General features: G+C 39.0%; 3 protein-coding genes and 1 pseudogene across 5 annotated transcripts; all 4 read left to right on the top strand.

Moving 5' to 3' along the window:
* The first annotated feature begins 8,700 nt into the window (after nucleotides 1-8,700).
* Tank (TRAF family member associated NFKB activator) lies at nucleotides 8,701-87,981 on the top strand. 3 transcript variants are annotated; one of them, XM_075985055.1, is made up of 8 exons: nucleotides 8,701-8,845; nucleotides 40,479-40,626; nucleotides 58,747-58,855; nucleotides 60,376-60,494; nucleotides 77,619-77,686; nucleotides 78,237-78,352; nucleotides 83,621-84,171; nucleotides 87,171-87,981. In XM_075985055.1, the coding sequence occupies exons 2-8, from the start codon at nucleotides 40,528-40,530 to the stop codon at nucleotides 87,345-87,347; spliced, it is 1,239 nt and encodes a 412-aa protein (XP_075841170.1). In that variant the 5' UTR covers nucleotides 8,701-8,845; nucleotides 40,479-40,527; the 3' UTR covers nucleotides 87,348-87,981. The 3 variants fall into 3 exon arrangements, with proteins under 3 accessions (XP_075841170.1, XP_075841169.1, XP_075841171.1); XM_075985054.1 differs by lacking the exon at nucleotides 8,701-8,845 and adding an exon at nucleotides 21,443-21,609; XM_075985056.1 differs by lacking the exon at nucleotides 8,701-8,845 and adding an exon at nucleotides 30,780-30,801.
* Nucleotides 87,982-139,195: 51,214 nt separating this feature from the next.
* Nucleotides 139,196-222,560, top strand: Psmd14 (proteasome 26S subunit, non-ATPase 14). The gene is made up of 12 exons (XM_075985053.1): nucleotides 139,196-139,340; nucleotides 148,676-148,810; nucleotides 150,894-150,945; nucleotides 188,163-188,234; nucleotides 188,455-188,574; nucleotides 190,700-190,770; nucleotides 191,693-191,843; nucleotides 202,870-202,977; nucleotides 209,205-209,279; nucleotides 210,741-210,866; nucleotides 219,434-219,496; nucleotides 222,172-222,560. The coding sequence occupies exons 3-12, from the start codon at nucleotides 150,898-150,900 to the stop codon at nucleotides 222,268-222,270; spliced, it is 933 nt and encodes a 310-aa protein (XP_075841168.1). The 5' UTR covers nucleotides 139,196-139,340; nucleotides 148,676-148,810; nucleotides 150,894-150,897; the 3' UTR covers nucleotides 222,271-222,560.
* A 4,115-nt stretch (nucleotides 222,561-226,675) lies between these two features.
* Tbr1 (T-box brain transcription factor 1) lies at nucleotides 226,676-236,377 on the top strand. The gene is made up of 6 exons (XM_075985052.1): nucleotides 226,676-227,562; nucleotides 228,139-228,293; nucleotides 228,801-228,922; nucleotides 229,497-229,655; nucleotides 230,741-230,802; nucleotides 233,845-236,377. Exons 1-6 carry the CDS (start codon nucleotides 226,871-226,873, stop codon nucleotides 234,701-234,703), a joined length of 2,049 nt encoding a protein of 682 aa, XP_075841167.1. The 5' UTR covers nucleotides 226,676-226,870; the 3' UTR covers nucleotides 234,704-236,377.
* A 37,208-nt stretch (nucleotides 236,378-273,585) lies between these two features.
* Nucleotides 273,586-274,742, top strand: LOC142856752 (high mobility group protein B1 pseudogene; annotated as a pseudogene).
* Nucleotides 274,743-288,358: the final 13,616 nt, after the last annotated feature.

The raw sequence follows: 288,358 nt of genomic DNA, 5'->3' as shown, positions 1-288,358 counted from the left end.
AAGAAAAAATAAAGGCATCTGGTTCAGAGACAACTTTCAGTCTTCCAGGCCCAGGGACGTTCTCTAGAAAAGGGCAGGTAAAGGCGGGAAGTTCCGCCAGAGAGAGGGAGCCCCATCTTGTCAAGCTATTGAGAAAAGCTGCCAGGCCTTGGGGAGACTGCAACCTCCACCAATCATCAAAAGCCTTCCAACAGAGTGCTCTTGCCCCAAACCCATCTTCTACCGCTTGCTCCTCAAATGGGGTGCTTGAAATGCTTCTTGGTAGTGAACACAAGTTTAACCCCTTTTCAGTGTGGGAGCTGCAGAGACACTAGAAACGGAACAAAATTCTTCTTTTTCTCCTATTTTCCACTTGCTTCTTTTTCCTATCTCATGACTGACACCTGGGCATGTGGGGTTTACCTACTGGTGTTCACCTCAAGTCGTAGTGTCTATGTATGGGGGGCTTCTTGTGAAAATTTCAGCACTCTTGTCTGTTGACAACTTCCCCATGGACGTCACAGATATCCCCAACGCTGATTTGCCAGGCTCAGTTCACCTGCACTTGGGAAGTGATCCCTGTTTATTCGGCACACAGAGGCCATTCCTGCTGTGAACAGCCAGGCAAACTTCCTGCTACCTGGAGATCTAGAAAAACCTCTTCTTCAGCGCAGTATGGACCTCAATCTTGGGGAGAAAGTCTCTTCTCCACATTGGTTATTTGCCTGGGTACTCTGTCAGAGACTCGGGATAGTCTTACGAGTTATTGCCCACTCTTGAGAGAGGGGCACCTGGTACAATGTGCCATATTAAAATTTCCCATTCAAATTACTAATTGGTTTCTGTCTCCTCGTTGGACACTGACTGATGTCAGGGGGTGGAAGTCACCTTTTTTGTGGAAGACCAGACTTTAAATGCTTACGTAACCCCTCAAATATACAAAGAACCAGAACTATTTTGATGCTCTGCCAGTAATCTATTTGAAATGAGTCTATCATTGTAACTAATATAAGTGAAACAAAAATGAATTATAATTCAAATTTCAGAAAGGTCATCATATTAAATCTTCAAAGTAAAACAAAACTCAGAAGCAAACTTCAAATCTAAGGGGCCTAATCAACCGTCAGGTGTCAGTATCGCTTTACCTACATATCTTCCTGAATTTACCGTTTTGGTGACCGGCTAAACAAGGTCCAGGGATCTTCCTTTAAATTTTATTATAAGTGGTATTACTATTATTGTTTGTATAGTGTGTGTGTGTGTGTGTGTGTGTGTGTGTGTGTGTGTGCGTGAGTGTGTTTCACATGTATGTGCAGCTCCCAGCAGCTTTAGATCACAGCATCACAAGTGGTCAGGCACTTTGGAGCTTAGCTCTTTAAGGCTCCTACTAATCTGTCAGCACCATCGGTCAGCTGTTTGATACTGAGCAAATCAGTTTGGCTTTTCCTGTCTGGTTTCCTCTTCTTTGAAGTGAATGAATTCAGCCACATTACCCAGAGAAGTAGTAACTTGTGATCTTTCTTAGAACCTATGTTTACTGAATCTTCTATTCTGGATCAGGCCTCTTACGAGATATAATCAAATTGAAAAGAAACTTAACTGGTACCCTAAAGAACCTTGCAATCCCTCTGCAAGCTTCCGCCAGTTAATCCTGCCAGCATCATTGTGACATCAGGCTAAGCAGTTTTCACAGGTTAGATCTCATCGTGAGTCTGGCTTGTTTTTATTAAAGTCATAGAAAAGCCAGGGCCATGGGTTTTCCTGTCTCGGCAGTTTTTCTCTCCATCTGATTTCTTTCTCACTGTTGTTGTGACTTAGAGGTTACGGACAAGCTAACATATTTTTTTATCTCCTCATTTACAGAGAATTACAAGTATGAACTATGAATCTTGCTAATATTAGACACTATATAAGTTCTAAATTACCGTGCTATGCATACTCACATGGAAAATTATCAGTGACCTTAGGTGTCTCACAACAATTTCATCAACTTATCAATCCAAGAGAAACCTATTTTAGGCATACATATTAGTTTTCTGTCATTTATAAATTTTGAACTTCTTTAATAGGAGGCAGTAATTTCTATTTCATCCTAATTATTTAAGCCCTTTTCTAGGTTTCTCAGTTTAGAAAGAAAATGCCGATGAGGTCCTTTGGTTGGTGGATCTCACTCTCATCAAACAGGAATTCCAGTGCACAGATCAAAATAAGAGCATTATTTGGCTATTAACTAAATGGATTAATGCCTTAGATACTGAAAGAGAAAGCAGACCATCTAATGATTGACATAGACCCTTCTAGAACAAAATGCCTCATTTTCTGATGGGAGTCTGTCAACTCGCAGATTTTTAATGAAAACATAAGCAGTTCATCTTGTACTCTGTAGACTGGCTAAGCTGTCTGTAACAGATTAGAAATGTTGAAAAAAAAGCTGAACAAATAAATCAGAGAAATCAAAATGTACATGGCCATTTTCCTTAAACAGGGGCATTGCATCCTCCAAGGCAGCTCCATTTGCCCAGACTGGCGTTTGAGAAGAGACTGTAAGCCTAGCTTGCTCCTCCACCTCGTAACCAGAGCAGCCCTTCTGCGTCACCTTCCTTCCCTACACAGTTCTCTTCCTTTATCCAACTGTACTATGATCACAAGCCCACCCCAAGATCAAATTTGTAGATAGAGAGTAGTGTACCGCGCTTTCTTGGACTGCCAGACCCCCCTCTTCCAAAAAAACCCTTAAATTAACCCATTTCTATTCATCTATGTGCTGCCCCAAGGCTCACTGCGACCTCAGCTACGTACTGTTCATTCTGCTTTCCTGCTTCTTTCAGGTCTGTCTGTCCTTCTGACCCCCAGCTCGCTGGTCCCCTGCTGGCTTCCTGACTCCCCTTTTATCTCTTTGCCCACCAAACTAGTCTATCCCTCCTCTGCCTAGTTATTGGCTGTTCAGTTTTTTATTAGACCAATCAGGTGCCTTAGGTCGGTAAGGTGAAACAGCAACCCACCTTTACATAATTAAACAAACGCAGCGTAAACAAACGCGACACATCTTTACATAGTTAAGCAATTATTCTGCAGCACTAACAATGTAATACATCTTCACATAGTTAAACGAATATTGACCACTGTTCTGTCGGTCTGGAAGCTTCCAGAATGGCATGAAGTAATCAAAAGAGGCAGAGAAAACATTTGAATTTCTTTTCACACACTCCACCACCATGAATTCTATAGTGTTGCTGAGTGGTTGAATGATTGAATAATAAGAGACTCTATGCTTAAGTGCATGACACTAGACAGGCAGACATGCCAGCTATTTGTAGATCATTGCTAAAATGATGGGTTTTGGAGACACATATGAGGGCTTCTGCATGCTAGTTATTTGTGCTTTGACTGACTGGGTTAGTTCACTTTTTATGCATCCATTTTTGTATCTATAGACCAGCACTTTCACCTTGGAGCACTTATAAAAATCAAATGAAGAGATATGAGTTAAGTGCTTGGAATTGTGTCAGGGCCATCGTACATGTTTTGTTAGTCATTGTTCTCAGAGATTCTAGTCCCCGTTCAGGGTTCCCAAACAATCATCATTTGTCATGTATTTGATTTACTTGTAAAGAAAAAAGAAACTCGTTGAAGTGAGCTACTTACTTCCTAAATACAATAATATTAATTTTCTATAATAAACCAAATTTGTTTTCTAATTGCTCCTATTCACTAGTCTTGAGGCCCACCTTGAAGAATTTAAATGGTGTTTGAATACACTTGCTTCCTCTCCCTTTTCTCCAACAAAACCTTTCCTCTTTCCTGAAATCATGTGTTTATGACATGGATGAGTACTCAATAGCTGTTTGTCTTTGGTCTCAGAGGTGGTTGTAAATCAGGAATGGGGCTTCCTTTTTTTCCAAGGCTCTTATTAGTTTGGGGTATTGTTCAGCGATTTCACATGACTGCCTCTAGTAAAACTCAAGTCGCTTTTGTATGCCTGCCCCTAAATTGAGTCATATCCACCCTTCCTAGGCACAAGCAGCATTTTCCCTTTTGTTTTGTTTGTAGGGTGGTAGTACTTTGTAATTGCTCCTATTAAACTTCATGTTGAAATCAGCCAGTTATTAAAGTGTGTGCAGCTATTTCTAGATTTTGATTCTATCAGACTTTGGTCCATTATCTATCACAATAGCTTTTTTTCGTTGGATAGCCAATAATACGGTTTGTCAAATAAATGAGCCTGACAGAAGGCTAGGGAATCTAAAACCCTACTTTTATTGCCGTTCTCCAGATAATAAACCTAAAGTACCTCTTAACCGCTTAGCTTGTATACCTAAAAAACTTTATTTTAAGAAGTGCCAAGAATATTAAAATAATGTCTGTCATTAAAACTGTAAATACTCTCATATAATATTAACAAGCAAATGAAGTCTTTTAAAAATCTACTTTAAAAGCAATAAGAACAAGCAAACGCCATAAATTAAACCTAAAAGAAACAGTAAATTCTTTAAGATTATGGAAAAGTATGAAGTAAAGTTTTGACCCTTATTCTTTTACTTCTTCAATGCCTACTCTTCGTTCCTGGCTAAGAACTGTCTCTTTGCCCACACAGTGGTGTTACATTATGCAGTGATTGGGCTATGACGTTTCCTCATGCTCCCACACAAAAGGCCTGTGTTAAGAGCTTGACGGCCAGATGGCGAGCATTTGAAAAGTGACTGGATTATAAGGGCTTGAATTTCCTCAACAGATTAACCCACTGATGGATTTGTAGCTTAGTGATGCATTATTAAGAGGTGCGCCTGCTTGGGAAAATTATGTCTTTAAAAGTGCGTCTGTAAAAGATGTACCTTGTCCCTGCCTGGCTCTTGTTGGTATCATTCTGTCTCCTAGGTGACACTGCAGACTCTGCAATGACGTTTTACCTCACCATACAAACCATGAAGTGAACGAACCCTGTGAGATCAAGAGTCTGCAGAAATCCTTCCTCCCTTAACCCATGTTCTCAGATGTTTTGTCACTGTGACATAAAGGTGACTAACATATCCTACGTTCATCTTTCTCAATGAGTCGAGAAATGGTTGTTCTTAGGCTCATGAGCTCAGACCGGTGAGATAGCTCAGTGTGTAAGGGCACTCGCTTCCAAAGCCTGATACCCTGAGTTCAAGAAATAGGTAATAGATGGTTATTAAACAAACAATTAAACAAGCATTGATATAAGGCCAAACATTAAATTGAATTATAGCTTAAATACAACCTGTACCACTCTTTCCTATTTCCAGGGAATATCTTAGAAGAGGTCAGAAGGAATATAAGAACAGGAGTTTGGAGGAGAGTCTGAGAAAGGTGCTTCTGGATCCGATATGTCTGGTGTATTCTTGAATTCACTGGAGCTGTGGTCACCTGCACAAGGCTTACACAAGATTCAGCTTGTCAACACATCATTATCAAAGAGGGGAGGGTTAAAGAAACCCTCTACCTTTTTTAGGGGACTAGTGACAGTCAATGGTGGGTGAAGGAAGATGTGTCACTTTCTTTAGCGATGTAGCCACTGACAAGTTGCCTATGCTTCAGTAAAGAATTTCCCACCCATGCTCATACAGGGTACCCTAGTGAAACACACCCAGAACAAAGACATGAAGGTAGGAGACGGACTTCTTAGGAGGGAGAAAGCTTTCAGCAGGACTGGGGGCATAAAACAGGCTAACGGCTTCTTACAAGGACGTACATGTATGGAACTTACAAAGAATAAAAAAAAAATATTTTGAAGAATTGTAACAAAGTTAGTTCCCTAGCTAGCTCCTCTCCCCATAGTCCCCATCCATGCTAGCCCTGAATTCTACCGAACGTGGATACTGAAAGGATCCATATTGGCTCAGGACCCCCAAGACCAAGTTCTCAGTGCAAAGGAGATTTATCTGTCCCAGAGGAACAAAGGACAGATCAGAGACAAAGACAAGAGATAGAGGATGGGTGAGGAGGAGAAGAGAACAAGGGAGAGGAGACAGGGATATCTGTCTTATGGAATGGCAAAGACGACAAAGGGTTGCCTCTGGATAGAGTGGAGGCAGAAGTGGCTCATGGGAAAATACTTATATATATATAAAGGTAAAATGGGAAACCCCATGTGAGGATGAGGTGTTTAATTTTAACTGGGCATGTTAATTAGGTGCGTCAAAGGGGGCTTTTGACTTCTGGACTTCAATACATTGATAACTAGACCTTGGGAATCAGTTTCAGGAGAAGGAAGTGGCCAAATAAGGGAATAGACCTTGGTGACTAGCTTTAGGAATGTTATGTAACGGTTTTTTAGCAAGGCAGAGGGAATGGGGAGAAGGGCAAGGCCTGCCAGAGCCATGTTTGCCATGCTTGGGCTGGCTAGAGTCCCTTCAGATACCAAACATAAGTATCACCACTAAGGAAGAAATATTTGGCATAAATTTATAGTAATCCTTGAGCTCGCATGATCAGCTACTCTCCTCTGCACATGGTTTATAGAAGCTGGGGAAGTACGGTTTGGGATGGTAAGTTGCATCCCAGGATCAGTCAGTCCTGCTATAGCCATAGAGCAACACAATCTCAGAGCTTTCGCCTATCAGCAATTAGAGCCAGGAAAATGTTTCTACTCCCAGAAACCCCAGGAGCACGCATCTTCTAGGTGCCTGGTGAAATAATCTAAGTAAAGTTTCTGAATTAACCATCCTATGTCTCACAGCTACCTAACCAACTTCTTGGCTGGATTCACAGGTCTCAGAATCTCCCTGAAACACAGCGGTTAACAGCATTGAATCTTAGTTAGCACTTAGCAAATAGACCTTGTCTTATACTTCCTCAGAGGCAGAGGGAAAGAACAGCTATAGAGAATTCTTCATGGGGAGACCTTGCACATAGACTTACACTGAGAACACGTCTACCCCATGGTGCTGCTGCTTGTATTGGTTAGCCAACAAATCTTGGGCGTTTGTCTGTCTGAATAGGCACCTAAGTTTTCCCCCCAACCCCTAACTTGGGCTTGTCATTCATTTTCCCCTACCACCCATGACTATCTGTTTCTTCTTTTCCTACTGGAATTTCTCTGAGAGGATAAAAAGGTAGAATAGGGGGCAGGAATAGACAAAGGAGTCAATAAAGACAATAAGGTAAAATATTCAGTTACCTTGCCGAGACTCTAATTTAGTCAATGGTATCTTGGGCTTTTAATTTCACATGCTTGCACATAACTTCTTCAAAAAACATCTCTAACTTAGCTTCTATATCATAGTCTCGGAAGCCTCCCTCAGTGTCCCACCTGGTTGAGGCCAATATTCCAGGAAAAGCCAGCTTTCAGTACTTTGGATTTCAGCCAAACTCAATACCCAAAGTAACAGAGGGAGTCAGGACAGGATGGGGGGAACAAAAATGGGGGTATTTCCCAGTTGATATGGGAGCATCTCTTTCCCCAAAGAAATGTACTTTTAAAAGCTTGCTTCATGACTGTAAATTCTTAAGGAGTAAACTCCCCCACACCAATGATACCTTAAGCTTTCAGTATTTCTCTTGGTTGTACTTAACATTGCTAAATTTTTGTTTTCCGTTGCACAAAAGCATGTTTAATGTTCGCTATTTCATCAGTGAGATTGTTCTAAGTACGCAGCACTGGAAGAAATGCCTCACTACATATTTACGAGTAAAAAGAACAGTTTTAATTATGTGCTTATTCAGCACTTTAGAAACTTTAAAAAAAAAAGTAGTGTTAGAGAATAATTCCACAAGATGCAGCAGTACCTCCGATATGTTTAAAATGTAATTTAAGAGATGGGAGTGCTTTAACGTGGCAACGAAACCAGACCACAAACTGTACATTTCCGTTTCTATTACCTGGAATTCTGGGGCATGCCTCCACGGACTTCTTAACTCAGCGGGGAGACTGCCCACTGCATCCAGTCTTGTCCTGGCTTCTGGCCTTGCCACAGAAGAGCACGGTGCCCTAAGTATTAGATTCAGATGACACAGAGCAGCTGTTGCTCCTAACTTGGTGACTCCGAGGGCTCCTTCTCCCCTGTTTCCTCCTCTGTTACAAAAGGGAAATTGGACAGAAGGTGTCTAAATTTCCATGTCTAAAATTTTATGACAAAGAAAAATGTCCAAATATCACTGCCTTCCACGTGCATGTAAATCTTACAGGTTAGTTCCCCATGGCCTGAGAGAAGCACTCCCCCCTCCCCCATGAGCTAGATCATGGGATCATCTATGTAGACAATGATCTACGTCTCAAACTGGAAAGTCTGTCTAAAGAGACTTCTTGGCTTCTACCTTTCTTGCTAGTATCTATGGTCACACTCTAGAATCTTAAGCTATGCCTTATTTTTCCCCCCAGGCTTCAGTCAAATGGCCTCTGAAAGTCAGAAAGCAAAGAAAATTTGGGTTTTGTTATTTATAAATACAATGATTTGGGGGTCAAATGTGACTCAATGACTAAAATGCCATTTTCCAAGTAAGCTCACCTTTAAAACTCTCTACATGAAAAAATACTTCTTCCAAAAAATTCCATGTTTACAATTTCTAAATGTTTTTTAATGCCTTAACTATTCAGGTGAAATATCATTGCTTCAAAAGGAAGTCAGAGTTATAGTCACGGGTGGTTTCAGAACATTTTCTGGTAGTTTTTGCTTCATTTCAATATCTTGCCCTGATTGGCTGTTGATAGTTACAAATAAGGAAGTCTTCAAAACAGGGGATTTTTCAGTGGAAGTCCCCAGTTCAACACAAGGGAGAGCTCAGGACAGTTCAGGCAGCGCTGCTCAGCAGTAGAGCCGGGGCAAACAAATGGCTTCCAGCATGTGTACCTGCCTACAACCTTAAAGGAAAGTAGTCTGTGAAAGGAAGCGTCTAACCTGGAAACGAGGTAACCAAATCTTCCTAATTCCTATTCGCTGTTAGCATAGCAAGGGGGTTGGGACGCCTTAAGCACGGCAAGATCTGTACCACTCCTGTACCAGCCCCTAACACGAGTCAGTAATGTCTCTGTCACCGTCGTCACAGTTAGCAATCTGGCCTTTAAAAAAGCCAAGATCCAAGGAAAACTTAAAACACTTGTGGCTCTTTTCTCTTTTCCTCTAACCTTTAAGCTAGAATTTTTTATGTCTTTAATTGAAATGAATTTTGTAGGTTTATATCTGATATGTAAGTCTTCTCAAAAAGTGGTTTTTTTTTTATACCATAAAACTGAGAAACATTTGGCCTAAGTTAGCTTGCTACGTTGAAAGTAAGTTAAGAGAATATGTAGTCATACTTCTTGCTGATATTTTAAAAAAATCAATCCCAGCATGATCGAATGTGTCCATTCAAATAGGAAATTAACTTACTTTTAGTCTCATAAGAAATACGTGGTATGAATATTTTATATCATTATTAGCCTTTTAAGGATTTCTAAATACAGGAATCACATCTTACTTTGTTACCAACGATTCCTTTTATCTTCATCACCATAATTAATGTTGAAGACTACATAGTACTATTTTCTTAAGGATAATCATAGATCAAATATCAAGAACTGTTGTCAGTATTGTCATGTTTTCAGACATTCGATAGGAGTGTCTGTTAGAGGGAAATGATTGTATACTTTCAGGGGTACTCGTTCAGTGGCATAGTCAGACAAGGCTTAAAACCTCTCACCAGTTCATTTCCCCTGGCTTTTTATCATCGCTGCCCTGCCCTTTTACAGTGGTCAAGCCACGTTTAGGATGTTTTACCCAAGCTGCAGTAGGATGGGGAAAGGAGAAAATGATTTCATCCAAGTCACAGAATAATCAGGTCGTTCCTGGAAACTGTGTCCCTTCTCACTCATCCACTGCCATCTCTCTGGTCCCCTAGGAAGACAGTTCCAATGGTGTAAGTATACACCTGGCACACTAGTCTGCCTCTGGGGGATGTGGAACCGTATGCCAACTCATTTTGCCTAAAATGATGCTCAGAAGCCGAGGATTGTAGAGCAATGTCCAATTATTTCTCTTAAACATTTGTGATTATGGCTACCAGGATGGTTCAAAACAAATCTGTTAAATTCCCCCTGGGAAAACCATCTGGTTGGAGTTTTAGAAAATGTGTGCACTAACTTAAGGGAAATGATTGTCCGTGTAGTAAAAAACCTTCATGTCTGTGACCATGCTGTCTTTCTATGTATTGAGGCCTCAGTAAACATACGGAGTCCTTTACATTAGACATCGTAGACATATATAGTAGAATATATTCCAAGCCAGTTAGCTTTGCCTCCTTCTTATGTGCACAGTAAGGGAATTATTCCTGATTGTATATTCTTTCTAGTGTGTTTTAACTACAGCTAACATCTCGATTTCATAATTTTTATCTAGTCATTTTATCTATCTATTTCTTTCTAAATTATCCAATTTATATGTGATTTCTACATCAAAAAGAACATGTGACATGCTTCCTCCCTTGTTTTCTCACCATACCAGCTAGAATTTCTGGATCAGGGCTCGATAACAGAGAAGAAAGCAGTTGCTTGTTATATTTCTGATCTCAGGGGAATTTCCCTAGTGGTTAATATGAAGAACGAGATTGGCTGTTGGCTTGAGGGAAATGCTTTATCATTAAATATATATATATCCTGACTTATTAAGGGTACACTTAATAAAAAAATATAAATGTTAAATAAAATTCAATGTCTTTGGTAACATTAGCAACAACTATCTGATTTTAGCATTTCCGATGAGGCAGTGATCTGCTATTTTAAAAGACTTAGCAGAAATCAGGTTGCCGCTGTGTTTCTGTGACCGAGCTGATTTATAATTAGCAACTGTATTCTGTTATTTCTCGGATTCAAATAATAAAATTGGTTGATCAAACCAAACCAAGCCTACACATTTCCTTTTTCTCTTCGATCCACATGCTTAGACGCCTCTCTTCTCTCACTTTGGCTTCACAATTCGGTTCACAGCTCAAACTAACAGAAAAGAAGGGAAACAATGTGGTTGTAAGCCAAGGAGCCCTATCCAGGCAGAGCAAGCAGATCTATAAACAAAGCAGCTGTTCATATGCTCCCTGCAAACAGCTTTCGAAAGTTACATCCAAAGAGGGAAGAAAAAAATGTGTGTCCAAATTGATTATCCTGTCTCTAGTTTACATTAAGAAAATACATACTGGAAAGCACATGTTTGTGATTTTCTGAGAATTTTCGCATTCATATTCATAAGGCAAATTCATCTATATTTTCATTTTATGGAAGCTATCAGTGATGAGTTTCGATACTAAAGTTTACTTTCAGAAAGTAAGTGAGAAAAAAAACGCCGAAACGCTCCATATTCTGACGACAGTTTCATGCACTGGTCTGTTCCTCGAAATGTTTAGGGAATAGATCCGAAGCATCGACCTTGGCGTTCCTGCTTGCAAGTCTCTCTGCACATTTTCCAACGACTTCTATTGTTTTATATCTTTGCAAATTTAGTGCTATTTCTTCACACAGTGTAGGTTTTGCTTGAAGACATCTTTTTTGAAAAGTAATCTTTAATTGAAATTTTTTTTGTACAATATATTTTGATCATGGTTTTCCCTCCCCCAATCCTTTCCCATACTCCCCCTTCTCTACTCACCCAAACTTGTGTGTTCTTCCTTTCCTCCTCCTCCTCCTCCTCCTCCTCCTCCTCCTCCTCCTCCTCCTCCTCCTCCTCCTCCTCCTCCTCCTCCTCCTCTTCTTTCTCTCTCTCTCTCTCTCTCTAGCAAATAAAAACAAAAACCCAAGAAACACACACACACAAATGGAAATCAAAATAAACAAACAAAAGATCATTAAAACAAACAAACAAAAAATCTAAACAAAGCAAAATGATACAAAAAAAAGTCTACAAAAAATATTATTGAGCTTGTTTTGTGTTGGCCAGCCATTCCTGGGCACCGGGCATGCCTGAAGTGTAGTTAACAAACCCACTGAGACCCCACTGTAGAAAACTGATTTTTCTTTTGCCTTGAATATCAATTACAGTAGCTTCTTGGTTAATGGTGGGAGGTGGCATCCACTTCCTCTTTTTGGTGCTGGGATTCTGTCTGGCTTGAACCTGTGCAGGCTTTTGAAACTATTTTTAAAGCAATTTTTCTGATCAATTTTTTTTCAAATGTATAGCCAAATGGGATAATAGCCTACACTTTTTTTTTAGCCTACACTTTTTTTTACACCATTTCTGTAACCCTTTCTAGTGCTCGTTTTGTTTGTATTTTCTCTCTTTTCTTGATTGGTATATCACAGAACTAATCCCATGGGTGTGACTTAGCTTTATAAAAATATCTTTTGGCTTACCTTTATTAATATTTTCTTGATATTTTAAAGATTATTTTTCTTTTCCCAGTTCCTGATTGAGTGCTTAGTTATGTATTTTTAAGCCTTTATTGTTTTCTAATAATATTTAAGGCTAGGGAATTTTAGCACCATTTGAACTCCATCTGGCAACTGTTTATATGTCTCTTTCACATTAGCCTAATTTACAATATTAGGACTAATTTGGTTTGACTTTGGAGGTGCGCATGGGGTGGGCATGGGACATGCTGAGGATTGATCCCAGGATCTTACACAAGCTCACCGTGCACTTTCCCTTCCAGTTTTTAATTGCAGTTTTATTTCCTCTTTAATCATAAACAACTTAAGTCAGTTAAATTATCTTAGAACAATTTTAGATTTAGAAAAAAAATTAAGCAGGAACTATAAACTCCTGTATATCATCCTACCTCCTCCCTTCAAGTCAGTTTCTTCTGTTATTGACGTCTGTATTAATGTAGTTATAACTAATCCAGATTTTTTTTATTTTATTGAGTCTTAAAATTCTTTATTGTTTCTTTTATTTATCTCCCCTCTAATCTGTGTTAATCTCTTTCCCCTGGTAATTTGTTTTTCTCTTTCCAGTTCTTTGAAATATGCAGGGTCTTACTTTATCCCACCTACCTCAGATTCTCTACCAATGGAATTACAAGAGCCCACCACCAAGCCCCATTTACTTGTTTACCGGGGTTCTGGAGATCAAATTCAGGTCTCCATGCTTGGAAGGAAGCATTCTCTGGAGGAGCTGGCTCCCCAACCCTGCTTTGCTTGCTTGCTTTTCTAGTCTTTTTCATCACATTTATATGTTTATGGTGTGTGATGATCAGAGACAACTTGAGGGTGTCTGGTTATTTTCTTCTACCTTGTTTGTGCTCAGGATTGAATTCAGGTGGTCCTGCCTCTTGGTGAGTGTCTTCATACCCCAAGCTATTTCACCAACCCCTGGTGGATGTTAATTGGAATTAAGGTGTCACTGAGCAATATTTTTACTATATAAGCTTTAATGTGTTGCAAGTTTTACTTTCATTAATCTCTAACAAAATCTCTCTTTGGTGATTTCCTTTTTGACGCATTGGTAGTTTAAGACTATGTTGATTTTCACAGGTTGATTTCTCTTTCAGTTTTCCTTGGATTACTGGCATCTATCTTCATTCCATCTTTGCCAGAGAGGATATTTCAAATGACTTCAATCTTCTGAAATACATTGAGACTTTGGACAGGGCAACTATCTATCTGTCTATCTCTAACTATCTACCTTCAACTATTTGAAGGGTCTATCTTGGAGAAGTGTTCTCGTCCCTTTGCTGAGAGTTTGTGTTCTACTTCCTGTTGGTTTGGCCTAGTTGACATACAGTAGTGTTCCAAGTTGTCTTTCCCCTCTCTGGTCTGTTTTTCTATTCACCATCAAATGTGGCATAACAAAGTCTTCCATGATTATTCTAGTCTGTTTTGCTTCAATTCTGTAAATGTTCTTTTCATTTACTTTAAGGCCCTCTTTGTTGTTTATGTGCATAAATGTTATCTCTTGGTAGATGACTCTTCTTGGTGATATAATCTTATGGTTTGTCTCCTGTAGAAGGTTTTTTTACTCCATTCTGTCTAATATTAGTACAGTTACCCATCTCTCTTTTGATTATAAGCAAAAATATTCTTCATTTTTTATTGTTACTATTTTATCTTTATGTGTTTGTGTACAATGTATGTGTTTTTGTGTGTGTAAGTATCCATGCATTCATGTGCATGTATGTCACGGCATACCTCCAAAGATCAGAGGACACTCCCAAATGCTGGTGGTTCTCATCTTCCATCTTTGAGAAAGGTGCCCTTGGTTTAGTTTGGCTTTCTTTTCTACTGGGTACATCAGGCTGCTTGGCCTCTGATTTCCCAGGGATTCTGTCTCCATTGCCCATCTTCCTATAAAGATGCTGGGATTATAGACCAATGCTACAACCTCTAGCTTTACATAGTTCTGGGGATAAAAACTTGGATTCTCATGCTAGCTTGGAAAATTCATTACACACTGAGTCAACTCTCCAATCCACATCTTTTCATCTAAAATAGTCTCTTCTAGACAGCTTGTAGCTTGATCATTTGACTATGTTGGATTGTCCATGTTTGGTCAAGCTTGTCTCTCTATCTACTTTTATAGTAATTACTAATAAGAAAATACTTCTGCCATGTACTTCTTGATGTATGCATTTCTTATACCATACCATACTTCCTTTTTAAAAGTTCAAGCAAAGTAGAAATATCCAGGGTTAATGGTAGATGAATAATTATTAAAACTTGGGCAAAAAAAAACCCAGTCTAATGAACATATAAATAAATGCCTACAAACATTATATTTTTTTACCATGACACAACCTTATACCATAATCACTTACAATAATTCATGTGACATTATATTTGGAAATAAAGTACAGAATACAAGTGAAATTGCTAGTGAATAGCCAGGTTAAAATGGCATTTAATCAAAAACACAGACAACAGAGAAATCCTATCAACCCAGTGCAAGAAGCTGAATCTGCTCAGATCTGATATTATTTCCTAGTTTTCACTGAAGAATTTGCTATGATAAATTAAAAATAACATCTCTGAATTATTGGAAAAGAAAAGATTAGGTGTTACCTCTCATGTTATTATCATAAAATTTAAATATCTCTTTAGTAAAAGAAAAAATCTTTAAAGGAACATTAATCACTTCCATGCATTCACAATAGAAGGTCTACTTACGAATTTTAAATATTACTAAGAATCTGGTTGAGGGTCAGTTTAGACAATGTGGCTTTTGATATTAAAAGTTCACAAGAAAAATCAAGCCATCTTTTAATTTTGCTTTAATGTCAAACTAAATAAAGCAACTTTAAAATTCAATTAAAAAAGTTAGTGTGTTTTAAGAAGTATTTCCAAAATTTAATCATTGAGCTTCTTTTCAGAAGTCATAAGCTAGTACAAATTATTCTAACTTAACTTTAGAAGTAAAAATGCAAAATCAAACTCACAGCATTATGACGTAATCCTCCTCAGTATTGAAGACCTGCTTTTATGTTCTTAGATGATATTCTGTTCCAAAGGTTGATTCGACGACTCTGGTAGCTTGGCTGATCAGCATCCTTCTCAATAGTGTCTTGTTTGCATTGGAGATATTCTGACGTCATTGTCACTTTCTGTAAACTATTCTGTGAATGCAAGCCGGCAACTACCTGGAGTATTCTGTTGGCGGCTGCCTGACTCAGCAGCTAACAACAATTTGTAAGCATAGTCAACACGTGTCTGCAGGAGTCCATCTTCTCAAGAGAAGCCCCGTCCTGTCATGCACGGCTTGAGACATGCTAGTAAATTTGGTTCCCAGACACCATCCAGTCAATTAGGGAATGCTTCTGCAAGCTCTTGTAAACCACTCTCCCACCAGGTGATGGTGGCGCATGCCTTTAATTCCAGCACCCTGTAGGCAGAGGCAGGCTGATCTCTGTGAGTTCGAGGCCAGCCTGGTCTACAAGAGCTAGTTCCAAGACAGGCTCCAAAGCTAATTTCTTACTTCACCTTCTGTGTTTAACTGGCTCTTTGCATTACACCATTTTAGCTTCTTCTCATTTTTCTCTTATTTTTTTAAAAGATGTTTATATTTTTAAAAGATGTTTTCTTAGGGGTCACATAGAGATTAAAATAATTTAATTGAATTGAACTAATTCACTTAAATTAGTTTTAGTAACATCCATAAACTACAGAATACTATTAGTTTAATTCCTTGTGTCTTCCTGCAAGTTATTTTTATATATCATAAGCTCATGTAGAAAACAAAAGAGAGAAATTATAAATAAAAACCGAATCATGCCGGAATTTGTGTTTATGTAGTTGACTGATTGTACTAAAGTTGTTGTTTCTTTATATGGCTTCAACTCTAGCGGGCTTTTAAATATTCCATCTTCCCTTCCTTTACTGCTCTTTATGGCAAGCCTACTAATAACAAACTCCTTCACTTTTTATTTAATGTCAAAGTGTCTTTATTAGCCTTCATTTCTAAAGAATAGCTTTGCTGGATATAGAATTCTTTTTTATTGTTGTTTTTCTTTTTGTTTTTAGACAGGGTTTCTCTGTGTTATAGTCCTGGCTGTCCTGGAACTAGCTCTTGTAGACCAGGCTAGCCTTACACTTACAGAGATGAACCTGCCTGTGCCTCCTTCATGCTGGGATATAGAATTCTTGGTTGACACTTTTTCTTCTGTATTTTCAGTAAATTTTTGAGCAAAACTGCTGTTAATTTTTTTTTTGTTTTAAGTGTATGATTGTTCGACTGAATGTATGTCTATGTACCATGAGTGTCCCTGGAGGCCAGAAGATGGCATCAGATCCTCTGGAACTGGAATTACAGACTGTTGAAAATTACCTTACAGACTGTTGTAAGCCACCATGTGGTACTCTGGGAAAGCAACCAGTGCTCTTAACCACTGAGTCATCTGTCCAGCCATCAAACTGCCATTAATAACTGCTTGCAGGTAGTATGACACTTCTCTTTTGATTTTGATCTATCTATCTATTTATCTATCTATTATCTATTTATCATCTATCTATTATTTATCTATCATCTATCTATCTATCTATCTATCTATCTATCTATCTATCTAATTATCTCAATCATCTATTTCTATCTATGCATTCTTATCTCTACATAGATGGAAAGATAGATAGATAGATAGATAGATAGATAGATAGATAGATAGATAGATGACAGACATCACTGTAACCTGGCTCCTCTTCTTATTTCCTTGATACTTCCAAGAATCTCATTTTGCCTTGGGCTCTTTATTTGTTTTCTCTGAGAGGTAAGGCAGCACACAGCCAGACTGAAATGGAACTTGTGTCCGAAGACGACCTTGCACTTTCTGTCCTTCTACCTCTCTCTCCTGGGTGCTAGAATTACAGATGTGCACTGACGCACATGGTTTGTACAGTGTTGCAATAAAACACAAGGTTTCACGTATGTGAGGCTAACACTCTACCAGCAGGCTACATACTCAGCCCCAAATAAGGGATTTTTCTTTTTTCTTTTGAGATAAAGTTTCATTCAACTCAGGTTGGTTCAAACTCTGTGCCCAGGTTGACTTTGAAGCACTCATCCTTCTGCCTTCACCTCCGGAGTGCTGGGACACTGACTTAGAGATGTGGAAATAATACTCATTCCAGCTTTACAGTTTGGATTTTACATTAACATGATGAGATGACATACCGTACTCTAGGTGATAAAAAGTCGAGGAACATGCTGACATTAAAATTTGACAAGAGAAAATGTGAGAATAGTTATAAGGTCGTTATGATAATGATGAATTGATAATGGTTTAAACAGTGGGTGGCAGAGGGGACAAACTGTGACACTGAGGGCAGAGGGTATATATTTATATATCCTTCCCCCAAATATGCAAAAAAAATGGAGGAAGAATTCTGATTATTTGCCATTCCTACAAATCACATTCCAAAATATTCACTGTTTTGTGTTTTCCTTATGGAGCATAATCTTCTCAAAGACATGCTTTGTTTTGTGTTTACTCATTTGCATTTTGTTTTTTTGTTTTATTTTGTTTTGTTTTGTTTTTTTTTTTTTTTGGAGATAGGATCTCACATGTAGCTCTGGCTATCCTAGAATCCACTATGTAGACCAAGCTGGCCTTGAATTCACAGAGGTTTGTCTGCCTCTGCTTCCTGAATGCTAGCTTGTATTTACTCATTTGAAACCTGGTCTAGCCCTTTCTTGTTGGATGCATGGATTCTCTGTGGTTCTCACTTTCTGTCCAACTGTTACTAGTTCTTCAGCACAGATCCTAAATTGGGAGACCAGATAGACATGGACAGTTCACAGCTAACTCTTGGGCTTGAAACTGATATTCATCAGTGTTGGTACTATGGGTGTTGGATTGAAGTGAGACCCCTTACACAGACTGTCTGCTTTTCCGTATGAAAAGAATGACTGGCTAAGTGAAACTTAATATTGGTCTTTTAAAATAGAAATCATATATAAATAGCAAGCTCCAACAGAGACTCAAATTTTCAGCTCTGTCTACTCATTTCCTCTCATTATTGGTTTTATATACTTCAACAATTCATGCAAAAATATTCACACAAAAATACTTCTATTAGTGTTAGTTCAATATAGTTTTTAAGGTTTTCATAAAGCATATATTGTACATTGAGTATTATTTGCCCCCACACCCTCCTACCCTCTTTCTTACCCCTCTCTCTTCCAATTGTCCCTTTTGTTCCCCTAGACAGTTTCATTTCCACTTCTGTGTCATGTGTGTGAGTGTGTGTGTGTGTGTGTGTGTGTGTGTGTGTGTATATATGATTTCATGTGTCTATTTTAAAATTAGGGACTACTAATGAAAGCTAAAACTACAAAATCTATTTTCTGTATACATTTCTGTTGTTGGATACCTTCTTTGATTCCATAATAGATATTGTGAATAATAGTGCTACTATAAATATTGGCATGCAAATATCTCTGTGATATATCAACTTGGAGTCCTTCAAGGAACTACCTAGGAATGTTGTAGCTGGGTCATATCTACTTTTGGTTTCCTGAGAAACCTCCATGTTGACTTCTGTAGTGACTGGACTAATTTGCATTTCTACCAACAGTGTATAATGGTTCCCTTTTGTCCATTTCTTGCCAGTAAGCATTTTGCTTTTGTTTGTTTTCTTAAGAGTTGCCATGCTGACTAGGGTAAGAAGGAATGCCAATATGGTTATAATTTTTATTTCTCTGGCAGTTGGTGATATTTAACATTTTTATATGTTTGTTGGCCATTTGCATTTCATCTTTTGAGCATTGTCCATTTCATTGACTGGGTTGTTTCCCTGCTTAATTTACTGAGTTCTTTATATATTATAGATATTAATCCACGCTCAAATGTATAGCTAACAAAGACTCTTATTCTGTAGGCTATTTCATCACTTACCTAACATGAGGTCCCATTTGTCAATTATTAGCCTTATTTCCCCAAGCAACTTGAGTACTGTTGAAAGTTTTTACCTTTGTCTAGATCTAAAAGGAACTCCCTTACATTTTTCTCTAACGGTTTTTGAGTTTCAGGTCTTCTGTTAAAGTCTTTAGTTCTTTTGGAGTTAATTTTCTGTACAGGTGAGAGATATGGTTCTAGTTTCATTTTTCTACCTATGGATGTCCATAACACTATATTTTTAATCTTCAATGAATATACTATATGTCAATTCTGATGGAAATCATAATCATTATAGGAAAATATGTCATTGTTTTGATTTAAAAACTCATCTGTTTTAAATCATTGTAGACGTGTCCATGTTCATTTCACATGTACAGTCACTTCTCTTCATGATTATCATGCTGGGAATGAAAAGAAAAAAACTATTTAAGAAATACGTAGTTTTCATTATTCGAAGTTTGTCGCACATTCATGTTTTAAATGGCTTATACATTGAGCCCTGTGTTCTGAACGCATTAACTCTATAAATTCAACAAAAATTTCAAAGCAGCTTCAAATATACTCAAAATCAAAGCTGAATGAGCTAGACTTATTAAAATTTGACATTTTGCTGTTCAAAAGACATTATCAGGTGGTCACGGTAGCTGGTGGCTTTAATCCCGGTACCCAGGAAACAGAAGCAAGCAGACATTTGTGAGTTCAAGGCCAGCCTGGTTACATAGTTTTCCTGGCCATCCAGAGTGACAGGGTAAGATGACAAGTGAGGAAAGTCCGTGTGTCATAGGGCCCAGCCACTCTTCCTCTCCCAGAAGCCATCAATTAAAACAATCAGACACTGTTGCCTAGTAGAATGCCCAAAATCTAGAACACTGGGAACACCAAAAGCTGGCAAGGGCTGTCGGGGACAGAAACTTTCCTTTGTCTTTGGTGGAGTACAAATAGTTTGGCAGTTACCTAACAAAATACATATACACTTACCGTTCCTCAGACGCCTTGCATTTGCCTTAAGGAGTTGATAATGTATTTCTCCTAATAGAAATAGTACATTATTGTTTATAGCAGCCTTTTCAGCCTCCAGGCTGACGATACCGACCTTGAACAAGCTTATATATATGGAGATGAGGGGCACATTTGAAATTTCTAGACCTTCCTCTCGATTTTGTTTTGCACCTAAGCCTGTTCTAGAAAAAGCAAAGCATTTAATGTAAGCAGTGCTGTATCACATTTAACATGATTACCTATTTCAAAAAAAAAACACTTGATCTTCATGTCCTTTTTTGTTTTCAAGTGACCATCAAGTCCAGTTTGTGTTGCCTTTGTATATCCATGCATAAAGGGTCATCCAATGGAGAATAGGTTACACCTTAAAGAAAGCTGTCCCCTCTTCCCCGCAATCCACTTCCCAGAGCTCCTCGGTTAGGGATACAGATCTGTGAGCCTGCTGCTTCCCTGCTACAAAGTTCGGCAGGTTCTGCTCAAGCTACCACAGCTGATGTGAGTTTTAAAATTCTTCTAAACTATGCTTTGACTTTTAAAAGTTGCCCCAAATATTCAAGCTTACCGCTGGAACTTGACAAGTGTTTGAATCCTTGGACTTACTGACCTAAATAAAACACATATAAGTTCCAGAGGAAGAGAAAAACTGGGGCAGCCAGAACCCAATCCTCTTGTTCTAACAGAGAAAAGGTGTTCTTCTCTGTTCACCTGACATGTCTCTCTTAGACCATTCAAGCATGTCTGGAAATAGACTAATGAGAAACTTTGAATCCATGGGAAGTTTTAAAATAAATTTCTATTCCCATTTACCAACAATCGAATTTTGTTTCGCAGGTATGTTCTTTGGAATGTATTACTAATGGGGGGAACCACCTATTGACGTGTATGTATAGTATTTCTCAATACACATAATTCATTAAATATTTGATTCACTTAATTACATTCACGTAAGGCTCCTGGGGAAAATGCAGATTCCTGGGCCTTTCCCTACCTCCTTTAAACAGGAATTTCACAATATCTCAAGTTTTTCTGGTGGTTCTCTAACCTATATATAGGGTGATAGTAGTAGTTATTTATGGTTTGCTCAAAATTCTAGCTAAGACACTGAAATGACCTTTAATTATAATACAGGATTCATTTGCTCTCAGACGTATTTCCTCTGTGGCCCCTGGATGGGGTGGAGCTTGGCGGGGGCGGGGCTTCGTGGGCGGGGCTTTTGCAAGAGGAAGGACGTGGGGCGGGGCCTGGCCCTGCGGCTGGAAGGTGAAGCGTTCAAGGGCTCGGCGCGCAGACGCTGCCCTCTGAACTGGAACGGAAAGCAACTTCCGGCTGTAGTCATTCTGCCCGGCACCGGCGACCTGTGGCGTGAGAAGATCGCGGCGGAAATCTTCAACTGTGAGTAAAAACTACGAGTTGGGGTGTCTGGGTCGGCGGCCGAGCCGGAGGACGCAGGACTGGGGTGTGTGAGCGGGAGGGGCGCGCTGCAGCGAGGTGGCCTGGGAGAAGCGGAGCTGCGGCCGCAGCGAGTTTACGGTGGGGGTCCGGAGCGAGGGAAAGCGCCGGTCCATGCCCTCGAGCTGACCTTGTGGGGCTTTTCCGGCCCGCAACCTCGGCTCCACGACGACAGTCCCCTTGCGCTGCTTCCAGGGATGGGAAATGAGCGCGACCCGGGCCGCGGGGTTGGGGTGCGGGGGACCCCGGAGTCCTCGACTTCTCTGCCGGAGAGAGGCTGACTTGCAAAAGCGGCAGTCCTGACGGCTGTGCTCTCGAACGCTCAGTAGGTTCTTTCTGTTTATCCCGGGAGTTGCACAATTCCCTCCTCGGCTTTCCTGTGGCGTGTCACCAGAGTCTTGTCAATGAGAAGTTGAGTAACTTCCCCCACGGGTCCCGGAGAGAATGGCTGGCTCGAGGTTCAAAGAGCAGAGGCAGCCACCTGTGTACACCAGTCGTCCAGATAGTCCTCACCGCGGTGTACAGGGACTGGCTACCACCAAAAAAGTGATGACTGTCAAGAAATCCGAACAAGGGGGAAGATGCTGTACCCAGAGGACTGAGGCTCTCTTACTGTTAGGCAGGCTGCACTGAGCAACCCCCCAGGGTCTCTTTTCTCTCACAGATGCTTTTGAGACGTGCTCGTAAAAGAAGAAATGATAGTATAGAGTGTAAGAAGTGAAGTGGTGCGGAGTTGAAGGAAAATTAATGCCCCGCAGGTTGCAGCTTGGAGCAGAAAAACAAGCACCACTTTCTTGTGAAAAAAGAATTTTGTCACCTTTGAGAGGGACCGTGAACCCCCACGTAATACAGTGGAATGTGAAACCACACTAAATCATTTCCAATCATGTAAGACAAAGCTTTCTATATCTCTTAAAGATGCATAATCATGTTATTTTATCCCCCCCGTGAAGACGAGATCACGCATACTGTTCTGTGCCCTGCTGTTTTAGACTTTAGAACAAAAGTATACTTGGTTAAGTATATAGGTGATTGTTGTCACGATTGACATTCCTCAAGATGAACCGTTGTTTATTTCGTTCATTTTTCTCCAAAGTTTTTTTTTTCTTTTTTTGTCTTTAAAAAGAAAGATACAGTTGTTGCCAAACACGGTGGCTTTTAGTCCTACCACTCAGGAAGATACAGATGTAGTAACCCTTCATGGTCTATGCCAGATATTTTCGAGAACTGTTAGTCACTTGACTTTTAAGTGCCTGATTTTGTAAAATCCAAGGTTATGGCCTTCTCACAAATTATTGGAATTGTTTCCTATGTTATCTCTTTTTAATAATTTACTCATTTTAAACATCTGGAATTATTTTTGTATGCTGTAGATAATTTCTCTCATGAGTGGCATCTTAGTTTTTGCCAACGTGATCAAAACCTAGACATACCTGGGAAGAGAAATTCTCACTTGAGATACCGCCTCTCTCAAAATGGCCCGTGGACATGTCTGCCTGGCATTTTCTCGGTGGCTGGTTGATGCGAAAGGGTCCAGCCCACTCTGCGCACTGTCATCTCTGAGCAGGCTGGTCAGAACTTGATAAGAAAGCACACTGAGTAGCAAACCAGGGGAAACAAGGTAGGAAGCAGGGCCCCTCCAAAATCTGTGCCCCCAGCTGCCTGCTTGAGGTCCTGCTCCCCCAAGTGATGGATTATAGTGGTATGATGAAGTAAACCCCTTCGTCCTCAATTTGGTTTTGGTCATATTGTTTATCATAGCAGCAGAAACCAAAGTACAACAAGTCGGTAGCCATTTTCCCCCCAAATAATTTCTTCCAGTCAGTTTTTAAGTGGATGAGATGACTTAGCAAGTAAAGGTGCCTGCCACAAGCCTGCCATCTGAGTTCTGTCCTCGAGAGAACCAGCTTCTCAAAGCTGTCCTCTGACGCGCGCGCGCGCGCGCACACACACACATGGCGGGGGGGGGGGGGGGGGGGGGGGGGGGGGGGGGGATCAAAATTTAATCAGTTGTTTTCTAAGTGACTGAAAAATTATTTTATTTTTTGAGGTGGGGGACTGGGATACATGAGACCTTGTCTGAAAAGAGAAAAGGAAAGCCAGGCTTGGTGGCACATGCCTTTCTTCAGTGGCAGTACTGAAAGATCTTGGTTGAGTTCAAGGCCAGTCTGGTCTACATAGCAAGTTCTATATATAAGTGAGACCCTGTTCTAAAAAAGGGGAAAGTTGACAATGGTCAGTGGGCAATTTTATATTATTTATATTCTACCATAGGTTTTAGGAGTTTTGTTCTGTTTTATTTTTTAATCTTTTTAAAGATAAGGGATTGAAAAATGTGACATATATACTACAAAGGTCTGAAAGGCATATTTTCCAGTTGCTTAGAACAAGGTACTCTTGCCTTTTCTAACACCCCTTAGTTTATTGGAACATCTGCCATACACTGCACCTAGTTCAAAGGACTACATTAGCCATCCACCCTAAAGGTAGTCCTGTGCTATCCTGTGTCATTCTTTTCTGAATATAGTTCATAATCTTGATTTTGAAAGACATTTTCTTACCTCTTTTCCTTGACTTGCTGAAGTTCACCACAGCAAGCAGGGGAGCAATGGCAGTGTAAGCTCTAAAGGAGATGTGGAGGAAATGAGAATAAAGAGCTCACCCTAGTCTGGTGAGCTCACTCTAGTCTGGTGAGCTCTTTAGGAGGAATTAGGCTGTGTGGCCTTGGAGGAAGAGGTGTGTCAGTGGGAGTGGGCTTTGAGGCTTCAAAAGGCTCAGAATTTCCCTCTCTGCCTTGGTGCCTGGGAATCAGGATTTAAAGCTCCCAGTTGCTGCTTCCAAAAGACAGGATAGCCATGGACTGACCCTCTGAACCTGTAAGCAAGCCCCAATTAAATGTTTTTTTTTCAAATAAGCTGCCTTGATCATGACATCTCACAGCAGTAGAAGAGTAACTAAGACAGAAGATAACAGCACAAACTTCACTTGACATAACACAAATGAGTTAAAATCACCCACTAATATTTATGCCTTTAAAATGTTAGAAAGGAAAGATAAACAGCTATAATCAGGAGAAAAGTAGTTTTGTATCAGCAGATGATTTTCATTTGCAGTTTACCTTTGTATATGAATATGATTTTTTAAAAATACTCATTATATAGTAAACCCTCATGTCAGTTTTTTTAAGATTTCATTTTTATTTGTGTTCTGCATTTGTGTATGTGTGCGTGTGCGTGTGTGTGCATGTGTATGTGTGTGAGGTGGGGGGCAGGGGAGGAGGGCACGAACTAATGTGTGTATGCCATGGTACAACAGCGGAAGTCAGAAGGACTCCCTTCAGGATTCTGTTTTAACCTTCTACCTTGTTAAGGGTCTCTTGTTTCTGCTGAGCTGTATGTACTCCGGGCTAGCTGGCCCAGCTTTGGGTCATTTCTACTGTCTGCCTCCCATTTCACCATAGGAATGCTAGGATATAAGTACATTCCACATTACTTGGCTATTTATGTGGGTTACACAGTGAGCCATCTCACCAGCCCTATAATTATTTTTGCCATAGAAAACTTAGTGATAAATTAAAATAGCCAAATAACCTTTCACATGCCTGCATTCTCGCCAAAGTAGTATTCATGTGTGTTCTGACATGTCCTCCATAGTTTACAGGTGTGTATTGCTAAGTTCCATTACCCGTCTAAGATGATTCTTGACAGTAACCAAAAATGTCTGAAATAGGCATTTATAAAAGTTAATAATTCTAGTGCCAACTCCATGGCTCAGGGAGTAAAGGAGCTTGTTACCAAGTCTGATAGCCTGAGTTTGATCCTGGGGACCCATATGGCAGAAAGAGAGAACCAGCTTCCTCAAATTGTTCTTTGGATTCCACACGTGTGCCAGGACATCCTCTCCCCTCCCCCATTCATAATCCATACATAAATAACTATAGGGGTTGTTGTTGTTAATTATTCTAAGGCTGGCTAAATGGCTTAGCAAGTAAAAGTACTTGCATTGCAAGCCTAGCATCTCAGTTTGAACCCTGGGAGCCACGTAAAATAAGTTGGAAGGACAGACTGATGTCACAGAGTCCTTTTCCACATTGTATACTTCCATGTAACTCTAAGAATACTTTAAGTGAATAATTCTATAAAAGATAAGTTAACATTTATGTATTAACAATAAACTTGGTTAAAAAGTGGGCTTTTCAAAAAAACCCAGGATAGCCAAAACAATCCTGTACAATAAAAGAACTTCTGGAGGCATCACAATCCCTGACTTCGAACTCTACTATAGAGCTACAGTACTGAAAACAGCCTGGTATTGGCATAAGAACAGACAGGAGGACCAATGGAAGTGAGTAGAAGACCTAGATATCAATCCACACATCTTTGACACCTGATTTTTGACAAAGAAGCAAAAAATATCAAATGGAAAAAAGAAAGCATATTTAACAAGTGGTGCTGGCATAACTGGATATCAACATATAGAAGAATGAAAATAGACCTATATCTATCACCATGCACAACACTCAAGTCCAAATGGATCAAAGACCTCAACAAAAAGCCAGCCACACTGAACCTTATAGAAGAGAAAGTGGGAAATACACTTGAACACATTGGCACTGGAGACTACTTCCTAAATATAACCCCAGCAGCACAGACACTGAGAGAAACAATTAATAAATGGGACCTCCTAAAATTGAAAAGCTTCTGTAAAGCAAAGGACACGGTCAACAAGACAAAATGACAGCCTACAGAATGGGAAAAGATCTTCACTAACCCTACATCAGACAGATGTCTGATCTCCAAAATATACAAAGAACTCAGGAAATTGGTCACCAAAAGAACACATAATTCAATAAAAACAAAAAAAATAGAGTACAGACCTAAACTCTCAACAGAGGAATCTAAAATGGCTGAAAGACACTTAAGGAAATGTTCAACATCCTTAGTCATCAGAGAAACGCAAATTAAAACAACTCTGAGATTTCATCTTACACCTGTAAGAATGGCCAAGATCAAAAACATTGATGAAAATTTATGCTGGAGAGGTTGTGGGGGAAAAGGGAACACCTTTGCATTGCTGATGGGAATGCAAGCTGGTACAACCCCTTTGGATGTCAGTGTGGCAATTTCTCAGAAAATTAGAAAACAACCTTTCTCAAGACCCAGTAATACCACTTTTGGGTATATATATCCAAAGGATGCTCAATCGTGCCACAAGGACATGTGCTCAACTATGTTCATAGCAGCTTTGTTTGTCATAGCCAAAAACTGGAAACAACCTAAATGCCTCTCAACTGAAGAATGGATAAGTAAAATGTGGTACATTTACACAATGGAGTACTACACAGCAGAAAAAAAATAATGACATCTTGAATTTTGCAGGAAAATGGATGGAGCTAGAAAACATTTTGAGTGAGGTAACCCAGACACAGAAAGACAAGTATCACATGTACTCACTCATAGATGGTTTATTAAACATAAAGCAAAGAAAACCAGCCTACAAACCACAATCCCAGAGAACTTAGACAACAATGAGGACACTAAGAGAGACTTACATAGATCTAGTCTACATGGGAAATAGAAAGTAGAAAAAAAACATGATCTCCTGAGTAAATTGGGAGCATGGGGACCTTGGGGGATGGTTGAAGGGGGAGGGGAGAGGCAGGGAGGGGAGCGGAGAAAAATGTAGAGCTCAATAAAAATAAAAAAAGTAAAAAGTGGGCTTTTGTTTTTATGTCAGCTTGACACAAGTTGGAGAAGAACCGTAGTTTAGAAAATGCCATTGCCATGACCTGTGCAAACCTGTGGTGATTAATGTAGGAATGCACAGCCCATTGTAGATGGTGCTACCTCTGTGTTGGTGCTGAATGAAAGCAGGCTGAGGAAGCCATGAGGAACAAGCCAGTAAGCAGCACTCTTCCATGGCCTCTGTATCAGCTCCTGACTTCAGGTTCCTGTCCTGACCTTTGATAATGGACTATGATATGGAATCAACCCCTTTTCTCCCCAAGTTGTTTCTGGCCATAGTGTTTTATCACAGCAGTATAAATCTTAGCTAGGACAGCTTTTGTATGGTTGACTGATAATCAGTCCTTAAAGTTCTGCTCCATGCATATGCAACACACCACCTTTACCCTGAACTGTTCCACGTCATAGTAAACGGTTTAAATTTTCTCACCTTTTTCCTTTGAAACTGCCTGCGAGATCTAGCTACAGCATAGTGACAGCTTGTTATTACCATTAAAATAAGTTTCCCAGCAAAATGGGAAAGCTAAAGACAATATAGTGAAGCTGATAGTTTCCTTCAGGATATAGAGCTTGCCTGTGCAGAAGCAACACCTTTTCTTTCATAGCAGAAGTGAAGAAGAGGATAAGAAGCAATGTGTTTTGCTCAATAACATTCTTCTACCTACTTCATTTTTTGTTTTGTGTACAGTGTTGTTGTTTGATCAAGATTAGTAAATCAATTCTTTGTTTTTGTTATGATTGATGCCCTTTTATTTATTTGGGATTATTCCAGGAGTTTTTGTTTTAAGTTCTAACCTTGATCTCACACTGTATGCTAGGCAGGTTTTGAACTTAAGATTCTTCTACCTCAACTTTCCTGCTAGCAGGGATTACAAACCTGTACCACAAGGCTCAGAATAACAGTAGTTTTAAAAGAACTTTTTGGATTTTTTTTTCTTATTTTTGAGGGAAAGAAATTGGGGGAATAAAAAATGCTGTTTTTCTCACAGAAAAATGTCCTGGACAGTAACTTGACTTTTCTTTCAAAGATAAAGTCTCCATAATGGTAATATGTGATGAGTGTGAATAGTTTTAAGTATCAATACTCTAAATAACTTTGACTTATCTTAAACCAATATTTTTCCTTCACATACACACAAAAAAGTGTTTTCAGTGAAAATGAAGTCAAACTTTTAAGTCATTAAAGTAGGGAATAGCTTGAACTTGCTTAGACTAAGAAAACTAATGAGAAATACATTTTACTGGTTACTTAGCAAGTTAGAAGTATGAGTCCTGGAAATATTTGCAGTAGAATGGAGTGTGGGAAATCATTTATTGAGCAATGGACCACATACAGTTAGGTAATTTTGATGTGGACTTCTTGCTATAACGATGGAAATCAAAGACTTCCATCTTTTCAGTGTGAGAACCTATTACTTTAAATTGCTTGAAGAAAAGTTATTTGAGGCTGTTAGCAAATCAGCTATTACTATGGGATGGTTAAATATTTTAGTTTTCTTGAGGGGGGCATGGGATTTTGAGACAGGGTTTCTTTGTATAGCCTTGGCTGTCCTGGAACTCACTCTGTAGACCAGGCTGGCCTCAGATTGAGATCTACTTGCATCTGCCTCCCAAGTGCTGGGATTAAAGTCATGTGCCACCACTCTAGGCTCGCTGCACATGTGTTATGGTTGTGTAGTTGGTCTTCTTGTGGGACTCCTAACAGTGGGGGCAGGGGCTGTCTCGGATTCTGTTTCCTGCTTTTGGGACCCTTTCCTCCTATTGGGTTGCCTTGTCTAGCCTTAATAGAAGAGGAGGTGTGTAATCTTACTGCAACTTGATATACCTTGAATAGCTAATACACATGGGAGGCCTGTCCTGTTTTGAAGAGAAAGGAGGAGGAGTGGATGGGGTGGGGGCAGGGTGGGGGATGAAATTGAGGAAAGGAGGGAGGGGAAACTGTGATCAAGTTGGAAAGTAATTAATTAATTAAAAATAAAAGGAAAAAGTTATTTCCAATAAAATTCTCACAAATCGTAGGTTATAATTTGAGCTGCATTTCCCACACAGTTGTGCGCGCCCTCTGCAGATGGCCTGCTGCGTATGAACATTCTCTCTGTCATTTTCTCATCTGTAAATGTCCGGTTTATTCAGCTTATGAGAACAGACTAGTGTGAGCCATATAAAATTTTCGTGTCCTCACTTCTGTCTAGATTCTAGCATGGCCCCTACTGAGACCCCTTAAAGTATGAGACCCCTTGTGAAGTATGTCATGGTGGCACATTCCCTGTAATCCCAGCACTTTGCAGACTGAGACAGGAGAATGACAAATTCAAAACCAGCTTAGACCACATGGGGAGTGTTTCTGTCTTTCTATTCCTTTTCCCCCTCTTTCCCCCCTTTCTCCCCTTCTTTTTCTCACTTTCCCCTACTCCCACAAAACCCACAACAGAACAGTCACTCATATGCCTGAGCACAGCTTACTGGGTAGTGCCATATTTATATTTAGCTCAGAGATAGAAAATCACATGCCCAGGTTTTCTTCTGATGTTTTGGTCTCTCATTATGTACTCGAACCCCTGGCATTTATTTGATAAGGAGTCTGGGAGAAGAAAGTACAGCCATAGTCCTGATGGTGACAGGGACCATATATATGATGATAGTTATGCCGCACGGCCTGCATGTGAAGTAGGCTGTGCTGTTTAGCTTTGTCTACGTATATAGTACGGTGTTCACATGGTGACAAAAATCCCCTAGCACGTTTTTAAGAATATATTCCAATGAACTATAGAGAAAGCAAGGAAGTAAAGCAAAACTGAAACTGTGTGTTAGGTCCTATAAAATATTTCCTTCCTGGAAGACACATTTTCACCAGGTTCTAACATTTAGCAAAGTGTTGCTCAGGGGTCTTTGGTTCAGCTTATCAGTTGTCCCATTTTTTTTATCCTGATAATTTTTAGTTAATCAGACTATAGAAAACTGCAGAACAAAAATTTCTGATGCTGTTGGAACTATAATAAAATTTCTTTTGTATTGGCTGCCTAATTGGAATATAGAGGTTGTTTAGTGTGCATGCTATGAGTATATCCAGAACAAAGTTCACGACATGAAAAGTCAGACTAGAAATGCAAATTGTCATTGAAGAAATTGGTTGATTGCCTCTTACATAGCTCTGCAAGTGGTAAATGATCATTAATATTAGGAATGACAGTTCTATACCATTTCCTTTTTGTTGCTGTTGTTGTTTTGTTTGTTCATTTGTATGGCTTTTCAAAACAGGGTTTCTCCGTGTAGCTCTAGGTGTCCTGGAACAAGCTCTGGCTACCATTTCTTCTGAGGAAGGAAAACATGAGTGTCTTGCAAGGTCTGCCTAACCCATCCACAGCTAGGAAAAAGGATGTCTCACTTATGTGTATGTACTGATATTGACAGATTTTTCTGGGTTTTGCTCCTAAGGCTAAAATTTAGAGGGACTAATAGTTGAGATGCAGAAAGGATAAAAATGTTTCTTTCATGCATTCGCCTTTTACTGCTCAGGTGGCAATGTTTCTGAAATAAAATGTGAATTCTTAGTATTCACACCCAGAAGAGATTGGGGAAGACAGGTGCCCTCTCTTCTAGGGCAAAGTAGAAGAGGTTGATGTTTTTAAGGTGGTTTCCTTTCCCCATCCTGAAACTGCATTAGGTTTGAATTGGCCTCTCACCACAAGTGTGAACACTGATAGAACATTTACCCAGAAGTTTAGTGGTCTCAGCAGCTGGGGAAACCCAGCTGGGGCCTTCCCTACCTCTGACTCTCCCACACTTGTCTCTCACCCCACAAAAGAACAAGGTAGATTTTAAAGAATTATGTATCACTTTAGGGTGGATGTGCTAGAAGTTTTACCTTTAAGGCCATGATTTGTCAGCGGGTCTGGTTGAACTGGGATATTAGAGGTAGAGAATTGTTGAGCACTTGTACCCCAAGTCTTACTTAGCTAGCTCCTAAAGCACCACTTCTTACTCTTGTTCTTACTTAACTTTATCCAGAACTGGCTGGCTCATTTAGCAGCATAATCCTGGCTCCAGAGAAAATAAGAAAAGTTCATTTTCAAAGGCTGGGAGCCTGGGAAGCTAAGGAAAGGTGGTGACAAATCTCAGGGCCTGAGCTATGTAACAAGACCCTGTCTTCTAGAAATCAAAATAAAACAAGGGAGGGAAAAAAGCAGGGGTGGGGGCAGGGGTAGGCCAGGCATTGTGGCATATGCCTTTACTCTCAGCACTCAGGAGGCAAAGGCAAACAGATCTCTGAATTTGACACCAGCCTGTCTACATAGTAAATTCTTGGACCAGCAAGAGCTGCATAGGGAGACCCAGTCTCCAAACAAACAAACGAAAAACCAGAGACAAAGAAGAAGAGTAGTGGGGAACAATAGAGTAACAGTTCAGAAGCTCCGTCATCCATATATTAGGAGTCTCAGAAAAGAATACAAAAATAATAAAATTGAAAACAAATTCAAGAAAATTCAAGAACTGGAGGGTTGATTTTAGATGTAGTGAATTTACCAAGTCTTAATTTGTGATGGATATAAGTTTCAGAAAACTGAGAACTAAAAACAACAACAACAACAACAGAAAACAATTGAGGATTTTGATACAGTATCATTTCAGGAAATGAAAGCATCCATAGAATTTTATATAGTTAAGCAGTAAGTAGTATTATAATAAGACAATAAGTGCTGAGTGCTAATCTAAAATAGGAAAAATGGGGAGAGTAAGTAGGGAGTATTTAAGATAATATTCTTATATGAATATGGGGAAGACAAAATGAAAAATCATTGTGATATTATTGCATATTATTTAGAAATACAGAGATAGAAACTGATAATCAGACAGAAAGAGTTGTTGCCAAGATGAAGTAGGGAATGCGGAAGAGAAGCAAGGGACTGTTTTAAGCCTTGCAGAGCTGTTTGTCTCCGTAGAATATAAATATGTATTGTTTGTCTCTGTAGAATATAAATATGTATTGTTTATCTCAGTAGAATATAAATATGTATTGCTTTTGATAAAATAAAGACTAAATTAGGCCAGGTGGTGGTGGCACACACCTTTAATCCCAGCATTCAGAGGGCAGAGACAGGTGGATCTCTGTGATTTTGAGGCCAGCCTGGTCTACAGAATGAGTTCTAGGACAGTCAGGGCTACACAGAGAAACCCTGTCATGAAAAACCTTAAAAAAAAATCTTAACATGAAAACTTTGAAAAATGTTTTTCAGTAATCTTTTAAAAGATCCTCCAAACATAGGAGAACAATATAAGACATGCCATAGGCTGTACAAAGATTGATAAAGGAGAACTCTGTTTCTAAACTAGTACTGAAAACTTAGGATTAGCCTCTTTCCAGCATCCTGCACCACTGCTGCATGAGAACAAAAGGGAGGGAGAATTGCAGTGAGAGGGCTCTTCTATAGAAGGAGAGTGCGATTTCAGGAAGTGGAGCTTTTCTCAAAAAGGCCTATTTTCTCTTTAAATCACAAGTTTAAAACTGCTGAGCAGCATTTAGCCTTGAGAATATTACACGGATAAATAGGAGAAGGCAAAGGCCTCGTAATTATAAAGCCGTAACCTCCGTGCTCTTAACCACTGGCATAGCTCTTCATACCTCACTGTTTAATTTCCCCGAGGATGCCAAGAGGTGTTGGGCAAACGGTTGCAAGTCATAACTTGTTTTATTAGAAGCAGTTGTGAGAACTCCAATGAGAAAGAAAATAAGGTTTCAGAGCTCTTCAGGTCTCTCCTCTAGTCATTCCCAAGACGTTTAGGGTGTGACGTTAAATGTATATGTACATTTAAATCTAGAATCAATATTTTTGTGCTGTTTAACATACTCTCATTACAACTGCTGAATAGCTCTGATAAGCCCCATCTACCCCAAACCGTTGGGAAGCCTAACAGTTTTTAGATCTCTATCTATTGCCACAGTTACCTACTTTTCACTCTTTCTTTAGGGCCACAACAGTTTTTCTTAACTATGAAGATCAAATATAAATCAATTTTAACTTTTTTTGTGCCATTCTACTGGGGAAATCGAGAGTTAATTATCTTCTGTATCGATTGCATTTATATTTGAAAAAAGTTAAATGATATAAAACTGATTTCAGACGAGACTAGTTTACAATTTGCATAAAATATACCGTCTCTAAGAGAGTTTGTATGGCCCTTTCCGTGGACCTCATTCGTCTGCTCCTCAAAACGAGTGCTGAGATTAAACGTGTGCCACCATCCTGACATATTAAGATCTTACAATAGAGACAGACTACTACTTCTGAAAATACCCTGACTTGTTATAATTTATGGTCATAAATTCGATAGAATAGAAAAGGTATTTTTAAAAGACCTGCGTTCAAGGGCTAAAGGGATGGCTCAGAGGATAAGAGTACTTGTTGAGCAAGCACAGGGACCTGCTAGGTCTCCAGCACCCATGTAAGAAGGCCTAGCCTGCTGAACATGCTTTCCTTTAGGAGCATTGGTAGTGCTTGCTAGCTGACATAGTAAGAATTCAGTTCCGTGTCAAGGGAGTAAAGTAGAGAACGTCAAGCAGGACGTCCAACATTTACCTCTGTTTGTACATGGCCCCTGCACATGTCCGTACACACAGAAATAGTAAAATAAGTCATGTGGTCAAGCACTCTGCCAGAGATTTATTTTCCCTGTTTTTATCTGTGTGTAAAGGTTAACAGACCTGCATTACTTCCTATTTCATTAATCTAATCTCTTTTTAGAAAATTATAGAATTATGTTAGAATGCAAGTTTCATGAATTTCCTAGACTTCCTTCTAGCATCTTATAGGTTAGCAAGCCTGTCTTTTTTGGTTTATATGTGGGAGAGGAAAAAAACGTATAACTGTTAATGATACAAAGTGGTCTAATAATAAATTCTGCTTCTCTCTCTTTGCGATTTCTGTTTTTAAATTGAAGTTTTCCTACATCTTCTTGGTGAGAAGAGTGGATATGACTGTTCAGAGGTCTACCACAGTGTCAGAACATTCAAAACAGACACAAGGAATAAAAACAGTGGGGAAACATATTAAACCTTTAGTTCTAATAAGTTATCAATTGGCTCTTTCTTCCTTATTAATTATCTTTTCTAGCATTCTTGTTCACTGTATCCTCACCCTCCCCACCCAACCCTGGAAGCGTTGTCCCCTTTCCTGTGTTTTTCACTACCGTCCTTTTACTATTCGGGAAAAGTACTAATGGGCCACCTGCAGCAGAACCATCTTAGGTACTGTGTTGAGCGGGATGCAGAGACTAATACCCATTTCGTGTCTGACTAGTATAGAATCATTAGTGCCTTCTTATCAAGTTGGCCATCAGAAGTCATGTTAATTTCAACTTTGAAGTGTCTCTGGAATCCACTCACCTTTTATTTTCTCTGGTTTTATTCACTTTCATCTAGAATATAGCAGTAGTTTCTAAAGACTATTCCCACATCGTTTTCTTTGCTGGTCTGGACTCCATGCTAGCATCCAGTCTTACCTTCTCTTTCTTTTTCTTTTTTTTAAAAAATATAATAGAATTTTGTTTTGTTTTATTTTTATAGATGATAAATTTTCTTTATTCTGAAGACTCAGTACTTTATATAAGCTTTGGTGGTGACTCTAAATCAGTGCAACGGTATTTCTATGCTTTATGAAACCAGTTCTTTAGCCATCTTAAAGTGAATAGCAGAACTAACATAGTTAATGAAGCTTCATGTATGATCTAGGAAGCACATAGATGCTGCTGAAGATACTTCAGATATGTCCCTGGTGACTATAGCCTCTGTTATATTTCACATGAAAGCTATATTTTGTGTTTTCAGTTTATTTGGTTGCTTGCTTGTTTTTTGGACAGAGGGTATTACTATATAGTCCAGACTGGCTTCAAATGTGACAGTCCTCCTGCCTCAGCCTCTTAAGCTGGAATTATAGATGTACCACCATACCAAGTGCTTGGCAAGAAGTGGCTTAAGAAGGCAATGGCTTATAGTTTAAGCTGTATGGGCAGGCAGAAGTGTGAGACACCTGGACACACTAATCCAGTGAGGAAGCAGAGAGAGGACAAAAAGTGGGACCAGACTATCAAACTCCAAGGCCCACACTCACCAAAGTGCTATCTTCTGAAGGTTCCACTTCCTTCCCAGAGAGCACCAGTTTTTAAGGGCCAGGCATTGTAACTGTTGTTTGAGCCACTTTCAAACAACAGCAATGGCCTCCTTCTTGGGTACACCTTGGGTATAGTTGATGCACTGAATAGGCTCTACCTGGACAGTCCCCTTTGTTTGAAATCAAGGACATGAGAAATCAAGTCTACTTTGTAAAAATATGTCTGTGCCCTGCTGAATAAACCCTTAGTTCAACAGGTGAAAGGCTGAGTTTTTAGTGACATTTTGTGCTCTTCCCTGAGCATGTTCGGAGTTTCTGCAGTAACTGCACTCTGAAGTCCCTGACGGCCGCTCTAATGTAAGCTTTATGAATAGCGTGCAGCACAGTCATACGCGATGATTGATGTACCGTACCACGACTCTCCTCTCGCATACTCTCTGCACTGGACTTCCGTAAATAGAATACCCCAGTCACCAAATACAGCCTCTTTGTGCCGTCGCTGTTTCTGAGTGAATGCTGTTTCTCTAATTCTGTGCTTCTGAAGTCCCTCTCATCTTTTAGGACCCTTGTTGTATCCTGTATGAAGTTTTCACAATTTTTTTATTTAGTTTTTTTTTTGCCTATTTGAATTTTGTTTAGTTCTTTAACAGCTCATTCTTCTTTTCTAACACAAAAATGCACAAAACTCCAACCAGACCCAACCATGAAGTCTTACAAATACTTAACTCTTTTGCTAGACAAATTCCTATCAAAGTATAATCATGCCTTTTATCTAACATTTAACTAGCTTCTTGGGTTGGTTATTTTCTTATTTGTCCACCTCACTAATTATAAGTTTTAAGGTTTAATGAGTAAAAAGGTAAACCCCATGACTATTTGTCTCCTGAGCAGAAGAAAAGCATCATATACTATGTGTTCAGCACTGAACCTGTCTCTAATATTATATATAGTTTATCTCTTTTCTTTAGAAATCCACAGAACAGTGACAGTGGTTACCCAAGACAAATGATTTCTTCTTCATAAAACTAAAAGTATGGGATGTCCAGACCTGACCTAGCAACTTCAATGTCAAGGACCTGAGCTTCTTCATTCTTGTTCTGCCTTTTCTGGGAGCCTTACCTCCACATCATTCCATCCATCTGAAAGTCAAAATCAATGACAAAGACAGCTTTTTGATAGTTACACCCATCTGTCAGTGTTCTGAACATAGTGTCCCTCATCAATACCTGCTAAAAAATTAGAACTTAGAACTTAAGAGAAGGAGGTGATTGGTCACTGTGTTTGGATTTGAGCATGTTTAATTCAATAAAAAGTATTTTCCTGGAGGGTGATAATTTTTTTCAAAAAGCACACCAAAATGTAATTGACATGTAATTGTACCCAGAGACCTTCCTTTTCCTCTGTTCAATGTCACTAATGTAAAACACATTTCCCTTCTTGGTTGAATAAAATGTAACATTTACTTATTTGTATCAACCAAACTGATTGAATTAAATGATGTATCATTTACTTATTTGTATCAACCAAAACTTAATTTCTCAGCATATATAGCTATATTTTAATTAAAAACATATTTTTAATATGAGGTAATTTTGGAAGGAAACTTGTTAAGACATAAGCTATAAAAGAAAGTAAAGCAACCGGTTATTTAGGACCAATTATTTACAAGGAGACAAAACAACAGGATCTCTAAGGGTAGGTCAGACACTCTGTCCGGCAAAGAAGCTCAATTATGACAGGAAGTAAACAATTCAGAATAGCTTTAGGAAGTTCCTGAAACTGACCAGATTCTCTAGCCCTCTCTTTCCAAAAGTATGTAAATAGTAGACTGCTTAGAGTCACTTTAAGTCTAGCCAAGCTTTAAAGAAGATTCTGACCAGCCCAATAGCCTAGAAGAAGCAAGGACCAGCCAAGCAAGCTGAAAGAAAAAGGGCCCCAGCTGAACTGTATGGAAAGGGTCAGACCAGCAGAGCCACCTTGAAGGGACACCTTCCAACCTGGTGAGCTGCCTGTCAGCTGTGCAGTATGCTCCAGGTTTCCAGGTTTTGTGAACTATCACCCAAACTGGGATAGGCTTTGTTGTCCTTGAGTCATTTCTGTAAGAACCACAGCAAAACTCATTGATTTACCAAGTTGAACTTTGGTGGTATCCATACTTTTGTCTCTCACAGGCTTCCTCTTTGGGGTGAGTGGATGTGTATATTGACTCTCCTCAGGAAAAGTCTGTCCACATAAAGGTAACCAGTTAGGGAACTCGTCCTTGGTGAGGCCAATTCTCCCTCTTTCTTTGCCTAGGCTTGTGCACCTCACCCCTGGGAGATTTTCCCCTTCTACATTAGCATGTCTGTTGATGCTGCTGTTCAGATCTTAGTTTAGGCAGCATTTCTAGGAGGCACCATCTCACAGCAGACGCCCTGGTCCTCTGGCTCTTACAGTCTTTCTGCACCATCTTTCGAGGTGTTCTTTGAGCCTTAAGAGAGGATTTGTGCTGTTCATATATCCACACCAGATATCCCCAACCATCTGTTAATCTCTGTATTCTGTCCTTTTGTGGTTTTCTGTGTTGGTTCTCGTTTGCTGAAGCTTCTCTGATGAGGGCGGGACCTGCTCTTCACTGTAAGTATGAGGATAATACTGAGAATGCATTTAGGAATTAAGCTGCTCTAATAAAGTGGGGATGGTAGGCTCTCTAAGATCCGTGACCTCACTCACCTAGTGAAACTGGATGATTTCTAACACCAGGAATGCTTTCTCTTCTGCTGAATGGGGCGTAAGTCCAATTAGACAGTTGTTGGTTAGCTCCAATATGAGTGCCGTTATTGCCATGCTGGTGATTCTTGTGGTTCATAGATGTCATGACGATCTACATTTTTTTAAAAGGACTATAGAAAGTGTTGTGAGGATGTAGAAAAATTGGAACCTTTGTGCATTGCTAGCGGAAATGTAAAATTGCACAACCATTATGGAAGCAATTTGACAAACCCAAAATAGTTAAGTATACAATTATCATTTGACCTAGAAACTCCTCTCTACAGGAAACTGGAGCATAATGACTGCTTATTAGTTAAGATACTGACTGCACTTGCAGAGGACCCAGGTTCTATTCCCAGCACCAAAACCATCTGTAATTCCAGTCCCAGGGGGTTTGATGCCCTCCTCTGACCTCTGGACACTGAGCATGAATGAGGTATACAGATATACATGTAGAAAAAAGCCACCTGTATACATAAAATAATAAATTATTAAAACTTTTAATCTATACACAAATGTTCGTAGTTTTATTCATAGTAGCCTAAAAGTTGAAAAAAACTGAATATCCAGCAATTGAGAAATGGGTAAAGAAAATATTATATATCCATTTAGTGAATATACAATATTTGGAATATATTTAACTATATAAGAATAAATTATTAGCCGGGCGATAGTGGCACACGCCTTTAATCCCAGCACTCGGGAGGCAGAGGCAGGCAGATCTCTGTGAGTTCGAGACCAGCCTGGTCTACAGAGAGAGTTCCAGGACAGGCTCCAAAGCCACAGAGAAACCCTGTCTCGAAAAACCAAAAAAAAAAAAAAAAAAGAACAAATTATTGTTATATTCTACAACATGGATGAACCTCGGGAATAGTTTCTTATATGAAAGAAGTTGCACATTGAGGCCTTGTGTTGTATGATTACATTTGTTTATTTTTATGATTATTATGGGTTAAACTAGGGTGTTGAACTTGTTAGAGATTAGTACTCTACCACTGACCTATCTCCCAAACCCTTACCATATCATCTATATAAAATGATACAAAGAGGTAAATCCATTCGAACAAGCCAATTATTTGCTAGGAGATGGGGAGGTGGGAAGTTGATGTTAGCTTTTAATAGGTTCAGTGTTTTTGTCAGGTTAAAAATTGACAAAATTGTACCAGTTTTACCACATAGTAAATGCCCTAGTATATACTTGAAAATGTTAAATTTTGTTTTATGTGAATTATATTTAAATATAATGATAAGTACTTGATCCCCAGAAAGAGAACAGACTCATGCAAGTTGTCTCTAACCTGTAAATCTGTGCTGTGACACCTGGGTATAACTGTGCATAAAGTAAATATGTTTTAAATTTTCAAGATTATAAAGATTTTTGGGGACCCTCAAAAAAACTGGTTGTCCTTGAAAACCAATAGCGAATTGAATCTCTGCTGTGGCTTTTAGAAAATCCTAAAAGGAAGGTTCGGGTTGTATTTTTTGTAACTGCACAGGAAGAGTCATAATCATTAAGGAGCTCTGTGCTCAGTGCCAAGGAATGTATTAGAGGGATGTTAGGCAAACTGAGATGATAAAACCAAATTACCTCCTCGGAGAAAATCATGTGTAGTTCAGAAGCAGCAGGGAAGTTAGGAGACTAATAGGTAGTGGGGCTGAGCCTGAAGAGATGCGAGCTTTCTTTTTTTAATGTACAATCCAACAGGAGCTCTCCCTAGATTTTGTTCTAAAATAAGAGCATTTTCACACATTTTAATTGCTCTGTGATAACAACAGTGTGAACTCCATCCACAAACATTTATTATCTATTTAGTTTTGCTCTAATTCAGTGTGGCAAGAATTCACCTTATAAGTAGAAGTAACGATCCATTTAGTAAAAAGAAGTCCCTTCCCACATTACTAATCATGTTGTACATTTCTGTGTTAAGGTATTAATAATGCTCTTTCTCCATTTTTGGACAACATTTACAGGGTCCTATTCCCAAAGCAGAATTTTTATGAACTGGACCATGACTTACGAACTGGAATATTAATAAAAAATATTTTACTTAACAGTGTAGATTTCATATTTTATGTCATGATTTCAGGTAAAACTTTTATGTTTTTATAAACCTTGATATCACCTAGTGTTATGTTTATAGGACTCTTTAGGAAACACTTAAAAAGTGTGTGTAACTTTAATAACTATCTAAGTTGTTCTGATATTTTCCAGAGTTGGCATTCATCCCATCCTTTATAGTGATGATAGAGGACAAAGAGGAATGGATAAAAACATTGGTGAGCAACTCAACAGAGCATATGAAGCCTTCCGACAAGCGTGCATGGACCGAGACTCGGCAGTAAGAGAGCTGCAGCAGAAGGTGTGTGCTTTGGATTTGAAAGCTGATTATTTTTCTTGGCAATTGAGGTTAAGAACTGAGAATGTTAGATTGCTAGAAAATATTTGGAGAACTATAATTATTAAAACACAAGAGTATAATAATAAATAATAAAACAATAACATTGAGATTTTTGTTACCTTTTAAAAACATTTTGTCTCCTATGGAAAAGGTTGATTTGATGGATTCATTTTAAAGTGATTATGATTAAGATAGAACATTGTTTCTTTTTTTTCTTTTTTTTTTAAATTTTTTTAAATTTATTTTTCCATTCAAAAATTTACACTTTCTCCCCTCCTCCCATTCCCCTCCCATTCCCCAATCACCCTCCTCCCTCCTTCCTCCTCCTCCCTCCTTAAGAGAGAGCAGGGAACCCTGTCCTGTGGGAAGTCCAAGCCCCCTCCCCCCCATATCCAGGCCTAGGAAGCTTTGCATCCAAATAGACTAGGGTCCCAAAAAGCCAGGACATGCAGTAAAAACAAGTCCCAGTGCCTTTATCAATGGCTTCTCAGTCAGCCCCCATTTTCAGCCACATTCAGAGAGTCTGGTTTAATTGCATGCTCATTCAGTCCTGGCCCAGCTGGATTTGGTGAGCTCCCATTAGATCAGGTACACTGTCTCAGTTTCTCCATATATAGCTTTTAAATGTCACTATTTTATATAAGAAATAAATATAAAGTCGTTTTATAACTGAAAGACTTTTATCACTGCTTCTCAGTTTTGCATTGTTTCTTTTCATTTTTTCATATTGTCATTTGGGTACCAGGAACTAATGTATCCTGGAACTAAATTTGTTATTAATTTATCATCTTCCATTCTTTATGACAGTTAAAATAGAACAGAAGATGATAAATTATTGCAGTGATGTGGCATAAGTTCATAATCGGGACTCATGGAAAAGACACGTGGAAAGGTCTAGAGGAGTCTGTTCCCTCTTCCTGTGGACTTCCCCCAGCTTCACAAGTTCTGTCACATGTGTGCCAAGTGTAAGAAGTTCCACTTTAAGATTCACAGTCACCGGGTTTTGCTGTTATTTTTGAGTTCAGAGGTGGCTTCACAGATACACTGTATCTACCAAAGGTCCAAACGCAGGGAAGGTAGAGCCTCCATAGACGTTATTACACTGTCTAAATAGGCCGACTCAGCAGTCACAGTCTTACCACGTAAGAATGTTTTAAAAGTCAGTTTCCAAATGTGAAAGGATCAATTTTGCAAGTAGGCCTTTATGAAAATAACAGCCAGAAGATCTACTAGGAGGAATGTTAGTTTATTCCTCCACAGCAGTTGGAGGTAGGGGACTTGCATTGATTCCTCTGGTTAAAAAAGTCCTTGAGGAGCTAGTGGTTTAAAGTAGTTGCCATGAAAGCGGGTCAGATTTGATTCCCAGCATCCATGTAGATGTTGGGTGGGCATAGAGATCTGCCTGTAATTCCAACTCTTGAAAGCCAGATAATCATTCTAACACATTGGCAAGCTCTCAGGTTCACTTGACAGACCCCGCCTCCATGAATAAGGTAGAAAGTGATTGAAGAAACTCAGAGTCTATCTCAGCCTCCACGTGCACACACTTGCCCACAAACATGAACACACAAGCACACATAGAGATATAGATGAAGAAAAAACATTATTTATGAAATTTTGAAGTCAAAAGACATAGGCTATCCATGAAGTTCTTTGTTCATTCAATAAATATAGTGTGTCATCTATACAATTTCTTCCTTTCTAGGTGATCCAGCTACTATTAAACATTTCTATATATACCTTCCTGAATTCTACAAAAGCCATCTTTATTTTTTGTGAATCTTCTCTTTGTTTGTAAAAGAATAGTGTTATTGAGTGAACTAAAGACTCTAAATCTTCTCATTTTAAGTAGCTAGAAGGAAGAAGGCATGATATGACAGGGCCTTCAAAAATTATTTAATGTAGGAAAAAAGTAAAAAAAAAAAACAAATTTTTTTCTTCCTACGTCACAATTAGGCTCATTAAGGGACTTAACAGTTCTATTTGTGTTCTAGGGTACCTTGGAACTAGGGAAGAAGATGATACAGTTTTGAGAATACTAAAATAAGTAAAACATTATTATACATTTTAGAACTTTCAGAATTTCAAGTAGGCAATAAATAAAATGGTTATTGCATATCTAATTTTAAAAAACAGAAAAGAAAAAGAGGCTCACTGGCTGTTATCTGACTGTTATCAGACATGACAGAAAAGATCAGGTATTGTGTGACCTAGGGAAGAGGCATCTAATTCTTTCTTTGTGAGTCAGGTCAGCACAATATGAGTTCACATTTGGGCTAAGAACTCTTAATAGGAAGAACATAGTAAGCTAGGAGACAGGGATCACGCACGTGTGTGTGCATGTGTCTATAAAACAGGAAGTGAGGGCGTGTTTGCTACCTTGCATGTCTTACAAGGTGGTCCTATGACTTCATTAAAAATGATGAGGTATTATGGGAAAAGAAGCTGTAAAGATAATAGCCCCATCATGAGGAATATGCTAAGTATGTATCTTTAATCAGTCAAAAGTTACTGAAGAATTTTATGCTTTAGAAAACTCTTGACACTGACAAAGAACCCAGCAAACATACTGAAGACATGTTACATATGTTCTAAGTGTAAATTATATTAAAAATGGCAATCTTTATACTTTATAAATTACAATAAGTGCATTAATGTAAAATTCATATATTAATAATTGTGTAATGTATTAAACCTTTACTAACATATATTAGATAGTAAGTATATGTAGGTTTATTGCACCTTGGTTGAGAAAAATAAAAACCTGAATATCAATAATTTTAAGAATTTAAAATAAGGCACTGAATTAGCAGTTAATGTGTGAATTTTAAAAAAGACCTTATTTCTTTTTTCCAGACAGTGTTTCTCTGCATAGCCCTGACTGTCTTGGAACTCACTCTGTAGACCAGGCTGGCCTCAAACTCACAAAGATCCTCCTGCCTCTGCCTCCCAACTGCTGGGATTAAAATTGTATGCCACCACCCCCAGTGACCTAAAATTTCTTTAGTAGATAAAATGACAAGAAGGTGGCACCTGAGTGTAGGTCACTTATGAAGATGATGAAAGTAGACTCTGGAATGTTTAGTTTAATGCTGATGACTGAAATCAAGAGTGATGAAGAACTTAGAGTTCGGTTATGGGGAAATAATATATATAATGCAGTTCTAATTCTTAGGTTTAGACCTGTGGAACATATGGGTGAACTATCTGATGGGTAGGTATGAACACTGTTCTGTAGGCTTACAAGGAGTTCTGTATGGAGACTGATGGTTTGAATAGGAATGGTCCCCACAAGCTCATACATTTGGCTGCTTAGTCACCATGGAGTGACACTATATGAAAAGATTAGGATAAAGGGGGCTTTGTTGGAGGAAGTGTGTGAGGAGGGACTTTGAGGTCTCAAAAGCTCATGCATAGCTCAGAGTCAGTCAGTCTCTCTCTCTCTCTCTCTCTCTCTCTCTCTCTCTCTCTCTCTCTCTGTCTCTCTCTGTCTCTCTCTCTCTCTGTCTCTCTCTCTCTCTGTCTCTCTCTCTCTGTCTCTCTCTCTCTCTCTCTCTCTCTCTCTCTCTCTCTCTCTCTCTCTCTCACTCTCTCTCTGCCTATGGGTCAGAATATAGTTCTCAGCTGCTGCTCCAGTACTCTGCCTGCATGCTGCATGCTTCCTGCAGTGATGATAGTGGACTAAACCTCTAAATAGACTAAGCAAGCCTCCAGTTAAATGCTTTCTCTTTTAATGGTTGTCTTGGTTATGGGTCTCTTCATGGTAATATAATACAACAGTGACTAAGATAGAGACTAGAGCTAGAATAAGACTGTGTAGTTTTAAATGGTATTTCTCAGTTAGAATGTGTAGTAGCTTGAATAAATATTTAAAAACGAAAGTATGTTAGGATGAAAGGAAGAGAAAGACTCGCAATTTAGAATGTAGTTTACGCAGTTTGAAAGACAGAGACCCAGAGAACACTGGGATTTTAAAGAAGAAACATAAAAGGGGGCCCTTTAAAGAGACTTAACAACAACAAAAATAGTCTACAAAGCAAGGAACAAATTAGAGAAGAAAACATAACAGAAGCCACAGGAAAGGGGTTTCAGGAAAGGTACAGTAGTTAGCACAACTAGATAACCAAGTGACTTGATAAGAGGATAGTGGAAGGTCACATTGTATTTGGCCATGTGTGGAGGTTGTTGAAGTTCTAGGGCTGTTAGTGGAGAGGGGAACATAGTACACTGAGGCCTGGGGAACAAAGGCAAAGGACAGACAACTGCCAAAACCTGTGAAGGCTAGAGAAGTGTTTTTGTGTTTTAGGATAAGTGAAATGAAGAAAGACAGCTTTAGTGAGAAGGCACAAAGAATAATTCAGTTCCTTGCAAAACTGTTGGGGGAAGCTACTCGTTCATTTCCCAGCCACCTAGACTTCATATAACCACACAGAAACTGTGTTAATTAAATCACTGCTTGACCTATTAGTTGTAGTCTGGCTTCTTATTGGCTAGCTCTTACACCCTTAACTAACCCATCTCCATTAATCTGCGCAGCACCATGAGGTCGTGGCCTACTGGCAAAGTTTCTACAGGTTCCAGTGACTACATGGCTTCTCCATGACTCTGCCTACTCTGTCTCTGTAGATATCTCTTCCAGCCTGGCTATACTTTGTTAAGCCATTGGCCGATAGCAGCTTCTTTATTAACCAGTAAAAGCAACACATATACAGAAGGACTTCCCACACCATTTCTCTTTTCTGTTTAAATAAAAAGGAAAGTTTTAATGTTAACATAGTAAAATTACATATAACAAAACAGGTATCAAGCCAGAATTACAGTTACAATATTTATATCTATTATCATAACTAAGGAAACCTATAACTATCTATTCTTCAACTCCATCAAAGACACCAGAAGGATAAAATATTACCTAAGTTAACAGGAAGTACATTGTAAGCAACTTCCAAAACTCTAGAATTGATAGAGATATCTTGCTACCTGGACTATCACCCAAAGGTCTTCTGTAACGTTGCAGGCACCCATCTTCAGCCTACTGGCCCATAGTATTCGGCAGACTTTTCCATGAAACAGAAACTTTCAAAGACAGTTCCACCTATATTGGCAATTTGCCAATTTCTTCTGTGTCCTGCAGAAAGTCTTACACACTCTTTCATGAAGCAGGAACCTCAAAGGACTGTCTCACCTTCTTGAGGCAGCTTCAGCAGTCATTTTTCTGTGGTTCCTGCAATTCCAGTCAAGCAGTTCAGGCAAGAGCAGTTTCTTGCCCAAATGGCATACAGGTTAGCAGAGAGCTGAATTCAAGAAAGAAGGGGAGAAGGAGGCAGCCACTTGGTTTGTTTGTAGAAATGCCGAGCTTAGGTTTGAAACCAACCAGGAGTAGAACACAAATGTTCTCTCAGGACTGGAGAGAAAAAGACCAAAACACACACACACACACACGAAGATAAATGTGGATGTCAGAGGAAGTGATTAAAAAAAGAGTTTCATGTAAAAGTGGGGTTTTTTTTTCTGTGAAATACAGCGTCAGCTACTAGATAAAGTGATTTGAGAGTGAGAAATAAGAAAAAAATATTACATTCAAATTATTTTGAGTTTTTAGTAATAACAGTTTATATGTTTGCTTGGTTGTTTCTCAGCAGCTGTAAGTAAGATCCAAAGTTAAGTGGTGTTCTCACACATTAAGATGCTAATTCAGGATTGAGAGTAAAAGAAGTGTAAGTACAAACAGGTGATGACAATTATGTACCCGGAAACATGAGTTGGAACTACAAAGAAGATATTAAGAACAAAGGCTGTTGATGGTGGAGGTCGTTTGGAAGAATGGAAAGACTATATTGCCAACTTAGCACCAATTGATGGTTAGAATCCCCTGTCTTCTCAAGTCATGAGAGTAGGTAGCTAGAATGAGTTGAGGAAGTAGAATACTTCCTAGAGTGACTAATGGGGTTTAGAGAAGCTGTGTGAAAGAACCAGAGTTGTTGAATATGTGAGAATGACCAAAATATCAGATGATAACAGTTCTGAAAAAGAGACAGTCATATAATTAAATGCCTTGTGTTTTCTTCATAAGTGGTGATCCAGAGCTGAAAAGGATAGGCTAGGATGGTATTTGTCCTTCTGTTGTCCCATAACCTACTTCATTGTCCAATCTTGTGGATTTAGGCAGTATCACACAAGTTCATTTGAGGTATTTGTATCCTTGGAAAACAGTGTAATTGTCCTCATTTTGAAGTGGTATGTCAACTGCAAAAATTGAGATTTATTAGCCATTAAATCATCTATGGTATAATAAAACAGCCATTCTGACATTGGGTTTCATATTTTATCTTATTATCTTGTTTGTTTGTTTGTTTTGGTTTTGGTTTTTCAAGACAGGGTTTCTCTGTAACTTTGGAGCCTGTCCTGGAACTAGCTCTTGTGGACCAGGCTGGCCTTGAACTCACAGGGTTCTGCTTGCCTTTGCCTCCTGAGTGCTGGGATTAAAGGCGTGCGCCACCACCAAAACTTAACTTTTCCTGTAACATTTTTTGAGGGGAAAATACCTATCTAATGTGAATAGTAGAGCTCAGTCCATAAAACGAGACATAGATTCTATAATGTGAATTGTCAGCAGTGAGATCACGGGTACCCAACGAGCTTCCTAGAAACTTGAGGGATGCAGTGTCCCTAGTACTCAGATTTTATTAGAGGCAGTTGTATGAAAAGATACTATATAATCATTAAACTATGTTTATAAGGAAATACAATGTTTTGTAAATTGTTTTGTTCGCCAGGGGGAACAAAGACAAGGAAGTATGACTAGAAAAATAAATGAGAACAGAACAAGCCTTAGTTCTTGAGTAGTGCATTCCCAGACCCTTGAGGTGGGAAACATCCTTTGTGCAGTTCATTTCCCTCCAACTTAGTGTGCTATGGGTCAGCGTGCTCTTAGATGCAAAATGCGCTTCTCATATAAGGCTGTTGCCAACATGGACATTTTAGCATTTTAGAGATTTTCTTATGTGGTCATTTGTTCTATAAATTACCAAGTCTAACTCACTGATTTTCTTCCTTCATATACTTTAAGATGTAAGATTGAATTTTCTAGGTAAAACAAGCTCATTTAGAAGTGACACATTTTCTTTTTTTTTTAATTTTTATTTTTTTTATTGAAAAAAAAATTTCCACCTCCTCCCAGCCTTCCACTCCTCTCCCCCTCCCTCCACTCCTCTCCCCCTCCCTCTCCAGTCTGAAGAGCAGTCAGGGTTCCCTGCCCTGTGGAAAGTCCAAAGTCCTCCCCCCTCCATCCTGGTCTAGGAAGGTGAACATCCAAACTGGCTAGGCTTCCACAAAGCCAGAACATGAAGTAGGATCAAAACCCAGTGCCATTGTCCTTGGCTTCTCAGCAGCCCTCATTGTCTGCCATATTCAGAGAGTTCGGTTTTATCCCATGCTTTTTCAGTTACAGTCCAGCTGGCCTTGGTGAGCTCCCAATAGATCAGCCCCACTGTCTCCGTGGGTAGGTGCACCCCTTGTGGTCCTGACTTCTTTGCTCATGTTCTCCCTCCTTCTGCTCCTCATTGGGACTTTGGGAGCTCAGTCTGGTGCTCCAGTGTGGGTCTCTGTCTCTATCTCCATCCATCGCCAGATGAAGGTTCTATGGTGATATGCAAGATATGATAGCCTTTGCTGGAGAGGTTGTGGAGGAAGGGGTACCCTCATCCATTGCTGGTGGGAATGCAAACTTGTACAACCACTTTGGAAAGCAGTGTGGCGGTTTCTCAGGAAATTCGGGATCAACCTACCCCTGGACCCAGCAATGCCACTCTTGGGAATATACCCAAGAGATGCCCTATCATATGACAAGGGCATTTGTTCAACTATGTTCATAGCAGCATTATTTGTAATAGCCAGAACCTGGAAACAACCTAGATGTCCTTCAATGGAAGAATGGATGAAGAAAGTGTGGAATATATACACATTAGAGTACTACTCAGCGGTAAAAAACAATGACTTCTCGAATTTTGCATGCAAATGGATGGAAATAGAAAACACTATCTTGAGTGAGGTAACCCAGACCCAAAAAGATGAACATGGGATGTACTCACTCATAATTGGGTTCTAGCCATAAATAAAAGTCAGTGAGTCTATAATTTGATATCCTAAAGAAGCTAAATAAGAAGGTGAACCCAAAGAAAAACATATAGCTATCCTCCTGGTTATGGGAAGTAGACAAGATTGCCGGGCAAAAAATTGGGATCTTGGGGGTGGGGTGGGAGGGGGGTAAGGGGAGATGGGGAGAGAAAAGTGAGAAGGGGACGATGGGGGGAACTTGGGGAAATGGGATGATTGGGATAAAGGAAGGTTGGATAGGGGAGCAGGGAAGCACATATCTTAATTAAGGGAGCCACCTTAGGGTTGGCAAGAGACTTGGACCTAGAGGGGCTCCCAGGTGCCCAAGGCGAGGTCCCCAGTTAGTTCCTGGGGCAGCTGAGGATAGGGAACCTGAAATGACCCTATCCTATAGAAGTGACACATTTTCTAACGTCAATAATAAGATAAGAGCAAAAGCTTTGAAGTCAAACCTGGAGTTTTAAAAATTGTCTACCACTTCCAAGATTTTCAGTCTTGTTGATCTGAAGATTGGAGCTATGGCCTCAGAAATACAAAACACTATATATCTGTTGATACTGGTAAAGGGGGTTGTTGTTTTATTTATTCAGATATTGAGCTTAAGTAGTAGCAGATCTGCTAGGGAAGGTGCTCAGCAAGCAGCTGAAGATGGGCCTTTGAAGTAGAGTTATACTTAGAAATGCAAATTGGAGCTCATCAGCAAATTGATGACTTTTGCTGTGATAAAAGGTGGTGCTTTAAGTAATGATTACAGAATAAGAGAAAAAAATAGAACCAATGATGGCAGAAAAGTGACTGAACCCAATTGCTCTTTCTAATGTTGCACACTTTCTAAAGATTTGACCTGTCAAGAGACAGTCACAAGATGAGAGGCTACTAAGTTTTAGGCCTACATTCCCATACAAAAGCATCAAATATATAAAGATGGACCCATAATAAGTTGTAAGAGCTGGAAAAACCAATGATCTACAGCAACCAAGGTTATGCCTGCTAAAGAAAAGTCACGTTCAGAATGGCTGGACATTTTGTGACATTTTCTTGCCTTTGTGCTGCTACCGTCCTGGCATAGCATGTTTGGAGGAAAGGGCCCTCCCTACTGATGAAGGAACATAGCAGAGCTTGATTTTGGTGATATGGTCATACCTCTAAGGAAAGAAGACTACTAAGTATACTCTTTAGCATAGTGCCATCTAGCCAGCTAAAACACTGTACTTCGAGCAGGATGAATGAGAGGAGATACAGGGAATAATGAGCAGTCCCTGCACATCTTTTGGCTATGATGAGGTTACATGCAGAGTTTCAAACACTACAGTATTCTTTAAAATGTGAAGTTAAATACTTAATTGTTCTATTGTTCATGGCAAGATGCCTGTCACTGATTTCTGCTGTTGTTCTATGAGAAACTAAATATATTTAAGAAAGATTTAAGTAAATTCTCTTGACCATCTTTCCAGAAGAATCAGTACTAAAACAAAACATTTGAATTTTGTAAGCTGATTGCCATTTATGAACCATAAATACTGGGCTATAGAAAATGCCCTGCAGTGGACCTCTTATCCTTGTCCATGAGTCTTCTCAGTATATGATCAGGGGACCTTTTATCCTTGTCCATGAGTCTTCTCAGTATATGATCAGGGGATAGTTGCAAAGAAATATGTGAAGTAAAATTTGTCTATTCTTGCTCAGTCTTGATTAAAGACGAAAAATTAACAGGCTTACATAGACAGGAAACAGTCTTAATTCAAAAATTGTTTAGGTGCTATTTTGTAAGTTGGTTTTTCTTCATACAAATAAGAAAGGTAATTGATGTATGATATTTAAAGTCATCCAATTTGTTAAGCAAGGAGCTTAAAGACCACAAATTTGGCCATGTCCTCTTTTTTATCATGGGTACTCTGCAGTGCTTTCTGATAACTAATATGCAACAATAAGTAATATTTTTGTAATGGCTAATACCAAAGCACTATATTATGGGTACTACTTTTTACAGAATACCTCTATGAGCGGTAGCTGTAGCTTAGGTGGTAGGATATAGTTTTTTCTATCATACACAAGACACTGGATTCAACCCCTAGCAATTCATGAATAAGGTGTGGTACTGCATGCCTGTGATCTCAGCTTTCAGGGGATCAGTTCTAGGTTATCCTCGGGTACGTGTGGGTTTGCAGCAACCTAGGCTAGAGACCCTGTTTCAGAATATAAATATAAAAAGTACTGTCACAGGTACTGAAGAGACAGCTCAGGAGTTAAGAGCATTTATTGCTCTTTCAGGAGGCCTAGGTTGAGTTCCCAGAACCCACATAGCAGGCTTACAACTTCTGTGGCTCCAATTTCAAGGGCTCAAACACCCTCTCTGGCCTCTGCAGGTTCCAGGCATTCATTGGTACACATACATACATGCAGCCCAAATATTCATAAATAGAAAATAATAATTAAAAACATTTTAAAGTACTTTTGTTAAATGTTAAGCATATATGTGATTAGGAAGTACTGAAAGCTTTGCAACCCACAACCAATCACTTTGACTTGATGTAAATAGCCTTAGTATTAACACTCTACTTCCCTTTCCTTCAGCCCTCAATATATTCTCTATGTAGAGTAGATAAAACATTTCATTCTTTTGTGTGTGTGGGGGGGGTTGAGGGTATTTTGAGACAGAGTTTCTCTGTGCAACGTTGGCTGTCCTGGAACTCACTTTGTAGAACAGACTGGCCTCTAACTCAGAGATCCACCTGCCTCTGCTTCCCAAGTGCTGGTACTAAAGGCGTGCTTCACCACCACCTGGCCCATTCTGTTTTTTCTATTGAAGCTATGGGTATTAACATTATTGCTGGTTTTTTTCTTCTTCTGTAGATATTGTCAGTTTTGAACATCAAATAATTTTCTGTTTCTTACAATTTAAGATGTCTACGTATCTTTCTCCCAGATTTTAATCCTCAGAAATGTCTTGTGAAAACTTTTAGGCATCTCTGAATGTCTTGTAAGGGCCTGGTGCCCATTTGGATGGTAGCTCCTACTAACTGCATCCTCTGTGAGGGATAAACATGAATCCTCAGCTGACTGAAGTTACAGAAGGGCAAAAGAGCTGAACTATGTTTATGGCCCTTTTAAAGGCCTTAATCCCATTACTGAGGGAACCCTGGCCCATTAACCTCTTCAGCATGAATTTTGCAGGGATACATTCAAAACATACCATTCTGCCCTTGCTATCTCCACTCCCAAATTCATGTGTGTAAACTTCATTCCTCAAAGGCTTGATGCATTTCAATAACAGCTTTAAAAATCCTAAGTACAAAATCTTGAATCTGTAGATCAGATACAGATGCGACTCAAGGTTCAGTTCATCATGTAGCACATTCCTTACTAGTTGGAAGCCAATAAAAGCAAACACGTTATCTGCTTAAAAATATGATGTTAGGGAGCTGGAAAGGTGAGTTAGTAGTTAAATAGTTAGGGCTGCTCTTCCAGAGGACCAGAGTTAGCCTCCCAGAATCCACATAGCAGCTTACCTTCTGTTTGTCCAGTTCCAGAGAATCCCATGCCTTCTTCTGGCCCTCTTGGACACTGCATACAAGTGATACCCAGAAACACATGGCAGGGAAAGCATCTTTACACATAAAATAAAATTTTAAAAATATTCAATGATAAAACAAATATAGGATAGACATTCCCATTCTAAATGGGAACAATGAGAAAGGAAAAGGGGATAACGGGTGCTAGGCAAATTTAAACCCAGCAGGGCAAAGACTAAATCATGGGGCATGAGAGTCTTCTTTGAGGCCATGTCTCATCTTCCGTGCGCCCTCAAGACTCTAGGCAGTCCAGCACCATTTTCTCTCTAAGCCTCCTGGTTTGGATGACATGCCTTTGATTCTCCCAGGCTAAAGTTACACACTGGTCACTTGAGCAGTCTGGGATCTGAGTAGATCTTCTACCCTGACAACTCCACAAAACATTGCCCCTGCAGGGCACTCTACAGTGACTCAAAGCCCATTACCCTAGTGGGGACTCCAGTGGTGCAGCTCCCACAATTCTAAATAACATGTAGATGCTTTTCTTGTTAAGAGATCTATTTCTCAAAAAAAAAAAAAAGAAAGAAAGAAAGAATATCTACTAACATTTACAAAGAGGTTAATCTATAACAGTATTTTATATTTGCCATTTCTTTTGATCATTCCAGTAAGGATATTTATTTATTTATTTATTTTTGAGATGTGTCTCACTGTGTAACCCTGGCTGTCCTGGAAGTCATTATGTAAAATGACTGGCCTTGAGCTCACAGAGATGGCCCGGTACTGGGCTTAAAATGTGAACCACCATATCGGGCTGTTTTTTTATTTCTTATAGAAGCTACGGTCTAAAAGTGGGGCAGGGGGCAAAATTGGATTGTAAAATGTTGAGAATAAATGTATAGAATGACTTACAAATGGCTGTGGTTCAGCTAATCCAGCAATGGCTGCCTTTGAACAGAAGGTCCAAGAATCCAGTAGTTGTTCAGTCCACAAGGCTGGATGTCTCAGCTAATCTTCAGTGTGCACTGGGATCCCAAAGAAGTAGACTCTAATGCCAGTGAAAGAATGGACTTGATTGTGAGGTGAGAGCAAACAGGCAAAGAGCAAAAGCTTCCTTCTTTGACGTTCTTATATAAGCTTCCAGCAAAGGTGTGGCCCAGATTTAGAAATGGATTTTCCCACCTGAAAAGAACTGACTGGATTATTGACAGAGGTTTCTATCCCTCCCAGTCTTGCAGTCGTTCAGTCCCAAACATATATACAGAGGCCTACATTAATTATAAACGGATTGGCCTAGTAGCTCAGGCTTCTTATTAATGCTTATAACTTATATTAGCCCATAGTAATAATAGTAACTTATGTTAGCCACGTGGCTTGGTACCTTTTCTGGCGAGGCAGTCATATCTTGCTTGCTCTTTGTCTGGGTGATGACTGCGGTCTGAAACTTTCTTCTTCCTATAATTCTCGTTTCCACGCCTCTACTTCCTGCCTGGTCACCTTCGCCCCATCTATACTGCCTGCCTGTCTACTGGCCAATCAGCATTTTATTAAAAATAATACAAGTGACAGGATAAAAGACCATCGTCCCACAGCCCTGGATTGAAGGTGTTCCTACCTCAAAGATCCATATTAGAAGCGGATCTTCCACTTTTCATTAAGCAAAAATTCCTCACAGATGTGCCCTTCCATTTCTGTGTTTAGTTACAGATGCAGTCAAGCTGACAACCCAGAATAGCCTTCACAAGTCTACTTGTCAACATGACACACAATCATATCCTTATGTCGTGATTAATTTCCAAATGAAAACAATAACCGGTCATAATTAAACCTAACATGATATAACTGCCCCTCATACAACCACAAATACATTATAAGTTTAGAATATGTGGCAGTATCCCTTGAAGGACATTCTCTTAGTATCTAAAATGTAAATATAATAATTATTGATATTCTCTTATTTGATGCTATGTAACAAGTAAAAACTGAATAAAGAAAATATAAATATCTTTACAAATGCATTCTTTATAAAATATGAGAGAACCACTCATTTCAGTTATAATCCTCATTTCTGCAATTGGTTGCATGGCCTTAGCTGGTATTTATAACTATATTCATCTACACCCATTCTGTAATTCATCCACCCTTGGCAAGAACTCCAGCAGGTCTTGGCTCTTTTCCTGGCATAATGACCCATTCCTTCAATCCCAAGGGGGCTATTGTAATTTCCCATGGACTTCAATCACAGGATATAGTAGTACCAGGAGACACCCTAAAGGATCTCCTGCACTCTAGACATAATCTTTCTTACTTCCATTGTGGATAAGCAATCCAGTTTCTCCTTGATAATCTGGAACAATCACCTGCCTAACACTGTTAGTCCTTTCTTAGCCTGTTGGCTTTTAAGAATATCAGAAGCACAAAGTGGCTGGGGGGTGGGGTGGGGTGGGGCGGGGATTTGAGCTTTCAGTCCAACAGAATGTTTGTTTGACTCCTAGCAGAATCACTCCCCACTCTGGAACCAAAACTTTAAAAGTAGTTTTGTATGGTTCACCACTTACTATCCTGAGAAATGGATGACAGTACTAGCAGTAGATAATCAAACTGATAATCTGATCTGTCTAACTCAATATGTCTTAGATAAGTGCTCGTATTTAGTGGGTGGTTGGGGTGGGGAGTTTATTAAGGTAGTATGCAAAGAATGGTTGAAGAAAGAGCTATGTGCAAGTCAAAAATATATGATCTTGTATGCTAAAAAAATAGTAAAATTGATGCTCAGATTACTAAAGTTGTATGACAGATTTTTAAAAATAGACTGTGTATTAACTTTTGTTTAAACTGCTCTATATTGATGTAGTATTTATTTTCCTTCATGAACTGTGGTGCTTCCTGTGGAGAGCATTTTTTGTGCAAACAGAACCTACAATAAAACTTTCATATCCCTTAATCTTGGAGCAATTTAAAATGTTTTTAAATTGAGACTATGTTTTATCCACTCAACATTTATTGAATCCCCTAGTAAAAATCATTGGAAGAAAGCCATAATGTCTTTTCAGAATATTGGGATTAATGCTGAAGATAATTGAAATAATATTTGAGCAATGTAGGGTATTATAAATGGCTTACAGACATTTGAAGCTCTCTCCCAGTATAGGAAGTAAACATCTTGGGAAATATGGAAAATTAGAGCATCCAATATCTGCAATAGAAAAAATTCAACTAACAGAACTCTATCTTAATATTTATGAAACTTATGAAAACTTGAACAGCTGTATGTCCAAAATTATTGGAAATATGGTAGCATAGTTTTGAAGAGGACAGGCTGAAATTTTTCCTTAATAAAAGAACAAGTCTTTTTTATTAGAATTTTTTCATGTATATTAATGCTTTGCCTGCATGACACACATGCCTGGTGCCTACGGAGACCAGAAGAGGGCGTTGGATCCCTCAGAACTAGCGATACAGATGGTTGTAAACTGCCATGTGAGTGCTGGGAACCTAACCCAAGTCCTATGCAAGAGCAGCCTTTGCTATGAACTGCTGAGCCAGCTCTCCAGTGTCAGAATAATTTTTAAAATGAAGGTTTTGCTTTATTAATGATTCTAGAGTGTGCTTGAATAACCCTTTTATATAAATTGACAATATATGTTATTATACATTTGATCTCCATCATGTTTAATTGTTGAACACTAAGAAAGAATACACAACCCTTTGTGACACAAGTACCTATATACCTGTTTACTTCTTAGATTTTGGTAGACCACTTGTTTTGCTAGTTTTTGGAATTAGAAGGAGTGTCAAGAACACAGAAGCCAGAGTCATCTCGGCCAGATGGTGTTTGATACAGATGGATGGTTAGTTGTCATGCAGATCTCCTAGTTGGTAACTTGTTGCTGCCATCTGACTCAAAGAATCATTCACACACACTGGCTGTCAAAAGCATCTTCTCTTCTGTCTGTTTTAGCTGTCATGTCTGTGCTCTGTACAGAAGTGTTGACAAGACATTACTGTTGTACATTTTCAATGTGGTTGTTAGTGAGTTTTCTGTTTGCAGGGTCTTTGATAGTACTGGAATGCACTTGCTTTGTAATTGTATGTTTTAAAATGCTGTGATTTGCATTGATTTTCTTATCTTTTAAAAAGATTTCATGCTATTTGTTTATTCACAATCATTTGATTTTTTTAAAAAAAGATAAGTAAACTTGTTTTACTTAGTTTTCAAGCATCTAAAGCAAGGTCATTATCCCTTCATTACTTCAGGGCATTTTTGAAGGCATATCTATTTCTCAGATATTTCATTAACAATTTAATTAACTTGTTACTCAATTAATGTATACCAAGCACCTCAATATATGCCAGACACTGTGTGATACTAGTGATTACAGAAACAAGTAGTCTCTGCTCATCAGACATGAAGATAAGACCAGAATTCTTTAACTCCCATAAACAACTACATGAAATGACCAGGACATGCTCTACTATTTGTCCAACTACACTTTCAGCATATGTGACTTTAAAATACATTAACATCTGATTTAAGAAATAGATCAAGACTTCTATGTGAGATAGCCATTGATATATTAACTTTTCCAGCTATTGAATACATTATTTATTATAATATGTTATAAGCAGATGTGCTGAAGTGTGTCTTTAAGCTAGAGAGAGAAGATGAAAATTAATTGGCAGAAGTGTTCTGAGTTGGTTCCAAATGAACATACATGGTCTTTTGGTTTCTTCACTAAAACTGGGGAGAAAGCATAATAAATGAAGAATGGGCTGAGTCTTGAATGATTTAGGCATTTATTCTCAGCCTATCTCTAATTTTCTGCTTTTTTAAATCTGCTTACTTGCTCACTGAACAGCAGTAGGATATATATGCCCATCCAGATTCAGTGAAAAATAGGTAATTATTGAAATTACTTATTGATGTTTATGAAGAATTTTGAGTTCTTTGAAATAAAAATGTCCTAAATGCATGAAGTACATAGGGAAGACCTTAACATATTGCTGATTCTTTCCCCTCATGAACTGTATGTAGCCCAGATAATTTTAAGGTATTAAGAACTAACTAATGTTTGCACCCTTTTTGTAGTCAGATTACCACACTCATTCCAGCAGCCTGGGTGCCAGTGTATGTAAGGATAAGATGTCTTACTCTGGGAGCGTGGCTCTGCTTTAGACTTAAATATCTTGGGCTTGAATTCTCTGATGCTGAGACTCAGCATTGATTCTTTCTTCTACTTATGATAATCAGCATACATTTAACATAATTTGTGGAGTCCTGTGGGGGATGTCAAGTTATGTAAGATTGGCCTCACACAACATACAAAGTTAACATGCCAGTGGGGTTGTTTACCTGCTCTGTAAGTTATTCACGTTTGAAGTGTCTTGTGTATAAAAGTCCTTCTTTTACTTGGGTGTGTTTCTTTGATTTCTTAAATTTTTTTTGTCTTTGTTTTTGTTTTTTATTTATGATTTCTTAGATTTGTATTTGAAGCTTAAGGAACAAATCTTTATAAAGAACTTTAGGCTTACTTGGGTTCTGAAAATAATACTTCATTAATTGTGAACTTTTGATTTAGTCAATTGAAATCAAACATCTAGTACATACCAAAGGTTGCAATAATTATTAGAATTCTTTTTATATTTTAAGGAATTTATATTTAGTCATTTGTTCCTCCAGTGGTAGAAAGAGGCAAAGACTTTTATAGTACGGTTTCTTAATATAACTTTAAAGAATGTACTAATTAGTTGTTATACAACATTTTCAGGTTTTTCTTGAAGATTAACATAATCTATATGTCTATATTCCTAATACATATGTCATTTTCATTGTTGTTTTCACAAGCGATATAATAAAGTAACAAGATGGGTGGAATAAAAATATAAGGGGATTATGCCACTTAAAATCTATAAGTAATATTTTTATATAATAAAAGTTAACCTTGGTATTCTTGTTTCTGGACACTATACTTTCAGAATCCATATTTGTTCTTTTGGTTTTCTTAATATTTACTTCTAGCTACTTCTGTTGTGGGTTTGTACTCTAAAATTAATTTCAGTATTTATTTAAAAGATAAAAGTTTGTCTTAAGACTGATATGTATTTTTAAAGCACAACTTTAATGCAAAATCCACCTAAGTTTTTTTCTTACTTAACCAGTATTAAATTTCAAATTACAGTACATTTGTCTTTACTGAAAGACCAAGAAAACATAGTGTCAATCTCTTGACTGAAATCTTTGAATAAGGCAATTTTTAAAATTTTATAGTGTTCTAATTGTTTTAAGTTACTGATATGATGATGATCACAAGTCAGTCCCTGGAGCCAGTCAGTGACCTGTTAATAGGTTTTTCAGTGACCTGGGCTTCAGGCAGCTCCTGTGCTTATTAATAGACAGTAAATGCATCTGTCAGTGAGTATCAGGCTAACTGGGTTGGGCTTTTTTTCCCTTCAGACTGAGAACTATGAACAAAGAATACGCGAGCAACAAGAACAGCTCTCGTTTCAACAAACTCTTATTGACAAGCTAAAATCACAGCTACTTCTGGTGGATTCCAGTCGAGGTATTTTCCTTTCTTCTTTTCTTCCTTTTTTAAATGTATTTCTGAAGTTTAGAGAAAAGGTAAATTTTGAGTTTTTCTATTTTTGTGCTTTATTAGTTCTGATGCAGAAAGCATAGTACAACTATACATTATGATTATTTAATTGAAATTTGTAGGCACGGAGAAGTGGACACTCACAAGTCTATAGGCTGAAACCTTGGATTGATAAAAGTTCCTAGAGGGCACTTTGCCGGTGTATAACAGAAAGCTTTTTAAAAAGTTGGTGCCTTTGAGATGAAAGTATCAGCCCTAAAAGGATAAGACGAGGTGTGCAGGTGCTGGAAGATGGACATACATTGTACGTCACCGTAGATTTCTAGAGATGAAAAGTCAGAAGAGGCCTCTGAGGTCCCAGATAGCTGAACATGTGCTGTGCCCTTCCCATTCCTGTCCTATGCTTCTCTCCCTTTAAATGTCATTTGAGGAAACCAGTAAATAATCAAAAAAGGTAAGTTTCAGTGAGACAACTGGGTAGCCAAGAAAAGCAGTGATAATAATTATTTACTTACCATCAGTAAGTAGGTTCATGGTCTGCAGCAAAGTAAGATATAAAAATAAATATAATTTATTTCATGTGTACAGAAAAACATTGCGTTTATATGTAGAAAAGCAAAAGATAAACCATAATGTTAATTAGAAAAGTTCACAAGTAATGAAAATTAGATAGCTTTTTTGTTTTTTTAAATAAATTTTTAAAACTTTTGTTTATGGATGTTTTGCCTGAATTAAGAGTCTGGACCACATGTGTGCCTAGTACCTACCAAAACCTGAAGGAGTGTTAGACCTCCTGGAACTGGAGTCACCATGGGGTCCTTGGGAAGGGCAGCAGTGCTCTTAACCGAGCATCTCTCCAGCCATAACTACATTTCTACTTTTCTATAGCAGAGTTTTTTTCAGGTATAATTATCTTAAAAAAGAAACGCACACCTAAAAAGTGATGTTAAAAGTTTAACTGGCCTGGGAGTGTAGCGTGGGTGGAGCACTTAGTGCATCCCCAGCCCCATCACCCTCCTAGTTTAGCTGTGGATAAGTAAGATGTAAAAATGCATAATTAATTCTAGACTTCTGAATTCTGTATATTTTACCATTGGCTCATGGGAAAATAAGTGTTTAGTGGGAAGGAAAAACTCTAAAAGGGCAACTTGCCAAGGTAAATATTACATAAATATTAAATATTGTAAAACTAGGACTTATAATTTATTCTTTTGAAATTACTGAGATACGTTTTTGTTTATTTGGTTTGTTTGTTGGCTTTTCATTGTTGTTTGGTTGTGGGTTTTTTGAGACAAGGTTTCTCTGTGTAACCCTGACTATCCTAGAACTCGCTCTGTAGACCAGGGTAGCCTGAACTCACAGAGATCCGCCTGCTTCTGCCTTCCTAGTACTGGGATTAAAGGCGTGTGCCACCATGCCTGGCTTCATTTTTATTATAATTATTTTTCCAGGGTTTTGTTCTGATGTACAAGTATTTTGTCTTACAGATAACAGTTATGGCTGTGTACCTTTGCTTGAAGACAGTGAGAAAAGGAAGAATAATTTGACTCTTGATGAACCACATGGTAAAGTGAAGCTAGGAACACTGAGAGATAAGCAGTCAAAGGTAGGAAGTGCGTTAGACTCGCTCCTAAGAGAGTGCATTTAGTCTATATGCCCTCACAGTTCGAGTGGGTAGAACATAGAAGAAAGGAGGTGATATTCTTTCCCTAACATTACTTCTGCAGAAACCAACATTTAAATGCTGATATGCGGTATATCTTCCTTGTTTCAACTTTCTTAGGCAATGACCTACCACTGAGTTTTTTTAAGAAAAATGTTTTAATTAGTTTTATGTATATAAATATATGTGTGCACTGTCTGCACAAAGTGCCTTCAGAGGTCAGAAGAGGTATCAGATCTCCTGGAAGTAACTCCAAACAGTGTGAGCCACCATGTGAGGGCTGGGAACAGAACCCATGTTCACTGTAAAAGCAATAATCTCTTAGCCACTGAGCTGTCTCTCTCTCTATTTTATTATTTTTAACTACATTTATGTGGGTATTTATATGTGGATATGTGCACATGTATGCAGATGCCCATGGAGGCCAGATGCATTAAATCTCCTTGATCCGGAGTTACAGTTGGTTGTGAGCTATATGAAGTAGGTACGAGGAACCAAACTCAGATCCTCTGCAAGAGTAGTGCATACTATTTACTAATGAGCCGTTTCTCTCCAACCCTTATCACTAGAACTCTAAACCAAGTTCCGTGTTTGCAAACATGGCATACCCTCCTCAATAGAATTACTTATATTTAAAATAAAGCTTAAGCTTCATATTTCCTGATTTTTTTTAAGGATTTGTTTTGTTTGTGTGTGTCTGCATCTCTTTGTGTATGGGTGCCTGTGCCTGTTACACACTCATAAGAGCTAAAAGAGAATACCAAGTATCCTCCACTGTTACTCTCTGCCACCGTTAAGATTTATTTGTATGTTTTATGTGTGTGAGTGTTTTGCCTGTATTCCTTCATATACACCACATGCATACCTGGTACCCATAGACGCCAGAAGAAATCATCAGATTTCCCTGAACTGGAGTGAAGGATGGTTGTGAACCACTCTGTAGACCCTGAGAATCAAACTTAGGTACTCTAAAAGAGCAAAAAATTATCTTAAACCACTGAACCATCTCCCCAGCCCCAGAGGTGGGAGTCTTTTTCTCAGTCTGGGGCTTGCATTTTCTGCTAAGCTGGAAGCCAGAAAGACCCAGCAATCCTACCTCCACCTCGGCTGGTGCTGGGGTTACAGGTAGATACAGGTGCTCTGCTTGTTACTTGAGTACTTGGATCAGAACTCCAGTCCTCGTGATTGCATACAAGCACTCTGCCGAGCCATCTCCCCAGATTCTCTAGTGGTTCCCCATCCTCCTCGTGAGCATCATAAGCATGTAATGAGATAAAAGTTTTAGCAAAGTGATGAAAATTTAAACTGAGGTAGATGGTTAGACAAAAATGATGCTAGATTTAAATCATTTTCTGTTTTTTTCCTTCAGCTTCCTTTGCTTGGCTAGCTTATTTCCAAAGAATTAATAATACTGTGCCAATTATACTGTATTTGAGGGCAGACTATGGAAAAGGCCTAAGGAAATAAGCTCTGGGTAAGGAGTAAATATCAATTCAGTGATGATCCTCATTATCCTTGTTAATAAAAGAGAGACATATGTAAAAGCCATATTTAATTCTTTGAATAGCTCATGAATTTCATTTTCTTGTGCTATAACCATTTAATAGAAGTAAAACTAGACTTTAAAATTTAAAATTATTTTAAAATTTTCTTCTTTTATGTATCTCAATCCAAAGGGCTAGTGAACCCTGAGTATATAAACAAGAAATCTATTTTTATGTTCATATTTATTTTTCTTTTCAAAATGTTTCTAATTGAAATGAATTACATCATTCCCCCCTCCTTTTCCTCCCTCAAGCCCTTCCTAGCTACCCTCCATTGAACCACTCTCACTTGCCCCCTTTATCAAATTAATTGCAACTTCTTCCTTGACTATTTTATATATAGTGTATATGTTTTCTTTGATTTTATATAGTGTGTGTATACATACATACATAATTTGCTGAACCCATTCTCGGTTTTTGTGTATATACGGTTTCTGGCCATTCTTAGTTAGACAACCAGTAATGGGGCTTATTGCTGGGAGAGGCTAATTATCCCTCTTTCATTAGTCATTAGTTGCCTGTAGTTCTTTGTCTAGGGGTGGGACCCCACAAAAATTTCCTCACAAAAGTTAACATGTCCACTAATACTACCATCGCTCTGGTCTCGTTTATGCAGCCATTTCCTGGAGAGATGTTTCACAGCCGACTTCCTGGTATTCTGGCTCCTACGGTTTTTCCACTCCCTCTTCTGTTAGGTTCCCTGTAGAGGCAGAAACAGTGGTGTAGCGGTGTCCATCAGGGCTGGGCTCCCCACTGTCCGTCCATCTCTGCACTGTGTCCAGTTGCGGTTCTCTGATGGTTTCTGTCTGCTAAAGAGAGAAGCTCCTTTGATTTGGGGTAGTAGCTGTACTTCTCTGTGGGTGTAAGGATAAGATTTAGAATGGAGTAAGGAATTATGCTGGTCTAAGGAAGTGTGATAGTAGATTATTTTCTAAGGTCCATGACCTCCCTAGCCCCAGGAAGCTGGCTGGATTTCCTATACCCATCATGATTGCCCTGATGTTTAGTGGGCCTTAAGTCCTATTATACAGCTGTTGCTTGCCACTGACATGAGTGCCACTTATTACACCTGAATGTGTATCTTGCGTGCTGGTAATTGTCGTGGTTCATAGGTATTACAGCTATTATATGTTGTGCCCCCATCCCCACCCTACCATCTTGCATAATATATTCTGGAATCAGGAAAGAGACTTTCAGGTCAGATCCCGCTCTAGTCATCCAGTCCTGTGTCCTAAGTGTGAGGTGTCTTCAACCTACCTTCACCTTCTGCGAGAGAAACAAGTATTGTCTGGGGAGTCGCTTGGACTGTCCTGACCAACCTTTCAAAAGGAGAGTTCCTTATACCTGGTACTAGATTTTTGTTAGTGTGTAGTTCTTGAGGGGAGCATTGTCAGCCCAAATGGCTTAACTTCCTTTAGTGTATATGAATATGTATGTGTGTATACATAAATACTTATGTAGCATGTATAATTTTAGGTAAATATAAAATAATATGATTCCTTGAGGCTTTCTCAAACAATCTTGGTGTTATTTGTCCCCTTTTCCTCCTCCCTCTGTGTTGACTACCCCCTTCCCTGTTACTCCTTTTCCTAGTTTTTATCTCACCTGTACTCTGCTGACCACCGCCCCCCAACACACACACACACACACACACACACACACAATAATTTCGTTATACTTTTGGTTTCTGTGGTTACTCCATGTTGAGTATTTGGAGCTGGAAACCAGAGATGAGAGGGAACATGTGTTTGTCTTTCTGGGTCTGAGTTACCTCACTCAGTGTAGTCTTTTCTAAGTCTTTTCCATTTACTTGAAAATTCATAATTTCATTTTTCTTACAGGTGAACAGTATTCCATTGTATATATGTACCATGTTTTCATTATCCATGTTTTTGTTGAATGTAGGGTTAAGCCAGCCCATTTAGGGGGCAGGTTTGCCTCGGGCGAATGCATACGCTAGAGTTCAATCAGTGTTTTATTAAACCAATACAACTGACAAATCTTTACAGGGTACAAGAGCATTATCCCATAGCAGCTCTAATTTCATTCTTCTGCCTATGGACATCAGTTTTTCCCAGCACCATTTGTTAAAGATGCTGTCTTTTCTCATGTATGTTTTTCGCTTTTTGTCAAATACCAGATGGCTGTAGTTGTGAATACTCATGTTTGGGTCTCTGTTTTATTCTTTTGTTTTCTTGTCTGTTTATGTGCCAGTGTCATACTGTTCTTATTACTATGGTTCTATAATGTGTTTTTAAGGATAATTAAATTTATTACATATTTGAGAGCTGGCAATATATTCTGTGTAAAATAATTGGTCTGAACTTAGAGAAAATATTGGCCAGTCAAGCAATTGAAGTTAAAATCTTTTGCATTTGCATATGTTTTGATCTGTATTTAATAAGTTATAATTAAATTCACTTTTAGGTAATACAGATGAGTATAGAATAGAATCCTAGGAATATAACTTTGAAATATTTTGTTATATTAGTTTTTTTTCAAGAATGAAGGCAATGCACATTTAGTTACTTTTGTAAAAGTACACATTTGCATGATGAGAATAGGAAAGCATAGAGGAATGGATAAGATATACTTTAGTATGTTGATTTTAAATAAAATATCTCTTTCTAGAAGTTGTACTTCTAATCAGTCAGATTTCTGTATGAATTATTAACAGAAATGACTTTAACCAGTAAGAGAAGGATTTACTACTAGCCATATTACCAGCCACCTAGAGTCCTTTTGTCCTTATGTCTAATGAATGGCTTGGAGATTTGTTTTCTTTGAACTATTTCTGTTAGAATATGCAAGAGAGGGAAGGCTGTTAGACACTGGCAAATTACAAATTGTTTAGCCGCCTAGAGACATGAATCATGAAACAAAGGAATGAGAGATACATGGTGAGGAGACCTCTTGAGAAAGTTTGACTTAGAAACTTAAAATTGGGTTAGGGGTTTAGCTCTGCGGTTGAGTGTTTGCCTAGTATACATGCATCCTGAATTCAGTCTCCAGTATTGCAGTCACTCGGCCAGTCAGCGTGTGCTTGTGCTATCTCTATACAGAGAGTACGCACGAGTCCTTGTCAAGACAACAAGGCCCTATCATTAGATAATGTTTAGGATTCTACTTCAAGTTGAAAGAATGTGCCTATTTGAACTTTAATAACTGGGTTTCTCAATTTCCGTGTATCAGAAACTCAGGAGTGACTTAGCTGGATGGTTGTGGCTCACGATTTCTCATGTTGTTGAAATCAAAAGTAGGCAAGGATTGCAGGTTGAAGGCTTCACTTGTTGAAGGATGTACTTCCAAGATGGCTCATTCACATAAGTTTTGGCAGGAGGCTTTGCCATATGGGTGTCTACTCATAGCCTGGCAGCTAACTTTCCTTAAAGTAGGGGATCCAAGAGTAGAGTGCAAGTGCTTTCCGTGACCTAGTCACGAGAGTCACGGTCTTCACTTCCACGGCAAGTGCTTTCCGTGACCTAGTCACGAGAGTCACGGCCTTCACTTCCACGGTTTCATTAGAAGTTGTCGGTTGCTCCAGGAACAAAGACCTGAATCCTCATTTATATATTTAAAGTATTACAGGCATTGTAGGTTACAGTCTGAAAAGGAAAATGTTAATAGTGAGGAGTAGAGTAGAGGGTTAGCTCCCCCATCAAATGATGACAATGAATTCCGTTTCCTGAATCCTATGACTACACTCAAAAGGAAGAAACACCATGGCCTATGATGTTAAGAATTTGAAAAATTATAACTTGAATATAGACTTTTATGAGAATGTAAATGGGTGATGAATGCTAGGAGAACTGAAAAATCATTGCATGTTACTAAGTTTTATAAGCAATTTTAAAAATTGAAAATATTTATAAACAAATCAAATTATGTGAAAATGTGCCCTCCGCCTCTCTCCCCCTCCCCATTGTGTGCGCATACCTTGTGCCTTTAAGCTTTGAGTACTCAATGTTTTTTGCAGCTCAGAGTTTTAAATGCTACTACAGCTCTTCCAAAACAAACGTGGTCAAGTGTGTCACAGCAGTACCCCATGGTACTGTACCAGCTTCTCTGTTATTTACTTTCTTTTGCTGTGATGAACACTACAACCAAAAGCAGCTTGCAGAGGGAGGGATTTATTTCATCTTAAGTTGTAGTTCATCATGAAGGGAAGTCAGGGCAGGAACTCAAGGTACCTGGAGGAAGGAACTGAAGCAGAGACTGTGGAAGAATGCTCCCCACGGCTTGCTCAGTATGCTCTTTTATACAACCCAGGTCGCCTGCTCAGGCATGGTACACCAGCATCAACCACTAGGAAAATGCCCCTACAGGCTTGCCTATAAGCCAAACTAACGGAGGCACTTGCTTAATCTAGATTCCCTCTTCTCAGGGACTCCAGTTTGTATCAGGTTGACAAAAGCCAACTAGCACATATTGCTTCAGTTTTTATGATGGACAGTTTTGGCAAGGGTGTAAAGTTGAACACCAGTAAGCTTTCTGGCCTTCTGTAGTTTATAGAATCTTAGATTGATGTGAGATTCCCCTCTGTATGCTGTAAATATCATTGGTGAATAAAGAAACTGCCTTCGCCTGTTGATGGGGTAGAACTCAGATAGGTGGGGAAAACTAAACTGAATGCTGGAAGGAAGAGAGGTGGAATCAGTGAGAAGCCATGTATCCCCACCAGAGATAGACACTGGAACTTTACCCGGTAAGCCACAGCCATGTGGTGATACACAAATTAATAGAAATGGGTTAAATTAAGAGGTAAGAGTAGCCAATAAGAAGCTAGAGCTAATGGGCCAAGCAGTGTTTTAAATAATATAGTTTCTGTGTGATTATTTCAGGATTGAGCTGCTGGGCAGCCGGGAAACAAACAGGCAACCTCCTATAACATTCACTAGGCAGGTCTAGGTCTTGAGTGGCATCTTCATGCTTGTGTTGTATGCATTTATATACTCTGAACTCCTGGTTGATCTCCAAAGTAGGATATATATCTAAGTACTGGGCCCCATACCTTCCTTCAGTACTTTAGAAACGTTTTCTGTTGCAAGTCTCTTAAACTGCCTTTTTTGTTTAAGTTGCTATATATTATAGTCCAGGTTTTGTATCTAGAGAGCATAACATACAGATAGATGGCAGACATACTATTTAGCATTTAAACAAAACTTAAAATTCAAACTTTTCAACAAGACATTAATTACCAAGTGATTTCCATCATAAAGTTAGATCTGAATTATTTTGTCGAAGCATAGTGCTATACATAAGCTTTCTAAGAGAAGAGATTGCAATAAAATTGACAGTTATTCAAATGTTAAAAATATTGTCAGCCAAGCAGTGGTGGCTGCACACACCTTTGATCCCAGCACTTAGGAATCAGAGGCAGACATATTCCTATGAGTTCAAGGCCAGCCTGGTCCTACAGAATTACTTCTAGGACAGCCAATGTTACAAAGAGAAACCCTGTCTTAAAAAAAAAATAAAAAAAAACCCTCAGTGTCCTATTAATGCTCATCTTTGTCTTCCCCTCTTTTATTATCTAGAAATGGTAGCTGGATTTGATAAATGATGGTACATACCATCTTGGTGCTTATGGAAAACTGAAGAAAGATGTGTTTTTTTTGTGTACTGTGTTAGAGAATCCTTGCCTTTTCAGTGGAAGCAAATGTCTCATTCTAAGGGTAGAACCAGTTTTATTTTTATTCAGTTCAAAGTTTTTTTTCTAGAGTTACAGAATTAAATATCATAAATTTTAAGAAAAATGTTGATAGCTAAAGCTTTTTAATAAGTTCTTTAAATTTAAATTAGTATTATATACATGCAAATATATACACATATATAATAATTTTTAGAAAAAGAAAATGAGAAGTGACATCTTCTGTCTAACATTTAAGCAAATTTGAATATGTTAGTGTGGCTTTCTTTTCTCTCCTTATGCCCCCAAATTGTCCCTTTTTCACATTGTTGTAATAGGAGCGGCGGGGCTGCGTCCCCGGCACCCAGCCGCCCGCATGGCTAGCTCTAGCTTATGCCCCGAAATAATTACATGGAAACTGTATTCTTTTAAACACTGCTTGGCCCTTTAGCTCTAGCCCTTACTGGCTAATTCTGATATCCCGATCAACCCATCTCTAATAATCTGTGAGCACCGGTCTTACCAGGAAGATTCTAGCCTACATCCATCATGGGTCAGAGCTTCATAGCGTGTGTCTGCCCGGAAGCGGGGCATGGCGTCTCTCAGAGGCGTCTGCCCCTGAGAGGAGAGCTGTTGAGTCTGAGCTCACTTCCTCTTCCTCCCAGCATTCTGTTCTGTTTACTCCTCCCACCTATGTTTTAACCTATGAGGGCCAGCCAAGCAGTTTCTTTATTGCGTAACCAATGAAATCAACAGATTGATATATGACACTCCCACATCATCACATCACCCCCCTTCCCCTTTTTAATTGTAAAGCCTGCACAATGGAATTGGCATACTCTTTCCTGCCTTGGTTTCTCGTGCTAAAACATGAAAAGACTGTTTCCTCTCACAACCTCAGTAGGTAAGGAACAGCATCCCCATCCCACCCACCCCAGCAACACAATCTAGTTTCTCTTGCTGTTGTGTTAAATTCAGTCATCCTAAAAGCTCTTCACATCTAGTTTGAAGGTATTATTTTTCAATGTTATAGAATACATCTACATTCAATTTGTCGTATTTTAGTTTTGTTTTATGTTTTCTTCCTTAAATTATATGCTAAGAATCCAGTCTCATGTACACAACATAGTTGTACAGGAAAGCTTTTAACTGTTGTGGGTATTGTTCTTTGATAATGCACCAATGTTGGTAAGAGGCAGTTCCTTTTTTTTTTTTTAAATTTTGTTGGCATGTGATGGAGGAAGGTCATTGACTAATAAAGGAACTGCCTTGGCCTATTTTATTGGTTAGGACATAGGTAGGTGGAGTAAACAGAACAGAATGCCGGGAGGAAGAGGAAGTGAGCTCAGACTCCACATCTCTCCTCTCGGGAGCAGACGCCGCCAGGTCAGACATGCTGAGTCTTTCCCGGTAAGACCGGTGCTCACAGTTTATTAGAGATGGGTTGATTGGGATATCAGAATTAGCCAGTAAGGGCTAGAGCTAAAGGGCCAAGCAGTGATTAAATGAATACAGTTTGTGTGTTGTTATTTCGGGCATAAGCTAGCCGAGCAGGCAGCTGGGGTGTTGGGGACGCAGCCCCGCCGCTTCTATTACTACAGGCATGTGTGTGCACACACCCCATGGTACACATGTGGAGGTCAGAGAAGAACATGCAGGAATCTGGATCAAATCCAGTAGTCAGGTTACCTGCTCTGCTATCTCACCATTTTCTTAAACATCTGAAGCCACTTCAGTGAACTTCTCACCTACTTAAAAGCCAGTGGTCTGTCTTACATTTTGACTATCTTTTTACTCAAATGGTTTTATAATGAGCTAGCCTTTGGGGAATATTGATTTACTGAACTGTATAGATTATAGATCTTCTAAGGGTTGACTTATTAGATATTTAAAAATAAAATTTAATATAATCGTCAAGCACACCACAGAAACCTTTAGCTATTGGGCAGCTGTCAAACTTACTATAACAGGTACAACTTTTCCAAATTTTAATTCTCACTTGAAAGCTCAAATTTTATTATTGGCAACAAGTCTTGTCACTTGTTTTCCTTAAAGTGACAGGCTAGCTTCATTTGCTTTTGAGAAAATGTCTGAATAACCATAGCCTGCATGTCATTCATTCTTTGAAGTGAAAATAGCATTCTATTAAAAAAAAGTGACTAGTTCAGCTTGTAACTCAAACATTACACAAGTTTTTCCCCCAAGACAACCCTTGCACTTGAAGAGAACGTCAGCAGGTTCTCTCACAGTTGCTGCAGTGCCGTCAGTGTAGGTGCCAGTTCGGTAAACACTGCACATACATCTTAATGCTGTTGTGAAAATAGTTTAGCTAATGGATGGCATCATGTGAGTTTAATCACTAACCATTTTGCAGCTGCCAAAAGAAATCATAGACCATGGTAGAGAAAGGTGTCTTTATTAGCTGTAAAGTAGCAAACAGCAAGAATGCATTTGCCTTGTTCTCACCTGGGCAGGAGGAGGTTTACATAGGAGAGCCTGCATGGATGCTTGTGGTTATGTTGGTGGAAAGGAACATTTAGCTTCGGGAGTCCTGCACTTTACAACAAGCACCAATTCAGCTGGATCTTTGGGGAACTTCTGGTCTTTAAAGTTGACTGTCTGTAAACATAGTCCTGAAAAATGCCCAAATAAAGAATAGTCAGAGCTTGAATTCTTGACATGTACAAGGACACACAAGCCTGTGACAGACGTGTCTCTCCAATTGCAGATATCTTGAAAGGATCCTAGGATTCACAGGGGTCCTGAATTCTGTGTTGAGATTCACTGGTTAAGACAGATTGCAATTTCCTCTTAGAGAAATACTAAGAAGATTCTAGCATTTCATCAACTTTAAGAGTACGTGAAGATGCCAGGTGGTGGTGGCGCTTGCCTTTAGTCCCAGCCCTCGAGAAGCAGAGGCAGGCAGATCTCTGTGAGTTTGAGGCCAACCTGGTCTACAGGAGCTAGTTCCAGGACAGTTGGGGCTGTTATACAGAGAAACCCTCTCTCAAAATACAAAACAAACAAAAGAATGCATGAAGATCACAATAATGTCTCATAGTTCCTTTTCACATTTATTGGATTTTTTTTTTTTTTTTGATTTTTCGAGACAGGATTTCTCTGTGGCTTTGGAGCCTGTACTGGAACTAGCTCTGTAGACCAGGCTGGTCTCGAACTCACAGAGATCCGCCTGCCTCTGCCTCCCGAGTGCTGGGATTAAAGGCGTGCGCCACCATTGCCCAGCTTATTGGATAATTTTTATATATTAAGTCATACTTACAAATTGTTTCCAGTTACTACTTGGTACCTCCTTCAGCCAGTGGCCTTTGAGAGGCCGGAACAGGTTGGGCATGGCCTTGGGTACCAAAAAGGTGTGCGTTCGCATGCCTCCTCTCTTTCTCCTCTCTCACCTGGCTGCTGGATTCAGTTCCTGTTGCCTGTTCAGAGGACTGTGATCTGTGAGTCCCTCCTTAAAAAAAAAAAAAAAAAAAAAAAACAACTTCATTATACCCAATTCTGAGCTAGTGTGGAACTATTTTATTCACATTCTTCTACAAGTTACTTATCTATATACATAGCAAATGCTGATTTTTACCTTTTTACTGTAATCTAGTAGTTTTGTGGAGACAAGGCGTATTTAGCTCAGGGTAGAGTACTTGCTTAGTATACGCAATCCTGGATTTAAGAATGCATGTAGTGGGACAGCAGGGTCGCTCAGTGGTACTTCCACCAAGTCTATGACTCGAGTTTGATCCTGGGGACCCACTTGGTGAAAGAAGATTGCCCTGGTAGGCATGCACAAGTCTCACTCATCACACATACATGTATAAATTAATGTAATAAATGTTTTAGAGAGAGAGACTCTATGTGGATCAAAAAGCCAGTTAGCTTTGTTTAACCACAGGATCTCCAGCATTTTTCCTAATGTGGTATTTTGACTTTTTTTTAATGGGCCTTATAATCCCTTCAGTGACATTGCTAAAATATAGAGGTGGAGAGGGCAGATCACCTAAGTTGTCATTTCCACCTAATATATTATACTCTGAACTCTCCTGCTTACTAGGCAGACTTGCTATGTTATGACAGCAGACTCACACTGAAAGATTTTTTTCTTTGCCATTAGTCATATTTCCATATTCTTTTTAAACTTTTTGTTTTGTTTTGTTTTTCGATTTTTCGAGACAGGGTTTCTCCCTAGCTTTTGGTTCCTGTCCTGGAACTAGCTCTTGTAGACCAGGCTGGCCTCGAACTCACAGAGATCTGCCTGTCTCTGCCTCCCGAGTGCTGGGATTAAAGGCGTGCACCACCAATGCCCGGCTCTTTTTAATTTTTTTAAAGGTTTTTTATTTTGTATTTTGAGTATGGTTTTATTAAATGTAAGATACAAAAATGAATACTATTGCTACCAAAAGAGTTGGCATCTTTTATTACTATGTCAAAGTTTTCAATTGTCCAAATAAAAAAAGAAATATAAAAATATGGAGAATATTAACATCTAATCTACATTTTCCATTGGCAATAGAATAAAACATCAACTGAGTTTTTTTATTTCTTCTACAGCTACCTAATGAGATCATTTCACATTTTTTTAAAACTGAATTCACAAAATAATAGAGTCAGGTCTTTAAAACTCATGGTATCGGTTTTTTATTATGTGTGTGTGTGTTTTGCCTGCATGTACGTATGTGCACCACATGCATGCCTGGTGCCAGTCAGCTACGTATGCACTCAGGAAGCAAGGAGCAATGAATGCAGGCACTTTGTTCTCCTGTTTTGATCATCTCTGATCTCAGCCCGTGAGGTGGGAGGCACATTTAAGTCAAGTCTTTCCTTACTTTTCTGGAAACACACTCATCGACATACTCAGAATTGTGTTTTCATGGTTGATGGAGGAAGGTCATTGGTTAAAAAATAAAGAAACTGCTTGGCTGGCCCTCGTAGGTTAAAACATAGGTGAGAGGAGTAAACAAAACAGAATGCTGGGAGGAAGAGGAAGTGAGCTTAGAGACGCCATGCTCCCCTCTCCCGGGCAGATGCGATAGCTCTGCTCTCTGAGGTAGACAGCCATGAAGCTCAGACCCAGGATGGATGTAGGCTAGAATCTTTCCCGGTAAGACTGATGCTACACAGATTATTAGAGATGGGTTGATTGGGATATGAGAATTAGCCTGTAAGGGCTAGAGTTAATGGGCCAAGCAGTGTTTAAAAGAATACAGTGTCCATGTAATTATTTCGAGGCATAAGCTAGCAGGCGGCCGGGGTGCTGGGGACAATAAAGATTGATCATAGGAATACTGTGTACATTAAATTACAGGTAAAGAGTTTTCCTAGATCAATTAAGTTTAAAGGGAGCATTTGGGAGAGTGGTATGAAAAATCATATTTAAAATGGCTACTTAAAATATGTGGTTTCTATTTTGCATGAGAATTCACCCCCAGAAATAAATATTTATACTTTTTAAGAATGTAAATTAAGGGACTGTGCACTTGAGAGCATAGTCTCTTCCAGAGAAACTGGGTTTGATCCTCCAACAACCACATGGCAGGTCACAACTCACTTGTAATTCTAGTTTGAGGAGATCCAGTGTTCTCTCCTGGCCTCCAAAGGTACCAAGCATGGATGTAGTACACAGACACACATACAGGCAAAACCCATTCATATAAAATAATAAAATACTTTTTAACAAAGTAAATTCAGAAAGATATATGTAGAATGTAATGAAAAGAAAAGGGCTTAAAAGACAGGGTAATAGAAAAATATTACTCTTCAACGTGATGTTAGTAGATTTAAAGTCATAATGGTTATATACAGATGAAGTATTTTTAACTTTTTAAAAGTATCATTGAATTGATAGATATTTTTGGTGGATTTATATTAAACCAGAATCCTGTAAAGAACTTGGAAGTAATTAGGGTGTTTAATTTTTTTATATATTGTTTATAAAACTCGCTATTTCCTTCAAAACCCTGGGATGAATCCCGTTTTGCCCTGGAGTTGTTCCCACGCTGGCAGTGGATTTGCCTCACACACTGTCTTGTGCGCAGCAGACCAAGCTCCTAGTAGTTTGCTCCTCATAGATTTTACATGTATATAAATCTGTTCAGATCAATTACAATTCCCTATTTTTATACTTATCTCATTCCTGTACTTTTTTTCTGGTCCTATTTTCTGAGTCTTCTCTTGTTTTTGCTTTCTCCTTAGTTCAGTTAAACCTGATACTTGATATCGCCAAGAATTTTGTTTCACTATATCTGAAGCTCATATGGAAATATCCAGCCTCAGTTGGTCTTTTAATATTTAATTCTTTAAATTCTAAAAAAATCTACATGAACGTGAATCCCTTGCTTTCTGCTTCTTTTTCCATAACTCATGTTTCCTTTTCCCCAGCTCACATTTGTAGCTTCACAGTTTATCACCCTTTATCAACCTTTTCTCCCCGCTTGGTGGGTTTCTTGATTTACATTGCTCAGAGTAAAAGTAGCTCTCCTGCGTGGGCCTATACTCCCTGTGCTCAGGACGCTTAGTCAGAAGGGGCCCTGGGAATTGAAGACCAGCCCGATCCACACAGCCAGTTCTAGTTGGCCATTTTCTTAAAATCACGCCTTGATCCAGCATTCAGGAAACAGAGGCAGGCAGATCTCTGTGATTTCAAGGCCAGTCTGTCTACAGCAGGAGTTCGAGGACAGTCACTGCTACATAGAGAAGCCCTGTCTCAAAAAAAAAAAATCACCAAAAAGAAAGTGTAGTTCTCTTTTTTGTTTTAAAAGAACAATCTTCTTGAACATAATTCAGGAATTATATGAATTGGTACTGACTCAACTGAGTTGCCCAAGCACCTAAAAGTAAACATTTTTGCATGCAAGGATCCCATCTAAAGTTTAGAAGGAACACTTCGTGCAAACTGTCCTAACATGACAGGCTCTGCTATGTATGTCACTGCGAACTTACCCCCTTTATTTAAATTAGTCTCCTAGGGCTGCAGGTATAGCTCACTGGTGGGAAAGTACTTGCCTCGATGTTTTGAAGTCATGGGCTCAATTCCCAACAATAAATTAGTAAAAATAAAATAAAATAAAGGTTTAGGTTACTTAAATATAAGAAAATATACAAATACTTCCACTTTCTATATCAGCTATAACAAAGATAAGACTTGTCTCAAAATGTAAACTGAGCCATGCCTATAATCCTAGCACTTGGGAAGCTGAGGCAGGAGGATCTTGATAAGCTCTCAGTGACATACTTAGCAATGCCTGGTCATGTTACTCTGCGGTCTCTATGTAGGTGGTCTAGGTTAGCCTTGAATTGAGATTCTCCTGCCCCAGCTTCCCAAGTGCTACAATTATAGGCCTGGCTCAGTTTACATTTCTTTCTTGAAAGGGGCTGATATCTAGTACTTTCTGAAAGGCAACACAGTTACCTTTTTGTGTTTTTTTACAGTGCTAGGCACACACCTCAGGTCTTGGGCTTGCTAAGCATTGCTTTGTCATTGAGCGACATGTCTAGCCCAATTTTCCGTTATCTGCACATGAAGAAGAATAAAATAGATTTTGGAGTAATGGACTAGCAACTGCAGCTTTCTTTTTCTTCTTTTAGGATTACCAAATACTCTGACTCTGATATCTACCTATGAAAAGCTAAGGTTGACACTAAGATTGTCCCAGTCCGCACACAAGGACATTTCAGGACCACTTCACATCCTCAGCTGCAGATGGGAGCGTGGCGGAGACGTGTGGACCGTCCTCCACCATGCGCTGGGAAGAGTTGGTGCTGTTGTGTATCTTATGCCTCAGAATACAGTCATCTGTTGAGTGGCTTGACACATAAAATCTCTTAAAATGTTCAGATCTCTCTTGCTTTCTTACTTGAAGTTATGATAATGTCAGCTTCCTACAGTGTAAAATCCACTTAGTAATATTTGAGAATCAAAGGAAAAATACCAGTTATGCTTGTCTAGTGTTAACTTCCTTTCAGAGGAGGGCTGGAGGTGGCGGCACACAACCGTAACCCCGGCACTCTGGAGGCTAACACAGGATGGATGAGCTCACAGACTGCACAGTGAGTTCCAGGCCTGTTTCCAAGAGAAAACTGTGCACTTGCTGCATAGTAAGAGATGTAGAGTGAACGGCAGAAATTGCAGTGTACTGCTCTGTATAGCAATGCCTTTTCTTTATTAGTAGGAAGAACAAAACTATATATATATATATATATATAAAAACAAAGCTGTATATTTTTATCCGAAACTAAAAGATTTCATTTTTAGATATTTAATAGACATTCCTGAGTTTCCTGAGTAACCTCCCCCCCTTTGCCCCTGCGAGTAACCCAATGATTTTTTCAGGTTATCAAATTTAGACATCTCAGAAGGTTGGCACCAATATTTTCTAAGCCAAACAAAAATTGATCCTTCTTCTATTATCTATTGTTTCACCCCTTCCCAGCCAGTCCCAGTTGGTTTTTAATACTCTTCTGACCTCAGAAATGGTCGCTCTTAGTTATATAAAAATCAGTGTTTGGAAAGTAAGGTATTATCATTAACCACTTACTGTAATTTATCTTCAATTTCAGGTTAAACATTGTTTTTGCTCTTTCTGGTTCCTAATAAAATAGTTACTGCAGATTTCTAGTGGCAGTTTTCAAAAGGAATTTGTTTCATTAATTATAATCTCTTTTTATAATCTAATATTAAATTATAATTTAATAAGCATTTTTGTTATAATGTACATCTCCTTTGACTTTGTTACAGTACACTGGATAATATGGTGCTAGTTTTGTCATAGGGGACTTCATGGCCCAGCCTCTGACTTCCATGAGCACCCGCACTTATGCACACAGATATGCACACACCTACATTTCATTAAAAATAATAAAAATTAATTGTTATTTTGCTAATAACTAGCGGTGACATTAATTGAATAAAACCAAAAGTTACTCAAGATCGGGCTGGCAAGATGGCCCAGTGAGTACACGCACTTGCTGCTGAACATGCAGACCTGAATTCATTTCCTAGGACCCAGATGGCAGAGAGAGAACAGACTCCTGCCAGTTGTTCCTGCATGCACACACAAAATAAATAAATGTAAAAATGGTTTGAATTTGAATTTAAGAATTATACAGTTTGTGCTAAATTATAATTTATGAGTATATAATATTAGGACTTCTTTAGATTTCAGAATTTATTGGCTTATGGCTTCAGAAAGCACAAAGAGCTTACCAGATATGAGGTTTTGTGTATTTTTAACTCTGAGCCATAGAATACATGACTACAATATGTTCTGTGGTTATCAATTTTCAGTGTCAGAAGTTGTGTAATACCAGTGTAGGCCACAAGGTGGGAGTGAAAGGCAAGGACTTGTATCCAAACAGCTCAAATACATAATGCATTATCTTTATAAGCCTTTTAGATGCTTATTAGATAAAGCAGGAGCTGTAGTTTGGTTACTTCTTGTGTTACAGTTTCATTTCTTATTTTAAAAAACTATAACAAAAGACAAGGGCATTGATTTACACATATAGGCCATTATTAATAAATACCAAAGGACAAAGTGTCAGAAATATTTTGCCCCTAAATTCCTGGGCATTGAAGTGCTTGGTGATTAGAGTAATTTTGATTAACTGAATATGAAAAATTTCTTTAATTACCATTAGTAGAGACAATAATCAAAGAAATGACTGAAAATTCTTTGTATTATTTTTTTTTTCAGTTTTCATTTCCCTGGATCTCATTTAAAGAAAAAAGAACCTATTGTGTTTTTATGGATACACAAAACCTCTTGTAGTATGTGTGAGAGAGCACACACACATTAATGTGATTGGTTTTAATTAGGTGAATGCTGTATTGTGTTTTCCCGTTTGAGTTTGGAAGCATGTAAAGTGATCATTTCTTTTCCTCCTAAGGGGAGAAGACAAGTTTCTTCTGGAAAAGAGCCCACAGCGGACCTCAGCCTCCCTTCACATCAGCAGAGGTGCTTCTAGAACATTTGCCAACTCAAGACTTAAATTAAATATGCAGTATTTTGTATGTTTTTAAAATTTTTAGCGATTGTAAAAGAAAAACTAGTTGTTAACCCCTGAAGTGGACCTCATGTTAAGCTGACCTGACTGCATCATATGGTTACAGTAGAACTAGATCTGAAAGCTGACTTCTCTCGAAGTCCTATTCAGCCTGTGTCGTGGCCGGATTGTTGGGTGTGATGAATCCGGATGTGAGCCAGAGTGAAGAGTAATTAATACTCTATTCATGATGCTTATGGAGAACATCTGTGTGACATATGAAGGGGTAGATACACTAACATGCAGGGCAAATGAACCAGACCTTTTATCATTTGTTTTGTGCCTAGCTTTTTAAATATTAGAATTGCTTTTAGCATATCTTCTACAAATTTAAATTTTATTTTTAACATTTAACCTTTCTATAATTCTGATACCCATAAAAATATGCTGTATATATTTAATTACAATAAAAAATCATTTTAATTTATAACCTTACATTTTAAAATATTGATTTGTTTTTAGGGATAATATAGAGAAGACTTTCTGGGACCTTAAGGAAGAATTTCATAGGATATGCTTGCTAGCAAAAGCACAGAAAGACCACTTAAGCAAACTTAATATACCAGATATTGCAACTGGTAAGATTTAATTTATCTTATAGTAATTTTAATTGTACTGGTTGAAATAATTTAATTTTTAGTATAAAAATAATTCCAAATTCTTATGAAAGGCTAATACTCTGCATCTTGCCCCTTATGGTTAAACATATATATGCTATTAAATTCTATGCTGTACGTTGTAGAATTTTTGCTTTTTCACTGTTTTTTATTACATATGGTACTGTATAGACTTAAGTGAATAGCCTAATTACCAGTCAGCTTAATGGGAAGCTTCAAAATATAGGATACATCTCTATATTTTTTTAATTTGGGGGTCATTTTAGACATTAACTCACATGTCAGTAAGTGACCCTAAAGCAACACTACTATATCTGAACTGACTAAAATTATAACATCTCCCTTGTTTATAACCAAGTTCTGCCCGAAATGTCATCAAACAGTACTTAGAGTTTCTGATGGTCTAGTTGAAGAATGAAAATGTGGAGTGCACATTTCCTGAGACCCGCTTCTCTTGGCGGCACAAAATAAAAACTGAGTATAAAATGCCACCTAGGAACATCTGTGTGTGTGTGTGTGTGTGTGTGTGTGTTGCTTTTTTGGGTTAGTTTTGTGTGTTGTGTGTGTGTGTGTGTGTGTGTGTGTGTGTGTGTGTGTGTTTAAGCTCCAGACTGGAATTTTTGTAGTTGCTTCACAGTTAAATATTAATAACAAAATATCAGAACATATTAAGTCTAGCATCTGGACACACTAGTAAACAGAAAGTAAAGTGATCATTTAGAATGATGGGTTCCTGTGTGCCCTGTGATTTGGAATATCCTCCAGGCAATTCCCTAGTAATAGGATTTACAGTCTTCACTCTGAGAGATGTCGCAACAATGATGACTAGCATGTCCTTCATTGAAGGTCCTGTTTTTTTCTGTGGCTCTCACATCATAACGTTTAAAATCACTGATAGCGGAAGTTCTCTTTTTGCCACTACCTGTATTTATTTCCAGTAAATGGTGAGGGGCAGGAAAACAACCTTTGTATATAGACATACTTTGTGTGTCCCTGCTTGCCAATCTTCCTATCTTTTCAAAAAGTACTCTTAATTTCTCCATCTTCATGTTTGTAACATTCATGGAAAATTGGTTTTTTCCACAAACTGAAGATACTAGAAATCAGCAGTCTCACTTGAAATAGGCTAGCTGCGTCTAGACTTCATAAGCACGCTCTTTGAGCATCAACATCTTATCAAAACATTGTAATAGTGATATAGTCTTTGTTATGCAGAGAACATAACCCATTATCAATTATTTAATACTTTGACCATTTTTAAATTGCATAAGTCTAACTCTTAGTATGTATCTGTCAACCTGAACACTGAGTGTTTAACTTCAATTTCTTCCTCACGAAAGCTGCTTAACATTATTCTTATGCTTTACATTAACTGTGTCACAAATAGTAAATCGTTACCCTTGAAATATGTGAGATCTGTATTCAATTGAATAAGGCTTTGCTTGGTTCAAACAAAACACAAAATGTTAAGTATTATGCCCTGACAGTATAGCTTTATACTGTCTCTTACTGTATATTAGGGGCAGGAATGAAGACAGAAACACACCATGCAAGGTTTCCAGTACATGTGTTATTTATTGCCATGTCTCTTCTGGTCATTCTTAGGGTAGTAACCTTGAGAAAGGATCAAGATAGAGCTGTATGTTTAAGCAAATATTTTCTAGTGAAGAGTTGCTAGTCTAAAAGCAGAGTCCCATTTCATTTTCCACTGGACAAGAAGAATATAGGATTGGGTTATAGATAATCATTAGCTTTTCTGTCAGTATTCATGATAATTTGCAGAAGTAGCCTGACCAGCTTATATATAAATTTGGAAATTCAAATTTTTCATTTTACTTGTTTTCCATGCAAAAGTAAGTGTTATTGAAACAAATTGTGAAGGCTACATGTATGCTCACTGGCGTGTGTGCCTCAGTGTGGTATTGGGGTAACAGGTATTTTCATGAACTTTAATCTTTATCTAAGCTCAGACTTCTGATAGGCATAGGCCTCTTAGTTTCTACTCTTACCACATGTACAGATCAACTCTAATTAATTTAATGTGGCAAAGCTCATATATCAACTAGCTAGTCAAAAGAAAATGTCTGCTTCCTTATTACAGCTGATTGATGTGTCCCTGTCTTCTTTGAAAGGGGTTAAGTCAGCTGGTAAGAAAGTCACTCCAAGCACAGTTCTGTCAGCTTGATCCTCTGTAGAAACCATCATGTTCAATTTAACGTAATGTTTTTGAGGACACTCTCGAGTTGACTACCTGGGTTCTAGTGCCAGATTCAGCACTTGCTAGCTGCACAATCTTGGAAGTAGCCATGGAATTAACCTCCCCATATCCATCCCTTCACATGTAAATTAGAGATAATAATAGTGCCTGAGTTGGCGTTACTTTGAGTATTAAGTAAATTAATGTACATACCACAGTCAGTGCATGGCACATGGAAGTGCTATCAGTGTTAATAGCCGTTGCCATTAGCAGCAGCTGCGATTCTAAAGCATTTACCTTGTTCTCCTGAAAATCAGTTGAGAAGTTATTCCTTCTCAGGTATTGCTGAATTTTATTCCTGTTTCTTAGCATTTCCTGCCACCCTCAAATCTACTACCAAGAAAAGTGACTACTTGAGAGTGAATGGACTTTGTCAACCTCAAAAGTCAAGAAATTCAGCAAAACAATTGAGTTTGGTCTCAGTTACTTACTACACTGTTCCTAGTCACAGCCAGAATGGCTAGTAAATGTGGCTTATAAGTCTAGATCCTATGAGGAAAAGAATACAGTATCATATGTGTGCCAGGCAGTAGGTGAGACACCTGGGTAAATAGGGAATCGAATGTGGTTTCTGATGTCATAGAAACTTGCTTTAATGGGGGAAGAGAAAACTACTTGCAAATACAAGAGTGTTCAGGCCTCAGAACACCTAAGCATCATGGGAGAGCCATTCAGAGAATCAGTGTCTAGGTCAAGGTGCGAAGGACAAGTAAGAGTTAGGTGAAGAGCTACGCATAGTAATGCCTGTAGCCCCCACACTAGCAAGGCTGGGACGGGGGGACTGAGAGTTTGGGATAAACCTGGGTGTCATAATGAGGTAGGCTGAGGGAGAAAAGGGGGAGATGTGTAGGTGTATTTGCAGAATGAACGAAAGGTGGAGGCATTGTACTGCACACCATATCCAAACAGAAGGCTTTTTGTGTTAGAATGTACTATGGCAACAGAGAAGTGTCATAAAACCCCAAAGATCAAAAGAATATAAAGAAATTGGCATTTGTTGAGCACCTACTAACACAGACTGTGGAAGGTGCTTTGTATGCCCTGTACTCTTATGCCTGCCTCCTTGGTAAGTCTTCATTCGTGAATGGATGGCTTCACTAATGACAATTTGTCTGTTGAATAAAATGCATTGCTGCACGCATAGTACTGCACACTTGTAATTCCAGCCCTTGGGTAGTAGTGTTGGAATGGGCAGGAATCCAGTGCTAACCTCAACTAATTCAGAAATGTTGCAAGGGGTCACTTGTCCCAGCCGCCCAGTCCCAAAATAATCACACAAAAACTGTGTTTAGTAAATCACTGTTTGGCCCATTAGCTCTAGCTTCTTATTGGCTAACTCTTATATTAATTTAACCCATTTCTATTAATTAATCTGTATATCGCCACATGGCAATGGCTTACTGGCAAAGATTTGGCACGTCTACCTCTAGCAGTGCATCCATGGCATCTCTCTGTCTCTGCCTTCCTCCTCCCAGAATTCTGTTTAGTTTTCCCCACCTAGCTCTGTTCCCATATACTATAGGCCCAAAGCAGTCCCTTTATTCATTAACCAATGAAAGCAACACAAAGACAGAAGGACCTCCCACACCATAGAAATTCCAGATTGACCTGAGCTTCACGAGACCCTGTGACAAAGACAAAAACAAACAACCAAATACACTACAAAGCACAGTTGCTTTTTGCAGTGGCATGGTGGAACCTAATTTTGTTTTTCTAGTATCTCAGGATCATAAACATGGACTCTGCTTTGATAATTGTTGTGTGTGTTTGGTTTACTTTGATACTGTGAAAACAGCTCTTGCTGGCTCTTTATTACATTGTGGCCTTTGGTTTTTTTTTTTAAGATTTAATCATGTGTATGTGGGTATCTGCATGAATGTGGGTGCCTGTCAAGGCCAGAGATGTAGGATGAACTTCAGTACTCCGGAAAGTATATGCACTCTTATCTCTGAACCATCTTTTCAGTTCAGTACTATGGCAGTTTCTGAATTCCTAAGTCTCCATTTTTGTTTTGCTTGCCTCCTCCCATACTGCCAGCATTTGCTGACTTCTTGTCTTTCTATAACAGCTTGTATCTCATTTAATTTGCTGTGATCCCTGTCACTCTGACTGGTTTCTCAGAAGTTCTTTTTGCCAGCATCTGACTATAACCTAGAGATCTTGTTGGAGAAATAACTTCTAGATGAAGGAGCTAACACAGCTCTGGTGCCCACCTCACATCTGCTTGTTAGTTAAAGAGGCCTTTTTAAATATGAGAAAATGACATATACATATATTTTTACTTTTTTGAGACAATGTCTTACTATATAACCCTGGCTGTCCTTGAACTTGCTATGTAGATCAGGCTAGCCTGGAATTCACAAAGAATCACCTGCCTCTGCCTTTTAAGTGCTGGGACCAAAGGTGTCACTACACCCGGCCATATTCCCATGCAATTCCTTAAAGTGCATCCTAGAATGTCAGCCTCTTTTGCCTCCACTGTCTTCTTCTTTCCTGACCCTTACTGACACCACCGACTGTAGACAGTGATTAAACTGATTAGAGTTATACTTAATAACACACTGATATTAGGGGAAATGAATTAACTAATTCATGTAGTAAATAATAAATGCCCTAATTGTATGTGTGTGTGTATGTAAGCTTACAGTTGTGGCTCTGTTACAAAGTAAATATATATGCTACAGCATTGTTGTAAGTGTAAAGCAGTGTAACTGAGAACAAGATGCAGAGCTTATAGCAGAAGACCTAGGAGAAGACAAAGCAGTTAAGTTGCAGCCTGTATGCTGTGCTCAATTCACCTGCAGGGGACTGCTGTTATCCTCATGGAAGATGGGAGCCAACATAAAAATACCAGTTGTCTTCAGTTAGTATTCAAACCAATAGAAAAACAATAGTCCTCTGCCTAATGCTGTTTCAGCTTTTTTCCAATGATTTGAGTGTGACTATTTCCCTTCTGTATCCTTTTCCTGCAGACACACAGTGCTCTGTGCCCATACAGTGTACTGATAAAACAGATAAACAAGAAGCGCTATTTAAGCCCCAGGCTAAAGATGGTATAAACAGAGGTACACCGTGCATTGCATCTGTTACACCAAGAGGACTGGGCCGAGATGAGGAGGACACCTCTTTGGAATCACTTTCTAAGTTCAATGTCAAGTTTCCTCCCATGGACAGTGACTCTGCTTTCTTACATAGCACTCCAGAGACACCGAGCATCCTTATTCCTGACACATCCGAGGCTGTGTGCCAGGATACATTTAATGTGGAAGGCAGAGACAACCCAGGAAACTTTGGTAAAACAGAAGAAACTTTATTTGAAATTCGGGGAATTGACCTCATGACTTCAGCTATACAAAACCTTAAAACAACTGACAAAACAAAACCCTCAAATCTTAGAGCTCCGTGTTTGCCAGCTGGAGACCATAATGTGTTCTATGTAAATACATTCCCACTTCAGGACCCGCCTGATGCACCTTTTCCCTCACTGGATTCCCCAGGAAAAGCTGTCCGAGGACCACAGCAGGTAACTCTTTTGCATTAACAAATATTTTATTATGTGTGAACACACATTTTGTCATACGTGCACAGATATGAATCTCTTTTAAGTTATCAGACATCCATTTTAAATTAGTGACTATCCAGAGTTGAGGCTTTCAGTAAAATATATAAGTTCTGTAATAAAGGACATGAATTTTAACCATGAGTATGATAAAGCTCTGTCGTGGTTTATGGCATGATTTTACATGCTTGTTTTCTATCGGTATTCTAGTGGATGCTTTATTAGGTCTGATCATGTGAACCAAATATTAAACGTTACACGTACACATAATAACATGTGATTTTTCATATGTAGATAATTGCACCAAATATTCAGGGTAAACTGCCTTCCAGTCTGCTTGTCACATTCTCAGTTAGGGTAGCGCATAGGTCTGCAGGGTTGAGGGTGGTGGCTAACCTGACACTAAACAGACATCATAATACATTTCTCAAATAGTGAGTTATTTCAAATGTCTTGTATGAGTGAGTTAACTGAATGTCTGTTTCTGTTTGTGAAGCACGAAGGCTTTATATAGCCCATGAGTCTACCTATAGTCTTACCACTGTGTCTCAGATTAAGGTTCTTTCACAGAAAGATTCTTTTTGTTAGGGAGAAAAATAAGTTTTGTTTAATTCCTGATTGCAAATGAAAAGTATATAAATGTTCAAATAAATAGAAGCTTGTAGGGGGAAAAATCCTCATTAGAACTTTCAGATGTTTGATTTTTTTTTTCATTAAAAAAAAAGTCCTTTGGCTTTAAGTATTCTTAGCAGTTATAGGCCTTCAAACAGCATGTGCGGAGCAGTAGTCAGACTTTAGTAGGTAAAACCAGGGGTCATGACAAGTCTTAATTATTAACTCTCTGTGTTCTGTGCTGTACCTTATTTCCCATCACTGCTGCCCAGTGAAACAATGAAACAGTTTCATTCCTTGTGAGTAGAGTTCCTGTGGAGCTGTGGACTGCACCCGTTCTAATGCTTGTTACTCTCCCTCCGCTCTCTCCTGCGTGTTCTTTTCCTCGTCAGTCTGTGCGTTCATGTTTCAGTAGATGGCACCCTGCATTGTGCATTTACTTCCATACTGCAGCGAGAGACACAGCTGCTGTGTGACTGCAACTTGATGGGAAAGTATTCAGCTTAAAAATGCAAGAGAGTTGGTGTTGAGCTGGCACGGGACATGGGCGCAAGGTTAGAGCATTGATAGCTTGGCAGGAGAGCGAAGAGACTGGTCTGACTTAAAGGCTACATTACAGTTTTCATCCACAAAAGTACTTATTTAAAGGAGTCTTTTTAAACATCATTCTCTTGTACTGATGAATCTCATGGGTACAAATAGTAAGAAAGGAGGTTTTGGTTACTTACTTTGTTTTTATTTGATATTAATTATTACTAACATACGTATTTTTCACTTCAGTTCTCACTGTAAAGATAAAATATATATCAGCTTATTTTTGTTCTTCATGATTTTCTCTTTTTACTTTTGCTGAGTCAGTAATTGGGGTTCCAATTAAATTCCAAGAACAGCCCCGATCTGAACCAAGAGCTACTGTCAGATTTCAGAAGGAAGTTGTCAGAGGAAGATCGGCTTTCGTGGTTTAGGAACTGGCTCACTTGTAGGCTAATTTCTTGCTGTTCTATAAATCTTAATTTAAAAAATCTTTAAAGTAGTAATTTCATTACTAGCCACAACAGTTTTGCATTAGAGTATTTGAATCTAATCAACTCTTAACTAATTTCCATTTATAATTATTACTGCTTTTCGTTCATCAGGAAAATTTGTCAACAAAAAAATTCCTTTGCCACAAACTTTACAAAATTTATTTTAAATATGGCTCGTTTTGTTGCAGCAATCACTTCCCCTGAAAATAAACTGAGTCCACATTCTAAGGTGTCTGCACTAACTCCTGAATGTGTCTTGCTCCCTAAGCAGAGCTTATATATTGAACCCTGTACAGCCGTGCTCACTGTTAAGTAGCCTTGAAACCCAGATACTTGGATTAACAGTACTGTTCATGTGAATACTTAGCTAATAGGTAAAGTTAAGACATAAACACTGTCATGCAATAACTAAGCAGTTTCATTAAAAACATATTAGTAATTGGAGCACAAAGGAGTCTCTTTAAATGAGCTTATGAGGTGACTGTCTTAATTTAGCTGTGTCAGTTTAGCTACATCAGGGTGACTTACCTGTGTCCAGGAAAGAATCAGTTGTTAATAATCTGGTTACACAGTTCAGGAAAGTAAGGCAAATTTTTATCAATGTTTTTTTATTAAGTACATATTATTAAAGTAATTTCTATATACTATTTTTCTAAATTTCTTAAAAAGATATTCACAAGATTTTGTTTACTAATAAGTACAATGGAGGTAATTCTTTTTAGTTACAATTTTCCATAGTTCTTTAATTGGCAACTGTTGGCAGGTTTTTATTTTATTCATCTTCAAGAAAAAATAAGGCCAAACTGTTAAACAGAAGCAAAGTGGGAAATCAAGACAATGTGTCTCAAGTTAAATTTTGTTGAATGATTTAATATTTCAAATTTTTAACTGACATAATTTTTTTAGTCGTTTAAGAGAAACTTTTTGAAGAAATCAGAATGCTGATTATATGTGATTTGTTTATTTGTATTTTGAGTGCCTTTACTAAAAGTGTACCTGTACATGCATTATTCCAATTTAAGGTCCCTACTGTAAAGTAGAAAATACAGAACTTAATAAAGCCTAAAGTATTGGCCATTGTTTGAAAACTATTGCCAATGTGATAACTGAATATTAATGACGGCTGGTGTTAAGCTGCAGTGTTTTTAAACCTGCAGAGATAGAATTCAGGAGTGTGTAGCTCAGTTGTGCCGACTCTTGCACATTACATAGGGAAGTTCAGATGTAAGCTCATACAAAAGTCATTCAAATATTTGGATTTGAAATTCGATGTAAGTTGATTTTAAATACAAGTAACAAAAGATGTTTTTTGTTTGTTTCCTGCAGCCCTTTTGGAAGCCCTTTCTTAACCAAGACACTGACTTAGTGGTACTAACTGGTACAGACTCGGAACGCCATAAACCTCAAGTGTGTGAATTCTGTCAAGAGCCTTTCCCACCGTCCATGACTTCCAGGGGGGATTTTTTCCGGCATCTTAATTCACACTTTAATGGGGAGACTTAGGGCACATTTGAAGACAGACATAGCAGGCTCTCTGTGATGTTCTGGATTTGTAATGCTGGAAAATACTTGCTTTTAAGCTAAATTTAATATGGTTTATAAAAGAAATTCAGTGTCACTGCTATTTGAATTTTTTTCTAAACTTGTTACTTGTCTTTTGAGAGATCATTTTGTATAAAACTAATTCATTTTATTCATGTTTACACTATTATAATAATTCAAATTTTGCATGTGACTTCGAGTTACATAATCATAATTTATATCTCAAATACCTATGCTTATTGTTTGGCTCATGAGATCTATTAAATTTGGTAATATCAAATGTGTGTAGGATTACACTTGAATTTTTAAATTATTTATGCTACAGCTAATTTCTTTTAAGACACATAATATAATTTACAGAGAATAGCAGGCAATATAATCATCTAAGTAAATATTGAATCAGACATTAGTTGCCCAGTAAAAATTATTTAAACATTTTAGATTATATTTTTAAATAATGCACATGGTTTTAATTTTTACTATGTGTATAGATGCATGATTAAATGAATTAAATATTAAAATTTACATGTGTTGTGATAATAAAAGTGTTCTCTTTTTCCAAGGTAAATAAATAAATAACATTTGGGGAACGTTCATAAAATTCATGTCTCATAGCATTTATTACACATTAATAGGTCACTTTAAATTTTAAAATGATCTTTCAAACTAAGCATCCTAAAAAAAAATCTTTTATTGAGAACAAATGCAAAAGCCTGTAAGGAGAATACATATTTATTAATTTAGATTTAGAAATGTTCAAATTCGTGTTGAGAAATTTGCTATTCATTGTTAGCAGGCTGATTGATGGCCACTGGTCTCAAGACGTCTGCAAGAGGGTACCAAGTATGCAGTGCCGCAAAACTGTTCAAAATGAGACTTCCCTTTCATTCCTCGTGATTCTTGCTGTTTGGACTTCTCTCCCCTCCCCACTCTATCCCCAAATTTTAAAAATGGTTGAGACACGGCTTCCATTCTATGAAGTAAGCATTGACTTGTAGCTTGTACAGAAATGTAACGTCCTTGAGCAATGTCTCCTACTGGAAGGTTTAGCGTGGGGGAATTTGAGCAGGCCTCTGTGCCCAGCGGGAGAATGAGAGTGGTACCTTGACTTCTCAAGGTGCCAAGCACATCACGTTGATATCTTCCTCACCAAGGTGACACAGCGGTTATTAGGTATTCACTGGGAAGGGTTCTGAGGCATGTACATCTTTTCTGTTGCCACTAGGCTGAATGGAAATGCCTAGACAATTATCCACAGACTCTTCTCTTTCCCCTACCCTAAGTCCTAGCCTCCCCTCACTACACACACACACACACACACACACACACACACACACCCCTCATAACTTCCCAGTATGTACCAGTCAGGATATACAGAAAAGAATTCTCTTTTTTCCTCTCCTATCACACAGTTGACATCTCACTGACTTGCTGACAACCAAAAGAACCTCAGCATCCCAGAAAGTGACTCGGAATGGACCACTACCCGCTTTTCGGGCCTTCCTTTCCTCAGCACTTTAGTAAGAGATGGGAATTTAAGATTCCAGCAGTACCCCAAGCTGCAACTTCTTAGGGGCAGAGACCCTATTGGGCTGCCAGAGAGGGGGCTTCCCTCCTACTCTACAGAGGTTGGCGGGAGCCACAGCTCGAAAGGTAGAATGGACACCGGCCAGGTCTGTCCCTCTGTCTTACTACTGTGCTGGTGCCAGGGCTGCCTCTAGGCTTCTGCCAAGCCTGGCCGGGTAAGAACAGCTCCCAGGTAAGAAAGCTACGTGCTCAAAACGCTGAGTCTGAAAAAAAAAAGAAAGAAAGAAAACCACCCCTGCGGAGGCGAGGCAGTTGTGAGCGGGAAGCCTGAGAAGTGGGAGGTGAATGTCCTCGGGATGGCCCCCCCCCCGGTGCAGCTTTCCCCGGAGGCTGAGGCTGCTGCCAGCGGGGACATCTGCTTTCTTACACTCCAGCCTGGCTCACCCCGCCCCCTCAGCCCCGGGTTGCGTGGTTATTTTACCAACACCGGGGGAGGGAGAGCTAGAGGAGGTAGAAAAGGGATGGATGGAAGCTTAAAAGATTTTCTTCCCACTCCCCCCAGTCCCCTCCTTTCTTCTTCACATCTTTTAACCTTCAAGGTAAAGACTTTATAAATATGAAACAATAAGGGAGTCCGCCGGCTGACTCGCAGGCCCGCCGTGGGCTAGCGGGACTGGCGGGGCTGCCGGGTGCCGGCCTCGCTCTCTCCATCCTCCCAAGTCGGGCCGCGCTCGGGTCGGCGGGTTCGACTGGGCGCTGCGGCCGGTGGTGAGCGCTCATCCCGTGGCGCCTTCGCTCCCGGGCTGCTGCCTCGACAGCTGCTTGTAGCTACAGTAATTAGACTGTCAGTGCTTGTTAGAGGAGAGAGGGGAAAACACGCTTCTGACAGCAGATTCCGAGACTCCCCAGTTTGTTAATTTCTAAGAGATCTTTAAAGCATTAATTGAGGTCTCCCCAACTCTTCCCTCCCGTCCCTCTCCCCAACTCCTCCCGTCCCAAAAATATCTTTAGGAGAAAATTCTCTCCGCGTGGAAGCAGTGTTTCCCGCAAAACTGCCAGCCCGCCCCCTGCTCATGCACACACACACCCTAGTTTACATATGCATATATAGGCGCACACGTATACGCAAGGTTAACTCGGCGGAGCACTCGTCCAAATAGGCACCGAGATTGCATTTAAAATGATAATAATAAATAAATAAATCAACTGGGAAGGAAGGGGGGAGGGAAGCAGAAGTCGGGAAGAAAAGAGAAAAGCAGCAGGCTGATTACGAGGTGTCAAAACTGCCAGGAGCAAGAAGGTGATAGCAATCAGGGGTGAGAAGAGTGCGGCATTCGTGCGGGGCAACTAATTATCCGTCTCATTTGAGAAGAGCAGCATTTGAGGCAGCAGCGTTCGCCTGCTGAACGGTGACAGATTGGCGCGGAGGAGAGGGGAGGTGTTAAAACAATGGAGCCGGGCGCGCGAGCGCTGCTGCATGCTAATCAGCCCTCCCTCCGCCTGCCTGCCGCGCTCCCTCCTTCCTCCCGCTCCCTCCTCCGCGCGTCGTCCTCCCGCCTGCGGCGCTCCCTCCTTTCCAGCGGGCCCGCCGCCGCCCGCTCCCCTCTCCCCGGCTTTCCCGCGCGTCCTGCCCGCCGCTGGAGAGCCTCACCCGGGTTGGCCGGCGGAGCGCAGCCCGCATGGGGCGCCGGGGACCCACGTTTGCGGTGCACGCCTGCCGGGCCTGCCTACGGAAGAGCGGACGCCCGAGGCCCAGGGACACCCTCGGGTGGAAGAAAGAGCCAGAAAAAGCAAAGGCAGACCCAGGCAAACCTCTCCCCCACCACACAACCCCCCACACACCACTCCGGTTCCCCGGCCCGAGTTGAACCTTCATCACCCTACAGGCTTCCAACCGCGATGCGAGCGGCCGCGCCCGGCTCGCCTGAGCTGTTGGCTAGGTCAAGCCCCCCAAAGGCTGCGGGCTGCGACCCTTGCACCCCAGCACTCGGCCCTGTGCACGACTGCGCTTTAATAAGCCAGAGAGGACCTTCCGATTAGCTGTACTTCCAAGGTCTGACCTCCTGACCCCAAGACTAGGCTAAAGGGGTTTCTGTGCCACATAGCCCACAGAGAACCACCTAGGACCGTGGTGGGTACGACGAACGCCTTTCAAAGGCCGCCACCCTCCCTAGACCCGGGGTACCCGATGACGGGGACCTGGACATAGCTGGTGCACTGCGTCCTTCCTTGGTCGGCTGGTCCAGGGTTCTGGCCTGTGAGATTGTGGCCATGAACAGCAGCTCCTGAAAATCCACCATAAACTGAGTCGGGGCGGCAGTCAGCCATACCTGTTGAGGCCCGCTGGGAAGCCAAAGGAGGTTTCTTAGCGGTACTTTTGACCCGCAGAGCTGCTGATTGAGCAGAAAAAACACTTGGGACTATCATTTCATCAACTCTTCTTAGGATTAAACACGTTGATGTCCCCGTGGGTGAAGTGGCTTAGCCGGAAGCCAGAAACAAAGAGCTGAAGGAGAAGTCTGTTTCTCCTAAGGCGCCGGGCTATTTTGCTAACCAGGTGCCTAAATTAACATGATAAAACTTTCCTCTAACCACAGGTGACAAATGAAAGTAAAGCAGCCGAAAGACAGCCCACACAGTCTAACTTTATTTTCCCACTAACTTTTACCCCCGGCATAACTTGACGCAAACAATTGCGCGGAGGCTTATGGCATACGTAAGGTTTCGTTTATCTTATTGCCTTACCCCTTCCATTGGAATAATAATTGTACATAATAAAAGTACATCAATATAAAATCAAGTGGCTTCAGTGACTTATGGTGTTTTTCAGTTCTCATGGATTCTATTCATTTGGAAAGCTACACGAGTGCTCACTGTAAGTCATTTTGCCCTTTAAAATACACCCAGGCATATCAATAAATTAATGAATGCAAAATTATTAGGATCAACTAAAGTGCTGGAAAAATTTAAAATTTCTAAAAGGGTTATATAAAGTTATTTTGTGTTCGTAAGAAGAAACACTTTCGGTTTCTCCTCCTCTGGAAAAGCATGGACGAGACCTCTGCCCTCGGCCCGTCACAGGCTTTCCAGCGCTATCCTGTTAGCCTGCATTTGGAAAACTCCATGAATCTGTTAAAATAGCAATCCATCTAACAGCAAGGGGAAAAATTACTTTCATTAGTGTAAACCTGAGCTCGGTGGTTCCATCGACATCAGAATTTATTTATTAACTATTTATCAGCCTTTTCTTCTTTAACTAGTTCTGCAGAAGCATGGCATTTGAAGGTGTGAAATTATGTGGTTCGATTCCCCCGTTGCCTTATGCATATCAAATAGCTAACAGAATTCTTTCCCTTCCATCCGCTTGGGTTTTATGGACCTAGGACAGTTTCCTCTCAGCCCCTGGACCTCACAAATTTGCATGGCTGTTTGAATGGCATATTTACAGATAAGTTTTTATTTGCACATAAGGACAAAAAGGTGAAGTGAAATTTGGTCCCAATGGAAACCTGATAGCTTCCCTGAACATATGGCTCACTGGTCTGTTACTTCCTTTTTGAGATCATTTTCCAAGATTTTTTTAATATATACATCAATTTGACACCAGTTATAAAGAAAATATATTGCTTTCGAAGATGCCTCCACCTGGGGCGTATCTTTTAATAACAAAGCATGTAGTCAGGTGTACCTCCGAATTCCCAGGTCTTGGCGAGCAAGGCGTACTTTAAAGGCAGCTATCACTGACAGCTGATTTCCAGTCTTAAGAAATGAGTTAGTTCTGTGGGTTCTTAGAATGTCACCACCAGGATGACTAATGCAGGATAGGGGTGAGCGCCGAAAACTCTTTCTGGAAGGCCCTGCACTTGGGATACAGTCTTACAAAGATTTCTCTCTCTGTAGACACAAATGATGTAAGTCTCATTCGCTGCAAGTGTGTGGCGCCAGCTTAAGACTTTAGGGGAAAATCACAGCCCTGAAAAAGATGTAAATGTTCAATTGGTAAGAAAGGGGGGAACCGTGCTAAAACATGTGCCTGCTTCCATTCTGCTTCATTTACTATTCAAGACAAGTTTTTCCTAATAAGCTCTATTGTTTCTTTCTGTTTTGTAAAATTTAGTATGTGTGAGACAAAAACCAGATTCAGAATGTGAATGAAGTCTGTTTAGGGAAAGAGTGTTGGAGACTATGGTTCAAGAAGGCCTCGGATCAAAAGAGATCTCACCTATCACCACTGATAACCCAGCAAGGGTTGGCAAGCTCACATCTGTGACTGCTTGCCACCCGACGGTACTGCCTACTTCCTCCAGCCTCGGAACGCCCCTCAGATGAATTCATACATTTCAAAGTACACCAAGTGTCCAAATGTTAAGAACGATGGCACCATGCCTGTTCACTACCTACCGTTAGCTCTGGTTCATGACAGTCTTCCTCCATTGGCCGCAGGTAAGATCTGGGCCATATCTACCTGTGAAAACGTGGAAGTCTTTAAGTCACTCACGCCTCTCCCGGAGACTCGGCACCTCACTAAGGAATCCCTTTCATAGGTAACCAGTGCCACACGCGCATGCGTGGGCACACACACACAAATATACACACGTCCCTTTGCCATCAAGAAAGGCCAGATAATCTGGAGCGTGTGTCCTTTCTTACTTAGGGCTCTATAATGAAGACGCTGAAAAGCTAGCTTACTGATACACAGATATTTGTTTGGGAAGCATATATAAAAGATGTTATCACTTAGCTCAATGAATAGTTGTTTTCACATCAACAAGGCCTAAAATATGGCCCGATTCAGTTTTCTTGGTGGTTGAGGGTGGAGGAGGAGCAACACTAGACCCAAAGAGAATAAATGAGTCTCTCAGAGGCACTTAAATTAGCTAGACCCCAACTAAGGCTCTCTGGACTGTCAAGCTATCTATCCTTTTCCCCATACAATCCCTTTTACATGCACACACAAATATACACAAAGTAGACTTTTGCCCTGCCCATCTCAAGGACTTTTGATTCAAAGACACTGACAATTAAGGTAAGTGTGATGATTATGGTGGGGAGCCTGGTCCCAGAGTGAGGTTTGCTGTCCAGGTATTGAGTTAGCCAGCACCCTACAAGGACCTCAGTTCATCTCTATTGGAAGAAGAGGCGCTTCTCCATTCTGGGTGTTGAGCATTTCTCGAGCTGGCTCAGATGAGAATAAAGAAAGTATTGGAATGAATTTTTGTCATTTGGGATGCTTTAGGAAGAACTGAATGTATAAAGGATTTATGTCTCTGCAATGTTCAATTAACCCAGACCGTAACCCCCAAACCACGATGCTCACTTCTGATAATCTGAATTCTGACCAGGGGTTGGAGTCCTCTAGAGAAGAACAGGAAAGCAAAGCCGTGTGAGCCCCGAAGTAAGCACATCCTGAGACCAAATGCGTTCTGTAGCTACAGGTTGCACTTGGCTCCTGTTGGCCTTCCTTGTCTGTGATGGCCCTGCAGCTCAGGGGGAGGTCTCAGCCTTCCATTATCTTCCCCCGGTGTTGGCGAATCAACTCTGACAACAGATCTCATTAGACAAATAGTTTCTCCATTTGCAGTTGTTAAATAGCACTAAGTGTCAGCGAGAAAGGGGCATCCTGTGTGGGTGTATTCATCCAACTTCAAGCAATTGGCTTAAAAGGCGGCGGGCTAGCTCACTGGGAATCCAGAGAAGCCAGAGGGTGACAATGCTCGCTTGAGAAAGCTCTGTCTGGCCCAGGCTGGGAAAGAAATGTGAGCAGCAAGCATAGAGCTTCCTCCCTCCCTTCCTAAAGCAACACACACACACGCACACACACATGTACATACATACACACACTCACGCACACACACAAACACACACAGCCTCACTACTGTTTGGTCTCCTTTTCCATGAGACTTTCCTACAGGCATTTTGAAAGCCTTTCCTTAGGCACCTAGAAGACAGTAAATGAGATTTATGCCTAGATGAGAACCTGGGATAACTTTCAAAGCGGGTTTCCTTATGCCTTTCGGCTTTCAAAGTTCCCAAGGCCCAGCTTGGTTTTCTTTCCCAGTGAACACTAAGAGGGCAATACTGCTCTATAGGAAGGGTTAGACAATTGCATACAGTGCTGATGGGTTCTGTTGTGATGGCCAGAGATGTGGTGTGAACCGAAGGCAACCACAGGGAAGAAAATCCTAGCCCTGTCTTTGTGAAGAGGCAACAATGATTCTGCCTTCTCCAAGCTGTCCATCAGAGTCCCCTGGCCTCACAAGTCGTTCTTGGAAAACGATGCAACTGATTTTCAAAGGAAAGAGCTCGTAAAAGTGGTGTCAGGACTGCATTAGAGAATAATCCTTGATGCTTACCAGTACAGCGTCATCAGTAAAGGAGCCATGCAGATGTAACCAATGAAAACACAGGATGCTCAATGAAATCTGAGATATAATCTTTTTAGGACACGTAAGCCCCACACTACTTGGCAACCCTATTTTTAACATCACAACCGGGTCTTAAGAGAGTCTTCCCTAAGGGTCTAGGGAAATAGATGTGCAATCTGGAATTTTGATTTTTGCCTCCCGTTCACCAGACAGCTGGGGGCCTCTCGGATACGGACTGGTGTGCACACCCCGAACCTCTCAGATACAGATGTGCTCTGCCCTCTATTCCTCTCGCTTTTGACTACACAAAGCTCTGTGTTGTCTCCATGAGAGTTTAAATAATCTCCTCCACAGGAAGGTGAGCTTAGAGAAGGGTGTACCCCAATACTCTTAGCAGGCATCTTTCTTGTCTCTCTCCTGCTGCCTCAGGTGGTTGGGAGGGACACCCGAGCCTTCTTGACTCTATTTCTAACCCAGCTAGAAAGCAGAAGTGAGGCCGAGGAACTGGGTCTGTGAAGAACAAAACGCAGGAAGCCAAGAAGGAGGCCCAAGGTCCTATCCAGTTTGTTACTGCAGGACTGAGGACAAGATAGGCCTTCCTGAGGCCTGAGCTGGAGGCCACCTCTAGGCCTGCTGCCCTTCGGTGGGCGAAGCTCAGAGGCCAAGGACCTGGGCAAGAGTTGAGGTGCCCGGGCCCTTGCAGCCGCGCTGCTGCCAGGCTTCTACACGGCCATTCTTCCCCTCATTTGTTGCATTGTTTGCATTAATATGAATATCTTGTTCTGTTTGTTTTGTCTCCTGGGAGCCAATAAAGCTGTGATTTTTTTTCTTTCCACCAAATGCAGCTCTACGGGCGATCAATCAATGGGTAGTCTTCGGATAATCTGTGAGAGTGAGAAATCTAATAAAGCTAGCGACTAAAAAAAGAAAACCCAGATCTATTTTTCTCTTAGATTAGCTACGTCAGGATTAGTGCGCTCCTCTCCCGCCGCTCGAGGTGGCTTTAACTTTTAATGGATTTCAATGTCAAGATAGGAGGGAGGAGAGCCTAGGGGGAGGAAGGAAAGAGGCCTCCACGCTCTCTGAGGTTGGTGGGTTCTTGCAAGAGGAAAATTCAGTTCTTTCCTAAAGTCCAGAAAATGAGAGAGATGTCGGGGTCTAATAAAACACTCTTAGAGCGAGAGCCTCCCGCAGCTTTCCAAAGAGAAAGGAAATGTACACTGATAATGAAGTAAACCAAACAAAGCGAAATCAAGTTATTGGGTCCCTGCCCCTCTCCCTTGTTCACCAAACTCAGTACAGCAAAAGCATTTCCTGGGAGGCGCTCAGCTGTCCTTGGCAAGACAAGCAACCTCAGGATCTGCCTGGGCCGCCACAGCGTTCCTCATGGCACAATGCAACCCAAATCATTTATAAACGGATCAAAATAACTATCCGAATTATCTAATATTAACAGCTGAACGGATGAGCCCACGATTATGTGATGAATTGTTAAATCGCAGAAGCATTGTTTTGGATTGCTAATTACAAAAAAAAGTAAGCAAACCCCATGACTCTAGATATGACAACTGAAAATACCCACAAATTATTTAATAAATGAAGCGTCTAACAACTTTAACACTTCCTGGTCGCCTTGTTAATAAATGTAATTTGAGGTAGATTTTTAAAATCTTCCATCTAAACAGTGAATTCATTACGCGCCATTCAGATCTCTGGATGCCTATGGACTTCTTGGAATTAGGTGTTAAACAGACAAAAGTGAACCAAACTGCCTTTAAAAGCACAGCATGACCATGTAATTCTTTTTCCAGTTTGTGGTAAAAAATGATGAAACTTCTTTCCAAGTAGCTATCACCCAGATTTAGTGTGAAAAGTAGTGTAATTGTAATTCACGCCATCAGGGTCTATCGCTGATAGACGATCAGCTGTTCTGTGGTGGGAGAGGCTTTCTTTTCAAATAGGAAAGCTGCCAAGTGCTCTGTGATACCTCCAGCTAGCTTATCGGATTGAGTTCAGAGCCAAAACAGCAGCTGCACACATATGCAAATTGGCAATTAATAGTATAACATTCTGCAAAAAAAAAATGTTTAAAAAAATTTTAAAGAAAATAGAGAGAGTTACCTGCACATTAACCTTCCCTGTAACTGGGACTTCTAAGATGAATGAGGAAGGATTAATTACCCTCTGGAGAGGGCTGGCTCTTTATTGCCTTCTCTTCTGTAGATCAAGTCTTTGTTATCTCTCTGAGTTTGGCCCGCTTCGTGGAACACAATGGGCTCTAAAACAAGAAGTTTAAAAAGAACTTTTTAAAAAGACTTTATACATTTGATTCCAGGGAAGGAGGGACATCGAGTCAGTCCCGTGGATCATTCTTCCCATAGGCAGCGACCACAAAACAAGGGCTTTCGCATCCTTAGGAAGTGACATTTTGTTCCTGGTGTTAGCTTCTCCCACTACAGCTTGTAGTGGGAACAAACTTCACATCCTGGGGTGCTGCTTGCCTCCCTCGATTCCTGTCTGTCTCTTCCCCCCATTGACAGCAGTGCCATTGTGTGCTTCTCACAGCAGTTTGCGGCAATCCAGCAAGGTTTATGGGTTATGTTGCCCAGCATGCGTAAACACAACACTCAATGTTTCCTTAAAAACCAGTTTGTTAAATTTTGTATCACCCCTGTTCCCCCACTCCACCCCGATGCAATCCTCTCTCTCTCTCTCTCTCTCTCTCTCTCTCTCTCTCTCTCTCTCTCTCTCTCTCTCTCTCACACACACACACACACCACAATACATTGTTTTCCCTGACAAAACGATACAGTAGTTATGACTCTAAGTAGGTCTGCAACCTAAGCCCCTCAAGAGGGCCTGCCACTCCTCACAGCAGGCCTTCCCTCCAATACTTAGAGTCCTCTCTTCGTGCCCTTTCTTCATCCTGAGTCTCTCTCCTAGTGTGAGAGTGGAGTGACCAACAAACGCTTCTATGAATTTTACCCCCACTGCTAGCAGCTGAACCCAGGGTCTCAGGTATGTGAACCAAGTCCTGTACCCCAGAACCACACCACCCATATCTTGTGGATTCTAACATTTCCACGGCTGAAGGTCTCTATTTTTGGGGTGTTCTGGGTCTTTGGCATTTCCAAGTTCTAGGAGTTTGGAACTCACATCAAAATCCTGATTGCCCTTAGCACTGAAAGGAGACAAAGTTTTGTCTTTATTTTTCTGGCTGCTAACAGACAAGGCTGTGTCCTCACCTGACTATGACATGCAAAGCAGACTTGAAGTCGTCGCTTCTCTTTCCCCTATGAGCGCCTGTGCATCTCCACTCCATATTATTGCTCATGAACTGTGTCTTTAGTTTTCAAACACTTTCCTTCTTGCATTCTATGGGCACTTCTACTCTGAGACAAACTTGAGGTTATTAATGTTCCAATCGAAAAGATACTGCACACTTTTGCTAATATAGGCTTTGAGCTTAAATGCTAACATCTTAATGGGAAATACTCATTTAAATGTATCTGTTTACATTTCCTGGAAAAGTATTTGGGATGATGATGATGAATTTAGCATTCAAGGCAATGTGAGACACAGACCTTTTGTTCCCTCTGAAGAAACTGTGTGTGGATCAGTCCATTGCCGTGTTTTAGATGTGATTATCTTTCTCTGATCTCAGCTGAAGCATTCTATGCCCAAAAGACTAAAATGTATAGGAAGAAAATGATCTTACTGAGCTTAAATTTTATGCATAAGTATATTGTTTTTCTTAACTTGTGATCCAATTTGAAGGCATTGTTAGGCTTTTCAGTTTTCTTGCGATTAAATGAAGAAAGGTTTAAAAAGCGAGAAAGTCATTGAAAAGTTGCTTTTGAATAAAACAGAAAAATGGGATTGCCAACTTTCTCTCTAACTTCATTAGCATGGCTGTATATACATTTGCATGTAAAATGTAGCTAACAGAAATTACACAGAGGTAAATTTAGTCCCCTTGTGCCTACCTCTATGGTGAAATCAGACCATTTGGCATAGTGCGAAGTCTTCCAAGAAGCCTGGTTTCCACCTGGAAAATAAATTACTAAATTTGAATGTGTTACTTATATTATGGTGAGTTGTCTATCTGTTACATTTTATTTTAGTGCATATACTAGAAGTTGTATTTAGAATGTTCTAAAATTGTCATCTGTCAAGGTAGAGAATTATAATACTATAATTATATACAGCAAAAGTGTCTGACTTTAGATTGTTTTGATACTGTTGAAATTATGATATACTTTTTCAAATTCGGAATGTTTATTATAAATGCATAGGTTTAATTATCAGATTTTTTGGCAGTAATTTAGATTAGCCATCACAAAGTTAGTCCTCACCCTCCATCTTCTGGGTGCTGAGGATTGAACTCGTGGCTTCACACGTACTATATGCCTGCCATTGGGATATATCCCCAGTGTCTTTCATATTTACAAATATATAGACAATATTTATACGTAGGCTTCGGCGAAGCAATATCTACTTGTACTTCCATTGCTTTGTCCTCAAATACTACTTAAACTTTTTCAGCTGAAAGAATTCAGATCGCTATTGCTTTCTCAGTTCACCAGTCTATCTCAGTTAATTGCTGTTAATGACAAAAGCCTGTTTGGGGCTACAGCATCACACATCCGTGATGTCAGTCCTGGAGAGACAGAGGAACCAAGGTTCCAGGCCAGGCTGAGCCACACAGTGAGGCCCTGCCTCAAAAAATTAGCTCATTTTGAGTAGTCAAGGAGTCTACGCTGTTTAACTTCAAGTATCGGTGAGCTGTCACAATTGGTGAAGGCAACACTCAGTGAATTTATCAAAAAAGAAAGATGCCATCGCTTTCTGATGCTGAAGACAGAGGAGGTACCGGTACAGGCCACGGCTCAGTAAACAGTCATAGCGGCCACGGCTAGTGGAAAGATGTCCCTTCTAAAACTGTCCAAGTTCTTCATCATCTCAAGGGATAGTGAGTTAATCTCCTGCAACACGCCAGCTTCCTTTCTGAAATATATATTCTGTAAGTAGAACTAACCAGAACAAGTGTGGCCCTGGCATTCCGTACCTCAAGCGCAGAAACGCTGTAACTCACTACGCCGTACCAAATATGTCTAATTATTATACTACCTTCACAACAGTTAGACTTCTTCTGTCTGTCCTTTCCAAACCTCTGACGGGCTCTGGGAATGCAGGTGAATGCATAATAGATGCGGCCTTCTGTGTGAGTTGGGGGGGGGGGGCTGATTCCTATCTAAAGGTGCTATAGTTGAACAATATGGTGTTAAAAATATTTTCTTCTGCATAAGGCATTTGTTTTTAAAGAATAGATCTGCAGGGTTCATGACACTTCTAGACAGTAAATGAAGATCCGTTCATTAATGATAAACGAGGATTAGCTTAGAAAAATCATACCCCTGGGAAATGTAATAGCAGGCTATTATTCTAAGAGTTGACGGTAGAAGACCAAAAATAACGTTTTGGTTAAAGTCTTTCTCTGTGGTAGACACTTCATCTACATTCCCTGATTCCATTTCAGTAGCCACCTTAAGAGACTGGCATTATTACCTTTGTTTTGTTGGCCAAGTTTAAATCACATGACTAGCGAGGAATGAGCCCCTGAGACTCCAGAGACCATGACCTTCTCATGGGCTGCAGTTCCTCGGTGGTCACTGAAGAGCAGAGGATGGAGGAGATTTGAAAACTCTTTTCCTGGTCTGTGAATTTTGCACCCCAGTCAAGGTCCATCTGATTAGGAAATATTCCTATGACTAGAAACAGCATTGCTTTGGCACATGCATGAAGACGAGCGATCTACACATCCATCCTCAAATTTAGCAATTCGAAGCAGTTAGCTACGCGGACAGTTTTGTATGCATTGCTAAATGCAGACACAAAAACTGCATTTGCAAAAAGAGGAAACCCAGTTAAACTAGGTTGCAAATTTGGCCCTAATTTAGCGTAGCATTTGTGATACATATAGGTTAGAGTGACATTTATATAATGGTGTGAAATATGAGAAAGCTCCAATGCTAGACACAAAGACTTTTACGATTGCTTTTGCCTACTTTGGCTAGTTGAAGAAACAGGAGGAAGAATTTGGTTTTTCAAGTGACGGGAAGCCTTTAAGGATGTTGGAACACTGTCCTGTCCCCTGGGGTTCTGCCTGCTGTACAATTTTAAATGTCTTTTAGCTAAAAAATTGGCCAACAAGGGAAACATCGAGATGAAATCTCTTCTTACTTAGCCGGCAAGTGAGAAACTATTGGGGGCTAGCACAATCTAATTGTGATAGTCAGACTTGTGGTCAGCTTTGGGGGGTCAAAAAAGCCCGCGATGGTTCTACTTAACGGTAGTTAATACAGCCACCCGGACTGGAGGAGCTACATGTCTGTTAGAATTCTGTTAGGAGAGTCTGTCCTTTTCCTTGGTTGTAGACAAGAACTATAGCCGGAAGTGAGACTAGATAAACACACCACATTTCACACAAATGCTGCCTTCGTGGTACCTGACTCTCGCCATCTCCTCACTGGAGGCCACTGGAGGGCAGTGTTTTCTCCTCTGGGAACAGCACCTGGTCTTGGAGGCGGCTTTCAAGGGATTAGAAAGGCGGGCTGTGGGAGATGGATGAGTTGCCCTTGTCGTTCAGGCTGTTTGGAGTTTACCCTCCTGTTTACATGTTAGCGAAGTTTTTGCTGACACGACACTGCCAGCCAAACCATTGTGACCAGGCTCCGCTAGGAGATCCTGTACAATATTTACTATTTACGAGATTTTTAAAGCTATGAATTGATCATGCGAGAACTGTGTAAAATTGATTTTGTTAATTTAAGTGGGAAACGAAAGAAGATGTATAACCAAGAGTGACTAATGTTTACTAGAGGTTTCCCATTTGACAGCTTCAATGTTTTATTATGTTTACCGACTCGATCATTGTATCATATTGAACATGTATACAGGTTTTAAACAAGTCAGTATTTTCTAGAAATAACATGAGACATTTCTTAGAAGATCATTTGTCGTTCTTTATCAAGCACTCTGTTTCTTATCCCTAGCAATAATAATGTAGGAAAGCAGATTTTTTTATTTTAAAGAAACAAAATCTGGCACAGTAGCCCATATCTGTAATCACCCTAGCACGTGGGGAGTGGAAACAGAAAGGTTAGGAGTCCAGAGTCCTCCCGGCTACACAGCAGGTTCAAGCCCAACCTGAGCTACGTGAGCCACTGTGGCAAAAGATTACACAAATAAGTAAACAATCTGTTATCCAATGTTAATTTGTAAAATTGCACTTGTTTGTAGGTTCTGTTTAAAATGAAACTAGATTATATTTATAACCTGGTATGGGATAACTAATTTATTTAAAGGCATATAAAGCTAATTGAATTGTTTTCATTTTAACAGTCATTTGTACCATTTCTTAAATGAAAATATCTTTTATTTTATATTAACTTTTTCAAACCAAATATTGCTAATTTTTTGTGAAAAATCAACATATAGTTTTTAATCTGATGTTTTATTTTGTTTCATTTTTAAAATAAAGTGCCTATCTGCTCAGCTGAGACGTCACCAGCACATGGCAAAGCAACCAGTCACTGGAGGGAAAAAACATACATCTCAATGTCTATGCCACATGGTTTAATTTTTTTTAATTTTTATACAAGCAATACCTATTCATCATGAAAATTATAGAAATAACAAAAGTTATAAAATATACCCAAACATTTTACTTGATACCTCATAAATATGTACAATATTTACATATGTTAAAAATTTAAAAATAGAGAAATAAATAAAATAACCATCACACACTATATTTTTAAAACTCTGGTTGGTTACTAGAGGTCGCCCGTCTTGCACGTTATATCTCTTTCCATGTGCACATGTGTGTGTGTGTTGAGGATGGACCTGAACATGCTAGGTCCATGTGCGCATGTGTGTGTGTTGAGGATGGACCTGAACATGCTAGGTCCATGTGCGCATGTGTGTGTGTTGAGGATGGACCTGAACATGCTAGGTCCATGTGCGCATGTGTGTGCGTGTTAAGGATGGACCTGAACATGCTAGGTCCATGTGCACATGTGTGTGTGTGTTGAGGATGGACCTGAACATGCTAGGTCCATGTGCACATGTGTGTGTGTGTTGAGGATGGACCTGAACATGCTAGGTCCATGTGTGCATGTGTGTGTGTGTTGAGGATGGACCTGAACATGCTAGGTCCATGTGCGCATGTGTGTGTGTGTTGAGGATGGACCTGAACATGCTAGGTCCATGTGTGCATGTGTGTGTGTGTTGAGGATGGACCTGAACATGCTAGGTCCATGTGCGCATGTGTGTGTGTGTGTGTTGAGGATGGACCTGAACATGCTAGGTCCATGTGCGCATGTGTGTGTGTGTGTGTTGAGGATGGACCTGAACATGCTAGGTCCATGTGCGCATGTGTGTGTGTGTGTGTTGAGGATGGACCTGAACATGCTAGGCAAGGGCTGCCATCACCGTCATACATGCGCAGCCCATCTAATGCTCCCACTCTGCAAACAGTGCTATGATAAGCTGTTTTATAAACAAATATTTGGAGACATCTGTAATTTATCCGTTCCCTACAATTTTCTAAAATTGGAGTTTCAAAGTTTAAATTGTTTTTCTATTTTACCGGTTTCAGTACACAAACCAAAGGGGCTTCTGAAAACAGAGGCCTATGGGCATGCCCGTGTATCCCTATCTTCAACAGCACTGAATGTCAGCAGGGTTAGCCTTCTGCAAACTGATAGCTGAAAAACGAATGGCCTTTTGCATTTTGCTACTTTATGTGAAAAAAAAAGAAAAAAAAAAAAACAAGTGCTTCAAGTGCCTTGACCATTTCCTTCCCTGGTCGGTGTCTTAATTATTACTGTATGTCATCCATTTTTCTACTGGGGTGTTATTATTTTTAATTATAAGAACTCTCTATGAGAACAGTAAGAAAACCACATAATACTATGCATTATTCAATGTAGTAAAATGCATTTTACAAGTATCTTCCAAAGCTAAGTCTTATAATATTTTGCTATTAACTCTTTCATTTTTAAAATGTCAATTTCTCAATTGTTTTCATTTCTCCCTGGCTTGTACATTTAGAAAATGTCCTCGTGAAAGGTTATTCACTTTATATTTTCTCTTCCTTCCCCCTTCCTTTCTCTATCTATCTATATCTATTCATTTGGTAGTAGTGATGTTTTAAAAAATATGATGCTAATTTTGGTTTATTACATGAAGTGAGAGTTTGATTCCCTTTTCAGTTGTTAATTGATCATTTCTGCATGGTTTTTGAATGGTAAATTTCTCTCCAAATGATTTAAAAAAGACTTTGCAATTCAATCGAAAGCTTTATGGCTCAGGGTCTACCCCTGAGATTAATTTCTGTCCCACTAAGTTCTCTATATCCTTCCACATCTGTCACAATCTTTTAATTACCCACTCCTCCATCTAATATTAAGAGTCCTTCTTAAGCAGCTTTTCAAAATTTGTCACTCTTGACTATTCCTTCTTGCATTGCAGAATTACTTCACTAAGTTAAAAAGATTCACTGGAGAACATATGCTTTGGTATGGAAAAATGCCCAAGATATATTAAGTGAAGAACGGTATGTATAACATCATCTCTCGTAATGTAAAAGAGGCACAAAAAGCAGAGCGTGTTCGTGTCCGTGTGTGTGAGTGTGTGCCTTATGGATGCCTATACCAGTGTTTGGGAAATGAACAAAAATATTACTAGCAATGTTTACCTGTGGTCAGTGGGAAAGAAGATGATATGGAGAAGAGGAACTTTTGCTTTTCATTATAAATTATCTTTACACATTTTTAATTTTCTGCCATAATAAGGCATTATTTTTACAAGTTTTAATGCGTATTTTTAAAACTGGAGTTTGCTGGGCAGCACGCCTTTAGGGCCAGCACTTGGGAAAGCAGGGCATATTTCTGAGCTTGAGGTCAGTGTGGTTTACCCAGAGAATTCCAGGACAGCCAGAGCTACACAGAGAAACCTTGTCTCTAAAATCTAAAAGAAAATCAGCTGGAGCTGAGGACCAGGGACGGTGGTGTATGCTTTTAATCCCAACAAAAGCAGAGGCAGGTGCATCAGTTTGGGTTTGAGCTCAGCCTGGTCTACGTAGCCAGTTCCAGGGCAGTCAGGGCTACATAGTGAGACTCTGCCTCAAAAGCAAAAAAATAATCAATCCAGGGTTAAGAATGTAGCTTTGCTGGTAAAACGCTTCCCTTGAGTACAGGAAGCCTTGGGCTCAATCCCCAGAACCGCGTAAAGCCAGCATAGTGGCACACACACGTGATCCCAAGGCTTAGCACACAGAGGCAGAAGGAGCTGACATTTAAGGTTGTCCTTCACCACACAGAGTTTGAAGCCAGCCTGGGGCACATGAGACACAGTCTACACAAAAGGATAAATACTGCACACTATGATTCATACGAGTAATCTAGAATAAGCCAGTTTCTAGGGACCGGGGGTGGGGTGAGAGGAGACTGGAGAGCTTTGTCCAGTAGGTGCCAAGTCTCAGTTGTACAAAATGAAAAAGTTCTGGAAACGCAGTGTGAATACCACTGAAACTGTATAATTAAAATTACTAGAGTGATAAACCCACATAATTTTACCACAGTTAATTACATATCTCTAATTGCGTATCTCTCTGGGGAGGAGATGGACTGAAGATGTAGGGTATAGGTTAGGATTATGTTTCTCATTTACTTCCTTCAAGGCCTGAATTTTTCATAAGAAATCTGTATTATCTTCATAATAAACTCGTTTCATGTCTTGAGATTAGGGGGGTGGCTCAGTAGTTAAGAAGGCTTGCAGAGCAGGCATGAGGACCCGAGATCGGATCTCCATCACCCATGTAAAATCTGACATTACGCATGCCTATAAACCCAGTACTAGTGAGGACAGGACAGGTGGCTCCTGAAAAGTCACCAACCACCAGCGTCAGGCAGAGAGTGTCCATTTTAGCAAGAGACAACCGCCTTAAAGTGGTAAAGCAAAGAACATACATCATGTGTCCTTTCTGGTGTCCACACGTGTTGGCATGGACATGTCCCCTTCCATACTCACATGCATGTGTCATACAGCACAACAACACAAACATGTGTGTGCGTGTGTGGTCTTGGGGGCTGGAGAGATGGCTCCGCAGTTAAAGACACTGGCTGCTCTTCCAGGGGATCTGGATTCGATTCCCAGAACCTCACCATAGACAGCTCACAACCATCTCTACCTCCAGTCCCTGGGTTTCAATGTCCTCTTCTGGCTTCCATGGGCACTGCATACAGGTGGCACACAGACTTACATGCATACAAAACATCCACATACATAAACAAGTAAAATTGTTTTGAAAAAGATTTTTTTTTAAAAGTATGGTCTTAAGTAAAGCCATAAGGCTTTCTTCATGTAGGTCCTATACACGTTCTGTAGTTCACCAGTTTTTCTCTGAAGTCTGTATCTGCAGCTACAGCTTGATATATAGATATAGAAGACATATAATATATAATCCTTTGTGAGTTAACTTGCTTAATGGAAAAACAATTTTTCCACTTCTTAATCTCTAAATATTTTAAGTAAACTTTATGTCTAAATGTTTCAAACTTTAATTTTTAAAAACAATCTGAAAGTAATCATTCAGTTTGTTTGTGGTAAAATGATTTATTTATATAGAAATATTCTAAGTTTAGTCAATATAACTTTTCCTTTAGATGTAAATTTTTAGTCATGGAAACGTGGCTTGAGAAAATAGTTATTACATGGAATATTCTGAGTGAAGAAATAATACATTATTCTCTAAAAGAAGGACTGGATAAAAATATTAATATATTTGAAATACAATGAATAATTTAAGGGAACCTAGAAAAGAAAATAACAGATACGACCTATTTTGAAGCCTTCAGACTTTTCTCATATTTGTGGATGCTATTTCTTTTATATAATTATTATTTTCAAAAGCAAGGATTTTATTGCTATCATCTCTAACTATAAATATGTCCTAATCACAAAAAGCCTTCAAATACTTTTTAACCTATGGGTATTTTGCCTGTATGTATATCTATTTGTATACTACATGTGTTCAGTGCCTGTGTAGGGTAGAAGAGCCCAGGGGACTGGAGTTACAGATAGTTATGAACCTCCATGTGGGTGTTGAGAATCAAATAACTTTTTCTTTCTTTCCTTTTTTTTTAGGGAAATGCCTAAGTATGTGGTCTGAACTTCTCACTGTTCTTCCTCATCCTCCCGAGTTCTAGATGAGACCGCTATGTGTTTTTATATGAATATCAATCATGCAGCTTTTTCTTGGCACTGTAAATAACAACAAACCATTACAGGTGACACGTGGCCTATCTTTCAAGAATTAATTAGAGGGGCTGGAGAAATGGTTCAGAGGGTGAATACACTGGCTCCTCCACCAGAGGACCTGGGTTCAATTCCCAGCACCCATGCAGCAGTTCACAACTGTGTGTAACTCCAGCAGCAGGGGATCAGCAGGCACCCGCACACAAGTGTGCACAGACACCCATGGAGGCAAAACACCCCCCACACACAATAAATTAACGAAACTATTAATATATATTTCACATACTTGTAAAAATGAAACTGTGCAATATATAGTTCTGTAGATTCCTTTATCTCTTGGTGTATAAATTACTCCTTATCTTTCAGTGTCTACAGATAAAGACCTTCATAATTCCTTTCTTTCTAGCAGTGGATTTTATTATGGTATTTTCATAGGCGTGTAAAATGCATTTTGATCATATTCCCTCCCATGTCCACTGATTCCCTCTTTCTTCTTCCTACCTCTAGTCTGTCTTCTGTTCTCACCTCTCTTCCTCTCTCTCTCTCTCTCTCTCTCTCTCTCTCTCTCTCTCTCTCTCTCTCTTTCTCTCTCTCTTCCCATTTTCTTGCCTTTTGCTTTGGATGACCTTGTGGATCTCATGAAGATCAATACAGGGTCCTGGGTGAGGAACCTGTTTAAGGGAGCAAGGGCTCCCTCTTTAGCAGTGGTTACACTCTATGGTTGTTTGAAAGACAACTGCCCTCAAAGGTAATGGCACTATTGGGAAGTGTGGCTTTGTTGAAGAAGGTATGGCCTTGTTGGCGGAAGTATGTCCCTTTGGGTTTTTGGTTTGTTTGTTTGTTTTGTCGAGACTGGGTTTTTCTGTAGCTTTGGAGCCTGTCCTGGCACTTGCTTTGTAGACCAGGCTGGCCTCGAACCCACGGAGATCTGTCTGCCTCTGCTTCCCAAGTGCTGGGATTAAAGGTGTGCACCACATCCACCTGGCAAAGTGTGTGACTTTGGGGAGGTGACTTTTGAGGTCTCCTTTGCCCTCGGTGTGACACTGAGGTGGTTTCCTGTTGCCTGCAAGATGTAGGACTCTCGGCTGCTTTACCAGCGTCTTGTCTGCCTGCACACTGCTATTCTCCTTGCTGTGATGAAAACAGGTTGGACATTTGAACTCTAAGCCAGCCCTAGTTAAATGTCTTCCTTTATAAGAGTTGTTGTGGTCCTGGTGTCTCTTCACAGTAATAGAAACCTTAACTAAGAAAACCCTGAAACCAACATCTCTCCCTCCCTTCAATGACCATTAACTGCCTAGAATTTATCGTGGAGGGGTGAAGTCATATGAGCCCCTTCCACCTAGATACCTAGATCTGCCTATAGTCCTTGAAGGAGGGGTGTGTGTGAGCTATTCTCCTGACAAGATATCGACAAGTCCAACGCTGCACAGGTCTTGTGCCAGTACTCACAACTGTGAGATTAAGAATGCAATAACAATGCTGTGTTTCAAAGACAGAGTTCTAACCTTACTCCGCTCCTTCCTTCAGCTCTTAGATTCTTGCCACCTTGTCTTCTGCACTGTTCCTTGAACCTCAGAGAGTGATAAATTAATTTCCATTTATGGCTGAACATTCAATAGTTCCTTGTTTTCAGCACTAAGCAATTATGGGTCTCCACAGATATTGCTGTCCACTGTCCAAGCAGTGTTTTCTGACCAAAACTGATAGTAGCATTAATCTATGGGCATGAACATAATTATTGAAATGGAAATTTGATGGACCTATCATAGCACGTAGTGTCTTCAGCAATAGAGTCTCATCATTTAGTTCTAGCGGCCAACACCCTAGAAACTCCCTCCTTGTTTAGAGGGTGTGGTTTGAATGAGAATGGACCCTATACGATCATATATTTGAATACTTTGTCCCCATTTGGTGAAACTGGGAAGAATTTAGGACGTGTGGCCTTGTTGGAAGAGGTGTGTCATTGGAAACAGGCTTTGACATTTCAAAGCGCCGTGCCATTTCCAGTCAGCTCCTGCTGGAAGAAGAAGATGGAAGCTCTCTCGGCTTCAGCACCGTGTTTGCAGGTCTGCTGCTGCAGTTCCTGTCGTGATGGGTCATACACTCTAGCCCTCAGGAACCGGAAGCCTCAAATTAAACGTTTTCTTTTATAAATTGCCTTGGCCATGGGCATCTCATCACAACATCAGAAACCCTAAGTGCTTCCCCCAATCAACTACTTGTAGGAAGGTAGCCTACCCTATTCCCTGCAGCAGCAACAACAACAACAAAATTAAAATAGGATTTTCACTTAACAGCCATAATCTTCATAATTCTTTATGGCTAGCACTAAAATGTGACTTTTCTGTTTTGTTTTATGGATGTTCTATAATTTATTGATTAATCTTCTGGTTTTATTTTTGTTGATTTTTTTCCTTTGTTGTTGCCATTGTCTTATTTTGAAACAAGATCTTGCTATAGCCTAAACTGGCCAGGTCCTCATTGTATAGTCAAGTCTGCTCTCAACTTGCATGTGCTCCTACATCAGCCTCCCAAACACTGGAAGTTCAAGTGTCTGTCACCTCACCAGCTGATCACTCTCCTGTTGATTAACACTTCAGTTATTTCCAATTTTTATAATAAATATTATGTTTACAATGGATATTATATTTACAATGAATATTATATTTATAATGAATATTTTTACATGTGGTCCATTATTACTTCCTTAATAAATTAAATTGCTATGTACTGTGGTAGAGGATGCCTATAATCTCCATCGTGGACTAAGATGGTACACACCTGCAATCCTAGCACTCAGAAGGCTGAAGCCAGAGGGTCGGAAATTCAATACTGTCCTGGACCACACAACATGACTATGTTTCATAACACACACACACACACACACACACACACACACACACACACAAAGAAGAAAAAAAGGAAGGAAGGAAAAAGAAAGAGAGAGGATAAGGAAAGATGAGGAACAGTGGGGGGGATAGAAATGCTATTCTGTCTTATAATTAAAATATGTATTATTTCCAACTATTATCAAAACATCATAGGACCAGTGAAATGACTCAACAGGTACATTAAAGGTCCCTGCCAGCAAGCTTTGAGACCTGAGTTTGGTGGAACAACATTCCCACAACTGTCTTCGCTCTCCACACACACGCCATGGTACACATGCACCCACTGCACCCCCTCATAATCACACACCCTAAAATACAGAAATGTAATACAATTTTTGAAAATCAAAGTAATTTTATTCTCTATTATGTTTTATAGTTGGTAACATATTTTAAAATTCTTTTATATTTTAAGTGAGAAATGATATTTTATTACTCTTTTAATTTCTAGAAGTTGACGACTAATACAGTTTACCAAGTTTGCATATCAAGACCCCCCATGGCTTTCCACATTTGGGAAGAAGTTATTCCATCTCACTACTGATTCCTTTGGAGTATAAATTTTGTTGTTAGCCTACAATTATATGCTCTTTAAAAGGAAAAAAAAAGGTCAGTTTTGCTTGTGAAGTGTACCTTTCAGCATGTCTTTAGCCTTTATGTCTTGTTATACCTGTTTTATTATACAAAGTTTTTATGTAAATCAAGTTTGTAAGCCATATCTATGTTTAATGCCCTTTATACCATCTTCGGAAAGGCATTTCTAAAGGGAGATTACTCGGAAATTTTCCTTTATTTTATTCTAAGTATATTTATGCTGTTACATTTTTCATCATGCCTTTAATCTATTTAGATTTCTCTTCTGAAGTCTAAGTTAGAGATTCAACCACATTCCCACCTCCCTCGGTTTGCTGGTTAACATTCCCGCAGCATTTCTGAACACTCCCCATTTTCCCTGCTAAGCTTTTGGCTGTGCTATCCTCGGCTCCCTGGTTTTCATCTCCTGTCTCATATCTGTTCCAGTCACATGACTCTGCTGCTTTGTTAAAGTCTCACGGCAACGAAACTGCTAAACAAAAACTCCCGAGATTGCATCAGCTCGCAGCAGCAAACACTTATTGCCGTGGTATGTATTTCTGGGTCAGCTGAGAGACTTCAGGGTTCTGGTAGAAAAACAGAACTTCTCTTTCAGCTCCTGGTCAGTCTTAGACTCCTGCCTGTGCCTCTTTTCTCAGGCTGATGGCCACCACCCCCACTATCTTCTGTCAGATACCAGGATGGGAGAGACTTGATGAATCTCCCTAAATCCTTCCTCTCCCATTCTCTTTTCCTCCTTCCCCTCCTCCTTCTTTTTCCCTCGCTCTTTCTCTTCTTTTAGGTTTTTTTTTTTTTAAATATATATATGATCTTACACTGTAGCCCAGGCTAGTCAGGAACTCACGGAACCTTCCTACCGCCCCAAAGTATTTTCATCCAAGTTTCCATCACCGTCTCTCCCTTCCTTGAGAAGAAAGGCACTTCTTAAGGCTCAACTGAAAACATACTCCTTGCTTCCACATTATGTTGGTCTGAGAAGCTCAAGTGAGCAACCCTAAATGAATGAGAATGGGAAATACCGCGCTGTGCTGTCTGCTCTTGTGTCAACGTGACACAAGCTAGAGTTATCTGAAAGGAAGGAGCCTTAACTGAGAAAATGCCTCCATTAATGCATTTTCTTAATTAGTTAGTGGTAGCACGGGGGTGGGAGGGAGGCCAGCCTGTTGTGGATGGGGCCACCCCTGGGCTGGTGGTCCTGGGTTCTATAAGAAAACAGGCTGAGCAGGTCATGGGGACCAAGCTAGTAAGCAGCACTCCGCCATGGCCTCTGCACTCTGCCACGGCCTCTGCATCAGCTCCTACTTCCCGGTTCCAGCCCTGCTTGAGCTCCTTGTCTGACTTCTCCAAAGATGGACTAATCTGGAAGTTTAAACCAAAGAAACCCTTTCCTCCCCAACTTCATTTTTGGTCATGGTATTTCATCGCCACAATCAAAACCCTAACTAAGACACACACACACACACACACACACACACACACACACACACGCCACAGAAGACATATCAAGGACTTAGAACAGAGAACTAAACAGAGAACCCTGTCTACCACACTGAGCTAGTTATGTTTTCCAAACCTCAGCATCCTCTGTGTCAAAATGAGATGACAGCGGAATTTCAGCATCATAGATAACAAATGTCAAGCGCATTGCACTTGGCCTTTAGTAATTTAAAAATATATTTCTGCTTCCTAACAAAGCCACATTCCTATGAGAAAAAGCAGATTCACTCCCACCCCATCCCTGTATAGACAACTCTCCTAACTATTCACTGCCATTTCCCTCCAGATGACTTTTGAGTACGTAATAAACCCGGCTTTATTATATAACACGTATACATCTCTGTATTAACTAAGGAAAACGCCATCTAGTCATTCTCTCAGACTGCTGAGTAACTTGGTCCACAGCCTTCTGTGAGTAGGCTGAAGAGGGACTCTTAGAAACCATAATAAATAATCAAGTGCATTCTGCGAATTCACCATGGTGAAAGTTTGCTATATTAATTTTCAAACTGTACAAACTTAGTCGGAGAGGTCAATGTCCTAGACATAGACGAGTATACCAACATAAAAGCGGGGCTTGCCAGAGTGGCAGCTACAGACGAAGTTACCCAATGGCATACAGATGGTCTCCAGTTCATAGTGGCTTCACCTGCAGTTTTTATTTACACGTTCGCTAGAAACTCTTTTAAATGTTGAATTTTAATGCTTTTTTTTTTTCCTGGCTGGCTATATGTAGCATAATTGCTGCTTACAGTGTTGGGCAGCAGCTGCAAGCTGCGGCTCCTGTTAGCCACGTGATCACGAAGCAAGCGAACTGAAATTCTGGTGTGCCGGGTTGGTAAGCTGTGTCTGGTGGCTAGCTGTACTGATGTACTTTCCTCTTGCTCTGTCATCATCTCACAGAGGGAACGCTGAGACGGAACCCTATTATAGGCTGAGGAACATCTGTGTGGGATGCACAAGAATGTGGAAGCGAAAGGAACAGAAGAAAATGATCTAAGGGATCATCAAAAAAAAAAAATGGCTTAGGCCAGGCAAGTGACTGTGTCTTTAATCCCAAGGCTCGGGAGGCAGATGCACGGGGATCTCTGTGAGTTCAGGGCAGGACAGCCAGGGCTGCACAGGAAAGCACTGTCTTGCAAAACAAAAACAAATAAAACAACAACAACAATAACAAAAATGGCTTAAGGAAGAGATGCAGGTGTCGTCATGTGCCTGTAATCTCAGTGCTGGAGACAATGAAACACGGATGTTATTTCAACTCCAAAGACCTAGAAGAAGGAGGAGAGGAGCTGGGGCCAGGAGTACCAGGGGGTCTATCAAGCAATCAATGTATTCTTAAAACAAAGCGTTTTTATTGTGACTAACCTTAAATAGGCAAGGAGTGGTTTCTTCTTTTTACACGTATTATTTACATATTCATTTGAAACTTATTTCTTGTTTACATCGTTAAAGGATGAGAAAAATTGGTGATAGTTCAAAGAATAAAATAAGTAACTAAAAATATCTAATTTAGAGCCCTGAAACAAGTTAATCAGATTTGCATTATTCAATTTTAAAAGCTAAGGTGTGTGGGAAGGGCAGGGGTTTAAGAACTAATATCTATTTTTCTAAGATATAACATAATGTGTCAATAAATTGATGGGTTTGTACTGTTTTGGTAGAAATGAAGAATAAAGCAATGTGGCTTTGTTCTTATTTAATGGCCTCCCTCCGGTTCAGTAAAATGTATGTATACATGTGGCAAGCTCACCAAAATTAGACTTTTCCCAACTCCTAGTCTACCAGGTAACTTCTGTTTAAGGAAGCAGTGTACTTGTAGACAGTAACAGATCAATTAATCAATCCTGTCAGGATTTTTTTAAAAGTAACTTTCCTAAGCCACGCGTACTCTTTGCTCAGGTTCCACATCTGCTGAAGAAAGGTAGCTGTAGCTCTCCCCCCCAACTCCCGACCCCCACCCCCCTGCTTTACTCATCTCTACCTGAGGAAGTGGCCTTCGCGGCTTTAAAGACTTCCGATAGATTCCACAGTGGTCAGCATTTTGTCCAATTGTTCTATGTTGAAAACTATATAACTGAGTCAATATGTGCATACAAATCTCAGGAGATTTTAATAAATGTAAGTTCAGGCTCCTCCTATTCTCCTTTTCCTCCCTCCTCCTCCTTCTCTTCCTCCTTCCATGTTGGGGATCATACCCAGAACCTCATGCACGCTGGGTGAGACTCTATCACTAAGACTGCAAACCAGACTGGCCTTGAACTCACAAGAGATCCACCTACTTCTTTCCTCCTGGTTGCTGGGATCAAAGAGTGCACCACCAAACCTGGCCCAGTTTCTCCTTTGGTATCTGCTTACTTCACAGAAGATGTTTATCACCGAGACTAAATCTCGTTCATATTTTGAATTCTGGTATGAGAACTGCAAGCGGCACCGCTCGCCTCTCCCCACGCTCTGCGCTCACGTATACTTGTCTACAAAATACAACTTAGCTATATTATTTCCCACCTGTATTTTGTCACGAGAAACTCTTTAAATTACGAAGAGGAAATAACAGCATGTCAAGAGAAATTGCCTTCCAAACAAAGAAAACCATTACAGTGCTACACAGGCTTAAACCTGCTTGTTCCTTGTAAATCCTCGTTGTACGTCAGGCGCGGCTTTGATCTCCACCGCAGACATTCTAAGACCTTTATCTTAAGTCCACCACAGTTTGCTCGGAAGTGCTTCTCTTAACATCTTAACAGCTTACTCTTAGTATCTTCCTCGAAGAGAGGGCTATTCTGTTCAAGTTGTTGAGCATTTAATATGACTGAGTGAGGGGCTTTACTTAAGGCTGTTTCAAAAGATTTGAAAAGGGGGGGCGGGAAACTTGGCAGTTGGAGACGGCCAGTTGTGGACTAGAGTGAGCCATGGTGGTTGAATGTGATTGGAGTGTACTGTGTACATGTATAAAGTAATGTATCTTCTCTATAGCTAATGTATACTTTTTGAGGCCAGCAAAATGGCTGAGAGGAAGACTGCTTACTCGCGAACATGAAGACTTGCAGAAGCCACATCACAAAAGGAGAGAACTGAGTTCCACAAGTCTTTCTCAGGCAACCATACTTGTGCCCTGACTCTGGCATGCATGGGCATGTGCATGTGGTGCACCCCTCTCAACACACACACACACACACACGTGTGTGTGTATACATATATATGTATATATACATACACTATATATACATATACACCATATGTGTACACGCTGTATATATGCACGCACTATATATACACACTACATATACATACACATTACATATATATATACACATACATTATATATATAAAGACCATTTTAAGCTGATTTCTATTTTTTTTTTACTTTTGCTCATGTTTAATTTTCTTTTTTTTTATCTTTTTTTTATTGATAAGAGGAGAATAAAGAAAAGAAAAAAAAAACAAATTTCCACCTCCTACTGAACCATACCTGATTTCTATTTTTTATTATTTTGTTTTGAGGCAGTCTGAGGATGAAACCCAAGGCACTAAGCTTCACCCTTCCATTTAGCTCAGTCTTCAACTCCCTTAGCTGGCTTCTAATGAAGACTACAAAGAAGAAAAGCTAGGCATCGCCCGTACCATACAGCTGCCACCCGAACTGATGTTCTCAACTGAAGAAATACAATTAATCAATTCATAAAGCAATTCGCTGTGGTGTAAATGAAAAGTCTAACTAGTCATGTGGAAGAAAACCTAATGACAGTTCTAGTTATTCAAACTCAAACACAGTCCTTCATTTTCCCCACAGAGAAGTTTTGTGGGGATGGAGGAAAGGTTCTTGATAGTGCAGGGGACCCACATCCAGGTCCCACGGCACACATCAGGTGGCTCGCAGCTGCCTGTGACTCATAACACACTCATCTGATCTTCCCAGGCACCTGCTCTCCTCTCCTTTCTCTTCCTCCTCTCCTCCCCTTCCCTCCTCGCCTCTTTCTTCTCTCTGATCTCCAATGGTCTCTCTACATAGCTCTGGCTGTCCTGAAACTCACCCTGTAGACCAGGCTGGCCTCAAAGTCACAGAGATCTGTCTGACTGCCCTCTGAGTGCTGGGATTGAAGATGTGCATCACCATGTCAGGTTCAAATATACTTTTTTTGAAGATGTTTTTTAAATCTCTCTCAATCTCTCTCTCTCTCTCCCTCCCTCCCTCCCTCCACCCCCCCCTCTCTGTGTGTGTGTGTGTGTGTGTGTGTGTGTGTAAACCAGAAGAAAGCTGGAATCCCTTGGAGCTGGAATGAGAAGTACTTGTGAGCTGCTGTTGGTGAGTACTGGGAAAGGAACTTTGATTCTCTGTAAGAGCAGCCAGGGCTATTTACCACTAATCTAGCTCTCCAGACCAAATCTTCTTTATGAAAAAGACATTTGGGGACCTTGGAGAAATAGGTCAGTGGCTAAGAGCCCTGACTGCTCCCACAGAGGACCTGTGTTTGGGCTGAGACACTTTTTGCTTCACTGGTGGCTCACAGACACCCTTAATTCCAGTCCCAGGGGATCTGCCGCCCTCTTCTGGCCTCCTTGGGCAATTCACACACATGATGCACAGACACACATGGTAGGCGAAACACCCATTCACATGCGTTATTTTTTTTTATTTAAAGAGATATTTTGTAATAAAACATGTAGAAAATAAAATCAGATTTCACACGTTTATGTATAAAAGAATTCCAAGGAAAATACTAGACAGATAAAAATCTCAAAGCAATAAGATAAAAATACCAGAATTGTGTGAGCAGTTTTTAAAGGTCTTTAAATTGAACTTTATGCATGTGTTTGCCTGCATGTATGTATATGCACAATGTTTATGTCTGGTGCTGGCAGAGGTCAAAAGAAGATATGGGATCCAATGCAACTGGAGATAGTGATGGCTGGGAGGTACCATATGGGAAAGGAACGGGAGTCCTCTGCAAGAGCAGCAAGCAATCTTAACTGCTGAGTCATCTCCCCAGCCCTAGGTTAGCTGGTTTTTACTCATTCAGGTTATTCTATTTATGCTTTAGTTTAGACTCAATTCCCTTTTTATTCAAAAAAAAAGAAAGAAAGAAAGAAAGAAAGAAAGAAAGAAAGAAAGAAAGAAAGAAAAAAGAGTTACATTTCAGTAGTCAATGGAAAACAGAGACACTGCTGCAGACCAAATAGGTGAACATTGTGACTTTGGTCTTAATAACTTTTGGGAACATAGTCCTCTGCTTTCTGTTTGAGGTCTCATCTCACCACCTCATGCTGTGGGGCTGACATCTTTACCGAGTGTTAACCAGGGGAATGTTGATGAGAGAACCACAATTTCATTTAAACATAGTTAAGAATTTTAAACACCAGAGAGGCAAGAGATCTTTAAAACAACTTCCCCTAAAGTAAACTAATATGGATTACTTAGTTACCTTGGTGTTTATTTGTAGGTTTCTTCACTGTATGGATGGGTGTGTTTCTATTATATTATTACCTAAGAGCTTGAGGACAAGATTGGGAGGAACTTGGCTAGCTGCTGACTATAACCTAAGTAGAGATGGCTAATCAGAGGGAGTATATGGCTGGAAATTCCATGCCTATAGATAACTTCCAGATTAGAACAGACTCAAAGGCCACCTGAACTTTTTAGGATACCTGGATTTCATGTTGTCACAAGAGGCATTGCCTTCATGAGACAAATACATTAAATGTACCCCATATCAGACACCTCCATTTGTCTTTTTAAAGTTGATGATTTAAAAAAAATAGCATAACTTTTTTTTAAATGAAAAGAATAAAAGAATGACATTTATTAGCACTTATCTGGATGGAGATCTGAGACTATGAAATCAGTTATCTATATTTGATAGCAGTCCTTCGTTTTTTGCAGGAAGTGATCCCTAATAAATCTATACCAGTGATTCGATTCTTATGTTTGGTGGATGGGTGGTGACATGATTTCTGGCATTGTTTCTACTAAAGATGCTCCTCATTGTGCTTCAAAATTCACCTTACATGCCTTGATGACTTCATCTAGCACAACTTAGTTAAGGATCTGCCTGTGATTAAATGATGCATACTCTCTTTTTAAAAAACAAAACAAAACAAAAAAACAGCAAAAGAGAAGACATTCCGTGTTTCATCTGAGCCTTAGCCTACTTTTCTTCCTTTGGGGTATGATGGTCAATTTTTTTGGTTAAATGGACTTTTAGTAATATAAAAAAGGCACCAAAGTGGGTTGCCCTCAAGATGAGATGTCCTTTAAAGACTGCGAATTATTTTATGCATGACTTTTTATTGTGACCAACTCATGGCTAGGTTCTAAATTAGTATAGTACGTGTCTTTCATGATCAGATTTTTAAGGTTGCGAGGGCAGGTGCTTCTACTTCATTCCAGAAAGACAGTTCTCTCCTCGAGCCCTCCTAATTATTTAAGATGGATCTTCATTTCTTTAAAATCAACGTTATTCGAGTTTGAAAAGCAGCTACTGTGTAAGCAGCCTGACTTAAACTGACAAAAGCAAGGAAATTCTGGATCCATAATTCACATTCCACCCCTTGACCTCACAATCCGCCATATTAGCGTGATCACACCAAAATACCAGCTTGTGTTTACAGTTGCAGTCCTCCTGATGGCGGACGGGCGCGTGTACACGAGCACTCGCTCTGTGTGCACTCAATAGGATCACGATCCGGAGAGCTGAAAATGTAAACACAAGCTGGTATTATGGTGTGACTGGCGGTTTGTGGTTCTTTGTTTGAATACTTAAAAAATGGGCACCCTGGCAAGAACAAAAGACGCAGAAACAGAACTGCTCTTAAATGGCTCTCTCGTCTTGGTCCCTCCTCAGGTAGACCCAAAGCGACAGAACCATTTCACGGGGTCCCGGGAACCATGTGTTTTTGACTAGTTGGCTACACTTCAACACAACAGTTTTGTTTTCAAAGGCAGGGCATTGGTACTGTGCGTTTGGTAGCTTTAAGTGATGTTCTGAGTACCCTCCAGCCCTGTACCTCTCTGATTATTATTTACATCTAAATCGGCCATGTTGTAAACTCATCCCGACATTTGACGATAATCAAGAACATAAACACCTCATGTTTTAATTTTTTTTAAATCTTGCTAGTTACCAGTGGTTGGTTCTTTTGCTCCCAAAGAGTGTTGACATCAACATCAACCACCTATCTACCCTTCATGGTTCTTGTTCATGCTGTTTCACTGTTGATTTTGAAGTGCAGAAGTTGACCACAAGAGAAATGCAAAGGACTAAAAAAAAAAAAAAAAACCATAAGCTTTATTTTCTCACAGTATATAGTTGCCTAGTTGGCCCATCTGCTTTCTGAGTAGCTTTGGCTATTACTCAATCTAAATAAGCTTGATCATTGGCCTCACCACAGTGAACTTTGATTCTGAAATTGACTTATGCTATGTTGGAGGGATGACCAAATCATTTCAGGGAAAAAGTTTAAGACATAAAGAAAGAATTTTAAAGGAATATTTTCTAAAAAATGTCAACACAACACAATATGTTTGACATGGTGGTAAATGACATTGTCATGCGTTTTTTAAGAACAAAAATTTCCCTTTGGAGTTAAGTATAACATTGATTCCAAAAGTCAGTAACTAAAGGAACAGTGGGTAATTCGGCAGTTCTCTTTTCTTAAATAAAAGTTACAAATTGATTTTACACCTATTGAAACAGCCATTCTCCACTGTAAACCTATTCCTGACAACTGTTTCTCTTAGAATTGAATAAGTAATTGAAAAATAAAAGTGATTTTCTCAATACAGTTGAAGAACAGTTAATGTAAAGGCATAAATACAATCATGCTGCGGTCATGGTCGTAGACAGTTTTTATGTAAACTTAATAAAAAGAATAAGAGCTCTTAGCTTGGAATGTTTTAATGAAATGCCACTCAACCTGAAACAGGTGATTCAGAAGTGTTGTCAGTCACTTTAGACTGAAGAGAAATAACAAGAAATAGCTTTAAGATATCAAGTAATTTGCACTAACACGCTACACTTGAGTGCCTCACCTTTGAACAGCTGACAATCTCCTTTGTTTGTTTAAACAAACTATATATGTATGCACTATACTTGATCACTTCATGAACCCGCACAACCTGGTGGTCTTGGCCACCTTGCGTCTTGATTCTCTCTTCCCATGTGAGATCTCTTGCCAAGACAGCTTATGAGAACTTCACAAATTATAATAAAGGAAGCCACCTACATGGACATCAATACTGACAGATCCAGGTCTTCTCATTTTCACCTGAGATACACTCAGGCGCAATTGAAAAGTAAATTAAAGATTGAATCGATTTCCTGAAAGAGAAGTTTGGCTTTATTTTACACATATGTTATGAGAACAGACGTATGAACGCCGTTTAAAAAACTCATTATCTAATGGTAATGTTTGATTATACAAATAGTTAATGTACAAAGAATTGACATTTTCACAAGTTTCAGCCCCAGTACCATCTAAACTCATCTTCCATGCTCTATTTCATGTTCTCTTGAACAACCTTGAGGTTTCAGGAATTCATGCCTATAAGCACTGGCTTTTAGTTTTAGAGGTTGTTCTTCAAATCTTTCTCGTAACTTTACAAATGTTTTGGAATGTCCGTGAGTCTACAGACATTCTATTCAATCCTAGAATTTTCTTTGCTTATCTGTTTCCTGATTTCATCACTTTTCTTAACTACTACTTCCTATGTTTCTTCTGCTGGTAGAAAATAAATATAAAGTTGGTCTTTTGAAACTCAAAGGCCTTTGACTTTTTTTTCTGGAAAGCACCTAAGAAAAGTACAGAGGAGGTATTATTTTTTTTTTATTTTACTTATTATTTTAGATAGGGTCTTATCATGTAGCCCTGGTTGACCTGGAACTTGCTATGCAGACCAGGCTGGTCTTGAACTCACTAATGGTCAGCCTGCCTCTGCCTTCTGAGTACTAGGACTAAAGCTGTGTGGAAGTTTGAAAAGTTGCAGCAATGGCCCAGTTCTACATCTCTGACAGTGAGGGATGTTTTAAAAGTTCTACAATTGGATGGCTATGGAGAATAGACAATAGTGAAAATGGCTAAAACAATAAATCTTGTAAGCAGTGTATATTTTACCACCATAAAAATAAAGATTAGTTTAAATAAGAAATCTGGGACCTGATATAAGAAGTTGCTTCACCCCACAAAGAAAGCATGTTCAGCACAGAAAGGGTGCAAGTATATATGGCTGAGCAAGGAGGAAAACCGGGCATTTTCTCCAGTTCATTGGAACAAATACTTCCGTTGTTACTTGCCACTGGGATTCATTCAAGTACCAATTATCAAAGGAAGTCACAAAAGACAATTTTAAAGTCAAATATAATCAATTAACTGTTCTTTCCCACAGAACCCAATCTCTCCTCTCTCTCTCTCTCTCTCTCTCTCTCTCTCTCTCTCTCTCTCTCTCTCTCTCTCTCTCTCCCTCCCTCCCTCCCTCCTTTCCATTCCTCCCTCCCTCCCTTTCCCTCCCTCCCTCCCTCTCTCTTCTCTCTCTCTCCCCTAACCAAACATCTTTTCCCCAGGTTACATTGTTTGAACTACACACGCATGAGCATGTCATTTATCTGTATGAGTGTTGGTAAAGATGGGACTGAGAAAGAAGTGAAAATAACACCATCTTAAGCACTAATGAATTTTAAGCAGTTGAATTTTTAAAAGTAAACTCTAAGTCATACTTTGGGGCCTACTTTCCCACTTTTTAATAGCTTTCTAAAAAAAACCCCAACCTTGAAATGCATGCAATTAGAAACATGCAACAGGGAGGCTAGGCTTAGTCACAGAACTATTTCAATGCAAGCTGCTTCTATTTTTGGTGTCCTACAGAGAAATAGAATCAGAATGTTCTAACCTCTGCTCATTCTGTAGGTGAGAATATTAAACTGACTGTTTGAAGAAAAAAAACTGGGAAAGTCAGCTCTGTATCATGTTTTAGTTACTGGGTGATTATTCTACTATGATGCAGGTGCTGTAGAACATAAGGATATACAATTCATTTTACGCTCATAATCGGATCCACATCTTGCTCTACAGAGTGCCATGGGTGTGGCCTATCTGTCTCATCTGGACATGGTTTCCTCACGTTGTCATCTCAGCTGTGACTGGCTTTGTGTCCCATCTGCATGAGCCTTAAAGCTCTCCAGGATCTGTTACAGCAGTGCTGCATGAAGTTAGGAATTATCAGAACTAAATGATAATTCTCCCATCCGATGCCTGAATTCCTTTAAGAAGATATGCATCCTCAAAGTCAATAGTCACTGTGGTTATTGCTAGATCATATAGCATTAGGAATAAGAAAACTAATAAGCCAGGGCTAAATTACTGCTTCTTTATCTGTGAAAGACTTATAAGATGGAGGGTTAAATGAATTGACCTATATAAACACGCCTAGCAGGGTGCTAGAAAAATAAAGAGCACTCAAAATGGTTATATTTAAATCCACTTGTATCATAGTCTGGCTTGAGTATCTAGCCCCACTTCATGTCACAGGATTTTTACATCTTCGTTGTCACAAAGTTAAAGTTGGGGTGGCTAAAGTGTCCTTGTTCTAATAGCATCATGAAGAACCAATCGACAACTTCTTAAATGAAGGAAAAACGATGATACTTCTGTCGTATACTAGAGTCCTGTAGTGATAGGGCTGTAGCTATGTCAAGATGAATTTACATAAATATCTACCTGTTCATTTTATGCCCACACTCACTCTGTTGCTTAATGTTCAATTCCAATCTACAAACAGAACAAGAATTCTAGATTCTTTGGATAGCATGAATAAGTTACCTTCACAAATCCAACCTAGACTCTTCGGATAGCCTCGATAAATTACCTTCACAAATCCAATCTAGACTCTTCGGATAGCCTGGAAACATTCCCTTCAGAAACCCAAGTTTCTTCCGCTCCACTCACACCTTTTGACTGACTAGTCGCCAAAGAGAAGGAAAAACAACAAACACTGACATCTACATTAGCCCACGTACCTATTTCATAATTCATAAATAGAAAAACTCCACTTTTCTCTGGTGAGGTTGCATTATACTAGGCATTACAATCTTTGGGGCTATGTTTGCAAAAGTTCTTAAAGATTTCTAATTCTCTGGTTATGATTATCTTTAAAGCAATCTGGCTATACGCAGTTTTGTTGAAGATAAATTAATTCAGTTTATGAATACGTGACCTAAATTTCTTTAAGGTAATTAGCAGCTCTGGTCTACCTGAAAGATACAGTTATCAGGAGCGGGTAACTTAGTATCAGCGTGTTTCTAATATCGATGTTATTTAAAGCCATATATTAAGAGTCATAAGCATCTGTAGTGACAGAAGAGACATGCAGCAAAGTACTGGAAAACTGGAATAGAATTAATTGGTTTTGGTCTACCCACTTCAAATTAGAAATAGCAACAGAAAAAAAAATTAAACACTAAATGTATTCGTTAGGCAGGATCAGCAATCATGCTGCCCACACATGATCTGCAAGTAATTTGTAAATAAGAAAATTCATCACCTGGAGAATAATAAACCCTAGTTTTATGGCCCCAAAGACTAGACAAGTAAAAACCACTAATGATTGCACAGCATAAACACAGGGGCAAAAATGGACATTGGTGAACAAGTAAGGGTAACAAGGAGCCTCTTTTTTGTTTTTATTAAAGTGGAGTAAAGACGCGCAGCGCACATCTGCAGGTTTTCCTGAAGTGTTAGCACTGTTCAAAACAGGGTCACTTAAAAGGCATGGGAAAGTGTTACTACCAAGTACGGAGGGCAAAAGTCGATGTCTAGAAAGAGTCAGCATTTTGCCAAAGGATTGGTGTAAAAAAGAAAACCTCCCTACCATAGCTACCTTGATATTAATTAATTTTTCTAATTGTATACTAGAAACAATTACTAATAAATGACAATCTGAAGCAATTTTAGCTTGTCATCTTCAGATGATATGACTTGGTCTATGAAGAGATTCCCCAACACATTATTTATTGAGAAAATAAATATTAAATGGTACTTTAAGTATTGCTCTATTTTGGAGGGACCTTTGATGTGGAACACTACATTTTTACTTGTAAACTGTGGTTATGTAACACACTTTAATGCTGAAATCAAGCAAAGGCACTCAACTCTACTCCATCCAGTTGAGAATTTCCTTTTTATTGCCAGCTAAAAATTCAAAAGTAAACGGTTTAAAATTCTGTTGGGCTGTTTCTTTAAAATACAGAGATTCATCTGCCTGGTTTAAGAAGGGGAAACATATAGCCAATTTTGCAAAGAGCTTAAAGAACTAGGAACTCTAAGTTTCTCTATTTGATTGTGTCTATAGGGTGGGGCGTGTGTGCACCTAAGTGTGCAGATGTCTGAGGAGTTCAGAGGCACTGGTGCCTCTGGAGCTGGAGTCACAGGTAGTGAGCTGCTGCATATGGGTTCTGGAGACAAATCCCAGTCCTCCAAAAGACAGTACTCTTGTAATATGAGGAGCGGGCCTGCTTTTTGTCCCCACCATCCAGCTAGCTTACACCCAAAATAACCACAAAGAAATTGTATTAATTCAAATTACTGCCTGGCCCATTAGCTCTAGCCTCTTATTGGCTAACTCTCACATCTTGATTAACCCATTTTTATTAAATCTGTGTATTACCACGTGACTGTGGCTTACCGGCAAGATTCTAACCTACGTCCAACTCAGGCCTGAGATTCATGGCGTCGGCCACACTGCCCTTCTTCCCAGCATTCTGTTCTGTCTACTCTGCCTATCTAAGGGCTGCCCTATCAAAAGGCCAAGGCAGTCTCTTTATTCAACCAATGAAAGCAACACACAAACAAAAGAACCTCCTACACCATACTCTTAACTGTTGAACCATCTCACCAGCCTCAGTTCTTACTTTTGTCATCACCCACTCCCGCCCCAAGACAGGGTTTCTCTGTGTAGTCTTGGCTGTCCTGGAACTCACTCTGTAGCTCAGGCTGGCCTCAAACTCACAGAGATCCTCCTGCCTCTGCCTCCCAAATGCAGCTGCCAACGTTTAGTTTGGAGAGTATCTGCAAAGTATCTGGGCCGCGGCCTTGTGTACTATCAAGAACACACAATGTCAGCTGTGTGAAACCACACACAGCACGGCATGGCTGTAGTAGATGTTCACCCAGCCTTAGTTTCTTCATTCACTGACCCCTTCACCAGCTCAAATAAAAAAGGCTAGAGGAAAAAAATCACCCCTGGAGGCAAATATCTTAGACGGGACACGATTAGACAACGGAGGACCCAAGATGTTCTGAGCAGGATCGGAAGAGGAGAGTGACAGATACAAAATGACAGAGAAAGCAAGGCGGCACACCAGCGAGGAGCAGGAAACTGGAGTTAGCATGCAATATTGATGGAGAAGTCAAGGTAGAGAGGAAGAAATAAAAAGAACACGAGAATGGCATTAAGGTTGTGTAAGAAATCATCTCTAGAAGATGTATTTTATGATGGACAATAGGGAACCACAGAATTTTCATGAGAAAAAAAGAACTACCCAGGTAGGTTAGTTTCCTACCTTAATTTGTCATCAGTTTGACTCTGAAAACGTCGTGACGTGAGTCTTTCCTAGGAAGAAAACAAAAGTTAAAGGCTAAAGTTCTTCATGTCTGTATATGACCAGAGAGCTTGAAGGGAAATCTAAAGATCTTTTTTTTTCTTTTTAGACACATGGTTCAATATTTATTCACAGTGTTTTCCTTCACTTTACTCATTTCTTCTAGTTAAAATTTCTATATAAATGATACAAATCTCCCAATTCATTAGTCATTAAGCCTGAATATGGCCCTAGACATAGAAAAATAACAAAACAGAAGAGAAAACCCTATTTTGTGTAAGATTTTTCTAACTGGAAGGCTTCCCGTTAGCAGGGGGCTGTTTCTTATCTTGGTGAATTCCCTGAAGCTTGCCCACACGCCTTAACAAAGTCATCATTAAACTGTCTTCTAATGGCATCTTTTGAATATGTGTGTTTCCTGCTATGATTTTAATTGATACAAGGCACACGCCTTTAATCCCAGTACTCAGGAGGCAGAGGCAGGTGGATCTCTGTGAGTTTGAGGCCAGGCTGGTCTATAAGAGCTAGTTTCAGAACAGGCACCAAAGCTACAGAGAAAACTTGTCAAAAAAAAAAAAGATACTGGGGTTACTTCAATGTTTTTTGTATTTGTTGAAGGTTGTTTTTTAATCTAGTATGTGGTCAATTTTTGAGAAGGTTCCATGAGGTGCTGAGACATGAGGAGAGTGGGAGGGAGGGGAGCAGAGAAAAATGTATAGCTCAATAAAGTCATTTTTAAAAAGAGGGAAAAAAGGATAAAGACATGTAATTAAAAAAAGGAGATTAAGAAGTTGCTACAGAGCCTGCACAGGTCTGCATGGGGTCTGAGAGGTGAAAGGAGGAGTGGACACATTGCCCCCATCCCAAACACAGAAGCTATCTCCAGTTGATAGCCTCTTGCAAATAAAAATTTAGTTTGCTCCGAGGAAGTCTCAGTGGGGAAACAAACTTCTCAAGGGTGGGATAGATACCCACCCGCAGATGGCCAAAGTAAATGACCTCAATGGCATCCTTGAAGACTCATAATGTTGTATCAGGGTTATTTTTTATCTTATTTTTTATTTTTATTTTATTTTTATAGATTTTAACACAATGCATTGGTTCCATCTAAATTTCAAAGTATCTTTTCATATGGTGTCACCAGAGAAGCAATTACACAACAAATACATATACATACATATACATATATATATATATATATATATATATATATATATATATATATATATATATATATATATATATATATATATATAACATAACTAGCATTAAAACACCAGAAAGACTTTGCATTCTCATCTCATAAGCTTATTTCACAGCCAGGCATAGTGGTGCACACCTTTTATCCCAGCAGTCGGGAAGTAGAGACAGATCAATCCCTGCACTGGAAGCTAGCCTGTTCTACAGAGCAAGTTCTAGGAAAGGCAGGGCTATACAAAGAAACTCTGACTCAAAAATCAAATAAAAAAATTATTTCATTCAAATACGCATGTTTCATTCTGATTTGTACATTAACACTATCTTAAAACATTTTAATTAGAACGATAAAAGTATAATTGTTCTTATTTAGCATTAATGACCTAATTATGCTCTGAAACATAAAATATAAAGTTATCTATAAGAAAAATGACCTTCCCTTCATTGAGGTTTTTTGTTGTTGTTGCTTTTGTAGTCTCAGAATTACTATTGTCAAACATTTTCAGAAAATTACTGGCATTTATTTTAAGATTCACCATAGATCTGCAATGAATTTTTTGTCATTTCTGTGAGCAAACATTAACTTCTCTCCAGAAATAGGCCCAGGTTCCCACAATTCTCAGGACATCTATATACGACACCAATATTTTAATGTGTGAAGTGTTACAGAATATTGGTACACTGTATGAAGATGTGTTGCTGTGTGTGATTTGTTCAATAAAAAATTTAATGGCCAATAGCTAGCTAGGCAAGAGTGATAGACAGGACTTCCAGGCAGAGGGAGGAAGATAAGAATTTAGGTGCTTGAATTATGCTAGTTAGACGCCAATGAGACATGGAGGAAGTCAGACATACAGAATGAAAGAAAAGTAAAAAGTGACATGGTAAAATGTGGATTAATAGAAACAGGTTCATTGAAGGAAGGTATAAGAGCTGGTGGGGAAAGCCTAAGCAAGGGCAGAGATTTTATAATTAATTCTAGGTCTCCACGTCATTATTTGGGAGCTGGCTGGCAAGACAAAGTCCCCTTATAGTTTAGGTTACTGCTTTGTTTATTAAATTCACAACAATTATACTTAAAATACAAATAGAGGAAACTAATATGAAGGTTAGAAAAGATTTATGATGAGCTAGTCTAAATACCAAAGAAGTAGAAGCAACTGTGCTCTCATTTTTTAGAACCAATTAATATCACCTGACAAGGACAATTTTGTCTAAAACACCTCGTTAAAGGCTAAGAACACTTTTGGAGTTTTGCTAGAGCACCGTTTTCGGACACTTAGCACATTGTTACTTAACCCTCATGCTGATAAGTTGTAATCAACCTTTCCTTTGTGAGAAATAATAACAAGGAGACATATTATTAATTATGAAAGCTTGGCCTTAGTTTAGACTTTTCCCCAAAGTCTCTTATAACTTAAATTAACCTGTTTTTATTAATCTACATTCTGCCATGTGATTATGTCTCCTTTGTAACACGTCTGACTTCTTCAGTGTCTTGCTGTCATCTCTCAAGCTTCTAGATTCATCATGAGTTCCTCCCTCTCTACAGAAATCCTGCCTATTCTCTTCTGTAGGCAAAATAGCTATTGGCCATTCAGCTCTTTATTAAACCAATCACAGTGACATATCTTCACGCAATGTAAATGAATATTCCACACAATAAGTAGATCGAGGTTGTCTTATAAAAGTTCTGAGATTTATGGAAGTCTTGCTTAATGAAACATTAATGTTTTTTACTTCAGATAGGAACTAAATTTCAGTTTGAGGATTTTGTGAAATTAAGAAAAGGACATTTCTATTGCAGTTGTTAAGAAGGTAAGGTCTGCCAGGCGGTGGTGGCTCACGCCTTTGATCCCAGCACTCTGAGAGGCAGAGACAGGCATAGATCTCTGTGAGTTTGAGGCCATCCTGGTCTACAAGAGCTAGTTCTAGGGCAGTCTCCAAAGCCACAGAGAAACCCTGTCTTGAAAAACCAAATAAATAAATAAATATAAAAAATAAAAAAAGAAGGTAAGGTCAAGTGAGCAGTTCTATTCATATGGAAACAAAAAAAGAAAGGGACACAAAAGGGAAATGGGGTTGAATAATATTAAAGCATGCTGTGCACATGGATAAAAAGATCACAACAACACCCATTGTTTCGCACAAGTTTCATATGGAAATCAAAAATTAGGAAAAGGGAGAAAGAAATGTCAATCACATTTTTTTTTTGTATCCTGGAGTAGAAACCAGTTCATGGGCAGCAAAAATGATTCAGTGGTTAGAGCACTGGCCATGAAGATCTGATAACCTGAGTTCAGTCTTTTGAATATAGAAGGTGGGGGGAGTGAGCCAGCTTCCAAAAATTGTCCTCTAACTTCTACATGCTTGTCATGGCATGCTCTCTCTCTCTCTCTCTCTCTCTCTCTCTCTCTCTCTCTCTCTCTCTCTCTCTCTCTCTCCCTCCCTCCCTCCCTCCCTCCCTCTCTCTCCCTCTCTCTCCCTCTCCCCCCCCCCCCCCCGGTCTTTAGTTTTTCGAGACAGGGTTTCTCTGTAGCTTTGGAGCCTGTCCTGGAACTAGCTCTTGTAGACCAGGCTGGCCTCGAACTCTTAGAGATCCTCCTGCCTCTGCCTTCCAAGTGCTGGGATTAAAGGCGTGCGCCACCACCGCCCGGCCTCCCTCTCATTTCTACCCCCACACTGCATCCTACATATTGGAGTGGGAAGGGATCCGTCAATATCAATTGTGTGATCCTATCCTACAACCTTATTGATAAACCTTGGTTTACTTATCTACATTTCATTGAAACTTTAAGTTTTCACAAAGCCAAAAATATGCCCTGACCACAGTAGAAAATAAAATTTAACATCAAATACAAAATATATTTATCTGACTCCTCCATCCATCCTGCCACAAAGAAGACTTGAGAAGATACAGAACACTTAAAACCAAGAAAAAATTTCACTGAAATAATAAATTCTTTAAAAACAAACAGCAAAACCTGGATTGCTACATATCCAATAGGAATACTAGGCACCAGCACCGTCATCTAGCAGGTTACATCCAATGTGGTTTTAAGAACACTGTCGCATAAAGAATTGTATTTAATATGCTTCCTAAAACTTATAAGTTGCCAACAGTTCACATCACTCTGTGTAGTGTACACTGTGTCTTGGTGGAAAGGAACTTTTCTGTTTATTTGCTAGTCTCTGAACTCGGTCAGTCTAGTGACTGGATGCATGGATGGGTTATTACCAGCCCTACACGCATGTTCAAAGCCTTCAAATGCAGTGGCACACTGCCTTTATAATAAATCCCTTTCCTCTTTCTAAGGAGCTCAGCAGACAGCTGCTATCAAATACAAGGTCTGATGGTGTGCCTAATAAGTTATAATAGTAAAATTTTCATTAACTCAGCTTTACAATTGGGAACGATAAAAAAGGACTGCTGCCATTTAATTTTTAAGAACTGTTTGGGAATAGTTTAAGAAATACTTTCTGTTCAAAATTCAAAATTGGTTTTAATTGTTATACCTAATTATAGGTTTTTTTAGTTATGCAGTTTGTATTATAAATAAATATAGATCCACCACAAGGAAAAGAAAAAATAGGAAAATATTTACATTTTAAAGTACAGTGAATTAATTTAATGTACAAAGCCAATAGAATAATTGTTACTTTTGCCAGATGGTATTTTACATTTTGATAAAAAGATATATTCTTAATCATATATGTCAAGGAAAAGCGACCATATGTTGTTAAACACTTCCAATTTGTCATTTACTTTAAAAGGCACTTACTGATATTGCCATGATTCTTTGATGATGTGGTATAAGTATTCTTGATGTCAATTAAATTTAATCTTTCCAAGTAATTTTTTTAGTTCTCTTCAACTGTTTGAGCAAACAATTCAATAAAGAATTGTCTTAACATCTTCTAAAAAAAGAGACATTCTATAGGTGACAATTCAAGTTACTAGTGGGTAAGACTTTCTCTGCTTGCAAGAGCCTCGGGAACTTTATTTCTTGTGTTCTAGGAGAACAAGCAGAATGTACAGAGTAACTCAAATGATTCATATTTACTTGCCTTACATGGAGGAACCCAGCATAATCTAAAGATTATTTTTTAAAAGTGGTGATTATATTACAAAATAATTTTCCAACTTATAAAAAGATTTTATTGAAAAAGGTGTTACATATGACACAGAAAATAACACTTAACCTACCTGAAGCAGCATTAGGCACCTGGTATTAGGTAATTATTAAAGCAAACCTTATCTGGGCCTTCTTCCCTTGTCATCCTTTTCCCCTGTCTTTTCTCATCCTATAGGACTCCATGTAAAGTTTCTTTGGGGAGTAGGGTATTAGCTACATGTACATGCAAGTTTCTGCTGTCTGTGTATATATAAACTCCAGGAATTTTCATTGTTTTATGGCTCAATCACTATGTATTTTTCAGTTGATGGATATTTGATTAATTTTCTATTACTTGCTACTATGAGCTTCTGTGGATGCTCTAAGTGTCCGCTATTGCATCTCATCAAAAGGGCTTATGAATACACCTACAATTAAAACTGATAGATTGAAATATATATGAATTGTATTATTATTAATATATTAATATTTATTATAAATGTATAAATATTATGAACATATAAATATATCAATATTTATTATATATTCGTGTTTATAAACATATAATATTATATAAATATTATATTATACATATAATATAATACGTATATATGTGCCAGGCCTCCTTAGCTTTATTCTCCAAGGAAAGGCGAGAGTGCTATCTGTTCATTCCACAGCCCCACAATGCAGGACACTCACAGGCGATAGTGAGTCAAGTCAAAGCAGGAACTCAGTTTATTACTGTGAGTGTCAGCTTATATAGGTTAAGTGACATCATTTGATGTGGGTGTACCTCCAGCCAATGAGAGATAGTCAAGCCCTCCCTCTGGCTGGAGGGGTGTCTACCTAGATTTTGCTGTCTCATCCTTACTCGGTAGCTTTGAGTCTATCCTTCAAACTCGAGCCACGCTTTTCTCTGTCCTATAGGCCTCGAGGTACAGGCCCTGAGATAATTTTGGCCCAACATATATGTACATATATCTGTGGTGGTCCTCAGAGACCTATAGGCATTAGCACTATTAGGAGGTATGGCATTGTTGAGGTAGTCATGGCCATATTGGAGGAAATATGTCACTGAAGGCAGGGGTTTGAGGTCCCAGAAGCTTAAGCCAGGCCTAGTGGCTCAGTTTTTCCTCCTGCTGCCTGTAAATCAAGATATAAAACTCTCATCTCCTTCTCCAGAACCACGTCTGCCTGTGTGCTTCCATGCTTCTCATCATGATGATAATGCACTAAACCTCTGAAACTGTAAGTGAGCCCCATTTAAATGTTTTCTTTTATGAGAGTTGCCGTGATCAGCTGGGTGGTGGTGGCACATGCCTTTAATCCCAGCACTCGGTAGGTAGAGGCAGGAGGATCTCTGTGAGTTTGAGGCCAGCCTGGTCTACAAGGGCTAGTTCCAGGGCGGGCAACAAAGTGACACAGAGAAACCCTATCTCAAAAAAACAACAACAACAAAAAAGAGTTGTGGTCATGTTGTCTCTTTACAACAATAGAAACCCTAACTAAGACAATATATAATATACTATTATATATTATCAATATATAGTTTTAGCAGATATATCAAATTTATGCTGAGAAAAGCCTGTTATTAAAATATTTTAAATTCCATATTCTGTATGTTTTTGAAGCGCTTGAAGGTTACCTATTTAAAATATATGTCTGTATTACCTTGTAAAACTAACTAACATGACTATAAGTTTAATAGATATGGGTGACTATTAGTCTGTATTTCTTTATTATCTTGAATAGCTTTTAAGGACTAAAACTTCATATTGCATAATTAATCAAGCTGTATAGTTATGAGCTGTGTAGGTAATACCTTAAGCAAAAATAGAAATAGATGTGCAGTATAAGAACAATAACCTTAAACTTGTATCAATATACAAAAATCCTTTAATCAAGAATAGTAACATACATACAGTGCAACAAAATTAACTTTAAATTTATATCATTATACCAAAATCCATGCCAATGCAAAATATCTGAGATTAATAATTGTCATTTTATCCTATATTCTTATGTTTACCTAAATATAGCAAACATTTATAACCCACCAAATAACCAAGATCATCCATACCCCTCAACTCTTGGGGATGTAGACACGGTTTTTTTTTTTTCCAAACTGCTTTCTGTTGGTTGTGGATGAAGCATCTTTAGGGTCCCTGATAAAATTTTTAGATAATGACCAAGTTCTTGGAGGACCAGTGGTAACTTTAGTTGATAGATATCACCTGTCAAGTTTTAGGAGGTCTCCCTTGAACAAAGCTGGTCCATCTTAGACTGGAACAAACGCACAACCTCTTTTTTCCTCCATGGCTGCTGGTGTCTCTCTTGACTCTGCCCTTCTTTCCCTGTATTCAGTATGCAGTTTTTTGTCTTACTCCTACCTTTTGGGATCAGGGATATTTAAAACAATTGAAAATTAAACATGGGCAAATTTCAGTATTCACTGGAATTCCCTCCCAATACTATACTATATGTTTTTCTGTTTCATTTTTTTCATTCACATCTTCATATTCTTTACTATATTTCTAAATCCCCCTGCACATACCCTGGCAGGAGGTATTTTTGTCGAGGCTGGTCCCTGACATATATGTTTGGTCAAAAGTGAGACCCTAGCCACCTGACACCCCTATATCCAAGAAGTCTGGGATGTTTGGGTGAAAGCATCACCCCAGCCCTTGGCATTTATCCTTAGAGTACCAATGGAGCAGGAATAGAGCAAGAAGCTCCATTTCAAGTCCCCTCCCCTGGGAGTTGTCTTGGTCCAGATTCCACCTCCGGGAAAGCCCACCAAGTGCTGACTCCTCCCCAGGGAGGGTCAGGACAACTCCCAGAGGCTATTTAGGCTGCTGCCCAGAAAAGGAACATGTATTCTCGGGTTCTGCGTGGTCTCCCCCATCTCTTTCTTCCCCTCGCCATGCCTTCCCATGCCATCTGGGAGCACTGCAGTAAACATGGTCATCTTTTATTCAGTCTAATTTGGTCTGATTGGAATTATTTGCGTCGGTGGAGAGACTTGTCTTAAGAATTATTCCTGATATATGGAGGTCTCCACTGAGGGAGTCTGTTATTTCCACGGGCCCAGCACACGTGCCGGAAAATGCCCTTCTTGCACACTCTCCACCAGGCGAAGACTGGCTTTTGTCTCAGAGAGTTTCCCTTTTTTTTTTTTGATTTATGTCCATAGGGCTATAGGACCATTCATGTTTACTTTTGTTGATTAGCTGAGGTTAAAACCGCATGACCAGAGACATATGTCACTCATTTTTTATGACCCCATTTTGACTCAAGAGTTGTCCCAGTGGATGCACTGTGACAGACTTGAGTCCCACAACTGAGACTTTTAAATGAGTTCTTGCAATTCAAAGCTGCTTCCTTAAATGCTCTTGGGCAGCCTTTTGCAAAAATTCCTTTTAAATTGGGACTATCTAACACCTAAAGTACAAGCAAACAAGGCTCCAAAAGCCCATGGTTTCTAAATGCGTGCCAGGAAAACACAGACACGTGGGTAACCTCCATTTTGACCTCTCCACCATCTTGGGTAAGAGTACCCACATAATAAGTCAAAGAGTATTCTTTGACTTATTAAAATATGCCTTTTAATCTTCTTACATTTACTAGCATTGGTAAACTGTAACTAATTGGATAAAATACAGGTCTAAATTTAGCTTATATGCCCAGTTTAAAATAACAGGTAATGGTACCCAATTCTCAAGTGCCTTCACAGATCAGAGAGTATGGCATTTAACAAAAGAGCTTCTAACACAGAGACACGCCAGCTCCCACAGCATTCTATAGCTCCTCCAAGAAGATGCATGGTTGCAAAAGACCTTCTGCCTCCAGGCTTGCCTTTGGGTTTGGCAAAGCCACCCACACAACAAAAAGCAGTCTTTCACCCCTTCAGCTGGATACCACCCAGGAATCTATCTTCTCATTCTGCCAAGACAGGTAGACTAAATTCTCACACACACACAGAAAAATCTTTGGGCCTCTTGTACTCAGCAGTTAATGGCAAGCACTGCTTCTAGGTTGATGGTTTCCAAGAACTAAGGAGTGACTCAGGATTGCCTGCATAGCTAAAAAAGCTGTCTCAGTTTTGCTTATTTATCCCTTCCAGAACTGTCTAATGGCATTTGATGACCTAAGGTACTGGTAGCTCATTAATTCATTTATTAAGTTTCCTGCTAAAAATACAGACAGGTGTGTGCCTCTTTCACAGGCTTCATAGTTCAAGATTAACAGGTTTTAGGTGTATCTTATAAAATCCAGAGTTCCCAATTCCCTTTAATTGTCTTCTAAAATGTACATAAGTTCTGCTGTTGTATCAAAAATCAGGTCTGGTAAAAAAAAACAAAAAAAAAAAAACAAAAAAAAAACCCCAAAAAACTAAGAACCTCCAGAGCCTATTTTAACCCCACCTATTTTCAAGCATATTTTACAGGTCACCCCCGCTGTCTGGGCCAAGACCAACTTACAAAACATTCTCCAGACAATGCCAACACCTGCACCAGCTCCTGGGACTTCACCATTGGTACCAACTGTGACGGAGGAGGGTCCCCCAAATTCCTCCCCCCCTTTGTCTAACCACAATAAAAGCCCTCAGCTCATGCTGCTTGAGGTCTGTCCTGCTCAGCTGCTGTTTCAGATGGACAGAGAGGCCAGAGTTAACTTGCAATAAAGACTCTTTGCTTTTGCATCAGATTAGGTTTCTTGGTGGTCGTTTGGGGGTCTGGACTTAGGGCACAATTCCCATTGGCATACTTACATACACATAAATAAAAATAATAAAAATAAAAGTTCAAAAATTTTATCGTAGTACTATAGAAGCTTATATATACATAATAATATGTATATATACACACATAATAATATGTGTACACACACACACACACACACACACACACACACACACATGCGGCGAGCCCTGACCAGCAGGGAATAACACCACGACTCGAGGATCCTTCTTCAATCACAGTTTATTGAAGCGCTGCTTGGTTGAGGGAGAGCTGAAGGTGAGGGGCCCCAACCATGGCAGGAGGTGTGCTTATATGCAGGGTGTAGGCGTGTCTAGCTGGCCTACTACACAAGGCTATACAGGATTGGACGGCTGGCGTTGCTAGGCAGATTAGCAGGCAAAAGAATGCAAAACAGCACAGAAGCGCTGATGTGAAAAACAACATAGGGCAACGCCCTGAGTGGAAGCCGGCGCCATCTTGTAATGGCGGACGGTCGTCACACACACACACACACACACACACACATATATATATATATCAAGAGGTTTAATGGAGTTACCACACAATGGCGGGGCAGTACCCCAATTTGACACCACATGTTAGTAAATAAAAACCCAGAACCTACCTCATTTTGAGTTGTTGGCCAATAGAGTCAACCCCCAAGCTTATAGGTTATTGCCGATACTCTGGGCCATGCCCCAGGACCTGATACTATTGCTGACTCAAAGAGAAACCAAGCTGGTGCTTACCTGGAAGCTCCATCCCTATTGGCTAACTTTCATGGTGCTGGGAGGTGCAATGCATGACACCAGAAGAGAAAAATAATCGTCTGTCTTACCCAGCTCTGAAACCTTGCAAACTCCAAATACAATTGGCCCGATAAGACATGCCCACTGACGCAATAGGGGCACAAATATCATGAGAGTCACCCACACCTTCTGACTGTATCTAAGGTCTGCTCCAGGAGATGGAACCAGTATCTAGCACTGTTAAAGGGGCCAAGACCTGGGGCTAGATAGGCCATAGGCCTTAAGAAAGAACTCAACACTGTTATTCTGCTAAATGGACATCGTATTAAAATTACTCCCAGTAACATTTCTACACCAGTAGATCAGAACATATCTTACCTCTCACCAGAGAATCTTCTTGTGTAGATGCCAGTTAACACAAGTCTCTCAGTGGGTCAATGTGCAGAGAATAGGAGACCGTTGAGTGCTCAGCCCTAAGTCAAACATTCATATCCCACTCCTTCTTCCAAGGCTCAGGGATCCTTTTAGAAGACGTATGAACTAGAGGTGGTGGATAACATCAAGGAAACAGTATTTTCTAGACACAGCAGGGCAGTTGCATGTATGAACTCACAGGGATGAGACAGCATGTAGAAGATCTAAGCAAGCTCAAGCCACACAGACTCCAGCATCGAGGTGAGATGGTAGGTACCAAATCCCACCGTTAGCTAAGGAGCTATTAATAGCCACAGGGAGAGCGGGAAGAGTCAGTTCTCTTTATTCTCTTTAATCATATGATCCTTGTAGGTTCAGCCACAATCTCAGGACTAGTTGGAACAACACCAACTAGACTAGATGGGGAAGAGTGGCTCCAAGTTGGGTCAGAAGAGGGGGAAAGTTTGAGATGGGGATGAGTTGGGCCAGTGAATATATTTCAACTATGTTTAAACATTTTATATGCATGTCAGTATATGCTGTGTGCACAGTGTTCCCTGGTGGACAGAAGAGGTCACTGGGTCCTCTGGAGGTGGAGTACAAGCAGCTGTGTGTGAGCGGCTCATTGTGGATGCTGGAAAATGAACTAGGATCTTAGCTGCTGAGGCAGTTCTCCAGCCCCTGAAATATCTATTATTTCCAGACAGGGGCTTTCTATGTCGACCAGGTCTTTTAATTTTTTTGTTTTTAGATTTATTTTAAATTGTGTGTGTGTGTGTGTGTGTGTGTGTGTGTGTGTGAGAGAGAGAGAGAGAGAGAGAGAGAGAGAGAGAGAGAGAGAGAGAGAGAGAGAGAGAGAGAGAGAATGAATATGTGAATTTGTACCATGGCTGGGGCACTCAAAGGTCAGAGAGGCCAAATCTTTGGAACTGGACTTTCAAGCTGTTCTGGGCAGCCCATCCTGGGTGCTGGAAAACGAACTTGGCTCCTCTTCCGCTGTAGCACAAACTGTTAATCACTGAGTTATCTCTCCAAGCCCAGTAACTCTTCATTCTTAGCCTTTCTTTCTTGTGAGTTTCACAATTCCGTAATCTGTTCTCTTCCTTCATCCAATAGTTCCGCCGTGATATTTGATTTACGAATACATTGTCTTTTTTGTCGTTGTTATGAATCTCAGGATATTTGAGAAAGTGAGAGCATTCCATATACACGGTGAGAGACCTAAATGGAGATGATGCGCTAGAAACTGTCAATATCTCTTTATCTCTTGGGTGACATTGCTTTTTGAGTATCCAACACAGAGCAAAGTTGAAAAGGTCGTTTATTGTTAATTAGTAATTTTTTTCAATACTGTAAACAGCTGAACTTAAAGAGGCAGGAAGACTGGGAAAACGTCAATTTCCTGGAGATCTCTAATCCTTTTTAGGCAGTGAAGGCAAGAAGGGGTAAACTGAGACACGGAATCGGCCTGTTTATCGCAGCCTTGGCTTCTCGAAGTGACCACTGTAAGTTTAATTCAAGTTTTTACTTTTTGAGGAGGGCCGCGATGGCGAAGGACAGAGCCAAGGAGACAACAGCAAAGCCCCTTAAAGCAAAAGCCACCAAAGTTTCCAAACCCGGGAAAGAGAGGCGTGAAGTCAGCTTGGCGCCCTGAGAAAAACAGGAGGGCGGAGCGGCCCGCCCGACTTCCGCCTCCCGGGGCCTGGGCGAGCGGCGGCCCGCGCGTGCGCCGTGCGCCCCCCTCCCCCAGCCCGCTCATCTCCCCGGCGGTCTCCAATTGGCGGTGCGGGAAAGGAAGCCGAAGGGGAGCCGGGAACCCGGAAGTACTTGTCGGCAGAGGCCTGGGCGACTCTTTTGAATGGAATCGGGCTGATTCATCGCCGGTTCTCGGAGCCAGGTCCTTGTTGAGTGTGAGGCGCTGCTCTCGTCGCCGGGTTGCCGCAAAGCCAGGTAGGGTGCAGACCGCGACCTCCCTGCTGGCGGCCTCAGCCGAACCCTGAGGCGGGCCCGGGAAGATCCGGGAGCCAGCCGCGCTAGGCCGCCGCAAGCCCCGGGCTTTCCTGAGTCACGTTGCCCGGCCAGGTTGCCCGTGGAGTCCGGGGCCTGATGGGAAGCACCGGCCCCTTGGTCTTCTCTTCCTATCTCTCCGGCTCTCTGGCAGAGTCCGGTTTGAATGTCACCTCCTTGCAAACATTTCTGCGTCCCTCTAGCTTGAGCTTTTTCCCCATCAAGTAGCAGAACCCTGTTTATGGCCTGTTTGTGTTCGTCTTCAGCCCTCCCGTGTTGAAAAACTTGTATACAGTCTGAGGAAGCAAAGGAGAGAGGGTGGGCTGAGCTAGTTTCAAGAGTGCATGTTTTCTTCATCGTTTAAAAACCTTCAGAGAGGCATTGCTTTTAATCCTGAATATTTTTAAAATAAAGTTTGGTTATTCCTGCTGTGCCATTGCTTGCAGTATTTGCTCCATTTGGGTGCTGGTCTGTGGGTTGGTTACAATTCTTTTTTTTGAGTAAAGTAGAAACCAACTACCGCTGCTGTGGCTTACTGGAACTCTGTTTTTCTGTGAATCGAGCTCATTGTCAAAAGAATAACGTCAACATTTCAAAAGTCTTAGGAAATTTTGTGATCGTTTGTTTACTTATTAATTTATTTGGAGACAAAGTCTCCATATTTCTGTTTGCTCTAGAATTATGTACACCACGCTGGCCTGCCTCAGTTTCCCAAATGCTGCAATTACAGGCTTGTAATCCCTCCCACCTCAGCACAGAATGAAAAATGATTGGAACTGAAATGACAACCAAGTTCCATTTCGTGGTGAACAGTTTTAATCCCAGCCCTCTGGAAGCAGAGGCAAGTTTATCTTTTTGAGTTCAAAGGCCAGCCTGGACAAACTGAGTTCCTGGTCATCAGGGCTGGCTGGATACACAGTGAGGCCCTGTCTCACGACAGAAAAATAAAAACCCAAACATTAATAAACATTTGCCATAAAAGGCTTTAAAATTAGCAAAGAAATACAGTTCTAGTGTAATCACCCCCAGCGCTCGGAATAAAAGGTGGGGGAATGGCCGGAAGTTTGGGGCATCCTTGTTTATGTAAACTGGTTACAGGCAGTCCAGGATAAAGGGAAAGACCTTGCTCTGTAACTTCAGAAAAAAGCATATGTGGTGTTTTTTTTTTTGTGGTGGTGTTTTGTTGTTGTTTGTTTTTGAGATGGCGTCTCCCCACACAACCCAGGCTAACCTCTAACGGCTGTGATCCTCTGCCTCAGCCTCCCCAGTGCTGACATTTTAGGACTGTGCCTCAACACTTAGCCCTTGTACTGCTGCAAGCACAGTGTAAGTAAAGCAACAAGACAAGCGCCTCCCTATGTTGAAAACAGAAGGTGCCCCAGTTTCAGGGAAGATAACTACTAAGGGTGGCCTTGCCTGTTAGCTCACAAAGTGGTTCATTTTTAATGTTTGAATTGTACAATTTGGTGCCTAGAGAGATAGCTCAGTGTTAAGAGTATACAGCAGCGCACACATTAATCCCAGCGCTCAGGAGGAGGCAGAGGCAGGCAGATCTCTGAGTTAGAGGCCAGACTGGTCTACAGAACGAGTTCTAAGACAATCAAGGCTACACAGAGAAACCTTGCCTCAACAAAACAAAACAACCCCCAAAAAAAGACCACTTACTACAATTGCAGAGGACCCAGGTTCTGTTCCCAGCACCATATCCAGTGGCTCACAGCAGATTGTAACTCTAGCTCTGCAGGTGTCTCCAGGCATCTGTCTGTACAGATGTGCAGATACCCACCCACCTACACGGACGGAATTAAAAATAATACAAATAAATTATGTGGCTTAAACAAAGTGCACAGGTCGTGTATGTACAGATATTAAGGTGTACAGTGGTTCATAATTAACTATAGGTATAATTGGTTGAAAACTGAAAGTTGTCTTGAATTTGTCTAAAATAAAATTAAATCTTGTCAAAAGAAAAAAATTTTGAAGTCATGATCTTTTATTTTAGTCTCACCTATTGGATTTGTGACATCCATCCCAGCCTCACCTCCTGAGACCTTTGGTAATAATGCATTGCTATTCTAGTTAACAAGCTGGATTTTGACCACAGTGACTGGATTCATCGTCTTTTTAGACTTGCCATATAAACCTTACGTTAGTATAGTACATAGATTCAGAATCACTCATTTGAAAGTCAGTAAGAAGCAGCAGTTGTGCCTTTTTGGTTTTCATATTCCAGCAGTGTTTTGATATTCAGGGTCTGCCTGGGAACGCCATGCCTGCGTAATGAGGTACGCACGCCATGTCTGCTTCTGATACCTTGTTATCCTCATCTGTCAGGTGAAAGCATTGGGTTGAATGATCTTTATCAGTTTTAAGAGAGCTGTGGCGGTGAAAGCATTTATTGGGTTCCCAGGATATTCCTTCCAGGCTCTGTTTTAGACACTTTTGCTCTATTGTGACAGCAGACTTGGCAAGGTTACATATTTTGTAGATGAACTTTAGTCTTTAATTCTAGAAGAAAGTAACTTGTTCTACATAATATAGCAGGTAGACGGTGAGATCTGGATTCAGATGTAAGTTGATTGGTTCTAGAGCCGTTCTTAACTCTGTATTTTCCTATTGCATATTTAAACTTTGAGTGCACAAGGTAGTACTTTGCAAATGTTTTGTTTAAATGTTTTAATTAGTGACATTGCAGTAGATAGCTATATTTCTTCTAAGACTAAATTCTTAGTCTTCTCAGTGGGGACTCGAGTGGAATCTTGTTTTCTAACTTTTAAAATGTTCGTTCTCTGAAAGAAAGAGAAAGAGACAGACAGACAGGGCTGGAGGAGGGGAGAAAGAATCTGGACAGCCTGCAGCATTCAGTTCACTGACTGCCAAGAATCCCACGACTGTAGACCATGTGGGTTTGGTGCTCAGACTAATCATCAGGCTAGGCAGCAAGCTCTTTCCTTGCTGGTGGCTCCCAATCTTCCTTTAAAGTTTGTAGTTCCAATGAGTACTCAGGAGGTAGGATTGCTGCAGGTGTGCCACCAGCTTAGTCTGTAGCAAGGTTCAGACCAGCCAGGGCCACATGTTGAGACCCTGAATTGAAAATCAAAAGGTGGAAAAATTCTATTTAAAGAATTAAATTTAATTCTTACTCTTTCTGATTCTGATTCTACTGGAACAAAGTAAGGAAGAAGTTCCTACTTCCACGGATTGGAGAAAAGAGAATTGAAGCTTTATAAATCTAGTGAGATCACAGATCTGAAGTAGTTTGAAAGGATTTCCTATTAGTTTGAGAATGTTTGTTTACAGGGGAGTGGGAAGTGAAGCAGTGAGGTAGGAGGTGACGATAGGCCTGAGTGATAAGACACTGTGGTTCTGTATGAAGGATATGTGGTTTTGGTATGGTAGGATCCCTAGGAAAAGTTAGAAAACACTGTGGTTCTGTATGAAGGATATGTGTTTTTGGTATGGTGGGGTCCCTAGGAAAAGTTAGAAAACACTGTGGTTCTGTATGAAGGATATGTGTTTTTGGTATGGTGGGGTCCCTAGGAAAAGTTAGAAAACACTGTGGTTCTGTATGAAGGATATGTGTTTTTGGTATGGTGGGGTCCCTAGGAAAAGTTAGAAAACACTGTGGTTCTGTATGAAGGATATGTGTTTTTGGTATGGTAGGGTCCCTAGGAAAAGTTAGAAAGGTTGAAAACTCAAAATTAATGCAGCTGTGAAGGTCCTGCTTTTTAGATAGTTGTTGTTTCTACAGAACCTGTAAGAACTTGAGAACTGATTTAAAGTTAACATGTACATGCTCTAAAATTACTGCATTTTAGTCCTGACACTGCCCCGAGAGCTTAAGTGGTGAGTCACATTTCAAGTAGATGCTTGTTTTGTACACTTTCCTATAAGGGTTCTAGATGTCACTGTGTGTATGTGTGTTATACATGTATGCGAAACACTTCATGTGGTAATAAACGTGTTAAGCAAAGTTATCATTACAGCACTTGTTCTTGCACAGGAGTCAGGTTTGGCCCCCAGCTCCCACATGGCGGCTCACAGCCATTTGTAACTCTAGCTGTAGGGGATCTGGGGCACCAGGCATTTTTGTGGTGCACATACATGCGTTCAGGCAAAACACACACACATAAAAATAAAGTAAATGGAAGAAAATATCAAAGTGAGTCTCTTATAAGTGGGCTCTTAAATCCTCAGTTTTTTGACATCCGTAAGCTTAGTTTAGATCTATAAACCTTTTACATTGCTTCTATTTCTGAGAATTGAAGGTGTTTTCTTTTAGCCAGGTGTGGTGGCGGCTCACACCTTTAATCCCAGCACTTGGGAAGTAGGTACTGGTGGATCTCTGTCAGTTCAAGACCAGCCCAGTCTTCAGTGTGAGTTCAAGGACAGTTGGGGCTACACAGAGAAACCCCATCTCCAAAAACAAAACAAAACAAAAGAATTCTTTTTTTATGTTATGGTGCATAGTTTATCTTTTGAACCTCTTTGCTGAATTCTGAAAATTTGTTCCTGTCTCCCATGTGATGAATTCATTTCTGAGACATACTTGGTGTTCTGAGGTCCACTAAGTGGCTTCAGAGTGAGAAAGAAGCTGCTCTAGGGTGGTGAGTGCTGCTGCTAAAGCCATTTTGTGTAGCGGGTAGCATCCCTAGCCTATTACATGCCTGCGATCGTGTTGAATGTGTTTCTGTGTGCACTGACTTTTAAATGGCTCTGAGAACCAGATGTTCTCTTTTTGTGGATGAGGACGTTGCAGAGGAGGGATGCACTGCTAATGAGTATTTGAGCCAGTTTGTGTTTCTGCTGCAGGATGATAGCACATAACCCCCATATACTAAGAAAGGTAGTCATCGTTTATCTCATCCTGTGGACTGTTTTATTTCTTGCACTTTTAGATCATCTTGGTAATAACTTAAAGATAGAAAATAAAGGGATGGTGAAAATTATATTCGAGATGTTAATAAGGTGTGATTTAGTGGATATAAGTGATTATTCTGTATTTTTCTGATTTTGAAAGTATAGGTAGCTCAGATGGGCAGCATCCTTTGGATGTACCTAGCCTGTCTGTCTCTGTGAAGATTAGTTTGATAGGAGCTAGGTATAGTTCAGTCATAGAATGCTTGGAAGAAGCTCTAGGTTCAATCCTCAGGGCTGCCAAAAATCCCAAAGTGTAAGTACACGTTTAGTAGGACTGTGAGTGTGACACAGTAAAATTGTGACTTAACTGTTTTTGATGTGTAGTTCTGCAGTGTTTAGCTTATTCTCTTTGTTGAATCACTGTATCACTACCTCCCATTTCCAGAGCTTTTCATTTTCCCATTTGTAATACTTTTAAAAACATTGACAGCTCATGATTTTGTTGAATGGAGGAGAGCCATCATATTTGCCTCAATTGTAAAACATTTTATTTTTAGATTTATAAATACCAATTCGAATTGACAAATGGAATTACATGAAATTAAAAGGCTTCTGTACAGAAAAAAACTTATCAGCAGAGTGAACAGACAGCCTGCAGAATGGGAGAAAATCTTTGCCAGATATACTTTTGACAGGGGGTTAATATGTAGAATATATAAAGAACCACAAAAATTAAACTCCAAAACTTTAACACCCCCCCCAACCCATACCCACAAACATTGTATACACACAAAATAAATCTTTGTGAAGAAAACAGCAGCCAGTCAGTAATGAGTTGAACAGAGTTCTCAAAAGAAGAAACACAAATGAGCAGTAGCTATTTTAAAAGGTTTTCAGCATTTTAGCCACCAGGGAAACAACGAAGTAAAACTACTCTAAAATCCCATCTCATCTTGGGCTGAATGACTATTAGAACCATAGAATCCCTGATGAAAGCGGGAGAGGAAGCTCTGCTGACAGTAGCAGGGAAATGGACCATGGAAAGGTGGCCCATACAGTAGAATTTTATTAAATTGTAAAGAAAAATGAAATTGTGAAATTTGTGTGAAAATGAATGAAACTGGAAATTAGGACATTAAATAAGGTCACTCACCCAGATTCATAAAGACAAATACCACACGTTCTGTCTCATATGTTGATCCTAGTCTAATTTTTATAAATGTGTATTTGTGGGAGATTGGATAAAGATCAGGAAGGTAGATGGAGTCTATCCGATGGGGGAAATGGAGCTTTAAGAAAGGAACAGGGAAGGCAGTAGGACAAATGTAACAATGTAACGGGAGGGTGGGAAGGGAGTGCTGGGACAGGAATGGTGTCCGCGGGGAGGGGCTGGAGACTGGAAAGGTGTGATGGGACCGGTGGGGGAACCAGCAAAGTCAAGCATAATGAAAATGCTTATGTTTCAGTTTTCTTGATTTCCTCTAATAGACTTATTGTATTTTTCATATAAGTGGAATCACATGATGTTCCTATTGCTGTTATAATTTCCCTCCCCGTTAAAAAAATTTAGGGGAGAAAGGAATTATTTTTAACTTTCAAATTCAGATTGTAGTCCATCATCACTTCGGAGAAGTCAGGGTTGGAGTTTGAAGCACCTAGTCCCTTGACATCAACAGTTAGTAACAGAAATGAGTGTGTACCTAGTACTCAGCTAGCTTTCTCTATTTTTGCCTAGTCTAGGACCCCAAACCAGAGAATGGTATTGCCCGGTTTCTGGCTATGTTTTTCCATATAAATTAAGGCAATTAAGACAGTCTATAAACAGTTCCCCCCCCCATATGTGCCCTTAGGCCAACCTGATCTAGATAATCTTTTATTGAGACTCTTCTCAGCTCAGAGCCATTCTAGGTTATGTCAGCCTGGAAGTTAAAACCATTACTCATGTTAGGCCTGGTTCACCCCTCTCTCCCTTCTCTACTACCTCCCTCCCTCCCTCCCTCCCTCCCTCCCTCCCTCCCTCCCTCCCTCCCTCCCTCCTCCCTTCCTCCTCTCCCCCTTCATTCCTTTCTTCTTGTGCTAGGGATTGAGCGCAGCTTTTACACCAAGGCAAGCACTCAGTGGCTGGGCTTGTTGTAGGAGCTGTGGGCTGCGTTCCTGCTGCCCCAGCTCCTGGTCGCCTGGCTAGCTTATGCCCCGAAATAACAACACACAAACTGTATTCTTTTAAACACTGCTTGGCCCATTAGGTCTAGCCCTTACCGGCTAATTCTCATATCCCGATCAACCCATCTCTAAATTAAATCTGTGTAGCATCAGTCTTACCCGGAAAGATTCAGCATATCTGACCTGGCAGCTTGCTTCATGGCGTCCACCCGGGAGAGGGGAGCATGGCCTCTGAGCTCCTTCCTCTTGCTCCCAGCATTCTGTTCTGTTTACTCCTCCCACCTATGTTTTAATCTATGAGGCCAAGCAGTTTCTTTATTACTTAACCAATGACCTTCCTCCATCATTTCCCCCTTTTCTGTTTAAACAAAAAGGAAAGGCTTTAACTTTAACATAGCAAAATTACATATAACAAAACAACTATCAAGTAAAAATTACAATAATCTTTATCATAACTAAGGAAAACTATAACTATAACTAACTATTCTTCAACTCCATCAGAGACTCCAGAAAGATACAATATTACCTAAGCAAACAAGAAATAAGCAACTTCCAAACGTGTTTTCAGGTTCAGCCAGGTAGTAAAATGTCTCATTACTTTGTTTCTTTTAATAGCCAAGTAGTATTTCATGCATTCTATTGTATATGTATATGATAGAATTTGTTTATTCACTGTGTGATAGGCATGTGGACTACTGCCACATTTTTGGGTATCATGAATAGTAATGCTGTACACATGAATGTACGTGTCTTATTTTAAAGATATGTTTAAAATTTTTGTGGCATATATCTAGGAATAGAATTGGTGGGCTGTATGGTAAATAATTCTGTGTTTAAATTTTTGAACAACTGCCACATTGTTTACAGAACTCCTTGGTTTTTAAGTTTGAAAAAATTTACTTAGGATAGTGTTATCTCAAAATTCATAACTTCAGATTTTGTTTATAGCAGTGCTTTTCAATTGTGAGTGATTTTGCCCTACTGAAGGACATTTAACAGTGTTTGGAGACTTTTATTGTCAATGCGTTAGTCATTTCTGCTAACATATAATGTGTAGGGGTCAAGGATAATTCTAACACTCTGTAATACATTAGACAGCCCCCACAGCAAAATTCAAGATTTTGGATGTTATTAGTACCAAAGTTAATACTCTGAGTTTTGACTGAGTTTTACTGTCAGCAGAGACAAGAGTGCCTGCTGCTTTGCATTCACTTGGGATCTGCAAAAAGAATGAAACTTTTGCCAGGTAGTGGTGGCACACACATTTAATTCATTCCAGCACTTGGGAGGCAGAGGCAGGCAGATCTCTGTGAGGTCAAGGCCAGCCCTGTCTACAGAGTTAGTTCCAGAACAGTCAGGACTGTTACAGAGAGAAACCTGGTTTTGGAAAACCAAACAAACAAACAAAAATAAAAACAATGAAACATTTCTCTCTCAGTGTTTATCCCTTTGCGATTGTGGGTGGAAAATGTAAACTTGTAAAATTTGAAGTGTGTTCAGAGAGGGAAGTAAAGACATATTTAGTGTTTCTGGCCTTTTGTTTTCTTGTGGTTTTTGACAGGATCTTATTGTGGAACTTGGACTGGTTTCAAACTCAGGGTCTTCTGCATATTTTTGAAAGCAAAATCAATGCTTTTGTCAACATGGTAGGAATTAAAGGATAATATTGTTGCTATAATTTATTTCCCTCTGCATTTTATACAGTTCTTAATGCTTTACATTTTTTTATTTTATCATAGTTGTGAATAATTAACGGGTGAACTAATTGCAAGAATTGTGGAAGCCGTTTTCAAGATAAATAATACTAGTAGAGTCTTTTATGAACAAGATTCGAAATTTGTATTGAACCTCTATGCAGATTATATAATAAAGTGATTCTTACTCTTTTTAAAATTATAAGTAAATACTATTTTTTGAGAGACCTCAAGGAATACTGAGAGCTATAAAATACCAGTCCTCAGAGTCAGTGGCAAAAGTAGAATACATACACACAATGTAACAGTGATCTCTATGCCCAGCAACTGCATGGGTGGTAAATATATCCGTGCTCTCTAGAAATAATTGTTAAAAATCAGTGTTAGAGCTGTGATGTGCGAGTGTTTGTCTAGCATGGGTGAGGTCCTGTCCAGTCCCTAGCACTGGGGGGATGTTGACTTCTATTTCATTTGCAGAACTTTGCTTATTTTAAAGATTCTTTTAGGGGAGATAAAAAAAAAAATAGCCTCAGTTCTCAATTCAGTACCTTTCTTTTTTAGGGGAGAGAGAGAGAAAAAAAAACTACTTGTGAAAAATTATACCTGCCAAAATTAGCAAGAATTGGAGTTAATAAGGAACTTGCCAAATTCAACAAATTGAAGCCCAACACTGTAAGAGTGATAGTCACTGAACAGGTAAGGTTTAAGAGTGTATTTTACCTTGAACTGTTGTTTTAGGATCTGATAGATGCTATGTAAATGTATTATCTTTAACAGAAATCAAATTATGAATATGTGTGATAACCAGATTTTAGGAAGTTGTATGATTTAGAATATTTATCAATATATTTCATTTCCAAATGTTAGTATTTTTGTAAAATGTGTTCATCTTAAGTGTTTTAATTTGTTAAATATCTTTTCTTGTTTGCTGAGACATCTAGTTTTGTGAAAAACACAAATTTGACCTGCCAGATTTTTCTTTCCCTCTGCTCCCCACATCGCTCATGTATATTCACAGCATCTGGAGTCTGTGTAATATCATTAGAAACAGCACAGCGAAAGTAGATAAACTAACACAGCTGGGAATCGACTTTGGCCTAGAGTGAATCTATGTGTATGTACTCTGAAATGTATGTTGCCACCCCCATTGGTTCTTTAGCTTTGTGAGATTGAAGTGCTCCAAAATATTTTTTTCTTTAGAATTACATTGTAGAGAAAATATCCTTAATATTTTAAGATACACAAGATTGTTTAAAAAGGATTGTACTGAATCACTATTTGAGTTGAGGAACTTGATAGAGATGATATTTGTAATTATAATTAGGCAGATAAGTATGGTTGTGAAGATTAGATTTTGCCTGAAATACCAAATTTTCTTGCCTTTTCATTTATACAGATGAATTTATCTGTTGTGAATCTCACAGACATGTGTGAAAGAAAAAGTCAGACAAAAAAATCTGCGGTTCTGTTTTTATACCATTTTAAAGTAGCAGAACTGTTCTGTACTGTTAGCAGCCAGAATCCCATTTGCCTGGAGTCGTAGAGACTGGAATGGGGCTACCAGGCATTTCATGTGGCTTTTTAATGTAGGTGATGCTCTCATCAGCCAGTGTCCCGGCTTTGTCGTTCGTGACCAAGTTTATGATGTTGTGATTGTTAAATATTAGCAGGACTGAATTGTTACCAACTGGTTCAACAAACATAATTGGGCAGAATTGTGATGATTTAAGTATGTTATTGGGGTTTAGTTTGCAATAGTTCTAATTGATAAAGCTTGAACAAAAACTAATCTCTTTAACACTTAGTTTATATTATAATTTGTGATAATCTAAGTATGCACTTAGTAAGAAGATGAATATAAGGCACAGTTGTAGTTTTTAAGTAAAAATACAGTTGCTTTGTTTTCATTTTTGGACTTAGTTACCTTCCTATCCTTGAATAATTTGGTTCTTTATTCTGTATCCAAGGCCATGTAAGTACAACTACCATTTCTTTCCTCTTTCTTTTGTGAGCTTCTTGTGCTTTTGAGTATTTTCTTTAGTTATTCCAGATGCTGAAGATAAACTCATATCTCAAAGTTGTAATAATTAACTCAGAAATTGGGATTGAGAATAGCAGCCATGAAGGAATGTGTATCTCTACATCTGAAATAAGTGTATCTGCGTGGGTTCTAGAACACTATCTTAATGCATTTAATGTTTACTCTCTAGTATTTTCTTTTAATATAATGAGTTCACTTTTAAAAAGCCTTTGATGCTAATTCAGAGATCCATACTCTACTCACAGTGTCTTTCACATGTAGTTTGATGATAACTGACAAGCTGTAAGTTAATTAGCGCAGCACTTACTAATGAGGATGTTAAAATTTAATTTAAAAGTGTAGATTTTTATTTGTACACTCCAAACAAATTGAAGGAAATTCAATCATACATATGATAAGTATTCCAGGCACTTCCCCCCCATCCAGGTACTTTATTAGATAACAATAAGAAAATATAATTAACTTAAGGATAGCAAAGTTTTGAAAGTATGCTAAGATTGCTTGTCTTTAAAACTGGGGATAACCCAAAACCAAAGCAGTGAAATAAGGTCTGTTAATTAGCATGGAAGACAGCTTCTTGAATTAATATGTGGTGTTAATTAACAGGAAGTCTGATGTTGTGTTGTAATTACCACCAATATTTTTGACATACTGAGTGACTGAAGGTGAATTGTATAGATAGCAATTGAGTAAACACTTTTTTGCTTAGGAACGTTTTCCTTTGTTTCTGTTTTCTAGAAATATGGACAGACTTCTTAGACTTGGAGGAGGTATGCCTGGACTGGGCCAGGTTAGTATGCAAAACTGTTTCTTAGTGTGTAAGCAACAAGCCTTTATGTACTTGTCCAACAGAGCACCTTGACTGAATCGCAGCACCAAGTAACACTTGAAACATTTTTATCCTTTTCTCCTGGTAATGCGAATTTTGTTCTTCTTCAGTTGTTTGGTTTAAAATGTTGGGATATGTGAGCTTATAAAGTTGTCTTTTCAAAAAATAAAAGCTTTAAAACATGTTGTTTTTAAGTTTATAACACAATTTTTTTAATGTTACACATGAAAATATAGCATGGCGTACTTTTTAGTGGATTAGAAAATGAATCCATTGACTCAGTCTGTAGTCTTAACTTTAGACTTAACTTTAGTAGTTATATACATGGGTGAGCTGATAATAGCTACTTTTTACCATTAGTGTTTCCTTTGATGTTTTTATGCTTTCTTTTATACTGTTAATTAAAATTAAATGCTCTTTCAGTTGTTTTTGTATCGTTTATTTTGTTGAGGATACTGGGTGGTTGGTTTCTGGAAGGATCTCTGTCGGAAGGTCTTCTGTCTGCCTCCAGCTAAAGAGGTATTCTCTTTTGTTGCATCAAGGCTCAAAGCCCAGGCCTCACGTGTGCTCAGCAAGTGCTCTGCCTCTGCTCACCGCCCAGCACTTTCCATCTAGGTTCTGATTATATTTCTCGTTATCTGTTCCCTTAATTAACAAAAGGTTATTAGATATCATTTTCTTTCGCAACTTTAGTCTCTTAGTTCCCAGTTTTCTCTCATTTCTATATTACTATTAGTATGCTGTCTTCTTTCATTCAAATAAAGAAGAAGAAACAGTTTTGAGACTTAATAAATGATTTGTGTGTGTGTTTTAAAAGCACCTTACATAATCTTGATTAGGCCTGTCATGGTTTGTTATTGATAAATACTTTAAAAAGTGCCATTTTTTTGTGATTCTCTTATTGTATGCTGAAGCAGACTAAAATTTCATTTGTTTTTGTTAGTTTTGAACATTTTTTATACTTTATTGTTAGCCAGTTTCATTATGAGACTTCGTTTTCTTTATCTATGTAAATTCACTCTCTGTCATGGAGATACTACAAATTTATGTGCAAATTATAAGGCATTGCCTTAGCAGAATTCTTAACTGAAGTTGAGTCATATCTGGATACCAAAATAACTTTCCTTAATTATTAGATGTGTTATTTATTCATATTATAAATCTGCTCTGAAAATTGCTATACATGAAATAATGGCCACAGATTGAGTTAATATTGTTTCACAGTCATCTTTGTAAACCTTTGGAGAATGTGGGAAACTCAGTCAGTATTTGCTCTCTTTTGTTTCTGATTTTATTAGCTAACCTCAGGGTCCTCAGTTTGTAAATTTGTTGGAACTTCAATATGTCTTACTTAGCAACCTATTATTTCATGTATTTCCTCTCTCTGGTTAGGGGGCAGGCTCTCAGAAGAATAATGTGGAGGAATTCTTCTTGTGGTATCTCTTTTTTTTCAAATACTAGGTGATCTATTTTTTTCTCTCTTAAATTTTATTTTACTCTTGTTTACTTCCTCTTGGGAATGTTGCAGAACAGTTCAAAGTAAAACCAGGAGTTACCATCAGATTACAAGTTCTGGGCTTTTTTTCCTTAACCATATTGCCATGACTTTAGAGGCTGGCTGCAGTGCAGATGTTTCCAAGTTTGACCCACTAACTATGGATTTATAGTCCTCTGGACCCCCTCAGCTTTGATAATTTCTACTGTTCTTATTGTTGTCAAGGGTACAGATGAAGAAAATAAGACAACAAAATGCAGGACTTCTGTGTCTTATGTAATCAGCATGTGTTACTGCTCCATGTGCTTCAATGGGCCCGAAGTAAAATATTTTTTGGGAAATCTCAGTATCTTTGCTGGTTGATTAAGCCATTGACCAAAACTGAGCCTAATCTTCAGCTCCTTTCTCTTCATCAAAATGGGTCACCCTTAGTGTTCTAGTTAGGGTTTCCATTGCTGTGGAGAGAAATGGCACCTATGGCAACTCCTCACTTACAGTCAGAGATTTAGTCCATTATCGTCATGGCAGCAAGCAAGGCAGAGTGTGCAGGCAGATATTGTGCTGGAAGGAGCTAAGAGTTCTTACATCTTGCTCCCGCAGGCAACAGGAAGTGATCTTTCTCACTGGATGTAGCTTGAGCACTTATGAGACCTCAAAGCCTCCACAGTGATACATTTTCTCCAACAAGACCACACCTACTCTATAAAGCCACACCTTCAAAGAGTGCCTCTCCCTTTTGGGGGCCCTTTTCTTTCAAAACACCACAGACTCTTAAAGTCTTTCTGACTCCCTGTCTACATAACTCACTCCCTGACCCTTGAGGGAGGGGTTTGATGAAAACATGCCATTTAGGAGTGAGTACTCCAAAACCTCCTTCTCTTTCTGTGTTAATTCCCATCTACTGCAAGAAGCTTCTCTGGTGTGGGTTGAGTAGTGCATAGATTTATGCATGTAGCAATATGTCACTAGGAGTCATTTTATTGCTATTTTCCTTTCATATAGGCTTATGACCTATATCTAGTCTCAGGTTCTTGACTCAGGTTTAGCGTTGTTAGTTATGAAATCTGTCTCATGACCTGGTTTAAGTCCAAGCAATAAGTGGTTGGTTATTCCTGTACATTTGTGCCACTATTGCACCAGTATATCCTGCAGGACCGTCATTGTTGTAGAATGCAGAGTTGGTACCTGGATGATATTGATGATTCCCTATGTCTTCCAGTAGTATACAGACTCCTAGTACCATGAATGCTAGTCAGTGGAGTGAAGCTTCTGGTTAGGCACCAAGCTCTCTTTCTTTAATTGTGTAAGTATTGTCTGCAGTAGGACCTTACCTTCAGATTGCAGAGAGCAACCAATAGACTTGACAGTAGCTTGTGATGTTTGGGGGTTTCCATGACCCGCTGAGTTTTACTCAGTTGCATACAATGTCTTGGTGGGACATTATTGCCTTTATTATTTGGTGACTCCATTTAGATTTTTCTCATATGTGTATATGAGTAAGCTTCTACAGTAATAGGTGTTTCAGATGGCCTTTAGTATTAATTGTCCCTCCCCAATATCTCATGAGTTTCTCAGATTCTCCTCCCTGTTTAATTCTCCTGTTCTAGTTTTCCCTTTGTCTTGGCATAGCAATCTACTAGTCCTTTATATATAACCTCTGTGGTTATTAGGACTGTAATACAAATGTTGAAAGTTAGCATCCACATATAGGAGAAAACCTTCAATATTTGTCCTTTTGGGTCTGGGTTACTTCACTCAGGATGGTTGTGTCTCCTTGCAACCATTTACGTGCAACTTTTGTCATTCATTTTCATTATCTGTTCATTAGTTGCTGAATGTCTATGCTGCTTCCAATTTGTGGTTATTATGAATAGAGCAGCAGTGAGCATGGATGAGCAAGTGTCTCTGTGATAGCATATAGAGTCCTTTGGGCATATGCCCAAAGGGTATAGCTGGATCTTAAGGTATATTGATTCGCAGCTTCCTGAGGAGCTACCACACTGACTTCCATATTAGCTGTACAAATTTGCACTCCCACCAGCAATGAGTAAGTGTTCCCCTTTCCCTGCGGTCTCACCACCATGTACTGTCATTTATTTTATTGATTTTGGCCGTTCTAACTGCAGTTAGATGAAATCTCAAAGTAGTTTTAATTTGCATTTCCCTGATGGCTGAAGAAGTCGAGAATTTAAAAAAGTGTTTCTCAGTCATCTGTGTTTCATCATATGAGAATTTTCTGTTCTCTATTCTATTTTTAACAGAGTTATTTGTTTTCTTGATGTTCATTTTCCTTTATGTATTCTAGATATAGAATTGATGAAGATCTTTTCTCATTCTGTAGGCTGCTGCTTTGCCTGAATGTTGGTATCCTTTCCTGTAAAAAAGCTTCTCAGCTTCATGAGGTCCCATTTATTAGTTATTGTTCTTAGTGCTTGAGCTGTTAGTTTCTTTCCTCTGGCAGTGAGTTCAATACTATTTTTCACATTCTGTTCTAAACATAATCAGCTTCAGGAATATTGTTGTTATATTGAGGTCCTTGATCTATTTGGAGTTTTTTGCAGGGTGAGAGATATGGATTATTTTCTTTCTTCTGCATAAACCAGTTTGACTTACACCATTTGTTGAAGGTGCTGTCCAGAAATAGACCCATGTGTTCTGAGAACTTGGTTTATAATATAGGTGGCATTACTGGTGAAGCGGAAGGCCTAGTCAGTAAATGCTGTTGAATTAAGTGGCTTTCAGTATTTGGGAAAATGAAAATTGTATCCCATCCTTATGTACGCACAAAATATTTATCAGATAGGTTGAATCATCTACGTAGGAAATCAAACTTTATAGTTTTGGACAGTGTCCCTTTTGGGTGGCTATTGTCATTCCAAACCAAAGTAGACATTGTTAAGCATCGGGAATTGGAACATTTGCACCTTGACAAAGAACATGAAATGGTGTAGCTATCATGGAAAACAGTGTGGTAAGTTTTTGGAAGATTAAAGATAGAATTTATTATGATACAGCAGTCCTATTTCTGAGTGTAGGACCAAAGAATTGACAGCAAGACTACAACATATTTGAATATCAGTATTTAAAGCAAACATATATAGCAACCAAAAGTTGGAAACAACCCAAACGTCCTCTAACAGTTGAATGGGGTGTGGCGTATATTCATTCATACCACGGAATCTAATTCAGCCTGAAAGGAATGCACTTCTGCCATATGCTATAAGGTTAGTATACTTAGAACTGGCCTGGAACTTCTTGTCATGTAGACTAGTTGTGCCTCAGATTTATGTAAATCCACCTTCCTCTGCCTTCTGAGCACTGGGATCAAAGATGTGTGCCACCATGGCTGCTAAACACATTTTAAATGAAGAAAGGCCAGACCCAAAAGGCCATTTTGTTTTTAAAGAAAGTTTTGTATCTTTACATTGTTAGGATAGAGCAGCACAACTTAAAAGATTACAGGTGACTGCTCCAGGATAGTATTCCTGACTTTTTACTTACTTACTTTTTTATTTTTAAGGCAGGGTTTCTCTTTGTATCATTGATTGTCCTGGAACTTAATATAGACCAGGGAGGCCTGCTTCCTGTGTGCTGTGACTAAAAGTGTGCGCCACCAGAACTAGAGTCGGCCTTATTACTCATTCTTTTTGGGAAAGACAGACTTAACACTTAATTCTAGCAGTAGAGGAAAAAGAAAAAAAATTACTGCACATTTAGCAGAATGGCATCATTAAGACAAATGAGAAAAAGAACTCATTTAATAAGGTGCTTGTAATGGCCGACAAGAACATGAAAAAATACTTAGCATTACTAAATCAGAGAAATGACAAAAACCACATTAGTTTTGTGGTTTTCTTAAATGAAATCGGTGACTCAGGTCAGTCTGGAACTCATTATCCTCCTGCTTCTGTGTCTTTTGTCCTGGGATTTCAATCATATATCATCATCTGTGGTGGTTTGAATGAGACTCATAAGCTCATAAGTTTGAATGCTTGGTCCCCAGTTGGTGAAACTGCTTGGGGAAGATAAGGAGGTGTGCCACAGAGGATGGGTTTTGAGGTTTCAAAAACCCATGCCATTTCCAGTTAGCGCTCGTTTTCTGTCTGTCTGTCTGTCTGTCTCTTTCTCTACTAGTGGTTGTCTTAACATGTAAGCTCTCAGTTACTGCCCCATTGCCCATCCTGCCGGCCCTCTTCCATGCCTACATTCATGATGATCATGGACACTAACCCTCTGGAGTCATGAGCCTCCAAATTAAATGTTTTCTTTTATAAACTGTTTGAGTCATGGTGTTTTGTCACAGCAATAGAAAAAGTAACCACAATATCCCTAGCAGCTGGGAGACAGAGGCAGACAGGTTTCTGAGTTTGATGTTAGCCTAGTTTATAGAGCAAATTCCAGGACAACCAAGGACAGCTAAGGCTATACAGAGAAACCCTGTCTTGAGAGGAGAAAATACCAAAAAAAAAAAAAAAAAAAAAAAAAAACCAAAAAAAAACAAACCCAAAACAACCCTAAGACAAAATAAATATAACAACACTAAAATGTTAAATCACATTAAATGGCCTCTTTTTTATTTCCTTTTTAAATTTATTTGTTTGTTTGTTTTTGAGGCAGGATCTCACCATGTGACTCTGTCTGGCTTGGTACTTATTATTTAGACACCAGAGTGGCCTCAAATTCTGAGATCTACCTGCCCCTGCCTCTGCCTTTCCATATAACTAACTATGATGCCTGACTAGAGTTAGTGTTCTGAAAGAACTGTGAAGATGGAATATAGGTAAGTAGGTTGGAAGTAGAGGCAGGCAGGTCCTGTGGGGTTGTTAGCTTTTGTCTTCTCCTTTGTCTGCTAGATGTGCTGTGACACAGTGGCCTGCGCCAGCATAGTTTAGTGAGTAAGGTTAATGTTTGTAGCCCTCACATTTGAAACCAAAGTTTTAATTCTGCTCTCAGGACTAGTGTAGCATCCTGAGATAGACATTTCAAAAGGCTTTCTATGAGTTTCTTTTGTTTATATTGTTTCTACTGATTGATAGGTTTTCATCCAGATAAGGGCCTCTGTTTACCTTTTTTGAAAACTTTTTGATTTTAGTATCTGATGTGATTCCCCCATACACTTACAAAGGGCTTTATCAGATTAGGTACATTCAGGATTTTATGTCTGTAGACTAAAAAGAACCTTACTAAATACTGTTAGATTAACTTGCCTTTTTCCTTCCTGATAAGCAGAAAAAAGTCAAGCTATTTTGATAGTTTTACTTCTTTGATAGTTTATTATTTGACTACAAATAATAGTGATTTTACTACAGAAACAAAGCAAAAATATGTGATGCCTTTGTTGTTTTCAAAACTAATTCCTGGGCTGGAGAGATGGCTCAGAGGTTAAGAGCACTGACTGTTCTTCCAGAGGTCCTGAGTTCAATTCCCAGCAACCACATGGTGGCTCACAGCCATCTATAATGAGATCTGGTTCCCTCTTCTGGCATGCAAGCATACATGGAAGGAATGTTGTATACATAATAAATAAAATTAAAAAAAAAACTAATTCCTTAGTTTCCAGTAATTCCACTGATTGGATGTAGTGTGGAAGGAGAAAGGTCAGGTCAGAGGGGAACTCCAGGAGCATTGTCTTTCTAGTTATTGCAGTGTGACTCTGAAAAGACACCAAACTATGGAAATGTGCTGCTCTTGAGGGTACTCAAAAATAAGTGGGAACAATTTCTGTTGGAGACATTGTAGTTAATTTGTTTCATTTGTTTTGTTTTGTTTTGGTTTCAGTTTTTTTGTTTTGTTTTTGTTTTAACACAGGGTTTTTCTGTGTAACAGCTTTGGCTGTCCTGGAACTAGCTCTTGCAGATCAGGTTGCCCAGAACTCAAAGAGATCCGCCTGCCTCTGCCTCCCGAGTGCACCACCACCTGGCCAATCTGTGCTGTTTTTTATGAATGTTCTAGATGTGAGGTTTTTGAATTGTGGATACAAAATTTCAGTTTTGACATGAAGTTATAACAGTCGATTTGTTTGTGTTCTTTGGAATGTAAGAGAAGTGGTGATATATTTTTATTTATACTGAAACTGTTCTCAAGATTATCAGATTCTGATGAGATAAAATTATAATTATGAGGAAGAGTGAAATGATGGATCTGTATATCTGGTTATCTTTTTATGAGATGGAAGACAAAAGATACCTATGTTTATACAGGAATCTCAGATATTGTGGTATAATCTTAATAGTCCACATTTTTGGGAGGTGTTATGACCTTAAAAATCCAAGTTGTGTTTCCTTCCTCTTCTTCCATATTGTTTTATTTATGTTTATTTATGGTTACGCTACATGGGTCTCATCATGTAGCGTAGGCTGTACAAAAGTCTCCCCCTAAGCCTTTTAAGTGCTGTGATTACAGGCACCTACTACCATGTTTTTCCATGTGTTTTGCTGTTGAACCTCTTACTGGCACACATTGGGCTTTCTATCTTAAATTAGCATATTGAATTTATACATTTTTATTTCTTTTTATCATTAAGATTGTTCTGTGTTCGTCATACCCACCTAAAAGTTGGTCATGCAGGATTGGAATTGTCCTTCACCTCACACCTTCATGTTCATGTGGGATATCGTCTAGGTTGAGTGTTCCGAAAGCATGCCATCCAGCAGAGCATTGGTCTTCACAGGCTCCTCTCAGCATTACATTGTTAAACGCTACCAGTGATTTCACAAGCTTTTCCTTCTACAAGAGAGAATGCTTGTAGAAAGAGTGAGCTGAGCCATTAGGGACAGTAAGGAGTAAATGAATGCTTATGATAACCTTCCTTTTCTCTCATTCTTGTCTTTATATTTACCCCTAAGAACACGCTTGCCTAGGGTGCCCCCCCCCCCCGTTAATTAGTTCTTTATGTATTGGAAGCATTAGAGCTTGAATTGTTGAAAGGAAAATGCATATATAAAACAAATCTGACAGGAAGATTGGAGAGAATGTTTGGTGGTAAGGGTTTTTCCTGCTTCAGGAGGACCCCAGTTTTACCAGCACTCTTACTAGGTATGATTGACTTCTGTTCCAAGCGACCCCACACTCTCCTAGCCCTCTTGCTCACCTGAGCATACCTTGAGACCTCGAGAGTACGTGAACTTGCTCAAATAGGAAAAGAAGCATGGTAGGGTTAGGGTGTAGCTCAGTGATGGAGCACTTCCCAGACAGCGGAGTTCCCTGGGCTTGACCACTGGCACTGCCGAAAGACTAGATAGTAAGGCGACAAAATCCAGTTGCTGATAGGGGCCTCTTTCTATTTGAAGACAAGCAAATTTTTTGTTTCTGCTCCCATTATGTAACTGTCACTCTTGGGAGTTTGGATTTGCTTTAGTATGAGCCTCTTGCCCGTTTCTTATCACCATTACTTCCCTCCTTGCAGATTCTGCCTACTGTATACATTTCTTATTTCCTACTTCCTATTCTAGCAGGGGCCTTTGAATATTTTATTGCTGCTTTGCTGCAGTACTCTAATTAGAGGCTCTCAGTTTGATCTACTACAAAAATGGTAGTCACATAGGAAGACTATCAGGTACTTGGAATTGTGAGTCATTGCTCATGGAATTTAGAGCAAGTGTGTGGGTCCTGAAAGAGAATCTGCTTAAATGTTGAACACTGTGTCAAGATTCCTATCTAGTACTTAATAGAAATTGGTCAGGTGAGTACAGGGCTAGTAGGTGTTCTGATGTGAGATTTTTATACTCAGTCTTCCCACTCATTCATCATAATAACCTTGCAAGGGTAGGGATAATTATTCCCATACTATGGTTTGAGTCATATACGAATAGGAAATGTAACTAGAGGTCTTTCAGATGCCATAGCCTGTATAGTTAATGTTTCCTCAGGTAGATAAACTATATTGTTATTACTGCCTATATGCTTGAAAAGTTAATAAAATCAAAGCACTCATAATGTGGGTGAAGAGTGATATACTTGTTTTTTTTTTATAACTTTTAGAAAATACAGAGAGTTTGAAAGGGTTGTTCTTGGACTCAGTGGTTAAGAGCAACTGCTCTTATGGTTTAGTTCCCCATACCCACATCAGATTGCTTGAAACCACCTGTAACTCCACTTTAGGGGGTTCCATTGCCTCCGGCCTTCCCGGGCATTTCAGCTCACATGTACATACCCTCACACGTACACATAACTAAAATAATGCACATAAGTCCTAAGAATAGAAAAGAGAGGTTGTTCGTCATTCTGATATGAAATACTTGATCCATGTATTGGGGAAATTTAAGCAATGAGAATATTTTTTAGTTTATTTCCTGTGATAATGTGTATCTGGGCTTGTTGATACAGGTTGAGGTTACAAATAGTACAACTTCTATAATAAGGTTTTCATTTCTGATTCTTATACAACCTTTTTTTTTTTGTTACTCACAAATGGGTTATTACTCTAAACTAATTGCCAAATTATGTTGTTTTCCTAAAAAATTCTTCTGGGAAAGAAGCCTCTCATGTTAATACAATGACCGTTAGGTTATACCTTGACTTGTACAGTGGAAAAAAGGCACCGGGAGCTGGTTTATTTGAATAATAGACTTGCCAATTAGCCATCAAGTGCCTCCATCTGTGAAACTGCTGATCAGATGGGTTGGCTGGGCTGTTTCCAGACTAGGGCATCATAAATGGCACTTGAAAACTGTCACTTTCATGACGAGGTTTCAAGTATTACATGGCTTGGTGCTGTGGAACCTTTTTTCCTCTTGCAGCACCATGTTTTTTTAGAACATACTGATCCCACTTACAAATTCTGTGGCATCCAGAGAACTTGGGAGACCTGCCACCGATGTAAAGTTCTGCTTAATCTGTTGCTCTGGCCTGTGCTGTTTTTAAACCACAGTGCTAACAGCTTCTTTCATGGCCTTCACAGTCATGGTGGTTGGTGATCTGACTGGCGCAGTCAGGCAGTGCTCACTGCCTGTTGGCCATGGAGCTGGCACACTGGCAAGATTCTTTGTACTTTCCCATCAATAAAAGCTCATTTTCAAATGTCTCCTTTATAGAAGTGTATAGTAGCCTAAGGCCACATAAGTGTTGAGATTTCTCATGTAGTACTTGTGTGAAATGACTTTGGCATTTGTTCTTTACATTTTGTAAGGATTTAAATCACTTATTGGTAACTTACGTCTTAAAATTTATTCAATAACTTAGAAACATAATTTCTATAAATAAAAAATTTCTTTCTCACTGTTGTGTATCTCTATGACTTGGCCTTCTACATTGTAGGATGCTTTCCTTGGGTTGATTCTTTAGGTGCCTGTGAAATGTTTAGACATTAGAGTCTGAGTGACAGTCCTGTGTGGAGGGCGGCTTGTGCTGCTAGGCTTCGCTTTTCCTAAGAAGGCCACATCTCTAGATATTGAGTAAGCTTCCTGGTCTCTAGTTTGTGTAGGAAAGAGAGAGTATATTTATGTGGGGAACAGCTGAAGGTCTCTGGAGCTGGGTAAGATCTAAATAAGGACTAAAATTCATAGAGACAAGAGCTGGAGAATGTAGTGTCAGCTTGTAGGTGATTTGGGTTTAATTTTTTTTATTCTCCCAAAGTAGATTTTTCATATATTGCATCATCTCCAGGCCTTTAACTCCTGCGTGCAGACAGTTTCCAGGAGAGAAAATTAGCTCTTGTATAAGTACTGCGTGCTAACCGATTGCACCACTGGAGCATCAGTGAACTCCTGTAGTGTGGAGTCTTGGGTTGCGTTTTCTTTTTTGTTTTGGAAAGTTTGGGTGGTATTCCTTCTCCTCTGTAAAAAAAATGCTTAGTACTAAATAGATAAACATTAACTGGCTAGTAGATTTCTCTTAGTAGGTGAAGAAATCAAGACATTGTAACAAGTAACTTTAGTATAACTTTGAAAAAATAGTACATTTGAAAAAATGGCTTATAACTGAAAGACTGTGTTGCTTTTCTGTGTACTTCTGTAGTGAATAAATCAAAGTATAGAAAAGGAGAAGAGAATTAGATGCAGTTGTGTGACCTGTGATTTTCTTTGCCAGATAGCATGTTGCCGTATGCCTTTGAACTCTGTCACTGCAGTACTTCCTGAGCATTTTCTTCTGCATTCCTCAGAAGTAGGAACTCTGTGATATTTTCATCACATCCCAAGCAATAGTTTGAATAAATGAATGTTTAATGATATGCAGGTAATGGCTGACAATATTTCTAGAAGTACCAAGAAGGTGGTTTTTGTTTCCTAATTTCTGTTAAGCCTGAGAACTTCTCAGCCTTTTGTGCTTCTACTTAGCATAAATCAGGAAGTTTGTGTTGTATGAGAAACAAGCAAGGTGTTTTTATATAGGCATATAATTAACTTTTAAATATATCTATATTAAATATATATTTTGCAGAATGCAGAAGTTATATTTTTTTAATTCTGCATGTCCCTACTACCTTGCTCCCTTCTCTAGAAACAGTTGTTACCTTCAAAGATCCTGCCTGTCAATTGTGTCTGATGGAGTTTTCATCAGGTGTATGAAATGGAAAAGAAGGTAGAAATATATAGAAATAATGTGTTGTAGCTTTTAGCCACATATGGCTAGCAAGTCTTTGAAGTGTAACTGATAATGACTAAAAACTAAATATTTATTTAACTTTAATATATTTAAATGGCTTCTTGAGACAATGGTTACTGTATTGGACAGTGTATTACACATTTATAGTCAACCCTGAGGATTATTCCATTCCTTTTCTGTCTCTAAAGCTCCCTACCTGATGCTGGTGAATGGACTCAGGGCTTTGTGAATGTTAGGCACGCACTGAACCCGGAGCTAGGTCTTCAGCTCTACAGCTTGTTTTTAACTCAGCCTTGCTCTTTTGGAGTGTGAGGTGTTTAGCCAGCCCTCTCTTGGTAAACACTTGTTTCCTATCACATTTCAGGTGTTTCTGTCCTTTGGTTTACAGACGGATTTGTAATAAGCTCCTCTTTGAGGTACACATGCATTCCTCCAGAAGCTAAATTTCTAGGATGGATGGTTGTGTTTACTCAGAATAAGTTAGCGTGGTGTGGTAGAAATAGCACAGGCTTTGGATCTGAGATGAGGCTTTACATGAACTAACTTTGAGTCTAAACTTCTTTTATCACAGGTATTGTTAGCTGCTTTTCTGTTGCTGTGTTAAGGCACTATGAGCAAGGCAATTTATGAAAGGAAGGTTTTTGTTTGTGCCTGTGAGTCCTAGGGATAAGCAGCATAGCACTCACGATATCTGGAGCAGAGCATCTCAAACAGGAAGCAAAGAGAACAAACTGGGGACGGTACCAGGCTCAAAGCCTGCCCCGAGTGACCATAACTCCTGCAACACAGTCACACCTCCCAAGCTCCCAAAATACTGCCACCAACTGGATCCTAAATATTCAAGTGCCCACCACATCAGGCCATCTCATTAAAATGACCACAGATGCAGTAAGTCGTATCTGCTTTGCAGTATGTAATGGACCTGTCAAATGGTGCTAGAGGTTCAAGTGAGAGGTGGTAATGATAACATTGCTGTTACTTTATTGACAACAGGAACATAAAACAAGCCCAGAGGCCTGTGAGAAGGTTGAATGTGCTGGAACCTTTGGGATGGATTTGGTTAACTCACTAGATTGTAAATGTGGCCTGTCACTCCACCCTTTACTTACTTGAGCTCCCTGAATTTCGTGTGGCCTCTTGTAAACTATGCTCATGTTGCAGTTTGTGTATCAGCTGGCAGAACTGTACATATCATGGTGTCTGTCAGTGGTGCTGTGTCAGTCAGTAGATAATTTAGGCAGAGTCACTGTCTGAATGCAGAATTGAATGGATTTGAATAGCATTTGGTTTATCAGTAGAACACAAGACAATGAAAAAGTTTTTGGCTTGTGCTGGCACACGCTGGAAAGCAAAAGCAGGCCAATCTGAGTTCAAGGACAGCCTTGTTTTTGGGGGTGGGGGAGGAAAGGAAAGGCTTATGATATTTAGACTAAGCAGTTTTTGGTTCTAAAATTTTTATGAGTTTGGATATAGTTTGTCTCTTTAGTATTTACAACGACTTTTGCTTATTTGAAACAAAACCCTTAGAATTATATTTGAGCCAGGCAGCAGAGGCAGGTGGGTATTAGTGAGTTTGAGGCCAGCCTGGTCTATGGAGTGAGTTCCAGGACAGCCAGGACTGTTGCATAGAGAAATCCTGTCTCGAAAAACCAAATATATATGTGTGTGTGTGTGTGTGTGTGTGTGTGTGTGTGTGTGTGTGTGTGTATACATGTATATACATATATATATATATATTTAAAATTTATAACTTGGTGCCTTGGTCACAGGAGAGCTTATAGTAAAAGTATCTTGTCAACGTTTAGCACTGTCATTTGAATGTTTAAGCTTTAGAAATAACTTATTCAGGGTGGTTAGTGACTCATCAGATAAAGGCATTTGCTGCCCAGTCTGCTGGACTGAGTTTGGTCACTGAGATCATATGATAAGAGAGAACCTGTTCCCACATGTGTCCTCTGACCTCTGCGTGTATGTCATGACGTGTGTATCTGTGAAGAAATAAAGAGCTAGAACGTATTCAAATTACATTTTTATTGAAATGTTTGTTTGAAATCAGTAACCTAAAGTTTTCCAAGGATCCACATTAAGAATCAGTTTCAGATATGCTCTGTATTTGTATGAGCAAGAGGGAAATGTGTTCTGTTTGTTTTCCTATCTTTTTTAGCCTCTACCTAAAAAGCATATTTGTGTATTAAACTCAGTTCAGGGAAAAACAAAGTATCGAACTTTTATATCTGAATTTAGTACATATTTTTTAAGTGTACATGTTATATTGAAATTAGATTTGCTATTTTTTGGTAGACGCCAGTAATCTTAAGTATTAAAGGTTTATTGTTAGAAGTAGTAGGAGGAATAGCACTTATGTGCCAGGCTCTATACCAAATGTATTCCATATGTTATCCCATTTAATCCTTACATTAACCAGTACCATGTGGTATGATTAGCACCATTCACAAAAAAAGTGAGTCTTAGTTTTAAGCAATAAAGATGCAACCTCAGATGTAGGCTTTCTGATTCTAAAATACTTACACACTATTGGTATCTCGTTGATATTTTAGTTTGGGAAGAAATTTTTCAGATTGCTGCCAGGTGTTGTTGTCTTCTGTACTATACCTGAGTGTTAGGTAGGGTTAGCAATGTAAATTGTCATTCACAGATGCCACTGCAGTTGACTTTGAACCACAGTAATGTGCTTTTCAGAGTGAATTTGCTGGTTATAGTAGGGTGCACACATTTAGATCAAGCACGTGAGAGGCAAAGGCAGGAAGATCTCTGAGTTTGAGACCAGCCTGGTCTAGTATCTCTAGACCTGTAGCTTATACAAGTTATTTGTCTGCTTTTATTTCCTCATATTTGCATTTGATTTAGTTAAAAGGCTAAGAAGTAATATTTCCTGTGTTTAAAACAAAGGATAATCAGTACTCTTCAGGGACATGTATGGGTCTCTGGAGAATAAATTAAATCTCCTGAGAGTGGATTAGTTAACCACCAAACTGAGTTGTTTTAAATAAGCCAGCATAGGACCTCCTCTGGGCATCTTTAATGCGTGTATTCTCCACACATTAGCGTGTTGGCTGCTCTTGCACACCCTGCCATCCTGTAAATGCCACTTACTATAAGGTATTCACCAAACCAGAGCAGATACTGGGGCCTGTGCTTAGAGCTCTACAGCTTATGTTAAATACATCTGTTTTCTTTCTAAGCCTCCTAACTTCAAGTATTTGTTACAGCAAGGGGATGGGGACGGGAGATGGGGGGGCACAATATAATCAAAATGACTGTTGAACAGTGGCTGAACAATTTAAAAAATGTGATGCATGTATATAATGTAGCATCATCCAACAGTAGGAAAAGCTGGAACAATAGGGTAGACCTAGAGAACATTGTTATGTGAAATAAACCTGGCACAGAAACACAAATAACGTGATTTTACATACATGTAGATAATAGTGGTTCCCAGAATCCAGTAAGTGGAGGGGGATCAAGAAAGGTTTGGATTCTCTTGACTACAGTGAATAATGTACTATATGATAAATATGCCTAGGAAGGAGAATGTGTTCAACACACGCACACTTCTATATGTTATCACAATCTGATGATATCAGTGGAGCCACTCGAAGTCAGGGACCCTCTTTAAAGTAATAAAAGCCAAATAAAGGGTATGCACCGTCTGATTCCCTTATTACCACCATAGGGGAAAAACTAGTGTGTGATGACAGCACAGCAGAAAGTTGTCTGTCTGTAAAGGATCACGAGTAGATTGCTGAGGAGCATAAGCACAATGAGTAACGGATGTTCAGCATCTTGATTGTTATGAGTCTTTCACAAGTGTGTAGTTTTCCTAGATATCCATGGGAGACAAGTATTAGAATCGCCCACAGGTAAATCTCTGGCGCACAAGTACCTTATCAAAGGTCACAGTATTTTTACTAGTATTTATGCATAGACCCCTGTGTAATTTACATTCTTTCTAGATTACGTGTGACATCTGCTGCAATGGAAGTGCTAGGAAAGTAGTCGTCGTACTATATTGTCCAGGGTGGGAAAGGTCAGTATAGACACACGTCCGCCCGCTAATGACTCTAGCTTGTGCCAAGTTGAATAAAACTAGACAGCTCAGTCAAATTGTATCACAACTAATCACCATGGAGCTTCTCTGGACCTTTTTTATCTTCTTAAACTGTAACTCTGTGCTCATTAAACAAGGATTACCTTTTTCTGCATTAGTTCTTTTGCTAGGGCAAAAATGCCTGAATAGAAGCAACTTGGGAAAGAGAATTTATTTCAGTTCACAGTTTCTTGCTTGGGAAGGCTGATAGTGATGGTGGCTCCTACCTTGGTGGCAAACGCAAGGACAAAGCTCGTTACATCTAATGTGATCAGGAAACTGAGTCTTCGGACGAGAATAAGGACTTCCTATCATCTTCTAGCCCTACCATATGTCCCTTTGCCTGACAGACAGCTTAGCCCCACGTCCAAAGGGGTCCACAGCTTTCCAAGCAGAATGACTAACTGGGGACCAAATGTCCATGTGGGAGACACTTTCCATTTAAACTGTATATAACAGTCTGCCTTTGCTCTCTGTCAGTTTCCATTGTGCTTCCTGTTCCTGAATGTGACTGGGACATAGGTCTTGCGTGTATTGTAGATTTCAGAGTTTTCATTCCCTTTTAGGGCAGAATAATAATTCATTATATGTTGTCACCACGCTAGGCGTGGTAGAACCTGGGAGAGTTGAGCCGATACATGAGTCAGCCTAAAGTCTCACGCAATAGTCAACTCTGGGGGGTAAGAAAGATCACCCAAATAAAGTTCTTGTGAGTGAAGCTTTATACAATCACAAGGACAAGCCACATGTGGCAAAAACATGTTTTTCCATAGAGGCATATAAAGGATAGTTTAAACATTTAATTGAGTAACACCAACAAACAGTAATGAACAACCTGAAGAAAACTCATTCCTATCTGCTACACTTGCTATGAAAACACATTCTTGGAACAGTTCTGTGTCTTGAAGAAACTAGGGTCACAAAACTCTTGTTTTCTTGGAGTGTTCTCACAGACACTAGGAGTTCTCCTTTGGCTCCAGTCCTGGACCGTGTTCTGACATTATGTGTGTATTTCTATTACTTTCTGTTTATTCATTTGTCTTCTGTGGATAGTTGGGCTGTCTGCTCTTGGCTATGAACATTGAAGACATACGTGTTGGAGCCAGGGTTTTTTTTAATGTAATCAAAGGTGAGTGACTTGTTTTTGTAAAACAGCTGTGCCGTTTCCCCCAGGAGTCCATTACCCACGCAAAGATTTAAGGAAGGAAAAGATTCTGTCCATGTAGCTTCACTTCTAGTTGCTCTTTCCTTTGTGAAGATCCATATTTCTCTTGCATCATTTTCTCTCTGCCTAAAGAACGAAACATTTTGAGATCCACAGATGTTGCCCATCTTAACAATTAGCCAATATTCCCACCCTTCCTAACAGCTAAGCTTTTGTTTTTACTTTCTGAAAGTCTTTTACTGTTTTTAAAAAAAGATTTTTTGATAAATGAAACTCTTGGCTGGGCGGTGGTGGCACACCTTTAATCCCAGCACTCGGGAGGCAGAGACAGGTGAGTCTTTGTGAGTTCCAGGCCAGCTGGTCTACAAGAGCTAGTTCCAGGACAGGCTCCAAAGCTACTGAGAAACCTTGTCTCGAAAAAACAAAGCAAAACAACAACAACAAAAAGGATGAATTCTTGAATTTAGGAGTCTTTATTGTAGGAACAACCACCTTACATAATTTCAGATATTTTATCCCAGTCTTTCTCTTTTTTTCTCCATCTTGGTGGTGACCTTTGATGAACAAAAGCTTTAATTTTGATGAAGTTCAATATGTAAACTTTGTCAATTTCTGGTTTTGATATTTTATTAGTTACTTTCCTATTGCTGTGATAAAACATTATGACCTAGGTAACTTGTACAAGAATGCATTTGATTGGACTTACAGTTTCAGAGGGTTAGAGTCCATGCTGGCAGAGTGAAGACTGAGAGCTTACACCTTGATCCACAGCCAGAAGGCAAAGGGGGGGGGGGGGAGTAAGCATTGGAAATCAACAGAGTCTTTTTGAAACTTCAGAGTTCACCTACAATGATACATCTCCAATAAAATCACATCTCCTAATCCTCTCTAAATAGGTCCACCAATTGGGGACCAAGTAGTCAAACATGAGCCTATGGGGGCATTCTTATACAAAACTGCCACAGACATCAAACCTTGTTAAAAAGCATCGTTTAAACCATATTCATATTTACTTATTGGTGTTTCTTAGTAGTGTAATTTTTCTGTTCCCCATCCCACCCCCAGTCCTAGGCATTGAACCTAGGACCTCATACATACTAGGCAAGTATTTGATTACCAGACTTCATGCCCAGCTCCAACGTTGTGGCTTTAATATTTGGTTCTGTGAACTATTTTTGCTTAAAACAAGATGGGAGTCCAATTGTATGCTTTTTCGTGCAAATATATTTGTTTGTCTCAGAAACCAAATTTATAGCAAAGACTACTCTTCCCCCATTGAATTGTTTTACAGCTGTTGACAGTATGTCAGCTGTGTCAGGATTTGTCACTGAACTTTCTGTTCTGTTGTGCAGTGACTTGTCTAGGGCTCACTCTTTTCTCCTTTTGGAGCAATGCCCTTCTATTTTGTGAATTTAAGTATTTTCCCCTGGTATATTAGTGAAAGAACGCTTGTTTCCAGTGCCCTGGGAGTTTGCCTTTCCCCCTGATCCTTTGGGGGTGATTCTGTAGGTTCTGTTGCTTCTTCATACACATGTATTGATTGGTATATAGCTGAATTCTCAAAATCTAATGACCCCTAGAGCTTTAAGATGACGCAGCTGTTTCAGTCTCCCAGTAATCTTGGCTATCTTACTTCATCTCACAGACCCCATAAGATTGCCTGGATTCCCTACCCTGCACTTCATCTTGGAAAATGTCTCAGATAGTAAACCGGTGGCTGTGGGGAGGGCTCATCTCGTTTGTTTCCCATTTGTTACCTTGCCTTGTACCATTTCTTTGTCATAATTTGTTGTTTCACATGGCTTTGTCCTTTGCAGGGTAGGATAGAAATCTAAACTCAGTTCTTGGTATTCCTTTTTTTTTGGTCTTTTGTTAGAAGGTAGTGCCACTGAACAGTTGTATGGCTTAGGCGGTCCTTGAACAGTTGGTTCACTCGCCTCAGGCCTGATGACTAACAATCACTGCCCCTCTCATTTACTTTTTAGTGGGAAAGACTGATGTTGGAATAGATGTTCTAGAACAATGTTTCTCAACCCTTCTTAAGCTACAATCCTTCAGTACAGTTCCTCATGTTGTGGTGACACCAACCATGACATTCTTTGTTGCTACTTCGTAACTGTAACTTTACTGTTGTTGTGAAATGTAATGCAAATATCTTGTGTTTTCTGAAGGTCTTAGGCGACTCCAGTGAAAGGGGCATTCAGTCTGTAAAGGAGTAGTGATCCATGACTTGAGAATTATTACTGTTCTAGGAGTCTTTTGTTTGAACTTCAGAGAAATGGGCGTTAGACTACTGTGTAGTTTATAAGAGAATCCACCTAAATTGAACAGTTAATTGAATCCAGTTTAACAGAAAATGCTGATTTTTTTTCCTTAGAGGTAGGAATAAACAAAGTGAGATTGAGGCATATATGTTTATGTGTAATTAAAATTTGATATACAGGGCAAGATTTTAATGTGTGATAGATAGTACTAATAGAAACAGATTGATCCATTCCCATTGACATTTGAAACCTATTTTCCTCGGAATAACATTTAGAGTTTCCTTTAGGTAGAGTTTGTGGAACACTTAATATAAGTATTATGATTATTAAGTCATTGATATGTTTCCAATTGTTCAGTTGTGCATTAGTTGTTGTAATCTTAATTTTTCACATGCATAGGTGAGATCCTATATCAATCAATTCCCAGCGCATTTTAAAATAATGAAAAATTCAGGAGTTGGCCCTGATGGCACATACCTGTAATCTATGTACTCTGGAGAAAGAAACAGGAGTCTAGCAAATTCGAAGCATACCTGGACTGAACTGTGAACTGTAATAGAGAAGGGGAGAACGGGAAAAAAAAAACCAAATAGCTAGTTTGTCCCACAGTTTGTAGTTTGCTGAGCCATTTTTAATCATAGTAAACAAAGACATAAACAAACTGAACCTAATTGTCTTAGCAGCAGCAGAAGGTATACATGGTTGTGTTTAATAGTAGGATTATTGTGTAGTAAAAATGCATGAATGATTTTCACATATTAGTGTGATTAATTTATACTGATATAATAAAGGAAAAACAAGTTGAGAAATTATGTATTCTAAATGAATGATGAAGTAAACAATTTTAATGCTGTATTACCTGTATACAATAAAGAAGTACATGATAAAGCCAGAAAAATTGGAGCATGCCTGTAATTCCAGCACTTGTGAAGTTGAGGCAGGAGGATAAAGAGTTTGAGGCCAGCCTGGACATGTCATTGATGGCCAAACAAAACAAAATAAGGAACCCTCCCCCCAATTTTTTTTAAGTTCGCTAATCAGCAGATTAGAATAATTGCTACATCTGGGTGTGCAGTGGCTGCTGATAGTCAAGGGAGAAGAGTACAGCTGCTGTAGTGATTTGTTTTGTAAGCTGGATAATGATTTATTACAGAAGTAGTATTTTTTAATTCTTTGTATTTTATAATAAATTTTACAAGAAACAAAGGAAAGAAATTGGCTAAATCTGCATGTGTGTGTGTTGTTCACAGTGAGGATAGATGTTGTCACTTAGCCCCCTTTCTTTCTACTGCCACCTTGTTGGCTGCTTTCCTAGAGGCGGCTTTCTACTTGGGCCTACGAAAGATCACATTATCTTAGGTAAATGACCTCTATGCTCAGTCTGCTGCCTCTTTGGTTCGCTATGTAGTACTTTTCTCTCTAGTTTCTTATTTATCTTATTTTTGAATCTACTCATTCTTTTGTGTGGACCTGAAATTCTGAATGGAGAGCACACAAGCTAAGGATTGTCTTCTCATGTGTGCCTGGCTCACAAGAGCATCCGGATGTTTGGATGAGAGAGTGCATCAAAATAAAAGCTAAAGTGTATTTACTCACAGTCTTTAAAGAATTATTTACTGAACATCATTTGAAGTGTGTGTTTAATAATTTTCCCAGTTTATCTAGCTTCTCTGAAATTGTTGACTCGATCAATAGAAGCATGTAAAGCACTCTCAGATCTGTGTAAAGTTACAGGTGAGTGTTTGGTGTCATGGAGAATTCATGATGTGTACCTACATTGTAGAAAGGGGAAAGAAACCTTGCACAGGTAAAGTACAAAAGTTGGCCAGGCTACAGTTGGGGTCTGAGAGCCCAGCAGGCTATATTGGGGGCATGCTCTGAAATATGAACATTTCTTCTTTAATATAAAAGATGTAAGGCCAGGTGGTGGTGGCGCATGCCTTTAATCCCAGCACTCTGGAGGCAGAGGCAGGCGGATCTCTGGGAGTTCGAGGCCAGCCTGATCTACAAGAGCTAGTTCCAGGACAGGCACCAAAGCTACCGAGAAACCCTGTCGAAAAACCAAAATAAATAAATAAATAGTAAAAGATGTATTTGCAGTTAGTGAATGTTTTTTGTTTGTTTGTTCATTTTTAATGTTTGGAGAGATGCTATTTCAATGTAAATACTGGTTTATAACAAGTGGAATTTTACCAGTGAAATATAAATTAATGTGAATTATGGGTGTGAATCTGAGCCTTGTGAAGTTGCTTTAATGTTAAAGCTGTTGTTTCCTATTTCTCTCTCTCTATCTATCTCTCTATCTCTTTATCTCTCATCTGTGTCTGTCTGTCTGTCCTTGAGACCCAGGTGTCCTGGAACTCATTACATAGACCAGGCTGGCCTTGAACTCACAGAGACCTACTTGCCTCTAGAGTGCTGAGATTAAAGGTGTGTTTCTTCTTTCAAGACAAAGAATTAACAAATTTTGAGAAAGGTGTTGGTATGTGTGCTAATATAAAGTTGCCTCTGGCTTAAACTAGGGAAAACAAATAAGAGCCTTAGAACAAAGTACTTAGAGTTACTTGGGGATAAACTTGATAAATTTAGCAAATAAAAATACTAGGTTTTCGGTTAACTGTGATTTTCAAGTAATAATTAATTTGAGACAGGGTCTCTCTCACTGTGTTATCTTTGCCCTGGAACTCACTGTTAAACTAGACTGGCCTCTGACTCAGAGATCTGCCTGCCTCTGCCTACTCCTCTCCTCCAGGTGCTGGGGTTAAAGGCATATATTGTTATTCTTCATCTAACTTTTTTTTTAAAAAATACGGGTGTGTTCTAATTGCTGCATAGGGTATACTTATTAAAAATATTTATCAGAAATTAAAATGGAATTTATTATCATGCATTTTAATATGGTCATTCTATTATAGTAGATGCTATGATGTTTAATTTTTAGGAAATATTGATTGCTTTTTATATTTTTGAACAGTCTTGTATTTTCCTTTTTGGTCAGGGTCTAAACAGCCTCTTGAAGATTAGATACCATGTTACTGTTACAAGCTGTGTTAATGTCAGATTTTAGCACAAGTTGGGGATCTTAGGTAATTTCTGGTAAGAGTGAAAAATTCTTAGGAGATAAAAATGGGCTTCATGTCTACATGAATATGTTTGTGGTAAGTTGCATGTTTGGCAAGTACTCAGATTCTTGAGTTTTGAGGTCCAGCCTACAGGTATTTCATGCCTTTCATAATAGATTTTGGTATTTCCTAACTGGTCAGTCTCCACCTGCAACCATATTTTACCTCTCCATTTTTTTTTGTCCCAGACAAGCAATCCTCCAGTGTGCTCAAACTGTTTTGACGCACTTCTTCCTAGTGCAGCCATTGTTCATTTGGAAGGCTAGCTGTTATCTGTGGTTCTCACCACCAGTCTACGTCAGCAAACCTCCTACCATCAGAAACGCAAGAACCCTTGAAATCAGTGTGCAGCTGACTTCTCTCCTGGGGTTAAACATTAGTTGTGTTTAAACCTTGTTTTGTCTTTGCTGTTGTCATTTGTCTTCAGTGTTGAATAAGAGTAATACCACTCTGGCTAAGATACAGTGATTCTCGTGCATGGAGAAATTTCGGTCTGGGAGTCTTTTGTTGTCGGGGGTAGGGGGTGATGGGGGTGGTGTGTGACCAGAATCCTCTGGGGCTTACTAAGACGATGAGCAGTGGAGAGCCACTGTGAGGCCGAGTGCTCTTTCCCTAACTAGGCATACTAGGATGGAAAGGACTGTTTACTTCTTTGACTCATGAGGTTTTTTTGTCTTTTACAGTTCGAGCTCTCTTTGCAAGTGCCTTATATTTTAAAGTAGCCATTTTATGCTACGCTATTTAAATTACTTTAGTGCCCCATGCTATTTTGGTCATCCCTTGTTGGCCTGTGAGCTGTGAGATACTTTCTAAATTCTCCCTTTTCTTTTTTTTTTTTGCTTTCATTATTAATATTTGCTCCTTATTTTTCTCCTAGTTTTTAAAAATAACCTTTTTTCTCTTCCCCCAGAAGTTAGTTGTTATTTCAGTGTGCCAGGTCATGAGTTAGAAACAACTAAATCTTAGGGACTCAGCATGAAAAAGTTTTCTTTTAGCCACACTGTGTGTGATGATTCAGCTGGATTCTCTGTTCTGGTATTCTCATTATTCTAAGATGCCAGGTAACAAACAGCATTATCACTGTTTGAAAGTTTTCTTTGAGCACAATACAGGTCAGGTCATTTTTGCTTCTCTTTCAGTTGGTTAAAGCCAGTTACTTGTTTACAGCTAACTACAAGAGGTCAGAGGAGTCTGATACTTTTATGTGCCCAAGAGACCTAGGAGTATTTTATACATAGCAAGAATTGCCACATGTAATTCATCCTACTTTGTACTTCTGTGATACTTTGTAAACTATGTCTCACTGAGTTAAAGTTACAATAAATCTACAACAATATAGAATTTGATATGCTTGGAAATTGGCTCTAAACCTCTGAAATTTCATGACAGCTACCTGGGCAAACTTGCTCCAATGGTTTTATTAACTGGGTAGTGTAGTCCTTAGCTTTGTAAATTTAGGTCAGTGGTCTTTTACCAGGAATCTCTTGGGGTCTTTAAAACAACAACACCAACAATAAAACTTGCTGGGTACGGTGTAGTGGTACAAACCTTTAAGCCCAGCACTTGCAAATAACCTCAGCACTTGCTAAACAGAGGCAGATGGATCTATGTGAATTCTAGGTTGGTCTGGTCTACTTAATAAGTTCCAGGCCAGCCAGGGCTACATACCCTGTCTCAGAAAAAGGAAAAAAAAAATGCCTGAATCCCACACGTGAACAGTTATATCAGAACTTCAGGCTGGGCCCAGGCATCAGAGTTATTTTAAGTGACATGCAATTTTGAAATACTAGCAGGCTAAGAACCCCTCACGTGTTCAGTACTTGTTTCTGGAGAGGCTCTTTGAACACCAGGCCTTGCTTTGCTTTTATTATTCCTAAAGCTTACCATGTTTCCTGTCATTTTGGCCCCAAACCTGTGTTATATATTCATTTTTATATTTGTGTATAAATATAATATGTAGTTTTGGAGACACTACATTTTAAGAATTAGCACTACATCTAATTAGTTTATCATATACATATCTAATGCTTGTCATACTGTCTGTCACACAGGTTTTCTAAGTCTGTGTATATATATATTCTGATGCCCATGCCCACATTCACTTGTTTCTTACATGTTGTTCTTTTGTCTTTTTCTTTCATTAGATGAGATAAATAACATTTGTAAAGAAAGAAACATGAGGATAACATTTTTTTAAAATAGAAAGCAAAAACTGCACACAGACAGGCAAGGTTCAGTATTCATTTAAACACCTTCAGGGCCTGGCTCTTGTGGCTGCTGTTTCTAACAGCTGATCACAGTAGCATCCTCTTAACCTTCAGCTCCTTTGATCAGTGATGCAACTAATCCTGTCTTGAACTCTGCCTCCCCTTCCAGTGGTGCCCATTGCTTGGATGTTTGATAATCAGCTTCTTATAGTATGTGCTGAAAGAATATTACTTCTGGGGATAGCATGTTAAAGGAAAACCCAGACTTGAGACAAAACAGGTGTAATCTTTATGCACATTCCATACACACTAATTTCACAATATGTTCTAAGACATAGTTTTTGTATGGGAAAACATCCTTTGAGTAAGAAACTATTTCTTTCATGGGTGTCAGCTAATTTTACATTATTTGATCTATATTAATAAATAACTTAATAACTTAAATAACTTTTCTCATAAATGCAATGCACTAGTACGTTTACCTTAATTTTTGTCCTTTTTACTTATGTGTGTGTGTGTATGTGTGTGTGTGCGCGCACGTGCATACTTGTACCATGGCACATCTATGGAGATCAGAGGACAGTTTGTAGGAGTTGATTCTTTTTCTCCAAATAGGTTCCAGAGACTAAGCTCAGGTACTTACTGAGCCATCTCTCCAGCCCAAAAGGTCTCCCTGTGTGTGCATGTGTGAGTGAAGGCAAGGGGGTAACCTCGGGTGTTCTTCTCAGAATTGCCATCCACTTTTTTGAAATAGTCTTGCATCCTGGCCTGGAGCTCACCAATTTGGCTCTACTGACTGGTCAGTGAGCCCTAAGGATCCTCTATCTCTGCTTCCTGGGTGCTGGGATTACACTCTCCACCATACCCTACCATGCCTAGCTTTTTACATGGGTGCTGGGGATCACAGAGTTTTTGTGCTCTTGTGTACACAGAGCAAGCACTGTGTTGACTGAGCCATACTGCCAGTCCCCAAAGGTCTCCCCTTTTTAAATGTTCTTTAGAAAAACATCCATTCAAATTGAAGCAGAATTATGTTTGACATCTAAGTTTTTGCAGTTTGGTCAGCTCATACTGTTGTTTGGACCTCTCTGAACTCTATTGCATAGGATAGTCTCTGTTACGTGTCTGTGCCTATTAGTGTATTGCTTGCTTTTGCTTTGTTCCCTTCTATTCCTTCCCCACTTGGGAAAGGCTTGCATATTCACTTCTTAGCACAAGGGAAGATGTATCAAATTGGTTATTATGATTTAGGTACTCTCTTTTATTTTTGTTCTTGTTCTATTGTGCTACAGTTTTAATTTTATTTTTCTTGGGTGCCTTCTCTGTAAACTTTTTAAAGGCGTAGAATTGCCTACCTTTTTGTAGTCACACATGACAGAAGGCTTCCTAAGCTTGTGATTATTGAATAAATAAGAGCAAGCAGTCTGTGTGTGTGTGTGTGTGTGTGTGTGTGTGTGTGTGTGTGTATCCATGTATAGATGTGTGCATAAGTGATAAGATCGCCAAGAGTGACTAGGAGTTGAACTAATGAGTTTTAAATGCTTCACAAAATGATCATTTGCAACTAACTTTGTAATTCATTTTGTAATTGAAACACTTAAAATAAGCGGTACTAGTTGAATAGTACTTTTTAAGTGGAGCCCAACCAGCAAAATGGCTCAGCTCATAGCTTGACTGTGAATTTGATCCTTGAAGCCTGTGGTGGAAGGAGAGAACTTATTACTGAAGGTTGTCCTTTGAGTTCTGTCTGTGCAGGCTTGCTCATTCTCACACACACACACACACACACACACACACACACACACACACACACACATACACACACACATACACACACACACAAACACACACACATACACACACACACACTCACGCACAGACACACAAACACACACTCACGCACACACACAGACACACACAGACACACACACACTAACATAAATGAAAAGAAAAATTTAAATGCGAGTGTGGAGACCTGTTAACTAGTTGCAGTGTCTGTTATGGAACATTTTGATGTTTCAGTATTTGTGTTGTAGGGAATTCCAGATTCTGCCTTTCCTGATCCCCTATTTGAGTTATAAAAGACAGCATAATTTGCTGTTCCCAAATGCTTACAGTTATTTTTAGGTTCAAAAGTTTGAACTTTTAAAAGTAGTCAGTTGTTGTACTGGTTCTTTTCTGTCCTGTGGCTGTTAGTAGTAGTTACACAGAATGAAGGGCATTTAGTCTGTTCTGGTAAGATAGAGTTTATAGATGTCTATTCTGACTGATATTCATGACATATTTTACACACATACACACACACATTTTCAAGTAGGTGAAAATTGTTTTAAAGTGACTGTCAAAGGCTGGTCTTAGAGGGAAAGAAATGTCAGAGTTGTGCACCAGACACTGGGCCACCAGTTCTTTTGCTACTTTGATCAAATCTCTTTATTACTGGGGCATGGTGTTGTCTCTGTGTTTCTCCTGCTAACATATTACTTTCACCTCAGTGCCTGTTCCCACTGAAATTTTTATATTTTTAAATTACTTGCTCTTAAGGTGCCACTTAGTTTGTTGTGTTGGAGAAGCTCAGTAGGCTTAGATTGGGAAAGTTTTCTAAGCGGAACTGGGTTTGTCAGATAATTAGAGGGCTTGAGAGGAGGTGCAAAGGGAAAAAAGAATATTGTATAGGAATATGCTGGATTCCCTAGCTTGTGCATCCTTGAACCATTGCGTTTTCTATAATTTTTAGCTTCTAATGTATAAGCACATTTTTTAGTATAATTCCTCAGGAGTCCAGTGGTATTTTAACAGTGAGTAAAATTATATCTCCATCATCATATTGGTAATTATTTATCGATTTATCACAGATATTTAGTGTCAGATATAAGGTATAAGTTTCAAATGTTTACTTCTCGACTTATAATATTTTTATTAAAGTCAGTGCTTTCAAGATTATTCAGATTCAAGATATAGCATCGGTACATTAATCTTTATCGTATTTAGTATCTTGTCTATATAGTTTTTATTCCTGAAGTAAAATATAGGGAATATTAGTATTTATAAATGTGGCATTTGAAAAGCGATGCATCATTATTTTGACATTTCCATTCTTATTTTCTTCCCTTTTTTGTTTCTCTCTTTTTTTAAAAAAAAAAAGAATTAATGTGCCATCTGGAAACCTGAGATCATGCCATAAAAGGAATTTTGGCTTTTTTTGGCAACCAGTCATCAGGATATGCTGTGACTGCACCTTATCAGAATAATGAAACATAATTAGAAAGGTGTATTAACTCCTATGCTTCAAAGCATTTTTATATTGAGAATTTTGTATGCACATTAAAACTAAAAAAAAAATGCTGTCAGTTTATCTTAATGTTAAGGTGATAAATTGTATACTTGTTGGATTCTTAAGCCTGAAATGTTAAATGAAATTTCTTGTGACTAAAATGGTTCTGAGCTATTTCTAAACACTGTATGCTAGATTTTTGTTCTGGCGTTAAAATAAGCAAATACAATTAGTTTGTATGTTTATCTGGAGAGAGTTGCAGTATTACATTGCAATTAACTTGCTGTGTTCTTTTCTGAATAATGCAGTCACTGGAACTGTCAGCCAAAGGACTCCTCCCCCCTCTTTTGGAACAATTTTAACTCTAAAAAGTAACAAGTTTTTAAAAAATTAATTGAGAGAAAGCAGCTGAAACCATGTAGTGAAAGGGTTAAGTCCACATGAAAGAATTCATTTCCACTTTAATGACCTAGCCTTGCTGGGTTAGGACGGTGGGGAACAGGCTTCTGACTTGCTCTCCTATTGCCAATTAACACCTCCCAGATCAGGGTGCTCCACTAGTCAGGGAAGCTGGGCCGCGGAGGTAGCTTCCATGCAGCTTGTTTTCACACTCGTTGTTTAATACGCAAAGATTAAAGTAGTAAAAGGTTCTCTCTTACCTTGCTTGGTAAGAAGAGATAAACAATACAGTGGTAGTTAATTGTATAGGTTTTGATTTATTTATTATTTTATAATTTTGTGTTGAAGACGGTTTAATTGACAAAACTGATGGTGGTAGTTTCACTAAATTTATGGATTTTATAATAGAGTTGAGGCCTATAAATGTTAAAGATATTTTCTGTCAACTGCTTAGCATATTGTACATTTGTTTTGTATTAAAATACAATCACCTTCATTTGTTAATAAAGTCTCCTTTCTCTTTTTTTAAAAAAACATACATTTTAACAGATTTAAAGATAATTCTAAAATTCAAGACCAAGTATACACCTTAAACAGTTATAATAAAACGTAAGTCTGTAACATTTTAATACTAAAAATGTTTCATGTCATTTCCCAAAGTAAATTTATATTCTTAGATATTAGGGGCATGTTTCAATTCACTGATACTATTTATTTTACATTTCTTTTATGTGACACTTTGGTTCATGATTAATCAGCAGGTATTTTAATAACTTAATAAAATTGGCTAAATAATTGATACCAGTTCACACTAAGAGAAAGGTGGAGTAATATAACTAATAGTGTTAACAAATTTGTTAAAAGGCCTGAGTAGGTAACACTTCGAGGCTATGGTTTTTATGCTGTTATAACGGCAAATGCCTTTTTAAAAATTTTTTTTAGCACTTCGTCAACAAGGGCTATCCAAGTAAAAGTCACAGCTTTTTTTTTTTATGCTGGATCAGATTTTTAACCTTCTAAATGAGGAGAACACCAGACAAAACAGAAAACCCACCTTTCATTTAATTTAGCTATATTTAATATTTTTAGACATGTGTGACTTTTTCTGTTTTACTTGTACAAAGGTGAGCTTCGTGCTGTTGTAGAGTGCATTGTTTTACATCATTGGTGGGTAGTTGCTGATGTCTGAATGAGGCTAGCTCCGTTGCCTGTGGATCAGTTATTCTACAGTTTAGGTTGTTGACGCATATATTTCTTTCAGCTTAAGATGTATATCTCTTGCCTCCACTTTTAAAACAAACTTTAAACACTCAGATTTAAGTAATTTCAAAGTGCCCAGAAGGAATTGAGTACTGCAGATTTAGTAACAAAAGCTTTTCAGTTTCTGATCTTTGTGAGGGATATACACATCTAATTCATGGAGTTCCAGAATTATATAACTGTAAGTCATATTCTGATTTATTTGTTTGTCTGCTTTAAGACGTGGCCTTGCTATGTACCCCATGGTACCTCCCGTGTAGCCAGGTTGGCCTCAGATGTGCATCAGTCCTCCTGCCTCAGTTTCCTGAGCTCTGGGACTGTAGGTGTGTGCTGCCATGCCCGGCAGGTTCTGGGGTTAGATAGGAGCATCCCTTTAAGTTTTAACACTTATCCTTAGAAAACATTTAGATGTTCTTACTTTACGGACCTGCTAGATAGGTGTGTGTTTATTTTGAGTGGAATTGTGTGAAATACAGGCTGGTCTTTGTTAGCGCTGTTTTTTAGTTTTTAGCTTGCTTAGATTATCTCTTTACTAAATTCTAGTGCTTTCAGTTTTGGGAGAAGTTGTTAAAGAACCTTGACATTAACGTTTAACTTCTAAAACATGCTTTGCATTTTGAATGTGCTGGTGAAGTAGTTGTCCCAGAGAGCACAGGAAGAGTTGGCACAGTGTAGAAGCTGATAATTTTGAGGTTGTGTTGATGAAGCACCAGAAAGAAGATCCTTTTGTTATTGTATGTTGTTTAGTGTACATTTACCCTAATAATAGTTAGAGAATTTACTGTATTGTTTGATCTATTCAGCCATCAAATGTTTAATCTGAATAGTCATACTTGATTAACTCTAGTTACAGAAAGAAAATCCATTTTCCATGTATCTTGGGCTATCACAAGATTTTTCTCATGGTGAACCCCAGTCTACTAGCTTGGATAATGTTTCCCGTTGACTTGTAGGTCTGTACACATGTAGTCTAAAGTCAGAGGTCCTCAAGCTTCATCAGCACTTAACTTCCTTAGAACCCTAATTTCTGGGCCGTGTAAGAAATGTGTGTTGTTGACAAGTTTCCAAGTGATAGAGGCAGGACCAGTTCAGAGTTTGTGCGTTCAGAACTATTAGTCTAACAGTTGTATTCTGTCAGATTTTTTTTTTCAGGTATTTAAAGGGTGTTTTGTTTTTACTAAATGTCCTCACAGTTTTCATAGTTTGTCATGACTTTTCTCATGCTCCTGTCCTGTGATGCTGTAGATTTTGAGAGTAAATTATTTTTTAATTGTGGAATCTCTTACTTAAAAGTCAAGAACTGGCCAAAAATCTCCATCCTTTAGTGCTTAAAAATACTTTGCACTAGTAAACACTTAAGCCTACCTGTTCGCTTTGCAGACTGGATTGACGGCTAGTTAGCTTTCCCTTCCATAAAAGCCCTGGAGAATCGGCCTTCATGCCAGTGTGTTTGGTGGCTACACTCCTTGTAGCCTTCCTTTTTGTTACCTCATATTTATTGAGCTATAGTTGACAAAATTGTATGGTCTTGAATTATATGTGATGATTTGATATGTTTATATTTTGTGGAGTGATTCTCACAATCATGGTAGTTTCATACGCATTACCCTTTTCTCCTGTTGCCTGCCTCTCTCCCTCCCTCTCTTCCTTCCACTTTAAGGGGGGCTTCTTTCAGGATTCTTAATTAAAATATCTCTGATAGTTGGACTTGATGTCACACACATTCCTTTAAGCCACAGCACTCCGGGAGCAGAGGCAGGGGGATCTCTGTGATTGCGAGGCTAGCCTGGTCTATGTAATGAGTTCCAAGACTGGTAGAGCTACATAGAAAAACCCTGTTCCTATAGCACAGATTGAGATACTTGCTTTAAGTGTGTGCTTATTGCTGTTTAAGATGACTAAAGCTACCAGAGGATAAGGCTTCAACTATGGTCTTTAATTGTAGGTTAAGTTCTTGGGTTTATTTGCATTATTTAAAGACAGCTATGAACATTCTAGTTCCTGCAAACATCTTTGTTTATTTACTCAAATAATTTCTAGGAGTGAAGAAATAGGTCACAAAGTTTGTACAACCCTAATGCTGTTGCTATACATTGTTCAGCTGCTTTTGATGGATTACACCAGTTCATATCACCACCAGTGCAGCTCAGTGTTTCCTTCATTACCCTTTCCAAAAGTGGACACTGTAAAACTTGTCTTGTTGGGAAAAAAGTCGTAATGTGTTAATTGGTATTGCTTTAATTAAAGAAGGTCAGGTAGGAGGTTGAACACTTTTCATGTTTATATCATTTTGTGTTTCTTATATAATTAGCTTTTATATTCTTTGCTTGTGTTTCTGCTGAGGGCTCAGTAATTTTAAAAATTTGTTTCTGTAATGACTTTTTTTTGACATAACTAGTAGGAGGCAACTAATCTTCAGACTATTTTCCTTTTTAACTTTTTAGTATTCAGAAATTTTTGATTTTTTTTTTGGGTTTTTCAAGACAGGGTTTATCTGTGTAGCCTTAGGTTATATTTTAAATTGTGTATTCTTTCATCGATTGCTTTTTACCTGTCAGATATGTTACTGCTCATATAGACATTCATTGTTAGAAAAGTTTTTGCAGGGGTTGGAGAGATGGTGTAGTGGTTAAGAGCACTGATTGCTCTTCCAGAAGACCAGTGTTCAATTCCTAGCACCCACATGGAAGCTCACAGCTGTCTGTTACTCCAAGATCTGACACCCGCACATAGACATACATGCAGGCACAACAAACACTGTTGCACATAAAATAAAAAAAAAAGTTTTAAAAAGCCTTTGCCATGCTTTTTCTTTTTTAATGTAGCTCGTTAATACTGTAGCATGATAGAGAGAAGCAAATTTAGTTTTTAATGCTTCTATTAAGCAATATAAAAAGAAAAATAAAATATGTTCAGTTCTATGGTGGCAACTTGGAAAACTAATTAAGTGAAATGTTCAAAATAGCATAGAAGTCTATTTAGGTTCAAGATGGAGATAACCTGTATTTATCAATGCATTGACTGAAAGATTTACAGCAGCTAGCTCTAAAAGTTGCTGCAGAGCCAAATGTTTTAATAGTGAACTCACTGAATTTTAAATACTTGATAATTTAATGTACGTACAGAGCAGATATATAAATGGAAAGCTTTGTAACTAGAAAACTTCTAAAAGTTTCCAGATTATTTTATAAATGATATCAAGACCTAATAATCTTAACAAAGAGGAATGGGCCAATGTCACTTTTAATCTAAAAAACAAAATGTAAATGCAAACTACTTAATTGATTTTTAGAAGTGCAAAGATGGTTTACTATTATGCAGTGTTATTCTGTTTCAGTGAAGAATCACAAACCATAGTAGCCACTGTGGCTTTCACAGTAACGTGCATTCCAAAAAAAAAAAAAAAAAAGAGCGAGAGATTTGTAGCAATTTGGATTTTTAAATTCTGGGTGCTTAATTGGTTTAGACTGCAGATGTTCCAAAATCTGAACATGTCTGCTCCTAAATTGTTCAGTTAAGTCAGTTTTTTTTGTTGGCTAATTTTCTAAGTCTTTGTATCATTACTTTTTAGCAACATACACATGAATTTCTACTTTAAATCAACTTGGAGGTACATGTATCTTTTTAACACAAGACATTGTTCATCATTGTATTTGTTCATAAACAGTTTATTTCATCTTATAACATTTGGTATTTTTAAATTTTTCTTGTTTTTTGATTGTGTGTGTTAAAAGACTTGAAATTGAATGGCTGCAGGTAAAACTTTTTACTGTTCAGTACACTGACTCTTGTAGCTCTAAACAAACCTGTTTGTAAAAATAGAAAAAGCAAGTCTCTCCACAACGTCCCACAATAGTGTCCACAAAGCTGGAGCGCCCCCAGCACCTGGCTCTTCCATTGCTGTCCAGCCAGTCTGTGGTTCATTCCCTTTATCCCCCTGACTTGGTAAGAAGATGCTCATAAACTCTGTTCTAACTTTTAAACAGTTATTTTCTAGAATAGTCACCACTGAATTCTATCCCTTTCCATTTATAAGAGATAATATTATATTCACTGTATGGAACCTACAATACATTTATGTTATTTTGTCCCTATTCCTTCTTGTGTAACTTCTTCTTAAATCTTGTCTTTAAAACTATATTACAAAGAAAATCATATTTACTGACAGAGGTTTTTAAAATGTTTGTTATTCCAATTTTTGGATGATTTTTTTGAATTATCAGTATGCTGGTCTACAGAACTGTTTACCAAAAAACCACTTTGTGTAGATTTCTATAATTCCACTTTTTTTCCCCTCTTGAGGCTAAGTCTTTGTTATTTAGCTATTGAAGGTTTTACATCCCTCTCTGAACTCTGTCCAGAGTCTTTAGTGGGGTCGCGTCCTTACTGCCTCACTGCGTTCTATTCCTCACAGGTGAGTGTAGACGGACGGACATGCAGGTGTGCTGCAGCCTAGACGAGACACCACTCTCCTGTTTACCCCAGTTTCTCTTCCCTCTCCTTTTCCTGTCTCACTGTACGTACAGGTGTGCTGCAGCCTAGACGAGACACTCACCGCTCTCCTATTTACCCCAGTTTCTCTTCCCTCTCCTTTTCCTGTCTCACTGTACATTTAACTGCTACCAACCTCTCTCTACTTCTTGCCAGTACCCCATCCCCACGCCAAGTAATTTTATTCTCTGGCCAACATGATTAAGAGATAAAATAGATGGCCCACACCTGAGAGAGAGGTCAGGAGGCTGAAGCCTTTGAAACCAACCTGGTTCAATTAGCAAGACTTTGGAGGAAGGGAAGCAAGAGGGAAAGGAGGGCGGGTAGAGATCCTGTTGGGATAGGGAGGAGTTCTGGAGAGGTAGGTGGAGCAAACAGTAAACATCTCTGATAGTCCTACAGACAGCGCTCATACAGTAAACATCTCTGATAGTCCTACAGACAGCGCTCATACAGTAAACATCTCTGATAGTCCTACAGACAGCACTCATACAGTAAACATCTCTGATAGTCCTACAGACAGCGCTCATACAGTAAACATCTCTGATAGTCCTACAGACAGCGCTCATACAGTAAACATCTCTGATAGTCCTACAGACAGCGCTCATACAGTAAACATCTCTGATAGTCCTACAGACAGCACTCATACCAAAAGGGCCGTGGTTTTTCCTAACACAGGGCTTCTGTTAGTGTGATTCTGAACCTTAAGAAAATAGGTTGTAAGAGAAGTAAACTCTCTCCCTTTGCATGTGCTTGCTTCCTCTCAGATAACTGCTGGAAAGTCTTTAGTTCTATCGATTTCCTATTCCATTTTTATTGATTCATTTCTTCAGGAAGTATTACTGAGTTCTTGCTGTGTGCCAGATACTTTGCTACATACAAACAAAAAACATACAGTGAAGGCAGTTTTCTTACACTGATGACCGAAATAGTTCCTGGATTCTGTTAGTGATATATTTAGGTGAAAATGTGGTCACTTTTTTCTTCTTAATAATTATTTTCTGGCAAGTTGAAAAAGACCATTTTAACTAGAGAGATGGCTCAGGGGTTAGTTAAGAGCACTGATGGCTCTTCCAGAGGACCAGGGATCAATTCCCAGCACCCACATGGCAGTTCACAACTGTCTGTAACTCCAGTTCCGGGGGACCTGACACCCATGTCAAAACACCAACGCACATGAAATAAAAACTAAAAAAAAAAAAAAAAAGCCCCACTTTTGTTGGCATTACCAAATTGGGTTAAAAGAAGGACACATACAATTTTTAAAGTTGTTCTATGTCCAAGAAATAACTTGAATATGGTATTTATCATATTAAAGCTAACTTCCACAAATGTATCATCACCTCTGACTTCACACAGTCTTCCACTTTTTCTTCATGTCTTTAAATTTTTTTATTAATTTATTTATATTTTATGTATAGAGATGTTTTGCCTATACATATGTTTGTGCACCGCATATGTGCAGGGCCTGTGGAGGCCAGAGGAGACGTAATGTTCTCATTTGTGAGCTATCACAGGCTTGCTGGAATTCAAGCCTGGGTCCTTTGAAAGAGCAGGTAGTGTTCTTAACACTGAGCCATCTCTCCAGCCCCAGTTCTTAATCTTTCTTAAGTTTCTTTTTTTTTCTTTTTTTTTATTGATAAAAGGAGAATAAAGAAAAGAAAAAAAACAAATTTCCACTAAGTGAATGGAATTAAAATATTAAAACTTTTATAACTTCAGCATAAAGTGCTTTGGCTTCCCAGCTGGTTTTCATTTTGAAAATCTAGTTGAAAGAATCAGCAAAGCTGCATTCAGTGATGATAAATGGAGAGTTTGACTTGGGAACCATCTATAGTTCTAGTTAATCTTCCCAGCAAATACTGTGAGATTTTTAAATGCCCCTGATAGAAATCGATAGAAAACACGTAGACTGTTGGTGGAGTATGAGTAAAGCAGTTGTTTAATTTCAGCAAGTAAAAGCATAAATGCAAACGAGGATGAGCGGTTAGCATCTCTGACATGGTAGAAGGGTGAAAAGGTCACAGCAGTTAGGAACTGTCTTCTGCACATCCCAATATTAAAGAAAGAAAGGCAGACTTTTTTTAAATTTTTTAATGATGTGTACTGCTTGGCATGGAATTGTATTTATTGGCTGCTGGGGTGAAGGTACCTTAAGTGCAAAGACCCCCAAGTTGCTCTATGAGTCTCATTTTGACAACCTACAGAGATTTTTTTTCTTTCTGGGAGAAGCTTACTTGGATCATTAGCCTGTTATAGTATGAAAGGCAGTGGTTAGTTACTGGGGGTATTTTCCTGCTGCCCACCTGATCTTACCTGGTTGTTTCAGATTTGTGTAGGAAGGGAACAACATTAGGCCAGTGCAGAGTGTGTGTTCACTCACAGCTCTTCCCCTAGGGATCAGAAGTCTTCTTCCGCCTTCCCTCCCACTCTGTGAACTGCAAAGTGAGCCCATATTCCTAAGCTGCATACTGTCCGCAGCTGAAGCTGAGGATTTGCTGTTTTTATGATCCTTCAGTTTATCAAGCTAGTCCAATAGGATTTGGCATTCATATTAATATTATATTGTAACAAATGTTGCAGTAATTGACAATAATTATTTTATAGCCAAGGTAGATGAGCACTGTGAAAATAAACTTTATGCCTATTGGAAAGTCAGGGTACTGAGTTTTGACTGTTACCTTTATGTTTAAGAATTGTAAATGTCTTCATGATTATTTGTATTGTAATTGGATTAAAAAATACTTGATTTTTTCTAGAATGTTTATTAAAATAATCAAGTTTATTTCACATATAACTTTAATTCTTACTTCACTATTCTGTGTGTTATAGTAACTGATGAACTTGTTCCTAGGGTCCACCTACAGATGCTCCTGCCGTGGACACCGCAGAACAAGTCTATATCTCTTCCTTGGCATTGCTAAAGGTAAGGAAGGAATAGAGTTACTTGCTTCTTTTGCAGTCTCTCTTTTACTTCGGCATATTTATCACCTTAATTCCCTCAGGCATCAGTATTATTTAGGGTACATCCATAAAATTGGCTTTTATTTTCACAGAAGCAAACTAGGTTATTCGGCAGCATGGGTGTGTGTGAGTCAAGATCTCAAATAAATGTGCTTTGTGTCTGTACCTCTTCCTCTTTACAGATGCTAAAACATGGCCGTGCTGGAGTTCCTATGGAAGTTATGGGTCTCATGCTTGGCGAATTTGTTGACGATTACACCGTCAGAGTGATTGATGTGTTCGCTATGCCACAGTCAGGGACTGTGAGTAGTTCTTCATGTTGGCTGCTTCTTGTTTCATTTTTCTTTTCTTTTTTTTTAAATTCAAAATGATGTTCATCCCTTTATGTTTTTTCTTTGCAGTAGAAAGCAGCAATCATAAGACTAATAGTATGAATTTTATCTTGTGTTGAATTAAATCAGTCTTTTAACTGTACTATGGACTCAATGATGCTAGTACTAACTTCCTTATTCTTTCCTTTAGTGAGCCAAACAAGCTGGCTTTAAAGTTAGTTGTTATAAAAGTAGGGTATTATATTAATTACTCTCAATATCTGCTCAAAAATTTTTAGAGACTATTATATAAAATTGGAATGGGTGTAAATTAATCCTGTGAGGTTTCCAATGCTTTGAAGTCTATGATTTTTTTTTAGTGTGCTATGTATGAAAGTGAATGATTTTTACATGTTAAATAGTAAAATGTAGATTTTTTAAAGCAATCTACATGATTTAAAATGTTTTCTTTATAGAGGTAATTTTGCTCCGCCTTTTATTTACTGAAGGCGATTTTTATAGGAAGTGGTGCATTTAGGCTGTTTTGGTTTGTTTTGAAATAGGGATCTCAGCGTATAGTCCTTGCTAGCCTGGAATTCTTTATGTAGTATAGGCCATCCTTGAACTGACAGAGATCTTCCTGCCTCTGCACTGGAGTGCTGAGATTAAAGGTGTGTGCCTCTGTACCCTGTTGGATTTAAAGAAAATATGAAAAAAAAAAACCCCAGTAATAAAAGGCAACGTAGTGGCTTAATGCTTTGAGTCCCAGCACTGGAGAGGTGAAAGAAGGAGATGAGGAATTCAGAATCATTCTTGTCTTGAGTCTTCACTTTGAAGCCATCCCATCCTACATTACACCGTCTCAGATAAAAATTGTCAGTGTTAGTTCTACAATTCTCAAACCATGACACTTAGCAGTCTCACTTGTGTGTTTTCTCTGTGTTCTGGATGGAGGCTTCCCTCTGCTGTGGCAGTGTTCTAGTTAAGGCTGGCAAGGCGTGTCAGGTGAAGATGCTTACTCTTGTTTGAGGATCCTTATATACTTGAAACAAATTATACACATTTAAATGATGCCATGCATACATACACACATGAAACAAGTATTTCTATGGACTAGTTGCTATAGTATGCAAAAGATTTGAAAATAATACAAAGCAATAGGAAAATCTATACTATATCTTGTTTTTTTTTGTTGGAATTTTTGCTTGGTAACTTGATTTAGAATTCTTTTGTCTTTCTAGGTAATCATTAAACTTTTTGTTCTTTTGGATATAGAAGCACTTAATACCTACAATTTACATTTACATTGAAATCTTACTATTATATCTTTTTCTATGAAAATATGTAAAAAGACATAACAATGAACTTATTTCTGTTTTATATAGTCCCTGTGTAGATAATCAGGAAAATAAATGATTCCAATATATTATTATCACATTTCCATGTAAATGTTTGTCTGACAGTATAAAATAGGCGATTTTGATGCTTATATTCACCCTCTGTAATAGAGTCAGAAAGTATTTCATTGGTTCAGGAGTCAGTAGACTCTTCTGTAGAGGCTTGTGTCTTCATTTCATCCCCCTCTCTCATCTCCCCCCATCCCTGCCTTCCTTTACTTCTCTTCATCTTCTCCTCTTTATAATAATGAAAACAAAACCCCAGAAAGATAATCTTAGCCCAGCATCAAAGTGTGTATTCTTGTTTTCCAGTATGCCTTCTCTATTGGAATTCAGTGTGATTTTTGCTTTGGTTGGTGGAAGTGCTTATGATAAACTGGCTTGTTTAGCTAGATTAGATTTAAATTCTGATGCTGGGATGGTATTAGGAGGTATGCTTGCCATAGGTAGTTATAACTAAAAAAAATCATAATTTGTCAGCTATTTGGTACTTCTGATGATACATATATATAATCAGAAATATATATGACAATAACTATAAACTTTTAGCACCCTAAATGTTGTCTAATTATTAGCTAATAACAATTCAATACTTGGCAGATTTAGAAATTTTGTTGCTATAAATCTTTGGGTTCAATGATTTGATTAGCTTTCAAATACATGTATCAAAACCTATAAATTTCTTTGTCTATCCCCCACCCCCACCCCCCATAATCTAGGGTGTCAGTGTAGAAGCAGTTGATCCAGTGTTCCAAGCCAAAATGTTGGATATGCTGAAACAAACAGGAAGGTAAGTGTTATACACTAGCATTTTTTGTAAATGAAAATACTTTTGGAAATGTACCTTAAAGTTAATGGGTATTTATGGGCATCATTCCAAGGGGAAGAATCAGTGTGGTTGACCCGCCAATGAAAATCTCGCAACCAGAAAACTGCCTTGTATTAAGATTCTCAGCTGTCATGTGGTAGGCTTGAGCTATAATGTCCCTCTCTTTAGCATCTAGAGTTACTTTGTATTGACTTGTAATCAAAAGACCTAGTAGGTTCTGTCTGTATATTTGAGAATTGCAGTCGAATGCAGTTCTGAATAGATGTTTGTTGATATGAGTTTTAAAGACAGTGTAATCCAAGTATTTCCCCCCTCAGACTAAGTCTCCCAATGGTTGTCATTCTCTTGCTCAGATTCTTCTACTGTGGAAAAAAACTTCAAAATTAATGTTAGCAAAAGGCTCAGCAGCTGAGCAGAGCAGTGCAAATTGGTTTTTGACTGAGTTCCTAGTTCTACTGCTGGTTTAATTGATATTTAATCCTTTCACAACAGTGGATCCTGGTGTCCATTGTTAAAAAATGTACTCTGTGCCTGAAAAATCCAGCTCCCAGAGCTAAGGAGTTAAAGAGTAGATATTTACTTGAATGCTGAAAGGCTAAAAACTGGCTCTGAGAAAGTGTGGTAACAAGGTGAAAAGCTGAAAGCCTTATCTACCACTGCTAATGTGCATCTCTTAATGATAGCAACTCCTTTGTCACACTTGCTCACTGCCATGTTTTCTGGATAATATGGTGCCCGATTTCAGAGTTTCTAATGGTGCTTTTTCACACCTGTGTGTTTTCATCTTTTCTTAATTTATACCCTGTTAGTGTGTTGTTTCTTCTCATATCATCAGTGTATTACTTGTTGTGTTCCAAGTGTCTGAATGCCCTCTTTGTTTCAGGCCTGAGATGGTTGTTGGTTGGTATCACAGTCACCCTGGCTTTGGCTGTTGGCTTTCTGGTGTGGATATCAACACTCAGCAGAGCTTTGAAGCCTTGTCGGAGAGAGCTGTGGCAGTGGTTGTGGATCCCATTCAGAGTGTGAAAGGAAAGGTAGAGTCTTTTAAAAGTATGCAAGTCCATAAATATGGCATGATATTAGCAATTTAACACATTATGTAGGGATTTTAAGTTTGCTGTTATCATGAATGAATGTTTATTCTCAATTTTAAAAAAAAATTCATGAATTTGAATGTTAAACCATACTGAAAGCTTTATACCTCATTTTCTTACTTTATACATTCTATACATATGTATACATTATATGTATAAGATTGCTTACATATAATATGTATATTTGCTGCTTTATATATTCTATTAATATTTTAATAAATATCAGTACATTCTAAAACCGTTCATTTAAAGGGCTCTATTTTTTCAGACGTTATGCAAAATGTATTCTGGAGTTGTATTTTCCAAATATTTTAGACAATGAAAACTTGCCCAAAGACTTGGTAATCAGCCATTCATGTATTTGCTATTAGGACACAGATGAATGATTAAATATGCTGACTGATTCTGAAAAGAGGTTAACTTGCAGAACACATTGGGTTATATTGTTCTTTGTTGAAATCTCTTTTGTTCTTGTTTAGTTCTCTCTCTCTTTTTTTTTTGTTCGTTCTTTCGTTCTTTCCCCTTATTTCTTTCTTTCTAGCCCCATATGCCATTTTCCTATTTCCTGCCTCATGACAGCAGGGTGCAGCTCTATTATCACCTTCACAGAGCTGTCTGCAAATGTGAGAGGCAATTCGATTTTGCTCAACCACAGGGAGAGTGGATTAGAAAAACTACAGAACATACAGAAATTGGCTAGGTGGTTACTGCTTTAAAATACTGCTGAGGTGTCTTGTTTGAGCATGTACTTCCATTGTAGTGCAGAATAATTGTTAAAGTAAAATCACAATACATTCATGGAATCCTTTTTATGCAGGTTTTACGAATAATTTTTAAAGCACTTAGAAATAAATATTAGCTTGATATCTATTAGACCTAGAGTTTGATAGTGGTGTGGGTTACATTTACATCTATTCAGCAGCTGAAACAAACTAAATGTGATTGTTAAAATATAGATTCTTTGTGTTGCAAATTTGAAATTGAATGGTTTTTGATACCACATTGTTAGGATGCATAAAAATTGAGGTCTTCTTTAAAGCATGATCCTATGAGATGTAATGTAGCTTTTCAACAGCAGAACTGTCCCCCAAACATAGACTAGCAATTTAAGTTAACTTCTAGTGTTTGCTGTATCCCTGAATTTCAATTTATTTGCCTTCTCTTTTACTAAGAATGTTGTAACTTAATACTGACGAAGGAATTGAAAATCCTTATTGCTTACTAACTTTATAATTTAAAGTACAGTATAATTTTCTGATGTTTAAGGTGTCTTTTCAGCAACTTAATTTAATAATAATTATTATTCTAGAAATACAGAATTAAAACTTGTGAAGCTCCCACCACAGAGATTACAAACAATAATTAGGGCTTATCAAGTATAGTTCTAAATAGCAGTTTTAAATTCAAAACTTAATTCAAGTGTTGTGTAATACTGAATACTCATTAGGTCTGGTCAGTTGCAATTCATATTTCAGTAAAAGTTATAGCTAAAACTATACCTAAAGCATAGGTTTTGACAGTTTCGTCTAATTTTTTAAAATATGGAAAATTACTTTATGTTAGCCGAAATGATCAAGTTTTGTCAGTATATAGTGCACCTTTTTGACACCTTTGCTTGGTTGTAACTTAAGACTCTTAACAGTCAAGAGCTTTTGACAGTATAAATCAAATTAAATGTTAGTAAATCTATGATGGAATATTTTAGTTAAATCATAAAATTTAAGAATATTCATTTATAAAGATGAAGAATAACATTGTACTTTCCCTTCCTTGCTATGTGATTTATCAAAACTGTCAAAATATTTAGCAAAGCAGTGATTAGATCAAGAGTTAAGATGACAGTTTGTAGATAAAGGTGGAACTCTGTTCATACTTTTAAAACCTTTTTCTGTAGATTTTCATTTTTATAAATTCCAAGATTACCTATGTTTTTTAGCAATTTAGATGATTAATGATTGTTTCCTTGTCATCTTAGTTCATTCCCAGTAAGCTCAATTTTCGTTTAGGGTGACTTGACTAGTTTATTGAATAATACCTATATTAGAGTAATAACCATTTGGACTTAATCCTAGAGATAGACACTACTTCTGTTACTGTTGCTATTATTATTGCTCATAAAAATAAACAAAGAAATCCAACTCTAAAATTATATAGCCCTTAAGCTTTTTTATTTGCTCTTTAATATTAAATTTTATGGGTTATTTATAACCAGAGTGGAAAGTGAGCACCAGAGGTCATTGCATAGCCTTTTAAGTTAGTATGACAAGGTTGTCACTTCCTTCAGCTTCCTGTAGTTTAAGTCGTGGGAGAGAACTTCAGGTTTCTCTGAATTCTAAATAGTAGTTCCTATCATTTGTAGTAGGTACTATGTATGAATTGATTTTTTTCCCCCATTTGATGGATGTTCTATTAATTTGTATTAGATGGGTTTATTCCCTGGGACCAAGCAGTAAGACCACCACAAATAATAAAGTCACTATATGATGAATTCATGTCTCTCAGTGAAATGGTTTTAAATGATACGAGAGAAAATTTTTGCTATGAATTCATAATGTAAGTGGAGAGTAAATGCATAGAGATTACCAGTGAGCTCTTGAACCCAACTATTTAGTGAAGTAGTTCCAAGATTCTGTTGTTTAGTTTTCAGTTTATTTGTAAAGTACACATAACCAGAGCTTCCAATGGCACAGTGGTAACCTCTTGCCTAGTTTGCTTTGCAGTCCCCTGCAGTGGGGCTTGATCCAGCTCAGTAGCTTCCGAAGTGGGCTCAGCCTGTCACATTCCTACACGTCTTTCATGTGCTCACTGCGGGCTTATTGCTTTGAGCAGCATCTGAAAGCTACTATACAACTCACATATGCACCTATGTGTTATTTCTTTAAAACATATTGATTTAGAAGCTTGACTTTGCTTGCCTAGGTTGCTGTTGGTGAGATGCTGTAATTGTAGTGCCTGTTTTCTGCTGACAGCTTAAGGGGAACTAATGACCCTTTAGTCTAAGTAGTGTCTTCAAACATGTTTATTTAACCTAATGAGAAATCTTCTATAAACTGTTGAAAATGGGATATTTATCTGACTGCAGATCGGAATCCCATATTTGCCACTATATAAAAGCATACTTTGATAGCATACTTGGTAAGTTCAGAGTAAATCAGAAAACAGTATGCCCTGAGCAAGCAGGTTCAACTGTGGCTAAGCATTGAAGGGCGGATGATGAAGACATCACTAAGAGAAGCTCTTCTGCCATGTGGGAAGACTGCAGAAGGAATGCTGTTCATTCTTTTGCAGAGACTAGAGTTTAAAACAGGGATCTTCTACTAAACGTGGAGCGCTGGAAAGTAAATCCAAGCACAGGAAAAATGAATTAGAGAATGAATATTCTAAGGGCTTACTCCCCCTACCACATATTTAGGGATTGGGAAAAATGTTTTCACAACATTTCATGTTAATTTTAAGATGGTGGTAGTTTTGAATTTCTCAAAAAATAGTTCTACTTTTTCTCTTTAAAAAAACAAGTATGTAAAGAGATAAAATTCATAGCATTTATACAGATGATAAAATTTTTAACAAGATTTGAATGGCATGTAAGGGAATAAATGCTATGTGTAGAGGTAGCGTTTATTTTAAGCTAAAGCTCCTGTGTTAGTAATACAGTCACTAAGCTAATTGATTTTGCTTTAGTACTTGCTATTCATTTCCAGTGGTGTGATTATATTTAAAATTAATTTGATGCAGCTGTATTAGCTTAGAAATATAGAGATTAAAACCATGAATGTCCCATTGCCCATAAGAATATTACTGACTTTTGGTTTATTGAATGCTTTTACTTCCCTAGCCATCCAGTTATCTCTAGCCATTCCCACTGTGTGCTGGGTATGTACTAGAGACACAGAAAAAAAGAAGAGTTGTCTATGATCTGTAGTAAAAGTTTTGTGTGGGTAACAGTGGCTCAGAAATCTTTTCCTGCAATATCACGTTAGTTTTTAAGGTGATATTGTAGGGTGATTTGTCATTAGCTCTTTTGTCAGTTTTAGGGGGACTTTTCTAAACCTAGGCCTTAGTTTTGAGTTTTAATGTGTTAACTATAATTTCCTAAGAAGAATTTATAATAGTGGTAAATTTTCTTCAAAGACATGGTGGCGGAGTTCCTCAGTTGTTACGCTACTAGTTATTAGAGTACTAGGTGTTTATTGTCATGTTTTACATCCTGTTATTGTACAGATTTCTTTCTAAATGAAACAGTGTTCTGTGAGACTTCCAGTGTAGTCTGCCTCTGCTACATGACTGAAACTAAACAGTGGTAAGGGAATGAGAGGATATTGTCAAACCTAATGATAAGGGCTTTTAAATAGATAATTGATAGCTTTTTTCACACATAAAATAGTACACAAAAGTACTTTCTTGAGTTTTTCATCTTGTTATGTATTTATTCTATTCTGGTGGTCTTTATTGTTCTTCTATTGCTACTGTTATGTAGTAGATACCCAGGAGTGAGTCTTTAAACCCTGCTTTTGTGTAAGCGAAATTTAGTCTATTCTAGTGTTTGTGTTAGTGCAGTCATTGTATCAAATAGCTTGCTAATGACTAGTCTTAGTGTCCATATAGGTACAAATCATAGTTCTATCTCTTATACATGTAACATCTCATTTAATGTACTTGAGTTATATAAACCTTAGTTTCCTTATTTATAAACATGTTATTTTGGTTATTATCCAGTACAGTTTACTTCTTGATTATTGAGATGGTTTGGAAAGACTGTTTCTACCTATTAATAAGCAAAATTTAAAAGTTAAGTTATGTAGGAATTTATTTGATATTTTTATGCTAAATACATTTATCTTCTGAGAAATGCTAGCATGGCAGTGGGCAAGGAAGGTATCTACATCTTTTTTGCACCAACACCATCCTCTTTAAAGAAAATCAAAGTATGTCCTTCCTTGCCCACTGCCGTGCTAACACTTGTAGGGACTTTGCATCCTTTATGTGAACTCAGTTTTGTTACCATAGCGTGTACACTAGAACAGGATTTGAAATCACGGGTTTGTTTTGTGTAGGCTGGCTGTAGGTACCAGAGACACCTAGCACTCTGAGTTAATTTCAGACCAGCAACCTGTAAGTGATAGGACTTCATTAGAAGTCCCCTAAGGATCTCAGTATTCAGTGTGCTGTTTGTCACCTGTGAGTAGAAAAGTATTTATCATGCATGGGTAAAGATTCTAGACATTTTTCATTATATACATACCTACATGTGTGTGTGTGTGTGTGTGTGTGTGTGTGTTTGTAGCAACAATTAAAGAAAAAGACCATTCATTTGAAAGGGAGCAAAAGACTTAGGGTGTTCATGGGAGGGTTTGGTGGGAGGAAAGGGAAAACAGACAATGTAATTATAATCACAAAAACATTTTTAAAGGATAGTGTTGTTTAACCACATTTTCTTTCTATTTTTAACCAAAACTTTTTCTAAGGAAAAAAAAAAACCTTAAAATTTATCTCCTTAATTTCCTCATTTTTTTTTTCATATACCAAGTGTCTTAGGACAACAAATCAATGATTTGAATTTTAGGGCAAATTTTCACCTTGCTTGCTCTCGCAGTACTATTTTATTAATTGTGTCAGGTTAGATGCTGCAGGGATCTTATGCCAAACTGAAATTAGACATGTAACACATTCATTTGGAGAAAACACTCATACTGAATAAAGGCATGAACTTCCAGACAGTTGTTAAATTTGACCGTGGGATGGGACAAGAGGAACCTGGCCTGAGGTGGGAAAAGCCTCACCATAGGCTGATGAGAGTTGAAGAGTCACAGTTACTTTTCAAAGGCATCTTTATTTTGGCAGTGATAGCTAGATTCTTGTACAGTGGTTATTTTTAGTCCTTGGCTGGGAGCAGCCCAGGAGATGCATTGCCTGGTGCGACTGCCCAGTGGATTAAAAGGTGCATCAGCTGGAGTTCAGAAGTCATCTGTGCTGTCCACAGCAGGTTCTAGTAAAGAGAGACAGATCTGAAGGGAAGAGCTTTGTGAGGACCACAGTTAACAAGAGATGTATTATTTAATCTTATCACCAACTCTGTGAAGTATCATTCTTGAGTAAACAAGGAGATTGAGACATAAGTAACTTGTCGTAGGCCACTTGTCTAGCAGGTGATAGACATAGAATTTTACCTTCTGACTCACGCGTAGGCACTCAAACTCCTAACTAAATGCATACACTAAAAAGTTCTGCCAGACTTTTTTTTATGACTTATATTTTTTTTTCTCACAGTTTCATGGATCTAGAAATGTCTAATTACCTTTACCATACTAGTTTCTATAAATTGATATGCTTTCCTTAAGGGTTATATGCTCAAAACTTGTGGGTTTAACTCTTTGAATTTTGATGCATGTCTTCACTTGTCAGAAAAGTACATTATGCTAGTTCTGCCCCATCCCTATTCTCCCCAGTATATTGAAATCGTAGTACAGATCTGTAGCTACAGTAAGCAATTCTCTGAGGATGAAGAAAGAAACTGTACATTCACATAGGAATTTCTTTTCCAGAGCTAAAATTGACTTTTTATAAATAATTTCCGCGTTGCAAACTTGAGACCAAGAAATCACAGCAATCCAGTGATATGCGTTTGGCATGAGTCAGTTTTAGTTCTTAGTGCTTTTCATTGGAAATGGCATAAAAAGTAAGATATCTCTGAATTTTTTATGCTCTGGGCTTACAAGAGACAGAAAATGTTTTTATCTTATAGACGTGTGGCAGTGCATAGCAGCAGAAGTAACGAAATGGTCACAAACCTCCACAGTATTTCAGTATTTGCCAGGTCACACTCATTCTTAATTTTTAAGGAATCTAGAAGCAAACTAAGAAGTTGATAACAGGCCATTTCCAGGCAGCAGTGCTCGGTGCGGTGCCGCCCTCCTCATGCTCTCATGTTCATAGTGATTTAGAGATGGGGCCTGTGCGTCACTAGGTTTATATGCTTTTACATGTCACTGTGTTGTCTAGCTCCTTTTTATTTTATAAGTATTTAGCTTTGATTTTGGTCTTAATTTTTATTTATCTATTTATTTATTTCTACCTATAGGTCTTAGGCCTACCATTATAGGTATGGAAGATTCTGGTCCTCCCTTTTAGCTCAAGAAAGTGAATGCATTATAAATGTTAGCATCAGTTCTTTCTTTTGTTGTGTGGTTTTGGAACACTTGCCTTGGTCATTGACTTCAGTGAGAGCATAGTTGGAAATGCCCCTGGAAGCTACACTGAGAGGGTGAGGAGAGGTATGAGCAGGAACCACTGCTAGAAATACATGCAATAAATGCTTTTTATTTTCATAAATTATGGTGAGCGTTGCTTAAAGAAAAAATAGCTTCCTCTGAATGTAAAAATTGGGATTGCAATTTGATGCTTTAGAAATTTAGTCTGCTCTTTTAGTGACCTAGGAAAACATGGGTTGAAAAATAGCATATTGAATGAACTGTAGTATACTCATGGAAGAAGTAAAAATATGGATTAAAATGAATTTGAAAATAATTAGAGCTTAAATACTAAGCCAGATTCGTCATTAAAATGAAATGATAGGTCCTTGACCCTTGGATGTGCTTGGAATAAACATGGAGCTCAGTATTGTTTTCAAAACTATTTTGCTTTTGTAAGCTAAGACAGATGTACAAGAAAGATGCAGTTTTTATTTTGTATTGGCAGCTTCCAAATATTTAGTATCTATTTCCAAGAGTTGCAATTAGTAAAGCAACCATGGTACTGAAGTCTGCACATCCCACAGCTAATTATATTTGCAGGGTCAGAGTGAATACATATTTTCAGAAAAATAAAGGGTTATATAAATATGTGTCTTCTACTTGGCTGTTATATCACAGTTTGTTGATCTGGAGTATAATGTGTACAATTCACAAATTTGTCTGATAACAGAAAGTGGTGTGTGATTGTGTTTATTTTACTAACCAGTATATTCACAGCAATCACTTCCAAATATCTCTCCAGTAAAGATGTGTTAATTACAAAACAGACAAGGTCTTCTATTATATTAAAGCTACTAACAAGAAGACAGCAGGAATCACACATGTAAATAGCATCATCAACCCCTATTTTAGTCCTCTGTTTTGATCTGTGAGTTGCGCATAGACCAAAGGTGCTATTAAAGACTGAGTGTATGAAATAGGCAGCATTATATGAACAAAATTTATTCAACAAGAAAACAGACCTTTAACATGAATTTAACAAGCCTGAGAAATTATAAACTATCATATGCTGCAGATTCATGCAGTGATAATAAACAAAAAAAGGAAAGTAAGAGGTTTCCCTAAGCTAGCCAAACTGCTAATGGTTTTGTTATAAGCTGTCTACTGTTGCGGTGACCTCTGAAAAGTCTCAAGGCACTTGTACCAGAAGAAATTAACTGGTCAGGCTGGGAAATAGAGATTCATTGGCTTCACAGGGCTTCAACGTGGACAGGATTTTTTATTTTTCATACTCCTGTGTGAAGGTTATTGTTGCTGTGAGGAGGTGATTTTGATGCTATGTCTCTTTGTTTCTTTTTTTTTTTAATTTTGAGGTTCACAAGACAGACTGGTTTCATGTATACATATTTCAGAGTGAGCCATAAAAAAAGCAGAATGGCTTACAAATGGATTATTCTTTCTTCTCCTCCTCCCTTCAGTGCCTAAATTCTTGAAGGTTCTTTGTTTAGTATGCTGCATCCTGGTTTATTTTCCTGACTATGGAGTGACCACTTTGCTGTCTTTCTGTTGCATCATTCTGTAAATACACAAACATGAAGAAACGCCCTGAGCTTTCACACGCCTCCAAGTTCTCACTGGGGCTTTTTCTTGAGTCTTACTGTGGCATAATTAACACCTTCTTCACCCATTGCTCATTAGTGTACTGGACATTAATGAGTCTATTTTGATAGGTTGTTCTAAAAGAAAAATCCACTTCTCACAGCAAAAAAGGCAATTATAAAATTGTATAGAAATTAAAATGTAGAATATATTGCCATTTTTTTATTGCATGCTAAATCTAATTTTGGTCTGCAGGTTTTTGAACATGTTAGTTTCCTTAAGACAGTTGCTATAGTGATTCCAGAAAATTCCTTTAATATTAGTGTAATCATTTCTATTATTGCTCAGGAAGTATCGATCTGAACATATCATTTCATATGGGTCATAGTTTACTAATTGAACAACATATTAAAATCTTACAGCATTGTTGGATAAAGTACCTTTTTATATTAATTTCGGGTTAAAAATAGATCATGGTATCCACCTAACTATGCCCTAACCCACATTTTCATTTTTTTAATGATGTTTCACACCCACTTATAATACCCATAGAAGTGAAACATCTTGCATGAAAATTGCTGTCTAATGTTTTAGTTTGAAAGTAGTTGGTATTAAAAAAGTATTTAAGCATTTCATTGGGATGTAATATGAAATTTCCGTAGTTGGTGAAATTTTTTCCTAGAAATGATTTTTACTGAATTCTTAAGAATGGAATCATAAAGAAGTTGAAATAAAATCAATGGTTTGCTGTCTTAATTTACCATTAATAATTAAAAACAATTGTGTAGGGTTACGATTAAATACTTGGCTTTTAAACAAAAGGAATTTTGGGGAAAATTGGGACCACAAAAATTAAAAGCAACATTAAAAACATTATTATCATCAATATTAGGACAATTGAAGAATACAGAGACCTTAGACTATATTGTAATGTTTTGGTGTAATTTTATGTTTGCTGTAATTATAGCCTTTAGACTCCTCAGTGTATAGAAACACTTCTTTGTGTGAGACAGGGTCTCACCATGTAACTCAGGCTGGCCTCAACCTCACAGAGATCTGCCTGTCTCTGCCTGCTCCAGAATGCTGGGATTAAACGTGTGCACAGGCTTGGCTAAGAAGTCCTCAAGATATATTTTTAGACCTAATTATATTACAGTTGGCTTAACTTGAAAATAATAATTTTTAATATTTCCATGTACTTACACAAGTTGTCTAACTAAAAACAAATGCAGATAGTAGTGACTTTTATAATCTGATAATCTCCTTTGTTAATACTTTTAAAGGAAAATGAAGAAATTTTCAAGTCTTGTTTCAAGATTGTCTTGGAAAGAGGCAGTTTGTCTTAATATTGCCTAAAGTGACACGTTTTTAAGAGCTTTATGTTCTTTCAAATTCAAATGACTATAAGCATGTCAGCAATTATAGTAGAAAATAGGTGATTCTTATTAATCTCTTGATACGTAAGGGCTAATTAGCATGATGCTGGGTTATGAAGGAATTGAATGTATAATATACAAAAGACACATACACACATATATAGATATTTCTTTCCATGACCTTGTAACCATGTTGTATTGTTTCTATCTGAAAGCATGGTGACCTTGGTTTTCTCTGTTGTGCCTCCTAGTCTTGGTGGCTTGGATGTTGAAAGCCATCAGACAAGGTCTAAAGTCTTTCCGAGTCAGAAGAAGTAAAGAGTATCTGACTAGCAGAGAACACATGGGCAAGTGACGTGCTGGTTGCAATTTTGTTGTCATGTCAAGTACTGTGATGGCATAATTGATGTGACAGGGCTGGGTCTTAGATGGAGTCCCTTAGCTTGTGCTCACTTGCAGTTTTACTTTTCCCGTCATTCGTTTTGACTGTGAAAATTTTAGGTAACAAATAAGCACAACAATGAAGGTTATTTGATGTATGCTTAGTAATGACATATTTTAATAATAAAAACGCTAAGTTAATATTTTGCTGCTTCATGGAAATTGCAATAATTGGTGTCACCTTCCATTACAAGATAGAGGGTGGTACACTGATGGCACTATCAGCAGGAGGTTCATTTTATTAATATTATATTCTGGAAATAGGCCAGAAACAGATGCAAGTTGATCTTGCCTTGTCCACTGTTGCTTGGCACCGTCACTGGTTTTTAAAAAGAATTGATTTGACACCTTGTTTTACAGGTTGTTATTGATGCCTTCAGATTGATCAATGCTAATATGATGGTCTTAGGACATGAACCAAGACAAACAACTTCAAATCTGGGTCACTTAAACAAGCCGTCTATCCAGGTAATGACTATATTTGATAATGTGTTAAAACTCTGTTTTATAGTGTTTAAATATGCTGTCATCATTATAAGATCCAATTCTTAATCATTTTAATTTTCTTATAAGCAGTCTTTTATTGTTTAAAAAGAGATTCCCAGCTTCTTTGGAGACTACAGGTTTCAACTCAGTCTGTGCAACAGAACAAAACATATATATATGAAGAAAAGATGAACCAGGTGATGGTGGCATATACCTTTAATCCTAGCACTCAGGAGGCAGAGGCTGGCAGATCTCTGAGTTCGAGGTCAGCCTCTACATTTTTATCTAGTTAGTATCTAAGAGTAGGACTAACAAAAGTTTCAGGTGGGAGCAGTTAGCTAACCTATATTGGTTTCTGAACAGTCTTCAAAACAAAACAAACAAAACCCAAAAAGTAAGAGAAAATCAGGCAATGTCTTTTAGGAGGTCCCAAGAAACAGTTCTTAGGTAGTACTTAAATCTTTCTACCTTTTTTTTGTTTTATCCCTACCTTTGATTAAAATTTTATAAAAACACATATAAAATTTACTCTTGGTAAGTTTATATTTTGTCATATTGTGACATCCACCAGTGTTGCAGTAGTTGGTGGGTGTGCAAGCACTCAGTACCCTTTGAGTGATTAGTGCTCTTCTGTCCCATTTACATGCCTCATTGTTTAAACACAAGTCTTTAGTGCTCTAAGAAATTATGGTAAATGTGTTTTTAAATGCACAGTCTGTGTCTGTGTAGGTAATTATTTCTCTAAAGATTAATTAATAGGACAAAAATACCATGTTTGATTACATAGCACACTCAGGACAAAGAGTTTATAGTAGCTACTGCTATTCTCCCTCGAAACCTTGTTTTGCCTTAAGATTGTCTTTGGGGAGTTGTGGTATTAACAGTTCACCGTGGTCCAGCCGTGCTTAGCCCTGGCCACTTTGTGTTTTAGGCACTTTCGCTGTTGTCACTCATTTTAGCTGTTCGTTATAGTGAAATATTTGTCTTTAAGAACTGAGGTATGTTGCTTTTGAAAAAAAATTTTTTTAATAAGTTAGGGGAAACTACAGAGAATAATGAGTATGAAATAAGCTACCAGTGATTTTGATTGGGCACAGACAAGCCCATACTTGCATGCTCCAAGAGAATATATTATTGGGTCTGTTTAGCCCATGATAATGACCTTTCTCAACACCCCCTTAGCATCATCCTGCTTCATTATTTCTACAGAAGGTTCAATAGTGTCTCACAACCTAGAGTCCTGTGTTCGCTACATGGTGGATTTCTGCAAGTCACGAGTTACCTGTTGCATATTGCCTTTTTAAAATTAAAATGCTGCCTTTTAACTTCACAGGCAGAATTGATACTGAAATCTGTTTTTTCTGTACTAATCCCCTTGGTAGTGTGTAGCCCTGCCTTCCACCTGGAATTAAAAATGGACCTTTTGAAACAGTTTTCAAGCTTAAGTTAAAAAGTGGCATTATTTTCCTATCATTTTAAATTTGTCTTGTCTCCCAATTAGAGTCTGTAAATATGTTTATTTCACAGTTTGTGTAGTGCCCATCAGAACGGCATCTATTTGGATGCTTTACAGTTTAGACGATTTCAACACTAAGACACTCCATTGGGATCAAGCCAAAGAGGGGCGCACCTTTAAAATAACTTGCTTTTGTAGGACAAGCTAGATAGAAAGTTTATAATAGAATTTAAATGTCTGTATGTCAAATTTTTAGATTGCTGATAGAAACCTTTCAGAAACACCACACCCTTTATCTTAAGGGAAAGTTAGCTGTATTAAGAGGGAACTTGTTCCCCAGACAACTTAGAAGTAAGTGGTAGAAGCCTGGCAGCAGTCACTAGTGTGTTCTTTAGCACTGGTGTCTCTAATGTACTTAAAGATGTGGGAGAATATTGTGATCACATTGTAAACTGGTTAACAGTTACAGGAAAATTTAAATGGGATATACATGTTCTCCATTTAGTAAGTACATGTTTTAGAACCTGTGTATTTATACCAAGATGTTGGATTTGATTATCTCTAGGTAGTAGAATAATGGGATTTTCCTCCCTTATTTTCTTTATCCATATTTTAAAAACTTTCTATAGTAAAACAATATCTTTACAAAATAATATTTTATGAATTTTATGTGTGAGTATTTTGCCTGTATGTATGTTTGTCACCACATGTATGCTTGGTGCCCATGGAAATTGGGAGAGGGCATCAGATCCCTTGGAACTAGAGTTCTGTATGGTTGCAAACCACCATATGAGTGCTGGGAATTGAACCCGGTCCTCTGCAAAAGCAACAAGTACTCTTAACCTCAGCCATTGTAAGTGTTCATGGCAATATTGAAGTAAACTTTATTTTCACTTTCAGAGAAGTCTTTGTTCTAAGGGAATACAAAGTGTAATACTTAAAACTGTTCTATAGGCTTCTATATTAATACAGAAAACTATATTATTTTGTACGTGGAACATTTGATTATTACTGTCAATGCTTAGAAGTGGCAGTATTTATTTTAATGATTTTTTTTTAAGGATTCCATTAAAAACTTGGGCTTTTTGGTATTTTAGTGATGAATCACACTAAATTTTGGAGTTGTCATCCTTTTGGACATTAACAAACATTGGTTCCCCAATGCATGCACTGGGCTTTGAGTCTCTAAGTGTAGCCCTGAGTGCGCCTACATTGTGCAATAGAGAGAAAGTATTTTCAATACTTACAATTATTGAAAATAGTTAATAAAACACAGAGTTGTAAAGAACAGCAGTGAAACTATTATAATGGCCCCGAAACATTTTCTAGATGAGGCAGCTGAGGCCCAGAGAACGGAGCTGCTTGAGTTACTGTTAATTTGCAGGAACTGCTAGGTCATCTCATTCTTTTATATTATAGTTGAGAATTTAATTAAATAAATTTTTGGCCTATTTTATATGTTGCCTGTGTGATGCTTTGTTTTGTTTTGAGACAGTCTTACTGTGTGTCCAGGCTGACCTGGCTCCGTGTACCCCAGGGTAGCCTCAAATCCAGAATTCTGCTTTAATCGCCTGGGAGCTGGGATTACAAGTATGTGCTGTAATGTCCAGCAAGCTGATTTATAAAACACCTGCTGTGTTTACCATAAGTATACGGATCTACTGGTTCTCAAATAGTGGGTCGCCATTTTTTGAGCATCAAACGGCCCCTTCATAGCTGTCACCTAAGACTATCCGAAAATACAGATGTTAACATTACGATTCATAACAGTAGCAAAATTACAGTTAGGAAGTAACACAGAAAATAATTTTATGGTTGGAGGGGGTCACTGCAACATGAGGGACAAGATCAAAGGATTAAAGGCCCAGCATTAGGGAGTTGAGAACGCCAGTCTTACAGTCCTACTGCATGGGGTTATACTCTGGAATGAATATCCTGGGGATGTGCGTGCAGTGGGTGAGAAAGTGAAGTTGGAAGACTGTTGGCTATCTTTGTTTGATCCTGTACTTGCTAATCTGTCTCGGTGTTTGTGTTTTTACTACATTTGTCTGCATAATAAAATTGAAAACCAAATAGTGCCACCAAATGCCAGAAAGAGAGAGAGAGAGCCCCTATGTGGGCTGGCAGTTTTCTCTAGGTACCAAAAGGTCACTCCCTAACCTGGTCCAACCTCTTAAAGGTCATTGGCTGATATCAGTGGTCCCCCCCCCTCCTTTTTTTTTTGTCAGTAAATCTTCAAATTAAGACTGTTCTTAAAAATATGTAGACTTAATCTTACCAGGGATTGCATTGTAGCACAGTACATCAGAACGGACATAGATTGTAGTCAGTGATCTGGCTTCGAATCCTCTGTGCTACCTTTTATTAGCTAGTAATTAGGATAAATTAAGAGTTAGTGTCATGTCCACGGGATGAACCTACTAGATTCTTGCGTTAGAATGTGTGGGATGCACAGCACATGCTAGGCAGCCATTAGATACTTCCCCACTCTTCTACTCCAGCTTAGACGGCACAAACCCTAATTAGAAAGTGGTGGTTATTGGTTAGCTCTGTCTTTATTTCCAGGCAGTTAACCCAAGTCCTTTTTCGTTTTTACAATTGTTGAAAAATTATAAATTATAATTCTAATCCTTTTGTCTTTGGAGGCTAATTTTTTTTTTTGTAGGTTTCTCTAATACTGCTAGGAACCACAGTTGAACTTCATGTTGCTAGAGAGATACTTAGGCAGTATATAACATCGTTATTTTTCAGTTTTTTCAACTGAAAATAATTTCTTTCTCCTACACTATATTTTAATCACTCTCTTCTTCCATCTGCTTCCAGATCTCCCTACTTCCTCTCCCAACTCCAAGTCCTCTCTAGAAAACAGACAGAAAATAAGTAAAATAACAACAACAGAAAATTTGAAAAGAAAATGCATAAGAACCACACACTCACACAAACAAAACACATTGGAAACCATTATGTACAAGTAAAAGACATAAGATTTTAAAGAAAAATTTTCCAAACAAAGCAATTTGAGACCAAAAGAATCTACAAAATGCCATCAAGTTCATTTTGTGTTTGTTATTTACTGCTGGGCATGGAGCCTGCGTTATTTATGTGTGATTTGTATGCCCAGTGAGCCTTCATTGGAGAAAACTAATTTTTCATTTGTAAGTGGTTGTCGGCTGGAGTAGCTTCTGGGTTAGGTCGGGAGCCTGTGCACACTTACTTCTGTCAGTGCTGGGACCCTGTCTGTCTTGGATCTGTCTGGGTCTTGTGTGTGCTGCCACAGTCTGAGACACATGCAGTATGTGTGCCAGTCCTGTTGTGTCTGGAAGACATTACATCCATCCCTCTAGCTTTTACAAATCTTCTGCCTTCCCACATACATTGCTTCCTGAGCACCGAGGAGATATTGGGATTGAGTGTTCCAAAGTTTGTCGCTCTGCTCCTTGTCCTTTTGTCCAGTTGTATTAGTTCCTTCTTTGATGATAGCTGAGATGCTGGCCTTTGGACATAGTAGAGCATTCTTAGGAATGATTTTGTTGTGCATTCAGAACAATAGTATTTGGTTCCCTCCTATAGTTACCTTTTTAAAAAAAATAGCTTAAGTTTTTGTTGTGATTGGCCTGTTTATCTTGGAGATTGAATACAATGAAAATAAATTCTGATTAATGAGATTTTGATTTCTTGTCATTGAATTTAGAGCATGAGTGAGGTGGACATGGTAAAGAACAAGCTTCTGGGTTGTAACAGGTGGCTCAGTTGGTGGGTGTGTGCTGCTGACACTTGACAGACATGAGATGTCAAGTAAAAAGCCAGGCAACCCCAGCACTGAGTTAGGGTGAGCAGATCCCAGAAGCCCATTCACCAGCCAGCAGAGCATAATCTATAAGCTCCAAATTCAGTGAATAGACCTTGTCTTAGAAACTGAGGTGGAGAGCAATCAAAGAAGACTCCTGCAGTTGACCTTAGGTCTCTCCATGCGGGGACACAAAAATCCATGTGCACACATTTGAATTAGCACACACATACCTACCTAGCTTCCTCGTTGATAGTTTAAAGACTTGCCTGGACATAAATCTTTGAATTAGTGAAGATTGAGTGAACCAAAAGAGAAACCCCAGATTAATGTGGATGCAGAGACATGTGGACTATTACAGGATTTTAGACTTTCCTTCTGAAATAGCAAACTCCCTCCCAAACACCATAAAAATCAGACAATAAAATATGGATAGTTGGTTTGTAACTGCTTATGAGTTGAGACTTTTTTCAAGGCTGTGGAAAGTTTGAATTTGTGAAGTACCTAAACTGCTTTGAAGAATTAACTAATTAAATTCCCAATCCTTTAAACTTGTAGCTGAGAAAAATAATTTGTATTTATAATAAGATCCCTTTCAATTTTATTTAAAAATGTATTACATTTTACATATTTTGTGTTGTGGGGAGGGGACTTGTAGGTGTTGATTCTCTCTTTCTACCCTGTGGGTCCTAGAGATGGAACTTAGACTGACAGGCTTGGTTGCAGGGCTTTTACCATGGTGGACACTCAGACCCTTATCCCAGATTTCTAAGGCAGAGTCAGGCAGATCTCTGAGTTCAAAATCAGCCTGGTGTACAAAGTGAGTTTCAGGCCAGACAGAGGTACATTATCTTAAAATAAATAAAGATGAGGTGGGTGCGTCATGCTTAAGATATGTCAACAGTTTCAAACATTTGTATTAGATTAGGTGAAAGATTAATTTATCATTTAAAATTGTTTTTATAGGCATTAATTCATGGATTAAACAGACATTATTACTCCATCACTATCAATTATCGAAAAAATGAACTGGAACAGAAGGTAAGTCAATGAAAAATCTTTTTCTTTTTAAAGAAAATTAGTTTTTATAATTATGTTCCTGAGATTTGCCTACATGTATATCTGTGCGCCACTTGCATACCTGGTGCCCTCAGGTCAGAAGAGGTTGTTGCATCCCCTGGAACTGGAGTCTCCTGTGGTTGTGAGCCTCCAGATGTGTGTGCTGGGAACTGAACTTGAGTCCTCTGCAAGAGTAGCATATACTCTTAGCTGCAGAACCATCTCTCCAAACCCTTACATTTATATTATTAATTCTTTAGTTCATCTGCTCTCTCAGAACAAAAGCCCTTATCCAGCTAACCTAGATAATCAACCTCAAGTCTTTTCTGAGCATTCCAGTGGAATCCTGTCCAGGCATGGTAGGGATGTCTTGGCACTTGTAGTGACTATGTTGGTAAAATCCCATTCTCAGCATTCAGTTATGGGCCAGTGTAGAGCATGGGTGATTGCAACCATTGGTACAAAGCTGGGACATAGAGAAGATGGAAATAAGCAAAGAAATAGGAATTACTTGGGCATAATATTCCCTGGTCGGTTTTGTTTTCTTTTGTTTGTTTTGTTCTTTTTTTCTTTTTCTGATTAACATATGTTGTTCTTGCCCCTGATGACCAGAGTAGTTCCTGGCACCCATGTGGTTTTCACATGTATGGTGTGGTACGTGTGCTCACTCCCCAAAATAATCATAGTAAAAGAAAACCGTCAATTTGTAGGCAGGTGAGGGGTCGTAGCCTTTGGGGAGGCTCCTTTGGGGAGCCTGTGAGTCTGAAGCCACCCTGGGCTCCAGAATGCGGTCCGCCCGCCCCTTGCCCCAGAGTCTGCACGAGCACACAAATGCATTTTTGATGAAGTCTTTGAACTTGAGTCCAGTTTGGGGATCTAAGTTGTTCAGATTCTCAGCTGGCACCCTAATCGCAGTTTATTGATGTGTTTGAAAAGTAAACATACCGATGATGGTTTTCCTGGTTTTATTTTTCAGTCCTGTCAACAAGTAAATATTAAGTTTTTATAACAAACCTGTGTGTAATTTAAGAGTCTAGCTAGACCCTGAGGATATTAAATGTTAACTGAATAAAGAAGAAAATGTTCATAGACACTATAAAATTAACATAGTAAGTCAAGGAAAGAAAGACCTTTGTTCCAACAATGTGAGACAGTTTTTTTCAGGTAGTGTAGTTAGGAAGGGCATCTGTCTCTGCTAAGTATAGGACAAGTGAATGTAAATATTTGAGATGGAGTAACCAAGGTCAGGACAGAGGCAAAGGGCGTGGATTTGGAGCACCTGGGTATAGTGGTGTAAATTTAGGATATTTCCAATTGGTGCTTATTTGATTGGATAAAATTAAGTTCAAATTCATTAATTTTTGTGAAGTTTTTTTGTTCTCAAGACAGGGAAAGGAAATGTTTTTAAGGCAACAAAATAATTTCCTTTTCTTTTATGTTTAGATGCTGTTAAATTTGCATAAGAAGAGTTGGATGGAAGGATTGACACTTGAGGACTACAGTGAACATTGTAAACACAATGAATCAGTGGTAAAAGAGATGTTGGAATTAGCCAAGAATTATAATAAGGTAAAAATCATTTGTTTTCTTGGTAACTGTTAAAATGTGTATAATTAGGTACCAAGTGGTTTTATAAAATAAATAATGAAAAATAGACATATTTTGTAGGTTAGAAAATAAATACTTGATGTATAGGCAATTTAGACTCTTCCCCAAACCTTGCACCATTTTGCAAATGTAGCCATAGAAAATATGTGAACAAAGGCACCTGGGTTTTTTTTCAAATGGGCAGCTGGGGGCTAGAGAGACGTCTTAGTAGTCAAGAGCATCTTATTGCGCTCAGCTCAGTTCCCAGCACCCATGTTAGGCAGCTGACTACTGCCTATAGCACCAGCTCCAGAGGATTTGGCACATGGCATACACATGTAAATACTTACAAATAAAATATAAGCCAGGCATGGTAATATACACCTTTAATCCCAGCATTCTGGAAACACAGGTTGGCAGATGTCTGAATTTGTGGCCAGCCTACCTCATCTATCAGGTGAGTTCCATGACAGCCAGGGCTACACAGAGAAACCCTGTCTCCAAAAATTTAAATAATAATTTTTTTTTTTGCTATATCTAATTTATTTTGTGACCTTTTACATTTTTCACTTAATCAGTATTTACTGAAAACTTACTATGTGCCAAGCACTGGGGCATGCTTAAAAAAAAAAAAAAAAGGTAAGACATTAAAAATCCCTGTTGCCCAGAGAGCTTACTTTCTATAAGAGAACATAAACAAGGACAGTGTAGTATATCATAGTTAGTGTTATGGAAAGAGAGCAGTGACTAGGGTCTGACTTTATGTGGGCCATTAAAAATCATGTGCAAAGATCATTATGCACACTCCCTGAAAATATTTACATGTAGGTTTTGGGTTGGGGAGATGGTGCAGTCTGTAAAGGCCTGAGTTGCATTCCCAGCCCATGCAGAGAAGCTTGGTGTGGGGACAGCGCAGCCTAGGTTGCTGCACAGGGAACAGTGCTGTGTAGGTAGAGGCAGGTTTGCTGACCAGTATTTAAAATTGCCAAGGCACGGAGTCTCCTAGTGTCCAGCAACAAATGAATGTGCAGCGCTCTCTCTCTCTCTCTCTCTCTCTCTCTCTCTCTCTCTCTCTCTCTCTCTCTCTCTCTCTCTCTCTCTCTCTCTCTCTCTCTCTCTCTCTCTCTCTCCTTGTGTGTGTGTTCACAATATAATGCTGATAAGTCTTTAAGAAGAAAGAAGTCCTGTCATTGCAACACAATAAACCTGGAAGACATGGCGAAGTGGAACAAACTAGACACATAAAGACAATTCCTAACAAGTATGTGGAGCCTAAAAAGCCCAAACTCAGGAGTGGGCAGGATGAAATCATAGCTTTCAGAGTCTTGAAGCTGGTGATAGGAGAGGTTGGGAAAAAGAAAAGGTGTGGGATAAACTGAGAAAACGGTATGTGTGCCTGGAGTGAGTGTGAGGTGGAATAGGAGGCAGTTAAAGAGTTTGTTTTGATCAGAGGCACAGCATACCCAGAGCCTGACTTTAGGAGTTACACTAAATGGTTATGTTGTTGTGGTGGCAGTGGGGATGGAGGCCTCACTGGTTGAATTCTGTGAAAAGAGGAAAATTGAAGACGAATTTAACATTTCCTGCCTACGTGACTAGTAGTGTGTTGGTAGCAGTAGCCTTTTCACTGTAGATAGAAAGGAATGAAGAAAGGTATTTTTCAAAAACTGGACATTCAAAATAACAGGTCTCCTTGTGGTATTTTTACATGCTCTGTTTTGGTTGATTCTCCCCATTCTGTCCCCATTCCTTCTCCACTCTGATGTCGCATGTTCTGTTGCTTCTCCCTGCCCCACTTCCTGTTGTTTCCCCTCTCACTGCTTCCTTTCTATTTCTGTGATCTTTACCAAGATACACACATAAATATCCAAAGTTACATTTCTTCAACAGTTCAGAATGTGGGATTGAAAATTAATAATGCTGGGCAGTGGTGGCCACGCCTTCAGTCCTAGCACTCAGGAGGCAGAGGCAGGTGGATCTCTGAGTTTGAGGCCAGCCTGGTCTATATAATGAGTTCCAGGCAGGACAGCCAGGGCTGCACAGAGAAACACTGTCTCAAAAAACAAACAAAAAAAAAAAAGGAAAAAAAATTAATAAAAAGTAAAGGCTGAAATTCAAGATTTGGGAGTTGTAGTTAAGACTGATTATTGTAACCCGGTCAGTGGTGGTGTACACCTTTAATCACAGCACTTGGGAGGCACAGAGGCAGGGGATCTCTCTCTGAGTTCCAGGACAGCTAAGGCTACACAGAGAAACCCTGTCTCAAAAAGCCAGAACAAAACAAAAGACTGGTTATTGTTATACCAGAAAGTAAAACTTTGTTTTTAAATACTATAGTATATATAAAAAAATTACTGTACAAGAAACAGAATATAAGATTCAACAAATGTAATAGCAGGTCATTGAAAGAACTAAGGTTTGCCATAAAGCCAGTGGAGTCTTCAAAACTCCATTCCAGCAGTTAGGTTAGGTTTGGACAAGTGTGTCCTAGAGCAGAATTTCAGCTGGAAACCCTGGTAAGCGAGTTCTTCTTCTAGTGGGGCTTTCATACTGTGGGGATGATGAAGACAGAAAATAGTAGTTTATCATTTAAAGTAGTTAACCTTTTATTGTAAAAAGAAAGAACAAGTGTTATTCAGCAGACTGTAGGAATGATTTTTATTTCTCTGTAACATTACATTTAAGTAAATTCATATTTCCTTCTGCCAGGAAATAACCTATTTATGGTTACTGCTGCCCATCCATAGAAGTTTTTTTTCCTATATTACAGTTTTAAAAATCTCTGTAGCACTAAAAATCTTGTAAGGTTTAGTTAAAAAATGAAAACAGTGTGTAAGCTGTGATATGAAGAGTCCAAATTTGGGAATGTAATTCCCTCTGTGATTGAAAGAAAACGGTGAAGTTTTTATAGTAACACTTAAAATACACAAGGAAGGCCCATACTACCAGTTTTTCATGGCATTCTTTTTAATTGGCTGGGTTTTAAAAACTAAGGTAATTATTGTTAGGTGCCAGTCAGGTCCTAAAGTAAAATGAGTTTGGAGATAATTAAATTCTTCTGGTCTGAATTCCATACAGGATTTCTGCTTGATTATTATTGTAATAATTCACATGGTTGTTCTAATGACTAGGCTGTAACTCCCGCAGCACTGTGTTCCAAACCCCTCATCTATGGAGACTAAAATGCTGCTGCTAGATTTTAAAACTCTAATGTTTCATTACATATTTGTAAATGAATGTATAGGTCAAAAGATGGATTACAAAAGATCATTTTAAGAATAACATAGAAGCCAGGAGTCGTGGTATACACCTTTAATCACAGCAGTCTGGAAGAAGAGGCAGGTGGCTGTCTGTGAGTTCAAGGTCAACCTGGTCTACTGAGAGTTCTAGGACAGCCAGAGCTATTACACAAAGAAACCCTGTCTCAAGGAAAACAAACAAACCCCCACAGAAACAAAAATCTTGCCTGATAGCTTACTTTTTGGATAAATGAGATAATTTTATATTAATTCATATAAACTAAGTATAATTATTAGGCAGAAAATTTTTGTGCTCATGTACTTAGATAAGAAAAACAAGATTAAATATTGAGGAAAATGCGTCAAATCATCATTATTTGAATGTAATGTGATAGATTATTTACAATGAAACAGAAATCCAAGAGAATAAGGAGATAACTTTCAGAACTGTTTTGTCAGGAATGTTATAGGTGGTTAGAATGCTTTTTAAAACAAATGATCAAAAGAATTAGAAAAAAAATGGTATTTAGCATGAAAAAGTTTCTACCTTATTAAAGGAAAAAAACCAAACAAGTAGACAAAACTTTAAATATTAAAAGCTTATGAAACGTGCTGCCAGTGGGAGTATTCTATAATATTTTACAGGTTGTATTTATTTTGTGTGTATGAATATGTATGTATGTGTGTATGCATGTTTACCATGGCATGGGAGGCCAGAAGAGGACATTTGATCTTCTGGAACTAGAGTTACAGAAGGTTGTGAACTGCCATATGGGTGCTAGGAACTGAATGAATTCTCTGGAAGAATACTAAGGGTGTTTAACAGCTGAGCCATCTTTCCAGTCTCCTGAAAATGATATTTATTTTAAATATATGTCATAAGTCAACATTGTTTTAGTAACATTGTCATCTTTAAGATAGGAGATAGAAAATTCTATACTTATGTAACTCCTGATTTTCTGTTTTTTAAATTTCTAATGTCATGTTAACTCAAAATAGCAATTGCTTAAATATAATTAAAGTTCTCTCTTACACTTTAAGGCCAGTTTGAAACTTCAGAGTCAGATTCTGATTCCTTCTGTTTTTCTGTTCTTCTTTCACTATTGACATCCATCTCTTAATCATAAGGTTCAGTGCCGCTGCTAAGCCTAAGTGTACAACTGGGGAAAAGGAAAAACAAAGGGATGAATCCTTTTCAGGAGCTTTTGTATAGTCCAGCCAGAAGCCTGACTATCTCTTATTGGCGGAACAGGGCCCAGTGAGCACCCCTGGCAGCAAGAAAGTTTATATAATGTAGTCTTGTAGCTGAGAACATTGATTCCTGTAGGAAAATCAGACAAAATAAAAAGAAAGCAAGACGGATATTGGCAACTAGCAGATACTACCAGAAACTTCTCTTTCTCCCTTTCTTCTCTTTTGACAGAATCTCTCACAGAACCCTGACTGGGACTTAATATTTATACTGAGCTGGCCTCAAACTCTCAGATCCCCCTGCCTCTTCCTTCTGAGTACTGAGATCAGAGGTGTATGCCAATATGCTAGCTTACCGAAACCACTTTTGTTTTTCAAAAGACTGGGTTACAAATTGCTGTTATATATGCAAATGTTTACATACTCATGGGATCTTTATTTTATATCCCCTTTTTGATTTTATTATGCTTTAAAATTGGATTTCCTGTTAAGATTTTTGCAAAGGGCCGGGCGGTGGTTGCGCACGCCTTTAATCCCAGCGCTCGGGAGGCAGAGGCAGGCGGATCACTGGGAGTTCGAGGCCAGCCTGGTCTACAAGAGCTAGTTCTGGGACAGGCACCAAAGCTACAGAGAAACTCTGTCTCGAAAAACCAAAAAAAAAAAAAGAAAAGAGAAGATTTTTGCAAAGGGTCTGTGTGAGGTTGTCTGGTAAATCATGTATTTGGCTTTATTACTATTCATGATTCACCATCTAAAGAAATGAGGTTTCCTCCTTACAAATGTTACTGTGAGTCTGGGCAGTGGTGGTGCACACCTTTAATCCCAGCGCTCAGAGGCAGAGACAGGTTTTGAATTATGAATTTGAGGCCAGCCTGGTCATAGTGAGTTTCAGGACAGCCAGAGCTACATGGTGAGACCCTGTCTCAAGAACATACATACATATATACATAGACACATTTATACATGCGTACATATGCTGCAATTTAGTGGTGGTAGTCGTCAAAAGTTTTGTTGTCCTTTATATTCATGTTTCTTCTATCTTAGGGAGTTTACATATTGCTTCATGTTTGTTCACTTTGCTTTCCAAAATATATCTTGTAAAAGCCTTTTATTTAGACTTTCTGCCTCTCTAATCAATATTAGTTTTATTCATATTCACTATGAGATATAAAATTTAAAGTTACAAAAGAAATAAACACTTAGCAGTTACACAGATATTGTTTACTGGTAAAAACATAATATATGCCATTCTAGCTTTTTTGTCCTTTGTTACATGAAAAATAAATTGCTCTATTGATGCTGTTTAAGAGTGTGTACTTCAATGAAATTTTAACATGTTGTAGAATGAAGAAAGAATGCCAGTAAAGAAAAAAAGGGGCTTTTCAGAGGTATATGTGGAAAAAGACATGTTAAAAAGCAGTGGTTAAGGGACAGGAGAGAAACAGGTGTTGGATAATTAATTGTACAGGTGTTCAGGAAAGTGGAGTTGCTCTGTGTCTGTCTGTCAGGAATGCTAGTGACATGCCAAGGGTCCAGTCTCTATTAAAAGATAAATAATGATGAAATTTGAGATATTGTTCATTTTAAAATTTTGATCATTAGTAGGAAAAAAAAGAGTGGTGTTAATGGTTTTAGTAAAAGTCTCTTTAAGATAGAGGGTACATTTGAGGGGATTATGATCACATAGCAGACCAAATTCCAAGAATTTCTTAGAACTGTGCAGACCGTGCATGATGGGATAGCCATCTGGGGGTCTTTGTTGATAAACTGTTAAAAACGTTTCTAGTGTGAATAGCCACAAACATTTTCAGTGCTTTTTTGTTGGTTGAGTAAACCGAAGAGCACGAATGCAAAAGCAAATTTTGAAGCCAAATCACAGAAGTTGCCATAAACACAGAAGTTCCCTAGTGAGGACACTGCCTGTGCCTGAATTTCATTTGTTTCTGCTGCTACCATTTCTTAATTTTTCCTGGGGACTAGCCAGATTAGAACTGTGAGTGAAGACAGACTGGGCTTGCCCAGATGGCAGATAGATCTAGGTAACTTAGGTAGGGAGACAATACTGAGGACTTGGATGGCGTGACCACGTCTCTCTTACACTGGAAGGGATGTGCGTACATCTCCTGTCGTGGGGGTTTGCAACCTTAGTGTATGCCTGAATCTGCAGCTGCTCCTCCTCTCCCAGATGGCACCCATGGCTGGGAGTACTTTTTACCATCTGCACTTCTCAAAGAGTTTGTGAACTCTCTTTAATTATTGGGGATGGAAAAACTAATTGCTAAAGTGGTTAAATGTTGTTCAAGATTTTAAAATTTTATCAGAGCTTTTTATATCATATTTTTCCTTTCAACTAATATTAAAAGGCTTAAGTGCTTTTGACTTTCATCTTTGTATATTTGCCATCTTTGATACTTACATTAATCCAAAATATTCTCTAATGATTATTTATATGTGAATTGGTATTTTGAGTCAAATTCCAAAACTCTTGCCTCCTTCCAGTACTGCAATGAGTACTGTTGTTGCCATGTGTGTGGAACAGCTAACGCTGAATGGGTACGGAGTACACACTCAGGAGAATTGAGCCATTCATCTAACACGTTTTCAAGGCAGCAAAGTACATTGTCACAATTTTGAAAGTAATTTAGAAAGATAAACTATATTGCCTTTCAGTCAATTTTTGTGAAACATTGAAAAGTAGGGAAAGCAATTCCTAGTTAGAAACTTTCATAACTAGCAGGGACTAACAGAGTGACATCTGACTTGGAAAATGAACATATTCTCTGTCTGGGGAATTCTAGTTGGAGTGTTTGTGCCTTGGATTTTTTCCTGCTTTCAGGTTTGAATGTAATTTCTAATACGTTATAAATAAGCACCCTCTAGTCACCAGCAGACACAAGAGATAGTCACCATCTTTTCTCTTTAGGCAGGTTCTACTGGTGAAAATTCTCTAGATAGTTTGTCCATTTATAAAATTAGACACTTGCCATCTTTGCTCATTTTCAAGTTCTCTGTTTACAAAACTATTAAGAAGGTGTGAAATACAGCCAAACTTCCCAGTTTATGGGAAATGTCTGATGATTGCATTTCCTACATGTTCATTGTTCACACATGAAGAAATTTGGCAGCTGTGAGATTATTAAGTTTAGAGTGTCCAAATCTAACCCTCACTGGGATTTGGGTTTCCTGCTTTCTGACACCACTATTTTACCCCTTTTCTACCGTGTATGGTAAATGCTGTGGTAGCATTATGGAGGTGGTGATCTTTAAGTCTCTTCATCTTCTCTTTATCGGATGCCATGAATAAATCATAGACCATGAGTTCAGCAGATACAGGTTCTGTCTTTAGGCCTAATATCCAAATACCCACTGTTCAAATGCAGACCTGGTCAGGTTGAAACTTTCTGTGAGAGGCTCATGGGATGGTTTCTAGTCTAGATGTTCTAATTAGTGTGAGGGATTTTTACTAGAAAGCTTACTGTAACTCACAAAGAATTTGTAGTTAACTCTGAAGTAGTAGATGGTTTTCATGTGCTGTTAATCAGATTTTTAATTTCTGGAATTAATTTGATGCTAAAAACTTGAAATTATTTCTTTATGCTTACTTCATGTGGAATTGTGAGTTTTTTCTTAATGTGTATTGTAGAAATTTAAAGATGTATAGTGATCAACTTACAATGGCATATGTTAGATCAAAACTCAGCAGATCTTTTCCTCCTTACTGATACCAAATAGATACACACAGGCTATACGGGCAAAAGAAATGAAGGAGAAATGGGAACTTGAAGGGGGAAGTTAGGGGAGGAGGGCAGAAAAAGAGGAATTTAGTAGCAAAGACGCTACCCCATACTCCCAGCTCCCCATCTCTCCGGTGCCATTCAGTGATCCAGTGTGATATTTTCTGGTATTGTTTATATATTTCTTAAGTGTTTCTAAATGTTGGTAGTAATAGTGTTCATTACCCCGAAGATTGTTTTGGATTAACAAAATTGCTTTTTTTCAACAAATTGTTTTAATAAAAGATGCTTTGAATGGGAATTATGATCCCCTTTGCTTTGGTGGTTTTCCGTCAGTGGGAAAATAAACACAGAATTCAGAACTCTCCTTTGTGTTCACTCACAGGCTGTAGAAGAAGAAGATAAGATGACACCTGAACAGCTGGCAATAAAGAATGTTGGCAAGCAGGTGAGGAGACTGTAATAGGTTATACAGTCACGTGCTAACATGCTCTTGTAGCGTTAAAACTATTTTAGGGACTATCATTTTTTCTTGCCTATTTATACTACATCTTTCTTCTGTCATTTAAACATAGTAAAATTTTAAAGGCCACTATATTTATTAGATATCAGATTCTCTTAGTTATCTGTAGAGAATAAATGATAAATCTCTACCTGTGACACACTGTCTATCCTTAGTGAAAATAGTATACTAAAAATAAATTAAATGACACTTGATTCCTGAGTTAAGTTTACTGTAGATGAGGTAAAATAAAAAGGATGGTAGGTTTATTTAACTAATAACGATTTTGTTAATGATACATTTATCAGTAGGTAGGTAGTATTGCTATAGATTTACTTCATATGTAACAATTTTTAAAGATACATTTTACTGTATAGCTGACACCCTGAGAAAGTTTAGAATTATATTGACTACTTGGTGAGAAAGGGTTTAAATAGTGATTCTTTTGCCCTTCTAAGATGAAATATATATTTAAACCTGGTTATCAGAGGATGGGGGAACATACCCAGCAATTAAAAGAATCTACAGATTAATTAGACTGTTTTTCTAAAGAATGTTGATTACATTTTTCCCCATTTCATGGAACATGGTTATCATATTGCTGATGTTGGCAGAATCTTGATATTTCAGATGCAAGACACTAAGCTGTCTTTGCTTTCAGCCATCCTACCATATGCTCTGATCCCATCACATCTCACAAGCTATGTAGGTTTGGGCCAGGACCATTCTTGGATGGGAAATCTCTAAGAATCACCCAGCTGCCACAAGTAATGTAGATAACTGATAAATGAGTTACCAATTCACTGTAAAACCAATTAGTCCAGCAGAATAGTAGGGGCAGAGGTCTGACTTTATCATAAATTATAAATTTGTGATAGGTACAAATATGAGTACATTCTAATTATTACAGTTTAAAAATGAGTACCCTCAAATCAGAATAAAATGAAGTTCATCTTATTTTCCAGTCTGTGTGGTATCGGCCTTGTTTTCATTTTCTTCTGCTTATTTTCATCTAATATATGTTAGATTACCAGTTTGGAACATTACCTTCTCTAGAACTCACTAAATAAATTACGTTCTGAGGCCGTGGTTTCTTGTGTATTTTCTTTAATGGCCCACAGGAAAATGAAAGGACTAAATTAAAATTGAAACTGGAAAATGTATAATCGATGTTTAGAAATCATTAGGGTCACTAGGTGTTGCTGGTGCATGCCTGGTGCGTGCCTGGTGCGTGCCTGGTGCATGCCTGGTGCATGCCTGGTGCATGCCTGGTGGCAGAGGCAGGCAGAGCTCTGAGTTTGTGGCTAGTGTGGTCTTTAGAGAGAGTTCCAAGACATCCAGGGCTAAGCAGAGAAACTCTGTCTCAAAAACAAACAAAACAAAACAACAACAACAACAAAAAGGCAAGAGCAAAAAAAAAATCATCAGAATCATGGTGTTTTGTTTTTCTTCGTTTTGTTTTTTTTAAGGCAGAGTCTCACTGTGTAGCCCTGGCTGTCCTGGAACTTGCTATGTAGATCAAGCTGGCATCAAGAGTCTCAGAAATCCTCCTGCCTCCACTTCCCCAAGTGTGGGATTAAGGCCTGAGCAAGGTACCCATGTTTTACATGCATGTGTTAACTATGTCACTGGCCTGCTTTCCTCCTGCTGGTCTTTGTAGGACCTTCATCTGGAATGTGTTCAGGGCCAGCCCTAATAGTACCATAGTCTAATCATTGAATCCCTTGTAGCGTGTGTTCTTTCAATTGTAAGAAGTTAGTGTGTTGAAATTATGAACAAGAAAAGCAGAGCTAAGAGTTATACAAGCCAGGGAAGAAGACTTGTATAAAGTTATAAATCTTAGGTATTTTAAAACACATATAAGAGAATAATACTTTAAGATCATTTCTTATTGCTAGTAATATTTATTTTAAGCTTTCAAATTTAGCTGAAATAACTTATTTGTCCTTAAATATAGTAAACATTTAATTTTTTTGTTTTATTATAGTGCAGTTTTAAGTTTCATTTTTAACCTTATTTTAAAATGGATCTGATCAGGTTTCAGTCATGCCTGTTTAAGTTCCAGTGATATAATTTTTCAGAAAAGCTGGATGAAGCATTCTTAATATTTTAGAATAAATCCAAATTATATTTAAAAATTTCAATTACATTGGCTTTTGATCCAAGAATATTTCTGAATAATTCTCTTGAAATATTAAGATTTACAGAATTCATTTTTTACAGTTTATATTATTCACATTACCTGCTTACCTATACCTTAAATAAACCTTCCTCAGACATTAAAATATGTTAATGACAGAATGTACTCATGCATATATAAATGCATAAATGCACCTTTTAAAAAACAGGTGAGTTTTACCTGTTACCCTTTATGAAAATCTGTGGAATTTATCTATAACTAGCATTGATTGCATAAATCCGTCTTTCATTGGGTAATTCTTTTAGTTTCCGTTTAACAAATTTAGAAGCCTCAATCAAGAATGTAACAATGTGTTGGAAAAGCTGAGTGGTAAAATATGTGTAAATTGAGGCTTCATTACTAATTTAATCTGCTCTTGGGAAAAAAATTAGTTTACCAGTAACACAGCTATCTTTTTCTTCTTTTACTTTTTTCCTTTTAGGATCCCAAACGTCATTTGGAAGAACATGTGGATGTGCTTATGACTTCAAATATTGTCCAGTGTTTGGCAGCAATGTTGGATACTGTTGTATTTAAATAAAGCAACCTAGAGAGCTGTCAGTGACACTCCCAGTGTACTTTCCTTCATTGTCCTACTGCTCACAGGGGAGCTCTGCAGGGGATGTGGTGGCATGGGAGTCACCTGTGCCACTTCCATCTCCGTTGTGCAGTTGCTTCTGGTTATTTAGTCAGGGTTTGCAGATTCCAAAGTTGTTCAGGAATACATCAAAGTGGACAAATTTTGTTAAGACCCCATTTACTATTTGAAAAAATCAGTAGCACAAATATATTTTGATTGTTGCTTACAAAATAAAATACATTTACAATCCATGTCTCCCGAGGTCTTTTTGGCACTGGGTGGAAGTGACAGAATAACATTTGACAGTACTTTGGAAATCTCACACAAAGCTATGTTTCTCATCGCGTTTTGAAACCTTATAACACATGAAGCATCACTGTGATAACAAAACTTCACAAATTAGTGATCGCCATTAGTGAGTGGCTTCCTCATTAGTGAGTAACCCAGATAAATATTGTTTTTTTTTAAAAAAGCCCTTTTCTCAAGCCAGCATTATTTATTCATATCTTAACATATTACACTTTCAGGATTTCAGAAAAGTTCATTTAAAAGGTGGGCAATTTTAAACTCACAATTTGAAGAGTATATTCTACAAACAATTTTGAAACTGTCTAGAAGTTGACTGCTGGGAACACCAGTAGATTTTCATGTAGCCCAGGCATAGAAAGTAAAAAAATAAATAAATAAATGCTGGTGTGAATTGAATGTCATGAGTGTATAAACAATAGTTGTTTCCTGAATTAACGTTGAAGTACTCAGTGTTAGGTATAATAGTATGGCTTATTGGCAGTTCTCATAGCTTCTCACATAAAGAAAATACATAGTCATACCCCCTTATATAATAAATACTTACTGAAAAGCAATTTACTGAATACCCCCAGAAGTAGCTAAAAGTATGGAGACAGATTTAATTCTAGGTTGTACCCTTGTGAAAATATGGTGAAAGTTTTTCTAACTCTTTGTGAAAGGAGGGTTGTACTTACTGGTTAACTTTAGACTTCACTAGGGGTAGCATGCGTGTCATGCATAGCACACCCAGATACCAGATATTTCAACAGTTGTGTTTATGCTCTTACCATCTGATGACTGTCAGAGCCGAAGGTAGAATTGTCTTAAGTTTCCAGATCTTTCAGTCAGTCAGTCTGTCTGTCTGTCTCTCCTGTGGAATGATGTGTTCTGGTTATTTCTTGTCTTATAGTTTCTTTTAGATATAGTATTTTGTTAACTGCAACATTAAGTTATTGGCATTGCATCTAATTATTTAAAATTAAAATAAATGGGTAGAATTTTCTCTTGACTAATCCACACTTAAGGGCATGATTTTTTTAGATACAGAGTTTTCACTATAATTAGGTTCAATGACAATTTTCACAGATATTGGAGAACTAGGGTGTGTGTGTGTGTGTGTTTCTGTGTGTGTGTTTCTGTGTGTGTGTTAAATAGAGTGGCCTCGGGGAAAAAGCTTCAGTATTTCTAGGGCTGGACTCGGCATTCAGGTTGAGTTTCCTGAGAATCCCTGAATCACTAAATTCTGTGACTAGGAAGGCTTACGTTGCCCTCCCTGCCTTGCTCTTATTTGACCTTGTGGACTTCCTTGGTTTCAAATAGCCACAGACCACTTCTTCCTGCCTGCTTTATGTTGGAAACACTATCAGTTTCAGTACCTTGGCACAATCTTTTAATTTGGTAATCATGTCTTTTTAAAAATATTTTTAAGTTGATCAAAATCAGGTCGTCCTAATAGACACTTAGCAAATACCTTTGTCTAGCAATATATTACCATTTTACCAGCAGCCTGATACCCTAGGCACATTAGGCGTTGAACCAACTTGTTAAACACGAGCTAGATACACCCTACCCCCAACAGAGGTGATGAGGAGCTAAAGATGGTCTAGTAACAAACCCCCGTGTTATTAGTGCAGAGATATAACTGCACACTATTGAAACTGATTTGCCTGGACCAGTGCTAAGGAAGCTCATATATACAGTCCAAGTCCCACCCAGTCTTCTGTCGAGAGTCCCCATTTCCTTGTGAATATACACACAAAGTTCAAGGCAAAACGTATATGCAAGGAACCACTGAATTTTGGGCTGATTATTGAAAGTGGGTCACAGTTCCTGTTCACCTCCAAATTCAATTTCTAGGGAAGGCACATACCTTTTCAATCTTCACACTTTGTTGGTCACTTTGGCATTCCTTATGTTTTTAAGAGCCAGTATTTTTTAAAGTGTCCAAAGCTTATTTGATATCTCCCATTCATGTGAACTTAAGACTCTGTGTCATGCTCAGGGGGCAAGATGATGTAAGAATCAGGAGAGAGAGGGGCACTTGGTGAAAGAAGCGAGGGATTCAAAGACAGGAGAACACACAAGCAACTTAAACGGGGCGAAAGTGGCAGCAAAAATTAAGGGAAGAAAACATCAAATACCAACCTAGCTATTCATCACCACCACCAACCCGGTGCTCCAATGCCTGAACAGCTAAAATCCTGCCTGTTTAAGAAGCTTTCTGGCCAGGACCTGAGGTTTGCTTTCAAAGGGAAAACGGGTCTGGCGTTATTTTTTTCTCCCAGAAAATTGCTTCTTGATTCTGAGACATCTGATCATCAACTTGTCCGGCCTATGGCCACCAGTGCTGGGCCTTGCTCCTGCACCCTTAGGAGGCCAAAACTGGTACCTTCTTGCAGCCAGTGGCAGCACAGCACAGGCTCAGCACTGGCAGACTGGCTGTTTACTAAACTCCACCACATCCCGAATCTGTTAACTCTTCTCTGACCATACCCAAGTCCCACCCCACGTTTCCAGCCTTGAACGCTGCTGCTCTGGCCGGGGATACTCGGGCGGCTGGATTGAAGACAGATGCTCCACCTGTGTGCCTTACGGGTGGAGTTTGAGCCTTTGTGGTCCGAGCCTGACATGATCGCCTGGCGCTCCCTAAGTGTCCGGGAGCCCGTCGCCTCTTGACCACCTTGCTGGCCCTAGCTGAGCTAAGCCCGGTGTTGACTCCGCATTCCTGTGCCTACCGCCTTCAGGGAGGAAAACTACAGAGCAGATTGGCAATGCCTGGCCCCACGCAGCAGGTCTGGGGTCGTTGATCTCAGGTGCTCTAGGCTTGAGGCTGGCTTCCTGTGGAGTAGGTACTGGGAGATCTTTTTTCCCTACACCTCGGAGTTGCTTGGTGTTATTGTGCAAAATCTCTTTAAACCGGTTCTTTTCTCTAATCCAAAATTACTGGCATGGATTCTTTTTCTCTCCCTCTGGATTATGTAAACATCACACACACACACACACACACACACACACACACACACACACACACACACACACGAGTTCAGTAAGATCACTGCGTTGACACCACTTCCACTCTGTCTCCCCAGATCAACGCTTCTAGTGAACCCATTTGCACTGGGGATTCAGCCCTCTCTTTTTCCTGGCGAGGCTTATGAACCTGTCACCAAGCCAGGGCCTCCTTCGAAAGGAGGAAGTGCGGTGGGACTCAAAGGATACGGGGCGCCCGCCCCCAGCTAGCTGCTCTTCAGAGGATCTGCAACCAAGTTGGCTGATAAAATATTTAGTAACGACCCAGTAAACATGACTGCAAATACATTAAAGCACTTCGGTGCGGCGGCTTATGATTATTTCAAAACTTAAAAAGGAGATCATAGATTGTCACTGTTTCTGTACCCCAGCCGGAAACCGAACCTTCCCGAGGTGGGTTGATGGGTGGGTGAGCTGCTTCGCCTCCACTTCTCTCTCCAGCTTAGGGCTGGAGCTTTCAGCACCGGAGGTTTGTTTATTTATTTATTTAGTCCTGCAGTTTAAAGGTGGGGGAGGGGGCGTCAAGGACACGCAGTACCTACACACAAAGCACAGACTCAGGTGTGTGTGCTTCTGTGTATTAACTGGAAAAGACAGACTCTGCAAGTTTTACAGGGCGAGAAGAGGCCACCGGCTCGCGCTTTGTATACTTTGCACTTGAAATCGTTACATTCAACTGAATATTTGGCTCATTCAGATCCGAAAAGTCTCCTAGCATCATCGAATTCCCTCCTCCGCCCCTCCTCTCTAAAGAGAGAAAGGGGGGGGGGTTAGGAAATGTTTAGTAAATTGCACATCTTTGAATCTTCCTAAAGCAGTGGTCACAAAGCTTAAAGGTGACATAACAGAGCTCACGTAAACCAACACACTTTCCCCACCCCACCCCCAAGCCAACAATAAAATCATCCCCTTCAATTTGCCATGATCGTCGCGACCAGGAGCCAGGTGATTATCCTAATTAATGTCTATCTAATTAAATTACTGTCAGCAGCTAACCAATGGCAGGAGCCGTTTCATCGGCTGCATAAGCAGCAAGATCAAAAGTGAGCCTTTTCTGATTGCTGCATAGTGTCAATTGGCCAATCTCTTCTCCCAGGGAAAAAAAAAAGTAAATCAAACCTTTGAGAAGCATTTGCTGGTTGAAGTGCTTTCTGTCTAGTGAGGGGTCTGTGGATTCCTAGTTTATGATAAACAGGACTTTAAAACCCAGGGACGGGAGGGCGAGCGTTCAGGTTCTAGAGCTATGCAGCTGGAGCACTGCCTCTCTCCGTCTATCATGCTCTCCAAGAAATTTCTCAATGTGAGCAGCAGCTACCCACATTCGGGCGGATCTGAGCTTGTCTTGCACGATCATCCCATTATCTCGACCACTGACAACCTGGAGAGAAGTTCACCTTTGAAAAAAATTACCAGGGGGATGACGAATCAGTCAGATCCAGACAATTTTCCTGACTCCAAGGACTCACCAGGGGACGTCCAGAGAAGTAAACTCTCTCCTGTCTTGGACGGGGTCTCTGAGCTTCGTCACAGTTTCGATGGCTCTGCTGCAGATCGTTACCTCCTCTCTCAGTCCAGCCAGCCACAGTCTGCGGCCACTGCTCCCAGTGCCATGTTCCCGTACCCCGGCCAGCACGGACCGGCGCATCCCGCCTTCTCCATCGGCAGCCCTAGCCGCTACATGGCCCACCACCCGGTTATCACCAACGGAGCTTACAACAGCCTGCTGTCCAACTCCTCGCCGCAGGGCTACCCTACGGCCGGCTACCCCTACCCACAGCAGTACGGCCACTCCTACCAAGGAGCTCCGTTCTACCAGTTCTCTTCCACCCAGCCTGGGTTGGTGCCGGGCAAGGCGCAGGTATACCTGTGCAACAGGCCACTTTGGCTGAAATTTCATCGGCATCAAACGGAGATGATCATCACTAAACAGGGAAGGTAATGCTACTTTTTTTTTTCGCTGCCGTTGTTCCAGGCGTGACCCTGGGCGAGAGCACCCAAGTTGTGACCGCCGGGCAGCGACGATGTGGGGTCAGGGAGCGGAGTGGAAAGGCGATCGGGTGCGCCCTGGAGTTGGCTGATTTTGGAAAAGGGGAAAGTGGAAGGGATAAAAACCGCCGTGGTGATGTTGGTGGCGGGGAGTCTGCTGTACTAGTGCGGTCGGAGAGTCAGTCAGTGGACAGAGCAAGACGAAGAGCCGCGGCTGCAGCCAGGCGTTAGAGCAGCTCTTCAAGGCTGGCCTGTACCGACAGGTGGAGAAGCAGGTCAACCCCGCTCTTCACCCTAGCACTGATACCTGCCGGCCCCCCCACTGCAGAGCACTCTGCTCTGTCCCCGGCTTCGGCCCTACGTCTTCCCCTCTCCCATTACCCCTTTTCTAGAGCCGCAAATATTCGTTCAAACACACTGCGAGGACAAGTTTTGCTTGGCTATCTGGCGCCCCGCTTCTTGCATTTAATCTCTAACATTTATTTTCTTTTTTCCTTGTTTTCTCGCCCTTTTTCATTTAAACAGGCGCATGTTTCCCTTTTTGAGTTTTAACATTTCTGGTCTCGATCCCACCGCTCATTACAATATTTTTGTGGATGTGATTTTGGCGGATCCCAATCACTGGAGGTTTCAAGGAGGCAAATGGGTTCCTTGTGGCAAAGCGGACACCAATGTGCAAGGCAAGTCCTTCCAATTAACACGTTTTCTTGACACTTATTTAGGTGAGAATGATTAATTAAAGCCTTTGTGGACTGGCTCGAGCGACTTTTAAAACGGTCAGCCAATGACTTCCCAAAGAAGAGAGGGACGGGGACAGCCTGAGCGCTAGAAAGGGGAGGATTATGCAAAAGCTATTTTAATCATTCCCACTTAATGGGAAGAAATCGCGGCTTAAAAAAAAAGCCCAGCTAATGGTCCTCAGTGTGAAGGTGTGTGTGTGTGTGTGTGTGTGTGTGTGTGTGGTATGTGGTATAGAGTTGGGACTGGACAGTAAACCTATTTTAATAATATCCGGTTAATAGAAGAAAGTATGCCCTCCCCCCTGAAACAGCTAATGGGCTTTACTGTGTAGTAAGGTGTGTGTGTGTGTGTGTGTGTGTGTGTGTGTGTGTGTGTGTATCATGTGCTAAGGACTTGGGACTGGGCAGTGCCCAGAACATATGTAAACAAACTATTTCTTTATCAAGGAAACCGGGTCTATATGCATCCGGATTCCCCCAACACTGGGGCTCACTGGATGCGGCAAGAAATCTCTTTTGGAAAACTAAAGCTGACCAACAACAAGGGAGCATCAAACAACAATGGGCAGGTCAGTCTCTCTCTCTCTCTCTCTCTCTCTCTCTCTCTCTCTCTCTCTCTCTCTCTCTCTCTTGCACACACACCCTCTCTCTCTCTCTCACCCTTCTTTAGTTTCTAGCATCACGGAAAACTGGATAGGATTTGCTTCCATCTGTGACGATTTCGAGAATAATTTCTTCCTCCCCAGATTATATTTAATTCATTAAGTTGCTGTTTTTACCTTCCACCCGACCTCATTCTGGAATTCACCTTTCCAAACACAAATACTGATAGAATTGTATTGGAAAATAAACGCACGAGATTTGAGATTTGTAGGTTGTGAAAAATCTTTGTTCCTCTTCTAAGGAGGACTAGGGCAAAGGGACTGATGATTGGCATAAGGGCTTCGTTTTCCCAGTGCCCAGAGAGGAGCCTGGATCCCAGGGATCCGGGTCAGTGTGTCTAGGCCACCCCGTCACCGGGAGAGTCCCACAGCCAGTCTGGTGCAAGGGCCTCCAGTTGGCTCAACCCGGCCCACAGCGAGCCCCCGGGCTGGTGCGAACAGGCACGCATTAAAAGGCGCTCTCTTTTCTCTTCGCGGACAGATGGTGGTTTTACAGTCCCTGCACAAGTACCAACCCCGTCTGCACGTGGTAGAAGTGAACGAGGATGGCACAGAGGACACCAGCCAGCCTGGCCGCGTCCAGACGTTCACTTTCCCGGAGACTCAGTTCATCGCTGTCACCGCCTACCAGAACACCGATGTAAGGAGGCTCAGGGCTGGGCGCGGGCACGTGGCACCCCCTTATCCCCTGGTCTTCCTTCACCCTGCGCAGACTAGCTTTGGCCACAAATGTCCCTACAGCACGGCTTAGGACAGTGCTAGGCACCTGTCAGGCCCTTCCCCAAATACCTAGCCGGTGGGGGAAGCTCTGCCTGTGTACTTCCAACCCCGCGACGCCCCAACCCCTACCCCCAGCTGTGCGGTGGCCACGACTTCTAGGACCGATCCTTTCCGAGCTTGAGTTTGGTCCTTAAACTAGAACACTTCAAAACGTGCATTTTCTTCCTTTGAGAAATCTCGCTTTCACGAAACAGGCAGAACTACCCGGTGCATTTTATTAGCAAGTTAGAAAATCTAAAACAAAACGTTTCTAAAATCTCATAGCCGGTGTCTAAAATGAACAGATATGACTGTTTTGAGAGTTCAGAGCAGGAAAGAGAGTACATACACATTCGTAGTTACGCGATGTGAAATCTCCAATAAAATCAAGTTACTGGGACTAATGGAGTTTGCTAGCAATAGAACTTTCGCAGTTTTTGCATGTTTGCAAAAACTGAGGTGACTCTCTAGAACTATAGAAGTTTTGTGTTTGGTCATATAAGTCAATATATCAGAAATGGGAATAATTATTTCAAATCAACCCAATTTTAAGATGCAGTTTACAGTCTTATTTTTTTTAATCGAGAACCAGAATTGGCCCATTTAAAAAATATCTGTGGTTAAACGCTTGAAAACTGTACAGAGTTAAAGATATTAAGGATTTTCGTCTTGGTGCATCGCACGCAGTCAGTATTTTTTAATGACTATTTGAGTCAACTTATAGCACACAGGAGAGCTAACTGAAATGCTATTGGGTCTTATTAATCTAAACCCAGCTCCACAACTTTCCCAATACTTATTGCTGTTCTTCTCCTGCTGTGCTCTTAAAGTTTTGCTAGAGAACCTTTGCTGTTTAATGACTCAGTAGGCCCAAGCCCCTGTCAATGGCAGATGATATATTCTCAAACACACAACCTTCCCATGCAGAAGGTGAGATCACAATCACCCTTTCTTCTCTTTCTCCAGATTACACAACTAAAAATAGATCACAACCCCTTTGCAAAAGGATTTCGAGATAATTATGACACGTAAGTAATTTTACATGTTCCTTCGCAGATAACTGTTGAACTGGCCACTAGCTTAAGGGTCGATCGTTGGGTTTAAGGATTCTGAAAGTCAAATGTGTGAGAAAATTGGTTGGGATTTTCCCTCCCTTATCATGTTGGTTCCCTTTCTGGTAACCTTGTGGCCTGGTATTTGTGTGATTTCGGTTAGAAGGTTTTTTTTTTCTTTCTACTTATTCTTAGCTTTCTTTCAAATCCCAAAGATGTTGGCCACCCCTGGGGTTGGCTGACTGGCTGAGGAAGCTGCCCTGGTTCTTCCCAGCGTTTGTTGTGCACGTGGCTGCAGACACTCAGTTCAGATGGGCTGTGTCTGACACGGGGCTATTCTGCCTGAAAGTGCATGTAGCCCTGGAAGTTGTTATGGTCTCCTTGGCAGATGTGACTTTTAGTTACCCATTTCCAAGTTTTGCATGGTAGCATTTCCTGTGCAGTTTACTATGGACCAAGTGAGGATGTGCTCTCCCCAGGCGAATTTGTGAACAGAGCCTAACTCAGTCTCTGCAGGCTTTGGGCAGCACTGAGGTGTGGTTGCATCTTATTCGTAAGCTTCAGAAGAAACATGGCTCCTCTTACTTTTTGCATACATGGTTTAATTAAATGTGTGGGTTCCCTTTCTTTGCCCCCCCCCCCACCTATCTCTAGGCCCTTCTCAGAGCAAGACTGTCGTTTGGGGCAGCAGTAGATGCAAACTGATTTTTTTTTAGATTTGGTCTGGGATTCTCACGCAAGGACTATAGTCCCTAAGAGTTTTCAGATAGTGTTATATAGCAAATTGTAAAGTGCGATTGTATGATTTGCCTACTCTTTTTTCTGTCTATTAAAGATAAAGAGAAATATGCACTTTAATTTCTTGGCCTTGGGTTAGAGCTAAAGTGTTGACTAGGTCTTTGACTAGGAATAGATTAAATGTGTGGAGGAAGAGACAAGGAGCTCCTGTGCCTCAATCTCCAGACACCATCTCCCCTCTCAATATTTTTTATAGTAAGTGGGAGAGTAACTGGTATCTACTGACTCCAACTTTCTTACGTGTGCCCCCCAAAACCAGTTCAAAGCAGCCCCCTTCAAAATTACGAATGTGATTCTCTAGAATAAAACTTTGCTACTTCAGGGCTCAAAATATGAAAAAAGATGGACCCAAAACAGTGGAAAGAATGTGGCCCAAGAGACTAGGGATGTTGGAAGAGAGCTGTACAGATTTTGAGCTTTTAATTCTGCTAACATCTGTTCATAAGCATTTATTTTGCACAAATCAATTCAGTAATCCCAAGTGTTTTGAGAGCTGGATGGGCATCTAAACTGTATCTTTTTCAGACTGCTTTTTTTTCTTTTAAAGAATATTGTGGTGGCAAACAGAGAAGATATTTGTACATTGCTAATTATGTTCCCTTTCTGTTTCCCTCCACTTAAAAAAATTGAAGCAGGAATTAAATTTCAGGAGGGAATATTTCATTTATTTATTTATTTATTTGTAAGCAGAATGCCCCTGGACAGCCATTGTAAGTCTCATCTGCCCCTGTCCTCTGGCTGCTTTCTGTTGGATAAGCCCCTCCCTTTCTTAAACCAGTGGAAGTTTGTTGTAAAGATTTTGTCTATACAAAAGGAATCCCTGGTTTTGGGGAGGGGCGGTGAGAGGGAGTTGAGAAGTTTTAACACACTCTCTCCTCTTTAAGGTTAGTAATCTGGGCCTGGTTTGATTAGAGGGCATCCATGGGGGGGTGGGGCATGAGAGTTCAAGGGGTCCTAGAAGATTGCTTGGCTACACCCTGGGAAGTGGTCTCTCTTTAGGATTAAGATCTGACAATTCCAAGGCACTACTTTAAAACCTGTGTGCTGAGTAAAGATGCAAACACTCATGTGTGAGCTAAATGAGGTATGTTTGCATGTCTATGAGGAAACACATCATTGACCAACTTCAATTCTAATGGGATCACCCAGGCCCAGGGCCTAAAGTGAATATTTTATCTAAGGTTATCCCCCCCCCCCCCCCCCCCGCCAAACACAACCTCTCTTGATTACTGGGCAAGTTCTATAACTTTCTTTTGCCTCAGTTTCCCTATCAGTACCTAAGAGAGTTGTGAGCTAAAGAAATCTACCTGAGCTTATGTAAACAGCTCCCATGTGCCCAGCCCCGCGCCTCCAAGCTCTGTAAAGAAGGGTTAGTTATTAGTGGTGGGCTGCTTGGAGGAAGGGGCTAACTCTAAGTTCCCCCCAAAAGGGCCTTTTTCCTCCTCTTTTTCTTCTAGTAATGGATCAAAAGCTGGGTAGAGAAGACTAAAGTACACTTTTTCTTCTAAAGAATTTTACTGATTATTAAGTGTTGCTTCCAAGTAGTAGCTTCTACTTTTTTGCAGTGGTAGAGATGGGAACTAAAGGGCGTTCATAAGCGGCAGACAAAAGTACCTAGAGGATTCCAGCAGCAATCCTCTGGGCCTCTGGCCGGTGAAAGTCAGCCTTTGACGCTATTACCTGGACAAGTCTGTCCTCACACTCCCCTTGCGGTTTCTTCCCTGGGGATTTCTTAAACTACCTAGAAAAAGAAAAGGAATTCTCTCAACTACTCAATAAACATAGGAGGTCTTAAAAGGGTGGAGAGAGTGGGCCACTTGTTTAGAAATTTCACTCGGAGATTCCCCAGAGAGGAAAGGCCCAACGGGCAAAGAGCACCTCGGTGCTTGAATAACTCTGCCACAATTTGAGTACGATTCTGGATCAGTGGATGGAGGCCCCCATCTTGTTCCCCGTGCACTTAGCGGTAACGGGAAGATGGAAGACCTCTACTCTGCGCTTTGTGTCCGGCTCAGGGTCTTGCAGCTAAACTGGTATCCCTCCAGTTTGGGCTAGGGAGGGTGCGGGTCTGTGATCTTCTGCCGTCTGCACCCTGTATGGCAAACGCAACTTCCAGATGGACGGTTTGCGGGTGGGCAACACTAGAGGTGGCTTTCCCTCCAGGACCCTCAAGGGACCTCCGCGCCATCCCTCGGTTCTCTCTTTCTCCCTTCCCCTCAGGATCTACACGGGCTGCGACATGGACCGCCTGACCCCTTCGCCCAACGACTCTCCGCGCTCGCAGATCGTGCCCGGCGCCCGTTACGCCATGGCCGGCTCTTTCCTGCAGGACCAGTTCGTGAGCAACTACGCCAAGGCCCGCTTCCACCCGGGCGCCGGCGCGGGCCCCGGGCCGGGGACGGACCGCAGCGTGCCGCACACCAACGGGCTGCTGTCGCCGCAGCAGGCCGAGGACCCTGGCGCGCCGTCGCCGCAGCGCTGGTTCGTGACGCCGGCCAACAACCGGCTGGACTTCGCGGCCTCGGCCTACGACACGGCCACGGACTTCGCGGGCAACGCGGCCACGCTGCTGTCGTACGCGGCCGCCGGGGTGAAGGCGCTGCCGCTGCAGGCCGCGGGCTGCACGGGCCGCCCGCTCGGCTACTACGCCGACCCCTCGGGCTGGGGCGCTCGCAGCCCCCCGCAGTACTGCGGCGCCAAGTCGGGCTCCGTGCTGCCCTGCTGGCCCAACAGCGCCGCGGCGGCCGCGCGCATGGCCGGCGCCAACCCCTACCTGGGCGAGGAGGCCGAGGGCCTGGCGGCCGAGCGCTCGCCCCTGGCGCCCGCCGCCGCCGACGACGCCAAGCCCAAGGACCTGTCCGACTCCAGCTGGATCGAGACGCCCTCGTCCATCAAGTCCATCGACTCGAGCGACTCGGGCATTTACGAGCAGGCCAAGCGGAGGCGGATCTCGCCCGCCGACACGCCGGTGTCCGAGAGCTCGTCCCCGCTCAAGAGCGAGGTGCTGGCCCAGCGGGACTGCGAGAAGAACTGCGCCAAGGACATAGGCGGCTACTACGGCTTCTACTCGCACAGCTAGGCCGCCCGGCCCGCGCTCGCCCGCGCCCTCCCCGGCCCCTCTGCTCTGCCCCACGTCCTCCTTCCCCAGGCCCGCTCTTGCGCACTCGCTCTTTCACTTGACCCTCGATGACCGTCTGCGGGGGATAAGTGCAGGTCTCCCATTATCATTATCATTTTTGTTTTTGTTTTTAAAACAAACCTCTTTTCTTTCTTTCTGCACAGCCGTCTCCGCAGTTAGCGCACCGACCTTGAACCTGGCTGTGAACCTTGTGGTTTTCCAACTTTTCTTCTGTGAAGTTATTATTATGATCCTTCCCGTCTTTTTTTCCTCCTTTTTTTTTTCTCACCTTCTCCTTCTTTCTCTTGGAATGAAAACTCTTCAACTTTAGGAGACCTGGGCAGTCCTGTCAGACAGCAGCGATCCCGACCCGCCTTGTCTTGGCCTCCCTATTAACCATAGGATGTTGACTCTAGAACCTGCACCCACCCAGCGCGTCCTTTCTTATACCCGAGTGGATGGATGGATGGATGGATGGTAGGGATGTTCATAATTTTAGTGGAATTGTGAAATGATTGTATATAGTGTTAATTTATTGTAACGAATGGCTAGTTTTTATTCTCATCGTCAAGGCACAAAACCAGTTCATGCTTAACTTTTTATCCCCCCTCTTTCTTTTCTTTTTCTCCTCTTTTTTTTTGCTCTCCCCACCCCCTTTGTTTTCTTGTGAGATATTAAAGATACTCTAAGAGGCTCTGGAAACATGAAACACTCCGTAAATGACCGCTCTCTCTCACTTCTCAGTTCCTTGCACGGTGTAACCACTGTGTGCCCTAGGGCACACGCAGTAGCTAAGGGAACGCCACAGGAACACCTGTAAAAGCTAGTTCGTTGTCTGTTCCTAGGCAAGCCCGTTAAGTGGCATGAAGCCCGCAAAGCAGAGTCAACTGGAGTTGTCTGTCCTCCCTCTTCCTCTAAATGGAGTAGCTCCACATCAGCAATATTATTTTGCCTTATTTGTTTTTCCCCAAAGTGCCAAATCCATTACTGGTCTGTGCAGGTGCCAAATATGCTGACAAACTGTTTCTGACTCTCTTCTCAGTCCCCACGCCACCTTTCTATGCTGTAAATCTTTGTAATGAATAATCTACTGATATAGATGACTGGATTGTTGGTAACTATAGTGTAGTCTAGTGAAGATGAATTGTGTGAGTTGTATATTTTACTGCATTTTAGTTCTGAAAACGATTCCCCACCACCACTTAGAGACAGCTGAAATTTGACTTCCTTGGGAAAACACTAGCATTATTGCAAGTAAGACTGATTCCCCCCAAGTCTTGTTATATTTGATAAGGAGCATTTAATCCCCCTGGAAATAGACTAGTAGGATTTCTAATGTTGTGTAGCAAACTTATACTTTTTTTGTACTTTAAAATCAATGTGAAATATGCATCATACACAATATTCAATCTAGATTCCAGTCCATGGGGGATTTTTCCTAATAGGAATTCAGGGTCTAAACGTGTGTATACTTTGGCTCTTCTGTAAATCAAATGTTGTGATTTTTATATTTGTTTTGTTTTGTCTGTGAATTGAATAATTTATACAAGTACACACTCCACTGAGAATCGTTTTGTTTTCTGCTCGTTTGTATCGTCTGTGTATAACAAGTAAAATAAACCTGGTAAACGCTAACCATGGTGTTTGAGAGCAGTCTGCAAATGATTCCTATAGGTTATGGCTTTGAAGGGTTCAGCAAGGCTAGCCCCTTCCCTCTGCTCTGGGAGTCTCTTAGTAACCACTTCCTACATCCCCTTAGTTTTATTTTGTGGCACCACTAAGGACTATTTTCTTCTTCTTTACAATTATTTCATTCTCTATGAGTGTAGTTCTCTTTACTGTTGTGTTTTTGTTTTTCTAGGAAAATACATGCACCTTCTTTCTCCCAACTCTGATTCTCTCTGAAGTTGAAGCAACAGGAAAAGGAGTATCTTTAGATGAGCTAAGGATCTCTTTAGATTTCACACAGCAATCTGTCAGGCATTAGGTGAGAGAGCAGGGTGCAATTTAAAGCAAGTCAAGCCAAACTGTTGACTGCAGGTGCTGAGAAAGGTGGTTTTACAAAGAGGCCTTGGAGGTGATGGGCAAATGGTTATAGATACAAACACTCGAAGGCCGATGTCTCTAGAGAGGGTGGTTTCAGGTCTTGTTGTTCCCAGTGGGGTGGAGAAAGACCCGCAGGACCAACAGGTGGAAGGGTGGTTTTTAAGGACTGAGTTAAAACTTGCTTTGGAGAGGGGCTGGCGAGTGAGGGATGATGCCTGGGGGCGGCTACTCTTTCTTCTGTAATGGAATCCTTGCCGCGGTTTTACCCAGGCCAGGTCCTCACCCCTGAGAACAAATGGCGGTGAGGAATTTCATGCTCAATTCTGTCTTTACCTCAGAGAGGCGACTTCTCGACTTTAGTCTCCAAAGAGAGGGTGAAGTCGGGAAGGGGCAGGGACTAGTTCAACCTTCTTCTTTAGTGTGAGTTGGCCTGGGGTGACAGAACTAAATTTACCAGCAACCCGAGTTTGCCCTGTGTCCCCTTTGTGGTGTGATAGCTGTAAAGAGGCTTCAGAATTCCAATTAAAATGAAAGGTCGAGGGAGAGATTGCAGTGATTTGCCTTCCCTGGATAATCCCGCCGCTAGACGGCGTTCCGTGGATTCTTGTGTGCCACAGAGAAGAGAGAGGGAGGAAAAAAAACGATGACTGATTTTCTTTGTTTTTCCTTTCCCCTCTCCTCACCTACAAAGTAAAGACGACGACAAAAAGTACAACACACGGTGTGTGTGTGTGTGTGTTGGGCAAGCCATGGAGCAGTGCGTGCCCGGGACCATGCACCCACCAAGCCGGGGCTGCGCTCGGAGCCCGGCCGCCCGCTCGCCCGGGGCCCAGCAACAAGCAGCACGTGCAGCCCCGGGGCCGCGTGGAGGCCGCGCGCGCGCTCACGGGGGGCCAGGGTTCCGGGGCCGCGTGGCCGCGGGCTGTCCGAGCGCGCTCGCCCCCGAGGCCCGCTCTCGGGAGCGCGCCGCCCGCCTCCCAGGCCCCGGTCCCGGGGAGCCCGGGAGCGGTGTCAAGTGCGTCAGCGAAGCCCCTAGACTCCGAGGCGAGTTCTTTTCACAGGAACGGGGCGCCTCGTGCCGAAAGACGCGCGCTCGCTGCTCTTAGCAAAGCTTAAAAAACACCGGGGAGGTCGTTTGCCTCGCAGCTCCGCCATCTGCTGTGTGGACTGAGTCAGCGTGAGGTAAATTCGCAGCCACGCGCTCCCGCTCGGAGGCTGTGTGCGTTCTGCTCCCCTGGCAGCACGAGCGCGCGCGGCTCCCCCTCGCGGGGAGGAGGCTGCGTGTCCGCGGGGCGGAGGACTTGGCCCTCCGGGGCCCCGGGGCCGTCCAGGTTCACGCCCCGGGCCGCCCTCCGCGGGCAGCCAGAGCGACGGCCAAGCCTCCCCGCGGACTCAGTCCCCTCGGTTTTCGAAGGCGCGCTGCCACAGACAGGGAGGAAGGAAGGGGTGAGGGGAGCGCGCCACCCTTGGCGTCCTCCGCCCGCTTCCCGCCCTTGGCCACCCGCGAGCCATCTTGCTGGTCGGTCCCGGGTCCCTGCGCTGTCCGTCCACCCGTCCGTCCGCCCGTCCGTCGAGTGCTGCGCAGCTGCTGCTGGGCCCTGGAGGCCTAAGCCCGCCTGGTGCAGGCTGATGCCGCCCCTTGGCTGCCAGTGTGGCAGGACCCGGGTTCTATCTCAATGGCTCGCGCCAAGCGGGAAGCCCAGGCCTCAGGCCTGAGTGAGGCCTGGTGCGAGCCCTCAGCCTGGGCCTCGACGTGCAGGACGGTGTCAGGGTGTCAGGCCTGGGGTCCCGCTGCAGGGCCAGGCCTTCGGGGTCTCAGCCTGCTGCAAAGCCAGGCCTCCGCACTCGGTAGCCTTCAGGACCCCCCCACAGGGGTTATTTAGTTAGTTTTTTTTTAAATTATCAGCGGGGAATTTACTGACCCATTTATGTCACAAATCATATTGTTCCTGATTTTTAAAACTGAAATAACAGGAGCTGTTAGCAATTAGGAACTTAGAGCCTATGGAGAACTTAAGATCCTGATATCTGGAAGTTATATTGTCTTGCAAATCCAACTGTTAATAGTTCTTTTGGGACTCACCTTTTTGGGGGTGATATTTATCCTTTCAGCAGTGAAGTTTCGAAGGATTTTCGGTTTAGAATAAAGGTTAGGAACGGAGCTTTATTAAATGGAGACCGTATACATTCTTTAAAACGTTTAAGGCAAGTGGTAGACAATGTATGTTCATAAGCAATTTTATGAAAATATTCAGCTTGGTCTCAAGGGCAGCACGTTGTTTGCATGTGTCTGATTAGTCTGTCACAGGCGTTTTGGACAAGGCATAGAAAAAAAGTGGAACCTATGATCCTACGTTTAAAAAAAAGCGTGGTGTCTAGGTTTCCTCGAAAGAAACAGCAGCAATAGATAAGCTTAGGTATGAAGCTCCTTCAACTCAATTTTTAAAATATATAATTAAGTATGGCAGCAAGTGTGTATTTAAGCAGTTCAAATCTTTGTGAACTACTAAAGTCATTGAAGTTAGATTTTCTTTTTCCAGATCAAGAGGATGTGAGTGTCTCTGAGAGGTCAGACAAAACAGGCAACGGTTTGGCCATTGCACTACAGTTAGTTTAGATCAACGGTTTTGAAAGTTGCATGTCTTTTTGTTTTCCCTCTTTGGCTTGTGTATTAGGTTATCACACTTAGAAACATATTCCCTTGAAAGAATCCCCACTGCTTTCACAGCGAAGTAAACTTGATGGTGTACAAGTCACTGGTCTCATCTGAGCTGATTATGTCGGCCTTGCGTGTATTTTACACCCACAGTATGGTTTGCAGTGGTGTTCAAGGCATGGCGTGAAACGTTTGATTTGAATAGTTCCATTAATCCAATGGGGGGGGCATAGCTTAATAGACCTACTGATAGCTCCCCTTCTTACTATGCTAACTCTGAAATAAATATATAATCTAGCATTAGGAACATGGCATTTAAAAGACCCTTGCTGGTAATATTTAATTTAATAAATATACTAACTGTGACATTATTAGTACAATGAAGCTGTACCACAAGCTGATTCTTCCCGGTTGTTGGACCTACTGCTTGTCACTAGAATCCTTATAAACACAGCCTGCAATTTCTCCTTCGATTTTGTTTTAAAATGGTTTTGAATTTCAAGTCTTTAAAAGTGTGCACGATAGAACTCTCATTGTGTATACAGAGAAGCATCTGTCCTTTGTATCATGGTCCACTTTTATATGAGGAGGCTGATGGAAATTAGGATGGAAAGGCATCTCTAAAGAGGTGCTTCTGATTGTTGTAGCCAGTATAGTTAACGTCATTAGGAACACAAAACACAGGATTAAGTTTCAAGGTAACAGTTGGATCTCTACTTTGATGGTTAGATACTAAATTTCAAGAAATGGTAAGTTTATTAAAATTTCTGGTTGGAAAATAAAACAAATCTGCTTATATCAGACTTATTATTTATATTAGGTTAATATAGGTTTATGTTTAGTATACTTATTTTGCTAGAGAAAGTGTACTATATGGGTGGAAGAGCTGTTTCAGTCCAATCTTATCAATTTAGGTGTCTAAAAAGGAAAAAAGCCAACCGTGTTGTTCTAAAACTACAGGACCTTCCTAACACACATCTGAACTTTCAGGATGTATTTGTCATTTATTTTGCCATTCCTACCACGAAAGAAAGGCATTTTCAATCTTAGAAAATTTCAGAAGCAATTTTTTGGTTCTCAGTTAATTCAGTTTCATCTTAAAAGTTCAAATTTAGCAAAGCACATGTTCCCTTGTTCATGCCAAGTGTGATAAAAACTAGTCGAAAAATAAAACCATTGCAAACAAGTAGAACACTGCACTCCACTGCACACTGTATAGGCCACATCGTTGGTGGGCACATGTAAATCTGCCTTTGAAAGTTTGTAGAAAACCCCATTATCTCAGATAGATTCAAATTGTGCTTTTTAAACTTGTTTCACTATGATAAGCACACGCATGAACATTCAGACATTTGCAATCTTCTATCAACAAAAGTTATTCTTTCTAGACTTCCAGAAGAGCTTGCTATGCACAGGAGATAACTCTTTTCTTGACTGTATCTGCAGTATGAATTAGTAGTCACCTGTCCCTCTTTGTAGTGCAGCCAGTTACAGGCTACCTCTTGGAATTCCAAAATTAATCTCTCTGTTTATAATATGAATATATATGGTACCTTAATATTTGTTAACTTCAATGAGTAAAGTATACATGGAGTTTATGTAGATTAAGTTTAGGCCACCTGTAATTAGCACAATTGTTTTGGAGAATGTTCAGTTATCATATATATTTCTGTTATTTCAAATGACTTGCTTGATTGGGAATTTATGGAAGACAAAGTAGTATTTCTAATTAAAGTGTTTCCAAAGTGGCTAGTGTTTTTATAACTTCTTGTCGTTTTGAATAAAAAAATAAAAGTTTGGATATAGTTTACCAAATAATAACAATGTTTACTACTCAGAAACTTCCTTTTGAGAAAACAAGCTATCATGAGAATTTATCCTTTCATGGTTTACTTAACATGAAATGCACTTTGTTTTAGTTAGATGAAATCTTTTTCTACTTCTGTCTTAATTTACTATTTCTTAAAATGACTATATTGTTAATAATGGTTACAGCTCATTCACCTTTGGCATTCATTCCCTTAATTTATGCTTACATTCTGCTTTGTTGCTGTGGAGAAAGTCAAAGAAACATACTGACTTCTTCCTCAACAAATGTGTCCCTCCCTCCTCCATCTCTGCTCTCTCTCTCTGACACTCATTCTGCCCTTGTTGCAGCTCTTGCCAACAACTGTTTTTGGAACCTACTCTTTTTTTTTCTTTTGCTACCACCCTCAACCTGAATCTTTATAAACTCTATCCTGACTCATCAGTTTGCTTATTTAAGGTTAGAACTTTTACACTTTCCCCCAAAGAAATTTTAAAGTATGGGGGACAAATATTAGATGCTTTGTGTTCTTTTATTTAATCCTTCCTATCCTTAAAAATTCTGCCTTTTCTCTACATACTTGTATATTCATTTTATTCATATATTCACTTTCCTATGGTCTGGTTTCTTTTCATATTTGTGAAAGAACTGTCTAATATTTTTTATCTATTACTGGTTTGGATTCTTTTCATATAGGACCTCCTTAGCTATGTGCACCACTGCATTTATCCCTGATCTCTTTTGTGTTTAAGATCCATCTGTCAATGCTTTCTTTGATCTTTTTCAATGCAGCTTCCTCATTTGTGTGGACACTACCACACTCTTTCTTGCGTGTTCACCAGGGCACTTGCAATTAAAGGCAATGGCCTCGTTACCATATAGTCTTATTCTTTTAGCTGTTTTAAGTCATAATTAGCCCTTTTGTAACTTGATATCATAGAATTTGTAACTCCTTTCCTTTTTTTTTTTTTTTTTGCTAGCTTTTCTTTTCTGGCTTTCTTTGCTCTGCTTGCTTGCCCGTTCATCCATTCATTAAAAAAAGTTTCTAAAAAGTATGCTTTTTTGTATGTTTGGCCTCATATATGTCTGTCCTGAGTGATGTGGAAGCATAGCTGTGAAAAAGACTATCTGGCCGTGCTCTTGTTTTATTTAAGCAGTCCTTGTTATTTATTTTACAGCTATGCTTAGGACACGGGGTGGTAATGGGCCCCAGAGGCTTCTAGGAAAGGGCAATTTAAAATCTTATGCAGAATTCCTTAACTCCCATCCTCAATGTTTTTCTTTGGTTTCTAAGTGATGAAAAATGGCGACTTTCATTTTTAAAGTGTTATTCTTCATGTACTTCTTCAACTCATTGTCTTTACCTACTGGATGGCTTTTCTTTTGGTCTGATACTTTAATTTATAGTCTACATGTTTCTTATTTGGCCTCCTTTGAAACTTCTCATATAAAGGCAATGTTCTCTTTATTCTTAACTCAAGCTTAACATGATGAGGATTAAAATGAATTTTTTAAAAGTTAATTTTCTTTGTGCTAATTTAACCCCTCTAAGGAAATGATCTGAAGAATATGAGCCATCCAAAAGGAAGAGATTTCATGACTATACAATTATATATACTATATGTATCTTTCAAAACAAGCACACTATTATTAGTCCTTTTTCTATGTAGTCTTAAAAAGGTGTGTGTGTGTATGCATGTGCATGCATGCATTAGCATGATAACAAAAAATTAAAAGCAAATGAAGATTTTGGTATTACATGCATTTTTTTTTGCCTTAGAAACTATGCCCTCCTACCAGAACCTACAGTACCTTTTAACAATCAACAATCTCTTCTTTGTGTAAATAATTACACCCCCAAATTAGGATAAGAAGCCTTTAAATTTATTATTACTTAGTTTGCACACAGTTTAATCTCCATTTGAGTAAGAAGTTGCTGAAAACTTACCATGTTAAAGAAATATTCATATAATATAACTGAAAATTTATAGTTGATGTCATGGAAATTTACTTACATTATATTGGTTTCAACAATATAGAATTCAAGGAAATTTGTCTCTTAGTGGGTTATAGAAACAGTGAACACAAAGTAAGACATCCTATTGTTATTGTTTGTTGTTGTTTTGAGATAGTGTCTCACTATGTAGCACTGGCTGGCCTGGCATTCACTCTGTAGATCAGGATGGTCTTGAACTCACAAAAATCTGCCTACCTTTTCTTCTCAAGTTCTTAGGGTTGGAGCTGTGCACCACTATGCCTGGCTTAAAAAAAAAGACACTTTATAATGACCTACACTATTTTTATTTGTAAAATGAAACCTTTCAAATGCATTTCAGCTGCAATAAATTGGTCTATTTGTGGATTTCTGACTTTTTTTTTTTTTTTTTTTGAGACAGGGTTTCTTCTCTGCCCTGGAACTTGCTCTGTAGATCAGGCTGATGTCGAACTCAGAGATCCTCTTTCCTCTGCCTCCTAAGTGCTGGGTTTAAAGACGTGTGCCATCACTGCCCAGAAATTTCTGACTTCTTAATGGAGATTAAATTCAAATGTTATGAGCGAGGATAGAGTTACTGCTGCAGAGTGGCTTTCAAAGTTTTAATAACTGAAACACACAGGCAAAATTTCACAAAATGTTGTTTGTCTTTATTACATAAATTTCCTTTGATGTTTAAAAATTACTTTTAATGTTATTGAAAAGAAAATTTTAGATATGACCTAAAAAATATATTTCATGATTCTCTTGAACAGTGACTCTACATTTGAAAAACAAAGCAATACTGCTAATTTGACCAGTCAAGCATGTCCCCACGTCTCTCTTGTATCATATCTTTCTACATAAATTTTAAAATTTTTTTCTAGAACGATGGGCTGTGTAAGAAAAATTGAGTGAATGACTTATTGATCAGTCTACCTGAGTACAGGAAGGCATAAAGGATGATAATATGTAATGATAAATTCTTTTTTATCTTTTCCATCACTAGGATCTTCAACGTTTAAAAATGTTTCTTAAGGGTTTTTGCTATGAGATAGGGGCCCAGGCTGGCCTGAGACTCACAGAGGTCTGCCTGCCTCTGTTCCTGAGTGCTAGGGTCAAACTGTGCCCTACATGTCGCAGGCCTTACTGTTCTTTATAATTAGAGAAGGGTTGATTGCTTTGTTCTGACTTGTCAGGTGGCAGGACATCTGTCCTTTACAATCTCATACCTAAGGATTACTGTAATAGTAAATAAACAGTAAAAATAATCAGATTGAAGAATGGTCATTTACTCTAAACCTTTTCTTTCTATATGGTGTGATTATTGAATTCAGAGCCTCTCAGATGCTAGCCAATTGCTCTGTCATAGAAATATATTTCCCAGCCCTTAAAAATAATTATTTTCTTTTTTAAAAATGACATTTTTTAGATTTACATATTATTTTATGTGCATAACTGTTTGCCTGCATATATGTGCATCATGGGAGTGCCTGGTGCCCTTGGAGTTCAGAAAAGGGAGGTTGAACACCCTGGAACTGTACTTACAGAGGATCATGAACCACTATGGATGCTGGGAATCAAACCCAAGTCTCTGGTGAGAGCAATAAGTGTTTTTCCACTGACCCAGATCTCCAGCCCCTAAATAACTATTTTTAAATAATTTTTTTCTTTTTTTAAAATCATGTATCAGTATGAACATATTTTAGAAGAAGCAGCTTAGCTTCTTGAGAAAAGTGATCTAAAGTACGATGTTTTCTCGCTTTCTGCATAGAAATATTTGTTCTTCAGTTCTATATGAGAAAACAGAATGTCAAGTGCTGCCTCTGGAAACTCTACAGTCAGTTGCACAGTAGCTTTTATCTGGGAAAAATGAAATCAGAGAGCTTCTGGAAGCACTTTCTATTTGGCATCTGATGTCATTCTCTAAATAAGAAACATCACATTATCCAAAACAGTTCTATTGTGTGGGACAAATACAGAAATCTAAGGGTGGGAATTCCATTTAGGCAATGCGTGCTATAAAAGAGACTTTAATTCAGTTATAGAGGGAGTACCTCTAAATATGTCAGGTAGAAAATTCCTTCTCATAAGTACAGGGCAGATGCAAGCTGCTTGCTTACTCAGATGGCTTCATAGTTCATAGCATGTTCCCAAGTCACTTAATTGTCACATCCATATGAGACCCATCACCCAGCAAACAGAGTCAATACTTACATATGTGAGAAATTTATACAATATATATTTATATAATTTGTATATTATTATACAAATATCATAGAAACTTACATTTTTTAAATGCCCTAAAGTGTAAGGAATATTTGATATTATTTCCCTAGGAAAAAGTTTGCATTATGTGTGTTTGTGTTTTGTATACTGTTTATATATGGGAGAATTAGAATTATAAGGATGAAATAAGACCTTTCTATTTGTTGAGAAATATAATATAGATTATAAAGCTTTGCCACCAACTTTAGGATTTAAAGTGCCTATATGCAAAGGCTAAAAGAAAAAGCTTGGTTAAGTGTGTGTGTGTGTGTGTGTGTGTGTGTGAGAGAGAGAGAGAGAGAGAGAGAGAGAGAGAGAGAGAGAGAGAGAGAGAGAGAGAGAGAAACTTCTTTTTCCTAGATCATGTTATGTAGCCCAAGATGGCCTAGAGTCCCCATTCATTTGCTTCTGGTTGCCAAGTACTAGGTCCAGGAGTGTACCACTGTACCCCCAAGTGCTAGGATTATATTAGTATACCACTGTACCCCCAGTCCTAGTAGGATTACAGGAGTCTACTACTGTACCCCCAAGTGCTAGGATTACATTAGTATACCACTGTACTCCCAATCCTAGTAGGATTACAGGAATGTACCACTGTACCCCCAAGTGCTAGGATTACATTAGTATACCACTGTACTCCCAATCCTAGTAGGATTACAGGAATGTACCACTGTACCCCCAAGTGCTAGGATTACATTAGTATACCACTGTACTCCCAATCCTAGTAGGATTACAGGAATATACCACTGTACCCACAAGTGCTAGGATTACATTAGTGTACCACTGAACTCACAAGGGCTAGGATTACATTAGTGTACCACTGAACTCACAAGGGCTAGGATTACATTAGTGTACCACTGAACTCACAATCCTAGTAGAATTACAGGAGTGTACCACTGTACCCCCAAGTGCTAGGATTACATTAGTGTACCACTGAACTCACAATCCTAGTAGGATTACAGGAGTGTACCACTGTACCCCCAAGTGCTAGGATTACATTAGTATACCACTGTACTCACAAGGGCTAGGATTATATTAGTGTACCACTGTACTCACAAGGGCTAGGATTACATTAGTGTACCACTGTACCCACAAGTGCTAGGATTACATTAGTGTACCACTGTACCCCCAATCCTAGTAGGATTACAGGAGTGTACCACTGTACCCACAAGTGCTAGTGGTCCAGGAGTGTACCACTGTACCCACAAGTGCTAGTGGTTCAGGAGTGTACCACTGTACCCCAAGTGCTAGGGTTCCAGGAGTGTACCACTGTACCCCCAAGTGCTAGTGGTCCAGGAGTGTACCACTGTACCCCCAAGTGCTAGTGGTCCAGGAGTGTACCATTGCTGTACCCTGCTTAATTTTTATATTCAACTAAGCTTCTGCAGTGTTCACAAATCTGCAGCTTCTAGAATTTAAAAATAAGAGAGTGAATAGGAAGAAAAATTAAAGTTATTGATCCTTGTTTTTTAGATTCTTATTTCTACTACTTGCTTTTCTGAAATGCAGTATGTCATCTGTGCTGGAATTAAGTATTTATTAATGCTCAAGAAACTAGGCAGTCATGTGACTATGGCTTATTATAGCTCACTCCTAAATTTAGAAGTGTTCCCAGATTGAAAAATGGTAAAAGGATTAGAGAACAAATGTACAGTTTTTAGTTTATTTCTTATTTTGGGTTTTAGTTTTTAAAGCTAGATTTCATCATTCTAATCACATTATTTCAATCTTTTAAAAATGATGTATGTGGGAATATTTTGGGGCCCTTGGACTTTGTCTAAATTATACTTCTTTTGTTGTGTACTTAGCATTATTCCTAGAAATTATATATAGTCAAGTTTTTATTACTGAGGCATTTCCTGTTTTTCAATTATCCGTATACATTGCTTCTCACTTGTTTCCATCTGCCAATCTTTTGATTATTTTATTTCTTAGTTTCACTTGTTAATAAAAAAGGGAAATTATGGTAAAAATGAAATCTGTTTATTAGTGAATGCAATTTGGCAAGAGAGAAGATACAAATATTTCTAAAATAAAATCTTTGGACTAATGGGTTTTATTTATGCTTGCTCTTTTTGCAGTTTAAACTATAATTAAATGAAAAGGTTTTAGTTTGTTTTTGGCAAACCAAAAGCAACACTGTGATAGTTTCCTTAGATACCCTAATGAGTATATCTCACCAAGGTGTGCTGTTTAATATGCAAATATTTGAACCAAACCTCAGGATTTCTCTGCTGTTATGCAAAGGCTTTCCTGGCTAGACTTCAAACTAAGAAATGTCCCCCACCCACTTTCCCCGCACGGGTTACTCACTGAGGGAGGCGGAATAATGGGCAGCATCACACCCATTTTTTCCCCTTGCAGGTGATTGTAGATTGTGTTGGTGTGGTGCTCTGGTGAGGTTCCTTATAGCTGAGATGAACTTCTTCCTCTCCTTGTAAGACTGGTGTTTTCACAACGTAAAGAAATGAAATGTAGCTTCTCTTTAGAGAAAGATAAAAAGCTGGAGATTCTCCTTTCAGTACGAACTGAAACAGCAAGAACTTCTCTTGTAGGCGGGATTATTATTTAATTTAGTGAATCTTTGCTAATTGCTATGGTTGAGGCATGGATAAGAAACCATGGAGACTGTAAGATAGATTGAGTGCATTGTTCTCTGTGATTTTTGAGAACATTGTTCTATATGATGGAAAATGGCTAAGTGATGAATTATGGAAGACCATAGGAGAAAACCTTTGAGTGTGTAGGACCTGTATGACAATGTTCAGATGAGGGAATCATGATGACTTTGAATTAAAAAAAAAAGCTTTAAGTGAGGTGTGGAAGATGGAGAAGACACAGCTGACTTAAGAAATCAGTAGTGAGAGGCTAGAGAGATGGCTCAGCGGTTAAAAGTACTGACTGCTCTTCGTGAGGACCTGGATTCAGTTCCCACACCCACTTTGTGACTCATAACTACTCGTGACTCCTGTTCCAGGGAGTCAGATGCTCGCCCTGGCCTCCATGGGCACAGCTCATACCCCTACATATAAACATATAATTAAGAATAAAAGCAAAAAGAAATATTGAAGCTTGGGAAACAAAATGTGTCAGGAGACAAAGGGCTTAGGACCTCCATACTCTCATTTAGGGTTAACAAGGACCTGGGCTCTGTTCCAATATGGAAAAATGGGACTCTGATCAATAGAAATATCTGTGATTAAGCTGAAATGACTTTTAGTATATTCTCTAAGAAACAGCATGTGTTATTATACAACTTACTTTTTTTTTACTTAATATATTTGGCTCCATTTCCAACCAGTACACACTATTTCATTCTTTTTAATATCTTTACCATTATGTTGTGTGAACAAATCATACCTACATAACTAGTTCTCTATGTACTTGTAGTTATTGCTAGGGTTGTGCTACTGTGAAAACAATTCTTTGTATATTTATTCACATTTTCTTGTATTAGATATCAATAGGATAAGTCTCTAAAAGTATAATTTCTGGTATATAAGCTGTACAAATTTGCAGCTACTTTGTAAGTATATGAAGATTTGCTTCTACATTTTCTTATCAGCTCCAGTTATGTCAGTCTTGACATAATTAAAATTTTTATAGTATTGATAAATTTAGAAATTGGCATCTAAAATTGGGAGGTATCTACTAACTAGGGAACATGTAACTGGGAATTTGTAATCTTGGGATGGGATAGCATAAGGAAAAACATGAAGGAATAATGTGAGATGCCTTTCTAGACTATCAGTTTTTCTGGAGAATTTGAGAGGAATAGGGCCGGAAAGATGACTCAGCAGTTAAGAGCACTTGTTGCTCCTTTTTGTAGGAACCCAGGTTTAGTGCCCATTAGCCACATGGCAGCTCACAACTGTCTGTAACTGCAGTTCCCAGGGGAACCCATGACCTCTTATAGCCTCTGGGTGCACCAGGCATGTTCCATACACATTAAAAAAAGAATTTGGAAATAATAATTATTATTTTCAGTTTAAAACAAATAAAAATTTGAAGGTAGAATATAGGAACAATGAAATTTTTATTAATAAATTAAGAATTTATTATATTAGTTTGGTTCATGTATGAAACCATTTTGCATATTGCAAATATACAAATGTTCAACTGGGCATGGTAGTACACACCTTTATTTCCACCCAACAGAGGCAGAGGCAGGCGGTTTGAGGCCAGCCTGGTGTGTTGAGTTCCAGGACAGACAGCCACAGAACCACAGAGTGAGACCCTATCTCAAAACAAACAAACAAACAACAAAAAGATAAAATTAAACTCAAACTGAAAAACCCAAATGCTATTATGTTATCTAACAACTTATTAGAGATATAAAATTTCTTACACTATTTGATCATGCTACCAATGTATAAGAAAAAGGAATGACAAATCATTTATCTATTTTTTAAAAATGTTTATTTATTTATTATGTATACAATATTCTGTCTGTGTGTATGTCTGCAGGCCAGAAGAGGGCACCAGACCTCATTACAGATGGTTGTGAGCCACCATGTGGTTGCTGGGAATTGAACTCAGGACCTTTGGAAGAGCAGGCAGTGCTCTTAACCACTGAGCCATCGCTCCAGCCCCATTTATCTATTTTTTGATAGAATTATAATGTACTGATCAAAGGCATCATATTGTTGACTCATTTCTGGCCTTTCAGTTTGTAAGCAAACTGTTACATTATCATAAATAACATAATTATGACCTGTTAATTACACATTTTGTTTTTATTTTTTATTTTGTGTGATGGTTTTTTTTTTTGCTATATGATCCAGGCCAGCCTTGGTCTTGTAGTTCTCTTGCCATGGCCTGTTGAATGCTAGGTTTATAGGCTTGCATTTCTCGCTATACTCCCTCACATTTTGCTTTTAATAAAAATGTTACTTTTTAACATTTAAGATAGCAGTCATTTTCTGTTACTATATACTGTATTATTTCTTGTTGGCCAATGAACACAGATGAAATTATTTCGAAGATACACTACACAGGAAAGAGTCACTAGTAACATGTTCATGAATTTTTTGTGTAGCATTCCCAACGAAGGCAGTATTCTTCAGACTTGGGAAAATTTTCACAGTGTTACTATTTCAGAATGCACTGGTATGCAGATATGAAACAAATATGAACATATTCTGTTGAAGCCAGGGTGAGACCCTGGTTTTCTGTACACTGAACTTCTTTCCCTGTTTTTCCAATGATTTTTTTTATATTGGTCTACCTACATTTATACTACTGGCAGTACAGAAACATATTCTTTAGCTTCATGCCTTAGAAGACACCAGATGAAAACATCTGTACTGCCTAATCCATGTTCAGTCCTTTTATCCTAGGAAGAGAGTAAGGTCTGAATTTAATGTACAAGATTCAAAAGGTGCAAGGTTTTCCTTTCCAGGGTTGTTTGCTGTCTTAAGAGTACAGAACTTTACCTTCTGTTGTCCATTTACATACACTTTATTACTTTGTATGAGCTGGGAAAGCATAATAGTAAATTCAGCTACCTGTGTGGCTTGTCAAAAAAATCAACTTGTGATTCATGAATACTTTGTCTGTATAAAAAATTGGAGATAGGGTCTTAAGTCACCCACTTAATCTTGGTATGTAACCAAAGCTGGCCTTGAGCTCCTGATCCTTCTGCCTCTACCTTCCAAGTGCTGGGGTTATGGGCGTGTGTAATCATGCCTGGCTTCTATGGATGAAAAAGGTATGTGACTTCAAAGAAATTTTACACGTGCTAGAAACTTTGGGCTCTATTACTGACTTTTAGGTTTTCCTGAACCAAAGTATTCATTCCGATAGAAGGGACAGATAGTACTTCTAAGATGTTCTGTTTTAATTAGTCTGCTTTTATAATACCACTCCTAATGCCACTAATGTTAGTTCTACGCACTAGATAGTACTTTTGAGGGTCTGGGGAGATGATTCAGTGGGTAAGAGTTTTGGCTGTTCTTCCAAAGGAATGGAGTACTCCTTAACAACCAAATCAAGTTACCCACAAACTCTTGTGACTCCAGCTCCAGGAACACTGTCCTCTGACTTTTGTAGGCATCTACACACATGGCAGGCCTGCACATACACACACACAGAGGCATGTGTGTATGGTCACACACACAAAAATAAATTTTTGATGCCCAAATCTTTGAAGTGTAAGCCTAGATACAAAAAGATAGAAACTTAAAAGAGATTTAATTTAATATTCTTATTTTGTTGATATTTACTACCTCAAATTATAGTACTAGTTGTAAACACTAGGGTTCTCTATAACTGTGATTGTTCTGGGTGATGTTCAATATAAGTATGTATGTCATTAAGCTATAACTTTCTTCTACCTTCTCTTCTTTTTTTTCTTTGTATTTTTTCCTTTTTTTTTTTTTGAGACAGGGTCTCTCCATACAGCCTTGACTGGCCTGGAACTCAGAGATTATGCTATCATCTGCATCCTCAGTGCTAGAATTAAAGGCTGGCCATCATGCTGTGCTCTAATTAGCGTTATAATGGGGAATCTCACAAATCTCACAAAGGTATTAACTCTTTTGAGTCCACTTTATTTTCAATGTTCTTCTTCATTTAACTAATTAGACAAAAAGATGGATTTTTTTTATTTTTTAGGGATTTTCATAACTTAATATGATTCTCATTAGCAACATAATGAATTTTGTGACTATTCAAATAATATTTTTCTTAAAGAAAATATTTATGAGATGCTAATAAACTATTAAGTGAACAAGTAATACAATATGTGACGATTTTTACACCCTTCCTGTGGTGTGTAAAATTTTAATACAAACTTGGTGTATACATGATAACAATTTACATGTTTATTTTACCATCTGGTAAATGTGTAAATGATATTTTGAGAAGCACATTTCATATTCACTTTGACAACTTATTCTCGACAATATGCGCCTTATCTTAAGTATCGACTGGAAAGATCTTAGAAATTTCAAAAAGAAGAACCCTGGAAAAAGATTCATGTGTTAGATTGTTTGTTTAAAAAATATGAGGAAAATTAAGATTTGGTTTTTGTACCAAGCTGAGGAATTGTTTGCTGACTTTTATCAGACATCTCACTGTATAGGGTAGAATAATCAGAACATTTCCAAATATTATATCATGTACATCAAACAAAATTTTGTACTAATGATATAGGCCACATAGGTAGCAATAATAAAATAGATTTATGTGTTATATAGTAGTATCGCATCTTTTCCAGAAAGGGCTTGGCTTGCCACCACTTGTGTCTAAATATGGGAGGATCATGCTTTTCCAGTGTGTTGCAATGAACCTTAAGTGGATAGTTTTTTATCAGATACTTTAACAGCATTTATGACACTGTGGCCTTCTGCCTTTTCAATTTCATTCTTTTTTGCTTAGCGGTTTCACTGGAATAAATCTCAGGTATTTACACAAAAGCAAACAGAGAATTTCCTATTTAGTTTTGTCATAATGCATTCTTTCTTAGCTGGTAATAATATGAGAACTTTTGTGAAATTTTATGGACTACCTCTACATACTAATTACATACTAATTACCATCTGCCCATCTGTAATGAAGGGGTTTGATAAGAAAATTGTTAATGTTAACCTTAAGAAATTAATTCTTCACCACAAAATCTTTATAATGAAAGCAAACTACAACTCAAAACAATATTTTTATGTAGTAAATTTAGAGATCAGAATACAAGAGTATCAAGAACATTTTAAGTGAATTACTCATCTGTTATTTTCAGATTGTAAATAACTATTCAAATTCCTTAGTTTAGTTTTCCCTATTATTTTTTCCTCATGGATTTCTGCTTCAATGCTATGATTATGTGACATAATTCTGAGGCATATTATCTGTGCATATCTATCTCTACAGCTATGGTTTGACTTACATTATTACTGATGCTTTACAAAGAAACCCACTCTTCTCTAACAACCATGCGTGATGAGCAGCAGCTGCATCTTCCAGTTGAGATACAAAAGTTCAAACTGAGCCAACCTTCGAGTAGTTAAGCAGCTGAAGAGCGAAAGTGAGACTTTTACTCCAGTGAGACTTGCACTCCATGATGCCATACTCTTTCCACTGCGCTTCTGGCTCTAGAGTTTGGGAGAAATCTGTAAGCGTGTATACATCTAGAAATGGTCTTTCCGTAGAGATCAGGCTAACTTGAATCGGGATCCTTCTGTCTCAGTCTTTTAAATATTGGAATTACAGGGTTGCATCACTGTGCCTACCTGGAATCTGCTATGATTGAAGTGTTTCAAAGTTTGATGAAGAATCATTTTGTCTTGGAAGGATAAGGCATCCAGATACAGGCATGTGCTGGGGTAGAGAGGGAACAAATGGAGATGCCCTTTTAGAACTAGAATAGCACTTTGAATTTTCTAAAATCTTACTCTTTTTGAACTGTTATTGTTATACATTCAAATCCTCCCTTAAGTTAATTCATAGGTTTATTGATTAAGCAACGAATTTGAAGCTAGGCACGATGGCATATGCCTTCAATTCTAGAACGAGGGAGGCAGAGTCAGGCAGATCTCTGTGAGTTTAAGGCCAGCCTGGTCTACAGAGCAACTTTCAAAACAGCTAGGGCTGTTAGAGAAATCCTGTCTCAAAAAACCAAACTGAACCCAACCAAAATAAAAAAGTGGATTTGAAATTCAAATAAAGTAAATATAAATAAACTAATATGCATTTAAAAATAAGTAAAATGGTATCAAAGAAATTATGGAAGTATTAGAAATCAACTGAGTTTAAGATGCTAAAAGTATAGTGATAATATAAATACTCATTGAATGCTTTTGTATGACACTGGTCTAATTTCTTAAGTGTATATCAACTTATTTGAACATCAGCAATCTTGTATGGTCCATATTATTTCTGTTTCATTGACATTTGAAGGAACTGAGGCACAGGTATGTGAGCAAGTTTCCTAAAAAATCAGTAAGCAGTAGATGGGCCAGGGTTTGAAGTTCGGAAGTCTGTTTGTAAAGTGATGACTCTTAGTAGCAGTTACATGGAGATAAATGACACAGGGGCTGGAGACGGGGCTCAGTGGTTCAAAAACCTAGCTGCTCTTCCAGAACCATAAGGTTTTATTCCCAGCACCCACATAGTGGGTTGCAAACATTTGTAACTTCTGATTCAGAGATCTGATACCCTCCTTCCTCTGGCCTCTGATGTGGGAGTGTCATATATCGATCTGTTGATTTCATTGGTTAAGCAATAAAGAAACTGCTTGGCCCTCATAGGTTAAAACATAGGTGGGAGGAGTAAACAGAACAGAATGCTGGGAGGAAGAGGAAGTGAGCTCAGACTCGACAGCTCTGCTCTCTGGAGAGAGACACAATGCTCCCCTCTCCCAGTCACGTGATGAGGCTCTGACCCAGGATGGACGTAGGCTAGAATCTTCCCGGTAAGACCGGTGCTCACAGATTATTAGAGATGGGTTGATCGGGATATCAGAATTAGCCAGTAAGGGCTAGAGCTAAAGGGCCAAGCAGTGTTTAAATGAATATAATTTGTGTGTTGTTATTTCGGGGCATAAGCTAGCAGGCGGCCGGGGTACTGGGGACGCAGCCCCGCCGCTCATATTACTACAGGCCTCCAAGGGCACCAGGCATGAATGTGGTGCAGATATACACGCAGTTAAAACACTACTCAATTTTTTCCTTCATTCTAATCTCTTTGGATTGTAATCACAAAAATCATATGAAGGAAAAAATGGAGTCATATTGGGATTAAGAATTCAAGTAAGTCTTCAGGGTGTATGTTTAATTCTTTTAGGCAGAAAAAAGAATTTGACGAAAGTCAGGTGTTTATAGGTGTGTGGATTGATATCTGGATCTTTGATTTGGTTCCATTGGTCCTCTTGTCTGTTTTTATGCCAATACCAGGCTGTTTTCAGTACTGTAGCTCTGTACTAGAGTTTGAAGTCAGGTATTGTGACATCCACGCTAAACTGGTAATCTTTGGAGAAGAAGGCAGGATATTAGTGATTTTTGGAAGTACTCCCAGATAATTCTAAACATTAGCCAGTGTTAAGGTAGGAAGAAGAGATTTTTGGGCTTGGGGCCATCTGGTATTTCTAAACTTATATTGAATAGACAGCTTATTCATAGGGCTAGTATTGCTAGTGACCCATCAAGAAGGGGCTACCAAAATGCATCTATTAAAAGACTCTAAGATTTGTTTCATTCTTGTTTATAATATCCTAGTAGCTGTCACTAAAGAAACAGTATATCAGATTTATATGTCTTCTCTCCCAAGAACCTGCATTGCTAGGTTTCTCAACATTTGATATTTAAAATGCCCTTAATTAGTCTCTGAAAATTTTGTTATATCTTGCTATTGGAATTGATGCTGATTTTAATAAAAGCTTATCTATTATTGAAGTACCAATATAGAAAGTAAAAGCCATCTTTTCTCCTTTTAGTTAAATCAATAAGTAATAGCTAGAGCTTGATAAAATCCAGTCACAAGCTCTGGCATTTAGATTAGGTGTTATCTGAAACCTGACTGACTAATCGATTCTTTTAAAGATCTTACACTGAATTGCACCATAGTGGATCAAATACTTTTAATTAACTCAAATGAAAGCAATATCCAGCACCAACCTCTGGCTTCAGAAATTGTTTTGCTGTTTGGTTGAACTAAAATCGTGCAGATCATTTGGTAGAAGTTGTTCAAACTGAGTTGAGAAACTAGGGTAGTTTTAGGAGTCCTAAAGCCTATGTTATTTTGGATTAAGTAAGATTTCTATAAAATTGATTTTGTTTTGGAGAAAACAAAATATGACACTGATAGTAACTTTTTTGTCTTTGTAAATAATTCAGTTTAATTCTATCAACAATTTGAGTATAATGATGCATGCTGTGTACTTATCATAGTGGGATTTGGGGAAGGAAGACCCTACTATACATGAAATATTACTGAGTCTTCAGTAATTTTTGTTGAAGTATTTTATTTTATTTTTAAAATTATATACTTGTGTTTTACCTGCATGCATGTCTGTGTCCTACCTGTGTACTGAGTGCCCACAGAGTACAGAGGAGGGCATCAGATCCCCTGGAACTGGAGTTACAGATTGTTGTGAGCTGCCCTGTGGTACTGGGAGTTGAACCCAGGCTCTCTGGAAGAACAGCTAATGCTGTTAGTCAATCTAGCTTCTTGTTAAAGAATTTTTTAGTTGTTTTTAATGAGCTATATATTTTTCTCTGCTCCCCTCCCTTCCTCTCCCCTCCCCTACTACCCTCTCTCATGGTCCCCAAGCTCCCAATTTACTCAGGAGATCCTGTCTTTTTATCCTTCCCATGTAGTTTAGATCCATGTATGTCTCTCTTAGGGTCTTCTTTGTTCTCTAGGTTCTTTGAGATTGTGAATTGTAGGCTGGTCTTCTTTGCTTTATGTCTAAAAGCCACTTCTGAGAGAGTACATATGATAATTGTCTTTCTGGGTCTTGGTTACCTGACTCAATATGATGTTTTCTAGGGCTATCTATCCATTTGCCTGAAAATTTCAAGATGTCATTATTTTTTTTTGCTGTGTAGTACTCCATTGTGTAAATTTACCACATTTTCCTTATCCATTCTTAAGTCGAGGGGCATTTAGGTTGTTTCCAGGTTCTGGCTATGACAAATAATGCTGCTATGAACGTAGTTGAGCACATGTCCTTGTGGTGTGATTGAGCATCCTTTGGGTATCTTGTTAAATAATTTTGATAAAATGTTTGAAAGATGAATTAGAAAAGTAAAAATTGTTAATATAAGAATTCTTCAGTGAGAAAAGGTGTCATGTGCCCCACATTTTGAGTGCTTCTTTTTTCTGTATCATGTATGAGGCCATATCCTATTTATTTATTTATTTGTTTGTTTGTTTGTTTGTTTATTTGTTTTTCGAGACATGGTTTCTCTGAGTAACAGTCCTGGCTGTTGTGGAACTTGCTTTGTAGACAAAGCTGGCCTCGAACTCACTAAGATCCACCCGCTTCTGCCTCCCAAGTTCTGGGATTAAAGATATGTACCACTACCACTAGACACAGACTGTATCTTTTTTTTTTTTTTTGCATGTTTGGGAATGGTGCTGTGTGACAAGGTTTTTCTGTGTAGTCCTGACTTACCTCAGAATTACTCTTTAGATCAGGCTAGCCTTGAATCCAGAAATCTGCTGCCTCTCCCTCCTAGTTCTGGGATTAAAGGTGTGTGCACCACTGTCCAGCCAGACTGTATTTTAATGATTTGCTCATGTCTATTTCTCCTACTAGATTTTATTCACTTCTGTAGCAGAAACTATTTGTCTTCATATAGACTTTAGTATATATTTCTTGGCACGTGATTAATTTAATGGCTATTTACTCAATTGCTTTTGTTTTTCTTTATTCTTGAGAATTTCATACTCATGAAGTATGTTCATGTATACTCCTCGTTTCACCTCTTTGTCTTCCCCCATATCTCCAAACGTTTTATCCTCCTAACTTCATGTCTCATTCTTAACCCACTAAGTCCAGTTAGTACTTCTTATTATGTATGGGCATGGGGCCATCCACTGGAGTATGGAATCCTATCTGTGGTCACATCCCCTAAAATGGTTCTTCTTTTCCACAAAACTCAACTGCTAGTAGCTCCTCATTAAGGAGTAAGGTCTGGAGATCACTTATCTCATCTGTGCCTGAATTTTAGCTAGTGTGATCTCAATCAGCTCTGTGCTGGCAACCATGACTTCTGTGAGTTCATGGGTGTGACAGGCATGCCCAGATGACATTTCTCAGCACTCGTCTCCACCCTCGGGCTCTTACACTTCCCTTTTGCCTCATCTTCCACCATGTTTTCTCAACTGTGATTGTGGTTAGGAGTGTTGATACAGGTATTTACTTAGGCTGATCATTCAGTGTCTTATTCCCAGACTGGTTATGCATTTCTCTAATGACTGTTGTTCAGTGCAAAAAGAAGCTTCTCTGATGAAGGTCTAGTGTGGCCCAGGTCTATGGGGTATAAACTTAGATATTCAGATGGCAGCTTGACAGCATGCCTACTTAGTGAAATAACAATATTCTGCTCAAGGAAGGTCTTCAAACCAACACAGACTGTTGTCATTGTCCTTGAGTACCCACCATAACTAAATGGGTGTTCTTTATTTTCTTGAATAAAAATAATCAATTGTTTTATAAAATCATTCTCTTACTTTTTTTCTTTTTCGGAAAGGATACTATTTGGAAACATTTTCCTGTGTCTGAAACTATGCAAATTTAAGTTTATTAAGATCATTGTTTTTGAAATGTGTATTGGATTGAGATATGAATTATATTGTTAAAATTATCCAGTAGAGGATCAAGGTTGCTATTTAATAGTAGGGAGTGACATGCCCAGGAAAGATCGTGGACTTGGAGATTAGATGGATCTCAATCTTAATTTGTCACTTTTCAGTGATTCAGGGGAACATTTTTTAATCTTTAGTTATAATGTGCTCATCTGTGAAATAGGAAAAATGCTTCACACTAATTGTCATTATTAAGTTGAATGTTAGAAAGCATCTGCTATAATGTCTGGATACAATAATGGCTATGATTAAATAAGTTAGCAAGAGGATTATTTTCAGGTGGTAAATGAATTAAAAATGTGTCTCTATTTTCCAAAACCAATGTCTTCAATTGGATAGGCACCTGTGATTTTTCCTTTTACTTTAATTTTCTGCAAATTAATTTCTGAACTGTTAAAAATTAATCGTGTGAAAACCTGAGTATATATACTTCATTCTTTGCTGATATGGGATCTCATAATATTCTTGTATTATAAGATGAAGATATACTTTATTCTTTGCTGATATAGGATCTTGTACTATAAGATGAAACAGAACTAGTGGTTTTCATCCTAGACCCTGTTAGTCCCTATCACCAAACTACCACACAATTTGGAACATTTGCCAGTGTTGGCTCAAGAGAGGCTAAATCGAGACACTAATAGATGCATTTTCTCCATGAGTACACCCTTGGATCACACATGGAATTCTTATTAACAGCAATGAGAGTTAAAGTTGTAAATCCCTTATGCATTGATGGAAGAATAGACCTTTTAGTTTACTTAGCCATCTTCCAGTTATTTGGCACTTTCTCCATCCCTTGTGAGTTCTCCAACATTTTCATTAAAGGCTTTTCTATTTTCTATTCTGCTTCATTCAGTTTGGATTGTAATTCACGTTGGCCTGATGCCTTGGCAGCAATGAATGATTCTAATTGCCTCACTATCTATCTAGTCTGGCCTACACATAAAGCCTTTCAACTTTTCATTCAAGTTTCTGCAGTATCAACTTCATGGGTCACAAACTTCCCACTCACATCTTTTTATTGCATTTTAGCTGCTTACTTCTTGTGTATTTAAGAAACTTGGGAGATTTCATCATTACTTCATTCCTTTTCTGTTAAACCACTTACCCTTTTTGTAAAATAAAACAGTACTGCAGATACCCAAGGATAAAGAATGACTTTTGTCCAGACATTGTATCAGAAGATCTGGATACCTTTGTACCGAGTTAGCTATAATAAAGGAGAAGAAATGAGAAAGAGAATTTTAAATATTATTCTTATTTATTCTGATTTTGCTGTAGTTGAAAATACATCTTTTCTTTCCTTTCTTTCCCCATTCCTTCTTCCCTCTCTTTCCCTCACTCTATCCTTCCCTCCCTCCCTCCCTTCATTTCTTCTTTTTTTTTGGTCCTGGCAATAGACCTAGCTTAAGGATTATAATAATAAACTGAAAACAGAGAATTGGTTTGACCCCGATTTTCTGGCAGATGGGAGGATACTCCAGCATTCTATATAATACTGGTGTTATATTGATTCTGTGTGGTAAGCTTTTTGGTTTGAAGATTTTATGGGAGACTTTTTTTATGCTAAAAATTATGAACAGAAGCTGGGGAGAAGGATCAGTGATGGGTGTACAAGCATTAGGACGTGACTTTAGATTCTCAGCACTCACATAAAAGCCAGTGCTTCAGCATGAATCTGAGACCACAACACTGGGGGTGGGGACAGCTACAAAAAGATCCTGTGTGTACCTCAGCCAGCCTGCCTAGATGAAAGGAAATGGCAACCCCCAGGTTTAGTGAGAGACTCTGTCTCAATAAGTAAGATGGAGAATAATAAAGACAATAAAAAAGACAGTTGACATATCCCCTACCCCCCACACATGCACACAGCCTAAAAGATTTAAAATATTATGAATTAATAAGAAATTTTGTTACTTTTTGCTACATTCTTTCTTCTTTTAGAAAGTGTTTACTTTTATTTTATATGTGTGAGTATTTTGCCTGCATATATATGTTAAGTGCACTGTGTGTCAAGAGGCCTCAGAAGAGGGGTATTAGATTCCCTAGACCTGGAGTTACAGATGATTGTGAGCTGCCATGTGGGTGCTGGTAACCAAACTTTGGTCTTCTGCAAGAGCAATAAGTGCCTTTAATCCTTGAGCCATCTCTCTAACTCCCCTTTCCTTTTTAGAAAGGATTTCACAAGTTCCTGTCTTGCAAGGAACTTGCTATGTAGATCATGTCAGTGTTGAACACTCAGAGATCCACCTGCCTCAGCCTCCTGCGGCTGACATTAAGATGTGTTCCAGCACACCAGACTCTTCTTTCTTTTTGTAATGTCTCTTCTGTCTTTCTCCCCCCTCTCTCCTCTTCTCCTTCCCTTTTTCCTGTTTCTCCTTTTCTTTCTTCATAAGGCCTTGTGGCTTATACTAGCCTTGAGTTCATGGAAGTCCTCCTGTCTCTCCAGTGTTGGGAATGCAGATGTGAGCTATCATATTCTGGCTCTTCCCCATTTTTATTTAAATTAATAATATTTTAAGAAATTTCAAATACTGCCTAAAACTGTTATAACACCCCCACATATCTATCTACCAAATGATTTAGGGCATTTCTTAGAATCAGGTTAGACTCTTGTGACAAGACTACTTTTTAGAGACAGAGCATGGTGCCACACACCTTTATTCTTAGTACTTGGGAGGCAGAGACTGGTGAATTTCTTGAGGGTTGGAGACCAACTAGATCTACATGGCAATTTCTGTCCAGCTAGGGCTACAGTATGAGGCTTTGTCTGGACTAAAAAAAAGTACGCTAATTTTTGGGTGATAGTACCTACTTCTATAATATTTGATTTCCTGAATCTGTCAACAAAAGGAGATTTTTGTATTGTCTGTATCAGTCAAGATTTTTACTGCCAAGAAAAGTTCATTTGATTTTTCAAAATAAGTTCTAAAAATGATATCAATTCTTTATTTATTAAGTAAATCAGTTATCAAAGGTACCATCTCTTTATTTGGTTACAACAAAATAAATCAGCCAATCAATCAATTAATCCTTTCCCTTTATTTGCCAGTTCAAAATAATGACGTATTTTCTTCTTCATAGACTTACACATATTTGATGTATTTCAGTCTATTAGAGTTATCAAACTATTTCATCTTTAGTCCATGATGAGTGTAATTCATTATATATCTTGATTTTATTTTCAGTATGGGGGATTGAACCCAAGGTCTTACAAATGGTGGGCAAACACTTTCCACTGAACTATATTTCCAGCTCCAAACCCATATTTCTTTTGATGCAATTGTCACAGGTCTGTGATAATATTTTTCTTCTCTATATAACAAGATACTGAATTCTGAATGGTGTGTCTAAATCACATTTCCCACCCAACATATATTCTCTAATGAGTTATACTTTATTAGAAATTAGAAACTACAGTCTAGATCCTAAAGGTTATTGGTACTGGACCTGTCCTTTCAGGGACCTTGCCCAGGAATTGTACACACATAAACATAATTACATGTACCCACACATATGTAATGAGATTATAAAGTAAATTGCATCACATAATTGTACTGATATGTCTAACTCTAATACAGGATTAATTTATTCTAAGTTTTTGTTTAACCATCTTCAACTAAAACTGTATATAATTTCCCTCATTTAGGAAGCCTGTTTCCTATCTCCGAGAGAGGATTATTTAATTCATTTTCTCATCAATGTACTTTAAAGCCTTACAAAACAATATCAACACTGCTAGAATATGTCAGTTCCCCACCTTTGTACAGTGCCTTTGAATTCTAGGATAGTCTTATGAAGTATATGCAGAAAAGCTGCTTCATAGGTTTATGTATCAGAGGCAAGCAGCCTGCTCTTTAGTTTTAGTAGGTTTAGATGATTATTATGAAAAATTGTAGTAGCTAATTAGTGCTGAATTTCCCCCCTGCAGGCTTACATTTTCCCATCGCTGTTGCTTGAGGCTCCAGTTTCGGTACCTTCCTTGGGTGAGTGGGTACAATGAAATATATTTGTGAAAGTCATCCTGACAGCGGGGCAGCTAGCAATAACTGTGGAAATGATGACAGATATGTACAACTAAGCCTAAATTAAGTGTGTCTCTGACTCAACTTTCCCGATGCCTGTAGTCACACCAGTGCCACTCAGTGTGAGAAAAGTGACGTATGGTGGTCCTGCCTGGTTGTGGTTATATTACTTCTGCAAACTTTACAAAATGATACTGTCTTGTAAAACCATTGCTAAAGCAATTTCTAGGAGTGTGTTTTGTGTTAGTTTCCTATTGCTGTAGTGTGCCAAGTCACAGAATGCTTTATTAACATGCAGGTCTGGAACTCAGAAGTCTGAAATTATTTTCACTAGTCTAGAATTAAGGTTTTGTCAGAATTATATTTCCTCTTGAGACTGTCTCTGAGAAATTCTATTTCTTTGCCTTTCTATCCTCTAGAAGCTGTCTGTATTCTGACAGCCATTTCCTCCCCGCCTTCATTTAACCAATGGTGGTTAAATTTTCAGTTTTTTCTTCTGTTTCTGATTCTCCTGCATCCCCCCCCCTTTTTTTTGTTTTTTGAGACAGGGGTTCTCTGCGGCTTTGGAGCCTGTCCTAGAACTAGCTCTGTAGACCAGGCTGGTCTCGAACTCACAGAGATCTGCCTGCCTCTGCCTCCTGAGTGTTGGGATTAAAGGCGTGCACCACCATCACCTGGCTCCTACATCCCCTTTTAATTTAGGGAAGTGCAGAGCCATGAAATTAAGGAATCTGCTTATGTCCTTCAGTGATATTTTAACAAATGATATTCACAGCATACAGAGGGGAATCCCACATCAAACTTATTCCTATTTTCTAGATGGTCATAATAGTGTAATAAAATTGCTTGTTTTGGCATTGCTCTCCTGTACTAAAAAGATGCATAGAATTATTGTTTTTTTACACTAGCTATGTAACTATGTCATAAACAAAAGATTGTCTTGTGTTTTTCCTTATTGATGGTTCACTTTTCTTCCTGCATTTGTAATCCATACCCAATGCCTAGGATTTTCTAATTTTTTTTATTAGTTTAGTTCCAGATTGCTATTAGATTTTTCATAGCAGCATGTTTCTTCTATTTCAAGAATTCTTATTTAGCACTTGTATTACATATTTTTTGTCAATCTGTTATAGTCTACATGGATAATTAGGGGATGGTTTTGCCCCCTAAAGAACATTTGCCCATGTTGGGAGACATTTCAGAATTTTACAACTGGGGAGAAGAAATACTACTAGAATCTACTGGATAGAAGCCAGAAATGTGGCTGAAAATTTCATGTGGGTGATCCATAGTGCTATGTTTGGGAAGATTCATCGATTACTAAGGTTCCTTCACTCTCCAAGCTTTTTAAAATCTCTTAAGCCATCATTCTGATTCAAATATTATATCCTTAGACGGCTGCAGTTTGTCACAGAATCTTGTATTATTATGGATTTGCAGGTATCTTTATTTTGCTTAGAAAGTGGATAGTACAATTTTCATTGTAAATAACTTTAAATGATATATTGGCTAGGTGTTGGAGTTTTGAACTGCATTACCCTTTACTGTGTTAATATTGTATTGTTTCTATTTTCTAAAGTTTCTGCTACCAATATGAATTTTTTATTTAATATGTAAATAACTTCTTCTTTAGCTCTGTATTTTGTATGTATTTCATCCATCTTCAAGCTTGAGATTCTTGCATTCTTTTCACAAAACTGAAATACAAGATTACTGTTCAAGTTTCATTCTCTATTTGAAATAAGTAAGTGGACAATGTAAGTTTGAAATCTATACCATTTACAAAATAAAGTACATAATAAATTTGAGATAATGTGCTCAAGATTTACACAAAATACTGCTAGTATAAATTAAAGGAGACCATAAATAGAGCATATGTTATGTCATGATCATGGATAGCTACAGTATTATTACACTAACTTCTGTATGCTATAGGTTCACCACAGCTTTGGAAATAAAAGTAGTTTGGGAATTCATCTGGCTTTATTTATAAGATCAAGAATTTGTATGGTCTGACAATTACACTTCTACTGTGTTTGTCAAGATAAAAGGAAGCATACTTCCACAAAATATCTGTAGGGTTTTTTAGTTAGTTATTTGTTTTTTTCTTTTCTTTTCGAGACAGGGTTTCTCTGTATAGTCCTGGCTGTCCTGCAACTCCTTCTGTAGAACAGGCTGGGCTCAAACTCAGGGATCTGCTTGCCCCTACCTCTCAAGTGCTGGGATTAAAGGTATGCGCCACCACCACTCAGCTCCCGAAATGTTTTCTCAACATAATGTTTGTGGCAAACTTATTTATAAACTGCACAAAAAAGTAAAATAATAACAGAATAAATACCCTAAATATCCAGAAATTAAATATCCATAAAAATATTAAGTTAAGATGTAACCATACAGTAGATTACTCAACAATAAAAGGAATCCAAGCTGGAGATGTTGCTTGGTTATAGAGTTTTTGCCTTACATATGACAAATCCTGGTGACTTGGCAAGTTTTATGTTAATTTAACACAAGTAGTCATTTGGGAAGAGGGACTCTCAACTGAAAAATAAAATACTTCCATAAGATTTGCCTACAGGCAAGTCTGTAGTACATTTTCATAATTACTAATTGATGTGGGAGGGATCAGCTCATTATCTATGGTGTCATCCCTTGGCAGGTGGTCCTGGATGGTATAAAGGAGCAGGTTGAGCAAATCAGTAAGAAACACTTCTCCACAGAATCAGTTCCTGACTCTGAGATCCTGCCTTGAGTTCTTACCTTTACTACCCTAGATGACAGACTGTGAACTCTAAGATTAAACACCTTCCTTCCCATGCTGCTTTTGGTTATAGTGTTTTATCATAGCAGTAGAACTCCTAAGAGAGAAATTGCTATCAGCTTCATGAGGTATTACTATGAAAGACCTAACTGTATTCGGGAAAGGATTGTGGAAAGACTTTGGGCTCGAGAAGCCAGGTTCAGAGCTTAATGAGCTGTTGTGGGAACTTAGAAGATAATATTGGGTACAGTGCAGATGAAGGAGGCCTGGCTTGTGAAGGTCAGAGGGAAGTATGACAGCTGTTTTTGATGTTATGAATTTAAAAATCTGTATTTCTGGTCAGCTGGGACTCAGTAAAGATTCATGATTAACGAGAGACAAGCACCACTAAAGTAAAACCTTTATTTTACTGGAATAATTACCACTTGTTAGCTGGAGCTGAGAAATTAGTTGTAATTAAGAAGGACCAAGAATCATTGAGACAAAATCTTCTGGGAAGTACCTCTAGGGATAGTCAGCACACAGAAGCTATGATCCACAGGCAGCCAAGGGTGTACCTTAGGCAGGCATTAAACTTGGTAGTGTAAGAACCGCCCGGGTGGTACTGGCTTTGCAGCCATGACAGTGTCATGGAAAACACCTGAGGCTTGGCACTGTGTTGTAGAGCTAGAGTTCCTGAAGAGAAATCACTGGTGAAGGTATATCCTCAGGTGCAGTCGAAACCCCAGAACTGAAAGTGTCATGGTGAGAAAATGAGACTTGGGACCATGTCAGAGCCACTGAAAAAAACTGGGTGACGTAAAAATGCTGTCCAGATGCAGTGGAGACTAGCACATGTATCCAAAGGTCATGAGGAGAACGTTTATAAACATGGAAAACAGACTAATTGAAATGTTTATAACCAAATACCAATAAGTAAAATATTTAAAGCATTGAAGAACATTGAGAACTAAAAGAAAGAACTTACCCTTGGGGGTGGGAGGCATGGATAGTTCATGGAAAAGAATAACAAAGGAAAATAAAGAAGGAACAGAATGCAAACATCTCAAGTTTGAAGATGGATGAAATACATACAAAATACCGAGCTAAAGAAGAAGTTATTTACATATTAAATGAAAAACTCATATTGGCACCAAAAACTTTAGAAAATAGAAATAATACAATATTAACGCAGTAAAGAGTAATGCAGTAATTCATTTCATTTACTAACACAGCTGATTTTTTTTAACTTATTTTATGTGGAATTTTGTGTTGCCTGCTTGCATTTAAGTTCACTGCATGCATCCTACTGCCTTTGGAGTGCAGAAGAGGGTTCTGGATCTCCTGGAACTGGAGTTACAGATGGTTGTAAGGTGTCATGTTGGTGCTGGAAACCTGGGTACTCTGTAAGAACAGCCAAGTATTAACCATTGAACCATATTCCCGCCCTGGTTTGTCTATGGAGGTTAGATGAACCATTAGCTTACCTAGAACTGCAGTTACGACATGTAACTTCCATGTGAATATAGGGTCCTCTGTAAGTGCAACAAGTGTCCTTAGCCACGAGGCATGTCTCCAGACCCTGGTTATTTATTTATTTTTTAATAAAGGGATTTTCTATATGCTTCATGATTACTGTGCAGAAACTACATTGTTACTCTATCTTTTATTTTCTGCACACCTTTAGCTTCTTGTATTACTCCATTTGTAGTGATCTGAATACTAGGTCATAAAAATAAGTAGTAAAACCCTTTGTTTTCTTTCTGATCTTAGCGAAAAGCATCCATTCTCTCATGAAATATGATATTTATTATAGGCTTTTGGTAGATGCTCTTTAATAGTTGGATAAGGAAATTTTCACCTGGTTCACTAGATTAAAAAATTCTGAGTACATATTAAATTTTGTCAGATACTTTTTTGGGGGGACAAATGTAGGTGATAATGTATTTTATTTGTTTTTCTTATGTGGTGGATTACATAAACTGACTTTTAGATGCTTGACTAATCTTGTATTACTGTGATAATTGTGCTGCATTGTCCTTATTTCATGTTCTGGGGTTTAATTTGTTAATAAATTGCTAGTGTAACTTTGTGTCCAAATTGATAAATTATATTAGCTTAAAAATTTCTTGTGTATTTTCCACTTATTTTATTTATTACTTATGTGTATCTGTGTGTATACCTGAAATATGAAATATCTGTGAGGGCAAAAGAGGGCATTGGCCATCTGGAGTTAGAGTTACATGGATTATATGAGCTGCCAGACTTAGGTGTTAGAAATTGAACTCTAGTCTTATGCAAGAGCAGCAAGCACTTTTAACCACAGCTGTCTCTTCACCCCACTCCACCACCATGATTTAAAAATCTAGACTTAGTAATGAGGAAATGCTGATATTATAAAAGGGGCTTTTTCCCCTACATTTTGAATGGGTTTGTGAGACTGAGCTTGACATTGGCATTATTTATTTTTAAAAATATTTATTTTTCTTTATATATTTGTATTTCTGTGCCATGGAACACAGAGGAAGGTGCTGGGTACTCTAGAATTGGAGTTATAGGCAGCTGTGAGCCATCTTGTCGATACTGGGAACTGAATCTGGATCCCCTGCAAGAGCAAGTACTTTTTCTTAACTGCTGGGCCATCTTTCCAGCCCTTTGGTATTATTTCTTTCTCAAAAATTTTAAATAGTATTCACTATTGAAGCTACATGGCTCTTGAATTATCTTTGTGAAGAAATTCTTCATAGAAAGGTATCTTTGGAATATAGGGAAACTCACATTTCAAAATTTATTCTTAGTTTTGGTAATCTTCATTTTTAAAAATTATCTTTCTTAATTAAACTTTTAAATGAAATTGTATATGCTATGTCAGTCTTTTAATTAGCTTTAATCAGTGATTTTTATTTTCTCTTTCCTTCTGGATGAAAGTTTATCAATTTTATTGATCTTTAAAATATTTAGATTTTAATTTAGTTAATACATTATTTAAAGAAATGTTTTATTTTACACATGTTTGCATATCTATGCACCACATCTGTGCATGATGTCTAATGAATTCTTCGGGACAGGAGCTATAAACAGTTACAAGCTGCCATGTGGATGCTGGGAATCAAACCTGGGTCCGCTGAAAGAGCAGCTAGTGCTCTTAACCACAGAACTATCTCTACAGCAACTAGTTAACCATTATTTTATCTTATACTATTATTTCATCTTACTTTTGATTAACTTGATTACACTCTTATGCAACATGATGTATTTTAATATACATATACTGTGTGTACTGATAAAATTAGGATAAATATCATTCTTTTTAAAAATGCTTTTATTCATTTGTGTGTATGTATGTGTGTAAGGAGTGAATGTATGAAGGAACACTCATTACACGAGCATGATAAGGGTGCCAGTGTCTCAGATCCATGGGAATGGCAAAGCCTTTCCCTTATGGAAGTAAGGGGAAAATATTTGAAATTGTATTACAAATTCCTCCTCTGAAATGGCTGAAACCTGAGACTGCACACCTACAGACATCCCTTAACGAGATTAGCTAACCTCCTCTATCTGTATATAACAGACCTAAGTCTTCCTTCAGCTGTATATAATAAACTCACCGAGTGTCCAGGTGCATCTCCATCAGAGCACATGGCCTGCTGGATGCCAGTTCTTCTGTAGGTATGTCTGTTGCTTCTTTATTCCTCAGTTAGGTTAGTCCCAAAGCCCAAAAATCATGTATGTAAATGTGGTGCATATGCAAGCCTATACATCAGAGGATACTGGAGAAGGATATTTGGTGTCCTGTTTTATTCCTTGAGACAGTATTTAATTGGACTTGGAGTTTGTCTGGAAGCCAGCAAGCCCTGCCAATTTTTTTGACCTCACTCCTCACCACATTGGGGTTACAGGCATGCTCATGTGACTTGATCTGAACTCAGATCCTTATGCTTGGACATAAAACACTCTTACCCACTTGAGTCCTTCCTTATCATGTCTTTATGTCTGAGTTTTTGAGTATCTTTTTTATTTTTTATTTTTTTTATGAGACAGGGTCTTACTGTGTAGTCATGGCTGGTGTGGAACTCATAGATAGACCAGGACAGCTTCAAATTCCCAGAGATCTGCATGCCTTCACTTCACAAGTACTGTGATTAAATATTTCTTTTATGTCTTCTTAAATTATTTTAAAAATTTAATTATGTGTATATGAGTATTTTTCATGCTTGTGTTTGTGTGTGCCACCTGTGTAACTATGGAGGTCAGAAGGGGGTGTCGAATCTGCTGGAACTGGAGTTACAGATGTGAGCCACAGTGTGTGTGCTAGGAACCAAATTCAGGACCTCTGCAAGCGTAACTAGAGCTCTTCTTAACTTCTAAACAACCCTCCATCCCTGCCTTCTGTATCTTCATAAAATATATACTAGAGTGCTATGAATAAGTCATCTCACTGTGCTGTAGAGCACCAGAATTTAGTTTTTTCTTTGTGTGTTTTGGTGCTTGTTTTACAGGTCTTTTAAATTTTTATATATTTTTTAAATTTTTTTGTACATTGGTGTTTGCTTACATGAATGTCTGTGAGGAGGTCAGATCCCCTGGAACAGGACTTACAGACAGTTGTGAGCTGCCATGTCAGTGCTGGGATTTGAATCTGAGTCCTCTGCAAGAGCAGCCATTGCTCTTAACCACTGGGCTATCTCTCCAGCCCCTTACAGGTCTTTAAAAAATCTCATTTTTCTTCTCCTTTAAGCCTCTAGTAAGCCTCATTATTTAATATTCAGGATAAATATTTAAAAACTTTTACATGTGAGAGAATACATGATATTTGTTTTTCTGTTTCTGACTTATTTTACTTAATGTCTTTTGGTGCCATTCATTTTGCTGCAACTGATATTTCATTTTTCTTTATGACTATGTAATATTCCATTATATATGATGATATTTAACATAGTTATTACATTACTTTTAGTCTCTTTTCTTTGTGTGCCATGTTTTCGGGAAGTTTCTGTTAATGTGTCCTCACGTTTATTGTATTCTGTTTTGTTTTGTCTTATGGTATTGGGGGTTGAGCCCAGGGTTTGTGTATGCTCTGTAAGTGCTCTGCTACGTTGCTATGTTCCCACCCCGTGTTCATGGGTTTAAGATAGGGTCATACTATTCAGGGAAGGCTGACCTCAAACTTACTATGTAGCCTAGGCTGGCCTTGAATTTATGATCCTCTTGCCACAGCTTCCTGAGTGCTAGGAATCTTATTTGGCTTCAACATTTATTCATATTCAATACTTTGTTTATTCATTCATTTATCTTTGGACACGTACTGGTTTCATATCTTAGCTAGTACTATGAATAGTACTGGGTTTTTGCCTCTTCTTTGTTCCACATTGTCTAAAGCCCTGACAGTTTTTTGGTTAGATGAAATTTTTTTTTAGTTTTTTATCTTAATTCATCTGATGAATTTTTAAAATTATAATTATTTTCTTGTCTCTTTAGTAGTTTATCCATGGCTCATTTTATACATCCTTAATCTTTCCTACTCTATTTAGTATTGTACCATTTTAAATGAAGTGTAGATGTCGTTTATCTTTTCTCAGATATCTTTGATTTTATTGTTTATTCTGTTACTGAAACCCAGGTTTCCCCTCTAGTAATTTTCCTTCAGTCTGAAGAATATTTAGCTTTTTGCCATAAAAATGAAACTCTGTCTTTTGAAGGAAAGTATATGGAAGTGGAGATCATCATATTAAGTAAAAAAAGCCATTTCTATAAAAGGAAGTATCATATGTTTTCTATCATATGTGGAATCTTGAAAAAGAAACTATGAAGGTAAAGCGGTACTATTAGAGAAAGGGGCAAGTGAAAGTGGGGCCGGGATGGAAAAGCTCAAAGTACATTTTATGAATTCATGGAAGTGTCGTAATGAAACTTCTTATTTTGTCCAACCAATATACACGAAAAAGCTTAGCAATATTCCATTTTATGCATATTCACCCTTTACTCATTCACCCACTGGTTGAGATGTGGAGCTGCTCCCATCCATCCATTCTCTTTCTCTCTGGTTTCTATTTTATGACAAATATTTTCTGAATTCTTCTGATAAAATGTTCTTTCAGATAGTTCCAGATCAGCCTTAGCCAATCGGAGGATCAGAGCCTCTGAGTCACCCATCCTGCAAATAGCCCCACAGATGGCGCCTGTGACTCTGTCAGCCTCAGCCGCATTGTCTGTGTGGACTTGTGTCCTGGCATCAATGATGGTTGCTCTCAGAGCATGTTGTAGAGGCCAGGCCTGTTCACTCCAGGTCTAGTCCCAGCACAGAACTTCCATCTCCTGATTATTGTGAAGAGTGCCACCATAAGCATAATGAGCGTAGATATGCATAAATCTTGGGTATTTCTCTTCTTTTGGATGTATACTCAGAAACAAAATTACTGGATCATAATGATTTTTAGTGTTCTGATGGGGCACTAAGTTGTTTTCCATAGCAACTGCACCATTTTACATTTTTTACAACAGTGCATAAAAATGGAAGCTTCTTGCCTTTTTGGAATGTTTTATTAGTGTATATTTATTCTATAAAGTGATGAAATTCTTAATGACGTTTTTGGTCAGGTATATCATGTACTTTGCCAACATTCACTTTCTAGAACTCTCTCCATCCCACACCCATAGTCTTCTTTCTCCTCTGAAATAACTCCCATTCTGTTTTCAATGTGTGTGTGTGTGTGTGTGTGTGTGTGTGTGTGTGTGTGTGTGTGTGTGTGTGTATTATCTAAGGCTCTCCATATGACAGAAAACATGATATTTATCTTTCTGGGCATGTTTTATTTTGCTTAATATGGTGATCTCTAAAATCACCAATTTTCTTAAAAATCACAAATCTCATTCTTTATGTTTGAGTAAAATTCCATTGTGTATACATATTACATTGCCTGTATCTATTGACTTGTTGATAATAGTCACACTGATCCTGTAACTCGGCTATGGTGAATAATGTCTCAACAAACTTGGATGAGCAGGTCTGTATGGTATGCTGACTTGGACCCTTATGTGTATTCCCAGGAGTGTTAATAGCCAGGTCTTATTGTAGCTCGATTTCTCTCACTGTGTATAAACACCAATTCAAAATGGGTCAGAGATCTTAATGTAAAGTTGGATTGTAGACACTGTTAGCAGAAAACATAAGGAACACACTTTAAGTATAGGCATTGGCAAGAAAAAACTTCAGTAGTTCAGGAAATAATTCCAAGAATTGACAAATGGGATTGCATGAAATTCAAAAGATTCTTCACAGCAAAGAAACATTGTAGTGAAAAGAAAGCCTGCAGAATGAGAGAAAATTTTGTTCAGGGGATTAATATCTACACTATTTAAAGAAATAAAAAATATGAAACATGCCTCTCTCCTCCTTGCCCAAATCATTCAGTTAGTTAATGGGCAATCGAAATGAATGCACAGTTCTAGAAGGACAAACTACAGATGGCCAATAAATACATGTAAAATGCTCAACAGTTTTATCTATCAGAAAAGTACAAAATAAAGCTACATTCAGATTCCATCTTACCTCACTCAAATATCTATCACTAAACCCACCACCATAACTTCAAGGACAGTCTTTTCCACATACCACATGGAAGTTGTACAGGTGAACTCACTGTGATTGTGATAACATACACAAGATCTGTGCAAGATCAAACAAGAGAAAATCCCAGCAGGAAGGGGTGTGGGCTGGGTCTGAACTCATGCACTAGCTGAGGAGTTACTGGTATTTGATAGCTGTTAGAAGAGAAAGAGTTAGTTTCCATGAATGGTGTGACTCTAGGCTAGGCCTCCTTTCTAAGAATAGTTGGGTGAGCTGGGTGGTGGTAGTGCACACCTTTAATTCCAGCCCTCGGGAGGCAGAGACAGCTGGATCTCTGTGAGTTCAAGGTCAGCCTGGTCTACTTCGCAGAGGAGTGCCAGAACAGGCTGTAGAACTGCAGATAAACCCTTGTCTTGAAAAACAAAAAACTAGGAGACAGCGCCGGGGGAAGCGAGAGCCGGACGGGCACTGGGTGACTCTGTGCCTCGCGGACGAAAATCAACTAAACATGGGCAAAGGAGATCCTAAGAAGCCGAGAGGCAAAATGTCCTCTTATGCATTCTTTGTGCAAACCTGCCGGGATGAACACAAGAAGAAGCACCTGGATGCTTCTGTCAACTTCTCAGAGTTCTCCAAGAAGTGCTCAGAAAGGTGGAAGACCATGTCTGCTAAAGAAAAGAGGAAATTTGAAGACATGGCCAAGGCTGACAAGGCTCGTTATGAAAGAGAAATGAAAACAAAACCTACATCCCCCCCAAAGGGGAGACCAAAAAGAAGTTCAAGGACCCCAATGCACCCAAGAGGCCTCCTTCGGCCTTCTTCTTGTTCTGTTCTGAGTATTGCCCCAAAATCAAAGGAGAACACCCTGGCTTATCCATTGGTGATGTTGCAAAGAAACTGGGAGAGATGCAGAACAACACTGCTGCAGAAGACAAGCAGCCCTATGAAAAGAAGGCTGCCAAGCTGAAGGAGAAGTACGAAACGGATATTGCTGCTTACATAGCTAAAGGAAAACCTGATGCAGCGAAAAAGGGGGTGGTCAAGGCAGAAAAGAGCAAGAAAAAGAAGGCAGAGGAAGATGATGAGGAAGACAAAGGGGATGAAGAGGAGGAGGAAGAAGAGGAAGATGAAGATGAGGAAGAAGATGATGATGATGAATAAGTTGGTTCTAGCGCAGTTTTTTTCTTGTCTATAAAGCGTTTAAACCCCTGTACACAACTCACTCCTTTTAAAGAAAAAAATTGAAATGTAAGGCTGTGTAAGATTTGTTTTTAAACTGTACAGTGCCTTTTTTTTTTTGTATAGTTAACACATTACCGAATGTGTCTTTAGATAGCTCTGTCCTAGTGGTATTTTCAATAGCCACTAACCTTGCCTGGTACAGTCTGGGGGTTGCAAATTGGCATGGAAATTTAAAGCAGGTTCTTGTTGGTGCACAGCACAAATTAGTTATATATGGGGACGGTAGTTTTTTTTTTGTTTTTTTTTCATCTTCAGTTGTCTTTGATGCAGCTTATACGAAGATAATTGTTGTTCTGTTAACTGAATACCACTCTGTAATTGCAAAAAATATTGCAGCTGTTTTGTTGACATTCTGAATGCTTCTAAGTAAATACAATTTTTTTATTAAAAAAAGAAAGAAAAACAAAAAACTAAAACAAAACAGAATAGTTGGGTAACAAATTGGACTCAATGGCTTAAAAAAAAACAACAAAGCTGGTAAAAGTGATGGTGAGGGGTGGGAGGAGTCCTGTGGACTGCTGGTGGGAATGTAAACTATGGAAATCAATATGGAAGATCTTCAGAAAACTAAAGATTTCAGGTCATGTTCTATTCAACACTTTGTTTTCTGGTTTTGTTTTGTTTTTTGACAATAGGTATGCTAATGGTTATGTGTTAGTATTTTATTTGTTTTTCCTAATTATAGCCAGACTTCTCTTGCCCACTTTTTATAGTTAGCAAATTAAAAAGAATTATATAATTTTTTCTGACAATTTTTATGTTTATGAAATTCAATCACACTTGTTTCTTCACCCAGTCTTATTTTTTATTTTTAAATTTTATTTCTAAAATTTCATAAAATATATTTTTAAAGTTTTTTCCTTTCCTCCAACTTCTAGATCTTCCCCTTTTCCACTCAACTATTTGTTCTCTTCCTCTCTCTTAAAAAAAAAAAAAACCTTAGGAAACACAAGTACAAAAATCAGAACAAATAAGCAAAAGACTAATAAGGCAAAAATGCTAAAACAAAAAGTAGCCCCCTCACCCCCAAATAAAACCTCCAAACAAACAATGGAGTTTGGTTTGCGTTGGCTAACTATTTCTGGGCATGAGGCCTGCTTGAGAGTGTGGCTGATATACCCAGTGACACTACATTGAGAAAATGTTTTCTTTTTTAGTGAGTATCAGTTGCAAATAGCCTTTAGTTAGGGCTGCAAGCCTGTTCCCACTTCCCCCTTAAAGCTGTGGGACCCCATTTGACCTGAACCTGTGTAGGTCTTCTGCATTCTCCCACAGTGTCTGTGAGTTCATATGTCCATCAGTCCTGTTGGGTCCAGAAGACACTGTTTCATTGGAGTTATCCAGCACCCCTGAGTCTCTACCTCTTCTTTTGCATAGCTCTGTGATCCTTGAGGGAAGGGACTGATGAAGACATCCCATTTAGCACTGAGTGCTCCAAAGTCTCTCACTCTCTGCACACTGTCCAGTTGTGGGTCTCTCTGTTAATTCCCATCTACTGCACAAAGAAACTTTTCTGATGAAGGTTGAGTGAGGCACTGATCTATGAGTGTAGCAGTATGTCAGTAGGAGTAATTATATTGCTATGTTCCTTTGTAGAATAATTGTAATAAGGTTTTCTCCTAGGAGCATGACCTGTATAGTCTCAGATTCTGTTTACTTAGTTTCATTTCATGGAGTGGGCCTTCAGTTCAACCCATAAACCTCTACCCTCTCTTATCTTTCTCTTATACCTCCTTCCATTAAATGCATATATCAGTTTTCTATATATTTGTTTTGTTTTGCTTTGTGACCCACTGAGTTTTCCCAGGGCCGCTTGTGTGGGTGTAGGTGTGAATCTACACACTAAGATGTGAGTGACTCACTAGTGGCTATATAGGTAAGGCAGTGTTTTCTCTTCTTCCAGAGCTCTCAGCTGCTGTTAGATCTCCTTGGTGGGTGGGGACCCATAGGCATCTGCTCCATTTATGACCAAAGGTTTGCCGGCTCACAGTTGTGCAGTCATTTGGTCAGATACTGCAGCAGCTGTGAGTCCATGAGTGTCACAGCCATGCCCGGAAGACTATGTTTTATGACTCTCACATTACCTCAGCATCCTCCAATATTCCTTGAGTCTTGGAGTGGGTGATATGGGTATTAATCCATTTAATCTGCTCACTCAATAGTCACTTGTTCTCACATAACCTTGACCAGCCTTAAGCCTCTTATTAACTGGCCTTTTTTTTTCCCCAAAGACAAGCTTTTTTGCACTAGTCTATGGATATAAACATAAACATTTAAGAGCCAATTGGTCAACATTTCCAGTGGCTATGACCCTTCCAGCCTTTGACCTGGTCTGCAGGAGTCAACATGAACTCCCTTCTATGGAACAGGCTGAAGATCCAGTTAGAAATCAGTTGATTACACCCTTAGCACTCCTGTTTCTATCGTATCAACAAGCAGCTCGTGCCTGCCAAAATGACAGGGACAGATTAATTGATTTCTTTCTTTAAAGCAGCGTTTTAAAATTTAATGTATTTTGCCTGGATGTATGCCTGTGCACAGTGTACTTGCAGTGTCCTCAGAGGTCAGAATCCCCTAGAACTGGAGTTATAGGTAACTAGCCTCCATGTGTGTGTGCCGGGGACTGAACGTGGGTTTTCTGAAAGATCAGCAAGTGCTATTAAGCACTGAGCCATTTCTCCAGCCCTCTGTATTTCACAAAATGTATATTCTGCCCAGAAAAGTTGGAATTATCAACTGGAGAGATGACACAGTGATTAATAATGTGTAAGTATACACAATAAACACATAGCAAAAAAAATAAGTCTTGAAAAAAACTAATTAGTGGGAAAGATAAGCATTTGGTGCAACCTTGTCAAGGAGAACCAGGACGATAGTAATTTACAATTAGATGTCAGGTTTTGTGACTTTTATATTTTGAGCAATAGTTTTTTTAAAAAAAATTTATTTTAAATGTACTGAATTTGTTACATAAGGTAATTATTGGGTATTAATTTAAGTTTTGAGGGCCTTGGTTTTAACATTTAAATATTTTTATAATATAATTATATAATTTCTCCTCTCCTCCTTTTCCCTTCTGATGTTATCCCTCTTCCTTCTTTCCTCTCAGATTCATGGTCTCTTATTCTTTAGTTATTATTATCACAAACGTACATACACACATAATACATATATGCAAATAAACATGTAAATGACCTGTTGAGTCTGTTGTTTATATATGTATGTTTTTAGGGATTGGATAACCATTTAGGGGCCTCATCTCTGGGGAAGACTAATTTTCCCTCTATCAATAGTCTTTAAGTGCCTGCAGACTTTGGTTTGAAATCTCTGTGGGATGGCCTTGACTGGTCTTTATTCCAGGGCTAGTTTAGCTCCTATTCCAGGACTAGCTTAACTTTATTACTAGTCATATTCATTCAACGTCTTATTTGAATGTTTTGAACAAGAAATGTCATGATCACAACAAAATCCCTCACTGTAGTTGTGTTAATGTGAAAAGCTCTGAGTAAACTCTTATCTGTCTCTGGCATTGTGGAGTTTCACTCTCTAGGCATAAGAGTTTAGCACTTAGCCATAAACTGTGGGACCTTATTATGACTTTCTGAAACTCCTTATATATTACTTTCTCTTATTTTTTTCTGTATGATTACATTTTTAGAAATTATATATATCTATATATTTATATATGTATATATATTTGCAGTCAGACCCTGCCAGAGATTTATTTTTCCTGTTGTTTAACTATGTGTAAAGGCTAACACCTGCATTACTACCTATTTCATCAATAATCTCTTTTTAGAAAATCATAGAATTGTGTTACAATGAAAGTTTCATGAATTTTCTAGGTTTCCATGTACCATCTTATAGATAAATAAGTGGGCCTATTTCTTTTTTTTAATTGAAATTAGATCCTTCTCTCATACAATATATCCTGACCACAGTTTATTCTCCCTCTATTTTTCCAAGCACCCCTCCCTCACTTTCCCTCTCCTACAGATCCACTCCCCTTCTATTTCTTTTCAGAAAACAGCAGGCCTTCAATAACCTAACATGACAAAACAGGATGCAGTAAGACAAGGCGAAAGCCCTCTTATTGAGGCTGGACAAGAGCAGGCAAAAGAGTCAGAGACACAACCGCAGTCGTTGTTAGGAGTCCCACAAAACACCAAGCTAATAACTGTAATGCCAAGGACCTTGCAATGTTATGACCCACGCAGGCTCCGTGCTTGCTTCTTCAGTCACTGTGAGCCCATATGATCTCTGCTTAGTAGATTCAGTGGGCCATGTTCTCCTGGTGTCCTCCAACCTCTCTGATTCCTACAATCATTAATCCTCTCTTTCTCAGGGTTCCCTGAGCTCCAAGAGGAGGGACCAGATGGAGACCATCCCATTGCTATCTGCTTTGGAAGGAAGCCTCTCTAATGACAATCAGACAAGGCACTGATCTATGAGTATGGCAGAATATTATTAGGAATCATTTCATTGCTTTCTTTTCTTTTTTGTTTGCTAGTTGTGTTATGTTCTACCCTAGATCTCTGGCCTATCCAGTTGCCAGCTCCTGACAGTGTAGGGCGTAGACTCCTTTGTTCTTTCCTCAGTCCCTTTCCTCCTTTGATATAATTTTTTTGCTTTATTTGTCTCTTTTTATGTCTACCCAATCTTTAGAGACAAAAGGGTTTTGACAACAAGACAAATCTATGTTTTCTCATGCCATGGCTTATTTATATTGCCGATATTGTTTGCCTAATAAATACATTATGGTAATGTCTGAGTTCAAAGAGCTTTGCTGGGTTCATGTACTTGCAACAGCCACCCATTGTTTTTTCAATGCAGTGTTCACTCGAGAAACATGGATATTTCTGGTTGTTCACTGATTTAACTGAAAAGAAAGTCATTGAGATTTACCCTATAACTTCTACTAGTCTTGAAAGTTTTTTTTACATCTGAATTGCTAATCATTTCTTTTTTTCTATCATTTTTTTATTGAAAAAAAATTTATGCCTCCTCCCAGCCTCCCATTTCCCTCCCCCTCCTCCCACTCCTCTCTCTCTCCCCCTACTCCTCTCCCCCTCCCTCTCCAGTCTGAAGAGCAGTCAGAGTTCCCTGCCCTGTGGAAAGTCCAAAGTCCTCCCCCATCCATCCTGGTCTAGGAAGGTGAACATCCAAACTGGCTAGGCTCCCACAAAGCCAGAACCTGAAGTAGGATCAAAACCCAGTGCCATTGTCCTTGGCTTCTCAGCAGCCCTCATTGTCCGCCATATTCAGAGAGTCCGGTTTTATCCCATGCTTTTTCAGTCACAGTCCAGCTGGCCTTGGTGAGCTCCCAATAGATCAGCCCCACTGTCTCAGTGGGTGGGTGCACCCCTCGTGGTCCTGACTACTTTGTTCATGTTCTCCCTCCTTCTGCTCCTCATTGGGAGCTCAGTCCGGTGCTCCAGTGTGGGTCTCTGTTTCTATCTCCATCCATAGCCAGATGAAGGTTCTATGGTGATATGCAAGATATTCATCAGTATTGCTCTAGGATAGGGTCATTTCAGGTTCCCTATCCTCAGCTGCCCCAGGCACTAACTGGGGACATCGCCCTGGGCACCTGGGAGCCCCTCTAGGTCCAAGTCTCTTGCCAACCCTAAAGTGGCTTCCTTACCTAAGAATTGTGCTTCCCTGCTTCCCTATCCAACCTTCCTTTATCCCAATCATCCCGTTTCCCCAAGTGCCCCCCCCATCCTCCCCTTCTCACTTTTCTCTCCCCATCTCCCCTTACCCCCCTCCCCTCCCCACCCCCAAGATCCCAATTTTTTGCCCAGCAATCTTGTCTACTTCCCATAACCAGGAGGATAGCTATATGTTTTTCTTTGGGTTCACCTTCTTATTTAGCTTCTTTAGGATATCAAATTATAGACTCAATGATCTTTATTTATGGCTAGAACCCAATTATGAGTACATCCCATGGTCATCTTTTTGGGTCTGGGTTACCTCACTCAGGATGGTGTTTTCTATTTCCATCCATTTGCATGCAAAATTTGAGAAGTCATTGTTTTTTACCGCTGAGTAGTACTCTACTGTGTATATATTCCACACTTTCTTCATCCATTCTTCCATTCAAGGACATCTAGGTTGTTTCCAGGTTCTGGCTATTACAAATAATGCTGCTATGAACATAGTTGAACAAATGCCCTTGTCATATGATCGGGCATCTCTTGGGTATATTCCCAAGAGTGGCATTGCTGGGACCATGGGTAGGTTGATCCCGAATTTCCTGAGAAACCGCCACACTGATTTCCAAAGTGATTGCACAAGTTTGCATTCCCACCAGCAATGGATGAGGGTACCCCTTCCTCAACAACCTCTCCAGCAAAGGCTATCATTGGTGTTTTTGATTTTAGCCATTCTGAAAGGTGTAAGATGATATCTCAAAGTTGTTTTGATTTGCATTTCCCTGATCGCTAAGGAGGTTGAGCATGACCTTAAGTGTCTTTTGGCCATTTGAACTTCTTCTGTTGAGAATTCTCTGTTCAGATCAGTGCTCCATTTTTTAATTGGGTTAATTAGCATTTTAAAGTCTAGTTTCTTGAGTTCTTTATATATTTTGGAGATCAGACCTTTGTCTGTTGTGGGGTTTGATGGAGGAAGGTCATTGGTTAAATAGAAAGAAACTGCTTGGCCCTCATTGGTTAGAAGATAGGTGGGAGGAGTAAACAGAACAGAACGCTGGGAGGCAGAGGAAGTGAGCTCAGACTCGGCAGCTCTCCTCTTGGGAGCAGACGCCTCAGATAGATGCCATGCTCCCTGCTCCCAGGAAGATGCACGCAATGAAGCTCCGACCCAGGATGGACATAGCCTAGAATCTTCCCGGTAAGTGCACCTAGATGTGCTACATAGAATATTAGAAATGGGCTAGTCTAGGTGCGAGAGTTAGCCTAGAAGAGGCTAGATAGAAATGGGCCAAGCAATGATTAAAAGAATACAGTGTCCGTGTAATTATTTCGGTGCATAAGCTAAGCCAAGCAGGTGGCCGGAGTGCTGGGAACACAGCCCCGCCGCCCTTAGTACTACAGGGGTTGGTGAAGATCTTCTCCCAGTCAGTGGGTTGCCTTTTTGTCTTAGTGACAGTGTCCTTTGCTTTACAGAAGCTTCTCAGTTTCAGTAGGTCCCATTTATTCAATGTTGCCCTTAATGTCTGTGCTGCTGGGGTTATACCTAGGAAGCGGTCGCCTGTGCCCATATGTTGTAGGGTATTTCCCACTTTCTCTTCTATCAAGGTTCAGTGTGTTCAGATTGATATTGAGGTCTTTGATCCATTTGGACTTGAGTTTTGTGCATGGTGGTAGATATGGGTCTATTTTCATTCTTCTACAGGTTGACATCCAGTTGTGCCAGTACCATTTGTTGAAGATGCTTTCTTTCTTCCATTGTATACTTTTAGCTGCTTTATCGAAAATGAGGTGTTCATAGGTTTGTGGGATAAAATCTGGGTCTTCTATACAATTCCATTGGTCGACTTCTCTGTTTTTATGCCAATACCACACTGTTTTCATTACTGTAGCTCTGTAGTAGAGTTTGAAGTCAGGGATGGTAATGCCTCCAGAAGTTCCTTTATTGTATAAGATTCTTTTGGCTATCCTGGGTTTTTTGTTTTTCCATATAAAGTTGATTATTGTCCTCTCAAGATCTGTGAAGAATTTTGATGGGACCTTGATGGGGATTGCATTGAATCTATAAATTGCTTTTGTTAGAATTGCCATTTTTACTATGTTGATACTCCCAATCCAAGAGCAAGGGAGATCCTTCCATTTTCTGGTATCCTCTTCAATTTCTTTCTGTCTTGAAAGTTTTGAATTCTAATATCTGCTCCTTCAACTCAGCAACTAGGCTTTGACTTGGTGCTGCCTCCTGGTGCTAGAGAGAGGCCCCTTGAGATTCCCATGTTTCCTAACTCTAGGGATCAGACCTTCAATGCCTGTAGACTAATGTTTACAACTAGTTGCTTTATGTGTTTTGTTTGCCCTATATTCTCATTGTTTATAGTAGGGGGGTAAGTCCGAGAATAGTTCATCTTTTGTGGGTAGAAGCAGAGGTACATCATATGGACTTTTTGCTCCGTGTATTGAGCTATTTCTTCTACTTATACTTTCTTTTATTTTTAATAAATTTATTTATTATGTACACAGTTTTTTGTCTGCACATCAAAAGAGGGCATTAGATCTCATTATAGATGGTTGTGAGCCACCATGTAGTTGCTGGGAATTGAACTCAGGACCTCTGGAATCACAGCCACGGCTCTTAACCTCTGAGCCATCTATCCAGCCCCGTATTTGAGTTTTATAATTTGAGTTTTATAAGTGGCAATCCTGCTTTTCAGTTCAGCTACTGAATTTTAGAATCAGAAAACCATGCTGAATTGAAAAAAGTCTTTGTGCCATAAATATATTTCATGTATCTTTTTCATCTTTGTGTTAAATTCATGTATCTTTGTTATGTTTCTATTTTATTAGTGGCTTCTCAGTTTTGTAGTATTTTATAAAATGTCTGAGTAAATCACTTCTGCCTTTAGAGATTATAGTTTTTAGCAATAACTTCAGTAGCAGTACAAACCTGTTAATAAAAGGGAAGACATTGTTTTCCTCCTCCAAGTTATTGTATTAGCTGAATACTTGTTAGACATTTGTCCTACTACAATAATGTCACAAACATTTCTCATATATAATGTCCCATTAGATTCCATTAACTTTTCTGCCACTTCTACAATTATTTCTTGAAGTCAGAACATTTAGGATTCCATATGCATCTTAATTTTTTTCTGTTGCTTTCATAAAGTACCGGACAAAAGAGTTTGCAAGATAAAGGGTTTATTTTGGCTCATTATGTCAAGTAACAGCCTATTGTAGCAGAGAAACCACAATGCAGGAACCAAGTGAGCTAGTAGACAGCATTCAGCAACAGAGATCAACCAATGCATACTTGCTTATATTTAGCTCAATTTCTCTACTCATATACACTTGAAAATCCCTGCTTAAGGAATTAAGGAATGGTACAACACACCATAGTGGGTCTATCCACCTTAATTAAGGTAATCAAGGCAATACCCCACAGATACCCACAGGCCAACCTAATGCAGCCAGTCTTTCACTGCGACTCCATCCCAGATAATTTCAGTTTTGCAGAGTTGACATATACCATTACAACGTTTCCCATTTTTGTAAGCATTTGCATTTTTGTAACTGTTATATCTTTTATGTGATTGTATCCATGTCTGTTAGTATAATAAAATACTCTAAGATTCATAACTTTAAAAGGAGAAGAAATTTATTTGGTTTATAATTGTAGAAGTTAGGCCTTAAAGTGATATCAGTTTGTCTCTGGTGAAGGCTTCATGGCCAATCACATCACAGTGGTCAGAGGAAATGTAGAAGCAAATTAAAATAACTTAAGGTCAGAGAGGAATCCAGAGAGGTAATGGAATCTTAACAGTCCCTATTGAGAGGAGGTATCTAATTAACTTAAGCACCTTTCATTAGGCACCAACTGTTCTTATTTAAACTTTTGTTCTTCTCTTATATATTACATCTCAAGTGCAGTTTCCCCTTTTTCCACTCCTCCCAGTCCTCACATCCCCTCTACTCCAAATCAACTCATCCACTGGTTCCCTTAAAAAAAAAAGCAAACCTTTCAGGGATATTCACCACTGAACATGGTCTAAGAAGAGATACAATAAGACTGGGCACATACTCTCATATCAAGGCTAGTCAAGGCAACCCAGTAGGAGGAAAAGGGTCTCAAGTGCAGACAAAGGAGTCAGAGACAGCTCCTATTCTCATTGTTGGGAGTCCCACCAAGAGCACTAAGCTACACAACCATAAAGTATATGCAGAGGACCTAACTCTGACCCACACAACATCTATGTTTATTTCTTCAGTCTCTGTGAGTCTTATGAGTCCTGCTTAGTTGATTCTGTGCAGGCCCTAACTCTTAACTTGACCACCTTGGAAGCTTGGTCAACTTCCAAAACATGGTGAACAACTGGAACGTAAACTTGAATCCTATCTAAACCATAGCAATGGTGTATTTCTCCCACTCTTGTCCTCCAACTTCTTTCTTTTCTAGTTACACTTTAAAGTTCAGTTGAAAATGCCTTTTACCCTCAAAAGGGTGATTCTTTCCCGTGTGTGTTGATTGATACGGAATAATTCATAAAATCTTGGAGAATCAGGCTAGATAAATGTATTTGAATCAAAGGAGGAAATTCTGAGAAAATATTTTGTTATAGAAATAATCTGTAAAAGAACACTTAACTGTCTAATAGACTCTTGCCTGAAGTCTGCTGAATTTCACTTCTGCTACCACTACTGTGACAAAAACTCCACAATTGTCTCTTTATCTTTCTCAACTATTCCATAATATAGAATGCCAGAATAACAGCTCATGCTATTGATTAAGACTAGATCACAGATATGCATCCAGATTATAGGGTATAGAGGAGGTGTTTGTATTTTCTTTAGTATTTCTAGGGAAATCAGGATTATGCCTTCCCTTATCTTGAAATTTTTCTAGTAGAGAATAGGCATTTGGATACCGATCTGCCAAAAATAGCAAATGTCCACTCTATCAATCAATCTTTCCTAAATATTATTTATCTTGGCCAAGATTTTGATTGGTATTGGACAGCATGAGTTCAAGATTGTATTTGCTGACAACTACCTGGAGTGCTGCTAGTCTATGTTGCCAATTAAATAAGTACCCATATGCTTTCACAGACAGTTGAATTGGGAGTAGGACTGATATCCTTGTGGGAAAGTTAAGTTGCCTAATATAGAAACAGGGCTGACTAGAAGGCCACCCCTGGTGCAAAGCAAGCTGTGGGAGTGCCCATAAGCATGGCCAAAAATCACTTTAAAAGTGATTATGATTTTAATCTAATGAACAAATGAAGGGAACATTTTTATCTCTCAAAGTTATGTTAATATTAACTCATTCGTTTTTTAAGACTAATTGATACTCCCTTAGCCTAAGAAAATTTGACAAAATTCTCATAGAATACAATGCTTGAAAATTGCTATTAAATTTTTTTACAATTTGACATGCTTTTCAAAAAGAGGCATATGAGAAACATGCTTCAAAAATAATTAAAAAAGGAAACTTTCATGCATTTAAAAAAACTAGTGCAAAAATACTTTATGTTAAAATTTAATTTTGATATGGGGCATGATAGCATCAAATTCTAATACTTGGTGGTAGAGGCAGGCAGATCTACATGAGTTTCCTGTCCAGCCTGGTCTAAATAGCAAGTTTCAGGCCAGTCAAGTGCTATATAATTATAAATTGTCTCAAAAAATTATTTTAAGTAGTAAATATGGTCACATGGCTAAAAACGGTACCCAGGACAAAAAATCCCATATTGTTTATTTTTCCACCATGCTTATATTCCTAGATTGTGTCTTAGTCCATCTAATGCCATTTTTTAAATGTGCATATGGTCCTTGCTTATTCATTTAAAAACATAAAAATATTGTACGATATTCACTTTTCTTTTTTAAATTTTAATTTATCACTTATATTTTTTTGCAGTGCTGGTAATCAAACCCAGGGATTTGTGCATGCTACAAAAAGTGTTCTGCCCTTCAACTGAACTCCAGACCTTCATTCTTTCTTTTTAAAAACATTATACGAGTGATCTTTTAGTAGTGGTACCTATAATTTTCCTGTCTTAAACATTTTTTAAAGATCTGATTTATCTTATCAGTTCCCTCCCAGTTTCCAGTTTTCATCGATTTCTCGAAGGAGCTATTGTTTTGGGGTGGGGTTGGGGAAGAGGAATGGGTTTTTCTATAACACTTTCTGCGTTTGTTTATGTGGAAGTTTGAGGGCTAAGACTTTCTATGATTTAGTAGTTCTGTTTTGGTAAATTATATTCTATTACATATCATTGTCATTACTTTCTAAACTTTTAATAATTTGGTTTTTATTTTATATTTTTTGCATTGAAAGTCATTTTGTAGACAATTTAAAAATTTTCAGATGGAAGAGCCTTTTCCCATCTGATTTTATTAATTGCCAGTTTTATTATGGAGTGGACAGACTATGTCTTTTATTTGTCTCTGGAATTTGTAAATTGAAAGTAAACCTTTAGTAATTATCTGAAGTCAGATATTATTGAGACTAGCAAAATATATAATACATTCTTACTCTGCTCACTATATTTTCATTTCTTTTAGAAAATGTAAATTTTTGATGGGCATATTCCATCTATCTTAGCATCCAATGTATTTATTTGTATTTTAATAAGTTAATAAATATGAATAAGTAATAATTTAGCTTTGATTTCCAAGGAGAATCTATCTACCTATCTAATCTAAATTAAACACATACTCTTTGAGATTGTAAGTTTGAAGAGGTTTAAAGAGGTAGGTTTAGTATGCTACAAAAATGATTGACATTACAAGATATGCCCACAGTTGCAAGTGACATTGATAATATGGGGGTCACAAATTATTTAAATATTATTTTATGTGAATGAGTATTTTACCTGCTGTTGTGTGAACATGTGTTTAGTGCCCAAAGATGCCAGAAAAGGGTGTTGGATCCCTCTGAAGTGAAGTTACCTATAGATTTCAGCTGACATGTGGGTGCCGGGACTTGAACCAGGGTACGCTGGAAGAGCAACGTATTCTTTTTAACCATTCAGACATCTCTCCAGCTCCACAACTGCACTTTGATTGGAGTAAAGGCTAGCTCCATAGGAGGAAATAGGTGCTTGATGCTGTAAATCTGGCCAAGAGTCCATGGTTAGACAACACACAGGCATGAGGAGTGGATGTAATATAAAAACTATCCTCTTACTTTGTTAATTCATTTAGTTCTGCTTAATTCTTAATTTATTAGTGAAGTTCTAAGACATCATTAGAGAATTTTTTTTTGTGCCTTAGGAGGAGATTAACACTGAAACTTACAATGGTCAAAGTGAAAGAGTGTCTACGGCATGCTCAGCTACAAGTGAAACATCTATATCTTACCCTTTCCCCAAGGTCTAGGAACCATAGCACAAAGGAGATGGAAAGATTGCAAGAGCCACAAGGCAGTGGGGACGGAGCAAAACAGTGTCTTCTGGATATAATAGGGTAGCTACTCTGTGAACTCAGAGCAGTGGTTGCCTGTACAAAATGAAGCCAGTCAACATTCCTGAGTATGTGTGTGTATGTATGCATATTTGTCTGTTATCATGAACTTTCAATCCTAGCTGAGGAGCAATTGTTAGTTCATGGCTTCTGAAAATGTTGTACATTTTCTTTAAGGACATGGCCACTATTAGGCCTACCATGCTCTAGTGGATAGCTCAAAACCCATAATTATATGGGCAACACAAATTGGACACAGTGGTTATTGAGACAAAAAAAGAAAAGACATGAGACTCTCATTAGATAGAGAAAAGACTGGATAAAATCAAAAATCCATTCATTGTAAAAAAGTATTGGAGGATCTAGGGATACAGGAAACATATTCCAACATACAAAGACAATATACTAGAAGCCCATAACCAACATTATGGTAAATGGAGAAAAACTCCAAAGTATCAGAAACAAGAAAAGGATATCTTTTCTTCATTCCTGTTCAATATAGTGCTTGAAGTCTTTTTTTCTTCCTGCTTGTCCTGTCCAGACATTGTGCACTTTGTCAGTGGTCGATGCATGGGCAGTTCCTTGCCCAAAGGCCAGTTTTGCCAAGGAGAAAACAAGCTCCAAGTGGAGTGTCTTCAGTACTCAGCATTCTCTCAGGAATAGATTGGTGCTGCCAGGAGCAATCGTGTCTCATGTCAAGAGAACCCTAAGTTATTTAAATGCTATATTCTACAGCTCTTTGAAGTGGTTGAAAATTACCTATCTATGCAGAATACAGTCTCAGTGTATCTAAAGAACTCGATTAGTCTAGCTATAAGTATGACAAACATAGATGACTATTGACCTGTTAATCTTAATACCTATATAAATTAAAGA

The sequence above is a fragment of the Microtus pennsylvanicus genome, chromosome 9, assembly GCF_037038515.1.
Source record: "Microtus pennsylvanicus isolate mMicPen1 chromosome 9, mMicPen1.hap1, whole genome shotgun sequence".
In the NCBI taxonomy this organism is placed as follows: Eukaryota; Metazoa; Chordata; class Mammalia; order Rodentia; family Cricetidae; genus Microtus; species Microtus pennsylvanicus.
The sequence above is the reverse complement of the archived record's forward strand: the minus strand, read 5'-3'. Positions and strand labels throughout refer to the sequence as shown.

Coding starts and splice junctions, on each gene's coding strand:
- Tank (XM_075985055.1), top strand. CDS start 40,528: ATGGATAAAAACATTGGTGAGCAACTCAACAGAGCATATGAAGCCTTC. Junction 40,627..58,746: donor TAAGAGAGCTGCAGCAGAAG/GTGTGTGCTTTG, acceptor TTTTCCCTTCAG/ACTGAGAACTATGAACAAAG. Junction 58,856..60,375: donor TCTGGTGGATTCCAGTCGAG/GTATTTTCCTTT, acceptor TTTGTCTTACAG/ATAACAGTTATGGCTGTGTA.
- Psmd14 (XM_075985053.1), top strand. CDS start 150,898: ATGGACAGACTTCTTAGACTTGGAGGAGGTATGCCTGGACTGGGCCAG. Junction 188,235..188,454: donor CTTCCTTGGCATTGCTAAAG/GTAAGGAAGGAA, acceptor TCCTCTTTACAG/ATGCTAAAACATGGCCGTGC. Junction 191,844..202,869: donor TTCAGAGTGTGAAAGGAAAG/GTAGAGTCTTTT, acceptor CTTGTTTTACAG/GTTGTTATTGATGCCTTCAG.
- Tbr1 (XM_075985052.1), top strand. CDS start 226,871: ATGCAGCTGGAGCACTGCCTCTCTCCGTCTATCATGCTCTCCAAGAAA. Junction 228,923..229,496: donor CATCAAACAACAATGGGCAG/GTCAGTCTCTCT, acceptor CTTCGCGGACAG/ATGGTGGTTTTACAGTCCCT. Junction 230,803..233,844: donor TTTCGAGATAATTATGACAC/GTAAGTAATTTT, acceptor CCTTCCCCTCAG/GATCTACACGGGCTGCGACA.